The sequence below is a fragment of the Lutra lutra genome, chromosome 2, assembly GCF_902655055.1.
Source record: "Lutra lutra chromosome 2, mLutLut1.2, whole genome shotgun sequence".
Classification (NCBI taxonomy): Eukaryota; Metazoa; Chordata; class Mammalia; order Carnivora; family Mustelidae; genus Lutra; species Lutra lutra.
Genome location: NC_062279.1, coordinates 197,626,469 through 197,914,770, shown reverse-complemented (window position 1 = coordinate 197,914,770; position 288,302 = coordinate 197,626,469). Strand labels below are relative to the sequence as shown.

Below are 288,302 nucleotides of genomic sequence, written 5' to 3'. Positions count from 1 at the left end.
CAGAAACTATGTGAGGCCAATCATATATTCTGATGAAGTTCTAGAACATAGGTGAGGTTCAGTGGGGTGAGGTCCGGAGCCGATGACCAAGAAAGAATTCTTGAGACATCTTTGGTGCAAAATGGTGGCTTATTAAAGCACGGGGACAGGACCCATGGTCAGGAAGTGAGGAGTGGTCTATTATATACTTGTAAATTGGGGAGGGGGATTAGGGATAGTGTAAGTCTCTAAGGAATTTTGGAAGCAAGGTTTCTAGGACCTTGAGGGGCTAGCTATTGTCTGGGGAAAAGGTTATTCATTACCAGTAATAAAAACTTCCAGTGAGACCCTTTAGATGTATATCAGTGGGCCATATGCTTGGGAATGATTGTGGACACTATCTTGGAGGTTTAGAGATAAAGTTTCCTAAAGGAATTATTAAAGTAGACTTACAGGATCCTGGTTGGGGGTAGGGGTTGGTCAGGCTAGGATTGTCCTTTGCCCTTAGCAAAGCCTTAATGTGGAGGTCACTCTGCCTGTTTTAAGGGTTTGTCAGTAGGTAAGGAAATTTAATAATTATTCTTCTGTCTCTGTGTCCCACATCAATTCTACTACAATAAGGCACTATATTAATAATAGGGCTATTATCTTAACATCCTTTTATATAAACATATAGAATTTAGTAATTTAATTTTATGACATTCAAGAAATTCGCAAAACATTTTCAAAGAAACAACTTGTATCAGACACACAGCACAGCAATGATGCGTTTATCAGCACTAGAATATTTCTCTTATTAATTCTAGCACTTCTGGTGGTGTAAATGAATAGATACTCTTAATTTTCAGGTTTCTTCCTGCAAAAGGAAGCAGACTGAGGAGAAACACAGAAGTTGTTTTATAGTAGATACTAAAAGAATACATAACACCCATAAATGCAGATCCTTCTCTTAATATTTTAGGTAGTTAATTATTTTTCTAGTTCAATTTCTATTTCTGAGATTTCTAAACCATGCCAAGCATGAGAATAATGAAATAAAAGTTTTCAGGATTTAAATAGGAAATACATTATTTGTTGAAATCTCACGCTTCCAGCAGCATCTGTATATAGTGAAACTAATGTCTGAAGAGAATATGGAGGAGGGTAAAACTGCTGGCTGTAAAGTGGGAAGAGAAGACAGTATTGGCAGAATTGGAAAGTTCTATTTGTCAGACATGGTTCATCCTAACTTCACCTGGTAATTGAGGTGACTATCTGTGGTAGCTAATTGGTTTCATCCAGACAAAAATGAAATTCTTCATATCTTTGTGACAGGATGTTGTTTTACAAATAGGAGTAAGGTGCTGCTGAAGTTGGGCTTCTACCCTCCCATGGAAAATGGGAGATGGGAGTATCACCCCTTACGATATTTGCATTTCAAGGATAAGGCTCTCAGATCTTCGAGAAAGGCATTCCTGGGTCATAAACCTGACAAAAAAGGACTATGTGGTTTTCTTATGTAAATTACATGTAGAAATGACCTAACTACTGCTTTAATTTTAAAAATCAAACAATTGGCACAGTATCTTTAAGCCTTTTTTGTTATTATTTCTTGAAGAAAGGTATGTGTTTTTTTTTTTTCAGCATAACAGTATTCATTATTTTTGCACCACACCCAGTGCTCCACGCAATCCGTGCCCTCCACAATACCCACAACCTGGTGCCCCCAACCTCCCACCCCCCACCCCTTCAAAATTCTCAGATCGTTTTTCAGAGTCCACAGTCTCTCATGGTTCACCTCCCCTTCCAATTTCCCTCAACTCCCTTCTCCTCTCCATCTCCCCTTGTCCTCCATGCTATTTGTTATGCTCCACAAATAAGTGAAACCTTAAGATAATTGACTCTCTCTGCTTGACTTATTTCACTCAGCATAATCTCTTTCAGTCCCGTCCATGTTGCTACAAAACTTGGGTATTCATCCTTTCTTTTTTCTTTTTTTTTTTTTTACAGCTTTATAAACATATATTTTTATCCCCAGGGGTAAAGGTCTGCGATTCGCCAGGTTTACACACTTCACAGCACTCACCATAGCACATACCCTCCCCAATATCCATAACCCCACCCCCCTCTCCCAACCCCCTCCCCCCATCAACCCTCAGTTTGTTTTGTGAGATTGTCACTTATGGTTTGTCTCCCTCCCAATCCCATCTTGTTTCATTTACTCTTCTCCTACCCCCTCAACCCCCCATGTTGCATCTCCTCTCCCTCATATCAGGGAGATCATATGATAGTTGTCTTTCTCCGATTGACTTATTTCGCTAAGCATGATACCCTCTAGTTCCATCCACGTCGTCGCAAATGGCAAGATTTCATTTCTTTTTTTTTTTTTTTTTTTTATTTTTTTTCAGCATAACAGTATTCATTATTTTTGCACCACACCCAGTGCTCCATGCAATCCGTGCCCTCTACAATACCCACCACCTGGTGCCCCCAACCTCCCACCCCCCACCCCTTCAAAACTCTCAGATCGTTTTTCAGAGTCCACAGTCTCTCATGGTTCACCTCCCCTTCCAATTTCCCTCAACTCCCTTCTCCTCTCCATCTCCCCTTGTCCTCCATGCTATTTGTTATGCTCCACAAATAAGTGAAACCATATGATAATTGACTCTTTCTGCTTGACTTATTTCACTCAGCATAATCTCTTCCAGTCCCGTCCATGTTGCTACAAAACTTGGGTATTCATCCTTTCTTTTTTTTTTTTTTTTTTTACAGCTTTATAAACATATATTTTTATCCCCAGGGGTACAGGTCTGCGAATCGCCAGGTTTACACACTTCACAACACTCACCATAGCACATACCCTCCCTGATATCCATAACCCCACCCCTTCTCCCAACCCCCTCCCCCCATCAACCCAAGATTTCATTTCTTTTGATGGCTGCATAGTATTCCATTGTGTATATATACCACATCTTCTTTATCCATTCGTCTGTAGATGGACATCTAGGTTCTTTCCATAGTTTGGCTATTGTAGACATTGCTGCTATAAACATTCGGGTGCACGTGCCCCTTAGGATCACTACGTTTGTATCTTTAGGGTAAATACCCAGCAGTGCAATTGCTGGGTCATAGGGTAGTTCTATTTTCAACATTTTGAGGAACCTCCATGCTGTTTTCCAGAGTGGTTGCACCAGCTTGCATTCCCACCAACAGTGTAGGAGGGTTCCCCTTTCTCCGCATCCTCGCCAGCATCTGTCATTTCCTAACTTGTTAATTTTAGCCATTCTGACTGGTGTGAGGTGATATCTCATGGTGGTTTTGATTTGTATTTCCCTGATGCCGAGTGATATGGAGCACTTTTTCATGTGTCTGTTGGCCATCTGGATGTCTTCTTTGCAGAAATGTCTGTTCATGTCCTCTGCCCATTTCTTGATTGGATTATTTGTTCTTTGGGTGTTGAGTTTGCTAAGTTCTTTATAGATTTTGGACACTAGCCCTTTATCTGATATGTCATTTGCAAATATCTTCTCCCATTCTGTCAGTTGTCTTTTGGTTTTGTTAACTGTCTCCTTTGCTGTGCAAAAGCTTTTGATCTTGATAAAATCCCAAAAGTTCATTTTTGCCCTTGCTTCCCTTTCCTTTGGTGATGTTCCTAGGAAGATGTTGCTGCGGCTGAGGTCGAAGAGGTTGCTGCCTGTGTTCTCCTCAAGGATTTTGATGGATTCCTTTCTCACATTGAGATCCTTCATCCATTTTGAGTCTATTTTCGTGTGTGGTGTAAGGAAATGATCCAGTTTCATTTTTCTGCATGTGGCTGTCCAATTTTACCAACACCATTTATTGAAGAGGCTGTCTTTTTTCCATTGGACATTCTTTCCTGCTTTGTCGAAGATGAGTTGACCATAGAGTTGAGGGTCCATTTCTGGGCTCTCTATTCTGTTCCATTGATCTATGTGTCTGTTTTTGTGCCAGTACCATGCTGTCTTGATGATGACAGCTTTGAAATAGAGCTTGAAGTCCGGAATTGTGATGCCACCAACTTTGGCTTTCTTTTTCAATATTCCTTTGGCTATTCGAGGTCTTTTCTGGTTCCATATAAATTTTAGGATTATTTGTTCCATTTCTTTGAAAAAAATGGATGGTATTTTGATAGGAATTGCATTAAATGTGTAGATTGCTTTAGGTAGCATAGACATTTTCACAATATTTATTCTTCCTATCCAGGAGCATGGAACATTTTTCCATTTCTTTGTGTCTTCCTCAATTTCTTTCATGAGTACTTTATAGTTTTCTGAGTATAGATTCTTAGTCTCTTTGGTTAGGTTTATTCCTAGGTATCTTATAGTTTTGGGTGCAATTGTAAATGGGATGGACTCCTTAATTTCTCTTTCTTCTGTCTTGTTGTTGGTGTAGAGAAATGCAACTGATTTCTGTGCATTGATTTTATATCCTGACACTTTACTGAATTCCTGTACAAGTTCTAACAGTTTTGGAGTGGAGTCTTTTGGGTTTTCCACATATAGTATCATATCATCTGCAAAGAGTGATAGTTTGACTTCTTCTTTGCCGATTTGGATGCCTTTAATTTCCTTTTGTTGTCTGATTGCTGAGGCTAGGACTTCTAGTACTATGTTGAATAGCAGTGGTGATAACGGACATCCCTGTCGTGTTCCTGACCTTAGCGGAAAAGCTTTCAGTTTTTCTCCATTGAGAATGATATTTGCAGTGGGTTTTTCATAGATGGCTTTGATAATATTGAGGTATGTGCCGTCTATCCCTACACTTTGAAGAGTTTTGATCAGGAAGGGATGCTGTACTTTGTCAAATGCTTTTTCAGCATCTATGGAGAGTATCATATGGTTCTTGTTCTTTCTTTTATTAATGTGTTGTATCACATTGATTGATTTACGGATGTTGAACCAACCTTGCAGCCCTGGAATAAATCCCACTTGGTCGTGGTGAATAATCCTTTTAATGTGCTGTTGAATCCTATTGGCTAGTATTTTGGCGAGAATTTTTGCATCTGTGTTCATCAAGGATATTGGTTTGTAGTTCTCTTTTTTGTTGGGATCCTTGTCTGGTTTTGGGATCAAGGTGATGCTGGCCTCATAAAATGAGTTTGGAAGTTTTCCTTCTATTTCTATTTTTTGGAACAGTTTCAGGAGAATAGGAATTAGTTCTTCTTTAAATGTTTGGTAGAATTCCCCCGGGAAGCCGTCTGGCCCTGGGCTTTTGTTTGTTTGGAGATTTTTGATGACTGTTTCAATCTCCTTACTGGTTATGGGTCTGTTCAGGCTTTCCATTTCTTCCTGGTTCAGTTGTGGTAGTTTATATGTCTCTAGGAATGCATCCATTTCTTCCAGATTGTCAAATTTGTTGGCGTAGAGTTGCTCATAGTACGTTCTTATAATTGTCTGTATTTCTTTGGTGTTCGTTGTGATCTCTCCTCTTTCATTCATGAATTTATTTATTTGGGTCCTTTCTCTTTTCTTTTGGATAAGTCTGGCCAGGGGTTTATCAATCTTATTAATTCTTTCAAAGAACCAGCTCCTAGTTTCGTTGATTTGTTCTATTGTTTTTTTGGTTTCTATTTCATTGATTTCTGCTCTGATCTTTATGATTTCTCTTCTCCTGCTGGGTTTAGGGTTTCTTTCTTGTTCTTTCTCCAGCTCCTTTAGGTGTAGGGTTAGGTTGTGTACCTGAGACCTTTCTTGTTTCTTGAGAAAGGCTTGTACCGCTATATATTTCCTCTCAGGACTGCCTTTGTTGTGTCCCACAGATTCTGAACCATTGTGTTTTCATTATCATTTGTTTCCATAAATTTTTTCAATTCTTCTTTAATTTCCTGGTTGACCCATTCATTCTTTAGAAGGATGCTGTTTAGTCTCCATGTATTTGGGTTCTTTCCCAATTTCCTCTTGTGATTGAGTTCTAGCTTTAGAGCATTGTGGTCTGAAAAAATGCAGGGAATGATCCCAATCTTTTGATACCGGTTGAGACTTGATTTAGGACCAAGATTGTGATCTATTCTGGAGAATGTTCCATGTGCACTAGAGAAGAATGTGTATTCTGTTGCTTTGGGATGAAATGTTCTGAATATATATGTGATGTCCATCTGGTCCAGTGTGTCATTTAAGGCCTTGATTTCCTTGTTGATCTTTTGCTTGGATGATCTGTCCCTTTCAGTGAGGGGAGTGTTAAAATCCCCTACTATTATTGTATTCTTGTCGATGTGTTTCTTTGATTTTGTTATTAATTGGTTTATATAGTTGGCTGCTTCCATGTTAGGGGCATAGATATTTAAAATTGTTAGATCTTCTTGTTGGACAGACCCTTTGAGTATGATATAGTGTCCTTCCTCATCTCTTATTATAGTCTTTGGCTTAAAATCTAATTGATCTGATATAAGGATTGCCACCCCAGCCTTCTTCTGATGTCCATTAGCGTGGTAAATTGTTTTCCACCCCCTCACTTTAAATCTGGAGGTGTCTTTGGGTCTAAAATGAGTTTCTTGTAGGCAGCATATTGATGGGTTTTGTTTTTTTATCCATTCTGATACCCTGTGTCTTTTGATTGGGGCATTTAGCCCATTAACATTCAGGGTAACTATTGAGAGATATGAATTTAGTGCCATTGTATTGCCTGTAATGTGACTGTTATTGTATATTGTCTCTGTTCTTTTCTGATCTACTACTTTTAGGGTCTCTCTTTGCTTAGAGGACCTCTTTCAATATTTCCTGTAGAGCTCGTTTGGTGTTTGCAAATTCTTTCAGTTTTTGTTTGTCCTGGAAGCTTTTAATCTCTCCTTCTATTTTCAATGATAGCCTAGCTGGATATAGTATTCTTGGCTGCATGTTTTTCTCATTTAGTGCTCTGAATATATCATGCCAGCTCTTTCTGGCCTGCCAGGTCTCTGTGGATAAGTCTGCTGCCAATCTAATATTTTTACCATTGTACATTACAGACTTCTTTTTCTGGGCTGCTTTCAGGATCTTTTCTTTGTCACTAAGACTTGTAAATTTTACTATTAGGTGACGGGGTGTGGACCTATTCTTATTGATTTTGAGGGGGGTTCTCTGCACCTCCTGGATTTTGATGCTTGTTCCCTTTGCCATATTGGGGAAATTCTCTCCAATAATTCTCTCCAATATACCTTCTGCTCCCCTCTCTGTTTCCTCTTCTTCTGGAATCCCAATTATTCTAATGTTGTTTCATCTTATGGTGTCACTTATCTCTCGAATTCTCCCCTCGTGGTCCAGTAGCTGTTTGTCCCTCTTCTGCTCAGCTTCTTTATTCTCTGTCATTTGGTCTTCTATATCGCTAATTCTTTCTTCTGCCTCATTTATCCTAGCAGTGAGAGCCTCCATTTTTGATTGCACCTCATTAATAGCTTTTTTAATTTCAACTTGGTTAGATTTTAGTTCTTTTATTTCTCCAGAAAGGGCTTTTATATCTCCCGAGAGGGTTGCTTTAATATCTTCCATGCCTTTTCAAGCCCGGCTAGAACCTTGAGAATCATCATTCTGAACTCTATATCTGACATATTACCAATATCTGTATTGATTAGGTCCCTAGCCTTTGGTACTGCCTCTTGTTCTTTTTTTTTGTTGTGAATTTTTACGCCTTGTCATTTTGTCCAGGTAAGAGTTTATGAAGGAGCAAGTAAAATACTAAAAGGGTGGCAACAACCCCAGGAAAATAGGCTTTAGCCAAATCAGAAGAGATCCCAAATTGTGAGGGGGGAGAAAGGGGATAAAAAGGGGTTCAAAAAGAAAAAAAAAAAAACTATTTAAAAAAAGAAAGCCGATAAAGAAAAAATATAAAAAGAGGAAAAATATATATATATATTAGATAAACTATTTAAAAAACGTTAAAAAATAAAACGGTAAAAGTTAAAAAAATTTAGCAGAAGAAGAGAAAAAGAAAAAGAAAAAAAAATTGAAAAAAAAAATCAAGTTAACTGCAAGGCTAAAAAATCATGGGGAGAAAGCCATGAGTTCCGTGCTTTGCTTTCTTCTCCTCTGGAATTCCGCCGCTCTCCTTGGTATTGAAAGTGCAGTCCTCGGTAGGTGAACTTGGTCCTGGCTGGGTTTCCCGTTGCTCTTCTGGGGGAGGGGCCTGTTGTAGTGATTCTCAAGCATCTTTGCCCCAGGCAGAGTTGCACCGCCCTTACCCGGGGCCGCGCTGAGTAATCCGCTCGGGTTTGCTTTCAGGAGCTTTTGTTCCCTGAGCGCTTTCTGTAGATTCCGGAGGATGGGAGTGAAGATGGCGGCCTCCCGGTGTCCAGCCCGGAGGAGCCGAGAGCCCGGGCCCCCACTCCTCAGTGCGCCCTCAGAGAACAGCGCCCAATGACTCCCGTCACCCTGGCCTCCGGCCGCGCTCCGAGCTGACCGAGCCTGCGACCGGTTCAAGGCAACCCCGAGCTGAGAGTCACTCCTCGGCTCTGTCTCTGTAGCCGGCTTCCCCGTTCTAACACCGGTAAGCTCTGCGACACTCAGACACCCCCGATCCTTCTGCAACCCTGTGGGACCTGAGGCCGCGCTGACCCCGCCTGGGCTTCACCCCAGTTAAGCCTCTGGAGCGATGTCCCTCAGCGGAACAGACTTTTAAAAGTCCTGATTTTGCTCCGTTGCTCCGCCGCTCGTCGGGAGCCGGCCCCTCCCCCCATGGTCTATCTTCCCGTCGCTTTGGATTCACTTCTCCGCCAGTCCTACCTCTCAGATAGTGGTTGATTTTCTGTTTCTGGAATTGCTGTTCTTCTTCTCTTCAATCTCCCGTTGGATTTGTAGGTGTTTGCAATCTTTAGATAAGCTATTTAGCTGATCTCCCGCTACCCGAAGTCGGTAGCAGATGAAGTTTTAAGCAGAAGTTTTAAGCAGATGAAGTTCCTGTGGCTATTTTTTAGTCTGCAATTGATTTTCAATGAGGATCAATGGGGAGTGTCTGTGATGTTTGCTTTTTTTTTTTTAAGTTTTTTCTTTTATTTTTTTTTAAAGATTTTTATTTATTCATTTGACAGAGAGAGATCACAAGCAGGCAGAGAGGCAGACAGAGAGAGAGGAGGAAGCAGGCTCCCTGCTGAGCAGAGAGCCCGATTCGGGGCTCCATCCCAGGACCCTGAGATCATGACCTGAGCTGAAGGCAGTGGCTTAACCCACTGAGCCACCCAGGCGCCCCTGTGATGTTTGCTTTTTAAGTGCCAAAAAGGTGGTAAGCAAGAATTAAATAACTCTTAAAAATAATGCATCATTGTGTGGGGTTGGTTTTTTTTTGAGAATTGCTTCATCTGTTTTTTAATTCTTATTAAAAATGACACTTTAAAAATAATTTGTTAATGACTTATAAGGAAATTGTTAGATATCCAACATAAAAATTTCAACTTTGAATAATTTCATTCTATGTGCTGAAAACATTACTTAGATTTCCTATAATTTATATAACAACTCCTATATTGATGGATAGCTTTAGCTCTTCCTGGTTTCCTCTAATTAACAGAATGCTGCAGGGAACATATTGCATTTTCTAGATAACACAAAACTGTTATAACATTCAAAGTAAAAACATAATGTCTCAAGCATAATAGAATTTTATGTCTTGCTCACATGATTGTCCAACACAGGTGCTTCACATCACCAAGTGATTTTCTTCAAAAAGTGTTTCATGGACCCAGGATGCTTCCATCATGGAGCTCTACCATCCATGAGGAACACTTATCATTTTGTATTCAGCCTACAGAAGAAGAAAGTGATCATGGAGGAGGTACACTTACTTTTCTTAAAAGCCCTGCACCAGAAGTACAGTACACATGAGTTCTGCTCACATGCCACTGCAGAGTAAATCAGTCACACATTCACATTTAAGTAAACAGTGGCTGGAAAGTACACAGCTAGAAAGAGAAAAGGATTTTTTTTTTTTTTAAGAGAAAAGGATTTTACTGGTAGTTATTAGTCTCTGCCATAATACTTATAATACGTTTTTATGCATATTTGAAAATATATGAATAGGGTTGTTATCTAGAATCTAGATATCTAGAATGTTACTGCTGAATTTTGACATATATTATAAAATAATCCCATATAGATTGTAACAACCTACTACTTTCCTTGCATTCTTCAACTTATCATTTTTAATCCCCCATCTGATGAATAAAAATAATGTCCTAATTGTTCTAATTTGCATTTCATTAACTATTAAGCTTTTTCAACTCAATTAAGGCAAAATAATTTCCCAAAGTTTTACTGTTCAATGTACTTCCGTGAGTTGTCTGTTTATAGTGCTTACTGTTTTGTTTTTTGTTTTTGTTTTTTTTTCTACTGGATTATTTGCCTTTTTCATAGAGCTGTGTTGAATCCCTTTATATATTATGGAAGTAATATATTTCCTCCTTTCTTTCCTCCTTTCTTCCTTTCCTTCTTTCCTTCCTTCCTCTTCCTTTCTTTCTTTCTTTGTTTCTTTCTTTCCTTTCTCCCTCCCTCCTTCCCTTCCTTCCTTCCTCTTCCCAGAGAGACAGCAAGAGAGCACAGGTGGGAGGGGCCAAGGAAACTGAGAGAGAGAATCTCAAATTGACACTGTGCTGAACATAGAGCCTGATGCAGGGCTTGATGTCATGACCCTAAGCCCCACACTTAACCATTTATACCACCAATTATACCACCCAGGCACCCAAATAATCCTTTTTCTTTTACATATGCAGTAAGATTTTCCCCCCCTCAGTCTGTCATTTTTCTTTTAACTTTATAAATGATACTTACCATATTTAAGCTTTACTTTCTTAGGTTGTCAAACTCAGTTATTTTCCTTTATTACTTTTAGGCTTTGTGTCTTGCTTAGCAAGTTTTTTACATTTAAAAAAGTACAACGTTTTCTACATTCTTTTCTATTATTTTTATCATTTTACTTCTTATTTACATTTAGCTTCTAAAATTTACTTGTGGTATGAGTAGAGCTCCAAAGTTGGCATTCAAGTGGTAAGAAAAATATATAGGCTTTTTTGTTGTTGTTGTTGTTAATGAACACTACAAAAACTAACTAAGATCAAAGAGAGATTATTAAAAGGTATTAGAGAAACCTGGTTAACTTCCAATATTATTCTTGTATAACATGCAAACAAAAAAGAATTCCAAAATTAAAATCTCAGATTATTTTAGTTCAAAGGGATGCTAAAATCTTCTATAGATACTCTTCAGTCTAGGGAATGGCAGAGATATACATTTAAGTTTTTACTAGAAACTTTTAGGTAATCATTACATAAATTGAAATAAGATGTAATTTCTAAGCCACCTAAGAAATTATAAAATAAAGAAAAATAAAGAAATATGCTCAATCCATTATAAAGCAGAAATAATAAAAGCAAATTAAGCATAACAAAACCATAAAAAGGCAGAAACAAGCTTAGATATATGAGTAATCATAATAAGTATAAATGAATTAATTTCTTTTAAAAGCTAGAAATTCTCTCTCATAAGTTCCCAGAAAATGGACTCTATGACAGAGACTTATGTATATGTGTTTATTGGATAGAGCTCACTGAAATAACACCTCTAAGACAGTGAAGTAAGAGGTACTGGGAAGAGGAGAAGTTGAAACAAGGCTTTCAATCAATGCCATATAGACCTCTGAAGCTGACATAATCTCCTTAGACATACACTGGCCTCTCTGACATGTCCTAAATGGAAGCAAAGACTCTAGGGCTTTGAAACCAACACCTTCCTTGCTCATTGGTTAATTGTTGTAGTCTCTTTGGGCTGCTACATTAGAATACCATACACTATGTAGCCTGCAAACAACAGATATTTATTTTTGACAGCTCTGGATGCCAGGAAGCCCAAGATCAAGGTGCCAGCAAGTTTGGTACCTTATGGGAACTTGATTCCTGGTTCATAACCTTCCATCTTCCCATTATGGCACTACCTGATAGAAGAGACAAGGGAGGTCTTCAGGGTCTCTTTTATAAAAAGGTATTAATCTCATTCATAAGGGCTCTGCCCTCATGACCAAGGAACCTACCTGGATTTCTATAAGTACTTTGTAACTGAGCGCTCTACATCCTCTCTTGCTGCCCTCCACACAACAGCCCTTCTCTAGGCAGGATGATATCCCTAAAATACAAAGTTGATTAGATCATTCCCTTGCTTAAAATATACAATAACTGTACCTTTGTTTTAGGATGAAGAAACCCTAACATGGTCCACCAGGCCTAACAGGATCTAGTCCCTCACTATCTCTCAGCTTTATCTCAGGTCATCGTCCACTACTCTTCATGCTAAAAGCCATATTAACCTTTCTTCAGAGGCTCTAGGGCAGTATCCACTCCCTTCATTTTCCAGTTTCTTGTGGCTGCCACATACCTTTGCTTGTGGTCAAATTACTCCAGTTTCTGTCTCCATCTTCACGTGCCTTTCTCCTCTTCTGTGTGTCCAATTTCCCTTTGCCTCTCTCTTATAAGGGACCCTTGTAGCTCAATTTACAGCCCACTTCAATCATCAAGGATAATCTCTTCATATCAAGATCCTTAACTTACAACTGCAATGACTCTTTTTCCTTATAAGGTAACATTTCCAGGTTCTAGGGATTAGGACCTGATATCTATTGGTGTACATTATTCAGCCTACTACACCTTCCATATGAATTCTCAATACATCCCACATGGAGTTACAGTAGCATATAATTGATTTCAAGGAGCAAAGAGGGATAATGATTTGGAATTGGCAATGAATGAGCAAGGAAATATCCTCTTCACCCATATGGACAGTGGTGAAAGGGGTTGAGGAGGAAGAATAGCCACCACTTTAAATGGAGGTGAAGAAATCTTTATGCTGGAGGAAAGTCAGGTTCCAGTTAGAGCAAGAAGATAATATTTGGAGAAGAGATTCAGGACGTGAAGATTTTGCAGAAATCATTCTGTGACTTCTAAAGAACACCCCAGAAGGCTTTTTAGTGAGTTGGGGAAAGGAATGAGAAGGACTCATATTAGACAATGGGACAAGCCTGAGCTGGGAATTTAGAGGTTCCTGAGATGAGTGATGTGAACAGGGATAAAAGGCAAGAGAAGAAACAAATGAAGAAAATATCCAGAAAAACTGAGTTGAATCCTTATCAGAATAATGGGAAATAATAATTTCTTTTGTAACTGTTATTAGTTACATATACCATATGAATTTATTAATTTTGTCTTATTTTATTATTTAAATTAGCCACAGTGCCTACAAAAAGTAATCCTATATTTAAAAATAAATATGAGGACAGTAGTAAATAAATTGCACTCAGTGTGCCATTTAAAAATGGACTTTTGGGGCACCTGGGTGGTTCAGAGGGTTAAGCCTCTGCCTTCAGCTCATGTCATGGTCTCAGGGTCCTGAGATTGAACCCCACCTGGGACTCTTTGCTCAACAGGGAACCTGCTTCCTCCTCTCTCTCTGCCTGATTCTCTGCCTACTCGTGAGCTCTCTCTCTGTGTGTGTCAAATAAATAAGTAAAATCTTTAAAAAATAAAAATAAAAATGGACTTTTTTTCCAAAGAGAAATATGTAGGTAGGACTCCAGATGGAAATCAGAGTTCACACCAGGAATGAAAATCTGCCCCTTCAAGTGAATTAATTCTGGGAGCACAATTAAGATATCTATATATTTTTTTTTAATTGTAAAAGAAGAGAACTCAATTGCCATTTGTGAATGCACTCTTCAAAAAAAACAAAACAAAACAAAACAAAACTTGTGAAGTTGCATAAAATACTGGCATTTTCAGAAAGCTGAAAATATATTGCAAACCATAATAAAATGTATAGTATCTATAATTTGAGTAGTTCTTTCTATAATACTTGGGAAGTACTTACTACTGAGGAGAAATTTAAAATGTTTAGTTGTATGAACAAAACCAAATTTATCACATAAATATATTTACAACTATAAAAATTGAGACTAGAGGTTTGAGCATCAACAGTGTGTTTTAAATTTTATGTTTTGTTAGTAAGAAAATAATGAATACTCATTTCTTTTTATGAAAACTTCATTTGAAAAATGCATTGGAATATATTATCCCTTAGACATGTCAGTTTTCTTGGAAAAAGTCATTTGGTTATTATAATAACAATGTCTACATGTGTTAAAAACATATTTGGTTTCTTTTATCCTATGTAATCTCTTTAGGTGGCAGGTGAATTCTTTTCTCTATCGTTTATATCTCTCTCCATCGTACCTTATAAGGTACCTTATAAGGTATACCTTATTTGACAGGCTTATTATTTTGCTTTCTTTTTAATAATGTATATTGTACTTTTTCCAGAAATTTGCTGTGGAGAATAACACACATAGAAAAGAATACTGAAGACAAATATACAGATCAATGAATCATCACAAAGCCAACACTCATGTAATTACCACCTAATCAAAAAATAGTGCACTGCCAGCATCTAGAAGCTACATGCCACCTACCCCATCCAAAAAAATTTCCCCCAAGCAATGTGCCTTTTCCTCCAAAATCAAACACTACCCTGGACTTCTAACTTTATAACTTAGATCTAAGTGTTTGAATATTACAGAATTGGATAATACATATTATTTTGTTTCTGATTCTTTCACTTGTGAGAGTCATCTATGTTTCTACATGTATCCAAACTTCTTTTACTTGAAGTGCTGTAGAATATTTTATTGTATAAAAATACCACAAGTATGTAGCCATTCTTTTGTTCATGGACACTTGGGTTGTTTACACGTTGGAGCTATGGTGAACGGTGTTGCTGGGAATGTTCTTGTAAAGGGTTTTAGCGCAGGCGCAAATGCCATTTGTGGTGGGTTTAGAATAGGAGTGAAATTGCAGAATTAAAAGGCATGCACAAATTCTGCTCTAGTAGAAACTGCCAAGTCATTTCCCAAAGGGGTTACTCCAGTTTACTCTTCCACCAGCAGTGATTTAGCTCCTCTTCCCAACAACCCTTGGTATTACTACATTTTTTTAACTTAAGCCAAAATGATCAATATACAGTGGTTTTATTTCCATTTCCCTGATGACTAATGAAGTTGAACATCTTTTCATATGATTATGGACATTTACATATCTTATTTTTTTCTGAAGTGGGTCTATCTTTTTTTTCTATTGGGATGTCTGCCTTCTTAAAAATTTGACTTATAATAGTGCTTTATCTATTCTACATATAAGTTTCTTGTCAGAAAAATGCATTACAAAGGTATTTTCCGTTCTGTGATTTGCCTTTCACATTCTTAATGGGTCTTTTGAGAAATAGGATCTAAATACGCTCTAATTTACCATATTTTTTCTCTTATGGGTTTTACTTTTTGTGTACTCCTTGTATAAAGACTTTGCTTTCTTCAAGGTCATAAAGATCATTTCCTAAATCACCTTCTGGACAGTTATTATTTTACCCTTTACATTAAGATTTATGATCTCACTAAAGCAGGAATATCTTCTTTTCCCATAAAGATATCCAGATTTAGGATATATTTATACTTAGGATGTTGCCTTTCAAAAGTCCAACTCCAATCACAGTGAAGGTTACCAATCACTCTACCCATAACAGATCCTGGATTACATATTTGACCATGTCTCCTTGATACTGCCAAATGTCCTCTTCATCTTTTAAGACACCCAGCATCCTTTTTCAAAAATAGGAGCTCCAAATAAGAGGCTAACTTCTTTGGGTTTATCTTCAAACTAGATCTTTGTCCTGGAATTCTTCATTTTATTATTAGCTCTCTGATCTCTTCCAAAGAATTTTAACTATATATTTTTTCATCTTTCTTACTATAATTATCAGAAGTGTTGGTCTAAATTCTTAGTCTATCATTACTAGAAATTCCAGTCCCATTTATTTAAGAAAAATTTGTCTTGATTTTATTCTCACTATCTATGTAAACTTTGACAAGTTATTTAAACTCTGTGCAGTTCAAAAATATTTTTTAAAGATTTTATTTATTTATTTGAGATAGAGAGAGCACATGATGGGGGGAGGGGCAGAGAGAGAGGGAGAAGCAGACTCCTCATTGAGTGCCCAGCCTGACGTGGGGTGTAATTTCCAGGACACTAAAATCATGATCTGAGCCAAAGGCAGATGCTTAACTGACTGAGCCACTCAGGCAACCCTAAACTGTGAAATTCAATTTCTTCACTTGTAAAATGAGAATGTCAGTACTTATAGAACTGTTGAAAATTTTAATATGAAATTGTGTATATAAAAACACTGGAAGTGATACAAGGCTGCTGATGTACCTTCAATAAGTTACAGCTATTATTTTTATATGAATGATGATAATAATTATTAAGATGATGATGATAAGAGTAGTACTTCTGTATAACTCTATCACATTGACTTAATTTTCTAATCTAAAGGAGATATAAACAATGGAGTATTATGTCTCCATCAGAAAGGATGAATACCCAACTTTTGTATCAATATGGTTGGGACTGGAAGAGATTATGCTGAGTGAAATAAGTCAAGCAGAGAGAGTCAAGTATCATATGGTTTCACTTATTTGTGGTGCATAGGGAATAACACGGAGGACACTGGGAGATAGAGAGGAGAAGTGAGATGGCGGAAATCCAAACCATGAGAGACTGTGGACTCTGTGAAATAAACTGAGGGTTATGGAAGGGAGAGGGGCATGGAGGGTTGGGTGAGCCTGGTGGTGTGTATTTTGGAGGGCACGTATTGCATGGATCATTGGGTGTGGTGCATAAACAATGAATCTTGGAACACTGAATAGAAATAAAATTAAACTAAATTTAAAAATAAAAATAAAGTGGATATAAGGTTAATCTGACAACACATAGGCTTCTAGTAATGACTGTTTTCAATTTTTAGATTTGCCCAAGCCATGCTTCAGTAATATATTCTGGATTTTTTTGAACCTAAAATTGATGTCAAACTCAGGGACAAGTGATTTTAAATATCAGCTTTTCTCAGGTAAAAAAAAATAAACTGTATAATCTCTGTTCTTATACTTCTCTCATTTTATGACATATCAAAATTCCATGGACACTAGTTATTACACTGCCACTGTTTCACTTGTAAGTATGTTTAGTAATTCATCTTATAAGACTGAAACTCATTGAACAGCAGTTTGGTCTCTTACCTTTTCAGGAATGTTGGACTTCAGTTCACTATATTACAGGGGCTGGCAAGGCATGTCAATTTCCTCTCAATTTTTCTCCATAGGAACAGATTATATAATCAAATTGTATTTTTCAACAACAAAAATTTGAATTGTTCAATTACAAATGAACAAGATATGTTTTTCTCTAGCGGACATACAGGAGGTAGGCAGTCAAGTATTGGAATGTTTGGTTTTGATACATATATATTGCTTATTGAGTAACAGGCCTATTGACTAGGTTACACAGTTCCCTTGATAATATGTAGCTAGTTTCCTAGTTATGGAGTTGATACATAAAGAACTGGGTAGCTCCCATTCTAAGTTAACTAAATGACATCTTGGACAGAAAAGTATGTCTCTTGAGTTTCATAAATATGAAACAATTCCCTACAGCTTGATCATATGGGCTTTAGTGGTAAAACAGAGCTTCTAATTTTGCTATAATTAAAAAGGTCTCTGCTAGTTCACCAGCTAAGCTAACCCAAAATATTACTGCAAATGCAAAAGAAAATTGTATTAAGAAGAACCAAATACTATGTAGGAATAAACAAGCAATAGAAAGAAAGAAAGAGGAGGTGCTTGCTTTCTGTTTCATGTTGTAAGAATTATACAACCTGTAAGTGTTTATTGAGAATCTGGAATTGGGATACTCAGATGTCTCAGTCAGTTCAGTGTTGGACCCTTGATTTCAGCTCAGGTCATAATCTCAGAATTATAAGATCAAGCCATCCATCAGGCTCCATGCTCAGTATGGAGCCTGCTTAAGATTCTCTCCCTCTCCATCTGCCCCTCTACCCATGCTCTCTCTCACTCTTTTTCTCAAAAAACAAAAACAAAACAAAACTAGAATGTATGAAAAACTAATATAAGACATAAACCCTACAATTCAGGACTTTATAATATACTTGGGGAAATAGATATAGCACAAATAGAATAGTAAATAATAATTAGTTGCTATAAGGTATGTGAAATTTCATCACAAAAAATAATAGAATTACTGTGGGCCAGAGTTTTTGTAGAAGATTTAGTAGAAAGCCTTAAGACAGTTTTGAAGGATTTTGAAAATAAATGAATATAGATGCAAATAACAAGATAAAGCTTCTGGGGAAAATATATACCCAGGAAGAGGAAGTACCATCATGAAGTGGATAATTCCAGTTTCTGCAAAGCATTTGAATAATTCTTATCCGAGCTGACATTGAGACTTCATGGTTGACTTGAAGTTAGGACATGATGTCTGTGGGAGTGTCCTTAGAACAAACGTACATTCTATAACTTAGTCATTTAAAGAATGATGATTCAACAAGACCATAACTATAACATGACATCTGTGCTTTTCCTTAAAGAACTGACAGCTCTTTTGTGATTATGGGGCTGAGAAGAGAAAAATGGCATGAGTACTAAAATTTTACGCTTTGTTCAAAATAGGGAGAAAAGTTTATCGTCTTTCAGCAGCAATGTTCTCCATCCATGGAAAGTTGGAGAACCATACCAGTTCACAGTTTCTATTTCTGATACTAGAAGCAAATCAAAAGGAAGAAGAGATGCATATGAGATAATTGATATCTAATAAAAATATTTTCATATCTTTAAATTTTGTTTAAAAATATAAGTTGACAGTAAATATTAGGTAATATTTGTATTTGTTACAGATGATATTTCTGTTATTAGCTATTTCAAGAGATAAACTCCTGAATCTTAGTGAGTTGGTAAAATGGAAAGTTTATTTCAAGTCTATGCAAAGTCCAAAATGTAGTATTCTTGAAAAGGCAGGTAGTAATTCTTATAGTATAGTGGTGATTATGTCAGTTTTGGCAAATTAAGGGTCTTTTTTTCTAGAAATTTTTTACTTTATATAAATTTTAAAATTTATTTGCAACAAGATAGTTATTTCCCACCTTGTTTAATAAGGCCAACAAACTTTGATTACGAAGCTTAACAATGATATTAAAAGACAGGAAAACTGTGCCATCCTCTCTCAGAAGCATGGATGCGAAAATCTTAAACAAACTAGCATATGAAACCCAGTGATACATAAAATGTGTGTAAGTTACAATCAAGTTGGTATTGTTCCAGAAATAGAGTTGGTTTAATATTTAAATATCAATCAATGTGACTTACAACATTGATCAAATAAAGGTAGAAAAGAACTATGATTATCTCAATTATGCAAAAAACAGCATTTGATGAAATTCAAAGTTCATTTATTATGAAATACATCTAACTAAAAACAGAAGATAACTTCCTTAACCTGGTAAAGTGACAGCAAACATCCTATTGAATAGTGAAACACTGAAAACCTCTCCTTGAAATTGAGAAAAGGAAGGATGCTTGCTACTGTCATTTTTTTCAGCAATATACTAGAGTTCTAGGACACAAGGTTAAAACAGTGAATTGGTCAACCAATCAACCAAAACAAAAAAAATATATAAGCAATGAGAAAGAGGTAGTAATTCTATTCTTATCTGCGGATGACTTGATGATGTAGGTATATGACAAATATTCAAAAGAATGTTCAAGTAAAAAAAAATAAGTTTTCTGGAAAGGTCAATGTATGAAAACCTATTTTATTTCTATATGCCAGCAACATGTATAACATGTATAACATTTATAAAGTTTAAAGAATAATAGCATCTATAATAGGATAGAATTAATAAAATACAGTTGAGCCTTGAACAGCCACAGGTTTGAATTGCACAGGTCTACCAATAGATTTTTTATAGTAGTGTAAATGTATTTTCTCTTCCTTAAAATTTTCTTAATAATATTTTCTTTTCCCTAGCTTACTCTATTGTAAGGACATTGTATATAATACATATAACATACAAAATATGTATTAACTATCTATGTATTTGGTAAAGCTTCCAGGGAACAGTAGGCTATTAGTAGTTAACTTTGGGGGGGAGTCAAGTTATAGGCATATTTTCAATTCAACAGGGGGGTCAACACCCCTAAGCCTCTTTTTGTTCAAGGTTGACTGTATATGCATTCAATGCTATAAATTTCCTTCTATTCACTGCATCCCACAAATTTTGATAAGTTGTGTTTTTGCTTTCATTTAGTTCAAAATATTTTAAAATTTCTTTTGAGAGTTCTCTCAAATGACTGGTGTAATTTAGGAGCAAGTTATTTAACCTGCACAGAAGTTGAGATTTCCAGTTATTTTTCTGTTATTGCTTTTTCGAATTTAATTTCATTGTGAGGTGAGAGCCGACAATATATGATTTCTATTCTTTTAAATTTATCAGTGTATTTTGCAGTCCAGAATGTGATATTTCTTGATGAATATTCCATGTGATCTTGAGAAGAATTTGTATTCTATTGTTGTTGGATGAAGTAGTCTATAGATATCAATTATTCAGTTGATTGGTGGTCTTTAGTTCAACTATGTTCTTACTGATTTTTCACTTGCTGGATCTGTCCATTTCTGATATAGACATGTCTCTGTGTATGTCTCCAACTATGGTGACAGATTCATCTATTGCTCCTTGCAGTTCTATCACTTTTTGTCTCATGTAGTTTGACACTGTGGTTAGATACATACACATTTAGGGCTGTTATGTCCCTTCAAAGGCATTCTTCATTTCTGTTACAGTGTTGCTATTGTTGTTGTTGTTTAATCTATAGCATTTCAGTTCTTTTGTAGGATTTCTATCTCTCTGCTTACATTTCCCATCTGTTCTTGCATGCTGTCTACTTTGCCCATTAAAGCTGTCAACATATCAATCATAGTTGTTTTAAATTCCTGGTATAGTAGGGGCGCCTGGGTGGCTCAGTGGGTTAAGCTGCTGCCTTCGGCTCAGGTCATGATCTCAGAGTCCTGGGATCGAGCCCCTCATCGGGCTCTCTGCTCAGCAGGGAGCCTGCTTCCTCCTCTCTCTCTGTCTGCCTCTCTGCCTGCTTGTGATCTCTCTGTCAAATAAATAAATAAAATCTTAAAAAAAAAAAAAATTCCTGGTATAGTAATTCCAACATTCCTGCCATGTCTGGTTCTGAGACTTGCTCTATCTCTGTCTCTTCAAACTGAGGGTTTTCTTTTTTCTTTTTCTTTTTCTTTCTTTCTTTTTTTCCCCTTTGGTGTGTCTTGTAAATTTTCCCTGATATTTGGGCATGACAGATCAGATAAAAGGAACAACTAGAAACAGGACTTTAGTAATGTGGTGGTAAGAAGTGTGTGGTGGAGAAGGAGTGTTCTACAGTCTGATGATTAAGTCTACTCTTTTAGTGAGTCTATGCCTCTAGACTATGAACTTCACACGTATTTGTCAATTTTTTACCCCCTGTTCTCAGGATGAAAAAATAATCTGAGGTTGGGTATTTCCCTTTCCCAGGTTAGTTAGGTTCTGTTAATACCCAGTATGATAGGCTTTGATTAACTAGTTGTCTCCCAAGGCAGGCCTTGTTAAGAAGAATAGAATGCTCTGGAATATTTCAAAATGTTCTCTTTTCTGTATCCCCACCAGAAGCCCAGATGGATTTTTCTTCAATATTATTGTGGAGTCTGGCTGAATCTCACAATGCTATGGGCTTCCCCCTATGACTGGATCCCTCTGGAGTTTTTAAAACTCTCAGAGTTATTCATACCAAATCTCCAGCAGTTTGTCAATTACACTTTAGGTTTTTCTTTCCTGACACTGGTTCTGCTCTGATGGTTTCTGCCCTTGACTCTTGGCTCAGTCAAGACTTAAGAATACTTAGAGTCTTGACTCACTTATTAACTGTATTCTCTTGTCTATCTTTCCAGTATTGGGGGCAGTTGTTTGCTCTATGTCCTCTCCTCAGTTATGGACCCAAAAAAAGAGTTGCCGATTTCACAGTCTGTTAAGCTTTATACTTCTTCTTAAGATGGAATGGCAACTTCCAAGCTCCTTACATACAGAATTGCAATATCCAGTATAAATAGATAACTCACATATATCCATAAGAAAGACGATAAATAACCCAATAGCTAGATACATGAACAAAATTCTCAGAAGGAGAAACCCAGAATGAAAATGGTAATTATCCTCACTGGTAATTAGGGAAATTTAAATGTAAATCACAATGAAATACAATTTCATTTACATCAGAATGGTGATATTAGTTATATTAAACTTGGTACCTTGTGAAAATTCATTTGTCAGAAACTTCTGCCTAGTTATAGCTGATGTCAGCTGGGGAAGAAGCCAGTATAAATGGAACTGGTCAAGCACAGAGTTAGGATTATCCCAATTTACCACAAAACTATTTTTTAGGTCTACCTTCTAGAAGACCAATCTAGGAGTAGGCTTTTTTTTTTTTTTTTTTTTCTAAATAGCCGAGTCAAGGAAGTTTCTGATTCCCTGGATGACTCCTGTCTTGAAACCATAGAAATATGAAAGTCATTAATACTGGTCAGACAAGTGTCATCATATTTGTTCTCTAGATTTCACCCAGCCCATGAAAACAAACTAATCAACACTGGACGTCACACATAAACCTAGGAAACACTGATCTCCTTAAAAGCTACACCAGAAAGCCCTTATTTTAATTATCACTATCATCATTGTCACCCTCATCATCATCACCATCATTGTTCCTGACAACACCACAACAATCAGAATACTATGTACAGGTAAATGGGATTTTATTTGGGAGATTAAGTCTACAAAACCTAGCAAGTTCTTAGATTATCTTTTAGCTTTTTGTTAACTGCTTGCTTTCCATAATTTAGATTTTTATTTCTGTACACTGTTAAAAAAATGCTATTATTTCTGAGGTCCAAAATTTTGGCAAAAATCTTTGGGAAAGTTTCTGGAAGTTAAAAAAAAAAAGAATCCAATCTCAGCAAAATTTTGCTTACTTTTTTTTTTTATAAGAACACTACCACTTTTGTTCTCTAGTAATGTAATTAAAGTAATATTTTCTAATATGAAAATGTTGTCTTGGAAATAATTTAAAAATGTAAATTTCACTATAGATTTTTGTAATAATGTACTTATAATCCAGGTCCTGAATTGGCAGATGACAGACTCCAGAGTGTCCTCAAAACTTCATAGATTTTCAAATAAATTCCCTCTGTAGACTCTCTGTTTTTCCGCAATTCCAGGGGAAAGTTATTGGTGGAAGCCATTCAACTCATTTGATCATTAATTTCTCTGTTCCTTATTCACAACTCTTTCCCTAATGACTAAGTCCTCTATGAAAAAAAAAAAGTTGCTCGCTATAAAATTTGGAGAATTTTGCACTGGAATTCTAACAGTCTTCCCTGTATAACAAAATTCAGGTAAATCTAATTCAAATCGTCTATAAATTAAATTCTAATTAATGAAAATTACAGTTATTGTAATGCTTTGTAGTTTAACTGCTAATGCAATATCAGAAGGTAGTTGTAAGAAAATCTAATCTAGGAAATAATACCCGGTATAGACTATAGGGATAAATTAGTAAAATTGATGCTTTAAAATTGTGAATCATGAAGTTACCATTATTTTTATTGACATTATTATTGTGATTTGATTAAGGGAAATGTTTGATTATGCCAGAAGAGTGACAAGCCCTTACTTGAATTAGATTCAATACAAAAATGAGGCAGTTATAGTTTAATTAAGTGTATGGAGCTGGTTAAATTCATTGAAGATTAATTTTTAACCTGTTTTGTTTGTTAAATGAGTTCATTCTGGAAAGCAGATTTCTGTTTAAAAAAAAAAAAGGCCAAAATTAATCTGCTAAGTGAGAAAGTAAATTGTTTCATGAATGGAAACTTTTAAAAATATTTAAAACATCATTTCAATAATTTCAGCTATTATTCAAAAATAATAATCAATTCCTAGAGTCCATGCATCACAGTTACTAGAGGAAGGGTTGAATAAAACATAAACAACTATGATGTTTTAGATATAAAAGTATATCCTTATTTATAATAGGAAGAAATTCATAATGAAAGGGAAAAAAGCATCAGTGCTATTGTTAACAAACTGTATTCTCTAGCACTTCCCAGAGCTTCTAAAAGAAGCTTCCAAAGAAATATAAACTGTAATCTGGTGATTACTTATATAGAAACCATTTCAGCAACTTTAGAGTCATTATTCGGGGTACATAATGTTAAAAGTCCTTCAAATTAATTTGCACATTTCAGAAAGACTAAGCTACCAGACTACGTTACGACTGGCTAATCCAAAACAAACTTGAGACCTCAGTATCACAGTAAACATTTCTACTTATTTGAAAAGATTTATTATCAGATAGTCATTGGGTTCTAAATAGCTATTAATTACCTTAATTGCATACTCCTTTTGAAGTGTGATTCATCTAGTGTAAAAAACACAATACCTGAATGGCTCTGCTCTGAGGATGAGATTAAGCAGCAGGATTCCGGTATGAAAGCATACATGGAATGCATCTGAAATAGGGAGTTTCTTTGAGGAGCTTTGACAAATAATTCTGGTTCTGGAAAACACTAATTAACAAGTCATCAAAGGGGTATGAAGAAGAGGTAGGATTAAGAATAGAGAACAGAGCAGAGAGGGAATAAAACTGGGTGGAGTTGTACAGTTGTGTCATAAGGTAATATTTGTTTTTTTAAAGGAACTTCTCTATCTAAAAATAAACTGGTTCTCGAGGGATCAAAACAAAAAGATTCTCATATTCATAGGGAATATCTAATGTGCCAAATATATCCCCTGATTATAAACTCCTCTGTTTTACAAGTTTTGTTTTAGGTGATACAGAATATGAAAGATTGAGGAAGCTGCTTAAGCTACTTTGAAATTTGCAATCAGATTTTTTTTTAAAGATTTTATTTATTTAACTGAGAGAGAGAGAGAGAGAATGAGCATGAGCAGGTGAGGAAGGGCAGAAGGAGATGGAATAGCAGGCTCCCCGCTGAGCAGGGATCCCAGTACAGGGCTCCATCCCGGGACCCAAGGATCATGGCCTGAGCTGAAGGCAGACTTTTAACTGACTGAGCCACCCAAATGCCCCTGAAATCAGAATTTTATGAGTGCTTGTTAAAGCTCTTTCTCCAAATCAGCAATTTCATGACATCATGTCTTTTAAAATATGAATGATAAATAACTAGTGTCCAAACTTTATATAGATTAGACTGAGGGTAACCATTAGATCTAATTATAACTCTAGACCACTCCATTTGGGTGATGCCAAGTCACCATATTTTCTGATTATTTTTCATCTAATTAATTAGCTTTAATGATTATGAAACTTACCTCTTAATTTATGTGACTCAAATAATCCATGTTTATTATAGAAACATTAGAAAATAGAGTTAGGAAAAAAAGTAAACAAAAAAGAAAACTCTACCTATAATCTTATAACATAACAGCAGTTACGGGATAACTGAGGTTGGCATCATGGTATTTCTTCTCACATTTAATTAAAACTGACAAATGGTTATATTATATATTTGTTTATAAATCTATATATGTCTGTATACATGGTATGATTATAGGCAAAAATACAATCAGACCACACCTAGTATTTTATAACCTGCTTTAGATAAATAAAAAGAGCAAATCAATTTCTCTTCAGAGAAACCATGCATCTCTGAAGTGAATCTTGCTCACTACAATATCCCCAGAAGCCAACACAGTACTCAAATAGGATCTGTTTAATGAATGAGCATTAGGGTGTACCCTCTTTGAGATGTTTAAGGCTTCTATGCTTCATGCTGAAATGAGTACCTATTCATAAATTATATATTATGTTATATGAGTTGAAGGAGAGCCAGGTAAATTTAGAATGTCTATCATCTGATTTGAACCATTTTTTTTTCCTTTTATAGGTATGGCATATCCTCCCAGAGAAGATCTTGGTCAGCATGGATGGTGATCTTTATTTTCCTTGGAGTGACAGCAATCTTGGGAATAACTATTGGTCTTCTTGTTCATTTTCTGGCAGTTGGTCAGTATTGCCTATTTTTCATTTTCACCTTGCTACTAAATCTCCTTTTATTTTTAGATGTTGGTAAGAAACATGAATAATTAAATTTTTTCATGGAAAATTTCTCATCTATTTACTGTTATTTCAATGTAATAATTCTCTATTATTTAATACCAAGGTTTATAAATTTTTTTGAATCAAATGCCTCCTTGAGCCACTCTGTAACATATTACCAACTATGAGAGTATGGACAAAACTGAAAATTTCAATATTTTTGAGGCCAAAATGCATTGTCAATAAAGGAGCTTATGCAATAGGTTAGTAGTTGAATTGTTATATCTTTTAGTAAATATATCTAAAAATTTGGAAATCCCTACTCTTCTTGGCTCAATTCTGGTTATTAAGATATAATTGCTAAATAGCAATGGATAAACCACTAATGTATCATCTTTTTAAAAAATTTAGTTCAGGGGCACCTGGGTGGCTCAGTGGGTTAAAGCCTCTGCCTTCGGCTCAGGTCATGATCCCAGGGTCCTGGGATCGAGCCCCACATTGGGCTCTCTGCCCCGCAGGGAGCCTGCTTCCTCCTCTCTCTCTCTGCCTGCCTCTCTGCTTACTTGTGATCTCTGTCTGTCAAATAAATAAATAAAATCTTTAAAAATAAATAAATTAATTAATTAATTAAATAAAACTTTAGTTCAATTTAATTAGCATACAGTGTATTATTAGTTTCAGAGATAGTTTATTGATTCATCAGTTGCGTATAACACCCAGTACTCATTACATCAAGGGCCTTTCTTAATGTGCATCATCCAGTTACCCCACCCCCCCCACCCACTTCCCCTCCAGCAACCCACAGTTTGTTTCCTATAGTTAAGAGACTGTTATGGCTTTTCTCTCTCTGTTTTTGTCTTATTTTCTCTTCCCTTCTCCTATGTTCATCTGTTTTATTTCTTAAATTATACATATGAATGAAATCATATCATATTTATCTTTTTCTGACTTACTTATTTTGCTGAGCATAATACTGTCTAGTTCCATCCATGTCATTGCAAATGGCAAGATTTCATTCTTTTTTTTTTTTTTGACAGATAGAGATCACAGGTAGGCAGAGAGGCAGGCAGAGAGAAAGAGGAGGAAGCAGGCTCCCCACCGAGCAACCGAGCAAAGAGCCCAATGCGGGGCTCGATCCCAGGACCCCGAGATCATGACCCGAGCTGAAGGCAGAGGCTTTAACCCACTGAGCCACCCAGGCGCCCCTCATTCTTTTTTTGATGGCTGAAATATCGATATCGATATCTATATCTATATCTATATCTATCTATATCTATCTATATATCTCACCTCTTATTTATGCATTCATTTGTCGATGGACATCTGAGTGCTTGCCATATTTTGGCTATCATGGACATTGCCGCTATAAATTTTGGGGTGCATGTGCCCCTATGAACCACTGTGTTTGTATCCTTTGGATGAATACCTAAAAGTGCAATTGCTGGGTCATAGGGTAGCTTTATTTTCAACACTTTGAGAAATCTCCATACTGTCTGCCAGAGTGGCTGCACCAGTTTGCATTCCCACCAACAGTGAAAGAGGGTTCCCCTTTCTCTGCATCCTCACCAACATCTGTTGTTTCCTGAGTTGTTAATTATAGCTGATCTGACCAGTATGAGGCAGTATCTCATTGTAATTTTATTTGTATTTCTCTGATGCCAAGTGATGCTGAGCCTTTGTTCATGTGTCTTCTTTGGAGAAATGCCTGTTCATGTCTTCTGCCCATTTCTTGACTGGATTTTTTGTTTTTGGGGTATTGAGTTTGATAAATTCTTTAAAGATTTTGGATACTAGCCCTTTATCTGATAAGACACTTGCAAACATCTCCCATTCTATAGGTTGGCTTTTAGTTTTGGTGACTATTTCCTTTGCTGTGCAAAAGCTTTTTATCTCGATGAGGTCCCAATAGGTCATTTTTGTTTTCATTTCCATTGCCTTTGAAGACATCTCTAACAAGAAGTTGCTGCAGCTGGGGTAAAAGAGGCTGCTCTCCTATAGGATTTTGTTGGATTCCTGTCTCACATTTAGGTCTTTCATCCACAAAGATTCTCATCTAACGGTAGATAGTAGAAGTGACTGTATGTTTTTATAAATTTAATCTTATCTTAAAAATCTTTGTTAACACCACAATCAGAAATCTTGGTATTCCAAATTATTTTTACCTTTTAAAAAAATAAAACCTTAAATTTGTGAAGCTATTTAATATTTTCAAAGAAATTTGACACCCATTATTCCACTTGATCCTCATGATAATTCTTTGAGCTAGGGAGGGTAAGTTTTACTACTATCACTGTTTTCACATGCAAAAAATCAAGATTGAGAAATGAAAAGTGCTTATTATTATAGGCTTTTAAGTGTCATAGATGAACATAAACCCAGACCTTAGCATTCAAGTGTATTATTCTACTTTATCATAAGTTTTTCTGTTTTATTTCTCTGAAATATATTACCCTATACAATAATGAAGCATAGGATGCATTTTCCTAATACAAATTCCAGCTTTTTCTTCAACCTGGCCTCTCCTTTGTTTTCCCTAACCATCTTTTTTTTTCTTTTAAAGATGTATTTATTTGAGAGAGAGAGAGAGCGAGAGAGTACATTGGGGGAAGGACAGAGGAAGAGAGTCTTCAGGAAGACTCTCCACTGAGCACAGAGCCCTAGGTAGGGCTTGATCTCACCACCCATTAGATCATGATCTGAGCCAAAACCAAGAGTTGGGTGCTTAACAAACTGAGCCACCCAAGTGCCTTATGTTTTTTTCTACCCATCTTGGTTTCAAACTTCAGAACTTGTCCTTCAAATGGGTAAGGTATGCATACCATCTCTTGCCTGCTGTCTCGACCCCTGAACTCTGTAGTCTGGATCCTTCTGTCCTCTGTTTGATTCTGCTCATTAAAAAATAATGTTCATTATATAATTTCCCCTTAAGGAAATTTGCTCCAAGTTTACCAAATCAAGCCCTGTGAAGAAGCCCAGTAGCTTAATTAGTTATCCTTCCAAAATATAATTTGTATTTTAATAAGTCTTTTCTTCTGGAGAAACCATGCATTCATGGACTGGAGTGGTGCAAAAGGGAGAACTGCAGACATCCTGGCTCAAGCAGGACATGTGTGGGATGAAAATTTTCCCTTGACTTTTTCTACATGGTTAACCACCTATAATTTCAAATACAAGGCTAGATGGACTTCTATTACCTGTAATTAAGTTAATTGAACTAGGTTCCTTGTGCAATAAAAATACACTTTCAAAACTCGTGTAAAGGTTGTCTGGAGTCAGTCTGAAAGATGGATTTGCTCTGGAATTCAGAATTAGGAATGAATACAATCTTTGTTAATACTAAGAGCAACTTAAGTTGGATGACACCTAGAATAATCTCTCATTCAAGTGGTATGAAATTAGTTTCTCTCTCTCTGAATATGTCTATTGTTTTCAAGACATTATTTTTCACTTTCTACTTCTTGGATTAACTCAGATTAATATTCCACAAGGATCATTATTCTAGAAAGGACTGATTCAGCTCTTCCTTAACAATTTTATTTAACAAAACTATTTCGAAAAGCTTACACAGACATTTATAAACAATTGATAAATCCTTCAGATAGTTTATTTAGTAGTTCTAAACCCTGGCTTCCTCTCAGAATCACCTATGGAGCTCTTCCAAAGAAGTGACCATTCCCTTAGGTTTTCTGATTCAGTGAAACTGGGGCAGGGCCTGCCCATGTATGCTTTTTAGAAGCTCTGTAGATATTCTAATAAATAGATAGTGTTGCAACCCATAGGTCTAAAGCAATGTTTTATAAAGGTGGTAAAATATATTTCTATCTTAAAATATAGATTTTATTATAAACCTCGGGATATGGACAGATTACTATCTAAATACTGATCATTGCTATGTCTGTACAATTATGATTTTAATTATGATATGATTTTATATTATTATTTTGATTTAATTATGATTATGATTTTATAGACCACAGTGTAGGATACAGATAGATTCCCATTCAATTTATCTAAGTAATTGTATTATTCAGCTCAAGCTGCCATAACAGAATACCATAGACTAGGTGTCTTAAAACAACAAATATTTATTTTCTTACAGTTTTGAGGGCTGGAAGTCCAAGATCAGCATGCCAGCAGGGTTACTATAGCTTCACATGCCCTTTTTTTCTGTGGTATATGGGGCTGGGGGGTAATTTTCAGGAGAGAGAAAGAAGGATCATTCTCTTATATCTCCTCTTATAAGGCTATCAGTTCTATTGGTTTCTGATTTAACCTAATGACCTGATTTATGATCTGATTTAACCTTAATTACCTTGCTAAAGGCCATATCTCTAAATATAGCCACATAGGGGGTTAGGGCTTCAACATATGAATTCTAGGGGGACAATTCAGTTTATAAAAATAAGCAAGGGAAAATAAACTAAAAAATTGCACCTCAAATCAATCTGATTTTCCAGTAATATAACTACACATATCTAAACATCATGGTTTCTTTAAATATGGGCATGATATGTATGACTTTTGACAAATTAATCTGCCTACCTGGGACATCTGGGTGGTTCACTTGGTTAAGGGTCTGCCTTCAGCTCAGGTCATGATCTCAGGGTCCTGAGATAGAGTCCTACATCAGGGTCCTTGGAGCCTGCTTCTCCCTCTCCTTCTGCCCCTCCCCCGACTTGTGCAAGAGTTCTCTCTCTCTCTCTCTCTCTCATACACACACACACACACACACACATTCTCTCTCCCTCAAATAATAAATAATATCTATATGATAAAATAAAATAGTTTCCTAAAAAAAAAAAAAAGAGAGAGAAATCTGCCTCTCTGTAAATACCCAAGTCCAGCATACTGGATGTAACACAAAATTAGCAGATTCTAGTTGTTTGCTCTTCTATTTGATGATAGACTTCATAGATCAAAAGCATGACATGCTAAGAAAGAGAATCTTGGAGTTTATTTTTGCAATTTAGTCTTTGTGATTAATGAAAAAAATGTCCAGAAAGCTAAAGTGATATACCAACATGCATACCCAATTTGTGGGAGGATTTAAACTAGCTCCTCTAACTTCATATGCATTATTCTTTCAGAAAGACCTTAGGTAACTTCTTAGAACCTAGTATTTGATTTTCATATATACCACTTGCCATGAGGAAAAATATAGGAGACCACTGAAAGATAAGAAACTAGTTTTTATTTTATTTTATCTTATTTTTTTATTTTTTATTTTATTATGTTATGTTAGTCAGCATACAGTACATCATTAGTTTTTGACGCAGTGTTCCAAGAGTCATTGTTTACATATAACACCCAGTGCTCCATGCAATATGTGCCCTCCTTAATACCCATCACTGGGCCAACACATTCCCCACCCCCTTCCCTTCTAAAACCCTTCATTTGTTTCTCAGAGTCCACAGTCTCTCATATCTTAGATTGAAATGATATTCCTGACTTCCAGGATAATGAATTATTTCAGCTCAGAGATCATATTTTTTAAACCCTATTATTAGCATTCCTTAGAGATTATGTGGTACTTTTTTTTTTAAAGATTTTATTTTACAGAGAGAGAGAGAGTGTGAGAGAGCACAAGCAGGGGGAACAGCAAACAGAAGGAGAAGAAAAAAGCAGACTCCCCACTGAGCAGAGAGCAGGGCTCCATCTCAGAACCCTGGGATCAGGACCCAAGCCAAAGGCAGCCACTTAACTGACTGAGCCATCCAGGTCCCCTGGTACTTTTTTAAATGGATCAAAATTACTATTGTTCTCAAAATATATGAATGGCTAATTGCTTAACCAAAACAGGATACTATTTTATATTAGTTCCAATTTTTATTTATCTTATTTTTTAAATATTTTTATTTTAATTCAGTTCAGTTAATCAGAGGTACAAATCTGTGATTCATCAGTCATACCTAGTGCTCATTATATCACCTGCCCTCCTTAATGTCCATCATGCAGTTGCCCCATCCTCCCACCTCCCTCCCATCCAGCAACTCTCAGTTTGTTTCCTATGATTAAGAGTCTCTTATGCTTTGTCTCCCTCTCTGGTTTCATTTTGTTTTATTTTTTCCTCTCTTCCCCTAAGATCCTTTGTTATGTTCCTTAAATTCCACATATCAGTGAGATCACATGATAATTGTGTTTCTCTGATTGACTTATTTTGCTTAGGATAATACCCTCTAGTTCCATCCACATCTTTGCAAATGGCTTTTTCCTATTTTTAGAAGTACATGCATGATGTGGAAGAACTACCTCTAGGCCTGTCCTGTTTTAAAGATTTTATTTATTTATTTGACAGAGAGATCACAAGCAGGCAGAGAGGCAGGCAGAGAGAGAGGAGGAAGCAGGCTCCCTGCTGAGCAGAGAGCCCGACGTGGGGCTCGATCCCAGGACTCCGAGATCATGACCTGAGCCGAAGGTAGCGGCTTAACCCACTGAGCCACCCAGGCGCCCCCTGTCCTGTTTTAAATTGCAGTAGCCTAATATATTAGGTAAAGCCATTTATATTCAGGGACCAGACAGAATGGAGAATGTGAGACCTTGTGATGCTCACCAAACGCCAGCCACCATATACTGGAGGGAAGTAGAAGGGCAGTGCGAATTCCTCAAGGAATGACTACAAGGAATAGAAAGCAGGCTGATAGACAATGAGGCAGAAGAAATATTATAAGAGGGTGTAGATCATCCACAGAGTGAAGGGGAATGTTTGTAATATTTCCTTATCAGAATATTTCCATATCAGAAGTGCTTAGAAAGAGTAATTGGGTAATCACTATTATGAGAATTTAGATTGCATATGAAAAATGGGTTTCATCTCTAGTGCACACTCAGGTGGATTGTTATTGACTGCCTGGATTGCTGTATTGAGGTGGATCCTAAGGATATTCCTGGCTTTAATAGGGCAGTAACATCTATTATCATATGAAGAAAGGAGGAGTATCACTTCATGAAAGCTGGGGGTTGCCATTTCTAGAATGAGTGGATATTCACTCCCTTTCATTGCTTTCCACTGTCTTTCTCCCTCCCTCTGATTATTTAAAAATCTGGGTCAAATGTTAATTTCGAGACAAAGATATGGAGGGATTTGAGGGTATTTGTTATTTTAAAATTCTTTGAGTATTATTTTGTTTCACAGGAAAGATTTTCTATTACCAAGGTGATTTTCATATTTCTGGAGTTACATACAATGATAGTTGTGAAAACGGAGCTTCACAATCCAGCACAGATCTGAGCAAAAATATAGAGACTAAAGTAAGTCAGAGATTTCTTTTAATAATTTTATAATAAATTTGATTGAAACCGATATGGTGGCCACTTTGTTTCTTTCTCTTGACAGATGTTGGAGGCTTTTCAAAATTCGAGTATATATAAAGAATATATCAACTCTCAGGTCATCAAAATTCTGTAAGTGCAAATTCCATCAGGATCTTATGGAAGGGAAGGTAGATGATATGTCACATCAGCCATGGTTTTAAATAAGAACAATAGAAAAAATAGAAAGAGAGAGAGATGGAAAGAAAAGAAAGAAAAAAAGAAGGAAAGAAAGAAATGAAGAAAAGAAAGAAAGACCCATAAATTAAAATGTCATTGCAATTAACAAATTTCTGTTCAGAATAAGAACTGTTCTGTACAAATATGTAATCCCTACACTTGAAGGGTAATTGTAAGGCTATTGGTAGCAGCCAGTCCTAACTGACTGCTATGATGAAAGATAATTTTAACTCTGTGAAAAAAAGAGTCCCATCTGGTTGTTTTGCTACTAACCTACTAGCTTCCTCTTCTCCCATTCACATCCATCTGGCCATACCTTTCCTAAAATAACCTTCTTTTGGTCTCTTTAGTAATCACTATCATTATAATGACTGTGAAGCAAAGTGAATTTTAGTGTCATTTAAGATAAAATTTGTCTAAATAGGACTTTGAAGTATGCTTGAGTATGCTGATGGTCAAGAGGGATTCAGGGAGGAGGGTATCATAGAGCACAGGGGATAAGTGATAAAGCAAGAGGATACTTATAATTTGGTAATTGCCAATATCCATTCTGGGGAAATTCTGAACTTCCAAAACAAAACAAAAAATTCCAGCTGGCCAGAAAACCAATCAACTAACCTACTTACAAGCAAAAACTTTCTATTGAAAATAGAAGTTGTGGGTATTTTAAAAAATTGTGACTTGTTTTGAAACTCTTCCCAAATGAATTAATCTCTTTTCTAATTAATAAAAAGAATGTAATTAATATACAGATAGTGGATATTCTCTTTATGCTTTAGAGTTATCTTTCTGAGATTTCTCATTGTACAGCTATATTGGCATAGAGATGTATAAGAAATTATAGGGAGAAGCTTAGTACCGGCTCCTGAATATATGTTAGGAGTTATCTTTCAAATGGTTCCTGGTCCTGCATTTATCTCTTTTTCTAAAGTTATTAGAAAATATCTGCACAAGATATGGTTTTTACTGTTTTAATAAAATCTTAAATCAATCATTTGTTGACCAATACTCTGTTTCTCACATGTGTTCGAAATACTCTGATTTCTAGTTTGTAATTCACATATTCCATGACCAATACCTGTGAACCAGTCAGAAGATTTTTACAGACCCTTACCCTTTATACATACTGAGACAATATCTGTGTATTGTTCTTTAGCACATGTAAAGGAAATATGACAAAATATAGGAAATTCAATGTGTTCACAAAATGTTTACAAAAATCAAGAAACAGCAAACTAGAACATTTCTGTTTTTTCTAGTCCTGATTCCAATGGCTCAAGTGTACAGTTCCAGCTGACATTCAAATTTCCTCCAGCAAAGAGGGATAGCATGAAGACTGAAGTTGAAGCTATCTTTCATCAGATATTGAAAGACAACATGGCATTATGGAATGCAGTCCCTACTTCCATGAGACTCATAGGTATTTCACTTATTTCCATTATTTTCTGTACTTGGGTTTTTCGGCTCTTTGAAAAAAAAGTGCTAGGAAAAAATGAACCAGAAGTTTCAGGAATTTGCTTTGGGAAGAAAAATATACTTCTTAAATTCTGGTACTCTTACCAATGAGTTGGCATGAAAGGGGCAATGCTATAAAAATATTTGAAGAGTGATAAGAAGGAAGGCTAAAGTGTGGGCATATACTTGAGCTTGGAAGGTTTCACGTTTTTGTATGAAAAAGGAAGTGAAGGACTCTAATTGAAGCATTATTCCTCCCCTCTACTCTTGTCAGGATCTCATTATAGGAAACAGATTTAGGACTTACTTGATCATTTAGTGTGGAGACTGCTGCGTAAGAGGGAAGTTGGAGATAGGGAATTCTCACTGCTACTTGTGAAAGAATGGGAATGATACTAACAGAAAAAAATTGTCTGGAATAATTTCCTAGAAAACAAGGGAACAAAATTATTTCGCCCCAGTACATGTAGAAGTGAAGTCTGTAAAGATCTTGAAGATCCTGCAAAGGTCTTGAATCTCTCATCTGGATTGTTAAAGGCCTGTTAGGTAATAAGCATGTATTTCAGAGCTCAGTTTTGTGGTTTTCCGGACTGAGAGTTGGTCCTAGTGTACTTGAAGTCTATCAAGGCTGACAATTTCCAGTTATAGCTCCTTTGCCTCACAATCCTTGTCACCAGTGGACCAAGTGAATTTAAACTAGAGTTTCTCAAAAGAACAACACAATTGCTCTGTGGGTAGCTGTTGGGAAGGAAGGCTGCCCCTCTATGCCCTAGGGGTTTAGTCATCACTTGTTGATGGGTCTTCCTGTAGTTCCCTGTTCTTTCTTTTTGTCTCTAAAGTCTTTTCCTAGGGGCACCTGGGTGGTTCAGTCAGTTAAGAATCTGATCTTGGTTTTGGCTTGGGTCATGGTCTCAGGGTTGTGAGATCAAGCCCTTCATGAGGCTCCATGTTCAGCAGGGAGTTAGCTTGAGATCCTCCCCCTCTCCCTCTGCCCCTCTCCCTGCTTACACTGTTTCTCTCCCTCTCTAATAAATGGGTGAATCTTTTAAAAAATATAATAATAAAAATAAAGAATTAAGTCTCTTACTAACAGAAAAGAGACTTGAATTTAAGTTAAATTCACAAAATTTCATAATTCAGTCACAGAAATGAGATGACTCTAAAGATGAGAGGCCCAATGAAATAAAATTTTAATTAGAATTTTTCTGTTTGTAGATAACTTTGAGCATTTTCAGAGAGATGAGAATTATCATAAGGAAAAAAATCCAAAGGTAATTAATTCCCAGTCCCTCTTTAAGTGAGAATGTCAGCTTCTCACCTCAGTAAATATTTTGCTACAACTATAACAAAATTGAGAGCTCTGTTTTATATTTCCTTTCCCCTGTCCTATACTACTTGGTAGATATGTGTAGAGATGGTCAAAATATAGAAAGTAGGAGGGAAAAGGGTTGTTAACTGATATGTGAACTAGTCTGAATAGTTAATTGGGCTAGGAAGGTAGCATGTATGTTCCTAGATTAAAAATAATTGCTTGACTATATTTTACTAATTTTATTTTTTTTAATTTCAGAAATCAGCAAGGCTAATGTTGAAATACTTACCAACAACTGTAAGTTTAGAAACTATAATATATTTAACATTCACAAATATTTCCCTATCATTATTCTAAAAAGTGTCTTGAAATATATCATTAACTAGTCCATTAAGTAATCTTTCTAAATTATTGGATATACTAGATATATATCTGGAATTTCTTTGGAAAAACACTGGCCTTTGAATTTTAACATTTGTAAGGAGTTGTCCAAAGGATGAGAACTGATTTCAAAGAATGTAATCATGAGTGAAAAATATAATATCTGAGTAAGTTAAAAAAGACTGAAGGGAAAAAAGACAACTTAGGATAGTAAGAAAATATAAAAGTAGGCTATATCAAATACATTTATTATAAGATAAAAAATAGTTCTGAAATCTTTTAAATGAATTCTTTTTAGAGTATCATGTTGCACACAAGATATACCCATGCATTCATTCACTCAATGGTGTATTTATTATCTACATGGGACTTTATGGATAGCGCTTCATATGCTGTACGAGTTACAGACATAATGAAATAAAGTCTCCACCTTCAAGAAATTTGCAGTCTAGTGGGAGAGATGAGAATTATAACAAATAGATAAAATAAAAGTCATCAAAAGATGCTCAAGAGTGAAAAAAGTATAAGTAAAAGTCATCCAAGCCAAGATGGAGTCAGGTACCATGATCCCAGTACATTCTAGGAAAGACACAGCATTGCTTAGTAGCTGCTGGACAATAACTGAAGGGCTTCAAGTTATGCTTTAAGATGTATTTCTTGTCAAGAATAATCAAAGAGGGGCACCTGAGTGGCTCAGTGGGGCACCTGGGTGGCTCAGTGGATTAAGCCTCTGCCTTCAGCTCAGATCATGATCTCAGGGTCCTGGGATCTAGTCCCACATCTGGCTCTCTGCTCAGTGGGAAGCCTGCTTCTCCCTCTCTCTGCCTGCCTCTCTGTCTACTTGTGATCTCTCTCTCTGTCAAATAAACAAATAAAATTTAAAAGAAAAAAGACTCTCAAAAAAAAAGGAATAATCAAAGATAGCTCCTCCTATGTAAATAAATCCTTTCTTTAGGTTGTGGAATATCATCCAACAGTATCATACCAGGCAACCGAATTGTGAATGGGAAAAACACCCTGGTGGGGGCATGGCCATGGCAAGCCAGCATGCAATGGAAAGGTCAACATTATTGTGGGGCATCTCTGATCAGCAGCCGGTGGCTATTATCTGCAGCTCACTGCTTTGCTAAGTAAGTGCAAAATTCTGACTAACTGTAGGATTCTGGGTGCGGGCCTATTTGGGTCATCTGTGGGGACTGATCTAAATGTGTGAACATTCACCAAAGCCAAATGAAATGTATAATTACCTGTATACCTGAAAGGCAGCCGAAGCATTTAAATTTGTCAAAGAGGAGGGGCGCATGGGTGGCACAGTTGGTTGAGCAGCCAACTCTTGATTTTGCTCAGGTTGTGATCCCAGGGTGGGGTGGGAGCTTGTATCAAGCTCCAGGCCCAGCACAGAGTCTACTTAAATTTCTCTCTCCCTCTCCTTCTACCCACCCCCACGCTTGTGCACATTCACTCTCTCTCTCTAAAATAAATAAATAAAGCTTTAAAAAATTAATTTGTCAAAGAGGAAAAGGTGAATAGAAGTAATTCACATTTTGAGAATAGCTACTTGGGCCTGACATTCAGTGCTTTATTTACATTTACATTTTATTTAATCATAACAATAATTCTGTACAGAAGGTATAATTTAATCTATTTAAAGGTGAAGAAACTAGGTCTGAATGAAATGGTGACGTAACTTGGCAAAGTTCATACAGTTATTAAATTAACAGAAATTGAATGTGATGCCAGGTATGTCTGATTCCAGTTACTACATGCTTATTTGCCTTGTCCTCCAGGTGTTTACTATCTAACTGAAAATATTTAAATGTGATATATTAAAGGTATTAATCAGTATAGTGTAGAAGATCCACACTTACAACAAGACAATTAGTTCTGTGAAAATTTGATGAAGAAGGTGAGCATATTCAGCTGAGAGATGAAGATGTAAGATTAACCTGGACCCTATAGATAAAAGATTTGATTGATGGGGTAGGTAGATGGGAAAGAGCAATACGCCTTTTGGATTTGGAAAAGCACCTTCTTCAGATGCATTGAGGTGGAACAACACAGGTTGTATTCCATAGACAGCAAACAAAAAAGAACAATTTGAAGTAGAGAAGGTTTGTTAAAATAAACATTAGAAAATTCACTCTGGGAAATTTCTTGTATTGATTGGGCACATTTCTAGTTGACCAGTTGCTAACTTCCTGAAAAAGTCTCCTTTATAAAGGATGGTTGCAGGATCTGTCTCTGAAGCAATTTTCAAAAGGTAGTCGATACACAGGAGACCACCCAGGGGACTTGTTAAAAGTATGGGTCCTGGGGTGCCTGGGTGGCACAGTGGGTTAAGCCACTGCCTTCAGCTCAGGTCATGATCCCAGGGTCCTGGAATCAAGCCCCGCATCGGGCTCTTTGCTCAGCAGGGAGCCTGCTTCCCTCTCTCTCTCTGCCAGCCTCTCTGCCTACTTGTGATCTTTGTCTGTCAAATAAATAAATAAAATCTTTAAAAAAAAAAAAAGTATGGGTCCTTCAGTATCACACCAGATCTCTTAAATATAAGTCTCAGGAGGTGGAGACTGAATTGATTCTAAGGGAGCAGAGTTTAAGAATCATATTGAGTGTGGGCAGTCACCGAAAGTTTCAGAACGGGAGAAGGATTGAAGAGTGTTGCCACTACATCAAGTTTTTGAAAATTAAAAACAAAACAAAACAAAAACAAAAACAGCAACTGACATTTTGAGGGAAGATGAGAAAAATTAAACAGGAAGTTAGGTCTTAAATTGAGAAAGAGTTTCAGTGAAGAACTGTAGAAATAGTCAGAAAATTTAAATTAGAAGCCAAAATGCACTTAATAATAGGGTGATTGGGTAAGAACAAATGACAATTTTCTTATGTACAAAGATGTCCAGAGCCTGCCACGGGCTCTTGGAACCCAGAGTGTTTGGCAGTAAGAGTGATTCTGGGCCCCATCCACTGAGGCTACTCATATGACTCCTACCTACGTCAAATGCTCAGAAACTGGGTGGGGTTTTAGTAGCAGAAAACATCCGTGGCTCTAGCTAGGAGGATTTGCAGAAATCTGACAGATCTAATAGTCTTTAGCACTGTTTTATTTGCCATATCTCTGTGTCAAAGACATCCTTAAAGGGGCACCTGGGTGGCTCAGTGGGTTAAAGCCTCTGCCTTCGGCTCAGGTCATGATCCCAGGGTCCTGGGATGGAGCCCCGCATCGGGCTCTCTGCTCAGCAGGGAGCCTGCTTCCTCCTCTCTCTCTCTGCCTGCCTCTCTGCCTACTTGTGATCTCTGTCAAATAAATAAATAAATCTTTAAAAAAAAAAAAAAAGACATCCTTAAAAATAAAAATATGGTACTTTCTTGTGTAGGCTGGGAGCCTTGTGCTTTACAGTTATGAGGTAATAACCACTATAGACACCATTATTGCTCAAAAACTGCATGTATTTTAATTAAATTATGTCTTTCAGGAAAAATAATTCAGATGATTGGACCGTCAACTTTGGAACAGTAGTAAATAAACCATATATGACACAGAAAGTCCAAAACATTATTCTTCATGAAAATTATAGCAGCCCTGGGGTTTATAATGATATTGCCCTTGTGCAGCTTGCTGAAGAAGTCTCTTTTACAAAGTATGTTCATAGGATTTGTCTTCCTGAAGCCAAAATGAAGCTCTCAGAAAATGCCACTGTTGTAGTTACAGGATGGGGAACACTTTATATGAATGGTAAGTTTTTCTGTAAAAAAGTAATAGCTTCATGGGAATAATCATTTAAACAATCAATCAATCACTCTCTCATGCAATTAATCAGTCAGTAAATATATCAAAAAGAAAATCAAGGGGTGGGGCCAAATTGTCTTCAATTTCTAAAATACCTCTGGGAGTTAAGAATTGGAAAAGTTGGAATTATGTGTGAAGCAGCAAAAAACACCAGAAAGGGACCAGTCTATGCTGCGACTGGCCTGGTGCTTGCTGACCAAAAGAATCTGCTTTATTCTATGTATGTTTATTGTCTCCACAAAGTTAAGATCTTCATAATACACAGAATTTATTGCCTTTAGGTCCCCTTCCAGTAATACTTCAGCAAGCCTCTGTGAAGATTATTGACAATGAAGTCTGTAACGCTCCGCATGCATTATCGGGCACAGTGACTGATAAAATGCTATGTGCTGGATTTATGTCAGGAAAAGCTGACGCTTGTCAGGTATGTGTAGACACATCAATTCATTTTCTCCCAAAGTACTAATTAAATGGAAGCTTTTGTCAACACAAAATTTTTGTGTGTGTAAATGATTTCCATAGAGTAGCTTATATTGATCCACATAATGGATATTTATTGATCCCAGTTATGTATCCGACACCAGGCTAGATGCTGGGGATGCACTGGTGAACAAAATCCCTGCTCTCATTGAGTTTTTAGTCTAGGAGTCCATACCAAGGACAATACTTACCTGGTAATACAATAAATTTGGCCCTATTTTCTGGGAAATCTGCACAATAGAATGCTACCTCTTCCTTATCCAAAGATGCAGCAGGAGGTCTCGCATGTGCACACTTCCCCCATTCTTCACGCTTTATTATGCATCATTTTCTCCATAGTCAAGGCTGAACTCATATAAAGTCTGCTCTGTCCAATCTGACGTATGGCAGCTATAGGCAATATATTTTGGTTTGTAGTTGCCCAGGGTTTTGAATAAACCCAAGTTCTACAGTTCTGAGCCCAAAAGAGGGTAAACTATTTTCAGTGCCCAGGGGCTTTTGATAAATCCAGAGAAACAGTAAAAGGAAATTCTTTAATGGGGCAAGAAACATGTCTTCCTATCTTCTTCTAGAATGATTCTGGTGGACCACTAGCTTACCCGGACTCTAGAAATACCTGGCACCTTGTTGGAATAGTAAGCTGGGGTGATGGATGCGCTAAAAAGAATAAGCCAGGTGTTTACACACGAGTGACTGCTTATCGTGATTGGATTACTTCCAAGACTGGACTCTGAAAGAAAAGTAACTTTGGAATGGAATATAAAAACAACTGCAGGGTATTCTTATCTGTTGCTTCAAGTCTTTTTCTTTGATTGTTGATATAAATCCTTTTCTTACATTCAAATACATAAAGGTCTTTGTAAATATTTTATTTTATCTAAAACACTATCCATTCATTTAATTATCTATTCAGATAATATAGGAAACAGCGAGGGAAAAAAAAGATGGCCAAAATATTTTTATTAATAGCGTTGTTCTTTTTTTTGGAATTTTTAAATTTAAATTCAATTAGCCAAATCATAGTCTAGTTCTGATTTATCTTACCATTATATTCAGAATTTACCTTAATTTATTTTTCAAAATTTAAAGAAATACACATTTTGTTAGTTTGAGAACATATATACTGGGTCTACCAAATAAATTATTTTTCATTCTGTAAATTATTATTTTGTCAGATAAATTAATAGACATTCATTTTTATTTATACGTGAGATAGTTTGTGTACCTTGTATAATCATACGATCTTGGAGTGGAGAAGGAATATGAGCTAGAAAGTTTCTCAATTTATAGTAAAGGAAAGTAAAGACTAGAGAGGAAAAATTATTTGCTTAAAGTCACTATTCAGTTGTGACCCTCACGTGAACTTCCCCTGGTAGACTTTAGATCCCAAATCAGTCGGGAGTACAAAAATAATTTTTAGGTTGCAATTATTTATATGACATTTTATTTGTGTCATCTTTTTGATATTTGTCTTCACTTATAGCAAAAATAATGTGAGGTCTTCGAGGGCAGGGAACTGTGTGACAGCTATTGTAATAAGTCTCTTAACAGTGCATGTACAAATAAATGTATGGAGGGCTGACCTGTAGCCTCTGCAAATTATTTACCTTTTGTAATTTCCTAAAATTAAAAAAAAAAGTAGCTGATATTTTCAAAAGCAGCTAAAATAAACTAGAAAAAAATACTCCTTCCTTCAATTGTTTGTGATGTTACTCTTTCATTCTTTCTTCATTATAAAATATGATTCAAGTGATATGCATGATGTCAAGCCAATCCATAGCCAGGTGGGACACGATGGTGTTTTCTCTCCCCACTCCTTTCTCAGGAAGGTCACACGTATTTATTGAGCACCTAGAGTGTTCCAGGAATATCAGGTATAGTCACAGTATCTTCTTTCAAAGATGCTGCATTTAGTGGACAAAGATGGGCAATAAACATATAAATTAGAGGTTTCTGGGTTGTGATAAATGTAATGAAGAAAACAAAGAGTAATAGGATAGGAAATAGTGGGGAAGATGAGGGGTACTTGAGACTGGACAGTCTGAATAACTTTTCCAAGACAGTAACATTTGAACTGTACCTGAAGAGGCAAAACATACAAAACACCTGGGAGAAAGAGAAATCCTAAAGGAGCAAGCATAAGTAAATGAGGTGGTCCTGTGGGCAGAAGCAAGGCAAACATGGCTGAAGCCTGGCAGGTAAGTAGGATGGTGGAATATATGAAGACGTGGCTGGGGATCAAGTCAAATAAGACTTTGTAAAGACCTTGGATTTTATTTTAACTGCAGTGGGGGCCCCTTGAGTTTTCTAAGCAGAGGTGTGAGTGAGATGACCTAATACCACACTTTGAGAAGATCGCTTTAACTTTGATGAAGAGAATGGACTGGAGTTGGAGTGAAGGTTCATAATGAAAAGCACAAAGAAAGATTAGAAATCTATTGCACTTGTCCTGGCAAGAAACGAATGCATATTCACCCTTTTTCTCGGGTCAGGAGCTTAACTAGGATAACAGAAGGAATCCCTTTATAAGCCAATTGGATTTATCAAAGTAGAGGAAAAAAGAAAGGCATGAGCTTTTTTAGTTTAATTCCATTGCTAAGAGATGTAAGAGGTATTACTGGCTACCTCTTCGTCTTATAGATACTTAATTCAGAAGCCAGATATCTGTGAACTTATTTCTTTCCTCCCCAGCATTATGAGCATGGTGTCTTAGCTTAGGATGCTAAAAAATTACCATAGCCTTATGCCTTAAACAACATATATTTATTTCTTACAGTTCTGGGGTTAGGAAGTCCAAGATTAAGGTGCCAACAGATCTGGTGTCTGGTGTAAGGGCTGCATCTCCAAAAACCATAACCATATCAGGGATTAGAGTTTCAACATATGAATTTTGAGGAGGCACAAACAGTCCATAGACCATAGATCTCAGTCTGTATGGGGGAAAATCAGTTGGAACTAAGTGAACCCTAGCACTGATTGGATAGGGTTAGAGTTCTCATCTTTTTTTTTTTTAATTTTCTTTAAAGATTTTATTTGTTTATTTGACAGAGAGAGATCACAAGTAGGCAGAGAAGCAGGCAGAGAGAGACGGGGAAACAGGCTCCCTGCTGAGCAGAGAGCCCGATGCGGGACTCAGTCCCAGGACCCTGAGATCACAACCTGAGCCGAAAGCAGAGGCTTAACCCACTGAGCCACCCAGGTGCCCAGGGTATTCATCTTTTATCTAGCCTCAAATTAACCAGCTAGCTTTGGCCTTAATAAAGAGCTATTAAGGGGCGCCTGGGTGGCTCAGTGGGTTAAGCCGCTGCCTTTGGCTCAGGTCATGATCTCAGGATCCTGGGATCGAGCCCTGCATCGGGCTCTCTGCTCAGCAGGGAGCCAGCTTCCTCCTCTCTCTCTCTGCCTGCCTCTCTGCCTGCTTGTGATCTCTCTGTCAGATAAATAAATAAAATCTTTTAAAAAATAAATAAATAAAATAAAGAGCTATTAATAATGACTTCCTTTTTCAAGGATTGTATTTATTTATTTGCTATTTATTTATTTTAAAGTTTATTTATTTGAGAGAAAGAAAGAGTGTGTGAGTGCTTGTGAATGGGGGGAGGGGCAGAGAGAGAGAGAGATTGAATCTCAAGCAGACTCCACATTGAGCATGGATCCCAGACTTGGGGCTCCATCTCACAACCCATGAGATCATGAACTGAGTTGAAACCAAGAGTTGGACACTTAACTGACTGACCCACCCAGGCGTTCCAGGGATTGTGTATATAGTAGAAATATCTCCAAACTATCAGCAGATGAAAATTAGAAAACTTTCATATTGATGCATTTAGGAAACACTTTCACAAAAGAGAAAAAAAAGTGATGCAAAGTATTGGGGTTCCTGGGTGACTCAGGTTAAGCCTCTGCCTTCAGCTTAGGTCATGATCTCAGGGTCCTGGTCGAGCCCCGCTCTCTGTTCAGCGGGGAGCCTGCTTCTCCCTCTTTCTGCCTGCCTCTCTGCCTACTTGTGATCTCTCTCTCTGTCAAAAAAATAAATAAAATCTTGGGGCGCCTGGGTGGCTCAGTGGATTAAGCCTTTGCCTTCAGCTCAGGTCATGATCTCAGGGTTCTGGGATCGAGCCCCGCATCAGGCTCTCTGCTCCCAGGGAGCCTGCTTCCCCCTCTCTCTCTGCCTGCCTCTCTGCCTACTTGTGATCTCTGTCAAATAAATAAATAAAATCTTTAAAAATAAATAAATAAATAAATAAATAAAATCTTTAAAATATATATATTATATGTATAATTTATATATATATATACATATATATGTGATGCAAAATATTGAGAATTATTTTAAATTTATATTTTCTATATCTTAGATATAGACCTAACTGTCCAAAGCCTACTGGAAATTCTATTCCCTTGACTGGAATTTTTCTTGCAAACTCACAAATATCTTTATGTTTTCCTTACTGAGTTTAAATACTATAGTCAACCCTGACATATGTCTCTATTGCCCTTGCTTCCTTCTCTATTCACCAGCCAGCCTGCCCAAACCACAACTTGGTTATACTCCATTCTCTAACTTTTTGGTATATAATCCTGTTTGGTGACAGCAGCTGGAGAAAAAGGCACACCATGCGCACTAGTCTCACTTTAAAATCATGATCCCAAATCTCAAATAGGTCCTTAAAACTCCCTGAAAACCCTTTTGTACTCTAGTGAAAACCCTCTCAACATTCTCCTAAATAACTCCTTCACCCTTTCTCTCCTGTCGTTAATTTAACAGTTTCTTCTCCTTACACTCACCTGATAATTTTGCTCATTATTTCACCAAGAAAGAAGAAGGAATCAGATGAGAGTTCCTACTAGCACTTACCATAAAAATCCATCAATCTACTTGTTTCTTGAAGGGCAATATAGGCAAGTGAACTCTGGAGCTAAACTGCCTGTCTTCAAACCATAGCTTTGCCTTACTCTACTTTGCCTTACTCTACACTTACTAGATGTGTGACCTCAGACAAATGGTTAAACATCACCATATCATGTTTTCCTTGATATGACAGGGATAAGAATGTATCTACTTCACCATGTTATTGTGGAGTTTTGAAGAAGTTAACAAATGTAATGCACTTAAAACACATAGCAAATGCAAGAGCTGTTAGCTATTACTGTCATCTGTCTGTCCTTTCATTACAGTGGATCAACTGTTGGATTAACACCAATCAAAGGCCAAACTCTACACCTGTGATAGCCTCTCTGCATTCATCTTCTCAAGGACTTTGTTTCTCTCACTGTCACCTACCCCTCTTACATCATCAATTTTACCCTCTGTACTGGATCATTTCCATAGACACAGCAATTCTGTATTTCCCAGACAAAAACGAAGGTTTTTTTTTTTTTAAACCCTACATTTCCTTCCTGCCATATTTCTCTGCAAATATGGTTGAAAGTGTTGTTTCATCTCTTTTCCTTCTATTTTCTCAAACTCATTCCAGTCAAGATATTGACTCAGACACTGCTTTAAAACCATATCTCTCAAGGTTATCAGTATATTACATGTTGCCAGCTCCAAGGCTCAATTATCAATCCTCTTCTTATTTAACCTATCAATAGCATTTAGTACTATGGATCATGCCCTATTAAAATACTTTCTTTTTGCTTTATTTTTTCATTGAAGTATAGTTGACATACAATTTTATATTAGTTTAGGTATATAATGTATTGATTTGACAGTTATATATGAGATGTATTATATATGAGATATATGGATAAATATGAAATATATGAAATATATATATGAAATATGAAATATATATGAGATATATATGGATATATATGAAATATATATGAGATATTATATAAGTGCTATGGCACTTATATAATAAATATATTATAAATATATATTATGTATAAATATATATATTATGTATAAATGTATTATGTATTAATGTATATAATGTATAATTGTAAATATATTATAAAATGCTTACCACAATGTTATCACCTATGACCATATAAAAAGTTATGACAAAAAAAAAGTTATGACAATATTATTGACTATATTCCCTATCCTGTATCTTTTATCTCTGTGACATTTATACTATAAATGGAAGTTTGTACCTCTTAATCCTTTTCTACTATTTTGCTTGTCCCCATACTCTTCTCCTCTCCAGCAACCACCAGTTTGTTTTCTGTATTTATGAGTCTGTTTCTGGTTTTTTTGTTTGCTTATTTGTTTTGTTTCTTAGATTTCATATAAGTAAAACCATATGGCATTTATTCTTTTCTGTCTGATTTTTAAAACATTTTCTTTTTTTTTAAGATTTTATTTATTTAGGGGCGCCTGGGTGGCTCAGTGGGTTAAGCCTCTGCCTTCAGCTCGGGTCATGATCTCAGGGTCCTGGGATCAAGCCCCACATCAGGCTCTCTGCTCAGCAGGGAGCCTGCTTCCTCCTCTCTCTCTGCCTGCCTCTCCGCCTACTTGTGATATCTCTCTCTGTCCAATAAATAAATAAATAAAATTTAAAAAAAAGATTTTATTTATTTAGTTGACAGACAGAGATCACAAGTAGGCAGAGAGGCAGGCAGAGAGAGAGAGAAAAGGAAGCAGGCTTGCCGCTGAGCAGAGAGCCCGATGCGGGGCTCGATCCCAGGACCCTGAGATCATGACCTGAGCTGAAGGCAGAGGCTTTACCCCCACGAGCCACACAGGGGCCCCTTGAAAACATTTTCTTTGCTTGGATTCCAGAAAAAAAAAATAAGAATACTCTTTTGTAATCTTTCTATGTCATCAGCTATTCCTTCTCAGTCTCTGCTGCTAGATCTTCTACCTCTTCCTCAACTCTGAATGTTGGTGTGCCCCCGGGCTCAGTCCACAGCTCTCTCCTCTTCTTTGCTTACACTCATACTCAAGATTATCCTATCCAGGCCCATCCTTTTAATACTAACTACTGGCTGAGAACTCCTTAATGTATTAACTTTTGCTTTGACTTCTTGGACCTCCAATTTCATGTCTCTGAAATTTCTACTTGATGATCTAATAGGCAACTTACATTAGCATTTCAAAACAGAATTCTTCATATTTCCTCAGTCTTCTACATCTATCCCCCCCCCAAAAAAATAAATTAATTAATTAATTAAAAAGTCCTTGGGTCATCCAGATTAAGATATATTTGAAATACTATCCTTTGTAATTTCAATTACTGGATTTTGTGTAGAATTTGCAACTGGACTGGGAAAAGTCTATCTTTATCTTTGGAAATGCCTGGATATGTGGTTTGACTCTTGGCTAACATAAGGCCAAAGGATTATGTGAGGTTTATATGAGGTTTAAAATCAGAAACCCTCCTTGCAAACTCTGGGCCAGTTTGTTTCCTGATCCAAGATCCTACTGGATCTTGAAATTATCGGATTTTGGTGGTTCAATATGAAGACAAAATATCTATATATGTGAACAAGGACAGTGGAGCTTGCACCTGAGTATTTCTTGGTCTCCCCTGCTAGCCTGAGCTATTTCTATACAGTATCCTTTGCTTATGTTATGTAAGTATTCCCTATGGAGTACATTATGCAAACTTTATGTGGGTATTTTCCCCATGGAATCTTATGAGTCCTTTTAAATATCCAAACTTGTGAAATCTTTGCAAATTTCAATTTTTAGAAGTGCAGCAGTAGTGAGCTGAAACTAGCTTGCACCGATGTACAAGTTTAATGTTAAATTTTCAGGAACTATGTTAGTCATTTGTGAAACACACCACAGTTGAAAACTAAGAGTACTAAATACCCAAAACTCATCATGTCCTAGTTACTTTACATTTTACTAGTACTTTGGGTCCTGAAGTTATTAACTCTATTGTATCTGTGTGGTAAAAATAAATATATTAGAGTACTACTTCTCACTCCTTCCCAAATTAATGTTTGGTGATGTAATGTGGGTAGTTCTGAATTGGCCATGGTGTTGTTATTTACACCATAGAAACTGGCCAATACTACATGTGAGCTCCAAACCCCTGGCCCTGAGACTTGATTGTTAAATACTTACTAGCACACCACTGAATGTAACTATTCTTCATTTATGCTTTTAAAAGAAATTGTCATCAGATAGTGCAACTGAAGTACAATTTCTCTTCCTTGACATTACAACTTAGTTTTTTGGTCATTGTGTCAGATGTTTTGTTGAGTGTCTTAAGTAATGCCTGCTCATGACTGAGGTTTGATATTGGTTTGATAATAATAATAAGGTTTGATACTGGTTTTCATTTTTTTATAATTTTAATGAAAGAGAAAGCTTCAAAAGAAGCTATTTTTGAAACATTTCATAGTGATATTTAAAGGACATTTCAGATTTGCCATTTATAGTAAATAATTAAAGGATTCCAGAAAAGACAATTATATATTATTATAATATGTTGTGTTCTCTACAGTTATTATACTTAATTATGAAAAGAAAATAATCCTGTCATGTTTTCATATGTTGTTTCTTCAAAAAATTTAACTGTCTTCATTTAAAATTTGTCATAGTTGACACTCATGGTGTATAAAAAAACTTTATTTTCACTAAACATGGGAGTACATATTATGTAAGAATTCAATTAAATAGCCGTCTCTGGTTTTATAAGCCTATGTTATTGCTTTTTAAGTCACATGTATCTCCAAAAAAGTGATTCAGCAAGGCAGGAATTACTAGCCAGGGTAATGAGAGATTGTGCCCACATTTTCCTCCCATGTCATTTGTTGAAAGAGAATCAGGAGGAATCAAACCAAGCCACCATCAGAGCAGGGACAAAGTTTTAGTAATCAGGGAGAATTAGTCTAGGAGCTCCTCTCTCTCCTGCTTAACATCTTACTCCATCCTGGTCTCAACACCCTCAGAGAATAAAACCTAACTCTTTATTATAACTTGCAAAACCCTAAAAAGCTTGATTCGCTCTTCCTATTCCTTAGTCAAGACAGAGCTCAGGTGTTACCTCCCACGAGAAGGTATTCCTGACATCCCCACACTGGTGCTCCAGATTGACCCAGGCATACACCTGGTCATAACACATTCCACAAGTTGTAAAACTTCTGTATGTGCATCTGAATATCCTACTAGACCATGAACTTCTCAAAGGCCTTTTTTTCCATCTCTATGTTCCTAGACCTATGGTTGGTTCAATGGAGGTAATCATTATGTCAAAAGGAATGATGCTGAAATGCACTATTGGGATCTGGCTGTTAGAGACATCTTTTTTATTTCCCATTGTGCCCTTAAATTTCATTTGTTCTCCAATCACACCATTACCTGATATTTCTGAAACATGCTATCCTGGACCTTTCCAAATGATGTACTCTTTGCCTGGAATGTCTTTCTCTGACCCCCTACCCCCACCCCCGGTAAACTCCTTCCATTCTTTAAAAAATAGCTCACAGGGGCTCCTGGGTGGCTCAGTGGGTTAAGTCTCTGCCTTCGGCTCAGGTCATGATCCCAGGGTCCTGGGATCGAGCCCCGCACCGGGCTCTCTGCTCAGCAGGGAGTCTGCTTCCTCCTCTCTCTCTGCCTACCTCTCTGTCTACTTGTGACCTCTCTCTCTCTCTGTGTCAAATAAATAAAAAGTATCTTTAAAAAAATGAAAATAAAAAATAAATTAAAAAAAGCTCACACCTTCGTGAGATTTTTTATCTCCTGTGTTCTCGTGGATTTGGAGCTTATTATCATCAAGCTATCATCTTATCCTGGAAAGTCCTATAAAGCCAAAAAATATAATTTATTTTTAGCCAATATTTACTTGGCCCTGACTACCTGAGAAGTTGTATTTTATTGCTAATTCTACCTTTTCCTCTCTCAGATCATATTGAGGACAAACTGATTTCACTTCAACAAGTACATTTTTTAAAAATTAATTACATAACCAATGTATTAACACATTATCTTTGTGAAAAAAATAAACCCATTATTGATCAAGCTAAAATTGCTTTAATCGCTATTTTAAATTCTGGTCTGTATCCTTCTCCTCAGGAGTAGTCACTGAATTGTGAATTCTTCCAGATCTTTTCATATATTTATTTAACATTTCATAAATAAACACATGGATTTAAGGACATCTATTAAAATCCAGTTAAAATGTGAAGTATTAGTTACTATTTCTTTTAAGTACTAATGAATTATCATATCATAATTGAATTATCCTTCTGAATTTCATATTTTCACTCAATATATTTTTTTAAGATTTTATTTATTCATTTGAGATAGAAAGATACACAGAGAAAGCATGAGCAGGGGGAGAGGCAGAGGGAGAAGCCAACTCCCCACTGAGCTGGGAGCCTGATGTGGAGCTCCATCCCAGGACCTGGAGATCATGACTTGAGCCAAAGGCAGATGCTTTACCATCTGAGCCACCCAGACACCCCTTCACTCAATATTTCTTGAAGTCTTTCTATATTGATCTACAATTATATCAGAGCTCAGATTAGGAAAGGCTTGTTAAACAGAAGTTTGAAGCAGAAAACTGCAAACTTCAAAAATTGTCAGAACAACTGAGGATCCAGACTCTAGGCTAAGCCTCAAGGATAATTCACAGAATACTAAAGAACTGATGCCAGAGGAAGGGACTGTAACAGGCATTTCTGAATTTAATAGATAAGATCCAGAGATCAGAAAGCACCAGCAACTTTCTGTTTTGTTGATGGTATCCTTCACAGCAAAAGCTTTTTATTTTGTTGTGGTCTCAGTTTAATTTTGATTTTTTGTTCCTTGCCTGAAGGGACATATCTAGAAAAGTATTTCTATAGCTCATGTCAAAAAAAATTACTGCCTGTTTCTTCTAGGAGTTTTAGGTTTCTGGTCTCACATTTAAGTTAATATCCATTTTGAGTTAATTTTGTTTATGGTGTAAGAAAGTGGTCCAGTTTCATTCTTTCTTTTGCATTGTAGCCATTCAAATTTCCCAGCACCATTTGTTGACGGGACTGTCATTTTCCCATTGTATATTTTTGCCTCCTTTGTTGTAGATTAATTGACCATATAATCATGGCTTTATTTCTGGGCTCTCTATTCTGTTCCATTGAACTATGTGTCTACTTTTGTGCCAGTACCATAATGTCTTGGTTGCCACAGATTTGTAGTTTATCTTGAAATCTGGAATTGTGATAACTTCCGTCCCATTCTTTTTTCTCAAGATTGATTTGGCTTTTTAGGGTCTTCTGCATAACAAAGGAAACCATCAACAAAACCAAAAGGCAACCTACTGAATGGGAGAAGATATTTGCAAATAATACAGTTGGTAAGGGATTAATATCCAAAATACACAAATAACTTATATAAACTAACACCAAAAAAACAAAGATCCAATTTAAAAATGGGCAAGGAATCTGAATAGACATTTTTCCGAGGAGGACAGACAGATGGCCAACAGACACATGAAAAGATGTTCAACTTACTAATCGCTAGGGAAATGTAAATAAAAACCACAATGAAATATTACCTTACACCTGTCAGAATGGCTAGAATCAAAAACATAAGAAATAAGAAAGAAAGTGTTGGTGAGGATGTGGAGAAAAAGGAGCTTTCATGCATTGCTGGTGGGAATGCAAATTGGTGCACCTATTGTGGAAAACAGTATGGAAGTTTCTAAAAAACTTAAAAATAGAACTATCATATGATCCAATAATACCACTACTGGATATTTCCCCAAAGAATACAAAAACACTAATTCAAAAAGATGTATGAAACCCTGTGTTTATTGCAGCATTATTTATGATAACCAAGATATGGAAGAAACCCAAGTTTCCTTCCTTAGATGAATGGAAAAGGAAGAAGATACAATTTTAAAAAATGGAAAATTACTCAGCCCCCCAAAAGAATGATATCTTGCCATTTGCAACAACATTGACAGAGCTAGAGGGTATTACACTAAGTGAGATAAGTTAGTCAGAGAAAGAGAAATACCACACAATTCCACTCATATGCGGAATTTAAGAAACAAAATAAACAAAAAAGGACTCAAATTCAGAGAACAACCTAGTGATTGCAAGAGGGGAGATAGGTGGGAAAAAGGTGAAATAGGTAAAGGGGATCAAGAGTACACTTATCATGATGAGTACTGAGTAATGTGTAGAATTGTTTAATCACTATATTGTACACCTGAAATTAATATAACACTGTATTTTAATTATATTTCAACTAAAAAAAAAAGAAAGAAAAAATTCAGAGCAGAGGTTACTTTTCGAGGAAGGTGGGAGATTAAGGCTGTGATAGGGTATTGGGGGAGCTTTTAGCGTGACAGACAAATTTCCATTTCTTAACAGAGATAGCAGATACATGTGTGTTTTCTTATACCAACTAATTAAACTCATTAATATAGAAAAAAAGGCAGGCAGGCAGTAGGAAAGGAGGAAAGAAAGAAGGAAAGAAGGAAGGAAAGAAGGAGCGAAGGAAGGAAGGAAAAGAAAAGAGCACAAGCATTGATAACATCACTGTAGCCTCCTGACACCCACAGCTGGTCGGGTCTCTGTCTACTCTAAAATTGTTTCTTAGCTCCCCAAAATCTGAAGAATGGACAGTGAAATTCTGCTAGAGGAAATATCATATATCCATGAACTTTAACCAGCATAAATCCACAAGTGGCCTCATTTCTGCCTTAGAAGGCATCTGACATGCTTCTCTCTTCTGTTTCTTTTTTTTTTTTTCTTTTACATCATTAGTTTTTGGTATAATGTTCAATGATTCACTAGTTGTGTATAACACCCAGTGCTCATCACATCATGTGCCCTCCTTAATGCCCATCACCCAGTTATCCCATCTGCCCCGCCCACCTCCCTTCCAGCAACCATCTGTTTCCCAGAGTCAAGAGTCTCATACAGTTTGTCTCCCTCTCTGATTTCTTCCCCTACCATTTTCCCCTCCTTCCCCTGTTGTCTGAACTATTCCTTATGTTCCATATATGACTGAAACCATATAATTGTCTTTCTCTGATTACCTTATTTCACCTAGCACAGTACCTTCCAGTTCCTTCCATGTTAATGTAAAATGGTAGATATTCATCTTTTTCGATGGCTGAGTAATATTCCACTGTATATATAAACCACATTTTCTTCATCCATTCATCTGCTGAAGGCTCTTTACATTGCTGCTATGAAATCAGGGTGCAGGTGTCCCTTCTTATCACTAAATCAGTATCTTTGGGGTAAATATCCAGTAGTGCAATTGCTGGGTCATAGGGTGGCTCTGTTTTTAACGTCTTAAGGAACCTAAATACTATTTCCCAGAGTGCATCTAGCTGACAGAACTTAAACTGCAGCCAGAATTATAACTGCAAAGGAGCCTGGAAGATGTCATTTTTAGTTTTCCAATCTCTGCAGCAGAAAAAGGGACCTAGAATGAAGCATGATTAAGTCAATCCACCATATTTACTATATATTTACTATAACCTCATTTAACAACTGAATAACATTTCAGAATATTAATATGCCATAGTTTATTTAACCATTCCTCTACCAATTAATAATTTGTTTCCTTTTTTTTTTTGCTATTGCAAATTTTGTAATAAACATCTTCATATATTCCTGTTTAGTTACCTATGCCAGGATAGAAATCTAGATGGCTACCTAGAAATGAAGCTGTTAATTACAGGGGATATAGCTGTAAAATTAAACAGATGCTCCCTCTAAAGTTTCTGCCTTGATTCTAACTCCTACCATGAACATATGGGAGCCCATATGTTACCAAATCTTACCATCCGCAGGATATATTTAAATAGAAATCAATACAACATAGCAGATAATTAAATCTAAAATTACTAATTTTATAATTTATAAAAATACTAATGACAGTAAATATTAGAAACCAGAAAAAAGAGACCAAAGAGAATGCTTTACAGGGAAAGCTTCATAAAGAAAGTGGCAATTAATTTGGACCATGAAGCATGAATAAACATTGAATGGGTAGAAATGACAAATTCTGAGAGTATTTTTTTTTTAAAGTGAATGTTACTCCACTTTGCTTTTTTTTTTTTTTTAAAGATTTTATTTATTTATTTGACAGAGAGATCACAAGTAGGCAGAGAGGCAGGCAGTGGAGGCAGGCTCCCTGCCGAGCAGAGAGCCCGATGTGGGGCTCCATCCCAGGACCCTGGGATCATGACCTGAGCTGAAGGCAGAGGATTAACCCACTGAGCCACCCAGGCGCCCCAAATTCTGAGAGTATTAAATAGCATGAATAAAAGCATGAATGTAGGAAAGCTTTTGCCATTTAAGGAATGGAACCGTGAGAAATGGCTCAACTAAAATCATACTTTAGACAAAGTCATCGTTAAGATAATACAATGTCCTGGATATTGTGCTGAGCACTTGTTATACGTGGCCTCAGATGATATAGCACCTAACAAGTAGGACATCTTTAGCTTGCATTTTTACCTGTAAGAAAGCTGAAGTTCAGATTATTTTATGCCCTTTGTTTCACCAAACTACCATGGAACAACATAAATAAAAAGAGATGACATCCTGAAGAGCCTTGAATATCAACCAGAGAACTTTATATTTTATTCTGAAAGCAGTTGAAAGTTTTGAAGATTTTAAATAGAGAAATGTCATGAATATCTATTTTAGAAAGATGAGTCATGCTAATTAATATTATAATCCATTTCTCTGTTCAACAGCCTCCTCCTCTGAGAGGCCTTTCATGACCACCCTGAAGAAAGCCACTCTCTACCCTCTCACACACTCGCCAATCTCTACCCGATTACTCTGCTTCATTTTCTTTACGACATGTCTCATATATTAAATTATGCATTTACTATTTTCTTGAGTGTTTGCCTGTTTTTCTCTTTAAAGTATAAACACCGTGAAGGCAGGGACTTTATTATGTTCCTTGTTGTATTTCCACTACTAGGAACAATAATGTAAATCTCAGGAAGTTTACCACAAATATTTATTAAATGAATGAATGGAATGAATAGATAGTTAAAAATAAGAAAGATGGTGCTAAAGATCCAGATATTTGTATCCAAAATATCTTAGCGACCTCCTGATTTTTTGTTTTTATAAGAATTTGATGTCACCTAAAAACTTAATTCATATTCATTTCGTAAAACAACTCCTTTTTTTAAAAGACTTTTTTTTTTTAAAGATTGTGTTTATTTATTTGTCAGAGAGAGAGAGAGCAAGCAAGCACAAGCAGGTAGAGAGGCAGGCAGAGGCAGAGAGAGAAGCAGGCTCCCTGCTGAGCAAGGACCCCCCCCCCCCCCCGCCCCCACCCGCCACACCCATGTGGGACTCAATCCCAGGACCCTGGGATCATGACCTGAGCCAAAGGCAGCGGCTTAACTGACTGAGCCACACAGGTGTCCAAGTAAAACAACTCTTGACTAGATTAATTAGTACCATTTCCCATGAACAATTAGCAAAAGAGAACTGGTATTTCTTACACTAAAACCTATCTCCACCTATAAATCCATTTCTTTTTTTTTTTTTTTTTGATCATGATGACATATCTATTTTTTTAAAAAATGCAAATGTATTTTTAAGTAGGTAATATATTAACATAGTTTAACACTTCATTTTTTTTCATTTAAAATCAGTTAATTACATATAGTGTAAATCCATCTTTTTACAATACTATGTATATAGTCCCAGTGAGAATTTTTAGACTAAGCACATTTCAAATGAGTAATGCTTAGCAGAATTTTCATACTAAAAAAATAATGTATATTTAAGTCATTTGTCAGAGACTGCTCTGGTGGATTCAGCTGGTTTCATTGAGGAGGAGTTCTTCTCCATGAAAGGGCTGGATGGGATCTGAGTCAGAGCACTGATTCACCAATCTGCGGTGGTATTTCCTGGGTGGACCTCTCAGGCAACCAATCCAAGTTGTGTCTATTCTTTTTCTAAATATTCAACTCAAAGGGAATTTTCATTTCTTCCTTTAAACCACAGTTCCATAGATGTCATCAACACTTGTTAAACGAGTTTCCTTTTAATTGCTTGATGCTATTGCACCCAACCCTTAAAATCCCAAGTATCATTGTGGTTAGCACATTTACCTGAGAGCCACTGACCAGGACAAAAGAAGTGCAGAAGTTTCCTTTATCTTACTAACACCAACAGCCTAAATTATATCAGCACCTTATGTATAGGTAAGTGGACATTACCTTGCCCAAAATTCTAATTAGACATAATTAGAATTAACTGTTTCCCCAGTATGACTCCCACCCAAGGGCTGCAGTAAAGTAACTGAGTTCAGAGGGGGATTTGTAATTTTTTCTACAGCATTTTGGATTTTCTGCATGGAGACGCCCCTGTAACACATATGCTTTTGAGTCTGGTTCTGTAGTTTTATGTCATGCTTTGGAGAATGCTTCAGAAGGGTGACAAGCAGCTTAACATCCTGTGAATGAGAAATGACTGTGTGATTGGTGTAAAATACAAAGGAGGAAGCAGAGGGAAAAATTCTCTCATAAATCAAATGTTAAATTGTTAAATGTTAAATTGTTATTGGTGGTGATAATGATGAAGACTCCTTTGTATTTGTTTAATATCTTGTACTTTCTAAACTGCTTTCATAAATACTGTCTTGAATCTCACAGTACCATTGCTTCATAGGCGTTCCTTATAGAATAATTTATAAACCATGCATTTTTATCTGTAAATTGTTCATGAACTAGAAGAAAATCATGTATGGACATGTGCTATTTATTTTTAAAGTATCTAACTAGATAATTATTACGTTAAGTGATCAGTGATTATTAATGCCATTTTATTTACTTATATTTTTAAAGGTTTTATTTATTTATTTGAGACAGAGAGAGAGAAGCACGAGGAGGGGTTGGAGCAGCGAGCGAGGGAGAAGCAGACTCCTCACTGAGCAGGGAGCCTGGTGCGGGGCCCCATCCCAGGACCTTGGGATCATGATCTGAGCCAAAGGCTTAACTCACTGAGCCACCCAGGCACCTCTAATGCCATTTAAAAAAAACAGTTTCAACCTACAAGCATTTTCATCAAAATATACAAAATAAAGTGAACCTAGTTATGAAATATTTAATGTTCAGATAACTGTAAAATATAAATGCAGGCTTCATACAAATATTTCTCTAAAAATTTGCTTCTTTAGTCAATTTATTAGCCCTTTACGACATACACACACACATATAATTTACAATATCACTATTCATGTAAAAATGTGATTAGAAAGAGCATACTCTCTGTGATGGAATATACTAAGGACATTTTTTTTTTTTAGATTTTATTTATTTATTTGACAGAGAGAGATCACAAGTAGACGGAGAGGCAGGCAGAGAGAGAGAGAGAGGGAAGCAGGCTCCCTGCTGAGCAGAGAGCCCGATGCGGGACTCGATCCCAGGACCCTGAGATCATGACCTGAGCCGAAGGCAGCGGCTTAACCCACTGAGCCACCCAGGTGCCCCTACTAAGGACATTTTTTAAACTAAAGTAAATAATTTACTGTTGTGCAAATTCTTTATTAGATATGTTATATTATTTTTAATTCCGATGTTTTCTTATTAGCTGCATTTCTGATCTATCAGTAAAGGAAAGGGTGATCATACACATTCAATAAGTGGAAAGTAAACAGATGATTATTTTGTTGTTTTGCTTATAAGATAGACATCATTTTTATGTTGGATGGATGTGCTTTTTTGTTGTTGTTTTTAAATAGGGCATCTTCTTCTCCTTCGACATTTTAACACTTGGGTAAAGTCTTCACCTGAAAGATTTCAAAGGATTAATCCATTGTTTCCAAGTACTCTAGTTACCTAGGAAAGGTTCAACCATAATTTAGTGGTTAACTTCCCACAGTCTGAGGCATTATTTTGCCTGGAAGAGCTTGGGGGTATTTGGAAACATAGTTGTTTCTGCAGGTGCTTTTGAGGAGACCTTGGGCAATCTTGTGGTTGCATATGAGTGGCTAAATAATGAATGGACAAGAGAAGAAAAGGTACACTAGAAGTAGAAGTAAAGACTTCAATGCCATATTTTATCAATTTCAATTGTTTTCTTAGAGTAGTTCTCTAAGGCAAAATGGAAAAATTCTCAGGAGAAAGTGGTGTTTTAGATCCTTGCCAAGGTGACATTAAGATTTCATGGACAGGAGTTTGTTGTTGTTTTTTGTTATTATTTTCTATATCCTCTTCTAGTAATCTCCCTTGTGTGGTTTCTCAAAAGAATTTATAGTATGGAGTACCAGAAATATTGGTAAATAGTTGAGTGATTTTTCTCTGTGGGAAGTCTGTCATTTTTAAGCAGATATTTAATCTGCGTAATGGTGTGTAAGATCTTTAGGTTATCAGTTAATGGTAGCTGCATCTGAGAGAAACATCTGAGCTGCTGACAAGCAATAATCAAAATGGAAAAAGAGGATAGGGAATGTAACTATAAAATTCTACAGCATTTTTGATGAAAGACAATGAAAATTAGGAAGCTATTTCAGTCTTCTTTCAAGCCATAGTGTCTGGATGAATTCTATCTTATCTTACTTGATCACATGTTAATAGATTTAGATTTATTTCTGTTCTTCTAAGAATACCAGCCCTAAAACAAATTGTAAAGATAAAAGAAAAAACTTTGCCCAAATCTATATGAAGTCCTGTCCTGATCTAAAAATTTAAAAACAAAACTAGACAAAACAAGAAATATATCAGTATGTCCCCAGGTAAGAGACTTTTAAGAAAAGAAATTAATCAATGCCAATTTATGGGAGCAGAAAAGTAAGGAAAGGGTGTGGAGCAAAGATTAGAGAACCAAGTGGACAGCAAAGTCGTCTTGGTGGAGCTGAATGCCTAGAAGATGAAGTAAGTGCTTACCCATCCCTGAAAGGTGGACGTCTTAAATTTTTATACTTAAGAAACATATGTTGAAAATTTAAAGTCTTTTGAGTGATGTCAAACAATGAGACTGTGAAAATCAGGTAAGGCATGAAAAAATGGAGATAAATTAGTTGTAGTTAGAATGGAAACAAACGTTTGCCTCAGGAAGAGAAATGTCAATTTTGTACTCTATTTTATATAACAAGCACTGAATTTACTAATCCAGTTTCACAGCTTTGTTCCCTATTTTGGGGTGACTCTTAAGTTAACCCCAACTATGGTGCCTCGCTCAGTTAACTACCAGTCTGACCTCTCCATTTGTGTAATGGAAATTTAAAGGTCTCTTAAATTTCAGATATAAAATATTTAACATTTTTTCCCCGAGTTACCTCTCCTACACTTCATTTGACTTTTTTGTACTTCTCAAGATGAAATCTTATGTCATCTTTGACATATCCCTATCCTTTACCATGACAGCTAATTAATTACCACATTCTGACAAATATTCTACTGTAAATGTTCTCAAATTCATCACTTAGTTTCTTTCCTTACTACCACAATCCAGGATGCCATCACTCCATTCCCATTGATTATATTTGCCTCTGTGCTCATTGGTCCTCCTCTTTTATTTTTCTCCCTTCTTTAAACCATCACTATGCAGACTGCAGATTCATCTCCCTAAGCACTGCATATACTCATGTCAATCATTTCCACCAGATAAAGTCAAAAACTCTTTTGATTAGCACTGAAGGCTTTCCATAATTTGTATCCCTCTGATCTATACATCCTTCATAACCTAGTTGTCCTCAATAGCCCTTGGCTTCATTTATTCTCTGCTTCAACAAACACTATCTATGATGTATTAGACCCCACAATATGGCCTAGGTATAAAACAGTTACAACATCAACAATAATTAATGACTTGGGCCAGACATAGCATGACCTCCATTAGAGGTGAAAAGATTGCCACGTAAAAATACAAAATACTCTCAGTGTAGATCGTATTAGGGTGAGCCATGGGAGACCTCAATAAGGAGAAGATGACAGAGTTTAGCGATAAAGTCTGAGTGGGAGCTCACTGGGTAGACTTGAGGTGGACACTTTAGGCAGAAGAATCAGAGTATGTGTAAGGACATGGAGGTATGAAGGAGTTTGGTTGTCCATGGAAGTCTGAGTAGTATGAAATGGCTGGAATATAGATTAGAAGCAGGTTGGAGAATGAGATGAGATGACGGAGAGGTTGCCTTAAGACGGGGGTACAGTTTACCTACAGAAATGTGAGGAAAAAGCAGAGTGTGGGGTACAGATGAGAAGTTTACAAACGTGATGATGGAGTTGTAAATATTCTCCTCTGACACCTTTAATTTTCTCAGTGGACCAGGTCAGCTCAGATTGAGGATGGGATAAAAGGTACTGGAGGTTTGAGGAAAAAAGAAGTATGAAATAGTTTTCAAAGAGAGAGGAAAAAAAATCAACAGGGGATGTATTTTTTAAAAAAAAATCAGATACAAAACTTGTTCTCCTGAATGCATCAATCCAATTTATTTTTATCTGAGATCCAATACATCAAATAGATTCCTCTCCAATGCCCGTTCTTTCTTTTTTCTAAGATTTCATTTTTTTAAGATTTTATTTACTGATTTGACAGAGAGAGATCACAAGTAGGCAGAGAGGCAGGCAGAGAGAGAGAGGAAACAGGCTCCCTGCTAAGCAGAGAGCCCAATGCGGAGCTTGACCCCAGGACCCTGGGATCATGATCTGAGCCGAAGGCAGAGACTTTAACCCACTGAGCCACCCAGGTGCCCCAGATTTCATTTTTTTTATTTGAGAGCGAACACACTAGAGAGACAGAGGGAGAGCATGCAAGCATGAGCAGTGGGGAGGGACAGAGGAAGAGGGAGAAGCAGAAGCAGACTCCCACTGCAGAGCAGGGAGCCCAAAGCAGGGCTCCATCCCAGGACCCTGGGATCATGACCTGAAGGCAGATGGTTCACTGACTGAGCCACCCAGGCACCCCTTCAATGCCACTTCTAATCTGAATGCTCTGGTGATAGGCCTGGCTGGATTAAAGTTTTCCAATTTTGTTGTGAAGATAGCCTATAGTTTAGCAAAAATCTTCATCACTAAGTGTTAAGCTGCAAATTCACAGACCCTTTCAGGAGTTTGAATTAACTGGATCTGAGGTAGGATACAATTTTCTGCATATTTAGTAAGCACTTCCAGGTGATTTTGATAAAGGCTGTCCTCCAGTCACACTTGGAGGAGCCTCAATATTTAAGACAAAATATAAACACCTTTGTGTCACAACAGAGGAAGAGGATTTTCCAGGGAAACAGAAACAATAGGATACCTCTTTCTCTCTCTATTTCCTCTTAATCCTCCCCTCTCTATTTCTCTCCTTTTCTCTCTCAATGGATAGCTAGCTAGCTAGGCATATAAATATATATATAGATATAAAACCATGGGATCTATGTATCTAAGATAGATTTTATTTAACAGAATTGCTTCACACAATTTCATGGTTGATAAAGCTGGAAACTCAGGCAGGATTTCTACTTCCAAGGCAGAATTTTTTTTCTTCTCATGAAAAGCTGAGTTTTAGCTCTTAAGTCCTTCAAATGATTGGTTGAAGCCCACCCACTTATATCTTAAAGTCAACTGATTATAAATGTTGATTATAGCTACAGAATACTTCACAGCAATATGTAGACTTGTGTTTGACTAAACAACTTGGCAATATAGCCTAGCCAAAGTTGACACTTAAAATTAGCCATTATACTGTCCAGTTTCATCTTTGGCCAATCCATGACACATAGGTTGCTGCAATAAAACTGAATTGCTGGTCACTCTTTAGGCACTGCTTGTTGTTTCCTCTTCCTAGACTATCTTCTCATGCCTCTTCATCTGGAAATTTACCCCAAATCCCTACTTCAATTTAAGCAATACTTTTTATTTGTTGTCTAAATGAAACATGGTAAGAATACTTACTATAGGTTGAACACAGCATGCTTTTCTACAAAATATCTCTTTGAACTACAGCCATAAATAAGCTAGTAAAAAAAAAATGGACACTGCTCTCACCCAATATAGTAATTCATATTTGTGTGTGTTCTGTGTACATAAGGGCATAGCAAATAAAATAGAATCATGATCATACTTCAAAAATTATGATAGGCTTTGGCATAAAGAACTTCTAAGACATTTCTGTTTTCCTCCCTCCTTCCTCCCTAACTTGGCAAGTTCTTCATTTATTGATACTAACCCTGTCTCTGGTGGGAGGGAACTAGACACATCATACTCCTGAAAAATAATTTCATAGCATAAATCCAGAGAGGTTTGATTTTAAACTTCTTTCCTTCTTTCTCTTCCTCCTCCTCCTTCCTTCCTTTCTTTCCTTTGTTTTCTTCCTTTCTTCATTTTCTTTATTTTCTTCATATACCTTTTGCTACTATGATGTCTAAACTGAGCTTCTGGGAGTGAGCAAGAGGAAAGAAATAAAGATTTGGAATGATTGTGCTTTATTTCCGAATCTCTGATATACCTTTTATATTTTTATCCTTTACTTGCAGACCAGTCACAGCTTCCCGTCCATCTTTGCCAGTATGGATGATTGCCCTCATTGTGTTTGGAGTGTTGGCAATCCTGGGAATAACTATTGGTCTCCTGGTTCATTTTCTGGCAGTAGGTTGGTAAAGAATACATTTTTATTTATTTCAGTTTGTTGTAAACTTTATTTCCATTTCTACCAAACACAAGATAATTGCAAACAGTAAATTATCTATCTTCCTTTAAAATGGCCATCAATGACCCAAGATCCCAGAAACATGCATTTACCAAGCACTGTATTGCAGACATCTTTTGAATATACACAAGTAAAAGAATGTATACAATATACAGACATGAATGTACAGATAGATAATTGATAGTTAGGAAAATTAATCTACCAAGATGGTATTATATGACTTTATAATTAAAATATTAAGATAAAGGAATCTAAATAAAGAACTAAAGGGTGCACTGTGAACTCTGAATTAAAAAGAAAGCTGAATAGTTTCAAGATGTATTTTTTTTTTTTAACTACTTATGGTAAAGTCAAATAACCTACCATTGCAAAGTTTGGTCTCTATAGTAAAAGATCCATGACCCCCAGACAGACTAACTACAATTAACAATGTTGGTTCACAAATTATTGTTCATAAACAAAACATTTCCAGCATTTTCTTTAGAACTTTCTGACTTCCTTTTCTATTACCTTTCTCAATATGAAATATTTTCACCACATTTATAATAGTAAGTCATATTTTATTTTAATTAAGGTGCTTTAATTCTCTGCATTCAGATAGAAACTGTAGAGAAACAATTAACATTCTCATTTAAAATTATATCCTTATTATTGCCTCATGTAATGATTGTATCCATATTGAGCCTGTCTCTTTCATCACAGTCTTCAGAAGCAACGATCATATTGCAAAATAGTATTAATATTGATTTAGTGCTTACTATATGCTAGGTGCTATCTAACAGCTTAATATCTATCACATATTAGGGGCAAGACGTATCATATACCAAATGGCTTAGTGTCTATGAAAATTTGGGAAGGAAATATAATTGGTTAGGTGTGGACTCTGTAGTCAAATCAAATTTGATCCTTGTCTCTTAGTAGCTATATACTAGATAAGTTACTGGATATCTCTGAGACCACATTTCTCCTGAAAAAAAAAAATGTATACCTCATATATGTTTTATAAAGTATCTTCCCATGGTACATAATAAATGATAACTATTTTTATTCATAGTCTGATGGTTATGGGACATAAATCTCACTTTTTTATATAGTCCTATCTGTCTCAATTAAGATACTACTCTTTTTTCTTACCTTTGTCTATATCTATATCTGCTGCATTACGGGTCCAATAAACACTTTTCACAATGCTCAGGATATCTAATCGACTGTGACAGAAGGATTCATGGGCTATATCAATGTCAAATATAAGCACAATATTTACTAGTTGGTATTACTAGGTAATCTATATTTGCATTCAAAATCCATTTCACTTAAATAATTCTTGGATCACTTTAACTTACAGAAAATACAACCTACTACTACCAAGGTAGATTTACAGTTTTGGATATTCCATATAACAGAAATTATCAAAGAGAAACTTCACTGGAAAATAACTATCTTAGCAAAATTCTTGAGACTAAGGTAAATTAGTTTTTTCCTATATTTATTTCATTGTTAGTTCTCTAAAATATAAATATATTATTGGAATTTGATGTTTGGCTCTATGTTCTCTTTAACAGATGGTTGATGCATTTCAAAGTTCTAGTATTTACAGACAATATATCAATTCTCAAGTCATCACACTGGTGTAAGTAACTAATAATAGCAGTTAGAAAAGAGATCAACCCATTTGTAGACATGTATTTCAAGTACCTCTGTAAGAAGAATTTTGAAATATAATAGTCATTAGTCAATAAATTACTAATAAACACTATCACCCTAAGCTAAATGTCAGAATAATTGTTCAATATAAAACCAAAGCAAAGGGGGGCCCCTGGGTGCCTCAGTTGGTTAAGCGGCTGCCTTCAGCTCAGGTCATGATCCCAGACTCCTGGGATTGAGCCCCACATTAGGCTCCCTGCTTGATGGGAAGCCTGCTTCTCCTTCTCCTTCTGCCTGCTCCTCTGCCTGCTGCTCTGCTTACTTGTGTTCTCTCTCCAACTCTCAAATAAATAAATAAAATCTTAATTAAAAAAAAAAAACAAAGATTGGGCTCTCTATTCATTAGATCTATTGAGAACTTATTATTTATTAAACCCCTCATAACTCAAGTTTCTTCAGTTTTTATGTCCAGCAAATAGCAGATGATCCCTTTGACCAATGTTTGATAGTCTAACATTTTAGCAGTAGTGTAAATACAGACCCTGTTTTCTCATGTCTTTTCACTTGCAAGTCAGCTAAATACCTTGTGGAACTACCCTAGAATTCTTACAGGGTAGAAAAGAGCATATCTACACCAAGATTTGATGACAAGGAGGTCCTTCTAATCTATACATAAAACCCCCTTTATGGGGGTTTAGAGTACATGAGATAGCAGAGGAGCCCAAAAACAGGAATTAGTCAACCTGAGCCCCGCCTTTGTAACATAGCAGCCCCAGAGCCTTGGGTGAGTTACTATATCACTTTGATTCTCCTCATCGATCCATGGAATAGCACAGTCACTGCCTCTCATAAAACTAGACTCGGGATCAAAGAAGAAATGTATGGGAATATTTGCAAATAAACATATTTCCAATGAAGGCAATTTTTGCTTTTACCTTCATCAGTGGCACCAGACTATATGCCTGCCTTCTTCCTCTGCTCCTGGAACTCATGGGACTTCTGGACTTGCAGAACACATCAAGATCTCAGTTAGAGTTAACCTGGAGGGTTGATTTTAGTATTGGAAAGAGATGGAAGGCTAAAGTGGAAGGGCCCAGGTATCTTTCAGAGATCATTGCGACCACTGGAGAGCTTCTGCTTTTCTTCCCATGCATGTAACTTTAGGTATCTATGGGAAGGACAGCCCAAAGGAAGTGATGGAGAGGCTGTAGGACAGAGGTTTTCACTTTGGTACACCCTCCTATGATAATCAAACCTGTACTGAGTGCTTCTTAGCACAAGTTACTGATTTATATGCCAAAACATTAGTCATCCGTCAGAGTCAAAGCATAATAGTGCCACTTCAGACACTCAAAGCTAATTACAGGGGTGCTTGGGTGGCTCAGTGGGTTAAAGCCTCTGCCTTCGGCTCAGGTCATGATCTGAGAGTCCTGGGATCAAGCCCCACGTCGGGCTCTCTGCTCGGCAGGGAGCCTGCTTCCTCCTCTCTCTCTCTCTCTCTCTGCCTGCCTCTCTGCCTACTTGTGATCTTTGTCTGTAAAATAAATAAATAAAATCCTTAAAAAGAAAAATCTGCTTACAATTCCTACATGTCTGCTGGCCAACCTCTGAAGTTGCTCACCCCTTTCTGAATTCCAAACCAATCTTGCTTGAACACCAGAGTCAGGTTCATCTTCCTCAAGCATGGTTTTATTCAACAACTTCTCTTTACTGCTACCACTTGACTAGCCTTAAATGTCCTCTTCCATCTGAGCCCAATCTCCTAGACATTGTTGTCTCTGTGACTGGGCATAAAGAGACAGTACAGTTTAAAAATCCTGGGTTACAGAGTCAATTGTACTGAATCTGGTTTGATTCAGTAGCTGCATAATCTTAAGCATATTAGGTAGCCGCTCAGAGCTTCCATTTTTCCCTATCTATAAAATGAAGATAATGACACCTATGTTGCAAGGTTGTTATGAAGTTTAAGTGTGATAATAAATGTGAAAATATAGCAGATGCCCAGTAGATGCTAATTAATTACTGCTCTCCAGTTAGTCGGGAGTAGTACTCTTCCTCTTCTCTGCCTGATGAAATTTTCTGTTTGATAACAAAATAGTGAAACAATAATTTAAGGTCCAGTGTAAATGTCACCTCTTCCATGAAAATTTCTCTGATTCTTTAAGCAAAAAATGAGTTACCCTTCTATTGCAGATAAGATAAAATAAATATCATTGCTTCTGCCTAATTTATTGTAGTAATTTGTATACATGTCTTATCTCCTACAAATCTGGAAATTCCTGGAGGATAGGAACCATGTGTTAATCACCCTTGCAAGATCTACTAGTACCTATTCCAGTCACTTGGCTATAGCAAGTTGCTCAGTAAATGTTTGGTGAATACATGAATAAGTGAGCCCAGTTCTTATGTGGTACTTCTTTAAAAAAAAAAAAAAAAAAAAAAAAGATTTATTTATTTATTTTAGAGAAAGGGAGTGAGAGTGAGAGAGAGAGAGAGAGAGAGCGATCATGAGTGGAAGGTGCAGACGAGAGGGAGGGAGAGTCTCAAGCAGACTCTGCACTAAGCACAAAGCCTGATTCAGGGCTCAATCCCTCTTCTGTGGTACTTCTACCCTATGCTCAAGCCTTTCCTATTTTTCAGATTTATAGAACTACTTGTCCTCTAAGATGAATACTAGAGCTGCATGCTTACTGTCACCAAATAAGTGTAGGCAGATGGATGATCCTGTGTTTAACCAAAAGTGAAGTTACTACACAAACCCATAAAAAAGCAGAAGAAATAAAAATATAAACAACAGGGAATGAGGAAGGAAATGCTATTTTTAAACAATATATGAGATATGTTTATCTTGTTGAAACATATTTATCTTGTTTCTAGTCCTCATAACAACAGTGTCACTGCACATATATGGCTAGTATTCAAGGCTTCCAGATCAATGAAGGAAAACACAAGAAGAAGAATTGAAAGCATCTTACATCAGATGCTGAGGAACCATTCAGGCTCTCTGACTACAGATCCTAATTCTCTTAGGCTCATGGGTAAGCTTATGAATTAAATAGGAGCAGTGTTACTCTCATCTTTTTATTTCTAACATACATCACAAGTACCATGCACAAAGCTGTTACTCAATTTTTTCAATAACTATGTCATTATTTTATATCAGAGCAATAATTTGTGTTCTTTATTATTGAGAACATAATATTCAAATCATAATAATAGCATAACTTAAAGCAGTTCTGGGAGGAAAACTGCTTCTCATTATAAAGCAGATAGTAAAGCTCTGAACAGTCCTTAAAAGTAATGGTGTGTCTTGTGTATTTTTTCATGATCTCCTATAACATTCAAAAATAGCATACAATCTGCCATTATAAGACAGGTCACTTTTAAAAATTATTTTTGTGCACTGACAGGAATCAGATTCACTTGCCGGTCTTCCTGTTCCACCGAGAAAAGTTACCAGAAATTTTCCACCTTACTTGATAAAGAATACAGTTCCAATTAAATAAAAGAGAAGTCTCTCATGTGGAACTATGAAGGTGGTATTTCCATATCATACATTCACATAAAGTAGAAGAACAATTCAAATAAACCCATACTCTCTCTTTTCTACTGACATTTTATCCTGAGATTCAAAATTATTTTCTGGACCCCTCCTGCTCTGCTGAACTAAGCATCTTCATTGGCCCTAGGGTCAATGGATTGATGTTGGGTATTATATTTACCATGAGCTTTTGTTTTATTTCAGAAATCAGTAAGGTTGATGCGGAAAAGATTATCAACAACCGTAAGTTCAGATACTTTTCTTAATTAAATGTGTGAGATGATCTAAGACATAATAGTCAAGACTTGTTACTGTTAACTAGGCACAATTCTAATCAGGTGCTTTACATACAAATCATTTAATCCTCACATCGATCCCAAAGGTAGATATTATTATTATCATCCCATTTGAGGATGGGGAAACTGAAGCACAAAGAAGTGAAACAATCTGACCAAGGTCATCCAGCTTGTGAATGATATGGTCAGAATTCAGATCAGGGTGGCAGAGCCCATGGACTTAACTGTGACTTTATCTGCCTTCCACAGCTTTCATATTCTCCAAGTGCTGAAGAATCTTGGAGATCCTATGCTGGGTATAGAGGTGATCCAAGGGCTGCTAGTGATTCTTGTGCAAATTATAACCTATCCTCTTCAGTGCAAGATATTGTCAGATAGAACCATACAAGAATAATTCAGTTTACTCTCTGCTTTATAATCAAATAAACATTATCTTCCTACTCTCAATGGAACAAAACTGACTCTGACAGGCTGTGGGACACGAGCAAGGATGTCAGCTACGTATGACAGAATCAGGGGAGGTTCCAATGCTGAGAGAGGAGAATGGCCATGGCAAGCAACTCTCAAAAAAAATGGCCAACACCACTGTGGGGCATCTTTGATCAGTGAAAGATACTTGGTGACTGCAGCTCACTGCTTTCAAAAGTAAGTTCTTCATGTTGCCCGAGGATAGGGAGACCAAAGACCCTGGAACAGTTGAGGTTCTTACCTGTTTTCCCAGCTTCATTATGAGTAGCACTCTCATTTCAAGTGTCCTGGCTTGGAAGACAGTTTATATAGGAAGCCAATCTAAGATTTTTCTGCATTGCCTATAAAAATGCAAAGAGTCATTCATTTTTTTTTTTAAGATTTTATTTATTTATTTGACAGAGAGAGAGATCACAAGTAGACAGAGAGGCAGGCAGAGAGAGAGAGAGAGAGGGATGCAGGTTCCCTGCTGAGCAGAGAGCCCAATGCGGGACTCGATCCCAGGATCCTGAGATCACGACCTGAGCCGAAGGCAGCAGCTTAACCCACTGAGCCACCCAGGCGCCCGAATCATTCATTCTTGATACTACATTTTTTTTCTCATATGATTCTTATCTCTCATCACTTTATACTCTAGACATCCCTAACGACTCATCGTTACTAAAACACATCATCTTATGTCATACCTTCCTCCCCTTCTGCACATGCCTATCCCCTTCTCCTGATCTTTTAGGCAACTGTGACTCAGCTCTATAGTCTTACCCAAAATGCTACTTTTCCCTAAGAGCATGCAGATTTAAGTCCACCTGTTTTGTTGTCCCGCTAATTAGATACAAAGTACTAAGCAATTATAAATGTCTGTGTTTATGCCCATCTTTCATTTTATGCCCATTTCTTGAAGGTATGACTATTAATTTTTATTTCTATAGTCCCATTACTTTACATAGCATATGGTATAGGGACTCAAACAAGATTTTTAAATGAATTTTTAAAATTAGACTATCACTGTTAACGAGCTATACAGCAAAGAAATATTAACGTAATGAAAAGAATACAGTTGATGCAGGCTTTATTTCTATCTTTTTTAAATTAAATTTAATTTTTTTTAGTGTTCTAAAATTCATTGTTTATGTTATTATTTTGAGATAAATACAAAATACACAATTTTTCTTTCTTTAGGACAAACAATCCAAAAAACTATACTGTCAGCTTTGGCACCAGAGTAAATCCCCCCTATATGCAACGTTATGTTCAACAAATTATTGTTCATGAAGACTACATCCAAGGTGAACATCATGATGATATTGCAGTTATACAGCTCACTACAAAAGTCTTGTTTCAGAACGATGTACATCGAGTTTGCCTTCCTGAAGCCACACAGGTTTTTCCACCAGGTGAAGGAGTTGTTGTTACAGGATGGGGAGCACTTTCATATAATGGTAAGTTCAGTGAAGGCTTACCATAGTGTTTGAATACAAAAGCATCAAGAAAAAGGGTGACCAAGGTACAGAGTGAAAGGCATCAATTACTTCAGGATTCCAAGTTCTCCCAGGCCATGTCTCAGGAAATAATGCTTATGAGTTATGGCTTCTCAAATTGCCTTGGTTTGGAAAAATCTGTGGAGACCAATTGGTTGTAGAAACTCCCCAACCTGGAGTAACTAACTGAGAAAGTTCTGGTTTAGACATACAAGACGAGAGAAAAGGACATGGAAAGACAGCATTTAAAAGACTTCAAACTATTCTTTGAAAGTTTCTATTTCATTGATTTGGATGAGGGAACTGAGTGGGCTTTTTAAACTTAAGAATAGGCAAGAGTCAAATGTAGGTTTTATGCACAGAGGACGTAACAAGCTTTCCACTCTGCTCTGTTTCAGAGCAGCTCTTTTACTGGTGATGTTTACTCCCTTTAGGTAAATACCCAGAGGTACTTCAGAAGGCACCTGTGAAGATCATTGACACAAACACTTGTAATTCTAGGGAAGGATATGATGGTTTGGTATCTGACACAATGCTATGTGCTGGGTACTTGGAAGGAAATATAGATGCCTGCCAGGTAAGTCTGGACACTAGTCATACTGACCATAGAGTGTATAAATAATTGCTGTTATTTTATGAAAATTATCAACATGGAGACAATTGTATGCTTCCGTTAATTTGTCCTTTGACAATTCTATTAAACCCCCTCTAGTTTTGGTGCTAAAGTAATTTTCCACTACATGCAATGTATGTTTGTTAGTGTTTAACAAATACTTAAGTTGGAATTACTCTGACCAAGCATGGACTGAGTCTTCTACAAACACTTCATTTAATCCTCATCACAACCTTGTGATGTAGATACTACCATTACCATTTTACAAATGAGAAAGCTGAGTCACAAGAAGGTAAACAGATCTGCACAAGAGCACATAGCAAGTGAGTGGAAAAGCTGGCACACAAGGTCTTCTAACATCACAGTCCATAATCTTAACCATATTTCAGCAAAGGATTAGTCTCCGAGAATTTTCAACTACTTCCAGCCCATATCTCTTACCTTCTTGGCCTCTCCATGGCCAGGGTTTTGGCTACTTTTCTCAGATAAAAAGCCCCGTTCTCCAAGTACATCTATAATATTTGTCTCCCAAAGGCTTTCTTATAGAATTAGACCTTATAACTTATCAGTTCATGCCTTCAAGATTCAAGTTAACACCAAAGAGCCCCAGAGAATATACTCCAGCCACAGATGGGGTAAAGGGTGATGCAGGGATTTACACCATACATTTTCCTACGGTCTGTATGAAACATGAATCACAAATTTCATCTGGGTTTATAACTTAGTAAAGTATCTGGAAGTTAATTCTCATAATGATCACTGTTCTTTGTTTTATTTAGGGTGACTCTGGAGGACCACTAGTTCATCCCAATTCTCGAAATATTTGGTACCTTGTTGGAATCGTGAGCTGGGGAGAAGAATGTGGTGAAGTCAATAAGCCAGGTGTCTATATGCGAGTGACTGCCTACCGCAACTGGATTGCCTCCAAGACTGGTATCTAAGAGAAAAGCATCTTGTAGCAACTCTCTGAAGTCACTCTTGCCTAAGGTTACTCCCAACCTTACTTAGCATGCAATTTAAATTAGTGTGTACAATGGCTGTTTTGAAAGAATTGTGGTCCTGAGGGAATATTTATGAACTTGAATTTTAAGCAGACTTACAAAGTAAATCTCATGTTTAGTCAAGAAGACCTGAGCAAAGAAAGTGCTCCTATCAAAAAAGGACAATTACTATTTCTCTCTTGCATGAACCCACGTCATGACTTGACGTGGCATAAAGCTATTGGTTTGAGTAACTCAGACTTTCTGGAATTATGAAAATATGTCCCTTTCATTGCAAGTTATCTGGCTGTAGGACTGGAACCAACACTTTCTGAGGGGTGGGTTGAAACATGCTCTATCTGCCTTCATGTCATAGCATTTGAGGAAGGAGGCTGGTTGTAAACTAACGCTGACCAGAATCAGGCATTGAATTCAAGTCTCTTATTTGTATGGGGAGCTTGATTGACTCTTGAAATCACTGTGAAACAATCTCACCATCAGCAAAACTCTGCAAAACACATTTTAGACCTCCAGAGACCAGGTACAGTAGTTCTTCAGTGTTGATACAGCTTTTTGTGGAAATTCTTCTTTTGTAACACATATAAAAAGAAGTAGCTATGAACCATGAAAATGTATAATGTATTTTAATTAAAACAAACTTGAAAGCAGACTGTCTTTGTACAATGACAAGTTTCTTTTTGTGCGTGTGTGGTTTTCTTGTTTTATTTTTTGCTCTTCCCCCCCCCCCCTTTTTCGGTTATTGTTTCCACTTGGTCTATGGGTTGAGAGAAGGCTGGAAGGTAGTTGGAAATTTACCTTCAGGCTGGAGGGAGAGGCTCAGGCAGGCCAGTGGGGATGCAGCATGTGGGTCCCTTATAAATATAGATGCAGACGGCTCCCAGTCATGCCTGAGGATGAGGCCAGTCCAGCCAGGGTTGAGGCCTGCCAGGCTGTGATGTTTGGTCAGGTGGTTGCTGGTCTTTTGGATGAGGAGTAGCAATGCAAAGGCAGCCGTTTTCTATAAAATTTTATTGACCATTTTTAGAAAATCAAGTACTGCCAATTAGCATCACATCCACTCATACACTATTTAAAAATGGATAAATTTGTGGATTTTTTTAAAATAATAGAGTCATATAGCTAAATCTGCTATGCTAGCTTTACCAAGTCCATATCCTAGATCTTAGATTATATTGGTGGTTCTCAAACTCTGAGCTCTTGGGGTCCCTTTACGTTCTTCAAATTACTGAGACACTCAAAGAATCTTTGTTTCTATACAGCCTATATCTACTGATATTTATCACACTAAGAATTAAACTGAAAACCATTCAAAATATTTAATCCACTAAAAATAGCAGTATTAAACTCATTACATGTTAACATAAATCACAGAAGTTTTATTTAAAAATAGTTATATTCTCCAATAGAAAAAAAAATGAGAAATATGGCATTATCTTTAATATCTGGCTTAATAGAAGGTGGCTGGTTTTTCATCTCTGCTTCTTCATTCAATCTGTTTTGTTGTTGTTGTTGAAGTATATGAAAAAAATCTAGCATTACACAGGTATGTAGTTGAAAACGGGAAGAGAATGTTAATAGTGTTTTCAAGTATTTGCAGATATTCTTGTATGAAAATGATGAGGGAACAGAAGGCAAACTGAGGACAAACAGGAGCTCCACTCCCGGCTGCCCTAAAGGAAAAACAAATAGTTAACTTATGGAGATCACAATCCTGCAAGACACGATTCTCCCTCAGTTTTACAAATGTCTTAGCAATTTACAAGAACAAAGCATTTCTATCAATGGCCAAGCTTCCAGATGGGAATGTAGATTCAATTAAAGGTCCTTATAATCTACAGCCCCATTGACAGATACTTGAAATGGGGGGTGGGGGGGATGTAATGTTCCTCCAGGAACTTCCCAACTATCTTCATGTTTAATGCCTTGTTAGAGGGAAAAACAACCTTAACTTGACAGTGGCAAGGCTTATGCATACTTCTCTTTTGGTCATTCAGAATACTACAAAGACACACTCAGCCTCAAGATTTCATAATTTTTAATGTTTCTTCCAGGCAATTCTTAATGTAATTCTAATATAATTCTTAATGTTTCATCCAGGGAATGCTTAAATAAGTTAGATTTTTTTCCCCTCTGTGACTGTGTGGCAGTGAAGAATGCGGGGATAGGATGACTCCTGGTAGAGTCCGATGCCAACACCTTGATTTACTAAGGTGTCAGCAGTTTTAACCACTATTGCTTTGAACCACTGGTTTGGTTTCACAGACCTCTTGAACTGGTCTCAGACACCAGCTGGGGTATGCAGACCAAACTTTTGAAACCACTGAGCCATGCTAATTTTTCTAAAGAGAAGTATCTATAACAACCACAAAATAACTTTGTCCATCCATAAATAACCAGGAATCACTCATCCATACATAGGCACAAAAGAAGCATGTTGAAGAGGCAGCTAAGTAGGAAGCGGGATGGGGGCAATCGAGCTGAGATAAGCCATGTAAAGATGAACAGGAAGAAATCAAAAAAGACTTCTCACTGAAGGGGTGGAGATACTTGGGTAGGGCACCAAAAGCAGAGGAAACACACTCTCAAATCCCGTGACTAAATACAGCATCATTTATTAGGATAGTCCAGATCATATTGTTGTAACACACACCTAAATCCCCATAGCTTAATGTGTCACAATTTATTTTTCGGTCTTAGACTATTGTCAGTAGGATGACTCATCAAGGCAGCTGGATCAGCAGTTCAGGCTGCTTTTATCTGGGCTGTGCCATGTGAACACGTAGCCTCCACAATCTCCATGGCAGAGAAAGAGAAAGCTGTTAACAGATCTACTAACAGAACTGAAAATATATTCACTAAGGGTCTTAGATGATTAGACGGAACTCAAATGGCCCCTTAAACTTGAAGGGGTCTGAGAAATGGGAGAGAGCACTTGGATATTTGGAGAGGCATAAATTAAATTGGCCTAACCTAGTTCTGTAAAGCAGACCCCTGGCACTAATTTCTGCTACTACAAAGAATGGAAAGTTTCTATAAGCAGTAAAGTGCTCTGTTAATCAGCCCGAATTATTAATAGCCGAATGAATGACTGCCGAATGATGACTAGTAGACAGGTTCATACTGAAGTTTCAGGTCAAAAAGAAGTAGAAATAGAGCTGGAGGGCTTAGATAGTCAGCAAGAGATTCTTTACAGTATAATGATCAAAAGTTCAGTCTCCTATTGGAAAGCTAAATTTTTTCCTTAAGTGGGTAGAAGAAGGAAAAGAAAACAGGTATATGAATTTGCTTTCCACAGATGTGTTATTAAAATTTGTGTTAATCCAATTTTATAAGCTGAATTATATTTTAAATTCTGTAAAATAGCCTGGTATTTAAATACGTATATTATTTTGAATTATTTTTTTATATAGTATCCCAAATATATTTGCTTAAGGAATGAATAAGCTTTCAAAATTTTACCTCTGAAACCTGGGCTTATTAGAAAAGAACACCTATGCTCTATCACTTCTCCCAACAGAGGGCACTACAACCCAAGTAGCCCGCTTCACATCGTTTCGATATATGTCAAACTTTCATACTTACTTGACCCCATTCATAAATGGACAAAGTATAGTCCCATGAGGAGGCGGGAGAAGACAAAGTAAAAACTTCCCTTCCAGTCCTTTTTTCTGGTAATCAAAAAATACAAATAGAGATGATTTGTGCATGTTCTTATCAATTTGTAACACATATCAAAAAATAAAGACAGCTAACAGTCCAGAGGGCACAATTTTTACGCATCTAGAAGAGGTTAAATGTGATTTGGGGAAGAGCACAGATTAAGTTCCATTTTAAAGGAAGGTGTCAAGAACATACTTGCAAATGACAATATCAAGTTTCATGATAAATAAAGATATACATATCTACAAATGGATTCTGCTCTAAAAACCACATGATCTAGTGGAGGGAAAGTGTCAATACATGACAGCAGTTATAACTTCCAGGTTTAGACCTAGAGACTGTTTCAAATCTCCAGTTGCCTCTTTGACCACTCCAAACAGTTTAAGGCCCCATAAACTTAACATCAGCACACTTCACCATCTGACTCATATATGTGTTCCCCTTTCTTTCCCCATTCATTATTTAATGGCATTGCCGTTCCTGTATATTATGTCATATTCACCAAGTTTAAAGTGGAACAGCACACTGAACGCAGTACAGGCACACTGGAGAAATGGTTTAAAGCGTGGACACCACAATCATTAGACCTGCATTGGATTTCTGTCCCTGCCACTGCCCAGCCATATGAACTTTGCCAGTTTTCTTAAATTTCCCAGGCCCTCATGTCTTTGTCTACAAAGTGGAAATGATAATAGTACCAAGTCTTGTACATAGCATAACAAATATAAGACATTTAACGTAGCACCTAGCATATAGTAAGCCACCTTCCCCCAACAAAGAGAGGTGATCTATTGTTATAGAAGCTAGGCCTTGGTGGGCCTCTGTCTCCTTTTTTTGACTAAAAGTTCCCATAGAGACAAGAACTCTGTTGTATTCACTACTATCACTCCAGCATCTAGAATAGTATCTCTCTATGGTGGGCTTTAGGTAAATATTTGCTGAATAAATAAACACATCTACAAAATACTGGTTTCAAGCACATACCACAAGGCAAATTAATTGATTATGTTATAAGCATTCATTTTTATAAATAACCCAAATTAAAATACCACCAGAAGACCTTTCACTTCCTCTTTATAGTTAGCATTAGCTCTTTGCCTGAAATGAGAATTTCTTATTAATATAAGAGTTGCCACAGAAGAATTGTCCCAAATTATGAAACACATAAGAGGGAAATAAGTCTCTGTTCTGGAAGCATGCAGCTTAAACATGTGAAAGAACCCTGCTTTTGAGAAATAAGTACACAACATAGCTATTTGTTTCAGTGCTCAAATGATATAGACATTAATCAGAGCCTCCTCTAACCCAAGACAGGTTAAACCTCTAACACGTTATCTAAAATTAGGTAATATGTATTGTCACTTGGAAGCTGAGTCACCCAAGTGACAATACATTTTGAACTCCTGCAACCTCAGTCATCATAAGACAATGAATACATGTCGTAAGATTGCTTAAATGCTCAGTACAGCAAGAAACAAGATCTGTGTTTATGTATAAAGCAAGCAGGTTACCAAAAGATATACTATTTGATGAGAAATTTAGTATGACCCAAAGTATTCAATATATAGTATTATGTCAGGAGATATCGGAGTTTTTAATATGTGTTACATTACTTGATGCCCTGTCATTATTTTTTTGGGTTCCCTGACCTTTATTCTGACATTTGCACACACACATCAGTTAGATTATCACAAATTATAGAGGAAAAGTTGACAGCTCCCCTAAAGTATTTTGTGTGTCTGAACTTCCTTCTTCCAAGAGTTTGATAGGGTCCACTTCATTTTCTTCCTATAACAGGAATGGAAATAGGGGTCAACTGTTCTCCTTTCCTCTCTCATGACTGGCTGTTATTCCTTACACGTATTAGCAGATTTTCTCTGGATATTGACCGTGAATGAATAGCATGATTAATATAAATTATAATAGTAAGCAAACAAACAATTACATATGGGACAACCTATTTATCCATATACTGACCTATTGCTACATCAGAACTATTTCTGATTTGTCTGTCTCTAAAAAATCTTAAACTCTACCTCTTGCAAATCAAGTAAGATATTTTCAGTGCTAATGACCTCAGTAGGTACATATATAACTCCCTTCTACCCACCATGCCTATGAAATGCAGAAGTCAGAATCATGAAATTTGTCACAATTCCATTACTACCTGGAGCCCAGTAAATATGATTTTCTTTTTTTTTTTTAAGATTTTAAAAGATTTAAAAGATTTTATTTATTTATTTGATGGACAGAGATCACAAGTAGGCAGAGAGGCAGGCAGAGAGAGAGGAAGGGAAGCAGGCTCCCCACTGAGCAGAGAGCACTATGCAGGCTCAATCCCAGGACCCTGGGATCATGATGAGCCAAAGGCAGAGGCTTTAACCCACTGCACCACCCAGGTGCCCCAGTAAATATGATTTTTCTTTTCTGTTCCTCTTTGGCCTCTCAATCAAATAACTATAACCAAGTCCACAAAGATTCTGTTTTTACAGTTTAAAGCCTTTGACGATCTTTTTTAATATGGTGATGAGGATTTGACTTCAGGAAGAAAGTCTAATGGTAGAGGATCTTAGGATCACCAACTATCCAATGAGAAAAATTGTATTCCAATTCCAATTCTGTTAGTTATATTGTGGCTTGAGAAATTTACTCAATCTCCCTGATCTTAGTTTTCTTTCCAGATTAATGGGAATAATAGTGTATACTTCACAGCATTGTTAGGATTAAGGAAAAAAAGTACTGAAAATGCTCAGGACAGCAACAGAAAATCAGCAAATCTTGGTTAAATTAGGAATTGCTCTGGAAATATATTTTGTCACATCATTATTTCCTCAAATATTTACTCACATGCAAATATGTATGCCAGTGTTTTCTACCAGTTACATGACATGGTTGTTTGGATTCTTTTTTTAAGTTTTTATTTTACTTTCAGTTAGTTAACTGATAGTGTCGTTATTAGTTTCCGATGTATGATATTGTAATTCAACAATTCCATACATCACCTGGTGCTCATCACAACACGTGCCTTCCTTAATCCCAACATCTAATTAACCCATCCCATTCCCCTCCTCGTGTCTGGTAATCACCAATTTGTTCTCTATAATTAAGAGTCTGTTTCTTGGGGCGCCTGGGTGGCTCAGTGGGTTGGGCCGCTGCCTTCAGGTCAGGTCATGATCCCAGGTCCTGGGTTCGAGCCCCGCATTGGGCTTTCTGCTCAGCAGGGAGCCTGCTTCCTCCTCTCTCTCTGCCTGCTTCTCTGCCTACTTGTGATTTCTCTCTGTCAAATAAATAAATAAAATCTTTAAAAAAAAAAAGAGTCTGTTTCTTGATTTGTCTCTCTCTGGTCCCCCTTTCTCATTTGTTTAGTCTCTTACATTCCATACATGAGTGAAATCATGGTATTTTTCTTTCTCTGACTGACTTATTTCACTTAGCATTATACGGTCTGGCTCCATCCATGTCATTGCAAATGGCAAGATTTCATTCTTTTCTATGGCTGAATAATATTCCATTGTATATATCTCACATCTTTATCTATTCATCAATCGATAGACACATGTCCTGCTTCCATGTTTTGGATATTGTAAAAAAGCTGCTATAAACGTAGGGGTGTATGTATCCCTTTGAACTAGTGTTTTTTTTATTCTTTGGATAATACCCAGTAGTGTGATTACTGGATCCTAGGGTAATTCTATTTTTTATTCTTTTTTAATTCTTATTTTTATTTTTAATTTGTATTTAAATTCCCATTAGTTAATATATAGTGTAGTATTTGTTTCAGGTGTACCATATAGTGATTCAACAATTCCATACATCACCTGGCGCTCATTATGGCAGGTACGCTCCTTCATCCCCATCACGCATTTCACCCATTCCCCTACTCACCTCCCCTCTGGTGACCATCAGTTTGTCTCCACAGTTAAGAGTCTGTTTCCTGGTTTGCCTGACTCTCTTTTTCTCTTTGCTCCTCTGTTTTGTTTCTTAAATTCTACCTCCAAGTGTAATCATATGGTATTTGTCTTTCTCTGACTGACATTTCACTTAGCATAATACTCTCTGGCTCTATCCATATTGTTGCAAATGGCAAGATTTCATCCCTTTTATAGCTGAGTAGTATTCCATTGAGTACATAAACTACCTCTCCATCATCCATTCGTCAGTCAATAGACATTTGGGCTCTTTCCATAATTTAGCTATTGTAGATAATGCTGCCATAAATATGGGGTGCATTTATCCCTTTGAATCTGTATTTTGTGTTCTTTGAGTAAATACTGAGTAATGTAATTGCTGAGTGTTACAGTAGTACTATTTTTAACTTTTTGAGGAAACTCCATACTGTTTTTCAGCCTGGCTGTACTGCTTTGCATTCCCACCAACAGTTTAAGAGCCTTCCCTTGAATTAGGAGAATAAAAAAAATGAGGATGTTTCTCCACATCCTTGCCAACACCTGTTATTTCTTATGCTGTGAGTTTTAGCCATTCTGACAGGTGTGAGGGAATATCGCATTGCAATTTTGATTTGTAGTTCCTGATGACCAGTGATGTTGAGCATCTTTTCATGTGTCTATTAGCCACCTGTATGTCTTCTTTCAGAAAATGTCTATTCACATCTTCTGCCCATTTTTTAACTTAGATTATTCATTTTGGGGGTGTTGAGTTTTATAAATTCTTTAATATTTTGACATCCTTAAGTTTTACTGAAATATTCTATAGATGAGAACTTATAAAAGCACTTTATCTTGCTTTCAATTTTTTAGGTTCTCCAAATGAAGATTTATGCCCTCAGTTCTTAGAAATTCTTGACTATTATTTCTTCTAATCTTGTCTCACTCTATTATATCTTTAGAAGCTCCTATAGAATATGTTTTTCATCTTATTTTTGTTGTTATAGATATTTTAGGTAATACTCTTTGCCATTTTTAAATAAGAAATTCTTGAACACAGAATTTTAACTACCATTGCTAAATGAGTCTGTTCTAGATGTTTATTGCTAGCAGCAATACCTAGAGATGTTCTTTAACTATAGACACTTAAAAGATAACAAAAATATTAAAGGAGATTAAAAATATAATTATACAAATATTTTTTCAAATATATAATGTATTATATGTATCTTATTGAAAGTTACCTGCTTATAGGCTGAATATACAAGTAAGCAATGGGCAGATTTTTTATTTATTTATTTATTTATTTGACAGAGATCACAAGTAGGCAGAGAGGCAGGCAGAGAGAGAGAGAGGAAGGGAAGCAGGCTCCCTGCTGAGAAGAGAGCCCGACGCGGGGCTCGATCCCAGGACCCTGGGATCATGACCTGAGCCAAAGGCAGCGGCTTAACCCACTGAGCCACCCAGGCGCCCCCAATGGGCAGATTATATACAACTCTGACCCATTACCTTCAGCAACCAGCCCAGAAAGCTAACTCACTATCTTCAATGACCAGTCCAAGAGGCCAAATAAGCAATTAGCCCCAGATGACCAGGACTTGATTAATAATATGATTAATAGCTGAGAACTTCTTTAATATTTTCCTCTACTTTCAACATAGGACCAATCACAGAAAACTAAATATGCACCCTTATCCAATCAAATATGCTGCCTTACTTTTAATTTAACCTTTCTACAGTTTCTCCCTGCTCTGCCTGTCCTTGAGCCAACCAAACACAAATAAATGTTAATTTCTGACTCCCTTCTTATAGAAACTCTGAATTAATAGCCTTTACTTGTTCTCACTTGGCTTGTCTGTGTGTGTGTGTGTGTGTGTATTTCTAGAAATAGTGAGTGTGTGTGTGTGTGTGTGTGTGTGTATTTTATTGGTGTTATGTATGTGGTTCCAGCATTAATTTCTAGCACTTTATTATCAAAGAACTGGCCATTAGGTACAGCTAGTGAAGATATCTCAGAAATTAGATATTATGTATACTGTTTATGTACAAAGTCCTTATGAAGGAGTACTTGATTCATTTGTTACTTCAACAATATTTACAACTATGTGCCAAGCACTGTTGTAAGCATTAAAGGGGCAATGATCTGTGTTTTCACTCTACTAAATAATAAATGGATATATGCATACATATATGTATGTGATATATATGTATACAGAGACAGAGATAACAAGGTATAAATGCTAAGAAAAACAAGTAATGAGAGGTTGAGGATAGAGAGTGATGGAGCCACTATTTTAGAGAACATGGTCAGAGAAGCGCCTTTGATGAGGTGACATTTGAGTGGAGATGTGAAAGAAATGAAGGAGTGAGACTTGTAAGTATCTCCAGGAAAAGTTTCAAAGGGGAGAGTATAGAAACTGCAAAGGCTGCAGACAGCATGGCTGGAACTGAGTGAAAATTAGGTTGGAAAGAACAGAGTAGTAGGGCACTATCAAATACGGTTTTGTATGCCAAGATAAAACAATGTTATTCTAACTGTGCTAAAAAGGCATTTGAGGGGTTAATGCAAGGCAGCAGCATAATCTGACTAGTACTTCAATGAGATCACTCTAACTGTTGTATACAGGATAGACGGCTGAACGGGGCTAATCACGGAAGCAGTGATGCTTAGGAGGAAATGCAGTATTTTGGATGACTGATGATCAGGTTATTGATCAGTGTGGTATAGGTTGAGATGGTGACAAGGGGTCAGATCTGAGTTTTGAAGATAGAGACAAGAATATTCTAATGGATTGGATGCGGAAAATAGTCTAGCATGGCTTCAAGATTTTTGTCGTGACCAACTGGATGAGGAGTGGTGCAGTTTACTGCAATTGAGACTAAGTGGGAAGAAGCTGTCCAGAAGGTTAGGGAGAACTAATTGGTAAGGTTAGGACACGTTAAATATAAGATGTCTGGTGAAACATTAGTATGTCGAGCAGAGATTTGGATATGCCAGTCTGGAGTTCAGAGAAGGGGTCCGGACTGGAAATGTGAGTCTGGGAATCATGGATATGTCGAGAGTGTATTTGACACAAAGGAAGTCCATGCAAGTCAGGAGTAAATGTGGTAGAGAAATATCTGAAGGCTGAGCCCTGAGAACTTGCAATATTGACTGGTTGGAAAGAGTAGAGGATTCAGCAAGTAGTTTCTCAGTCATTGCCCTGTAATTAGCAGCTGTTGAGGAGTCATGTAACTCCTAGTTGATTCACGTTTCAAGTATTAGATACAATCTTCTACTGCCACAGATACACTAAGAGCATAGTGTATAGTAGCTGGAACACATTTCCTTTGTTAATTAGGAATAATTTAAAGCCAAAAGGTAGCTACAGATTTCTTTTCCCTTGGGTATTTTTACACCAACCTTTTTAACCAAACGCTAAAAGCACTGTAATTTAATTTATGTAATAATAATGTCTACCTTCAAAGCTTTTGTGCCTAAAAGCATGTCTTACAGAAGCAAGAACTGAATAAATACTAGTTCCATACTGTAATGTTTCACTGGCAGATAGTTAATAACACAAAGCCATTTTATGTACTGGCGAAAAACACTCTAAAAATGATAATTGTAGAGGTTATTTCCTATTCATTTCCTTCAGCCATATAAAAGAATATGAATAAGAAAAAAAAAGGTATTTCTTGAAATAAAGATCCCATATCCAAATTCTTTCATCAGTATTTTAACTTTTGACTCACTGTGAGGCTTGGATCAAACTGGGTAATCCTTGTGTAGAGTGAACATAATTTTTTCTTTCTACATGTTGGGTGCTGTAAGATTTGATGGGATTATGTGCCGTCCTCAGAACTTTCTGGTAGAGAGTCAGCGAAAATGATAGTGGTGATTACAGGTGTGTTGGAATGATGTCTCAGAGGACCAGCTGTTGTTTTTAGCATGGCCCTGTGATTGGCTAAAAAAGATGGCATGTGACTAGTTTCAAATTGGCAAGAACCTTTTTGAAACCAGGGCCTTGTCTGACTCAGATTTAAAGGTTAAGTTCTGGGAGAAGGAGGTTAACTCTACATTATCTTTCATGTATTTTGGATGCCAGAGACAAGATTCCAGAGTTACATTTTGGACCATTTCCAACCGCTGCCAGCCAAAGAAGTAGAAACTGTCTAATGATGGCACCATTTCAAGACTATAAACTACAAGGTATGCAAGCAATGGTTAAAAGGAATAAACACATATTTCTAAAGTCCATTTGCAGTCCTCCTTATGCCCTATTATAATTTACTATGGCATGACTTTTAAAAATTTACTTCTTATGCTGACATTCTAAATCTGTCTTGTTCAAATTTTATTCTCTCTCCTTGAACCTTGAATTATGAGTCATTTCAATTTATTGCATAAAAATGTACTTTTTTTAAAAGTCAACTTTAAAAATATCTTGGGAGGTTTATAATGGCATTTATTTGTTGGAAGACTTTAGATCAGTGTGTACTAAGGACTCCTGGGATATCCCTGAGACTCTCATGGGCTATTGACATCAAAACTGAAGTATCATTGGTGGTTTTGCCATGTTGATATTTGTACTGATTGAAGCAAAAGCAATGATGATTAAAACTTCTGCACCTTAGTGTGAATCAAGGCAGTGGAACCAAACTGTACCCCATTGCCTTTACATTTTTTGTTTTCAAGCATTCCAGAAAAAAAAAAGAATTCCAGTCTCACTTAAGAATGTTATTGATGAAGAAGTTATCATCAAGTTACTGATGTATTAACTTTATTAAAGCTTGACCATTGTGTAATGGTCAAGCTTTTTTATTAATACTCCTGGTGACAAAATGAAAGCCGTACATCAACATTTCTGCTGCAAACTGAAGTGCAATGATTTTGAGGAAAGTTCTTAGATATTTGAAAAAAGCTGAAAAAGCTACTATTTAACATACAGCATCATTTACTTAGATTTAGTTTTTTTGACAGGTAGCTTATAAAAAATTAATAAAGTCAGTTTGTGACTTCAAAGAAAACAACTAATCATTTGTTGTTTGTGATAAAATTCAAACTCACAAGTGAAAATTAGAATTTTTAAAAACTTGCATAACCCCTGTAAATTTTACAGCTTTCCAACATACTTACTTTTTATAATGAAGTTGGTGTGATATTAAGAAACATGGGTTTCTTGATATTATATAATGAAATGTGTTAACAATTGGGAATATGGGGGATTTTGTGGATTAAGTGAAGCAGTACTTTATAAAGACCCAATGCATGATGTTACAAAATCATATACATTTAAAGATCCCATCAAGTGTGACAAAGACTGATGGATTTTAACATAACAAAGTACAAAAATTTAATTGATATGGTCTCAGATTCTACATGGCAACAACTCACCTCTTTCATGTTTAGTGTAAAATCAAAGAATATCCATAATTATTTGAAAGCCTATCAAAATACTTTCTTTCTAATTACATCTCTGTGTGAGACAGAATTTTCCTAAAATACTTCAGTCAAAACAACACATGGCAATACAGTGAGTTCAAGAGCAAGTAGACCTAAAATAAGATTCATGTTTTTTTAGAGCTAAACTTTTTAAAAATAAAAATATTTTTAAATGGCTTATTTTTATTTTAAATAAATATTTTAAATTTCTTAGTTTTAATTTCTAATATACTAATGATTGATAGATAGTCCACATAAACTATATTTAAGGTCTTCAGTAATTTTTAAGGTTTGTGTCTTGAGACCAAAACATTTGAGGACCACTGATTTAATTCTTTGCAAGGGAGAAGTCAAGCATAACAGACCTATGTAATGATAGAATGCTAATTCATTAGCTTTAAAGCTAGAGTTTAAAAATATATAAGCCCACAAAAAAATACTATCTGCTCTTTTTTCATTCAGTGACTCAGTCCATGACATATTTAACATAGTGATTATGCATCTGATGACTGTGCAGATCAGACACTTTGAAATATATAATGCTAGTGCTCTGGGTGATACATTTTGTTTGTTTAATTAATGCTTATCTCCCAGCCCCCAGCACCTAACATAATCAATTCCACAATCACATTGAGGATTTGAACAAGATACATTTTTGATGATCAGAACTTTGACCCTACTACAAATGGTCTTGGGTTTGTCATAGGTTATGGGATTAAAATCATGGAAGTGTAATTATTTTAGAATAGAAAAAGACAGGGGATGAGGTAGTCCAAAATTTCTTTTGGCAGAAACAAAAACAGAAGCCCAGAGAGAAGTAGATAACATACAAGGTCAGTATGTGACTAATTGTGGAACTGGAACCTGTTTTCCTAGTCAAATATTCTTTTCAGTATACTGCTATTTATTCTCTGCTTTCTGATATGTGAAATCTTTAATCTTAAATGCAAAATATTGACTTACTATGTTACTGATTTTTTTGAGCTGGTGATCTTTGAAACTTTCACCCATTCCTTCAGTCCACTAAGAGTGCTCTATTTTATTAAGTTAGTGTTTTGAGGTATTAATCTAGACATGGAAAGAGTCAATGCTGAAAATCAAATTTGGAACATAAGCCTAATTTTCCAGGTTGTACTGTCCTAGCTGCTGCCATATCTGCTTTGTAAAACCATACATTTTTTACTGTGATTATCTGGGTAAAATTGCTAAATGGAAGCCTCTGAGAGATGTAGATAAAAAGCATGAGAAGAGCCACAATCTGAGAACATCTTGCGGTTTATACCTAAAGGAACATTAAAATCTTCAGAATTTTGTTTCTTCTCTCATTTTTTTTAATTGTTTCCTGCCCATTTTCTTCTCTCTCTTCTCCACTTCTCCTCTTCCCCATCTCCAAATCTAATATGAATTTTCACATTTTAAAAAATACTCCATTTAATCAATAGGAGGTGTGTTAACAGTTTTCACATATAAAAATCATCCATTTAGCTTTTTGGAATTTTTTTTTCGGCACATCTTTGCTGTTTTTTTCTTCTCTTTAAAATGTGTATAGCTTTTTGTATGTGGTTATTGCACATTTCTTAAGGCTATTACTAGTTACATTGTATCACTTTTGCTTTTGTGAAAAGAATTTATTATTTTTATTATTTTATTATTATTTTTATATTATGTTGTTGTTGTTGTTGACAGAGAGATAGCATAAGTAGGCTGAGTTGCAGGCAGAGGGAGAGGGAGAAGGAGGCTCTCCACTGAGCAGGGAGACCTATGCGGGGCTTAATCCCAGGATCCTGGGATCATGACCCGAGCTGAAGGCCACTGCTTAACCGACTGAGCCACCCAGCTGCCTCAGATTTTATTATTCACAATTGGTTAATACTGACAGTTATTCCTTGCTATATTCACTTTTTGAATCAAGTCACTTTGAATTATTTGTTAGTTTAGCTGATTAATCCTTAACTAACTTGGATTTTCTTTTTGTTTAATTTAAATTCAATTAGATTTTCTATTTAGAAAATCATGTTATCTGCAAAGAATAATTTACCTACTAGCCTTTCAATGGTTAAATGTCCTTTTACAATTCCTGACGTATCACGTTATTATGAACATATATAATCATATATCTGAGCATATAATGTTGAAATCCCTCATTTTAACAATGGAAAAAACCATGACTCAGGAGAAATGATAACCTATATTAAAATTAGCTAGAAAAAGTATGCATATTAATCTGTAATCATTTCCTACAATCCTTACTGAAACAGATTTAAGGTCACTTTCTCACTTGGTATAAAATAACTGAATGGTTATTTATGTAGAACTCAGAATAAAACACCCCCTTTAAAATTTTTACTTAAATATATTTCATAAAATTTTAGCTGTGTATAATACATTTTTGTAAATTATATAACAATGATTAAGTCCCTGCTTACAACTGGTCTCTATCATAAACTAAAGAGTATATAAGAGAGAATAATTCATAATATTTGAGATGTATCCTTAAGTATAAACTTCTCATCTTGCTGTTGATTAGGGATCTAACTACAGCTTCATGAGGAAATCCTGGCCAGCCGGCATTGCATCATGACTGGTTTCATTAATGAATTATGGGCATAAAATAATACCCCCGGTGAGAAGTATTTGAATTATGCATAGATGGTGATAGAAATACCTAAGGAATTAGTACACTCAGTGGATATGAATGAAACAAGGCACACGGTGTAAAAAGGGATGGAGATTAATGAACTTCAGTGTTATGTGAATTGGGGATGAAACCAGAAATTGGCCAGAATTCAATGAGAATAATAGTATGTTTTCAGACAGGAAGTACATTTGGAGGAAAAGTTGAAAGATGGTACTCAGGTCAGGTACAGACTTGAAAATGGAAATTCCAAAGAGCAAAGTTGGGAGGTCTTTGGGTGATACCCACCTCTCAGCCTGGGTATTGACCTTGATGTACAATTTTCTCTGTTGTCTGTGCCTTCTAGTAAAGAGGCCAAAGAAAGTAAATCAGCTCTTTCATTTCTATTTTCACCTCTCAATATCAGAAAACTAATTTTCAATAGTTCATGGGACCCAAGGGGAGCTACTTTATTCATTCCGGAACAGTCTTTGTAGTTTTGGTTTGAATGGTTAAGGATCAAATTAGAGTGATATTTTTCAAAATCAGTGCTATTGTCTGCTAGTACAAAAGACTGTTTTGTGAAACATATATATGTATCGATATGTGTATGATGCTGTGATATAGAATGCATTTTTACTGTAGAACATAATAAAAATTTTTGAGGAAAAAAAGCTGCACCAAGATGTGTCAGAACTCTCAATACTGACCAGGAAAAATCCAATGCCCACAAGGATAACTTTAGAGCATGATATAGGAGGTAGGGTGGGGGCAGAGAATAAGTGGGACTAGTCCACCCCCAGCAGGGAGGAATACTTTATCATTTACTGTTGTTTAGAATTGCTGGTGCATGGTGACAATAATGACCACACCAACTTTTTTTTTTTTTTCAAATGAAGACCGTTCTTTATTGCATTTCTTTTCAGGACACTGACTTACACAAAATTGAAATTCATGCCCTAAACCACATAAATAATTTTAAAGATCTACTTCATCAAAATATAATTTACATAAAAATTCATTGAGTGTTCACAAAGTTATATATCGTGTCACACTACCACGATCAATTATAGATGATCTCCATCGCCCTTCCCACTTAATCCTTACATGTTCAGCTCTGTGCCACATACGCCCACTGATGTGCTTTTTCTATCACTTTCAATTAGACTTGCCTTTCCTATGGTTTCATATAAATGTACTCATTCAATAAGTACTTTTTATGTCTGACTTTTTTCACTCACTATAGTGTTTCTGAGATTATTTCCATGATGTTGAGGGTATCAGTAGTTCCCTTCTTGTTGCTAAATAGCAGTCTGTTACCTGGTATGCAACAATTATTCGTTCATCGGTTGGTGGACATTTGGGAACAATGGAATGCCCATAAATTCCTGGTGGGAATGTAAAATTGTAAAACCAATTTGAGAAGTGATTTGGCAGTTTCTGACAAAGTTACATATACACTTACAATACAAATCAACCATTATTAGCTTAGCTATTTACCAGAGAAATGAAAACATATATCCACCCTCAAACTTGTACACAAATGTATATATCAGCTTAATTCACAATAGACCACACCAACTTCAGTAACTTTCCTTTTGTTTTTAAATTCTTTACAGACACAGTACCCTCCTATTTTCCTGCATGCAGAATAGACTGCTTCTATAACCCCTGACTTCAGACATGGGGTGACACTGCTTCAGAGTGGCAATGGAAATTCCAAGTTATCACATACCAGAGTCAATCTCTATTATCAAGTTATCAATGAAGACTATAAGCCATTTATAAATAAGATATAAGCCACTGCAATACCTAAAATCAGCCACCAAGAAAGGAAAGAAAATGTTTAGAGGAAATAGCTATCTTATTTTTCTCTTAAGTGTAATTTATTAGAAGATTCCTTTTACTTAGCATCCAAGAAAGATGGAGTTCATAAAGAGTTCTGAAAAGCTAACAGTGCAATTTTTATGAAGTTTTTTTTTACTTTCAAAATTAAAAAGAGAGAAAAAGATCATATGTCCAATTTTCAGAAGTTATGTAAAGAATAAATACTAATTGTAGTTTGAAATGGAATAAGATAAATTAGCCAGTGAGTGTTAATTGTCCATCTACTATGGGTCTATATCAGATACCAGAAGATACTTCAGAAGGAAAAGATCCACATTCTGGTCTTTTGGATTTCAAATAAAGTTGAAGAGACAAAACTAGAATACATAATAGCAAAAACACAAAACTGTATCATACATTATAAATGTTTTAGGAGTCTACCAGTGAAGAAGCTAAGAGTTCTAGAACAATATACCACTATTAACTAAATTATTGATTATGAGAATGATGTAATGTTTATTGAGTAACTACTCTTGTTAGATTCTCTTCCAGGTCATCTACATTCATAATTTCATTTGCTATGCACAACTATTCTAAAGGATAGATGCAATTTTCATCTTTCTCTTACAAGTGAAGAAATTGAGGCACAGAGAGATTAAATGACTTAACCAAGATCACAGAATCAGTGGCAGGACAAGAATTTGAATGAAAGCAGTCAGTACCCAAGAACTGCACTTTATTTTATTTTTATTTTTTTAAAGATTTTATTTAATTTATTTGAGAGAAAGAACACACACAGAGAGAGGGTGGGAGGGACAGAGGGTAAAGCAGAATCCCTGCTGAGCAGGGAGCCAGATGTCAGGCTCCATCCCAGGACCCCGAGATCATGACCTGAGCCAAAAGCAGACACTTAACTGACTGAGCTATGCAGGCTCAACCTGCACCCAGGAACTGCACTTTGTGTTACCCTAAACTATCAAAGATTTCATTAAGGAGGTGGTAATTGGGTTGAGCTTTTACGAAGTGTCATATTTAAGTGAGAGAAAATAATAGAACACTCCAATGAGAAGGAGGCTATAATAACAGAAATTACAAAGTCAGAATGAATATTACATGTTTTAAGAATAACAATGCTTAATTAGGCTTGAAGTTCATGATGCAATGTATCATGGGAGATAGAGTTGGGATGAATTTGATTCTCAGAGGATTTTAGAATTTCACTGAGCACATTCTTGATGAGGTAGAAAATATGGGCGCCATTATAAGCTTTCTAAAATAGTCACATGATGAAAGTCATGTTTATGGACAATTAGTCTTTAATAAGCATGAAGGTGACATGGAAGGAAAAAAGAGCAAGAGTCATAGAATTCAGCTGGCAAGCTGTTAAAATAGTGTAAGCTAGATTAAGATGAGAAAGGAATATATGGACCAAAAAAATAATTTGAGGGAATAATTACCAAAATCATTGGCTAGACACAGATAATTAAAGTGAGTACTGAGTCAAATATACCTTTCAAATTTTGAGTGCAGGTGATTAAGACATTGGGTGGCATCACTGACAATGACATATAAACTTGAAGGCACAAAAATTTGTTAACTTTGAGATGGTGTCACATTTACCAGTTTAGCCTTAGCCATATGAGAGGCACAATGCCTGGCACATAGTATATGGCCAAGAAAATGTTTCTGAAGATGCCTGGCACATAGTAAGTGGTAAAGAAAATATTTTTTAAATATATGATTGAATATAGTTACGGTAAGACAGTGAAACAAGGACTCAACAGGCATCTATCAGACTACAACTTTAATGAGGGAGTAAAGAGGGTATACAGATTGAGGAATTGTCTGAATAGAGGAGAGTCTTACAGAGCCATGAGGATTAATTAATTCATGAAAGAGAAATTTGTTTTGAAAAAAAAAATCTGGAGGAGCTGTTATAAAAACCTGCTACTTGAGGTCTTAAAGGATTTCTTTCAATTCAAAAATTATGAAGAAAAATAAATGCTTATTTAGTACTTGTGTCACAAAACAGTCTCTGCATTTAACCCTGCTGGGGGAACTTATGGGGTGCTGATCAGCTTGACACAGTTTTCCTTGCAAAGTCACTGACATATATAGCTAATATGTAAGAATGTAGAATACATTCATTCGTCTTACTCAGATCCAGTATCATTTGATGAAGATGAGACTATCTCAGTCTGCTTAATTCCAAGTGAGAAATACCTAATTATTTTTTTGAAAGTGCATACCAGAAAATATTAGATCATATTCATAGCTCATGTTTTAACATGTAGGAATGCTGTACACCAAAACAATGGCAGTGGTATGGGGAGACAAAAGAGACTAGAAGAGTAGATATTAATCCAAAGAGACTTCAGTGATACTTTAATAAAGAATTACATTTTAGAAAGAGGCTGGATGTATTTTATTAATTAAAGGTATTAGAAACAAGAGCATGCACTTTCTTCCATGCTTCTCTGAAAGAGCTAACACTTCTCAATAGGTCAAACTTCTGTTTGTTTCTTTATTACCTATGCTCAACCTTTTCCATTCTATGAAGAGTTTATCTAAAACTAGATAATTTTATTCATAAGCAATTCACCTAATCAAATATGTGAAATTGCAGTATATCAAAATATGGAAGCCAAAACAATAAATGTCAGTGTAACTGTCAACTGAACCCCTAGCCTGATCACGTTTTTATTCTACTCCTCATCTTGAAAAGATTATATTATATTATATTATATATAATACATTATATTATATTGTCTTTTTTTTGAGGGGGCATATCTCTGGCATTCTCATAGTTGTTTTAAAAAAGGTTACTTCCCTCTATTCTATTTTTTCCCTTTACTCTAAAAATGAGTCTAGATATGTGTCTATGAAAGATTGCTTCATTCACACATCTGGTAAAGAAATCTTAAGATGTATTGAATCACTGCTATAGAATTCCTGTGGTTATTTCTTATTGTTCTTTCCATACCTTTGCTACTCTCCTAGAGGAAAAAGTATCAGCTTCTCTACTTCCAACTATTAACCTCATCATGTTTCTAAGTAAGAAAATACTCTAGTCAACCAAACAGCATTGTGCTGCTAGCAAAGGTTAAGAGTATCGTATTCTGGGAAGGAAACAGGTTAAATTGGGCAGCAGCCTTTTGGCAATGCTCAGAATGAAACTGCCACTTGTGGCCAGCAAGCTGCCAGCTGTCCTCTAGACAATTAATTGTGCACGAACACACATATCATGAAAACATATCATGGCCCTGAGACAGAATGAATTCCAGTAAAGAGGATGAAAGGCAATTCTGTCTCTTTGAGACCAGGAAGTGCATCAGTTTGGGGGGAAGAGTTTCCTGGACAACTGGATCCATCCACTTAAGAGATGAAGCAAAAACCTAGATGTGGAGTTCCTAGTTCAGCAGCTTGATGTTGGGAAATCGGTACGGAAGAAACGGAATCTTACTCATAGTCACGAGCTACGCTCTTCATAGTATTGCATGATGATGTCCAACATATCTTCTAGAAAGCTTTTCAACATGGGTTTTTTTCTGTTGCTGTTCATGAATTTAGCCAACCTTGCTCATTGGCCATTTCACTGACCCAGGGCATTAATTATCTGATCTTCCTGATGACAGAGAAGCATGCACATTCTCTGTGAAGACCCAGGGAAACCCTTCCTTGTATCACTTTGGCATTGTATTTATGGCCATTTTGAAATTTGCCATTTGATTCTGATGCTATACCTATGCTCAAAGAATTTTTTTTAAAGATTTTATATATATTTTTTGACAGAGAAAGACAGAGCAAGAGAGGAAACACAGACAGGGGAAATAGGAGAGGGAGAAGCAGGCTTGTTGCAGAGCAGGGAGCCCGATGTCGGGCTCCGTCCCAGGACCCTGGGATCATGACCTGAGCCGAAGGCAGATGCTTAACCACTGAGCCACCCAGACAGCCACACAGAATTTTTAAAGAAAGACTCTTTTGGTGGAAGGATCCTCGGCATTAAGAAGTTTGTGGTTTTTCAATTTTTCCCTAATTGACTACCCTACCATCTAGCACTCAAGTTGGAGATCAGTCTCAAGTTTTTTTCTTTCTAAAGCTGACAGGTTTTAGTTAATCAGTAGTTAGGGACTACTACTCTACAACCTCAGGAACACATATTGTTAGACTTCCTCAACCATGTAAAAATGCTCTTACAGATGTTATAAAGCCATTTTTATACATAGAAGTCCTATTCTTTTTAGAAGGCCAGAATTAAAAGTATCATGAAAGAGGATATCTGTAAACTATAGATATACTGAAAGTGTAACATAAACATTTCCAAAATTTGAGTTGAAGTTGATGTGGTGTTTTATCACAACAGAACCTACCAATTTTTTCCCAAAAGTTAAACGGTTGTCACGTAAAATATTTTTCAATTTCCAAAATTTGAGTTGAAGTTCATATAATGTTCTAGAACAACAGAACCTACAAATTTTTTTCAGAAGAGTTAAACAGTTTGTACATAAAATATTTTCCAAGAATGTCACCCAAAGAATGAAAATAAATGACTGATTATCAGAAACAGAATCTCAGTGCTACTGCTATTAGTCAATTCACTTCGGTATAACCATGTGCATATCTTCTGTTTCCCAACATTTAGTTCGATGATAGATGGATCACAAAGCATAAAAAAGTGAACTCTACATATAAGGATGCAGAAATATATTTTATAATTACTTGTAAAATAATTTGAGCAGGAGTATTTTTAAATGTAGAGACTGATAAATTATCTTAGATTTATAGATTTAGATAATACAGATATTTATCAGCAAGGACATCACTTAATATGTCATATTTAAATGATAATAGAATATGTCTACGTCATTGAAGGTGGTTATAATGAAGTAATTGAGCTATTTATATTGAAAAAAAATAATTTTCCTTACATGTAAAATATATATTTTGCTTACAAATAAAACTTTTCTAAAGGGAACAATTAGGATCTGAGGGGAAAAAAACCTATTGGCTTGCACACTGGCTGAAAACCTCCAAAATCTACTTCTTGAGATGGAAAAAAAAAAAAAGGCACATTTACCATCTTTTGATCTTCTCGGTTCCATAATTTAATAAGCACAAGGAAATGATACATGTAAATGAGTTGATATTAGAGTAAGTGTCTCCAATTTTTGTTACCTCAGTTTTCTGGGCAAATAATATCTGTTTGTTCTTAAAATCTATTAAAGGGAGGCCTTCAATTTGGTTTCCTTTTCCATAAGTCAATGATACATTCATTCTAGTCCGTAGAATTCATTGGCACCCTTGAGGTTTTTATCTTCCTTCCGTGTAATCACCCTTTGGCAGTCCTCATACTTGGGAAGGTATAAAACTCCACTAAATCCCCTTATGTTCTCTCTTCAATGGCAAAATAATATGCTGATTGCCTTAATAAATGCAAGATAAAATTTAAGGCCACTTCTCAAACCTTGGGCTATTACTAAGTATGAGGTGAAGTTATTTCTTTGTTATAACTCTATTAAGTTCATAAACTTAACTAATTTATTATAAAATCTGAAATTACAGGGAAATGTATACAAACCATTTAGATTCTATTCTAAAAGTTATCTTTTTTCTATTCCTTTCTTTTATTTTGGAAACTGAAGAAATGTGATCAGTTTGGGAGTATCTTAACTTTCCACTTGATGTCATAATGTAATGTCATCTTATTAGTGACTTTCCCTATTGACATTTTGCAACATACACTTATTGTCTTTTGACTGATAATAAATCAATCAACAAGGCAGTAATAGAAACCAGTATTGTTCCTGTACACATGGAGCAAGGTGTGCTGAAGGTACTAAGAACCAATGAAATAAAATTCACATGTAGTAATTTCACTTCTATAGTATAAATAACTAGTGCCTGCCAACCTTCAAAATTAGCTGATAGTTACTCAGGCTTATAAGGAATATTCTTTTAAAAAATCAAAAAATGCTACATTAATTGGACCTTAATCCATCAATATCCTTAATTATGAATTACAATTAAAATTAATTTAATTAAAATTTAAAAATTGTGGGGCACCTGGGTGGCTCAGTGGGTTAAAGCCTCTGCCTTCGGCTCAGGTCATGATCCCAGGGTCCTGGGATGGAGCCCAGCATCTGGCTCTCTGCTCAGCAGGGCGCCTGCTTCCCTTCCTCTCTCTCTGCCTGCCTGTCTGCCTGCTTGTGATCTCTGTCTGTCAAATAAATAAATAAAATCTTTAAAAAAAAATTTAAAAGTTGTGCAGACATAATATATTGCTGAAAAGAGAAACCATATAAATGGGGATTTGGAAATTCCCCTTTTGAAGCTCATTGAAAGTAATTAGCAACGTAACACTACTCTTAGAAAAAAATGAGAGTTGGAGAGAATAAAAGACCTAATATTTTTGTGGGCTTTATTATGAACCAGACACTATTTTAACTTCTTTACATTTTTCTCTCATTTAAACTATGCCCAAGTAGTATCCTCATTTTACAGAGAAAGAAACTGAGAAGTAGAAAGGTTAAGAATTTCCTAAACGTTACATAGTCAGTAGATGATAGCACCAGTGAGTGAACCCAGTCATCTTACTCAGGGCCCTAGGGTGCTGCCACCCCACCATGGTGAAGATATTACCTCAGAGAATAAAGATGAGTTATTTTATGTATTTGCTGAAAGCAGAAGAGGAAAAAAACAAAAATAATGAAAGAAATAGAAAATTTGAAATCAGATAGAGGATGACTTGAGAGAAGGGCATAAGAAGAAAGATTCCTGAGGGAAACAGTTGAGCTGCTTTTTTTGAATATTTATGAATATAAGAAATATATGCAAACCACATCTCATTCCAGACCTCAAAGCTGCTTCTTGTACTCACGTGATTCTTGTATAGCATAATTTTCTCCACTTGAGCCAAGAGTTTATTTTCTCTGTATTATTATTTACTAACATAAAGAGCTGAGGATATTTTTATAAACTTTAACAAATTCAATTACAATATTAATGTGTACAAATGTAATATCAATTTATTAATGAATATTTTAATGTAAACATTAAAAACATTTTAAAAGCGTATGTATATGATGCTAATTTCAAGTTAGCACAGTATTATAATATAGAAATAATAGTGTATTATAGTCATATATTAAAATTAATGTAATTTTTTAGCACTTTTTTATTAGATTTTTTTTAATGATTTTTTACTTTTGGAAAAAAATATCCAAAGAATAAAATTACTTTTTGCTAAATTAAGTTATAATTTTTAACATAGGTAAAGTGTTTCAGTAAGTTTTGTGAACTATTTACTCAGAAATTTTTATTCCTTTTCAAAATTATATTGTTATATGTTTTTCTTTGTCATATTATCAATGATTACACTAACTGAAAATCTGGCTCAGTTTTTCCATTTGTAAAGTGTCTTGGGAAATATATTTCATATTAATGACTTTGTTGAATATTATAATTAAAATGTTAATATTACATTCATATAGCTTATAGTATTTTAAATAAAGGTTTTCTGTAGGAACAATGAAGACTCATATTTAAAGCTTTCTTTTCTTTAATATCTCCTGACTCTAAGCCTTTAAAAGCAGCTCTTAAAATTGCAATATTCATGCTGAAACTTTACTATCTTCACTAGAAGTTCATATATTCAGGCCAAGATCTCTGAAAAAATTCAATTATCTTAAATGACTATTTATAAATACTGAGGTATTCACACACCATTAAGATGAAATAAGCTATTTTTTTATATTTTTATTTTTTATAAACATATAGTATATTTTTATCCCCAGGGGTACAGGTCTGTGAATCGCCAGGTTTACACACTTCACAGCACTCACCTTAGCACATACCCTCCCCAAAGTCCATAACCCCACCCCCCTCTCCCAAGCCCCTCCCCCCATCAACCCTCAGTTTGTTTTGTGAGATTAAGAGTCACTTACGGTTTGTCTCCCTCCCGATCCCATCTGGTTTCATTTACTCTTCTCCTACCCCCTTAACCCCCCATGTTGCATATCCTCTCCCTCATATCAGGGAGATCATATGATAGTTGTCTTTCTCCGATTGACTTATTTCGCTAAGCATGATGCCCTCTAGTTCCATCCACGTTGTCGCAAATGGCAAGATTTCATTTCTTTTGATGGCTGCTTAGATGAAATAAGCTATTTTTTAAAAAATGGTCTTATTTATTTTAGAGAGAGGGGAGACAGAGAGGGTGCATGAGTGGGTGGAGGGGCAGAAGATGAGGGAAAGGGAGAGAATCCCAAGCAGACTCCTTGGTGTGGAACCTAACGCAAGGGCTCAATATCAGGACCCTGAGCTCATGACCTGAGCCAAAATCAAGAGTCGGACACTTACCTGACTGAGCCAGGCACCCCTAAGCTATTCTTTAAAAAAAAAATAAAACAATCACATTCTTCTTTTGCGTTTTGGGGGTAAATAAATTCTTTCAATAAAATCTGTAATCTTTAGAACTAAAATGGACAGCAGTAGAAAAAGCTGATACAGTCCTGCCATTTTACTTTTGAGCAAAATAAGTCCCGATGAGCTAAGCAGCTTGCCCAGGGTTGCACCAACAAGGTGGCAGGGTGCTTGCTTCAGGCCCATCGCTCAGGTTCTTACCACAGCACCATACTGCATGGGAAGAGACATAACAATTCTCATGAAGAAGGAAGTACCATTGATGTACTCTAATGTTTTGTTGGTTTTGTTTTTTTTTAAACAAATTGGAGCCACACCTCAATGCCGATCATACCTCCCCAACTGGAAAAGTGTGGTCTTCTGAATCATCAGCAGTTGCACTCTGTGTGCCGTCCACTGCTTGGAGCTTCTCTGTGCTATGAAATATTAATAATTACTTCACGGTGTTGAACTAGCTGGCACAAAATTGATCATGTTCTTATCGGGCTATATCAGGATTAGAGATCTCAGTCACTAAACACGTTGGACTTGTTTCCTTTCTTGTTGCCAGTGAATCTCGTTATTTTCCAGCCTCCCAGCCCTGACCGGACTGATAGAGATCAGATGGTGACTGGATAGAAGCTGCCCCAGTCCTGGGTCCATGATGTATGCGTAAGTACTCAGCTTTTCTCAGTCAGAGTTACCAACAGGGACAGAGTTACCAACAGACGCGACTCCTGAGAAAGGCAGGACAAATGCTGGCTGGTCAAGAGTGCTTTAAAAATAAGGTGGTTTTTTTTGGTTTGTTTTTGTTTTTTTTTTAATGTGCGTTACTGTATTTTGGGTTAAAGTTTTATTTTGTTGCTATTTCTACACACAAGAATTTTTTAAACAGAAGGAGCCAACATGTTCCTTTCTAAATAACAGAAATAGAAATGATGTGCAGTAATATATCTAACTATATTATATTTAAACATTTAGAAAAACCTATGCTTCAAAAGAATGATTTATAATAGTTTAATTTCTTTGGTATGATCAGTAGCTTGGTATAAATTTTTGTCTGTAATGCTTTGTGAAGTATAACTGGAAAACCTGAAATATAAAAAGAGAGTTTATTGGAATTTCAATTTTTAATTTTAAATAATAAAAAGTGTGGTAGCATTAAGATTATATGTATCGTGAATGAAGGATGAAAATTAAAATATTTATATCTAAATATCTAAATAATTATTGAGTTAAAAAAATCTACAGTGTATGTGACATTTTTCACAATTGGACTCTGAAATAATTGATCAAGTAATGAATTTATGGTAAATAAATTTGTATATGTATATACATTTAGGTAATTTCAGGCTATCATTTTATAGACTCAGAAATGAATAACTAATATTTGATATGAGTGATTTCATTCAAATGCCTGCTTAGTCTAACCTTGTTTCTTCTCAGAGAGGTCCTTGACTTTTCTATAGACACCAATTTCCCATGTGGTCTGCTGACTGAGGTTTCAAACTTAGTCATGTTTCTGTGATCATTATAATTGTACAGTCATTTGATTTTTGTCTTCAATGAAAAATAATACTTTAACCTGTAGGCTCCAGCACTCTTAGATAATGAGTGTTCTTGCCCTTCCTAAATCACTCTGAAATAATAGTGTGAGTCTGAGGAAGACGATCTATTTCACATATAGAGAGAGCTTCTCTCCAAAGGCCATTTCAGGACAGCTTGATATAGCATATTATAGGTACCTCTTATTAAATACAAAAGGTGTACTTCTTTTTTTATGATTTATTTATTTATTTCAGAGAGGGAGGAGAACAAGTGGGAGGGGCAGGGTGGGAGGGAGAGAGAGAATCTCAAGATGAGTCCACACTGAGTAGAGAACCTAACATGCAGCTCGATCTCATGATCCTGAGATCATGAACTGAGCTGAAATCAAGAGTCAGACACTTAGGGGCACCTGGGTGGCTCAGTGGGTTAAGCCTCTGCCTTTGGCTCAGGTCATGATCTCAGGGTCCCCTGAGATCCACATCGGGCTCTCTGCTCAGCAGGGAGCCTGCTTCCCCCCCTCTCTCTGCCTGCCTCTCTGCCTCCTTGTGATCTCTCTCTCTGTGTAGAATAAATAAATAAAATCTTAAAAAAAAAAAAAAAGAGTCAGACACTTAACCAATTGTGCCACCCAGGTGCCCCACAAGAGGTATACTTCTTATTAAATATGAGAAAGTGTTATTTCTTCTTTTTAAAGATTTATTTATTTATTAGAGAGAGAGAACATGAGTGAAGAGGGAGGGTCAGTGGGAAAGAATCTCAAGCAGATTCCCTGCTCAGTGCAGAGCCTGATGTGGGGCTTGATCTCAAGACCCTGAGATCATGACCTGAGCCAAAATCAAGAACATTTTAACAGACTGATCCATCCCGAACCCCCTGAAAGTGTTATTTCTAATTCACAAAGATAAGGACAGAGTAAGACAATATGTACAGATAGAATAATTACTTTTATATATAACAAACATTCATATAACTATAGTATTCTAACAATTTCAGTTTTAAAGAATTAGCAAAGAGCTTGAAGTTCTCTCATTCTCATTTTGCTCGGAATTCTGTGGTATGCTTTTTCTATCAGTGGAATTCTTCTCTTCCCAACTTCTGGTATCATCTCCATTCACTCACTTTCCCACCCTAAAAGTATTATTACCGACACATGAAATTTCTATATTGAAGCCTCACCAGGTTGGATCTAGAGTTTATAATTCTGTATCTCTTATAATTAAGTATCTCTTCTAACTGGATTCTAGAACAGTATTATTTTAACACAGATCCTCTGTCAAAAAAGTGGATTGTGGTATAGAGATTAAAAGGTTAGGCAGTGGGTTCACTGACTTCCTTAGTAAAGGTATTTTGCTCAAGGGGCAAAGAGTCTCAGTTTCAAAGAATGAATGAATTAGATGCTATAGCTTCGCAGAAGTTCTGTTCTTTTCACTCTCAAGAGTACTAGCATGAGATTTAGATGTGTTCTGGATCCAGCTTTGTGCTCATTTGTCTTGACAAGTCACTTATCTCCAAGACTTCACTTCTTCTACATGTAAAGTGTGGGGAGTTTACATTAACGTAAATGGAGGAGGAGTTGTCACCATTAATGGGACTTGAAGTCGTTTTTGTGAGTAAATACAAAGCTATTTTATTGACTTGTTACTTGGTTTTTCTGGGTATTACTCATTTTGTTTTTGTTTTTTTTTCTTTGTTAAATTAAATAACTGTGAAGTAAGATCTGTTATTAACTCTGTTATATTTTTACAGTATCATAACTAGTAAGTCTAAGCAATGTGTATGTTCCATGCTGTGATATAGAACACTCTTACTGTGGGTCATGGTCAAAAATATTTTAAAAACACTGCATTAGCCTTAAAGTCCTTTTAAATTCCATGATTTCAAAGAACTTAAAAGCTAGTTAATATGGAGGACATTAACTTTCTTGAGACTCTAAAAACCATTTAAATTATCCCAAAGTATAGATTTTTTTTTCCACTAGTCCTTAAATTTGGTGCCTCCCCCAGGTGAGGCAGAAATAAGAGATATGGTTACCAGCAATATAGATACTTTAGTGGCAGGAGGCTACATCCTGATGGCACAGTCTGACAAATATGAAAAAATAAGTATAAAGAATGTTACAGGAATAACCCCCTCAACCTCATAAAGGCTTCTCTGAACACATAATGATTGAGTTTTGTCTAAAAAAAAAAAAGCTTTTTGGAATTATTGGAAGAGAAGGAAGTAGAGATCCTGGACTAGGAGAACGCAGCCCTTGCAAAGGTCATGACACTTAACATATACCGGCAAACAGATGTTGGATATTATGAGAAGAAATGAGTGATCAGTCAGACTATGAAGGGCCTTTTATATCAGATTAAAATCTCTGAACTTTATTAAGAGAGTTGAGTAAAAATTTAAGCACGAGGAAGAAATGATATAATTTGTGATTGAGAACAATTAGGGTAGACCAGAGTAGTCTGGTGGTTCTACTGTTTCCTGGTACAGTTGCAGAACTAAATGAAGGGAATGGCAAGGAGACTGCCTATGTACAAGTTGTTTCTTCTGCCTAAAATGAGTGTTCCTTCTCATGGTTAATGAGACCCCATATCTTCCTTGAAGATTCTAATAAAAATAACTGTGAAATTTTTCTCTTACATCACATATTATGTCTTCATTATTCTTAAAAAACAGCCATCCTGTTTAAAAAAAAAAAAAAACATAAACAGGGGTGCCAGGGGCTTAGTTGGTTAAGCCTCCAACTCTTGATTTCAGATCAGGTCATGATCTCAGGGTTGTTAGATCAAGCCACACATTGGGCACTGGTGTGGAGGCTGCTTAAGATTTTCTTTCTCTCCCTCTACTCTTCCCCCACACTCTCTCTCTGAAAAAGAAAAATCAAATAAACATTAATACTTCTGTTGGCACTTCTCTGTATGGTTAACTATTTGTTTACAATTATGGCCCCAGTTTAACAGATGGCTCTCTGTATTCCCAGGCCAAACACATTTCCTGGCCCAATGTAGACCCTCAACATTTGTCTCTTGACTTATGGAAACATATGCCAAACATAAACATAAAGCCAAAAAACAGAGACTAAGAAAAGAGGAAAAGTTGGAGTAAATGAAAATTTCAAGTTTACTTTTTTTTTAAGGATTTGTTTATTTATTTGAGAGAGAGAGTACATGTAGCAGAAGGAGCAGGACTCTCAAGCAGACTCCATGCTGAACGTGGAGCCCAACAAAGGCCTCTATGTCATGAACCTGAGATCACAATCTGAGCCAAAACCAAGAGTCCAATGTCCAACAGACTATGCCACCCAAAACCCCAGAGTTTACTTTTCATTACAAATCTATTTGAGAAGGTCTATGAAATAATTTGAGATAGTAATCAGAAGGTAAATAAAAAGTTAAATAGTGGAGAGAATTCATTTGAAGTAAACTTATATTATGGTGCTGATGGGAATTTATTGTAGAAGAGATGAAAGCATCTTATAAATACCTCTAGACTAGAATTTATAGTTTTATTTATTCCTTAATTCAACTAATGCTTATTATTCTAACTTATGGCATACCAGTAGCCCATTACATACACACATAATATATATACATATATACATGTATACACATACTGTATATACACATATCTATAGTGAGTTTATATTATGTGAGCATATTTACACATATCACATGCACATAAATATACACATAGATATGTATATGAGTGTAATAACCATTCTCTACTTTTATGGTGTTTACAATTTAGAGGAGACATGGTAAACAACTAAAACAAATGGATATGAATTTAAAATGTGATCAGTATGAGGTAAAGGTTTTGTACTTTTTTCCAAAAATCTTTTCTACTTAGCTTTATTTCTTTTGATAATTTCTGAAATCAGTGATAATCCTGGTAGTGATAAGTGCTGGCATTTTTAAAAAAATAGACTTTCAGTTTATATGATAACACTCTACAGCCTACTTTTGTCCACAGATAAATGAAAGCTAAATTTGTGAAATGCATTTGAAAATGTTAAATATTGAAAAAGTTTCCCACTAAAGTCTTCTGAAGATCTAAATAGGATCTAACCCTCTTAACACTATTTAACAATTGTAGGAAGACATGAAAACCAGTACCCTGACCAATAAAATACTTCTGTGTTGCTATGTCCAGTTATTTGTGGTAGTCTTTAAAAAGGATGTTGTGTCTTTGGAGTACTATGGGGTTCGATGTGTTAGCGTAATGGATGGATATTTGGGGAAAAATAGCAAGAAATTTTTCATGCTCTTGAATCATATATTCATTATATGGTTTAATTATTTATGAAACGTTTGAATCCTTAACTTTTCAGGAACATTCACATTCAAAATTCAGGTTGAGAAGCTAATTCAAAGACATATGAGGGGTACCTGGGTGGCTCAGTGGGTTAAAGCCTCTGCCTTCGGCTCAGGTCATGATCTCAGGGTGCTGGGATCGAGCCCCGCATTGGGCTCTCTGCTCAGCAGGGAGCCTGTTTGCCCCTCTCTCTCTGCCTGACTCTCTGCCTGCTTGTGATCTCTGTCTTTCAAATAAATAAATAAAATCTTTTTTAAAAAAAGACATATGAGAGATATTTGCTGTTTTGGATTCTGTACATTTTATTTTCTTCCAATAGTGTATATGATTAAACTTTGACTTTTAACTGATTCCCTTTAGTTGCCAGTAGTAAAATGTAGTTAAATGTCTCTGATTATTTTGCAAAGTTTTTAAGATTTTATAGTTAATTATTTATTACTGCTCAATATTTGAAAACAGGCTACTTTGAAGCATTCAGTAATTTATATAACACTCTTATGGGGTAAATATAGCAGCCCACAACTTAGGTATTTCATATATAATAAAATTAAATTATTTTAAAATATAACTATAGTTATATCACACAGTAGTGTGATCCACTAGTGGGAACCATATGAAATTGCTCCTTTTATGGTTAAAAATGACTGAGTATCAAAAATTTCATATGGTTCAAACTAATCAAATCTCTTCTAGGTCTTATTTTATGTGTATATATATATATATATATATATATATATATATACACACACACATACACACACACATATACATATATATATATGGAATGACTGATGCAACTTAAAAATTACACGATTCAAGGAAACTATCAGGACATTTGAAAAATCCTTCATACTATCTAAAAAACACTAGATGGCTTAGATACAAGAATGTCAAACAACCTTGGACACACATCTCAAAAGATGAGATAAGGTAGAGCAAGTTGGCAAAAATTAACTCCTGAAAATAGAAAAAAAAAAATCTAGTGCCAAACAGATTGTAGAGTGTGTCTATAAACTATTATAAGCAGAAAAGGGGAAAAAACTCCAGTTAATCATTTGATCTATAAGGTATCCAACAATTGCCTTAACTCTTGCATCTCCCCCTTTTACACCCGTTGACAGATTCTCTGCACCACTTCTCTTCATAATCCATCAAATAAACCTGAATAAATAAAAAGGACTTAGAATGAATGATACCTTTAGTACAATGTGGCAGTGTCTTCTCTTATATCATAAGAGAAGATATACAAAGTAAGACTCTATGGCTTCATCTTGATTAAAATTTTAAAAAGTAATTTAAAAATAGGTCCGCTAGGGGTCCCTGGTTGGCTCAGTCAGTTGGGCATCCACCCTTCTGCTCAGGTCATGATCCTGGGATCCTAGGTTCAGGCCACACGTTGGGCTCCCCGCTTACTTGGGAGTCTGCTTCTCCCTCTGCCTCTCCCCCTGCTCATGCTCTCTCTTTCACTCTCTTAATTAATAAATTAATTAATTAATCAATTAAATAAATGTAAAAATCAGGTCAGTTATGTTACTCCCATCTTTCACACTGAACTCATGATTTTGGTCATATGTGTAGACATGAAGGAATTGTGGAGACCCATTACAGACAGGGTTGAACATAATAGCATAGACACCACCTCAAAACTACATCAGTGTTGTCATTTTAGCTTTCCTCTCTACTAAGTCAGTGAGGCATTTCCTGTCCCATTATGGCCCTACTACCTATCTTCTCCTCCCTGTTATCATTCATCCTTCCATAATCATCTTCTCCTTGATGATTACTATCCTCTGATTATACCTTCACTTCCAAACTCAGACTTCAGTTGTTTTAGTGTTACTGGCCACCATTTCTGCTACTGGCACAATAGAGGAAGGGTTAATTTATTTCTCTATTGCTTCTACCTCGTGTCACTTTTAAGAACATATTAACTCATGGGATATTGTGATTGGATACTTGGGATATTATCAGATAAAATGGCTGAGACAAATATCTTCACTTTTTTGCATTATCAGTAGTCAACCTAAGAAATTTACCCTCTTTCAAGGAAAAGATAAACTTAGAATCCTTGCCTTTCATGATTCATCTTCTTTGGGGCAACTATTTCTTATTTAGGACTGCTCCTGTGTTCCTTACCCATTGGCCCAACAAGAGCAGCAAGAATTTAGTCAGTATTTACTACTTCTTTAAAATTGGCAAAACCATTCATTTCTCTTTATTGTTATTTATTTAACTGATTAGCTGTCATTGTTCTCTTGCTGACAACAGCTTTTAAAAATGTTAAGCATTACTTAAATGAAACTGGCAACATGGAAGGATACAGCTTATTAACTGAGAATGGCTTTGTTCATTAACTTCTGGCTTTTGAATCAAATTTTTAGTAGTGTTGTGTAGATCTATTTGTATTGTATGATTTGTCCTGACTCTCTCAGGGCTCTCCATTAATTTGAAATTTGCATGACTGAGATAGAGTTGCATAGAGTTCCATTTATTATCAAGGAACATAGTAAAGCCAACTGAGTATATTCTTAGTACCCAATGAGAATAAACTAATCTACATACCTCCTATGTGTGATATTTTTAAACTGGAATTCAGGTTCAAAGATCAAGCTACATTCCCTCAAAAAAAATTTTTTTTAAAGTGTATCAGGAACTCAGGAAGAACGTGCATATCTCTAAACTAATGAGGATAAAGGATACTATATTCGTGACTGTCTTTCTGGAAATGATTAAATAAATTTTAAGTAAAATGTACTTTGATGCAAGACTAAAGTGTAAGGAGTTGTTCTAGGTGTCTAGAACTGGATTATCTGCTTTAATTATGTGTTACCTATTCATTAACATAAATGAAATAAACATTTAGAATGGAATCTACCTATTAGAATTGCATTTTCTTTGATTCCTATACTAATGTTGCATTTATGGTACTTAACTGTTTAATTGTATAGGAGAAAATATATGGGAATTGCATTCTAAATCCTGCAGTATACTTAATGAAATATGGCTATTACTATTCATATGGCTATGAAATGAGTTTTTTTCTGGTTGTACTTCTGTTTTTTTTTTAAGATTTTATTTATTTATTTGTCAGAGAGAGAGAGAGAGACAGTGAGCACAAGCGGTGGGGAGAAGAAGGCAGAGGGAGAAGCAGGCTTCCCACTGAGCAAGGATCCAGATACAGGACTCGATCATAGGATCCTGGGATCATGACCTGAGCCAAAGGCAGACGGTTAACCAACTGAGCTACCCAAGTTCCCCTCTGGAACTGTAATTCCTTTTTAGAGTTTTATCTGCAGGCAGATGTAATACTATAAGTTGGTTAATGGATGTTCATGCAAATATAGTAGTAAATTTCTATTTCTCCATTCATAAAAATAGAAGTAGAATCTATCAGATTATGAAATTCAATAATGGAATCCGAAGTATTCTTACACAGACAAAATTTAATATTTACACTGTTTAAACTATATATACAGTTTGTAAGATTTCTTCAAAAATTCAGAAGTTAGGGGCACCTGGGTGGCTCAGTTGTTAAACATCTGCCTTCGGCTCCAGTCCTGATTCCCGAGTCCTGGGATCAGGCCCTTTGATGGGCTCCCTGCTCCCATCTCTCACTCCCCCTGCTTGTGTTTCCTCTCTCTCTCTCTCTATCAAATAAATAAATAAAATCTTTAAAAAAATAAATAAATAAAAGTTCAGAAGTTAAAATCCAATGATTTTATGTGATTCCATAGCTACATAGGTTTTCTTTAAACTACTGGGAATTAGATAATTTTATTATAGCAATTAATTAATTACCAGTGGACCACTTAATATATCCTCAGACCTTCAAAAAATAAAAAATGACTATCTGAAAGAAGTGTAAATCTAATGAAATAGCATTTGGGTTGCATGATATTTTAGTTAATTCATCAATGATAAGACAATTGAGCATTTGAGGGGAAAATGAGAATGAGAAACTCTTAAACTTCTCTGTATACAATCTAGCACTCCAACCTACTCATTACCTCTTTCACACATGGCCCTTCAGAAATGTGACAGAAAGATTCTGGGACATGTTAATTTTGTTTATTTAACATGCAGATTATATTAATTGCAAATGAGAACATTGTTGATCTCCTATATCTAGGACATTTATATCTTAATCATACCTCCTCCCACTGAACTGGATTGCAAAACACCACTGAAATACAAACCTTTATACCAGTCGGTCATACAGGAATCTAAGTAAAGAACACTGGCTGCTTATTGAAAGTAACTGCATTTTAAAAAACAATTTTATGTATTTAATTATTTATTTTGCTAGAAACTACATAGCAATTTATTTGCTATATAGTTCTGTATTGTATTGTATAGTATGTATTGCTACATAGCAATTCTATTTGCTAGAAACTACATAGCAATACAATAGGAAAATACAATAGGACACTGTGATATATATATCACAGATATATATATATATCACAGATACCAAACAGAATGTGTGGTGTGTGTATGTATATATATGTGTGTGTATATATATATATATATATATATATATATATATATATCACAGATACCAAACAGTATATACAGATAAACACACATACAGATATATGTATATAGCAAAGTATATTTATATAGTAGCTATAAATATATATATTTATATAGCATATATGTAAAATAAATTTATATACACTATATAAATATATATAATAAAGTATATAGCAGTTCAAATTTATTGTAACTAATAGCACTCTGTATAACTATTTTTTTGTTTGTCTTTGTTTTGTTTGTCTTTTTTATTTGTCTTTGAATAATAGACAAACTATTGAAGATTTTTTAAGATTGGCATACCAAAAATGTTTTACATAAACAAATATTCAAAATATTTGTCAGGAGAGTATATGCTTAGCTTTTCAGTCACTAATAGCACTTTAATTCTGTCCCTTAAGATGTTCTCTCAGGGGTGCCTGGGTGGCTCAATCAGTTGAGCATCTGACTCTTGTTTTAGGCTCAGGTCACCATCTCGGGGTTGTAAGATTGAGTCCAACATGGGGCTCTGCGCAGGAAATGGAGCCTGCTTAAGAGTCTCTCTCTCCCTCTCCCTCTGCTTCTCTCTCCTTCCCTCTTTCTTTAAAAAAAAAAAGTTTTCTCCCAAACTTGGTCACAAGTGGCAGAATGTGATATCTCAAGAAGCATATTATGCTGTGTTGGATGAGGCTGAGTAAAATTATTTTGGTTGAAAGAAATGGAATTAAGTTAAAAAGAAAAGTTATTGAGAGACCATTAGGCTATTTCATGAAACAAAGAGAAGAGACTGGACATGGAAGGTATAGATCCAGTATAGATCCAATCAGCTGGACATGCTATATAGAAGGGGAGGCGATATGCATTTCTTAGTAATTTAGCATTTTCATTTCAATTTCTCTTATGTCAATATTTTAAAAGAGGATTCCTAGATCATACTTGAGGAAAAAAGTAAATGCTTGCCTATTACCTGATCTGAAGTTCAAAACCTTAATGGGACAGTCTTGTTGTTCTCCTTATGATTAGATGACATGTGTCATTATTTTTCTGCAGCCTCAGGGAACAGAATAAAACGTCAGACCAGGAATTCTTGATTTGATTCTGGGAAGTTATTATGGTTGTTCGTAATTGTTGTGTGTCAAATGTTGATTTATGTCCTCTTTATCTCCATGAAATACTGGCAAGTTGTGTATCTGGAGTTCATTGTGACTAAGTCATAGTTGAAATCTTCTAAGTCAACCAGAGTTTATAAATAACTGCCATGCAAGGGCCTTTTGGAAATAGAAGAGAAACCTCTACTCTTTAGGTGTTTACAATTTTGGAGAAAAATTTTACACACACAAGCAAAAATAAATTAGCATGTAATCAATGGCTGAAGAGAGTAATAGAATAATATAAAGTAATAGTATGAAATATAGGTAGAAAGAACAGAAGAATGTTAATAATATGCTAGGATGTTTCTATGTATAATGGTCACAGGTAATATTTCTATAATTTGCACACCTTTTGTCTATGGTATCCATGTTAATGCTGTTTTTCTCATATTTTTACAAAGACTAAATTTTAAAAATATTCAGAGTAACGTGATGAACTTTGTATATTTTTCTTATTATTCATTAATAAACTTTATATAATAGTGCCCAGATTTATAGAGCTAATTTTGTATACTCATACACAAAAAATGTTTGTGGAATTATTTTGTTTATCTTTTTGCAGTGACTTGAGGCTGTTCTCCTTCACACTCACAGTGTTTAATTCACCCTGATCTTATTTCAGTATTTGAATTTGCCAAACTTCAACTCACCCAACATGTGCTGCTTCCTCTGCATCATGATTAGCACATCTAACTACCTAATTAGATAATCCTTCAGGTTTTAGTTTAAATGTCCTCCGGGAATCTTCTCTAATCCCCTACACTAGATAAAATTTTCATGTTATATGCATAGAAGAACACCTTGCATTTCCCTTAGCAGTTTTCATTATGATAGTAATATAGATATTCCTATAATATTTTTTAATGTTTGCATTTCCCCCTGGGCTATAAACTCTATGAATATGTCTGGTTAACCATTCTACCCCCAACCAGTAAAAAATTTCAATAACTATTTTTTGAATGAATATATAAATATTAAAATTCTTTACCAAGGAAAATCCTGGAGACCTGATTTCAAAGAATTGCTAAAAATATTTGTAATTAACATATCAAGCATTTGTAATAGATGCATCCAAACTGCATAAAATATAGACAACGTTTGGGTTATACAGTTTTCTTTTTCAATATTTTATATGCATGTAATACAAAAGCCTGTGTCTGAACTACCAAAACTATATCAAAGTTATAATAGGGCTTGAACTGAATCTTTAATTCTGGGGAGGAAAAAAAAAACCCTTTGCATATTCTTGGAAGGTAATTAAGGCTGTGGAATTAACATTTAAAAATGTGTATTAGTTTAGGTGCTTTCAATACAATTAATTAAAAACCCAGCCTCAAACTGGCTTACACAAGAAGAAAAATTATTTAATATAACAGTATTTCTAAAAACAGGACTGGTCTTAGTCCTAATTGATATAGCAGCTCTACTGCATTACATGAGAGCCAGGTTCTTTCTCTCTCTCCCCTATGCTGTTCTTAGTGAATCAGCTTTGTCCCCAGGCTGGCTTTTCTCAAGACTTGCAAGGTAGCTGTAGCAGTCCCATGAGTCACACTGACACATAGTGACCAGAGGAAAAGAAAAGGAGCCGTTTTTAATTATTTTATTTATTTATTTATTTATTTGAGAGATAGAGAGAGCATGAACAAGAGGAGGGCAGAGTGGGGAGGGAGAAGGATTCTGATCAGAGAGCCTGACATGAGGCTTGATCTCAGGACCCTGGTATCATGACCTGAGGTGAAGGCAGATGCTTAATGGACTGAGCCACCCAGGTGCCCCTGAGTTTAGCTCATTTTAAAGGAAAGGAAATCTTTCCTAGCAACTCCCCCCACCCATATCATTGGCCAAAAAGTCAATTGGCCTGTCTACTCTTGAACAGCCATTGGCCAGGGGTATGGAATGACCAAGATTAAGCTAACACTAATTATGTGGGGGTGAAATAAATGTAGGGATGTGTTTTAAGAAAATTTTGCCCACAGATAAGTGATAATTAGTAGCTCTTTTTATAGTCCAGTGAGTTGAAGATTGAGAACTCTAAGAAGCAAACATGAGGGTTGCTGGCGGGAGGGGGATAGGGAGAGGGAGGTGGGATTATCAACATTGGGGAAGGTATGTGCTATGGTGAGTGCTGTGAAGTGTGTAAATCTGGTGATTCACAGACCTGTACCCTGGGATAATAATACATTATATGTTAATAAAAAAAGAAAAAATTATATTAAAAAAAAAAAGCAAACATGAACCAGAAAGGCTTTTCAGTAAAGACACCCAACTTTCTATTCAGGATAACATTAAATAATCATTGAATATTACCTATATTAGGTACTCAGATTTCTTTTTTGGTGAGAAATTTCTCTTTTCATTACGACAAATATTTGTTTAAAATTTCGAGAAGCCACCTTTACCTACTGCGATGTTAACTGAAGAATACGAAAAGAGATTGGACTATTCAGTCTGTGAACATGATGTGAATATTTTTCCCTTGAGAGTAACTGCAGGGGATCTTTAAGGGATACCTTCTGAAACTCCAGATAATTAACAAATGAAGTTCCCTAATTACATACTTCCATTCTCCATTTGGGAAAGTGATAGGTTTCCTCTACTCTCTAGAACAGACATTTCAAAGTAATGAACACTAAAAAGTTCTTATGCCATAGAGTAAGGGTTAAATGAAGTGTATTTTTTATGATTTTTCTCCCCCCACCTTGTTATAATTTAACATGTGGAGATGGAATGGCCTAAACCTTGCTGAAACTTTCACCTAGAAATAATCTTACTATGAAGGAGGGTAATCTTCCTAAGTAAGGACTAAGACTTACTAAAAGAGTCTTAACATGAAAAAATAGCAAGCAAAATATACACAGGATTTTCCAAGAATACTTGCCACAAATGCATGGACCCCACCAAGATATTTGTTACAGAAGAAAAGGAGTTCTTTCCTTAATCTAAATAAATCATTTTTGTTGAATGTCCTTAAGGTCATGAACTTCACTTATAAGGGCCCATCCAGCTTAATAATGTGTTGCCAGTGACAACCTCAGGACATGGCGTATCATGTAATAATCTGTATTGCTTTCCTGTTATTGACGCTAGAAATTAAATACCCTACAATATTTTCTAGTTGCCATATATAGTTTCAATATATATTCTTTAAATATTTATTTATTCATTTTAGAGAGAGAGAGAGAGCTCAAGTAGGAGGGGCAGAGGGAGAGAGAGAGAATCTGAAGGAGACTCCATGCTGAACGTGGAGCCTGAAGCAGGGCTTGATCTCAGAAACCTGAGATCACAACTGAGTCAAAACTAATAGCCATTTAACTGACTGCACCACTCAAGCACCCCTGTGGTTTCAATACTTATAAGCATGCACAAGTTCTCTTTTTCTCCACCATGTTTCCCATCAGCACAACCTCTTAGAAGGAGTTTCATAAATGTGTTATTTTCAGAAGTCCTAATTTCTATTTCACATGATTTTATTTTTAAAGGTTGATCTTCTTTTTAACACTTTCTTTTTTGGGATTCGTTAAACAAGTTTTTGATAATGACACTACTCAGCATTATACTCTTTTCAGATTTGAGTCTAGTATTTCTACTCTAAGCTCATATGGCAATTCTAGGGGCCCCTTGATCATTTTAGTTTCCTTTCTTTGGACCTACTCTGTGTCCATTAGCACTTTCCTTGAGTGCAGTCACTATAATTATGCATGACGTTCCAGAGGATTGATTTGCCTTTTATATTCATGAGAATTTTCTTCCTAATTTTCCTTTATAGTAAATTTATTCTTCTAGTGGTACAGTTCTGTGAGTTTTGACAAATGTATACAATCAAGATACAGACTTTATCCATTACCTTAAAAAGTTACCTGTGCCCATTGATAGTGAATCTTCTATTCCTGCTCCAGTTTCTAGGGATCACTGGTCTGATTTTTGTTCCTAAAATGTTACCTTTTTCAGAGGTCATATAGATGGAGTCAAACAGTATATAGTCTTTTGTGTCTAATTTCTTTCTTAGTGTTTTGTATGTATCATAAAACCATTAAGAGATTTATCCTTCTTGTTGCATGTATAACATGTTGGCTTTTATGGCTGAGGAGGAGTACATTACATGGTTATACTACAATTTATCCATTTAGTAGTTGATGGATGTTTGGGTCATTTTAAGTTTTTGGTGATTATTGATTCTCTGTATTTCTATTTTCAGTTTCATTAGCTTTTGCTCTTATCTTTATTATTCCTTTCTTCTACTTTGTCTTGGTTTACTTTACGCTACTTTTTTTCTAGTGTCTTAAGGTAGAGGTAAGATTCTGCCTGCCACTCCCCTTGCTTGTGTGCGCTCTCTCTCTCTGACAAACAAATAAATACAATCTTTAAAAAAATGAATAAATAAAAAAGCTATAAAATTTTCTCTTAAACATTGTCTTAGGTGCGTCCCACACATTTTTATACAGTAGATAATTTTTCCTTCAAAATATTTCTTTTTAACCCATAAGTCAGTCACTTAGAAAGTTGTTATTTAATTTTCCAATACTTGGGGGATTTTCCAAATATCTTTCTGTTATCAATTTGTAGGTTGATTCTCCTGTTAAGATTTAATTTATTTTTAATTTGTTGGGGTATGAACCAGATTGTGTTTTTTCTTGGTAAATATTCCATAGGCAGTGGAAAACAATATATATTATGCTGTTGTTAGGTGGAGCGTTCTAAAAATGTCAACTGGGCATGATGGTTGATAATGTTCCTAAGATATTTTGTTTCCTTTCTTCAGTCTATCAATTCTATCAGTTACTAAAGAGTGTTGATATTTCAAACTATCAATGTGGATTTGTTGATTTCTGCTCTGACTTATAATGGTATCTGCTTCAGGTACTTTGAAGCTCCGTTATTCGTTACACACACATTTAGGATTGTTCTATCATCCTATGTTGGTAAAATGACCTCCTTTATTATTATGCATCATCTTTAGTTCTCCATAATTCCCTTTTTTTGTGGTCCAATTTTGTCAAATATTAATAGAGTCACTCTAGCTTTCTTTTGATTGGTTTTGTAGAATATATAACTTTTCTATCCTTTTACTTTTAACTTATACCTTTATAAGTATAATAGGTTTTTTTGTAAACAGAATTTAGTTGGGTCTTACTTCTATAACCAATCTAGTAATTTTTGCCTTTTAATTGGAGTTTTAAAAATAATTTACGTTTAGTATCATTACTGATATGGTTGTATGTATGTATCTAGGTATTTTAAGTTTTTATTTAAATTCAAGTTAATTAACATATGGTGTAATACTAGCTTCAGGAGTAGACTTTAGTGATTCATCATTTATATACAACCTCCAGTGCTCATCACAATGTATTTAAATCTAACCATTTTGCTAATTGCTTTGTATTTGTTTCATCTGTTCTTTTTCACCTCTTACTCTTTTCTGCCTTCTTTTGGATTAGTCAATTATATATTTTTTCCACTTTATCTCTATTATATATTTTATCTCTACTATTAGTTATAACTCTTTCTTAAAAGTTTTAAGTATCTCTTTATGATTTACAATATATATCTTTATATTATTACAATTTATTTTCAAATAATATTATACCACTTCACCTGATATAAGAAGTTTATGCTGTATTGTTCCAGTTTTTTCTCCCATCCCTTGGGCTATTTCTGGAAAACATTTTATTTTTTCTCATATTCTAAATCCCACAGTGTATAAAGCTCATAATATGTTGTTACTAATTTTGCTTAATACAATCAATTAGCTTTTGAAGCAATTAAAAATAATAAAGTTTTTTTATGTCTACCACTTGCTACTTCTTAAGCTCACCAGGCACATTCCTGATATAGAGTCATTGCACAAGATGTTGCCTCTGCCTAAGAGAACCTTTCCCTACCATATGCATGTCTTATTTCTTCACTTTAATATGGTCTTGCTCAAAGGCCAGCTTCACAGTGAGAGTTTCCTTAACCACTCTATTAAATGTTTTACTCCTGCAACCTAATTCACTATTACACAAAAGTTGCTATATTTTTCTCCCATAGGAATTATTACCATCTGATATGCTATATAGTTTGTACTCATTTATTTTTCTGACTGTGTTAGAACATTCATTGTAAGCTTCATGAGGGTGACACTATCTCACTTACTGACATATCCTTAGGCTTATACCACATAGTAGGTTTCTATTTGTTCAGTAAGAAAGAGTGGTGAATGAATACTAATGGAACATTGTTAGCATTAAAAAACTTGTTTACTAGATTATTGGTCAATATGCAAATGTGTGTGCTTGTTAAATATTTAATTTTCATGGAAATAAATTTCTTTCAAATATCAGAGGCTACCAGAACATTTGGTCATTACACTGCTATGACTCTGTTTTTAAAAATGAAATGGAGGTGTATCTAAAAGAGACTGAAATGATATCACTTTGTTATTACAAACCTACTGAACAGGTTTTGATAGGATGAGTTTTCAATATTAATATTACTGTGACTAACCTATTTCCACCTGTGGTTCTATCAAGTAAAACGAAAACTATTAATTTATAACAAAAATTTTACTAAAATGCTTCTTGATGGAAGAGTTTTATTACTAATCTTTTCTAACCTTTACACTAGATTTTTAAATATTTAAATACAAATTAATGGTGACAAAGCTCTGATGGGAAATTTCTCTGTGAAGCAAAGTGTTCCATGTGTCGTGACCCTCTCTCCTTGGGATCATTCTAATACCAACTAAAGGTTGTGATGCAGGTACTCCACCAACTGCTTCCAGTTAAATTTTTAAAGGAGCTCCTGGGTGGCTCAGTTGGGTAAGCAACTGACTTGATTTCACCTCAGGTCATGAGACTGGGTCCTGCATCGGGCTCTGCACTGGGTATGGAGCCTGCTTAAGATTCTCTCTTTCCCTCTTCCCGTTTCTCCCCCCACCACTCTCTTTTTCTCTTAAAAAAAATTTAAAATTTAAATAATAATAATAATAATAATAAATATTTAAAAATAAAGAAATTTTTGAGTCAGAGTCTCTCTGTCTGGGTGAATTTAGAAGAGCATTTATTTCCCTTAGATGCTGATTCACTGCAGTGAACAAGAAAAAAATTAAATGTTACATTAAATCAATATGAGACACGACTTGTTCCCTTGAGATATTTACATTATATTTATACTACACAGCTGTATCTCTTGTTTAGCTGTATGTATATCTGAAAAATAATGAAAACAACTGAATACACCTTTGATATAAACTTGTAACTCAACTTGATAGAGGTTTGATTAATAAAATACTGAAACAGCAGCAATTGTTTTTAGGAAAGCAAATGTTAAGTTAAATGTTAAGTTCATTTATTCATCAGATGGTTACTTGATAGCTACCATCTATCTGAATTAAGTTAATATATTTTAATGGAAGAGACAAAAATAAGTAAATATACATCATAATTTGAATAATGATAAGTACAACAAAAACAACAAAGAAGCACAAAGGGAGAGAAACTGAAATGGGCTATTTTAAATTAATCAGAAATCCTCTCTGCAATGGTTTTCAAATGGTCACCCGAATGAAATCATGTCATGAGACAAATAGATGTCTGGGGAAGGGATATTTCAAGCAAAAGAGCTTTTCTTTTTTAATTTGTTTCAATTTTTTTTATAGTTATTTAACATATACTGTATTATCAGTTTTAGGAGTAGAATTCAGTGATTCATCACCCACATAAAACACCCAGTGCTCATCCTACCAAGTGGCCTCCTTAATATCCATCACCCATTAACCCATCCCCCATCCACCTCCCCTCCAGCAACTCTCAATTGTTCTCTACTGTTAATAGTCCCTTATGGTTTGCCTTCCTTTTTTTTCTTCCTTTCACTATATTCATCTGTTCTGTTTCTTAAATTCCACATATGAGTGAAATCATAATAGTTATTTGTTTCTCTGACTTAGTTATTTCACCTAGCAAGCATGACACTCTAGCTCCATCCACATCACTGCAAATGGCAAGGTATCATTCTTTTTTGTGGCTGAGTAATATTGCATTGTATATATATACCATTTCTTCTTTATCCATCCATCAGTCAATGGATATTTGGGCTCTTTCTATAATTTAGCTACTGTTGATAATGTTGCTGTAAACATCCGGGTGAATATGCCCCTTCAAATCAGTGTTTTCCATCCTTTGGGTAAGTAGTGCAATTGCTAGATTGTAGGGTAATTGTATTTTTAAATTTTTGAGGCACCTCCATACTGTTTTCCAGGGTGGCTGCACTACTTTGCATTCCCACCAACAGTGTAAGAGGGTTTCCCTTTCCAAATTCTCACCAACATCTGTTGTTTGCTAAGTTGTTAATTTTAGCCATTCTGACAGGTGTGAGGTGGTTTTGATTTGCACTTTTCCTGATGATAAATGATTTTGAGCGTATTTTAATGTGTCTGTCTCTTACCATTTGTATACCTTCTTTGGAAAAATCTCTATTCATATCTTCTGCCTATTTCATGATTGGATGATTTGTTTTTCTGGTGTTGTGTTTAGTAAGTTCTTTATAGACTTTGGATACTAACCCTTTATCAGATATGTTGTTTGCAAATATCCTCTCCCATTCCATAGGTTGCCTTTTAGTTTTGTTGATTGTTTCCTTCATTTTCAGAAGCTTTTTATCTTGATGAAGTCCCAATAGTTCATGTTTGCTTTTTTTTTAATCTTTCTACATGCATTTATTTTATTTATTTTTAGTATATTTCTAATTTAAATTTAATAATTAACATATAATCTATTATTAGTTTCAGAGGTAGAGTTCAGTGATTCACCAATCTTATATAATACCCAGTGCTCATTACATCTTGTGCCCTCCTTAATGTTCCTCACATAGTTATCACTTCTCCCCACATGCCATGTCCCCTCCCCTCCCCTCTGAAAATCCTCAGTTTTTTCCCTATGATAAGAGTCTCCCTCTCTGGTTTTGTCTTGTTTTATTTTTCCCTTCTTTCCCCTCTGATCTTCTGTTTTGTTTCTTAAATTCCACATATGAGTGAGAACATATGATAATTGTCTTTCTCTGACTGACTTATTTTGCTTAGCATAATATCCTCTAGTTCCATCATGTCATTGCAAATTACAAGATTTGTTTTTTTGATGGCTGAGTAATATTCCATTGTATATATACAACATCTTCTTTATCTGTTCATCTGTCAATGGACATCTGACATCTTTTCATAGTCTGGCCATTGTGGACATTGCTACTATAAACATTAGGGTGAGGTGCCTGTTTGGATCACTACATTTGTATCTTTGAAGTAGATACCCAGTAGTGCAATTGCTGGGTTGTAGTGTAGCTCTATTTTCAAAGTTTTTTTTTATTTTTTATTTTTTTATTATTTTTATTTAAATTCATTAAGCCAACACATAGTACATCACTAGTTTCAGATGTAGAGTTCAATAATTCATCGGTTGCATGTAACGCTGAGTGCTCATCACATCACTTATCCTCTTTAACGCATATCATCCAATTGCCCAATCCTGCCACCACCTCCCCTCAGTTTGTTTCCAATAGTTAAGATTCTCTCATAGTTTGTCTCCCTCTCCAATTTCCATTCCATTTCCCTCCCCTTTCCCTATGATCCTCTGCACTGTTTCTAATATTCCACATAGGATGAAACCATATGATAGTTGTCTTTCTCAGATTGACTTATTTTACTCGACATAATACCCTCCAGTTTAATCCACACATTTGATAAGGATTGCATTGAATGTGTAGATTGCTCTAGGTAGTATAGACACTTTAACAATATTTGTTCTTCCAGTCCATGAGCATGGAACATATTCAATTTCTTTCATGAGTGTGTTACAGTTTTCTGAGTACAGATTCTTTGCCTATTTGGTTAGCTTTATTCCTAGGTATCTTATGGATTTTAGTGCAATTGTAAATGGGATTGACTCCTTAATTTCTCTTTCTTCTGTCTCATTTTTAGTGTATAGAAATACAACTGCTTTCTGTATATTGATTGTATATCCTGCCACATTGCTGAATTCTTCTATGTGTTCTAGCAATTTGGGGGAGGAGCTTTTTGGGTTTTTCACATAGAGAATCACGTCATCTGCAAAGAGTGAGAGTTTGACTTCTTCTTTGCAAATTTGAATGACTTTTGTTTCTTTTTGTTGGCTGATTGCTGAGGCTAGGACTTCTAGTTCTATGTTGAACAACAGTGGGAAGAGTTGTCATCCCTGCCATGTTCCTGACCTTAGGGGAAAAGCTCAAAGTTTTTCCTCATTGAGAATGATATTTGCTTTGAGCTTTTCATGATATGCTTTTATATATGGCTTTTACGATATTGAGGTGTATTCCCTCTATCCCTACACAGTGAGGGGTTTTAATCAAAAAATGATATTTGTCAAATGTTTTTTCAGCATCTGTTGAGAGGATAATATTGTCCTTTCTTTTGTTAATGTACTATATCACATTGTTTGATTTGAGGATGTTGAACCATCTTTGCAGCCCAAGAATAAATCCCATTCAGTCGTGGTGAGTAATTCTTTTAATGTACTGTAGGATCCTATTGGTTAGTGTCTTGATGAGAATTTTTGCATCCAAGTTCATCAGGGACATTTGTCTGTAATTCTCCTTTTGGTGGGGTATTGTCTGGTTTGGGGATCAAGGTAAAACTGGCCTCATAAAAAGATTTGGAAAGTTTTCCTTCCATTTCTATTTTTTGACACAGCTTCAGAAGAATAGGTATAAAGAGGAAAGTTCTTCTTTAAATGGTAGAATTCCCCTGGGAAGCCATCCATCCCTGGACTCCTTGTTTCTTTGGAGATTTTGATTACTGCTTCAATTTCCTCGCTGCTTATGGGTCTGTTCAGGTTTTCTATTTCTTCCTGTTTCAGTTTTGGTAGTTTAATATATCCATTTCTTCCTTATCACCCTATTTGTTGGCATATAATTGCTCATAATTTGTTCTTATAATTAGTTGTATTTCCTTGATATTGGTTGCAATCTCTCCTCTTTCATTCATGATTTTATTTATTTGGGTCCTTTCTCTTTTCTTTATGATAAATCTGTCCAGGGGGTTATTGATCTTATTAATTCTTTCAAAGAACCAGTTCTTAGTTTCAGTGATCTGTTTTGTTCTTTGGTTTCTATTTCATGGATGTCTGCTCTGATCTTTATTACTGCTCTTCTCCTGCTGGGTTAAGACTTTATTTTCTGTCCTTTATCCAGCTCCTTTAGGTGTAAGGTTAGCTTGTGTATTTGAGATCTTTCTTGTTTCTTAAGAAAGGCTTGTATTGCTATATACTTCTTTTTTAGGACTGCCTTTGCTGTATCTCACAGGTTTTGAACAGTTTGTTTTCATTTTCATTTGTTTCCATGAATTTTTAAATTATTCTTTAATTTCCGGGTTGACCGCTTCATTCTTTAGTAGGATGCTCTTTAGCCTTCATGTATTTGAGTTCTTTCCAACATTCCTCTTGTGACTGAGTTCCAGTTTCAAAGCATTGTGGTCTGAAAATATGCAGGGAATGATCCCAGTCTTTTGGTACCAGTTGAGACCTGATTTGTAACCCAGTATGTGATCTATTCTGGAGAATGTTCAGTGTGCACTTGGGAATAATGTGTATTCTGTTCCAGTCCAATTTAGTCCAGTGAATCATTCAAAGTCCTCATTTCCTTGTTGATCTTCTGCTTAGATGATCTGCCCATTGCAGTGAGTGTCTCCTACTATTATTGTATTATTACCAATGTGTTCCTTTAATTTTGTTATTAATGGGTTTATAGAATTGGCTACTCCCATGTTAGGGGCACAGTCATTTATAATTGTTAGATCTTCTTATTGGATAGACACTTTAATTATGATATAGGTTCTCCCTCATCTCTTATTATAGTCTTTGGTTTAAAATCTAATTTGTCTGATACAAGGATTGTCACCCCAGCTTTCTTTTAATGTCATTAACATAATAAATTATTTTCCACCCCCTCATTGTAAATCTGGAGGTGTCTTTGGGTCTAAAATGTGTCTTTTGCAGACATCATATTAATGGGTCCTGCTTTTTTATCCAATCTGATACCCTGTGTCTTTTGATCGGGGCAGTAAGCACATTTACATTCATAGGAACTATTGAAGGATATGAAGTTAGTGCTATTGTATTACCAATAATGTCACTATTTCTGCATATTGTCTTTGTTCCTTTCAGGTCTATGTTACTTTTGGACTCTCTCTTCATTTAAGGGATACCCATTATTATTATTTGCAGGTCTGATTTAGGGATCACAAATTCTTTTAGTTTCTGTTTGTTCTGGAAGCTTTTTATCTCTCCTTCTATTTTGAATGAAACCTTTGCTGGATAAATATTCTTGGCTCCATATTTTTGACATTTAGCATGCTGAATGTATCATGCTGGTCGTTTTTGGCTTGCCAGGACTCTGGATAGGTCTGATGCGAGCCTAATATTTCTAACCTCATTATGGACCTCTTGTTCTGAGTTGCTTTCAGGATTTTCTCTTTGTCTCTGAGATTTATAAGTTTCATTTTTATATGTTGAGGTGTTGATCTATTTACATTGATTTTTTTTGAAGATTTTATTTATTTATTTATTTGACACAGAGAGAGAGAGATCACAAGTAGTCAGAGAGGCAGGCAGAGAAAGGGGGGGAAGCAGGCTCCCTGCTGAGCAGAGAGCATGATGGGGGGCTTGATCCCAGGACCCTGAGATCATGACCTGGGCTGGAGGCAGGGGCCTAACCCACTGAGCCACCCAGATGCCTCTATTTACATGATTTTGAGGGAAGTCTCTGTGCCTGTTTCCTTCCTCAGATTAGAGAAGGACTTGAATGCCTGTTTTCTTCCCCAGATTAGGGAAGTTCTTGCTATAATTTGCACCAGTATACCATCTGTTCCCGTCCTCTCTCTTTCCTCTTCTTCTGGGATCCCAATTATTCTAACATTGTTTCACTTTATGGTATCCCTTAGCCCTCAAATTCTCCCCTCATGATCCTGTAGTTATTTATCTCTCTTTTTTCTCAGCCTTATTCTCCATCATTTTGTCTTCTATATCTCTAATCTTCTCTTCTGCTTCATTTATCCCAAAAGTTAGTTTCCATTTTTTGGTATCCTATTAATTGCTTTTTTCATTCTGATTTGATTAGATTTTCATTCTTTTATTTCTCCAGAAATAAAGCAAGCCCAGCTAGTATGTTTATAATCATTATTCTGTATTCTAGTTCTGACATCTTACTATATCCATATTGATTAATTCCCTGGCAGTCAGTATTGCCTCTTGTTCACTTTTTTGAGGTGAGTTTTTCAGCCCTGTCATCCTGTCCAGAAAAGAATAGATGAATGAGGTTGACCCCAGAGAAATATACACTAAACAAATCAGAAGAGACCCAAACCTGAAAAAAAAGAAAAGAAAAAAAGAGAACATAATCAAACAGGTGAAAAGAACAGAGCAGTAAACCGGATCCTGTATGTATTTTGGTCTGTTTGTTAGAAAACTAGATCCCAAAATTGAAAGAAAGAAAAACACATATAAACAAAAATAAAGTTAAATATAATGAAACAATAGAATGTGACTGTAAAAATGAAAATTAAAAGACAAAAAAAAAAAAAGAATGACAAAAGAAAGAAAAAGACAGGTGAACAGAACAGAGCAATATACTATATCCCGGTTATATTTTGGTCTGTTAGAAGAAACTACATCCCAAAACTATAAAGAAAAACATTGTTTGACAAAAGAAAGAAAAAATTAAAATTGAAAGAGTAAAACAATCATGGGGGAAAAAACATAAATTCTGTGTACTGTATTCCCCTAGCACTGAAGTTTTGCAGTTCTCATTGATCAGTAAACTTGGTCTTGGTTGGATGTTCTTGCTGATCTTCTGGGGAAGGGGCCTGTTGTGCTGATTCTCAAGTGTCTTTGCCCAGGTGGAATTGCATCTCCTTTGCCAGGGGACCAGGCTAAGTAATCTACTCTGGATTGTTCTATGTAGCTTTTGTTCCCTGCAGGCTTTCCATGATGCTTTAGAGAATGAGAATGAAAATGACAGCCTCCCAATCTCCAGTGCTAGAGCCAAAACCTCAAGGTCCCACTCCTTAGTGCACCCTCTGGGAAAAGCAGTCAGTCACTCCTGTCTCCCTGGTCTCCATCCTCATTCCATGCTCACCCAGTCTGTGACCAAGTGTTTCTATCACAGCCATATTACCTTGTTTTGACTCTCTAAACCCTACAAAGCCCTGCAGCATGCACTCACACCACTCCTCCTAGGGTAGGAAGGGTAGTCCCACTGTGGTTCTGCTGTTTGCTGGGCCCCTGGTCAGAGAGTAGTTGCCTGACCATATTGTTGTTCATGGTTTATGGCAACCCTGAGCTGAGAATCCACTCACTCCTGGGCTTGCTGATTCCAGCTGGCTTTCATGCTTCAATGCCTGGGAACTCTGCCTCACTCAGCCACCACCCCACTTCTCTCTGTGAGCCTGGGGATCCTGAGACCACACTGTCCCACCTAGGGATCTGCCCTGCTTTGCCAGTTGAGTACCTTTCAGGTAGGGACATCGCTCACCAGGGCAGACTTCTAAAAGTTCTGATTTTGCACTCTGCTCTTAATCACTTTCCAACAGCTGGCTTATGGAAACTCTCTTCCCCTGCAGTTTAACTTCCCATATATTACCTAAGATTCACTTCTCCACACCTCCTACCTTGCAAAAAGTGGCTGATTTTCTATTTGTAGTGTTGCAGCTGTTCTTAGATCTCTGGTTGAGTTCACAGGTCTTCAGAATGATTTGAGAGCTATCTAGCTGAGTTCACCCAGAAGAAACCAAAGTCTCATACTCCTCTGCCATCTTAGACTCCTCTATCTCATGTTTGCTTTTGTTTCCCTCACCTCCAGATACACGTCCAGTAAGAAGTCGCTATTGCCGATATCAAAGAGGTTGCTGCCTGTGTTCTCCTCCATGATTTTGAGGTGTCCTGTCTCACATTTAGGTCTTTCATCCATTTTAAATTTATTCTTGTGTATGATGTAAGAAAGTGGTCCACTTTCATTCTTCTGCATGTTGCTGTCCAGTTTTCCCAATACCATTTTTTGAAGAGATGATCTTCAGTCTGTCAGTCTTCACTCTTCAGACTGCCCATTAGATATTCTTTCCTGCTTTGTTGAAGATTAGTAGAGCATAACAGTTGTGGGTCCATTCCTGGGTTCCTATTCTGGTCCGTTGATCTATGTGTCTATTTTTCTGCCAGCAAAAAACAAACAAACAAACAAAAAAACCCACTTTCAATGCAAAGATGCAGACTTAAAACTTTTTAGTGATTCAGTGTGAACTATTACAAAGCCAGCATAATGAGGACATATGACAGCTTGAATTATGAAATATTTGAAAATGTAACTATACACATAATCATTTTCTATCCCTTTATTCTCAATTCAGTAGAGAGTATGCAGCTGGAGAAGACATATAAGCAGAAGAAACACCATCAGAAAAGCACTTTTCAAATATTTCTCTTCAAGCGTGTTGGATAAATTGCCAGAGTGCAAAAGTGAAATCAAAGAGGATAGCTTAAACTCCATTCTGATTGTTCAGTAAGAACATAGTGAGGCAGACTTAAACCAAATCTCTGAGCTTAATTATTTATGGGTTTAATTAACAAAGGTAGATGTGTAGATTACAGAAACAATTGGAGAGTTGGAATCATAGTCCTGAATTCGAAATCTTTTCCCCATTTTTGCCAAAATTATCTTGTCCAAATTAATCTAAGTATTAGTTAATTCATCATTAAGGAAACTATTAATAGCTACATGGTAAATTATTGGACAAATTTTAGATAAAATGTGTCAACTGCCCAACACCATGATTGACAGAGGGGAGATGTTGCAAAGTAAGAAACACACAAATCTGCTTCCCTAAATGTGAGACAGGAGACCTCAAGAATCCTAGAGGAGAACCCAGGCAGCAACCTCTTTGACAAAAGATTATTAAAAAGTTATCTGCTGGGCGCCTGGGTGGCTCAGGTGGTTAAGTGTCTGCCTTCGGCTCAGGTCACAATTCCAGGGTCCTGGGATCGAGCCCCACATCGGGCTGCCTGCTTAATGGGGAGCCTGCTTCTCCCTCTCCCACTCCCCCTGCTTGTGTTCCCTCTCTCACTGTCTCTCTCTGTCAAATAAATAAATAAAATCTTTAAAAAAAAAAAAGTTATCTGCTATCCGCAAGTATTAAGCAATATGTTTCATTGTCTCTCAGTACAGCAGGCAAGAATGTCAGAATTGTCCTAAGAGTATTCCTAAAATTTTTGGAAAGAAAATGTGTTTATTAGAGATTCAATGTGATAGAAGGAATGATCTCAGAAACACTTAACTGAGATGAGAGAAATTGTGATAGTAGATGTGTAAGTTTCAACTGTAAAATGTAGACTAGGCAAGCAAGGTAAAGAAAGGGAAAATAACTGTGTTCTAGAAATACAGTGCTGAAGTTTAATTATATTACAGTAAAACATCTAGTATAGTACAGGATTTATATAGAAACCACCACTACTTGTTGAGCTTCAACCTAAATAAGGCATGAAAGAAAAAAATGGTATCAAAATGCATGATGACCATGGCTCTTTTGAGAGGACTTAATACTGTCTTTGAAAAATAATTGAATTGTTATTACTCTCCATTCCCATCCTTAGAATTTACTAAAATCATTTTATTTTTCAAAGCAAAAAAGTCAAGTAAGATTGCAGAAGAACATTCTACTGAAGTGAGAATCAAAATTGACCATATGAAAATGACCATATTGAAAGGCAGGGAAGACACTTGGATTGAATTATACCTGGAAAAGCTGTCCTTTTTAAAAATGAAAATCAGCAAGTTAATGGCATTTTAATAATTGCAAAAACATTTATAGTACTCATGGCACTTTGCATATATAGTCTCATTTTATTTTCACAAGAAACTTATGATGTAGTATTTTTTAAGGAAGTAGATACTATAATACCCATTTTGCTGATTTCAAAAAAAAACTGAAGTACAGATACAGTTAAGTATCTTGCTAAAGTCACACAGCTAGTAAGCATTAAAATGGGAATTTAGAGGTAGCAAGCTCCAGAGGGTGCTTCTAAGAACTATATTTTATCTCAACTCAAATCACTCAAAGCAAACTTTATGTTTTTTAACTGACCATAGTGTGGACCACAGTGAAAGACAGGCCATTGTTGGTGATTTAATCCTACTGTGCCCTATATCCATGGCCAAACACTAGAGAGAGGCGGTCTAAGTCTATGGATATTGCTGAGTTTCACAAGTTCCTTTATGCATTCAAAATTGCATTTAAAATGAATATTATATTGTTTTCTGTTGCTGTTTCTCTCCAATAACATGTGTTCCTCACTATGTGTGTGTTTTAAGGAAAGTTATTAACCTCAGTTAACCCATGTCATTAAAGAGTTATTATTAATCATGGGCATTACCAGAAATGAAGGCTTTTTGGCAAGAAGTAGAGAGAACTGTTCCCAAACAAAATATCTAATGTGTATCTGTGCTTCAGGTTGAATACAAATGCGTTAAGACATGTGTAAGACACAAAAAGAATTTCCCCTCAGGGTTGCTGCTGTGAGAACACCCGATTAGCACATAAATATGTATGCTGCACATGGAGGAGTATACATCATTTACCTTAAACTTGCTTATTTACATTTCTTTAGTACCAAGGATAATCAGAGATTTAAATTCTCATTCTGATGGCATCAACTATCTGATAGAGTCACTTCATCCACTTCAAATTAATTTTAGAGGGTTTCTTTGTAACATTTAATGACATTAAGAACAGAGATAATGCCCAATGAGGAAGTTATGTGAAAGTGATAAAAAAGATTGAATAATATTGGTCATACTCTGTTAAAGGATGTTTACATAATCCCCACAAAATAACTTCTCTTTTGTTACTTAAACCCTTAGCCAACTCTTCCCCTTTCCTTCATGTTACTGAGTCAAACTAACCGTATTCAACATAAAATCTTGGCTCTGTTTCTAATTTTGAGAGGCATCACTTACTTGGTTGATTTTAATCAAAGCCAAAGCCTTAAATTCAGAATGAAAAAATCATATTTATAAAGTTATAAAGTTCTCAGGGATCTGTGCTTTCATCATTTATATTCACCTCTTATATAGTTCCTATTAATTTTTTTTTTTTAATTCTTAAAAGATATTTGGGAAATGCTTTCTCAGCCCATCCCTAACTGTCTTCCCTAGGCAGTAAGGACATTTAATCTTTTGGTTTGGCCAGCTGGTGGAAGAAACTGGAAGTCTTCACCCAATTTTAATTTATGTGATAACAGGGAATTAGGTTTGTTAATCAGACCTAGAATGGTGCTTGGCATACAGTAGGTGCTGGGCATACAGTATGTGCTCAGTAAGAACCTGTTGAATGAATTACATGTGACAGAAGGATTAAATCCATTTTATATAATCCTCAGGAAATATAACTAGTGTGATAGATGTAATATTTAGGAATGCATTCTTAAAAACCATCATCAGGTTACTTAAAGGTGAGAGGAGCTTCCTCAAAGAAGTTAAGAAGGAAGAGTTTTGGTTTTGGTTTTTTAAGATTTTATTTATTCATTTGACAGAGAGAGACACAGTGAGAGAGGGAACACAAACAGGGAGAGTGGGAAAGGGAGAAGCAGGCTTCCCCCTGAGCAGAGAGCCTGATGTGGGGCTGGATCCCAAGATCCTGGGGTCATGACCTGAGCTGAAGGCAGACACTTAATGTCTGAGCCACCCAGGTACCCCAAGAAGGAAGGGTTTTAAGAACAGGTTGGTCTAGAGTAGTGATACGATAAAGGGGACTTTAGCATTAGTAAGTGAAATGGATTAATAATAAGTTATATTTAACTATGAATTCTGAGAATCTACATATTCCTGGGTAAAGTCAAAAAAGGAGTCTTCATGTGCCTACCCCCATACTCTCAAATACATTTGTATCTGCAACCAGTTCCAATGGAAGCAGGTCTCTTTTTTTTTTTTTTTAAGATTTTATTTATTTGACAGAGAGAGAGAGAGAGAGAGAGATCACAAGTAGGTGGAGAGGCAGGCAGAGAGAGAGAGAGAGGAGGAAGCAGGCTCCCCACTGAGCAGAGAGCCTGATACGGGGCTCGATCCCAGGACCCTGGGATCACGACCTGAGCTGAAGGCAGAGGCTTTAACCCACTGAGCCACCCAGGTGCCCCGGAAGCAGGTCTCTTTATCAAGACTTTATTCTCTAGAATCCCAGCTTTGCTTTATCTCTTCTGAGGCCCTCTGACAGAAAGGGAATAAATGCCTCAGGTCAATGTCTACCACCTGATTCCTTACAGGTCAAAGCCTGCTCAGGAGTTTCCTATGTTGAAAAGACTTTATAGAGGTGCCACTTGAAAAAGTGCTCCTTGGGTGCATGACAGGTAAAGGCTGGAGAATTCGAACTGAGAGAGATGATTAGGGGCTGTGTGACAGTTGTTGAGGGCTCCATCATGGGGAATCTTCAGGCTTATGTTAAAGAGTTCATAGGTCAGTGTGACATTTAGCAGTTGATTCTTGTGAATGTGTCTCAGTGAGGAAATTACATACTGGTAGAGTTCCGTATATCCTCTCTGTTACAGAACAGCTCTGTTTTAAATCAGTGTTATACAGTAGAGTTCCATGAAACATTAATTTGAGAAAGGGTTTTCAGCCTCTTCAAAATGTTTCTTTCCCCTGCTCAGGCTAAACATGGTGGAATCCGCCTTAACACTTCCTTTCACATTCTGCACCAATTCATCAGCAACGTCTGTCAGCAAGGCCTTCAAAATATATTCTGAGTCCAATTATATATTTTGATCTCCCAACTGCTAGCATCCGAGTCCAAGCCACCATCATCTCCCACCTGAACTTCTGCAGTGGTCCCCTAACAAGCTTCCCTACTTTTACTCTTCATGCTACCTTCTCCTTCTACCACTGTCTATTCTCTACAGAGTGATGCTTTTAAAGATTTTTTATTTTTATTTATTTGACAGAGAGATCACAAGCAGGCAGAGAGGCAGGCAGAGAGAGAGGAGGAAGCAGGCTCCCCGCTGAGCAGAGAGCCCGATGCAGGGCTCGATCCCAGGACTCTGAGACCATGACCTGAGCCGAAGGCAGCGGCTTAACCCACTGAGCCACCCAGGCGCCCCCAGAGTGATGCTTTTAAAAAGATCTTTCCAGGGACGCCTGGGTGGCTCAGTGGGTTAAGCAGCTACCTTCTTCGGCTCAGGTCATGATCCCAGAGTCCTGGGATCGAGTCCTGCATCGGGCTCCTTGCTCGGCAGGGAGCCTGCTTCTCCCTCTGCCTCTGCCTGCCACTCTGTATGCCTGTGCTCGCTCTCTCTTCCTCTCTCTCTCTCTGATAAATAAATAAAATCTTTAAAAAAAAAAAAAAAGATCTTTCCATCCCACTGATCAAAACTCTATAATGGTTTCCCTTATCACTCAGGATGACATAAAAGGGTCTTTATAGTGGCTGGTTAGGTTATGAACTGTTATGTGACTCTATCTGACCTCGGCTTCTCTCCTCTGCTTGCTCACTGCATCCTGGTCACATTGACCTTTTCACGCTTCTGTCAACATACCAAATCTGCTCCTGCTTCAGGATACCTATACTTACGGTTCCCTTTGTTTATGGTACTTTTCCCTCAAACATTTGCATGACTCCATCTTCACTTTGTTGTGTCTGCTTGGATGTCATCTTTGCAGAGACATCTCCTCTGATCACCTTAATCACACCCCAACCCCATATTTATATATAGATTTTGTGTTGTTCACTGTCTGTCTTCCAAACCAAGAGACATGAGGGTAGAGATATATCTTTAGTCCTGCTCTATCCCTGCTACCTAAAATAGTGCCTGAAACAAGTAGATGCTGAATGAATATATGTTGACTGAATGAATTAAATCAAAGGTGTCTTATTAACAGTGTGTTTGGCAATCATAATAACCATAAAACCTTTTTCAGGCAGAAGATGTGATCATTCTAATGCAATTTTTTTAGTCATCCAGAAAATAAAAGATTTTGAAGAGCCTGGTGTGTTTTTGAAGAACACACAAAAACTATGGAAATGTTTCCCATATTTGTAAGAATTAAATTACCAAATATTATTGTTCATGTAGCTGCTTTCACAGAGGTGGAGCTGACCTTGCCAATATTATAGCATGGGAAGAGGTTGCTTTTGGGTGCTTAGAAGATGGCAACCATGATTTTGAAGATAAGCTATAAAGGGGAATAGATCTTATGCTGGATCTAGAAATCATAGGTCTAAAAAAAATTTTTAAAGGGAGTTTTGGAAAGCCCATGAAATTATCACAAATATCCTAGAATGTCCTATATGCTTTTGTATTCTATTACATTATGTAAAGAGGATTTAATGCAATTAACATACCCACCCCTCTGCAATGTACAGACTTATTACACATTACAATAAAGGAGCAGGGTGCTATCTGATTTCTGCCCACACTCTGAAACTTTGCCCTTCTCCATGACCTGCCAAACCAGTAATCTCTAGCTGATAGAGAACCCAATTTTGATGACTAACTCATCCTTGAAATTCCCCCAGTTTCCCACCACTTTGCTAGTTCTTTATGCTGCCGTAGTCATTTACTATCACAGTTTTAGGATATGCTCTCATGGGCCTTTGAACAAAAGGGCATTTCTTGTCAGAGTCCTTTCATTTGTGTTCCTAGTCTTTAAAATTCTTAACAAGTCTAAAGCATCATGAAAGTATGTGTCATCACTATTTAAATGACTGTATTACTGATTGACTGATTGTAATATTTTTTTACTTAAATATAGCTGACATACAATGTTACAGTAATTTCAGATATACAGTATAGTGAGTCAGCTTCTTTATATGTCTTGCTGTGCTCACCACAAGTGTAGCTACCATCTGTCACCATGAAACACTGTTACAACGGTGTCATTGACTATATTCCCAATGCAGTGTTTTTTAAAATGCAGTGTTTATATTCCCAATTTCAGTGTATTCCCATGACTTACTCATTCCGTAACTGGAAACCTATATCTCCCACTCCCCTTAACCCATTTTGCCCCACCCTTCTCCCCTCTGGCAAACTTCAGTTGGTTCTCTATATTTATAGGTATGATTCTGATTATTATTTCTCTGTTTACCCACTTGTTTTGTTTTTCACATTCCACATATGAGTGAAATCATATGGTATTTGTCTTTCCCAGTCTGACTGCTTTTATTTAGCATAATATTTTTTAGGTTCATCCATGTTGTCCCAAGTGTCATGACCTCATTCTTTTTTATGACTGCAAAATATTCCATTATACATACACACACACATAAACACACACCATATCTCCCTTGTCCACTAAAGAAATATCTGATAAGAGTTTAAAAATAAAATAGATAAAAAATTTGTACAACTCAACACCAAAAACAAAACAAAACAAAAAAACAATACCCACCATTTGATTTAAAAATGGGCAGAGGATCTGAATAGACATTCTTCCAAAGACGTATGAATAGACACATGAAAGATGCTCAGCATCATCCCTAATCATCATACAGGTGCAAATCAAAACGATAATGAGATATCACCTTATACCTGTCAGAGTGGCTAAAATCAAAAAGACAAGAAATAACACGTGTTGCTAAGGATGTGTCAAAATGGAACCCACGTGCACTACTGGAAGAAATGTAAATTGGTGCAGACACTGGAAAAGAGTACGGATATTCCTCAAATTAAAAATAGAAATACAATATGATCCAGTAATTCCACTACTGAATATTCATTCACCAAAAAAAAAAAAAAAAAACAAAAACAAAAACTCTAATTCAAAAAGATATATGCACCCCTATGCTTATTTTAGCTTTGCTTACAATAGCCAAATTATGGAAGCAACCCATGTGTCCATCATAGATGTCTGTATTATTTTAAATGCTGCAACAACCACAATGAAGACAAAGGAGAGTTCCTCTCCTTTACTACCCACAATCTGACAAGGTTTTGATTCACATTTTCTAGCATTGGCAAGTCTTCCCATAAAAAGAGATTTCTCAAAAAGAACCACACTACCATCAGCTGAACTAAATTAGACTGTTTAAGTCATTAACATGGTTTTCCAAAATCTCTTAAACTCTTCTTACTTCTCATCTTCTATCCAAAATGCATGAATTGTTTTCTTTTGTTGATTTTATCAATTTTTTATTTGCATGGTGGTGAAAAATACTATTCATTGTTTTGTTTTTGACTTCCCAATAAATTCTGTGGTCATATTCCTATTTAAAAAGGTGCTTTTATGATAATGATAAGTTGTTCTACTTGCAAGCAAGGAGTAAACAGGAGTAGGATGTATTTAACCACTATCACATGCTGGAAAACGCCCTTGACCTTCAAGGGCCCTGATCAGTCATCACATCTTCTAAGAAGTCTTTCCTGTAGGCCTTCTTGTCCCTTTCCTAAACAACCTATATTATTCAATCCTCCATGTTTACTTATCACTGTACTTGGTAAATCTGTAATTTTTCCTATGACACTGTATTGATTTTATTATTTTATACCTTTCTACTCTACCATAATCTCCCTGAATACAAAGTGTATTTGTTTTTAAATTCTTATATCCCCACTGCTAGGAATATATTAGGTACATAATAAAAGTTTCTTAAGTAGAATTGAATTAAGTATAGCAAAAGGACATATAACAATCCTACTGACCAGATCATGCATCATGTGGGTCTGGGTATGTTCCAAACTCAGTATTAACAGAGCTTTGTCTAAAAATACTTGACATATTTTACATCAATAAACTAATTGTAATTATTATGGTAGTGTGACAATATAACTTTGGGACCTTTAACCATGAACTCAATAGTCACATAGTAAGACTACGGGAGATAAAAAGTACTGGAAAAGCTTCTAGTCTATGTGGAGTTCAGAGAACATAGATAATAACGGAGGTTACAAGGAATAGATCAAGCTTTGCTTCTGCATCAACCAATAAAATACTATAATATAAATAATAGAGATATTTCATTTATTTAATATTTCTATTAGTTATTGTTAAATACCTATTACATATATATGTATGTGACCTGAAAAGCAGATTACAATTAGTAATTAGAGAAGCTGAGAATTAGTCTATCAATGTTAACACCAAGGGTAACACTAATGGTAAACCAACAAATAATTATTCAATAATAGCACAAATGCTTTCCAGTGATATAACCTTAGAGAATCAAGCACATACACACACACACACACACACACACACACACACACACACACACACACACACATCCACTGTAATATGAAGCCTAGAAATGGGAAAAATAATGTCAATGTATTTCAGTAATGAACTGTTTTAAATCCCAATTTCATAACTGAATTAACTAAAACAGATTAAAGTTTAAAAAGACAGGGTAGGGCGCCTAGGTGGCTCAGTTGGTTAAGCGACTGCCTTCGGCTCAGGTCATGATCCTGGAGTCCCGGGATCGAGTCCTGCATTGGACTCCCTGCTCAGCAAGGAGTCTGCTTCTCCCTCTGACCTTCTCCCCTCTCATGCTCTTTCTCTGTCTCTCTGTCCAATAAATAAATAAAATCTTTAAAAAGAGACAGCGTACTGTGCCAAAACACATGCTGCAAAGTGTCTCAAATTAATGGCTTAAGTTATATCAAGCAAAATGACAGGCAGAATATAAATCCCAATTATGAACTTAAAAATTAATTCTTTTGCCATCTCTTTTAATTATTCCATCTCAATAATGTCCAGTAGCTGTATTTGGTGATTAAGGAAGTTTCGCTCTAGCTTGGGGGTATCTCTTACCAGGTGAGTGCCCTCTTGTGACTGGTACAGTCCACCTGAACCATATATGCTTACATATGTTTCTTTTTTTTTCAAATATTTTATTTATTTATTTTGATAGAGAAGGAGAGAGAGAGCACAAGCAGGGGGAGCTTCAGGCAAAGGGAGAGGAAGAAGCAGGCTCCCCCTGAGTGGGGAGCCTAACATGGAACTCATCCTAGGACCCTGAGATCATGACCTGAGCCAAAGGCAGATGCTTAACCAACTGAGCTACCCAGGTGTCCCCGCTTACATATATTTCAATTTAACTCTTTAAAAGGATACAAATGGATTAACTTTGAGAATTCTGGAATAAGAATAATGGAGGCACTGGGGCACCTGGGTAGCTCAGTGGGTTAAGCCTCTGCCTTCGGCTCAGGTCATGATCTCAGGGTCCTGGGATGGAGCCCCGCATCAGGCTCTCTGCTCAGCAGGGAGCCTGCTTTCCCTCTCTCCCTGCCTGCCTCTCTGCCTACTTGTGATCTCTGTCTGCCAAATAAATAAATAAAATCTTTTTTTAAAAAAAGAATAATTTAGGCACAAATAGACTATCTTCATTTTTTACAATTTAACATAAAAAACACACATGCCATTTAATGTGTGAATATATAATAAAGGGGAACTACTTCCTTCTGCATACTTCTGCTTAAATTATGCTAGTTAGAACCACAATTTATCTGCTATAAAAGTCTCTATTTTAAGAAAAGTTCTGTAAAAGAAACTGGGGGAAAGCAACTCAATTCCAGTTGCTTAAATAAACTTCCTTAAAGTTTAAGACTGAACTCTCTAAGAAGTGTCATATGTCCAAAAGTCAGCCATCTTCTATACAATAATCTTAGAGCTAAGTACAACTAGTTATTGGGAGGAGGCAAGCTTTCTCACCTATTTATTTAGGTATGACTACAGTGCTTATCATCAAAGAAACTGCCTTTAAAAGAAGATGTAGCTCTGAGACTTAATTGTTAATTCTACACAAGTGGCATGTTGTAGGGGGGCTGTATTAGAGGTTATGTTTGTTCTCTTCATCAGACCATTTGTGAGACTGTCTGCAGAGAAAGGTATAAGATTGAACTTTTTTACGTACATCGTTTCTGTCTGGGATAATGTACTTAGTCTGCTGTATATACTGGAGTTAAATCATGAGAATGAAATAGCTGGTCTCTGGAGCGGAGAAGTCCCCAGGGAGCTCTTTTGGAGCCATTATCTGTTTGCTACAAACTCATGAGTTTTGTCAAGGTGAGCCTGGCTGGTTTTCAAAGCTAGATGTTTTGGGAACTCCTCTCTCAGGTTTTAAAAGTTGGGATGCTCAGTGTGGGATTCAAACCATTTGCTCCTCAAGAAAAAGCTCCACATTTTGCATTCCCTCCCAGTGGTGGGTCGCCATGCCAGGGTTGTGGTTTATGGTGAGATTATATCTCAGTTTCTCCTACCCACTTCCATGAGGTTTCCTTCTCACTTTCTGAGAAGTAGTTTTCAGGTTTTTTCAGAGTCCATATGTAGCTATAAGTTCTGTGTGTCAGTGAGAGGAGATGAGTTCAGGATCCTCCTGGGTCGCCATCTTGAACTGGAACCAACAGTTGCATCTCAGAATTATTTAGCTTTTGTATGCAAATGACTATTCGGATCTAGGATCTGGACTGTGTTCCTCTCATTCATCTTTCATGTATTCAAAGAACAGCAACATTTATGTCAGGAATAAAAAATCTTCTTTACCATGATGCAATGTTATCATGACTTACTGTGTGTCTATAACCCCCCAAATTTGACAGAATTTGATTCCTGTCATTTTTTGCATCTTGAAGGGCTCAGATAAAAACAACCAAATCGCCAAAACTTAGGAAAAAAAGGAAGTGAGAAAAAAAAGTGACAACCAAAATATTCACAAACTAAATAATCAAGAATACTTAATAACACAGATTTTGTAGATGGAGACTTCAATTAGGGTGAGGAAGGAGGTATTGTATATGGGGATACTAATAAATTTTTGTTTGTTCTGGGCTGTGTGGTGTCAACTTTAACAGTTGCTTTTATTAGAGTCATGCAAACAGGTGTCAATGACACAACTGAAATAAAATAAGTCAAAGCGAAAAAGGCATTAAAAGGGTACTTTCCATTTGGCTCAGACCCAAGTGTAAGGATAGCACATTGGTCATTATTAACAACATTGATATCTGAATTGAAATCACTGTCTTTTCCTTTAATCCTTCTCATCTTGCCAGGAGGCACAATCACTTATCTAGACATCAAAACAAGGGAGCCATTAATCCTTTCCTTGTCCCACAACTAAGTAAACAGCCAACAAAAGTCAAGAATTGGAGCTAAATCAATCTCTTCTCCACCCCACTGCTTCGGCCTTGGCTCAGGTCCTCATCGTCCTCACCATCTTTCTCCTGCACTTTCAAAATAACCTTTAAACTGGACTTCCTGTCTGCACTCCTGCTCTAATCCCCATCCTGTGATTATCCTAAATTCTCAGTCTGATTACAGCTTTTATTGGCTCCCCGTCTTCTACAGAGTCAATTTCAAACTTTTATGGGACTCCTCATGACCCAATCAGTCCACCAGCCTTAGCATATCCTCCTTCTAGTACAGTAGTGCTGAGAAAGAGTGCAATCATGCACATACTTTGGAGACCACAAATTCCTCAAGGGCAAAAGCAGTATTTTATATTTTCACTCCCAGTGCTAATTACAGCAGCACCCCCCCACCCCCTGTTTATCAGAGACTTTACTTTCTGTGGTTTCAGTTACCTATGGTCTACCTGAAGCAGATGATCCTCCTTCTGACTTGTCAGAAGGTAGTAGTAGCTTGATGCTAGTCACAGTGCTTGTATCATTCATCTCACTTCATTTCATCACAGAGGCATTTTTTTCATCTCGCATCATCACAAGAAGAAGAATGAGCATGATGCAGTAAGATGTTTTGGAGAAATCATATATACATAACTTTTATTACAGTATATTGTTATAATTGCTCTATTTTATTATTATTGTCAATCTCTTACTATGCCTTATTTATAAATTAAACTTTATCATACATATGTATGTATAGGAAAAAACAGGGTTTCACACTATTCACAATGCCAGGCATCCACTGGGGATTTCAGGACATATTCCAAGGGAATAAAAGGGGACTACTATATTAGTAATGAATACCATTTCACATCCTTAGCACCCCCCCTTTTTTTGCACATGTAATTTTTTCTGTTCTTTTCTCCTTCTTTATGCCTGGAGAACTTTTAACATTCAAAGTTTAATCATGTCACCTGATAAAACATCCTGACACAGACCTCCAAAAAGTAAATTGCTTTCTATTCCTGCATCAAGTTTTATTTTGGCACATTTCCACCTATATATTAACTACTTGATTCTACATCTGTATCCTCTTATAAAAGAGTGAGTTTCCAATAAGCAAAAAGTATATCTTAAAATCTTTGTATCTATAGGCATCTAGAACTGCTCCTGAAACATTGTTGTAGTGTGGTAGGTACCATCCTAAGAATGCTATTATCTCATTTAATGAATAAGTTTACAATAAATATTGTTAAATAAGATTAAAAATATAAAAACATAAAATATCTTACTTGAATGATATTAAACACTGAATGTTATTCTGTTTTTTGGAAAATAAAGTTAATAAATTTTGATTAATAAATAATTAAAAGATTGATAATCTTAATAACAAGATATTTTGAGTGGGGAGGTAGTACGTGAGGAGGGATAGGTAATAGTCAAATGGAAATAGTCTTCTTAGGGACTGGAGTCTTATCAAGTACAATTCACAATTTCTGATTTCATTGCGAGTGCTAATAAAATACGAAGAACCATAATCAGGTCTTCAAAAGTAATGTTGCTACTTTTAAAAGAAATCATTAAGAAAATTCTTAAGGTCATTAAAAAGTATTCATATCAAGTTTTTTTTTAATTTTTAATCAAGTAGAATTGATGAGATTATTGTATAATTCTTTTGCTAGAAACTCCCTTATTAAAATATGAAAATGTTATTTATAAATTACCTTTTTAATAACTTAATCTTTGTGTTTCACCATTCAAATATCAAATTGCTAATATGTCAGACAAAATGCCATAGGAAGATATTCTCACTTGAATGTCAGTATCAGTAAAACTTTAACCAAAATTTGTACTGTGATTGGGGTATTGGGAAAGTGTATACAAATTAATTCCTTGTGTTCTTTTCAAGATCTAAGTATCCTATTATTAGTTAGCAGTATAAACTATTTTTTTAGAGGAATGTAACAAGTGGACATAAAGTGGAATCATAATGACTTTCTTATTGTTTTCTTATTGTTTCTATTATCACAGACCACTTGAATTTTCAGAAGCTGATTACCCACGAGTTGAATATCAAAGAAGACAGCAGTTTTGGGATCCTATACGTCTAGCTCTTTTCACTTTGGCAATTGTAGCAATCATAGGAATTGCAATTGGTATTGTTACGCATTTTGTTGTTCAGGGTAAGTATCCAGGTCACATTTCTATTGCCTAATGCTAAGTGCTCTATGACTTAATATCTTGAAATTCTCTCGTATAAAAAATACTATTTGCATGATATTAAAATTTTAATTACTAATCTCTTGTTGATGTTAAATTATTGTTTGCTCCAGTATTGAGTGTTACATAGTTCCAGCCAGTGAGACTTGCAACAAACATTATTACATGGATAGACACATTGAAAAGTGATATAGTTTTGGGACACCTGGGTGGCTCTGTCAGTTAAGCATCTGCCTTCAGTTTAGGTCATGACTCTAGGATCAAGATCACTGTTCAGCTGGGATTTTGCTTCTCCCTCTCCTTCTGCCCTCACCCCTACTAGTGCTCTCTCTCTCTCTCTCTCTCTCTCTCTCCTCTCTTGCCCTCTCTCTCAAATAAATAAAAATTTTTAAAACTGATAAAGCTTTAAAATGAGAAAGAAGAGTGAAAATCTTAATCTTTAAAGACAAATCACACCATGTACCAAGTTTCATATTTTTTTTCCAAAACCAATATAAGGCAGCTGCTTAAGCTATAGCCAATCAAATAATTTCTTTGATTTGCTTCTGCATCTTCTCTTTACCGATCTCCCCTCACTCCTGTTGGTGGAGGGGTCCTTTTGGTTTGGTGTTGCCCAACTGGAATTACTATTTGTTCACATTAACTTCTGAAAATATGAATGTGCCCCAGTTGATTTTTTTTTTGAAGATTTTATTTATTTGAGAGAGAGACAGAGAGGGTGAGCAGAGGGAGAAGGACAAGTGAACTCCCCACTGAGCAGGGAGCCTGAACCCAGGACCCCGGGATCATGACCTGAGCTGAAGGCAGGTGCTTAACCAACTGAGCCACCCAGTTACACCAACCTAGTTGATCTTTTAACATCAACAAATAATTGATGGTTGAGGACATCCCTCGTAGGCTCACCCAAAAGGGGTTATTTACATGACCTGAGCAAGGATTGAACAGTGGGTGGCTAAGGATAGCAGTAGAAATAAAGAGTTCTCCAAGGTCACTGAAAAAGTTTGGCCAGGGAGGAAGAAAGTTAGAATCTGGGTCCACAAAGCCTAAAATGGGGTTTCAGGGAATATGATTAAGGCTGAAAAACAATTAAGATTTTAAAAAAAGAAAAGTAAAAAGACCCTAAAAAAGGTAGCTATTCCATATTACAACTGTTGTCCTTGACAACGGAAGTTTCAGTGGTATGTCAAGAGTAGACTGCTGAGAATTAAGAAGTGAATAGGCAAAAAGTGAAAACAATGAATACTAATATTTATTAGCAGCATAGAGAAAACTGATAGCCTGTTCAATGTATCTTCATAACACAGCTTACCTAAGATAAATCTATGTAACAGTTCTTTGAGGAAATTGATCATTTTTACATGACTTTCAGCAATTGCTTTCAATATTTATTTTTCATTTTGCATGTCCAATTGTATGAAAATTTTGATATGCATAAACACTGTAAAAAAATATTCTAAAGTGTACTTGGAGGCCTGAATTTTCTATTTTAGCTGGATACAATGATACAATTACAAAATGTTTAAAAAATGTCCACAATAACTTTTGTACCAAGAAGAAATAAACTGCACTATAGTTAACCTATTTCCTGGGGTTGGGAAACTAGAAACTGATTATATTTAAGCATGGATCTTTTATTTATATTTGCCTTTCAGATGATAAGTCATTCTATTACCTTGCCTCTTTTAAAATCACAAATATAAAATACAAAGAAAATTATGGAATGAAAAGCTCAAAAGAGTTTATAGAAAGGAGTCATCAGATTGAGAGAATGGTAAGCCTAATAGAAATTTTAAAAGTTCACGTGTTTTTCTGTTTCATTTTCACTGTGGTTGCTATAAGAACTTAGTTTCTCCATGCCTCAAACTCTTCTTGTGCAAAATGTGGATAATATCTAAGCCATATGGTTGTAAGGATTAAATAACTTAATATATGTAAAATATTTAGAATAAAGTAATATGCCATTAAACATATGTAGATTAGAGTAGGCTACTAATTAGCAACCAAGAAAAGTGTTGGTTGAAACAGATGTGCTTCCTATTTTTAATTCTTGATTTTCTGTCCTGGTTCATTTTCCTTCAACTTTTTAAACATAAGAATATATGATTTCCATGTTTGCCTTATCATTTTCTTACTTATGTTTTAAAAAGCATGTAAAGCATCACATACAAGATATGCACCTGTAATTTTTTTTTTTTTTAAGAGAAAGAGAGATTGGGGCAGGGAGGGGCAGAGGGAGAGAGAGATTCATAAGCAGGCTCCAGGCCCAGTATGGAGTCCAGTGCAGACTGGATCTCATGACCCTGAAATCATGACCTGAGTCAAAATCAAGATAAAGACAATTAGCTGAATGAGCCACCCAGGTGCCCGCATCTAAAATTTTTAATGTCAATCTCAAATCTACTTATGCCTCTCATGGTTTCCCTTGAAAACTGTGCATTTATCAAGGCATTTCTAATTTTCAAAGTATATTAGCAAACTAAATCTTTACCTATCATAGCAGAAAGTCAAATAGAATAATCTTCCATTTTTGTCCCATGAAAACCATGTCTGTGGAGACCATAGATTTGTCTAGCAAAACCCAGTATATTAGCCTAGAGTGTACTCCTTGAAGCTTCGGAGAGTTATTCTGGAACAATGAAGGAAAAGCTCTATAGAAAAAAGACTGAATTAGTATAATTATTTATTAGCTCAATTAAAAGATGACGTTAGCACTTCAACCCTCCACTTACTGTACTTTCCTTTCTTTGACTTATTAACAATGTAGGAAAGTACTTCATTTTATTCATTTAATCTTCATATGGGTTGATTCTAAATATTGAAAAGCAATGAATAGCATTTTCATTTCCATAGCTATTTAAATAGTGCTTGTCCTTTAACAAAACAGTGTTTTTTACAATAATGTTGCTGCACAAGAGTGTTCCCAAAAGCAATTTTAAATAGAACTCGTTCATTTATTTTAAGTCCTCTGTTATTTTACTATATCCTCAGATATGTCCAAAGTCTTACTGTTTCTTTAATTCTGCTTTCTCAAAACTTTATGCTTTCAGCTTCAATTTGAACTGGTTGCTTTCTAGGTCCCCTTCAGAGAGGTAACCTGGGTCCAAACAGGATTGCTGTAGTGTGTGAGAGCCATTGCTTCCTGCATCTCATATTTTCCTTGATAATGGTGGGTTATGTCCTCGAGCACCTTCCTAAAGAAAAAGTGCATGGGAGAGTACATTTCTTAATTAATGTTGAATAAATCTTTTATTCTACAGTCCACTCAAGTGACAGTTTGAATGTAAACCTTTAAATTGAAAATCATTTCCCCTCAGACCACCTGAAGCTTTGGTTCACTTTTATTACTCATATTTATTACTTATTATAAGAGAAGTTGCGTTTCTTTTTAAGTAATCTCTTCTTTCTCTAGAAACTTTTGTACTCTCCTTTCTGTTTTCTGAAATTTTGTAATGATGTGTCTTGGTATTTGGTATTTTTTCTTTCATTCATTTTTGTTGGCATATCACTATACTTTAGAAAGAGTGTAAAACATTTTAAGGTGAATATCCAAGAACCTACCACCAAATTTCAGAAATAGAACCTTACCAGTACCTAGGAAACTGTTATATGTTCTTTTTCTTCTCTTCTTCATAGTTAAAAACTGTTTTGAATTTGGATTTAATCATTCTGTGGTTTTATCACCAAAGTATGCATACTCAAATAGCATATTATATAATTTTACCTCATTTGAAATTTATGTAAATATAATCCTATTATTTCTTTCTGTGACTTCATTATTTCACTCAACATTATTTCTTTGAGGTTTTCCCATTCGGATGCATGCTACATCATTTATTTTCACTTCTGTATAGAATGTCCTAGAAAGAATATACTACTATTTATTAATTCATTCGAAGGTGGACAAATATTTCAGCTATTTTCACTTTTATAATTATGATAATGCAGCTAATTAACATCCTTGCAGATTAGTGCATGCACTCCTATCCACGTGCAAGAGCCTTCCCAGGTCATAAGCCAAGCGGATGATTTGCTGGGTCATAGGTTTTGCTCAGACTCAATTTTAGCATATTCTGATTAATGGTTTTCCAGGGGGTTTGTAGACATTTGCACCAACACCAGCAGGAAATGAATTCATGTTGCCCTACCTCCTCATCAAAATTTTCTACAAAATTGACTTTTGCCAAACTGGTTGGTATGTATTTATGTATGTACGTATATATGTACAGTAGTAACTCATTGTGAATTTAATTTATATTTTCCCTATTATTAATAATGTTCATCAGTGATTATCAACCATTTGTCCTTTATAGATAGGTACTCTTTATTTTTTGCCTATTTCTTTTTTTTCTTTATCTTTTTACTGAACATACACTGTAATATGTCCATTTCCTTTTAAAATTTTGTCTTTTAATTTATTCTCAGAAACATTTTTTGGGAAAAAGAGAAACAGTTTTTGGGAAATGAATGCTTCCTTTTGAGAAATGAATCTTTTTCCATTTTGTGGCTTGGCTTTTCATTTTCTTTGTAATATTTTAATGAACGGTGTTCTGAATTTTGGTATAGTTATATACATCATTCTTTTCTTTTATTATTAGTGTTCTTTGTGTTTGTGTGAGAAATCCTTTCTGACCCTGATATCACTGTCTTAAAAAAATCATTTTTCCTTTTTGCATTTAAGTCTTCTTTATTCTACATAGAATTGATATTTGCATATGTGTTTGACTTAAGGATTTAATTTCATTTTTTCCCCTTATATGAATAAACATTTCTCTTAGTACCACTGGTTGAACAGTCAGTCTTTTCTTGCCTGATCTGCCATGCCATTTCTGCCACAAGTCAAGTTTCCGTGTGTGAGTCAGGATGTTGCCCTGCTCTCTAATCTGTTCTCTTGATCAGCTTTTTTTCCACTGTGTCGATGCTACAATGTTTTATCCTCTATAGTTTCACAGTAAGTGTTGATACCTGTTGTATTAGTTTCCTAGTGTTGTTGTACCAAATTACCATAAACTAGTGGCTGAAAACAATAGAAATTTATTCTCTAACAGTTATGGAAACCAGAAATATGAAAGCAAAATATCAACAGTGCTGGCTCCCTTGGAAGGCACTAGGGAAGACTCTTCCATTGCCTCTTTCAGCTTCTGGTAACTTTAGGCATTCCCTGGCACATAGCTACATAGCTGCAATCTCTGTCTCCATCCTGAGATGGAGTTTCTCCATCTCAGGATGTTTGTGTTTCTCCAGTCCAATAAGGACATTGGATTATGAGATTAGTATCATTAGATTCAGGATGTTCCTGGATAGCCCACATTGTTGTTATCTTGAGATCCTTAACATAGAATCTGCAAAGACTCTGTCAGATAAGGTCACATTCACATGTTCCCAGATAGATGTATCTCTTTAGGGGGCCACCCTTCAACCTAGTTGACCTGAATTTATCACCATCTTCTCCAGGTATGTCTTCGTTATTCTTGACCCTTTTCTCTTCCGTATCAAGGAATACACATACACACGCATACATATATGCATGCCTTCATATTGGGATTTTTATTTAGCATGCTTTAAATCTGGAGGTCTAGAGAAATAATTGACACCTTCGTTTATTTATACATATTTACTGTATTTCACTAAAACTTTAAAATATTTTCCTTAAAGGCCTTGTTCATCTTTGGTTAAATGTAATATTAGAGGCTCTTTTTTATCATTGTTAATCAGTATCTTTTTAAAGAACATTTTCTAACTGGTTTTTATTGGTGTATAGAAATATTACTGGCTTTTGTAATCTCTTTTCATGCCCCTTCTCTTTTGTATTTGGTATTTTTAAGTGTTGAGTCTCTCCTAAAGTTTTTAGGGCAGATAGACTTTCTTCTTGGCTGTGTTTCTGTGACTCATTGTCTGGTCCAGGGTTTCACAGTTTTTTCTCCCAAAAGATATTTGGCAATTCCTGGAAACATTTTTTGGTTGTCACACTGGAAGGAGTGGTCCTGGCCTCTAGTGTCTAGAGTCCAGGAATGCTGCAAAAACACCCTACAAGTCACAGGACAGCTCCCTACAACAAAGAGTTATCTGGCCCAAAACGTCAATATTGCTGAGGGTGAAAAATCCTCTTCCAGCCTGTGACCTCCTCCATCGTATTTTATCAGTTATTTTACTTCACTTGTTGAGTTCAGGAAAAGAATTAAATCTGTCATCTACTAAAGAAATCTTATTGGTTTTTGTCAGTGTTACAGATTTACCTCCATTTTCATACCTTTAATATAATTGTAATGGGTTTTCACAAAAAGAGAGCATATATAGTCAATTGGCCATCTTGAACAAAAATCTTTTTGCATATAATCAAAGTTTACCATTTCAAAATTAACTACTAGTTTTTAGAATCAAAACTAAATGTCCTTCCATAAGAGTACCTCCAAATACTTGAATATTTTATTTTCCTTTTTCTTTACTATATCTCATTCCACTTCAAATTTCTCAAAGGGCAATGAATACAATTAAAATTTTATGCAATGTGGATTTGTACATAATAAGCAAGTAGGGGTTTTCTGGTTAGTTCCAATATCTTTTATGATGACAATTTATTGACCTTTTACTTTTTTATCATCAGAGACTGTTAAGGTAATACATTCTCAAAAATGTGAAAGATTCTCTTATGTTATTTAACTGTAAATTTTTTCTTTCTCTTTCACTTCCTTTTATGAAGCCAATTTCCTTACTTCCCTGTCCCCACCCACCCTCAGGGCCACCTTTACTGTTCCACAGGTAGCTCCAAAAGGAAGTTAACACTGTGGGGGCAAGGAATAGAAAGCAGGGTAAAGAAGGGGGATAGGAGTTAGGGCAGGTCCTGTGTGGGGTTATAGGGCTTCTATATTCCTCTAGGATCTGACCCTAGGAGACTTTGATAGATTCTGGTGAATGCCTCCAGTGGAAATGGTACTTCCTGGCTAGTTTGAGGTTGATGTATGTGACCTTCATCTCCTTGGCCTCAGGGTTCTGCACATCTTTAAACCACTTTGGTGCTCATTACCTGGTTGTTGATGTATTGGATCAGCTTCTTGAGGACCTCCGTGGGAGCCACGGGCTGGTAAATCTTCTGATCTTCTGTCCTATCCACCATCGTGTACTTCTGCAGGATGAAGGACTTTAGTTCATCTTTTCAAGGGCCTCTGAAGCATCTGGGCAGGTCCTGGTTGGGGCCATTCCAAGCTGGAGGCCCCTCCTCCTTCCCCTTTACCAGCATTTGCACAACTTCTTCCAAGTCTCCCTGAACTTTGGCCAGCACCCACTGGGTCTTCTCCACTGAATAAGGAGGGAACACCTCCAAGAGTACATGCACCCTGACAGTAGCTCCTCATCAGCTCTGGCTGCCTCATCCTGGGTGTCCATGTAGGAGAAGCCCTAGCCTCTTCTTTGCGCTTTTCAGGCCACTGCAGGGGCTATGTGGAAAAAGGCACCAGACCGTGGACTTCAGAGCTCTGAGTTGGGTTCTCTTTTTTCCTGGCACCACTGAACTGCCATGAGAGTTTCTGCATCATGTGCCCTATTGTACCCCTTGGAATGTAGGCAATGCCAAGCACATAGGCCATCATAATCACAGTGAAGTCCTCCATCTCAAAGGAAGATGAATTTTATTTCTTCCCTTATGATTTGGATGGCTTTTATTTGTTTTTCTTCTCTGATTGCTCTGGCTGAGATTTTTAACACTGGGTTAAATAGAAGTGGTGAGAATGCACATCCTTGTCTTGTTTCTGATTAAAGGAAAACTTTTCATTCAGCTTTTTCCCATTGAGTGTGTTAGCTAGCTGTGGACTTGTCGTATATGGCCTTTACTATGTTAAGGCACATGCCTAATTTATTAAGAGTTTTTAATCAGCAAAGGATGTTGAATGCTTCTGTCCCCATTAAGATGATAATATGATTTTTATTCTTCATTCTGTTAATGTAGTGTATTACATTTATTAATGTACTTATGTTGAACCATCCCTGCATTCCAGGGATAAATCTCACTTGATTATGTTGTGTGATCCTTTTATGTGCTATTAAATTTGGTTTGCTAGTATTTTTTAGGACTTTTGCATCAATATTCTATCAGGAATATTGGCCTGTACTTTTCTTGTAGTCTCCTTATCTGGCTCTGGTAGCAGGGTAATGCTGGCCTCATAAATGAGTTTAGAAGTATTTCTTCCCTCTTCAATTTTTTGGAAGAGTTTGAAAGAAATGTTTCGTAGAGTTCACCAGTAAAGCCATCTGATTTTGGACTTCCCTTTGTTGCAAGATTATTGATTCTTGATTCAAATTTCCTTTCTGTTATTAGTCTCTTCAGTTTTCCTCTATCTTCATAACTTAGTTTTGATAAAATGCATGTTTCTATGAATGTACCCATTTTTTCTATTTTATCTGATTTATTGACTTACAATTGTTCATAGCAGTCTCCTAACATCCTTTTTGATCTCTGTGGTATCAGTTGTAATGTTTCCTCTTTCATTCTTGATTTTATTTGCATCTTCTCTTTTTTTTCCTTAGTCTAACTAAAGATTTGTCAATTTTGTTTACCTTCTCCAAAAGCCAACTCCTAGTTTCATTGATCTTTTCTATTATTTTTCTAGTCCCTATTTCATTTATTTCTGCTCTGCTCTATTATTTCCTTCCTACTGGTAGCTTTGGGCTTAGTTTTTCGGGGGTTTTTTTTTCTAGTTTCCTGAAGTATAAAGTTAGGTTGTTTATTTGAGATTTTCTTTTTTATTAAAAGATTATTTATTTGAGAGCTAAAGGCAGAGATAGCTAGTAAGAGAGAGCATGAGCCAGGAGACGGGGGCAGGGAGAGGGACAAGCAAGTTTACTACTCACTGAGCAGGAAACCTGATGTGGGGCTGGGATCATGACCTGAGCCAAAGGCAGACGCCTAACCAACTGAGACCCCCAGGTGCCTGATCTTTCTTTTTTCTTAATATAGGTGTTTATCACTATAAACTTCCCTGCTGGAACTGTTTTTTCTGCATTGCTCAAGTTTTTGGTATGTTGTGTACCCACATTCACTTGTCTCAAGATTTTTTGCCCTTTTTTTTTTAAAGAATTTTTTGCTTTTGATTCCTTCTTTGACTTATTTGTTATTCAGGAATGTGCTCTTTTACTTCCACATTTGTGTATTTTCTTACTTTTCTGTTGTTTTTGATTTCCAGTTTTATACCATTGTGGTCAGAAAAGATAACTGATATAACGTCAATCTTCTTAAGTTTATTGAGACTTACTTTGTGGCCTAACATATGATCTATCTTAGAGAATGTTCCATGCACACTTGAAAGAAAAATGTGTATTCTGCTGCTCTTGGGTAGAATGTTCTATTCATGTCCGCTAGGGCCATTTGGTTTATAGCATTTTTCAAATTTACTGTTTCTGCATTAATTTTCTGACTAGATGATCTGTTCATTATTTCAAGTGGAGTATTGAAATTCTCTACTATTATCTTATTGCTGTCTATTTCTCCCTACATTTCTGTTAATATTAGTTTTATATATTTTGGTGCTCCAATGTTAGGTTCAGCAACAGTTTTTTACAGATAGTTATTTTTTCTAGTGTCATTCCCTTCCTCAAGGCCCATCTGAAGTCTCAGAGCCAGGTGTGTGGTACAGTTTGCCACAGAATGGTTTTGTTTGAATAATGGATTTATTTTTTAATATGCGCTCCATTGTTTCCAGCAGAGTTAAAAAATGCCTAATATAGTAATTAAAACAAGATAACAATTTTTTTAAACTAGGAGTTATTACTTTCATTATGTTAAAATCAATGAGTGAAGTATGACTATTTAGTTCAAAGCAATACAGCAAGGAATTACTGAGAACTTATTCTAAAACTGTCACTGAGCTAGATATCATTCTAACAGACTGATCCTTACTTTCCCCTTGGAGACATTAGGTAATTAGTGAACTCTTGGTAGGATTCCCCACCTGGGGAACAGTGCTCTGAAAACTTTTTTTTTTAATTTAAAAATAAATATAAATAGAAGTTCTAATATTTTTTACATCCTCAATGAATCATTAGCATCACTTTGAAAATCAATGCTCAGAATAATCCAGAAGGTTAATACTAAATTATGTCATAGAGGTAATTGCACCCAGAGGTGAGAGGGCTGGGCTGTTTCTGTTATACCAAGAAGGGCTGTCCAGGGAAAGTGAAGCACAAGCTCCCAGACATCAATAAGTAAGGTGCTCGAGTCAGACAAGGGCAGGCCTCTGGAGAAGAGTTGGTGTGAGCTGTTACCAATCAACACTTGTAGAAGCTGGAGTATTTGTGCGCTTGCCCGGTAAATGCAGATTTACCAAACAAATATTTGCTATAATTCCTCTTTCACCACAATTCATCATCTGTATGTGAATTCAGCTTCTTAATAAATTTCTTAAGAGGAAAAAAAAATTATTTGCTTGTAAGTGATTAGAGACAATATAATTCCTATTGGTCTAGGCCTCCAGATCATCCGAGACATGATCCTGATTTTGCTTCTTTTTCTTCTATTGCTCTGTAAATTCCCATAATAAATGAGACAGTTTGGGTAGAAAGTAACAGAAACCCAATGAACAAGTCAAAGAGGAAGGAAGGAAGGAAGGGAGGAAGGGAAGGAGGAGAGATGATGGGAAAATCTAGAGACTCATTTGACTTCGGGTATGGTGGGATTCAGAGGCTCAAAGTATGTCTTCAGGCTTTCTCCATGCGGCAGATGATATAGCTTACATCTACTCTATATTCACATGTTTCCAGGTATTAACTGAAAAAGATAAAGACAATTTTCCATAATAGTCCTTGGAGGAAAATTTGAAGAACCAATCTAGTTGGCCAAAGTTGGAATTTCTCCTCAATCCTACATTAATCAGTGTGACCAAGAGAATAAATCTGTGTCACCTTTGTGGTAGATGGGAAAAGGGGAAAATTTAGCTCCATCTAGACCATATGGAATGAGTTCCCTGTAGGAAAGAATGGTTCTTTTAGCAGGGGAAAAAAAAAAAAAAAAAGAGGGAGAGGAGTACTGATAAATATACAATAACTCTAATTCTAAAATTTTAATCTCTAACCCAGATACCGCTAAACCCTAGACTTGTGCATTCAGTGGTCTACTTGACATTTCCCACTTGGATCTCTCATAGGCATCTTGATGTTTTATCTAAATCCAATTCTTAAGTTGTTCTCTTTCTCACTCTCTGATTCCTATTTTTTCCACTCAGCCAATGACATCACAGTCCATCTAGTTGCTACAATAGTATTTTCCCTTATCCTCATGTTTAATCCATTCACAAAAGATGTTTCTACTTCTAATTCACTGTCTCCATCCTGGACCTAGCTAATGTGTTGCCTCATAGAGGCAGCTTACCACAATCTTTGCCTCCATTCAGGCTCTCTCTATTATCCTGTCTACATAGCAACCAGAAGATCTTTTAAAAACATATTATATATTATTTTGCATAAAATTTCATAAGTGGCTTCCAAATGTACTTAGCACAAAATCCAAACTTTTTATGAAGTCCTCCAAGGAATTTAATGTTCTGGTTCTGACTATTCCTCCAATTTCTGCACTCTCCTCCTTGATCACTGTTCTCTAACCATATTGGCCTTCTTTTTAGATGCTCTGCACATTCTGTTCCTTCCCCCTGGAAGATCGTCCCATGATCTTGTTCTTTTGCTTATTCATTCTGATATTTCAGATATCACTTAAATGTCCCTCCTTGGAGAACACTTAGTCATTATATACCCCCAGCCATTATCCTATATTACTTTACTATATTAGTAGTTACATCTTATAATTAATGTATTTTTGTTGACTACTGTCTATCCTTCTATTCTATGAGTCCAGAGACCACAACTTTTTGCTTAATAATTTTTATCCAGTGTTGTCACAGTGCCTTAAACATAGAATATTCTTTGTCAATTGCACTGAGTGAATAAATAAATGAGAAAAGAAAGGAAGGAGACAGAATATAATGAAAGAGTTATGAAGAGATGCATAAGTGGGCATATTTTTCTTCACAATGTTGTTTATGATTAACCACAACTGGAGAATCAATTAGTTAATCAAAATGTTATTGTACACCTATTTTGTGCAAGACTGTGAAGGATGCCAAGGTCTAAATAGTACAGTTTCTTCCTTATTGGAGTTTTTTTTTTTTTAAAGATTTTATTTACTTATTGGACAGACAGAGATCACAAGTAGTCAGAGAGGCAGGCGAGAGAGAAGAGGAAACAGGCTCGCCGCTGAGCAGAGAGCCTGACATGGGGCTCAATCCTAGGACCCCGGGATCAAGACCCGAGCTGAAGGCAGAGGCTTTAACCCACTGAGCCACCCAGGCACCCCTGAAGTTTATTTTTTTAATTTAAATTCAGTTGGTCAACATATAGAACATCATTAGTTTCAGATGTAGAGTTCAGTAATTCATCGGTTGCATATAACACCCAGTGCTCATCACATCATGTGCCCTCCTTAATGCCCGACCCAGCTACCCCATACCCCCACCTACCTCCTTTCCAGAAACCCTCAGTTTCTTTCCTATAGTTAAGTATCTCTTATGGCTTGTCTCCCTCTCTGGTGTCTTCCTATTCCATTTCTCCCTCCCTTTCCCTATGATCCTCTGTGCTTCTCTGGTATTCCTCATATGAGTGAAACCATATGGTAATTGTCTTTCTCTTATTGACTTATTGGAGTTATAATATAGTTTGTGTATAAAAGTTGGTGCATGGCCCGAATGTTTACAGCAGCAATGTCCACAATAGCCAAACTATGGAAAGAACCTAGATGTCCATCAACAGATAAATGAATAAAGAAGATGTGGTATATATATACAATGGAATACTATGTAGCCATCAAAAGAAATGAAATCTTGCCATCTGCGATGACGTGGATGGAACTAGAGGGTATCATGCTTAGTGAAATAAGTCAATCGGAGAAAGACAACTATCATATGATCTCCCTGATATGAGGAAGTGGAGATGCAACGTGGGGCGTTAGGGGAATAGGAGAAGAATAAATGAAACAAGATGGGATCGGGAGGGAGACAAACCATAAGTGACTCTTAATCTCACAAAACAAACTGAGGGTTGCTGGAGGGAGGGGGGGTTGGGAGAGGGGGGTGGGGTTTGGACATTGGGGAGGGTATGTGCTATGGTGAGTGCTGTGAAGTGTGTAAACCTGGCGATTCACAGACCTGTACCCCTGGGGATAAAAATACATTATATGTTTATAAAAAAAATAAAAATAAATTTAAAAGTTGGTGCATGGAAAAGAGTATAAAGTAGATAGATTAGATAACAAGACAATATGGCAATATGAGAGCTGTCACAGTACAGAATATAATTGTCAGATGTATATGACATGAACTAAAGGTATTTTAGGAGTTCAGAGGAAGGGAAAATCCCTTTGAACTAGCAGGAAGTTTTCTTGGAGAGAAAGGGACAGGGATTTGTTTTATTGGTGTATTTACCCTCTGTTGTTACATATTCCCCTGAGAGTAGCAGAAAATCTGCAGAACTTGCCTGACTTATTTTCATGGGTGGACCTGGAAAGGGATTCCCTAGCTGGCATCCAGTAACTACTGATCTTTCATGAGTACTTAATTTGCATGTAGTTCCCAGCCAGAGGGAAGGTACAAGCCCAAGCTTGTGGAGGATAGTAACTGGATGTACTATTAGAGTCACACGTATTTTCAAATATGTCATGTTGTTTTTTGATGTTGGAGTTCAAACCAAGGACTCCACATAGGATCTGATTTTATGGTGAACTTTTTCCCCATCTTAGCTTAGACTCTCTTATTTTAAACAGAATAATCTCTAAAAAAAAAAAAAATCTATTCTTAGGTTTGGACTGTGAAAAGGGAAGGATTCAATTAGTTTTTGTACTTTGGACTAAATGTAATGTTACTGAGTTCTCAGTAGAAAAGTATAAACAGTACATTAATTTTCTCCAGAAATTGCTGACAGTGATGATTAGGTGTCCAAAAAAGGAACAGTCTTTCAGAAGCTGGGAAAAAAGTATCTCTCAAGAGATGATATTTTATGAGGTTTTGATTCTGGGAATAAAAGATGTATCTGATGTCTTCTTTCGGGGTTTCCTTCCCCAGGACTCTCTACCCATCACCAACCTGAACATCTGTCATCTAAGTATAAGGGTTTTCAGTGTCACTTACTATACTTAAGAACGAGCACAAGATCTAGTGCCAGATTCCCCAAGTTCATATGCTAGAACCAGCACTTATAATGCCACCTTAGACAAGTTTACTTAAGTGTCCTGACACAGTTTCTTTATCTTAAAATGAGGCTGATGAGAATTTTAGAAATATTTCATTCCTACGGTGGTATGGGGTTTGAACAAAGGAACTGGCTCAATGCATACCCTGTACTATGGACTTAGTACATGTAAGCTATTCTTAGTGGTCACACCAATACTGTACTCTACCAGAATCTACCCATTTTTAAAACAGAGGTCAACTCCTCAGGGAACGATCATCTTGCTAATAATCACATTTTAGTTTGAATAGATTCTTAGCATTTCCTTATAGTCTGATAATCTTGATCTTTTCCCCAAACGCCATTATGTGCACAGTTCAGAATTTCCGAGGACAGTTATATGAAGTGCTGATGACCTTAACATCAGGTTTTCTCCCTGTTCCCTGAAATATGGAAATAAAATGAGCTCAGAGAAGCTTAGTGAAATCATAAGTGACAGAACTCAAAAGTGATCAAAACCCCTGGAACGACCATACAAAAGAGGGTCACCACTGGAGTCTCCTGGCTCCTTCCCTGCTTTCGATTCCCATGGATTTCTGTTTATACTTGTCAACATGGTTTGCAGATAAAACAAAACAATGTGTTATTATCTCCTTCCCTTTACCATATTCTTGATTCTTAATTCATTTATTCATTCATGGATTTATTCAAACATGCATCAAGTATTTACTGTGGGTCAGGCAGTGTTCAAAACTCTGAAGGTAAAAAGATGGGTCAGACACATTCCCTACCATCATACAGCTCACAGTCTAGAGTGGGAAAGGCACAACTGTGAACCAGTATGACAATCGCTGTAACAGCCTCACATGCAAGACGCTAGGGTGGCCCAAATAAAGGAGTGCTGAACTTCGAGGAGGGCAAGTCACAGATAACTTATTTGCCCAGAGTGTCTGGGTGCTAACAGAATTGTCATTTAAGGACTTGCCAGAGGAAAGAAGTTCATTGTAGGGAGAGGAAATGAATGTGCAAAGCCATAAAGGTGTGAACCAGTCCAGTGGGATTGGGAAAGAGCTAGTCATTCAGTAGATAAGAAAATAGGCTTTGAAGGTAGAGGTGGGGCAAGGGTTAATGAAGGCATGACTGTGGAGCTGACACCGAGGGAGATACTGGGCTTGAAGCAGGAGTATAACATACTCAGATTTGCATTTTAGTAATATCACCCTGGTTGGTAGCATTGTGGCGGAACAACTGAGAGGAGAGAAGAGAGCAGAATCACAGAAACGTGCCAGTGAGGGGATACTGCAGAGGCCCAGGCATGACTTTCAAAAGAGCTCAATTCAAACCACAGCAGTAGAATTGGAGGAAGGGAGGGAGATTCAATATTTAGTTGATAAAACCTACTGAGCATTATTACTAGTTTAAAGGGGTCAGAGAGAGGGAGAAATCTTGTGGGGAGGGAGGCAATATTCTATCCCTTTCCCAAGAATGTCATATGGGGAGGGGGGCTAGATTTACTGGGAGGTGGGCCTTATGTAAACTTATGTGGACCTGTACTTTCTGATTTCTGACTCAGTCCAGTGCTTTTTACTGTGAGGCACAACCTCAACAGGTTTTGGGAGTTAGGTTCCGGGAAATCGGCTCACTGAGCCTCCAAACCTTCAACAGCTCTGGCTGGAAAAGCTGAGTAATAAAATGCTAATGGTATGGAGTGTGATGAAACTTTTTCCCAAAGTTGGTCCCAGTTGTGAAAGTCTGCCTGCGACACAAAGGTGACTAACCAGTGCAGGGTATCAGAGTCAAAGGATACCCATTGTTACTCATTGTGTCAAATGCTTTAGTAATGGGGTAATCATTTAAGAAAACAATGAGTCGATACAAATAGTGGGCTAGTTTCCATATTTGGGAATAAGACAAATTTAGGATGAGCTTTCTTAAACGTGAGGATGCTGGGGCGCCTGCGTGGCTCAGTTGGTGGAGTGTCCGATTCTTGATTTCAGCTCAGGTTGTGATCTCAGAGTGGTGAGATCCGTCTCCGCATCAGGCTCCTCACTGCATGTGGAGACTGCTTGGGATTATATCTCTCTCCCTCTTCCTCTGCCCCTCCCTTCCCCGCAAGTGCTCACTCTCTCTCTTCCTCTCAAAAAATTAAATTAAATTAAATTATTAATTAAAAGTGAGGATGCTGCCTTTAAAAGTAGCATAGATACTTAAATTAATTTGACACTAATCAAAATGAACATTATCAATAGTTTACTATACACCAGGCAAGGTGTGAAATGCGTGATAAACATTATTTCATTTAATCTTCAAAACGACTCTATGAGGTAGATACTATTTTTATCCTGTTTTACAGAGGCTTAACAAAATTACACAATTTTGTTAAAGTTATTTGTTTATGCAAGGATTAGAACCTCTTTTAGTCTTATCACTATGATAAACCAGTTCCAATCTGGGAATAAACTGAAACGGTCTTTGCCTCAACTCTAGAAAAGACAAGGAGTAGCTTTTTTTTTTTTTTTTTTTTTTTGACGAATACTTCTCTTGTTTGATTTGTCTAACCAGATGTCTAGGATATTTCGACGTTCTGGAGGGAGTCGGTTTATCAAATCTCATGTCATCAAACTGAGGTATGTAAATTTAGTTTGCAACTTCAAACCTGTACCCGTAAGAAGTACTCCATCAGCAGGACTACCAGCTCCTCCAAGCAAATCTCTGCAGGAAGACAGAGATTTCATAAACCCTGAGCAGTGCAGCTTCTACTGCATAGACATTTCCCAGTTACAATAGGAAGATGTAAAGTGCTCTATGTGAAGAGGCAGTGTCAGTTATCAGGCAGTGGAAGGGGACGAATGGCACTGGTAACTTACCTAGTCTTCACCTCAGGGCTAAGAGGAATTTAGAACAGCTCTTTTCAATTATCCTCATTCTAAGCCTAGCCAACAACAACAGATGATGACTTTCTCTGCAATAAGGTTTTTCTTTAATGCCACTGGATTTTTATTATTATTTCTAATACCTTTTCATTTTTAGGTTCTGATAAAAGCCAATATGCATAAATTGAACATATATTTGTTGTAAGAGACTCAAATGAATTATTAGAATCCATCTCAAATATACTTTTTATATGATGTCCAAAATGCTTGGCATTTGCTGGCATAATATATCTTATTTTCTACCTATTTTGATAAAAAATTTTAAACTTTTTCTGTGGCTATCAATCAATATACGAATATAAGTATTTTTAATACTTATTTGTCTGCTTCACTTCTGGATGGTAGAGTAAATACATGTGGTTAGGGAGCCCCTGTCTTTTCTTCTCTCTCCCTCTCTACGTTTGTTCCTTCCTTACTTTGCTTTCTCCCTCCCTCCCTCCTTCCTTCCTTCTTTGATTCTTTATCTGTTTTAAGATTAAAATCATCCTCAAAGGGCAACTGGAGGCTTTCTAGACCTATACATTATAGTATAGAATGTGTTCCCTTTATCAAAAGATTTCCTTTAATAAGTGCTTTCTCTAATTATCCACTTACCAAACACTTATTAACTGATCATCAAATCCCCCCCCAAATAAATGGCTTAACACAATAAAAGTTTACTTCATTTCCAAGGCAAAATCCAAAGAGTCAAAAGTGGCACTAGGGACATGGGTGCTGGGAGAGATGTGGAATGGAAATTGCCTACTGGAACTTAAGCATCTGGTAGGCAAATACAGGAAGAGTCAAAGCATGGAGGGTGGCATGAGAGGTGTCAGGGGCCAGACCAGAGGTGGGGTACATCTTTTCTGCCCACATTCCATTGCCCAGAATTCACTAGAGTTTTGATAAACTGCAAAGGAGGCCAGCAAATGAAATCTACTTCCGTGTTGAGGAGGCAAAGGTAACTGGGTTTCATGAACACAGAGCATTGTCTCTCCCATATCACTGCTGAAAAATGATGTTGGTTATGATGGCTCAGAATGTCTTGAAAAGCAAATTGTTTAAGTATATATAAAGCATGATTTCATGAACATCTTCTCTCCCACTCCCCTGCAGACGATGAGCTAAGTAAAGAGCAAGAACAATTTTTTCAGCTACAAAACTGAGCCAGTATTTCTAGAGATAATTTAGAAATCTGAGATACACATATTTCATCCATTGTTTTTTAAAATTCAGTATGAATCTTAATAGGTAAAATTATTAATGACTAGAGAGGTGGCTTTATCTCCTTTTTTGCTCTTCAGTCCAGATGAACACGGCGTGAAAATTCTTATGGTGCTCATGTTTCGATACCCATCTACTGATAGTGCTGAGCAAATCAAGAAAAAAATTGAAAGGATTTTATATCAAAGTCTGAAGACAAAACAATTGCCTTTGACTATAAACAAACCATCCTTTACACTCACATGTAAGTCCTTTTACTATCTTTGTGGTTCCCTTGTAATCCTGTCTATTTTTCATAAGAATTTAGGTCAGTATCTTACATTTTAAGACTTCACCACTGATATAAACATATCAGTGTAGAATAAAACTAAAATAAAAAATCACTATAAGGCAAACTTTAATTTTAGAAATTTATTTTCATATTTGATTAGGGCTTTTGCTAAGATTTCTAAGTTTTATCCAATATACCGTGTTGAATCTTTTCAAAAGCATGAGTAGATAAGTATTATTTTCTGCCTTTTTTAAAATATTTTATTTATTTATTTGACAAAGATCACAAATAGGCAGAGAGGCAGGCAGAGAGAGAGAGGAGGAAGCAAGCTCCCCGCCAAGCAGAGAGCCCGATGTGGGGCTCGATCCCAGGACTCTGAGATCATGACCTGAGCCGAAGGCAGAGGCTTTAACCCACTGAGCCACCCGGGTGCCCCTATTCTCTGCCATTTTAAGGAAGCTGAGACTCAAGGATTAGCAAGCCTTAGGGTCAAAACTAAAGCATAGGTGTTCTGACTCCCCGAGGTCTTTACAGGTCACTTCCAAGGGTTATCTTCTACAGTATCAGGGAAACAAACATCTTTATGAAGGTTTACTCCTGGGGGACAAACCATTGACATGATCTATGAAGAGGTTCTCTAGATTATTTCCAATTTAAAATAATGTTTCATTCATTTCCTCATTTATTCCTTACAAAAAAAAAATCAGGAAAGTTTTGGTTTTCCCCAAAAGTAGAAGAAAATGAGGTCAAAATGTTAAGAAATTGAAACTACCTCACAGGTAGTTGGAATCCAAGCAGAAAGGCATAATAATGTGTTTCAAATGATAAGTCTCAAGGTCAGTACACAGTACTTAGTGTGCCTTTTTGGTTCCTTACCCCTCCCCCCAAACACTAGCATAAGTCTCGCACACAGGTATTCCAGTTGTGTTCACTGTTCTGATTAAGTACTTCAAGGGCAGCTGTTTCTGATCTAGTACCAAGAAATAAGGCTTGCTCTTTGGACTGGAAAGTCTTTTCCCCTTAAGCATCCATGAGTTTAAGAAAAAGGTTATCTAAAGGTAATTTCTCTGTTGGAAATCAGGAAAATCCTTAAAATCCATTTTGAGATAGAAACTTCACACATATTAATGACAACTTTCATGAAGTAAATTAGAAATAATGAAGAGTATGGTACCTACCTTAACTGTTAATTATATTCCAAAGTAAAACAAAACACCAAACCAAAACAAATAAACAAACAATGAAACTAAAATGAAAAAGAGGAGAACTTTGAAGGGAAAAAAGATGTCAGAGAAGGGAGGCATAAAGTGGTATGGGTGGGTTTCTGGTGCCTGAGCTTCAACCTTCTACAACATCCATCTTGAGGAAGAATCTAACTTGCACTGAGTGAATTCCTATCCTTTGTAGACCAGGGCTGGAAATTGGGCTGTAAGGGACCTATGATGCCCTTATTTCTCTGGAGCTGCCCTTTCAACACTGGCCATCAGGCGTATGCCTGACACACATTGGCTGGTACATCTAATATACTGAGCATAAGCAGTGATGGGAATTGGAGGTTGCATCCTTGAGTTACACTGGAGCTCCCAAAGAAGGCAATCAGGGACATTTATCTTTAGCATTCTTTCCTAATTTCCTAATTTCTTTCTCAGATCTCATAGCAAAAATCAGAAAACAAAAATGCTCTCTTTACATTTTACAATAAAATTATACGTTTTGGACCAAATCAAATCAGAATTATGTATATATTAGTTGGCTATGAAAAATATCATACTCTTGAAATACAGATGCTTTGGATAATAAACGTTTCTTACAGTGACCATTTGAACAAAATCACATAAAAACAGGAACATATTCTTCTACCAACTAATTTAATGTTTTCTTTATTCCAGCTATTGACAGTAAAAAGATGAGGAATCTTCTCAACAGCCGTAAGTTCCAAAACCCATAATTAACTATCCATTTCATAACAAAGATAGTGAATAAAAGCCACAGAAAAGTTAGAAGTAGAATTTATAAAGCCTTTTTTTTGCTCACCTAATGTTTTTGTAAACCAAACACTTGGTGTTTTTATTACTGCTTATTTTTAATATTTAAAACATTTAAATTTTAAAATTTATACCAAATACAACATCAAGGTTTTTTAAAGTTTTTTTACATTTATTTTAGAGAGACAGAGAGACAGAGACAGAGAGCACAGTAGGGAGAGGCAGAGCGAGAGGGTGAGAGAGAGAATCTCCAGCAGACTCCCCACTGAGCATGGATCCCGATGCAGGGCTTGATCCTAGAACACTGAGATCATGACCTGAGCCAAAATCAAGAGTCAGTAGCTCAGCCAACTGAGCCGCCCAGATGCCCTTACAATTTCAAGTTTTATGACTTGCAGGAGGTAGTAAAAAAAAATACATATTATTATTGATACTATAAGTTTTATAACTATCTTTCTAATGTTGTATTTTAATAGTGGTAACTAGTTAGGTTTTCTTCTGTTATGATTTCTCAGTTTTTTTGTATTCTTGCTGAAATATCGGGCATGTACATTTTCTGCCTTCCTGCTTCCATTTCCTTTAACTCAACTTCTTATAAGATTATTGGGTCATAAACTTTAACTATAAATTCACACATTATTCCATTTTCTACTAGTGTTTTTTGTAGAGAAGAAATATAAAACTGTTGCATTTTTTATTCTTACATAGGTTACCTTTTTTGTTCTGGGGTGAATGTAGGAAATCTTTGTCCCTTTAACTTTTTGCCAAGAGAGTGAGATGTAATCATATTTTGCACTGAATTTTGACTAGATATTATGAATGTTTTCAATCTGTATATATATATTTTTCTTGTTCTGGAAAAATGTTCTTCCATTATAAATTTGATAAATGATTTCCATTCCAATTGTTCTATTTTTGTTGCTGTTCCTCAGGAACACAGGTTATTTATTTGAATTCCATTTTCTGCCCTCCATGTCAATCATTATTTCTAGTTCCAGTTCAGGTGACTTTCCTCTGCATTCAGAAAGATCTTACCCATTATGTACTCCCCAAAACCACTTATCTCAGTTGTCTAGTGTCATTTTTTGTCTTCTTCCATGTGAATTTTATATCTCCTATGATTTGTCTATGATTTCTTGAATTTTATTTAATTACAGACAGCTCTTATGTTATATGTACTCTCATCACTGTATATTTTTTCCCTTATGTTTGGCTGCTTTTGTTACATTAAGATCATGTTTTCTTGCACAACTTGCCTGATACCAAACACATGCCCTAAAATTTTTTGTAGAAAATAACTTTCAGAGATGTGTCTGTCTTCTGATTTTATATATCATCTGATTTGGGGGGCCCTAACCATGTTACACAGTTGGATGCAGGCTTAAGTTTTGATCTTAGATGCAGAGTTTATGAAAACTACATCAACCTCCCAGTTTGTACCACCAAATATAGCACTGATGCCAGTGCTCTTCCATTCACTGTTTAAATTGCTTTCATGGGGCATCTCATTCCATTCTTGGTGCCATAACCAAATATCATGGGCTGGGTGGTTTATAAATAGCAGAAATTTATTGCTAACAGTTCTGGAGGCTGGAAGTGTCAGATCAGGATGCCAGCACGGCTAGGTGAGGCACCTCTTCCAGCTCACAGATTTCAAGTATCATCATGCCATGAGCAGAAGGGGCTAGGGATCTCTATGGAAACTCTTTTTTTTTTTTAAGATTTTATTTATTTATTTGACACAGAGAGATTGAGATCACAAGTAGGCAGAGAGGCAGAGAGAAAGTGGGAAGCAGGCTCCCTGCTGAGCAGAGAGCCCGATTTGGGCTTGATCCCAGGACCCTGAGACCATGACCTGAGCCGAAGGCAGAGGCTTAGCCCACAGAGCCACCCAGGCGCCCCTCTATCTGGAAATTCTTTAATAAGGCAGTTGGACTCTTTAATAAGGCATAATCCCATTCGAGGGATTCAGGGCTCCACCCTGGTGAGTTAAGCATTTCCCAAAGTCCTCACCTGCTAATACAATGACCTCGAAGAGCCAGGATTTTAACATAAATGTGAAGGGTTCACGTTCAGACCACTTCATGGGGTAACTGCATTTTCATAGAACTTCTCATCTTTTCTGTATGTCCTGATAGGATGGTGTGCCAGGAAATGTGATTTCTGCATACATAGAGAGGAAGAAAAGAGTTTATGAGTCACAGTGGGATGGTTTAAACTATAGTTTCTGCTTGGCTAGGAACAAGTGCAGTGTAGCTTAATTTCCTGGGCCAAGGAATCACAACAGCAGGGAGCCAAAGGCTTTGTCAAGCTTACCAGGATTCCCCACACAATTCTGGTTCACAGGTTAGAGTTTGCGTAGTCCAAGAAATTGCTTTCAAACCCCTTTGGATATTGCAGTTTTTACCAGAATCTGTAAAATTTTTTTTCTTATCTTTCCATAAGTTTTCATGAATTTTCTCCTTTTGCCTTTGAAAAATAGCATAGACTCAGATTTTTCATCTACAATATGAGGATGACACCTAACATAGACAGTTGTTATGAAAAGTGGAGAAAATATATGTAACACGACATATAGGGCCTGGCTCAAAACTAGTAGATATTATTTATATTAGTGTTACTTCTATGCTTATTTTAAGAGGAAGTTGGGCACTACCAATATGGCATTATATTAACCCAGATATCCTATTTGTTCAATTCTATGGTCACTTTAAACTGGAGCTATTTAATTCTGAGAAAATTATGATGAATCTATAAATATGATTTCAGGCATATATTTTAACCTGTTTCTGAAAAAATTCCTTTTTGAAAAAACTAGTATTTTTGATAAAAATATAAATAATTAAAAGTTCCATTAATAGGGGCTCCTAGCTGGCTAGTCGGTAGAACATGCCACTCTTGAATGTGGGGTCATGAGTTTGAGCCCCACATTAGGTATAGAGCTTATTTTAAAAAGATAAAAATAAGGGTGCATGTGTGGCTCAATCAGTTAAGTATCTGACTTGATTTTGGCTTAGGTCGTGATCTCTGTCAGGGTCCTAAGATAGAGCCCCATATTAAGCTCTGGGCTCAGCACAGAGTCTGCTTGTCCCTCTTCCTCCCCCTCTGCTCTTCCCCTCACTAACCCCCTCACTCCTTTCTCTCTCTCTCATAGATAACCAAATATATAAATACATAAATAAATAAAATCTTTAAACAAATAAATAAAAAAATAAAAGTCACATTAATAAAATATATCAATATGTTTTCAGGTTTTATTGAGGTTGATTGAACTCTAACAAATTCAGAGTTTGTTGCCAGGGAGTCAGATTTTTTTTAGAAACTAGACTTTAAAGTTTTAGAAAACCAAAAATATCATTATTAAGACTATTTAAATTCCGGGCTTGCAAAAGCAATGTATAATGTATAAATTCAATGTATAATTTCATGTCAAGGGAGAATGACCTGCATTCAGTAGTGGGCTCTCTCTCAGGGGCAAGAACACACAAATTTGATGTAGATCCTCTGAATCTTACGTCACTTACCAGCTGGGTGACCTCTATTAATTTAAGTTCTCTTTCCAAGGCTCCGTTTGTGTTGTTATAAATAAACCTAAAACATTTAGTAGAGGATCTATCTATTTTTAATGCTCAATAAATGTTTTATCTATTTATCCATCTATATATGCTTAATAGAGAATCTAAATTCCCGGGCTGGAGGCCTTGGCCTGTTAGTATTTCTTTTGAACCTCAGCAGGATCAGGTTGACCCCTATAGACTAACCTCAGATGCTGAGTCCTAGGAAGGGGTTAAAAACAGCAAGTACAATGGACTGCCAAAGCATCTGTACCCAGTGCAAATCAGCATATGTTCTTTTCCTCCTCTTTTTCATGAAAACGAGCTAACATATATTTCTATGACAGGCTGTGGAATAAGGATGACATCTTCAAATATGCCTTTACCAGCATCCTCCTCTACTGAAAGGATTGTCCAAGGGAGGGAAACAGCTCTGGAAGGGGAGTGGCCATGGCAGGTCAGCCTCCAGCTCAAAGGGGCAGGCCATCAGTGCGGAGCCAGCCTCATCAGTAACACCTGGCTGGTCACAGCAGCTCACTGCTTCCGCAAGTAAGTTCGCAGGGCTGTTGTGAGTCTTCCTTGCCCCGTCATCGCCTGTCACCAATTCAGCACTTGGGAAGAGTCCAGCTCAGCAGTTTCCCCTCTTCTCCATTCCAAATGGGTCCTACTCTGTCCTCTGAATGCATGACGCTTGCTCTACACTTCCTTCACGTGCTCCCCTCTCTCTTTTCTCAATATTTATGAAGTTTGGTTTGTATCATTCTCATGGTTCCTAGCACATATTTTCCTATATTGTCATGACACTAGTTTTATCTTTCCTACTATATCATAAATTATTTTAGTGTAAGGACTGACTGTTATACACATAACAAGTATAAACTCTTCCACATGCTCAAGGAGAAAATTCAGCTGCTTCTGTTATCATTCTTTTCTCCTGAGTAACATATACAGTTGGATGCAGGCTTAAGTTTTGATCTTAGGTGTAGAGCGCCTCTAACAGAGGGCTATCCTCCCTCTGTCAACATCCACCATCACTTTAAAAATAAGAAAAAAATAAAGGGTAATCACTCTTGGAGCTCTTCCTTCAAGAACCCATGTGGGCTCTGTGGTCCAGAAAGGTGTATAGATGACTGGAGGGACCTATCACCTGTCCCATTGTCCCCACCATATTGAAGACTGGTCCTATACGACCTGATAAGAGTGCGATGCTTAGGCTTTCACAGCTATAGTTTTTAAGACTCAACTGTATTAATTTACATGCACGCACCTGGGGCACCATGTTGCCCCAGGAGGTCAAGCACACATCATCTTTCCTCCCTGAGATTTCTTTTAAACTCTCAAAAGACAAAAGCTCTGAGTAAAGCCCTGGCCAGTGGCACTGTTCACATTCCCTTTCAGAGAAAATGATGCTTGGTAATATGAGGAGAGTCTTGACCATTCTTCCAAGGGTAACACCCAAATTGTTCCAAGGTGGCTACACCTTTCTTTATGTGTAGAGGTATAATGTGAATGACCTCAGGAATTTAAGGTGATTGTCACTCTCTCACTAGAGAAGAAAAAAGAGATTCACTTATATACATTTACAGTCCTCAGAATAACTAGCATTATGCCTTGGGGGAACTTGAGTTCCACTAATTAAAGGCTTTCTGATTTGGGGGGTTAACATAGTCCTCCAAGCTTTGTACTTGTTTTGGAGAGTGACTTCCATTTTAGTTTATGGCAGACCTTTATTTAGATAAATTTAACATAAATAAACCCAGAATGTCAATTTATTAATATATAGTAAGGAATATAAGATACAGTGATTGAAGTACACATCTCAGCAGGTCCAGGGTGGCCTCTGTGTGACAACAGACCTAACAGGAACCAGCCACTGAGTGTGATAAAGTAGAGATAACTGGTGACCTTTATAAAAGAAATCAGTATTGTAGTATAATGGGGATGGGAATAAATTTAAGACAGAATGGAAGAAAGACTGGGATACTGTGAGTTTAGAGATTTTTCAGGAGCATAATCCCAATAGTTGGGAGAAATACAATCTCGGACTCTTTTAAAGGGTGCCCTTAAACATCACAAGCCTGACCCTTTCATTTTTTGCAGAAATAAAGACCCAAGTCAATGGATTGCTACTTTTGGTACAACGATAACACCACCTGCAGTGCAACGAAGCCTGGGGAAAATTATCATTCATGAAAACTACCACAGAGAAACAAATGAAAATGACATTGCTTTGGCTCAGCTTACTACTCGAGTTGAGTTTTCAAATATAGTCCAGAGAGTTTGCCTTCCAGATTCATCTATAAAGTTGCCACCTGAAACAAGTGTTTTTGTCACAGGTTTCGGATCCATTGTAGATGATGGTGAGTAGTTCAACCTAATATACTTAGTGCAAACTTGTCTTGAGCTCTAATGAGCTGTCCTAGGGAATCCATTTTCAAACTTTTCATAAAAATAATGTTGATGTCTCCAGTGTATATGACCCAGAGTAGAATTGGAAGCTGCAGGTTAAAAAAGGAAAAGGAATCAGGTCTCTTTCGTTGAGTTCACAATTAATTATAGCAGTGGAGAGAAAGGGGAGAAGCTAATATAGAAGAAAATAAGAGACTGTTTTAGGTGCTACAAGAAGGGACAAAATGCTATGCGCTACAGGGGAGTAAATGATTCTAAATTGTACATTTCCCAGATGTAGAAACTCCTAGTTAGCATATAGTTCAGATCACGATCTTAATGATAGCTTTTTTAAAAAAGATTGATTGATTTATTTATTTATTTATTTATTTATTTATTTTAGGGAAAGAGAGTGTATGCATGCAAGTGAGAGGAGGGACAGAAGCATAGGGAGAGAAGGAAAAAGAGAGAGAGAATCTCAAGGAGATTCCACACTCAGCACAGAGGGCAACACAGGGTTCGATCTAACAACCCTGAGACCATGACTTGAGCTGAAACCTGAGTCAGAAGCTTAACAAGCTGAGCCACCTAGGCACCCAGTGATAGCTTTTTTCTTTTTGCTTTTCTTTTTTTTCCCCTTTCTTTTCTTTCCTTTTTTCTCCTTCTCTCTCTCTCTCTCTCTTGCTCGCTCTTTTGTCTAAATGTTTCCTCATTTTAATGAGGATTTCTGACGATTATAAATGTAAAGGTGTTTTGTGAATGTTCTGAGAATTTTCATTTGGGTTAGTTAATTTAACACATACTTATTTTCATCTGTCCCAGCTCCTGGGTGGGTGAAAGAAACAAGTTCTATAAATGAAAGACCAGAACTGAAAATTTTTCGTTATTAGCTCATTCCACTCTAAAGAGAGAGATTAGCTGAATGTTTTAAAGTGGGAAATAAGAAATGTTTAGGGTTCTATCAAAGATCATCCTGAAGAAAGTTAAGAGACAAATGCTAATATATCTTAATCTGGCTTTTTTTTTCTTTGTTTTTCTCTATTTTTAAAGATTTTATTTATTTATTTGAGAGAGAGAGAGAGACCACAAGCAGGGGGTTGGTGAAGAGGGAGAAGGAGAAACCGACTCCCTGCTGAGCAGGGACCCAGATGCAGGGCTGGATCCCAGGACCCTGAGATCATGACCTAAGCTGAAGACAGACACTTAACCAACAAAGCCACCCAGGTGCCTCTGGCTTTTCTTTACTTGACAAAACTCTATTATACATAAAATTTCCCAAAATGCCCCATGCATGTCCAACTGGACTTTGTGAGATGTTGCTAAAAGTCTCCTTTCATGTTCTCTGCCCTTATCACTAGTTTAGGACTACTCACCAACAGTTTTGTTCTGGAGTCCTAAGCTACTTCCTTCCTTCCCATAACCACCAGCCTTGCTCTGTACTGGCATCAGATTGCTGGCATATCTTGCGCAGTGGTTGTTTCCCAAGCTTCAGGGCACCCCTAAATAATGCACATAGCACGGAATAGGGCAAGTAGCTCTATGCAGCTCATGCACTGGTTTCTTTTTGACTATCTCAGAAAACAAATGTACTTCCCTTAGCCTTGATTTCCGTATATAGAAAAGGGTACCAGTTGGTCAAGATGAGTGGAATGAACCCTCTCTTCATGGAAAAAATGTGTATACACACACTATTCCATATAATTGTAGGGGTTCTAATAACTTGAAGATTCACAAATATGATATAGTATTGGGGTATGTAGGTTTATAGTTCCTTGCATTTAGGCATTTATCATACAGAACATAAATTGGGCAATAAGTAATTATAATTAATGTTTATATTCTTTTGTTTTTGTGTTTTTGTTCCTAGGAATATACAACATATGTGTTTTCCATGTTTTAGATACAGTTATATTCAAAGAATACATGTTTTGTTTGTATGTGTATGTTTGCTTGTGTAATAGGACCCACACAAAATAAACTTCGGCAAGCCAGGGTGGAAACCATAAGCACTGATGTGTGTAATAGGAAGGATGTATATGATGGCTTGATCACTTCAGGAATGCTGTGTGCTGGATTCATGGAAGGAAAAGTAGATGCATGTAAAGTAAGTCCAAAGTCAAGGGCAAAACTTGGAAAAGAAAATTTCCATTAGCTATTTCTAAATTTGGCATATATTTCCCCTAGGTGAGGAAAAAAAGTCACTTATTTCACTAAGAATTCAGTTTATTTAATAATCATAATATTAAAAATTCTTGTATTGAGTGCTTATGTAGGCCAAGCCAAGTGCTAAGCCCATTATATATATTATTTCATTTACTATAGTGAAATTGAAGAGGTACTGTTATGCCTATTTTATAAATTAGGAGATTGAAGTCTATTGCTCCCTATTTCTGATTCAAACAATTACTCTTCTGTTGTTTTTGTTTTTTTTTTAAACAAGATTGGAAACAGAAGACAGAGAAACCTGTCCTCTGAAGACCACTTTATTCAGCTTTGGCATCATCTCTCTTGCATCTTGTTTTCATCCCCTGGTCTCCAAGTCTCCCTCTTTGTCCCTACCACTTTTCAATGACCTTGACACCTGAAACACGCTTCCTCTCCATCCCAAGACTGCAGTAGTAACACAGACCCGTTGAAATGCTGGACTCTCAGATACTAGACCTCCTAACCCCCATTGATCTTCACTTCTTCTCAGTCACTATTTCTAGGATCACATCTTGAGCCTTGTCACCAAAAATTGTTGCATCTCCAAAAATACGAATTCCCCAAATCTTCCTATTTAACAATTATCTTCAATCCTTCCTGCTTGCATTTCAAACTATTCCTGCTCCCTAGGCCACACTCTCTATTACACCCCAACCTACCAGTCTTCACCCCCAAACATACATGCCACATATATGTAGACTGAATCCTTTCATTGTTTTATTTTGCCCTTTAGCTTTTATCACCAACCAGTATACAAGATATTTTATTATTTCTCCCACTAAACTAGAATATAAACTCCATGAAGGCACAGATTTTGAGAAGGTGTCTGTTTGATTTACTACTGTATTACCAAGAGCTAACACAGTGCCTGGCACCAGAATTTGTTGGCTGAATAAAGTATCACTTATCTTCAACTTCATAAGGACCTACAGACCATTGCTTCTCTGCCTTATCACATTCCATTAATCCTTCCTTCCACTGTCAATTTGTCCAACTTAGATTTCAGTATTAATCATTTTCTGAACACTTCTGCTAATATTTCAAGTTCTCTTGTTGATCTCTCTTTTCAGTGTTTCTGTCTGACAAAGTCCCAAAGCTGGAAGAACTTATCTAATCTCTCTTTCTCTCTGCCTACACCTATGAAGTCAAATGCTCCTGGAAAAAATACAACAGAACACATTGGTTCTAGATAATAAAAGTGACAATCCTACTATTTTTGTTTGTTTTTTTCAAATCCACCTTTCTCTGAATGTTCCCAGCATTTTCCACTTTCCCTAATTTTTGTGGGGTTTTTTTTACCTTTTTGTTCTCAACTGATGATTTTGTTTTCCAGTTTTCAAAGAAAAATGTAAGTCATAAGCAGAGAATTTCCTCATCTTCCTAACACCAAGCAGGCAGACCTACCTTCATTTGAACCCATTTTATCCACCTTCAGCTTAGGTCACAACAGAAAAGTAACCTATTTTCTAACGCTGATCCCTTCTCTGCTCAGGTTCTTCTTGGCCTTTTGGGGAAGTTTACATTAACATTATTTTCTCTGTTTTCATAGTCAACATTTCTCTTGTAGCTAGATCCTTTTCTATTTATCTCTCTTAAGTTAGGTGGAAAAACAACAACTTTTTCTTGACCCATAATGCCTCCAACCAGCACCACACCTTATCTCTTTACTATGAAATATTGGGGGAAATGTCCATACCCATTATCTCAATTTTCTCACCTCCCTTTAAACCATCCCAATATGGTTTCTGCCCTATCACTTTATCAAAATAGCTCTTCCTGAGGTTTCCACTGACCGCCCCATGACCTCCAATAAATGTATTTTTTCCATTTCATTTTATTTCTTTTCAGTATTCCAAAATTCATTGTTTATGCACTACATTCAGTGCTCCATGCAATACGTGCCCTCCATAATACCCACCACCAGGCTCACCCATCCCCCACCCCCCTCCCCTTCAAAAGCCTCAGTTTGTTTCTCAAGTCCACAGTCTCTCATGCTTTGTCTCCCCCTCCTATTTCCCCCAACTCACTTTTCCTCTCCATCTCCCCATGTTCTCCATGTTATTCCTTATGCTCCACAAGTAAGTAAAACCATATGATACTTGATTCTTTCTGCTTGACTTATTTCACTCAGCCTAATCTCTTCCAGTCCCATCCATGTTGATATAAAAGTTGGGTATTCATCCTTTTTGATGGAGGCATAATACTCCATTGTATATATGGACCATATCTTCTTTATCCATCGTCCGTTGAAGGTCATCTTGGTTCTTTCCACAGTTTGGCAACTGTGGCCATTGCTGCTATGAACATTGGGGTACAGGGGGTCCTTCTTTTCATTACATCTGTATCTTTGGGGTAAATACCCAATAGTGCAATTGCAGGGTCATAGGATAGCTCTATTTTTAATTTCTTAAGGAATCTCCACACTATTTTCCAAAGTGGCTGTACCAACTTGCATTCCCACCAACAGTGTAAGAGGGTTCCCCTTTCTCCACACCCTCTCCAGTACTTGTTGTTTACTATCTTGTTAATTTTGTCCTATTCTTACCACCCCCCCACCTCTTAGCACCATTTAATAATGATTACCTCTCCCTCTTTCTTGTCTTCCTTGGCTTGTAATGATTTTCATCTTAAATCTCTGCTTTTTCTCTTTCCTTTCCTTTTAAGTTCATTCTCTTAATCCTAGCCATTAAATTTTGATCTATTCTGTCCCTGCTCCTCTTTTTATGCTATACTTTCTCTCTAAAAGATCTAACTTTCTTCCTTAGCTTCAAATGCCATCCTTTGACAGATGATTCACAAATTTATACTTCTAGTCCCAACCTCCCCTTTGATCTCCAGACTTACATATTCAACTCCTACTTGGCAACTTCTCTTGGATATTTCAAAGGTATCTCAAATTCAGAATGGTACACCTGATTTTGCTTTTCTGCCTCTCCACCTGATTTTCTTTCTTTGTCTCTAGGAACAACATCTCCTTTAATTCTGTTCAGCCCCAGATAGAAGGCACTCTAGCTTTCTTTCCCTACCCCTTACCCAATTGATTACCTAATCCCAAGGATTTTACCTCCTTAAATATCTCTGTCATCTCTTGCTTCCCTTTCCCTACTTTTTCCTTACCGCTCCCTCAAAGGAATTAGACATCTAGTTAATTTCCTTGTATTCACGCTTATGCTCCTTTACTGCATTAGTCAAATGAAAGCCAGGATGATTTCTAATAAGGTGCTAATCTGATCATGTCAAAATCCTTAAAACACTTCAGTGGCTTACCTTCTTTCTTAAGATAGAAAATATAACTTCTAAGAAAGATCCACAGGGTTCCTCAAGAGCTAGTCTCCTGACTTCTCCGGCTTCATCACATACCACTTGCCCCCTTGCTGTCTTCTCTTCAGTCCCCCTTTTTTATTCCCCAGACTTTTGCATATACCAGGCTCCTCCATACTACAGAGCATTTGTAGTGTTGTTTGCTCTGCCTAGAACATGTTATATCACCACCTTCCTTTTCATGGTTAAATCATTTAGATATCAACTCAATTACATCTCATCAAGAAAAACTCTCTTGACCTCCCTGACCAGTCACATTTCCCTATGTATGTTTCCTTAGCATTTATCATAGCTGTCACTTTGCATTTATTTATGGGCTTGTTTAATGTTTTTATAACCTAAACTTCAAGTTTATGAGTATGGGGACCATTCACTTTCAGTCATCATTGAATCCTGAATGCCCTTCAAAATGCCTGGGACATATAATTGGAACTCAATAGATAGTTGATAAAAGAACAAATGAATGAGATAGAAGGGGCACAGAGAAGTTAAGTATCTTATCCTAAGTCATACAGTCCGTAATTAATAGAGCTAGTCCTGAAACCTGACAGTTCAACTACTAAGACCACTCTTTCAATCTCTACATGTGTATCTGTTTATTTACATAATTGTCCTTGTTCCATACAGATTTAAAGGGGCTTATATAAAATTAAGCAAGCAAGCATAAATTAGAATTAAGGGCATGAAAGACAAGGAGACCAAGAATCAATCTATAATATAGAGTCTACCTAACAATATTCAGAGAGCATCAAAACTTTCCACCTATTCTTGCAAATGTTAACTTCATATTTAATATTTTATATACATACTTACTAAACCATGCATGAAGTGTCTAATCAAACTAACAAAAAAAAAATCTAAGAATGTTGAACCAGAAATAATGTAAAAATTCCATGTGAGTGAGGTTTAGTTTTTCTGGGAAACAATTGCACTTTAATGTTTAGGACAAAATTGCATCTCAATTCAGAGAAACATTATATAACCTATATCTAATCTGGATGCCTATACCATGCACTAATTTCCTTTTTTTTTTCCCTGTGGAAGAGAGAGGATTGTAATGACCTTCCTCCTAAATTAAATTAAAGTTAATAATTTTAAATATATTTTTTTTTCAAGGGTGATTCTGGTGGACCGCTGGTTTATGATAATCATGACATCTGGTACTTAGTTGGTATAGTAAGTTGGGGACAATCATGTGCTCTTCCCAAAAAACCTGGGGTTTATACCAGAGTGACTCAGTATCGAGAATGGATTGCCTCCAAGACTGGTATCTAGTGTGAACTGCCCATGAACTCTATCCATGGCACATGAAGCTGAAATGCCTGCATATTGTATATTATTTATAATCATGTGGTTTGGATCAGTGGTTTTTCTGGATGTCAAGAAATCCTCTGACTCAGACCAATCTAGTATCACAAGGTGGTCTTTGCATACAAGTGACTGAACTCTTTCTCTGCCCTGAGGGAGGAAGACACAGCAAACAGCAATAACACCAACTCCTCACTCACAAGAGAAACTGTGATACTTATTAATAAGATCAGTATTTATAAGTGGTTTCCCCCAATGGAAGACAAAGAACATCATTTTTCACAAGATATGAGGAGCTGCTGGGGCTGCCAAAAACCTACTGTACCTGGAGCACCTGTAACTCTTGTTGCAAAATATCATTCCCTGAGAATTCAGAGTTTCAACATTCTGGGACTGATAGCTGGACATTCAATGGCTAGAATGGAAAAACACGGATTTACAATATAACTTGAACTCCAACCTGGGTTTGTGAATAATAATACAAAGGATTATCATTAACAAGAAGAGTTGCCACTTAAAAATATTTGAGTATATCTGAACTTACTGTTAATATTGTTATATATGCAAAAACTAGCTTCAGGAAGCATGTTGTATTGTTAAGAAACATTTCTGATTTATTCTTTAATAGCATCTTGCCATTCATATATCAATTGAAGTTAGACCAGAAAGAAGGAAAAAGAAGAAACTTGGGAGCATTCTTCCATGTGTATGAGAAAGATAAAAAGATGAGACATAGGTTAGCATAGATAAAAAGACAGGACATAGGCTAGCAGAGTTGCTTTCAAAAGATTAACAGCAGGAAAAACACTCCTCAGATTTTTGGTGGAATGAGCTATCCAATTATTTATTTAGAAATATCTACATTAGCAGATGGTAACTGGTACCTCTGTAAGTCTTTAGCTCTCTGACAGGTCAGATATTTATCATGTCAGGAGAATTGATTTGTCTAAGCACTTAGGACAGTACCTCATATATATTAAAGACAGCATGGATGTTTCCTGTATATGGAGGAAAAGAAAGCCTCTGTGAGCTTTAAGATAAATTAATTTAATTTGTCAAATGAGTGAATGACGTTGGGGCTTAAATATAGCCCAGAGTCTAGTGGTAAAGAGCACAGGCTTTGGAACCAGACTGCCCAAGCTTAAATATTGGCTCTGCCCCATATGAACTGTGTGTCCTTGCACAGGTTTCTTTCTTTCTTTTTTTTTTTTTTTTTAGATTTTATTTATTTATTTGACACAGAGAGAGAGATCACAAGTAGGCAGAGAGGTAGGCAGAAAGAAAGGGGGAAGTATGCTCCCTGCTGAGCAGAGAGCCCGGATGTGGGGCTCAATCCCAGAACCCTGAGACCATGACCTGAGCCGAAGGCAGAGGCTTAACCCACTGAGCCACCCAGGTGCCCCCTTGCACAGGTTTCTTAACAACTCTGTGCATTAGCACTCTCATCTCTAAAATAGGAATAAAAATAGTACCTACCTCATATGGTTGTTATGAGGATTGAATGCATTCATGAAAGTAAAGCACGTGGAACAGTGTCTGCACACAGTATCTCAATATGGACTAGCTATTATGAATTATTATTAATGTACCTTAGACTCCATAAAACAATATACTTTTTAAAAACTGTCTCTTCCTTAGAATCATGTAGTTTCAGAGTGCTTAAATTACACTGTAAAAACAAAACAAAACAAAACAAAAAAAACACCTTAAATGATCTACTAGATTTTCAGAATCATTTTTGATATCTCAGTATATTTGGGACTGTGTCTGCTCATAAGCACAGCTGCAGCTGCGTGGTCATCTGTCACCAGGGTTGTGACTAGAGACATGTAGCAGTATTCATCTTCAGGGTGCAGATGTAAGATCTCAAGTGCTAGATTTGTTCCAATTTACCAGAGAAAAATCTAACCTTTCTGTTTTTTTAATGACAAAGTTTTGTTAATTTCTATGTATGTGAATTTAGTGGCAATATATGCAAACAAGATAAATACAACCTTAAAAATTTCCTAGTTGTTATTTATGTCTTAATATTAAGATATAATAAAAAATGTCATCCATGTACACTTTCTTTTTAAAAAGAAAATGTCACCAAATTTCTGAGTTGATGACTACTAATAACTAAATATCAATAGAAAAATCAGAAAAAAAAACCACAAATGTTTACACTTCCTTTTATATGCAGAAAAATATCCAAAGCTTTCTGGACAATATTTAGCAAATTTAAGATGTGTCTGATTGAAGACAGATCTTTTTATATAAAAGGTAAGTAAATACAGTCTTTGGTAGAAACAGGAAAAAAAATCTGTCTACAAAATATATAAATTTCTGCCATGTAAGTTCTATAACAATGAATATGTGCTTTTGTGTAACTATATTTACATTTCATAAGGCTGATAGCTTTTTTGCTAAGTACCTGTGAAACTGTACACTGATTTAAATAATTCAATGCTCAATTCAATTCAATAACATTTTAACACAAATAAAAACAGAAGGCCATAAGTAATCTGAAAAATGAAAAAGTAGATTTATTTTTGGAAAAGTACATTTTTAAAACGTGATTTATATGTCCTATTTTTCGTTTGATATCTGACATGTTGCGTGATGTTATCTCATGTTTTGGCTCTGCCCCATATGAACTGCATGTCCTTGCACAAGTTTCTTTTACCTCATGTTTTCCACCTATCAAATGGGACATTAAATGATCTACCTCATGGCATTGTTGTGAGGCTTTCCAGTTGAATAATAAATTGAAAAGTCAAAGAATGTTTAAAGCCTGCTAAAAAATACTAAGTGTATCATTGTAAACTGTTACCAGTACATATGATGGTGCAAATATATTTAGACGGTAAAAAGGGGCTTTTTTTTTTACAGTGTTGCTTTTATTTATCAATAGCATTGCCTTGTGAATTTTGCAAAAATATTGTGCATAAAAAAAAAGCAAACTTGGTTTTGCTTCCTGTGTTGTAAATGTTACAGTAATACTCACATATTTAAAACAAACAAACACAAAAACTACAATTTGTTTGATACATTGCTTTAAAAGACAGGTCAAATTCATTAAGCGGACAGTAAACATAATACAGCACATAATCCCTGTAGAATCCTGATGGAATTGGGGTGCCATGAGAACTAAAGCATTAGTTTTTAATGATAGAGCAAGATTTGGTCCAAGATTGGACCAAATTTCTTGCAGTGTTTAACCAACTCTCAGTGAAATTCATAATTCAACAACAAGAACAAAAATACCTTAATGGGAATCTACCCTTTCAACTGAATATATATGTCACTTTGTTAATATGTTTGTTTGAGAGAAAGGGGGCATGTCTAAGGCATCCCCTCATGAAGTCATGAAAATGAAATAAGCCTTGGCTAGTCTCATCTTCTCCCCACTACTCTCATCTGAGTTATGGAGATGTCACTAGCCAGGAATACTGCAGTTCTAGAAGTCAGTGGAATTAGATTGTTGCCAATCCATTGTTTCTCCTTCCAAAAAAAAAGAAAGAAAAAGAAAAGAAAGAAAGAAAGAAAGAAAGAAAGAAAGAAAGAAAGAAAGAAAGAAAGAAAGAAAGAAAGAGAAAAGAAGAGAAAAGAAAAGGTGAGATAAATCAAATTCACATGGTTTTCAACAAAGTATCACTGGACCAAAACAGTTTTATAATTACAACAAACACCACCACTTAAAAATATATACAACTACACTCGGGGATAATTTTAATGAGGCAAAGCTGTAGAACTAGTTAAATTGGCAGTAATTTAAAACCTAAATATGGCATAAACTAAAAATCTGTACTATTTTTAAATGAGGACCAACAAAAGATTTTGAATTCTACTAATATAGCAAATGTCTGTTTTTCTCTTTGGTCTTTTTACTGCCACACTAGAAAATTTATTTTATAAGCAGATAAAACTACATAAAGCCCATTAAAATGCAGCAAATTAAAATTTTTGATTAAGCTGTTTTTGTAAATACAATAAACAACCTTTTACAGGTTTCAATATTTTCCTTGCCTTAAAGTTTTAACTATAGTAAATAAGAGATGAGAGCAATGCAATCACATCATACAATTAAAAAAATAAAATTTTGCTTCCTACTGCTTTCAACCTGTGAAATAGAACATTCATTTATCTACCTCATGATGTTTATAAAACTTTCCTGTGAATAATAACAGCCAAAAGTCAGAGAATGTTTAAAACCTGTTTGAAAAGTGCAAAGCATATTAATGGATACTGATATCAGCACAGTTGATGTCAAACTTCCCCTAAGATAGTCATTAAGTTTTTATATAATGTTACCATTTTCATTTATCAATACTATTACTTTGTATATTTTGCTAATACTATTGTTTTGTTGAAATTATGTATACCACTTGCATGAAAAGAAATAATATATAATACAACTCCTATGTGTGATTATTAATGTTAATTCACTGCAAAAAGAAAAATAGGCAAATGAAATTGTTTTTTATTTGATGGCTTTAAAAATTATTATAATCCAGGGGCACCTGCATGCCTCATGATTTCAGTTCAGGTCATGATCTCAGGGTCATGAGATCAAGTCCCCCACTGCATGAGATCAAGTCCCCCCTCAGTGTAGTCTGCTTGTCCCTCTCCCTCCCCCGACCTGCGTACCCTCTCTCTCTTTCTCTTTCTCAAAATAAATAAATAAATAAATAAAATCTAAAAAAATAAGAATGACTATAATCCAAAGCATATTTTACTATAATATATTTGACAACTCTATAATCAATCTATTGGGAACCTTTTTTTCCTACTGGAAACATTTTAAAAGTTATTATGTAGTTGATTACGGAAAATATCAAAATTAGTCCAAAGTGAGCATTTAACAAAGTATATTTTAAGTACTCTACTTTGTAATATTTTAGTCTATACTCTGGATTATTAAAAAAAATTTTAAGTAACAAAGCTATGCAATAAAGAGACTCCTAATCAGTTGTCATAGATTTCCTGTGAAGTTCTATTTTTATGCATTTCGTTCCATTGACAGAATCGATCTCCCACATTTTATTTAAAAGTATAGTTTCACAGATAAGGAGATCATTCTGTCAGATTTTCTTCTCTTTCCACCCCCAAAACCTAGGTATTCTCTGTAAATGATGTTCAGTTGCCCCCTTTTCAAATATTTTCAGAAAGAGAAATTTCATAAATGTATGGGACTTCCTTCTTAATAGTTTTAATCACCACCTTTCATCATCTGTATTGTTGACCAAAAAAAAGAGGTTGTAAAGCAACCACAAGTGTTTCTTTGGGGTCTTAGGGAATGCAATCCAGGAGACACAGTGGACAGAAATGAAGTGTGCTCCAGATTACAATCAGGGGAGTGCAGTTAAAACAAAAACCACAGGTTACATAAATTGTTTTGAAGGAATTATGTTGACAGAGTTAAACAATCTAACACATTTATTTACTATTTAGCTAACAGATGTTAGATTATCTCTGTTTTAGTCCAAAATGAAAGAATGTGTTCCAGAAGGTGGGCCACGTGCAACTGACAAGTTGCAGCTGACAAGTAAAAAATCCGTGGTGTTCCAAAAATGGAAAGGGGAAGCATGCCTAGGCCTACTTTCTCAGTGTCTTCCAGACCCTATTTTGAATGACTCTATTAGCAATGCTTACTTCACCTTTGAAATTTCTCACAGTATTCAAAACAACCACTTTTTGCTAAACCTCAAACATGTATTTTCCTGCTTAGATCTACATGGAGATTACTGAATTCTTGGGATAAGTGTTCAGTCCACTAGTGTTTTCCCTACAAGTGATAATCCTTAGGGAAAGAGAATTGGGAAGCCAAATGAACAGGCTGAGATGCCATGAAGGAAAGGAGAATTTAAACATGGAGAAGAGAGATAAATAGAACCTTAAAGTAAAAAACAAACCTTTGGAAAGACAAATATTAAGCACCAGCAACTTGATAGAAATTTTAGAGAAAAGGAAATACTTGGTCTACTGAACAGAAGTAGTTTTTAAAGCAAAGAAATGGATGATTTACATATCCCCTTAAAAAAATACTACAGGAACATTACAACATACTTTTTGAGAGATAGAAGGCACACGATGGTATCAGCTTAACTATTTCTACTTTTTTTATATTCCAATATTTGTGTATATTCTTACGTATATCTTAAAAAGTTGACATACAGTATATATAAAATTATGTGTTTTTTCATCTGAGATTACGTATTTTTCAGTGACTATGTGGTTTGGTATAATCGTTTTTTTAATGGCTACCTTTGAGTTGCTACATCAAATAGCTACACTCCAAAGACCTTGACCAGAAGGACAGGTTATTGTGCTGCCAACTAACTTTTACACCAGGGCCATAAACTATAAACCAAGGCATCCTCCATGAACCCTCTAACACTGCACTAAATGAAGGGCACTGTCGTCACCAGTACTTTCCACATTTGCTTCTCTCCCATCATGCCTGGGGTTTCTTTTCCTTTTTGTCATATTGCTCTTTGTCTTCCCTCCTGGTTTAACATCTCTCTACTACTGACTACATGTAACTAAAAGCTTCCAAATAATTGTGTAGTCTTCCAAAAATTACTGCTACACATTAATATAAAAACATATAGTATTTTTAGTATATAAGCTCATGCCTCTAGCTATACCACAGATTGCCCCTCCTAATTACGCCAACCTCTTGATCATTCCCCACATTTATTGAGGTAGTAGGTATCTGTTCAAAATAGACTCCTCTCTCAAACTCCTGTCTTCATTGTGGTCAATATCGACATTCAAGTGGACAATCCACACCTAGCCTCAATCTTTGAAATCATAAATCCAAATGACTCTAACTTCTATTCCACTTCCATCATCTCCTCCTTGGATTTTTGGAAGAACTTCAAAATGATCTTCCTTCTTCAATTTTGATGTCCTATAGTCCATTCTCCTGCACTTCTATTTCAAATACCTCTAATTTCTCCATCTACAACAGCAGAGATACTTAATATAGAGCCAAAAACCTGGACAGATGAGATCTGGCGTGTTCAGGGTTATATGGCCGCAGACCCGAAACTTGGATAGAAACAACTGTCTTAACTTTATTTTCACTTACTTTTAACAGAAATTTACTGTTCCTTTCTTTTATAAAATAGGCAAAGAAAAAAAAACCCAAGATAAAATTAAAAATAGTAACGTAAATTACAGTGACTTTGTCACCAAGAGATTGTAGATATCTTTATTTCATTTAACAGTTATTACATATATATCAAAAAATGTTTATGCTCATCACAACTTTGAATTTATGTTATTCAACATTGCTATATCTTGTGATTTAATATGTTAATAGAAAAACATATTTATTACTCTATCATAAATTTTAAAATTTTTCAATAGCAATATTGCTATATATTGGTTTCTCTATAATTCTGTGTATTCTATTTTATGTATCTAAAAAATATTATTATGAGAAGGGAACCACAGTCTTAACCAGCCAGTCAAAAAAAGAAATAGCATAAAAAGAAATTAAGAGCCTTCCTCCTATGGTGTAAAAACAAAATCCATTTTTTTTGGTTTTCAAAAATGTCATGATTATCTTTTCCTGTTTTCCATTTAATCCCTCATCTTGATTTCTTCACTTTAGTTTTCAAAAGGTACTTCTAGGGCTTTAAATGCACTGTGATGTTATACATAACAAATATACAAATACAAATAAATCGTTTTGCATAGAAGCTTTTCCCTCCTTATCATTTTAGCAAGTTTTCTTTATGAAACTGTTGTAACCACTAACCATATCCCCAGAGTATATGATGTTAGATTTTCACTAAAATCTACTAAGACTGAGATACCATATCCATAATAATGTTATTAATAATGTTATTATTATTCCTTTTGCCAGGTAATTTTTTTTTACCTGGCAAAAGGAATTTTGTAGATATGATTAAGGTTACTAATCAGTTGACTTTGAATTAATAAAAAAGGAGATTTTCCAGATACATCTAATCTAATCCTTTCAAAGTAGAGAATTTTCTCTTCCTTATAGCTGAAAAGTCATAGATTCTAAGTATGAGAAGATGCGCTATTGCTGGCTTGAAGATGGAAAGAACCATGTGTCGAGGATTGCAGGTAGCCTCTAGGAGCAGGACAGCCCTGGCTGACAGGCAGCAAAGAAACAAGGAACTTAATCTTTCTACAAGGAACTTAATTCTGCCAATAGCCTGAATGAGCTGGGACAGGATTTCTTACCATAGCCTCCACAAAGGAACCCAGCTAAATTCACACCTTGCTTTCAGCCTTTGACATAGCAAGCAGAGAACAAAGTTGAGCTTGCCTGGGCTTCTGATGTCCGGAATAAAAATAGATAATAAGTGGCTATTGTTTTAAGTGCTTGAGTTTATGGTAATTTGTTACACATTAATAGAAAAATTGACAAAATTATAAAACTTTTATTTATTACTTAATTTGAACATTCCATCCATGTGCTCATTTATTGATTGTAATTATCATATGTTTTTGTTTTGCCAAAAACTTTTTTTCAAAACAAAAGAGGGATGGAAATATGAGTGACTATGCATTGTTAAACTGACCAAAAGACAGACTTAGTAAGCACTGAATGTCAAAGAGTTTGCACAGGTTCTGGTAAGTGCATTCATTCAAAGACATCAAAGTTCCTAGCCTCAAATCTTTCTCTCTCCAACAGGAGAAATGGATCTATAGACCTGAAAATAAGCAAAATGAAAACTAGATGCCTGCCTAAGGGAAAGCATGGGTCAGGGGCTATTCAGATAGTGTGAGAGCCAGGGAAATTAGAAGATATCATCCTGGAGGAGTCATCTTAGAATGTAGGCTTTCAAAGTCTACAGTCTCTGTATCGACAGATCTAGTTAAATTATTTGAATCTTACAGCCAGGTGAAGTTTGAATTGAGCACTGTGCTAGAAAGAAGGGAAAGGAAATTTTAGGTGTGTGGGTAAGACATGATGGGGAAAAAAAGGACTGGATGGACAGAAAGGAAAACTAAAAGTCCAAGAAGGTAAATGCCTCTGTAGCTACGAGGGAGAGTATATGGAGAGAAGATAATCAGTTGGCGAAACCCTTCAACATGGCAGTTGGCACAAATACATTTTCATTTTCTTATCTTAGAGCTGGATTCCCCTTTAGAGCATCCAAAATGAACTACTAGGCCAGATATAGTGGTACATGTACTATTGCACTAAGAAAAAGAAGTCAAGGGCTATCAAATGCTTTACGGAAACTTCTGATCCTGTTTCACACTTGCCCTTCAAGATGAACAGCGGGGCCTGAAGACGAGACTTGTAGTGACTCAACAAAAAGTGACACCCCTTGAAAGACAAATCCAAGTTTTCAAGGATGTTGCTTAGGTTTTGAATGCAATATTGTTTCTCATTTATTTTCATTAGCCAGAACCAGGAAATTCTTACTTCCTGCAACAAAGACTTATCAAATGATTCTTCACTTCAAACCCTACTATTGGTTAAAATTTACCCATCCCAACTTGTTAAACTAGTTTACTCTAAATCCTTAAGCATTCTTTCTTTAGTCAGCTTACAAATCTGAAGGAATGCCCAGGATGCTACTCATTTGACAAGAAAGCACAAGCAACACGGAGTTGAAGGAGTGTGGATTCCCAGCAGTGTACGATGGATCAGTAAGTTTAACTTGATTTCATGTTTGAAAGAGTTGTTTCAGGTTGTGGTTTCTTGTTCTGAACATTATCATTACTGGGAATTTAATAGACCTTTTCTTCCTTTAGTGTTAAAGAAAATAATAACGTGTAGTAGTAATGTTAATGCTTTTTATTTCAGGAAACCATGCTAACAATTTCATATTTAGGATTTGAAAAGTTTAACAAGTTGGATTTTCATTGGAAATTTTAACATGAAAATGGGATAATCACAGAGAGAGGAAGGGAAAACAGAGAGCCTGAGGTAACATTGTGTAAATTTGTAGGAGTGGAAGGATGTGGCAAGACAGAAAGTGTTTTCTCACTCTTATCAAGACTCTACAATATATAATATTGTTTGTGATATTTCTAAAGTATGCATTTAATTGACACATTGGAGAGGAAATACACAAGTTATATAGGAAGTATTGTATTTTACCGATTCTGAAATTGATAAACATCATTAAAGTTTCAAAAAATGAATAAGAATCTTAATGTCCTTTGAGAAATCCTTTGCTTTTTAAAATAAAAATTTAAAGAGCAATATAAGAACAATTATACATAAGAATGTAAAAAGCAGGTAAGAGCAAATAATCTTAAAATTTCTGTATTTTAATAGATTTGGAACAAGTCTATAGAGAATAAATCTTAGACATTTTTTTAGTTTGCACTCCACATCTGATCCATTCTGCATTTTTCTCAAGTTTGAACATTCTTTATGTACAAATATGAATCAATTAGTACAAATTACTCAGATAATGAGGGAATTACAAATGACTTTTCTCAAGATGTTTAACGAGAGATTTACTATATCCTTTGTTAATTGGATATTGTGTATAAAACTCAATTCTTTTTTTTAAGATTTTTTTTAATTTATTTGACAGAGAGAGAGAAATCACAAGTAGGCAGAGAGGCAGGCAGAGAGAGAGGGGGAGGAAGCAGGCTCCCTATGGGGCAGAGAGCCCGACTCGGGGCTCTTTCCCAGGACCCTGGGATCACAACCTGAGCCGAAGGCAAAGGCTTTAACCCACTGAGCCACCCAGGCACCCCTAAAACTCAATTCTTGATCACAATCCCCCAACAGATTTTATTCTCTACAGTCATTCAAAATGTTCCCCTTTCTGCCTGCTCACTGTAGAGCCACACATTAATATATTTAGACTGTTAAAAGATAACACAAAACAAAGGAACAAAAACAACTTTTCACACTTAATTGATTTTACTTCTAATACTGGCATACATTAGGATTTACTTTTTTTTTTTAAGATTTTATTTATTTGACAGAGAGAGAGAGATCACAAGTAGGCAGAGAGGCAGGCAGAGAGAGAGAGAGGGAAGCAGGCTTCCCGCCGAGCAGAGAGCCCGATGCGGGGCTCAATCCCAGGACCCTGAGATCATGACCTGAGCCGAAGTCAGAGGCTTTAACCCACTGAGCCACCCAGGTGCCCCAGGATTTACTTTTTAAATAGAATGTAATAGAAGATAGAAGTAGGATGATGATCATTATTAATATTATTTTTATTTTTCTGAAAAGTATCTCCATTCTGTAGGGGAAAAATGTGGTGATTCCATATAATAAAGATAACTGAATTAAGCCTATCTTTTTCCTCTTTTTTGCTCTTCAATTTCTTTAGTAATCCAATATTTACTCAAGAACTACTGTATACTGGGGTGCCTGGGTAGCTCAGTCAGTTAAGTGTCCAACTCTTGATTTTGGCTCAGGCCATGATCTCAGAGTCTTGAGATGGAGCCCTGTGAGAGTGTCCATGCTGGTCATGAAGCCTACTTAATGTTCTCTCTCTCCTTCTCCCTTTCCTCCTCCACCCCCCTCACTCTCTCTCCCTCTGGAAAAAAAAAAAAAAAAAAAAGAATTACTATGTACCAGTCACCATTTTGGGCACCAGAGGCATAGGGATAGGGATGAATAAACAATTCAGTTTCTTTTAAGGCTCATGCAAATGTCAATTGTGTATTACAGCTGGTTAAAGGCAAAAAAAATCTATCAGAAAGGTAAAGAGAGAAATGAGAGTGACACAAAAGGACACAGATGGGGAAGACAGGCTGAAGTAAAAATCTGGGAAAAGCAAAAGACCCACCTCTGATCAATAGACTAAGAAACCATTTAGACCTCTCCATTCCTATTTCTTGATAGTGTCAAGATTGTCAAAATTTTCTGATCCAGGTCCAAAATTCGTACAAATTCTACTGTCCGTATCCCTATGCAGATAAATCACTATGTCTGCTTTATGGAGTTTTGCCATATTGGTTTTGGTTTTTCTTAGTTTTGAGGCTCCCAGGGATGGTAAGTGGTAAGGGTACTTGGATCGGAGGGGGCAGTGTTGAAAAACTGTCCTTACTCTCTTCCCATTGATAATCCATGTCTCAGTGTAGTTGAATCTCAGAGTTTTCTCCATTTGAAATATACAATAAATCTTCATTAGTTTTTGTCTCCTGTGAGTAATGTGAAGAAAATATACCTATTCCTTGTTGCACATGTTAGTCCCTAGTAGAATCTTTGGCGCATAATATGTTAATTGAACGGTTTAATTGTTCTTCAAATTTATGTGAGACTAATATCCAACTAACTCATCAGGTACTGGTTATTTGGAATTTCTCCATTTGACTTAACTGGATTTCATATCTCTTTCAAGACTTTTTTCCATAGAAATATTTTCCACAGAAATATAAACAAATATTTTATTTACTCTTCTAGTAAGTCACTCTGTATTAGTATTACTCTTCTAGTAAGTCACTCTGTATTACTCTTCTAGTAAGTCACTCTGTATTAGTAATAAAAATTAGATATAGTGATATAAATAGGTATAAATACATTTATCATTTTAGTCATTGTTTTCTTTCCTAAAACTGAGTAACTATGAGATAGACTCCTTGGATTATCTTATTCCTACAATGAGGTTTTGAATAATTTTACATTTCTCTCTGTCTCACACAGAAATATTAGTCTCTTTTTTTTTAAAGATTTTATTTATTTATTTGACAGAGATCACAAGGAGGTAGAGGCAGAGAGAGAGAGGAGGAAGCAGGCTCCCCGCCGAACAGAGAGCCCAATGTGGGGCTCGATCCCAGGACCCTGGGATCACGACCCGAGCCGAAGGCAGAGGCCTTAACCCACTGAGCCACCCAGGCGCCCCTAGTCTCTTTTTTTAATTGAGCTATAATTGACATGTAGTATTGTCTTAGTTTCAGATATACAACATAATGATTTAATATTTGTCTACATTATGAAATGATTACCACAATAAATCTAGTTAACATCCACCACCATACAGTTACAATTTTTTTCTTGTGATGAGCACTTTTAAGATCTACTCTCTTAGTCCCATCCAAATATACAATATAGTTGCTTTGCTGTACATTTCCATTACTTTATTTTATAAGTGGAAGTTTGTACCTTTTGGCCACTTTCACTCATTTCTCCCTGTCTCCCTTACTGCCTCTGGCAAACACTTAGAGTCTCTTTTCATGTAGTAACACCCATTGATGGATTTTAAGTTCTTCCCCACATTGATTATTAAATCAAGTTTGGGTCTTATAACAATAGGCATAAAAAGACTGTTAGGTGATTTTTCATTTGGAAACCAAATTTGTCACTTAAATAACAGATTTCCCTCATCTTCTGTAATAGTGCCTAGGGCTCCAGGAATTCACTGTCAAGGTAGGACTAGGACAAAATTTAAAAAATGAGACAACAGATGGCCCCTAACCTAAGTAGGAGTGATTTGTATCTCTCAAGTCACATAATTCCAAGTTTAAAAATCCAATTAAAGTTTTATCAGAACACACACACATTATACATGGATATACATTTGTATTTTCCTTTTTATATATTTTTTAAAAATAAGACTTAACAAGATATAAACATCTGTTTTTCTGTGGTTAAATATTTTTATAGGAAAATGTCATTCTAGATATCTTTAATTTAAATCTCTTCTATCTTTTTATTTTTCAATCTCGGTAAAATGGACACATATATTGTAAACAACACTGTAATAATGAACATACTTCTGGCTAATTTTGCACACATTCAAAATTGTTTCTTTAGGATAAGTAATCTGCACTTTCACAATTTCTGGAATGTCATTCCTTAACAAACTTCTCTACATCGTAAACTTTTCTTTTTGCATATCTTTAGGACACACTATTTTTTACAACCATCTCAAGTAAGGGTTTACTATTGAAGATTTAGTCTTTGTCCTCCTGACTCTCCGATGCCACCTGGGACCATTGCTCTCCACACCCATGTAAATGCTCTTGCAAACTGGCTTGTTTCTCTGAGCTTCACATAGTTTACTTTCTGTTCTCTTTCCTTTCTGTATGGTGGTCCCTATGGATCCATGATTATGACCCCCCCGCCCCGTTAATGAAGACTGGCACTTGCTTCCCCATCTCTTTCTCTACTTCAAGTCCTACATCTACCCTAGGAAACATCAGGGCCTGTGTTTGATTTACAACATCTTAGTCATTTATTTCCTTGATATCCTCATCTCTATAATATTTTCTTCAAATACTACTCTTGTGTCTACACCTAGACTTTGTCATGACTTGGAATTACACTTCGTGAATCATAACTTTGGACAACTATCCCTATCCTAACCTTCCTTCTTGAAGTCTTAGTTACTGTTAATGCATAAGGGTATTTTTTTTTTTATTCATTGGCTTTTCTAATCTGTAAATTCTTTTTTTTTAAGATTTTATTTTTTTTAAAGATTTTATTTATTTATTTGACAGACAAAGGTCACAGGTAGGCAGAGAGGCAGGCAGAGAGAGAGGAGGAAGCAGGCTCCCTGCTGAGCAGAGTGCCCAATGTGGGGCTCGACCAGGACCCTGAGATCATGACCTGAGCCAAGGGCAGAAGCTTAACCCACTGAGCCACCCAGGTGCCCCAGATTTTATTTTTTAAATAATCTCTACAACCAACATGGGGCTCGAATTTACAATCCTAAAATCAAAAATCGCATGCTCTACGACTGAGCCAGGCAGGTGTCCCCAAAATTTGTAAATTCTCCATACCCATCAGTTGCCACCCCCATCACACACATACATGTTCTTTTTTGTTTTTCTTATGATCCTTATGTTCATCATTTCAACAAATTTTTGTGAAGATTTTGTTTATTTGAGAAAGAGAAAGAGAGAGCACCCAAAAGAGCACAAGTGGAGGAAGGAGGAAAAGGAGAGGGATAAGCAGATTCCCCACTAAGCAGGGGGCCTGATGCAATGGGGGCTCAACTCCAGGACTCTGGGATCATGACTTGAGCCCCAGGCAGACACTTAACCAACTGAGACACCCACGTGTCTCTCAACAAATTTTTTAATGATGCCAAACCCCATTAAATTCTATTGTCCTGTGTTTTTCATCACTCATACCTAGATAAATTCTAGAGAGGCTATGACTGTCTGAACAATGACTCACCCTTGCCCAGACCACTGAGAAATGCACAGAAAATTCACAAGTTTCCAAGAGGTGCGAGTTCATCTGAGGACTGAGCACTAACCAACATTCCTATTATATCCCCCTCGACTGTACTTCCATTTTCCACAATGACTATCTCCACCTCCTCCAGCACCTTCAAATTTCCAATTCTTACCACCCGGCCTCTCACATTTCTACTAATGTGACTGATCAATTAGATGAAAATTCCTTCAACTTCCTGACATCAAACCAACAAACCTATCTATATCCATTCAACTCTAAGAGGATGCCTACAGTGCATCCAAGTTCTCTAATCTACTAGGTTTAACCATATGAAATATCAATTCATGACCACTTTTGACCCCTACAAATGGCAATTTGATATGCAGGAACCCAAGTTTAGAATCCAGGATCCTTCAAATATCCTCCCAAACTCAGGATCTCTATTAGCTAGTTAACAGCATTGTAAGCATCTGCAAAACTGTTCCAATCATAAGGCAAAAAAATTCCTCCATCCACCCCAAACGCCTTGCTGACTTATCTCTCTCTTCCCATCCGTAGTCAAATTCATGGAAAAAAAAAAATTTTATATCTGCTGTCCTGTCTTTTCACTCCCAATTTTTCCTCAGATCCACTAACATTTGCTTTATAATGTCACTACTCTGTTCCTTCTCCTGTCGCAGACACCAGTGATTCACTACTGCTTAAATCTATGGGTTTCTTAAATTTTCATCATATTTGATTTCTCAATAGCACATGACACTATGGATCAGTCCTTCCTAGAATATCCTCTATCTTTCATTATCATATCACATTTTACTTTCCTCCTCATTTCCCTCTGTGGTTTTCAGACTTTTTATTCCTTGCCCATATCTTAAATGTTACTTAATCTTCTTTAAAATTCTTCTCAGAGTCTTCCTTTTTTCCTATTATTTCAACAGAGAAAAGTCTTGAGCACTGCCATATGCTAGGTGCTAAAAATACAAAAATTAATTTGATACAGTATCTGGCTTATTCACTGCTATAATCTCGGTTACTGGAAGTATCTGACATTAATATAAACTCAGTAATCATTTTTAAATGCTAAAGTAAAACTGCTAGATTAAAGAGTGCATATTGAATAGTTTTATTCATGTTTATAAGTTAACCTACCTACTCCTTTTCATATTTGTAACATAAACTTTCCAATTTGCCACTCAACTTTCATTTTAGTTATGAAAAATGGGTAAACAGAAGACTTGATCCAACATTAGCTTTTCCCCTCATTTTTTTAAAGTTGTCAGATTACTGTTTCTTTTGATGATGTCTAGTTCTGCATGTCATTTTGTGAATATCTCGTTCAAAAATATGGAAGCAAAAAGTAAAAATCAGCCAAGATCATGTGGAATGACTTATCTTTCTTAGCTCCATGAAGTTTATAAGCAAAATTATCAATTTTTTATCAATGGTTATTATCAAACAACTTAAAACAGTGAAAAAGACAAAATGTATTCAAACAGGGAAGTTTCTAAAAGGAGAGGTCTTCTCTTGGTGTGGCATTTAAGTAAAACACAATGTTTTTTTGTTTTGTTTTGTTTTTAGTACTTTTGAATAGTGTTGGCATAGTACAATATTTCAAATGTCCCTGTAGGAATAAGTTGTGTGCAATAATTATTTATAGACTTGTGAAAGAACAGTTTGTAACCTGGATGTACTATTGCCTAATCCATCCACAATTAATCTTATTTCATGAATTCACAGCACAGTCTGTATGCTATTTCCCAGTTTATTAGCCATCTAAGTAAAAATACCTTCCAAATTTCCTAGATATTGACATATTACTGAGTTAAAATGAAGTCTTGATCTCCAGTTTTAGTAAATGAACCAGACATCAAATTTCAAACTCATACACAGGGGTTGTAGTGAATGGATACAGAATATTTCTTATGCAAACCAAGAATATAAATACTAATAAGATGAACTTAAAATTATTTTATTTCAACAATAAGAACAATAAATGTACTCAACTCCTACCAAGGACAAGACTATTAACTGGGTTCCTGATAGGGGGTTAAGGAAAAACTGATTTCTGGTAAAGAAAAGATTGAGAGAATAAATAGTAATAAATACAATACAATTTTAAAATGAATAAATGTTAAGTACAGGTATAATCAATGTAATTTCAGCAGCATTACCTAAAAGACCAATACTTGTGCTGGTGATAATATGAAATGACTTTAGGTAGGATTTATTTTAATGTATGATTGAGAAAATAAAACTACTCTATCAAACTCAGTATTGGTGGGTATTATTGCTTAGGGATTGGCTATATTAAAAATAAGTTCATTTTAAAATTTTAAGAAAATTGATAGAGATATTAGTGCTTATAGCAAAAGATTGTGATATTGCAACTGAAATCTGGAAAACAACTCAAATAAAACAACTAATTTTAAGCAGGACAGAATTTGAACACTTCAAATAGAGCACTTGAATAAGGTCTTAAAGATGAGTAGATATTATATAAATAGGGAAGTGGGAGAGGGCAATTTTAGACTAGGGTCATTAGACTAACAATGCAGAATGCCTCCTTGGTTAATGTAATAGTTGTTTTGTTTTGTTTTGTTTTGTTTTGTTTTGTTTTGTTTTTGACCAGGTTGACATCTTCAAGAAAATGCAGATTAGAAGCCCTACTTTTTAAAACAAATCCTCATTTTGTGCGTTTATTATGGAGGCTACTTATATACTTCAGCACTCATAAAAATATATCACAAACAAGGAACACAATTTTTTTTATTTTTAGGTTTCATTGTTGCTTTTTATAATGACTACAATTAAATATGCTTTGATAGTAACAACCTGAATTTGCCAATCCTTTCAAGTTTATCAAATGGAATCCTCTGTAATTCTTGCAATTCCAAGCTCAAATGCCAACTCTCTGGGAAAATAATCTTGCCCTCTCTAAATATTCTCTATTTTATAAAGAACTGATAAATTAAAATGCAGATTACTGAAATACTCCCATTCCAAAATAAATAGCAGTTTGGAGCAAATAGCATGGAAGAAACACTGGGTTGAGGGTCAGAACACCTGAATTAAAATTCTTCTAGTTAATACCTGTGTGCCATTAGAGCATACGTAAGACCTGCTTTTACCATTGTACTGATATTTGAGATAAACACCATGAAAACTATAAAAGATTACAAAGGTAAAAGGTTATCATTATTAATGGGCTCAATGAAGGTGCCATTGAGAATGTATCAGTAGGATTTTATAATAACCCTAGTGTCAGATGCATCATATAACAAATGATCAAAATGATTTTCTAGACATTTATAATACTTTTTTATAAGTTTATAATACTTCTTTGACTTGAACTCCTACTCAGATTTCAGAGAACAGACCCAATAGAATGGTTCATTGCGTCCCACTTATAAGTGAATTGTCTCTTCCCCAAAGGATTTTATGTCTCTCCAACCAGGAATAATCATTTTCTGTCCTCTCCCTCTTTTTGGGGTGCTCTGAAGGTCACAGCCCAGACAGCTAGTGTTCTCACTATCTTGAGACATGTGACTCAAGCATGCTTCTCCTACATGGTCTGCTGATCAGCTCAACTGTAAGGCCATGGTTGCTATGGTTACTCCACAAAGTACTAGAAGCTCTTAATTGTTGTCATGTACTACTTTTCTGATTCTTGGGGTTCTTCCAGATCTTTGTACTGAGGCTGAAATTGTTTTTTAGTATAAAATTGTTTTTTAGTATAATTCTGCTCAGCAAAATTTACTTCCCCAAACTTCTATTTTTGTAACACACCCCATTGGTCATTGCTGTAGTAATTTTGGATTAGGACCTGTGTTCCACGGAGGAAAATGCTCATAAGTAGAAGACAAGGAACTTGAGTGGGCTCAAATAATTAGTACTTTTATGTTCTTGGGTAAATTCTTATAGCCTCAAGTGAAAAATGAGTAAATCATATTTACTATGTGAACCTTACTAGATGTGGGATGGATCAAGGGTTACAGGGTAAAGCTAAAGCTCTTTAAAAACTCTAAAGTGCTATATAAAAGAAAGCTATCATCATCATTATTATTATTGTTAGGGTGACCTCTGCCTCACCCTTCTACTCTTCCACTTCACCCTTTGTTCTCCCAAACCTGTTTGAAATAAGGTGGGGCATCTTTGAGTAAAGGACCACTCCCTATCTTCTCAGGGGCCCTAAGAGTCTCTAGAACCACCCTCAGGAGGCTCTGATTACACTGTGTAAATTTTATCAAACACAGACAGAAAGAACTCCCAACAATTAAAGATAGCTTATCAGATATATAGAAATGCCATTTATATTTAACTGAAGGAATATAGTCATCCTTGGGCAGGAATTTTGCCACTGAAGTGTGAAGATGAGTAATAGGAAATGAGATGAGAGAACTATCTGTACGCTTGGTTACCACATCGACAGGACTCTCCCAAATGAGTGTGATTTCTGTGTGGTGACTGGACTGCCTTGGTCAGAGCAGAATGTTTACACTTTTTTTTTCCTTTTTCTTTTTTTCTTTCTTTCTTTTTTTTTTACACTTTTCAAACCATCCCATTTTGTTCAGTAGGATCAGCAAGTCTTCATTCAAACCTGATAGCAATAGCTAACCTCAAGCAAGCACTTGCTCTTTATTCATTCTCATATCTCTGTAGGAGTCATCTGCATTTTCCAGATTAATAAACTCGGGCTCTAATAAATGAGGTGAGGTTACGTGACTAGTGAGTGCAAAGGCATTTTGTCTAAAAACATACAGGGCTATTTCCCAACCCACACATGCGACCAACCTCTCTTCAGAGAGCTGGTGAGGCTACTGTGATTAAAGCAACCTCTTAAAAAAAAAGTAATGTGAGAAAAACATTGCCTATTTTCTGTTGAAGACTATAAGATACATGCAGGATTGGCTAGAAGAGGTTAAATATCATGTAAAACTGCAGAAAATATTGTAACACTGTGCTGTCCTCAAACATATTCTTAAGAGCCTGACCCATAACAGTGCATGATGCATGCATTAAGGTGAACCCAATAAATCAGCTACTATCAGCTTCTTCTTCCTCATGAGACATCAACCCAGAGACCCTCTTAATATGTGACATATACAGGACAGATTAAACAGATGTGTGGGATGTTGAGAAAACCATCTGGGCAATCAGAGAAAGTAGGAGATTTTCCTCTTAATTATCTAGATAATGTCTTAATTCTTGACATCTTTTCAAAGTGATTCTGACAAATTGTAGGAAGACAAGACTAGAACCAATCTTTTCACTCCTTATTCCATATACCCTTCACTTAAATTTCATTGTCTCTGAAGAAAGCAGAGCAATGTCACTTCAAAGAATAAACCAGAATTTATTGCCCACATTGGGCCAAACACTGTGTTAAACATTAATGTTGTAAGTAGAAGAAAGACAGAGAACATGGGCACAGAAATAAGAGATTTAAAAAAAAAAAGGCACAATGGTGATAGCTGATGGGTTAATGGATGCTATCTTCTAATTATTTCTATTTTCTCAGTGAAATGGTTTTAAGGCCATCAGCTGCGGGTGAAGATGAAAGAGGAGGTATTAAAGATTTGAGAAGATAAGGTATGAAATAATCCTCTATTTCTCACAGTAGTAGAAAGAGAGAATAACTAAGGAAGTATGATGCCTAGGAAGCACTGAGGCCAACTTGAAGTTAATGCTCCTGCAATTTAAAAAGAGACTCATCAGCAAAATTGAGTATTTTTTCTCCAGCCATATTTGTATAAACACAAAGTAGGTGAAATTTGTTTTTAACCATGGTTGGAGTTTTGCTATATGATTATGATATAGAGAGAGAAGACTACAAGACTGAGGGTGTATGCCAGGAATGAGTATAATTAGGGACCATGGGCTTTTTGCCAAGTAAGAGAGCAATGCCAACATGAGGGTGATGGGAGACAGTGAAAACATTGTAGGATGTGTTGTTTATAAGTTCCAGTGGGGTACTAAGGCAGTTGTGGTAGTTGCAGAGTTGGGTGATTAAAATTTAGATTATGGAGGAATTGACACTATTGGCAATGACAAGACATAGAGCATAGTGTGAGACTGGGCAGCTGAGGTGGGGAGAAGGACAAAGTGGTACAGATAGCCAGAATATGAAATAGAACATGACCAATTTTGTTGTATAGCAAAATATGTAAAGGAAGCTTCAAGGTTGCTTCTAACTGGAATGGGATTGCAGTGAAAGGAACTGGACCTTAAAAGAGGGAGAAGGCATTCAAGTAGCACATTGAAAGGTTTCCAGAAATGGTAATGCCAGCAGCTGCAAAAAGAGGAGGTTAGAAACACAGAGGAAGAAAGAATATTTGAGGTAGAAGGGGTGAATGTAAGGAACAGACTAGCACATGTGCAGGGAAGTAAGAACCCAAAAGTAAGTTAGACACAATAAATGAAAGACACTACCTATACTTAAAGTTGTCCAGTGGGTTCCTATAACTCTTAGAATTATCAGTACTTTGTCATCACCTTCAGGGTCCATGATCTGATCCTTGCTTGTCTCTCTGGCTGAACTTTTTCTCCTCTTTCTTGGATCTACCATGATCCAGCACTCTGGCCTGATTTCTTTCAGGAACTCAGGAAGATCACTTTTGTTCCATCTCTAGAATCTTGCTGCCACCTTGTTGCTCTTTACCTAGTTCTTCTAGAAGCTTCCCAATTCACTTCTCAATTCATCTTCGCAATTCATCTCTCAGCTGAAATGGCATCTCTCCAGGGATAACTCCCCACTACTCAGTTAAGCACCCTCTCCCCCCAGCTTCCACTCGCTCTCTATTCATTAATATACTTTGTTTTCAAGAGTTGAGACTTATTCTTTGGCTTGTTTTATTTTTGGCCTCCTTCCACTAGCTTGTGAGCTTCACAAAAGGAGGAAACTTGCCAGTCTTGTTTGCCACAGTTTTTCCGGGAGCAGAATCAGCTCTTAGCACATAATGAGATCTCTCTAAATATTTCCTCAATGAACGATTGGATGAATGAATGAATACTAATCCAGAGAATTTATGGTCTGCATAATGAGAAATAGTTGAGAGATTTTGAATGAGAGAGTCACACTATTAGAACTGTATAATTGGAAAATAATTCTGGCAGCAACATTGTAGAATGTATTTAAGGGGAAATTATCTAGATAATTAATTAATAGATAAAGAGATCTATTAATGGCTACTGTGATTGTCCAAATGAAATACATCTAATGCCTGAAGTAGGATGGTGTAAAGGACATGAAAAGAAGGGGCCAAATGGGAAAGACAATTCAGAAGTAGATTGGCTTTGTGAAGCAGTTGTGCAGAGGGAGATGTTCTATGATTCTGAGTTTCAGAGAGTGGGTAATCTAGAAAATTGTAGATAATTTTATTAACATATATACTTGCTTTTTAAAAATGTGATTTAAAAAAGTAAAGGAAGAGTTTAATAAGAAATGAACAGATTATGGTAGAAAGAAGGTGATACAATAAGAACAAAGCAGAAGAAATGAGTAGAATGAAGAAAAGAGAAACAAAAGCTACCATGGAAAGGGAAAGAGAAAAACAGAAAAGATTAATGAAGATGTGGAGAAATTATAACATTTTTACATTGTTGATAGGAATGTAAAATTGTGTAGACACTTTGGAAAAGTTTAGCAGTTCCTCTTAATGTTAAGCATAGCGTTATCATATGACCCAGAAGTTTCACTCTTATCTCTATATGAAAAAGAAATGAAAACACATGTCCACACAAAAATTTGAACATGAATGTTTACAGCAGCATTATTCATAACAGCCAAAAAGTAGGAACAATTCAAGTGTCCATTAGCTGATCAATGTACAAATAAAATATAACATATCATAAAATGGATTATTATTTGGCAATAAACACAAATGAAGTCCTACCTTCCACTATGGAAAATGGTATGGGGTAATACATGCTATCATACTGATAAATTTTGAAAATATTATGCTAAGTGATGGAGGACAAATACAAAAGACCATATATTATATAATTCTGTTTATGTGAAATGTCAAGAATAAACAAATCTATAGAGACAGAGAATAGATTTATGGCTGTCTAGAGTCAGGGAGTTAGGAAAAAATAGAGAGGGACTCTTAATGGGTACAGAGTTTCTGTTTAGGGTGATAAAAGTTTTGAAAATTGATTGTTGTGATGTTACACAACTTTGAGAATATACTAAAAACTAAAAACCGTCAAGTTGTACACTTTAAATGAGTGAACTGTAGAGTATAAGAATTATATCTCAATAAAGCTGCTAAAGTAACAAAGAAAGGAAGGAAGGCAGGAAGGAAGACACTAAAAAGCTCTGGCAGCTCAAAATATGTTTTGACTAGATGTAAAAACTCCTGACAGTTATTGTTCACTGAACCTGTCAAAATTTCCTACCTATCATTACCCTTCCTTTTTGACACTCATGTGACTTCTCCAGCAGTATCACACCCTTCTTTCAATAGTTTCTTCTGACTCAAGAAAGGCTTTCCTTCATTTTCTTTTCACATTTTAAATTTTACATTATTTTATTTATTTTTATTTAAATTCAAGTAAGTTAATATATAGTATAGTATTGGATTCAAGAGTAGAATTAGTGATTCATCACTTACATATAACAGCCAGTGTCATCCCAACAAGTGCCCTCCATAACACCCATCATCCAGTTAGCCCATCCTCCCACCTAACTCTCTTCCAGCAACCCTCAGTTTATTCTCTACATTTAAGAGTCTTTTATGTTTTGCCTCCCTCTCTATTTGCCTCTTATTTCATTTTTCCTTTCCTTCCCCTATGTTGATCTCTTTTGTTTCTCAAATTTTACATATGAGTATAATCATGTATTTCCCACTGGTCATTATAGTGACAGTAGAACTTGTTCATTAAAAAGTATTTGTAGCTAATACATCAGTGCATGCTTCAATGTTCGAAACAAGACCTGCTTTTTTGTGGAGGTCAAAATTTGTTGTTAAACCACAGTAGGAAAAGAATGATTAAGGATAAATGAAGCTTAACTAAAAATCTTAGTAAGGAAGACACACAAATGGCTAAAAGACACGTGAAAAAATGTTCATCATCATTAGCCATCAGGGAGATTCAAATCAAAACCACATTGAGATACCACCTTATCCCAGTTAAAATGGCCAAAATCAACAAGACAGTAAACAACAAGTGTTGGAGAGGACGTGGAGAAAGGGGAGTCCTCTTACACTATTGGTGGGAAAGCAAGTTGGTGCAGCCACTTTGGAAAATAGTGTGGAGATTCCTTAAGAAATTAAAAATAGAGCTATCCTATGACCCCACAATTGCACTACTGGGTATTTACCCCCAAAAAACTGATGTAGTGAAAAGAAGGGCCATCTGTACCCCAATGTCCATAGCAGCAATGGCCACAGTCGCCAAACTGTGGAAAGAACCAAGATGCCCTTCAACGGATGAATGGATAAAGAAGATGTGGTCCGTATATACAATGGAGTATTATGCCTCCATCAGAAAGGATGAATATCCAGTTTTTGTATCAGCATGGATTGGACTGGAAGAGATTATGCTGAGTGAAATAAGTCAAGCAGCGAGAGTCAATTATCATATGGTTTCACTTACTTGTGGAGCATAAGGAATAACACAGAGGACATTGGGAGATGGGGAGGAGAAGTGAGTTGGGAGAAATCTGAAGGGTTGGATGAGCCTGGTGGTGGGTATTAAGGAGGGCATGTATTGCAAGGAGTGCTGGGTCTGGTGCATAAATGATGAATTTTGGAACACACACACAAAAAAATTAATTCAATTTAATTTAAAAATATACATATTAGTAAGAGAGGGAAAATGTACCGATAAAATAAGCTGTGTTGGCCAAAGTGGGTGCAGTATCATTCTGGCCACTTTATCTTCAGTAGCCCAGGTCAATGGCTTGTACATCCTTTTTGGTCCTCATCAGGTTTTAATTACCTCAGTACTCTAAAATTTCCTTCAAGGAAAAGCTTCTCATGGAACTTCACTATGTAAATTTGCATTAATGAGCAGAATTTGGAGAGTAGCTCTCTCTGCCCTTGATTATCCCCTTTTGAACTCTTATCAACTAAAACACCAGTTATTTTAATTATGACATCAGTCAACTTTTCATTTATGAAACATTATGTCTTTCTCATTTGCATAATGTGGAGTTACAGAAACAAGACAAACAGCTTGTCAGAACATGAAACATAGAAGGAAGCACAAATCTTCATTTAATCTTTCGCACAACTTTTAGTTAGTATTTCTACTCACATCACAGATTTTAAGCAAGTCTCATCACATCTGGTGCTACAATTAAAATCATCATCATCATCACTGCTAAGCCACTGTTATTATGAATAATAATACCATCACCTCCTGATATTTGCATAACAACAGCTTTCTTCCAGAGTTATTCTGCCTTCCCTGGCCAATGGATTAAAACCCCATCCAGATGATTCACCCATCTTGTCTTGTCTTAAGCTTTCTCATACCCATTATTGTAATTTTTTCCCTATGGATGCTCCGAATGTGAAAGTCTGATTATGTCTACCTCTGAAACCTGGGATTTCTCTTGAAGGCTCTGGTAGTCCCCCTTCTCTCAAGCTTAGATCCTGTTATCTGCCAGAATTCTGCATGGAAATCATCAGGGCTTTGATAGTCTCCCTAGGGGCTTCCCAGTCTGTGCATAGTTTCTTTCCTGTGTTGTCACTTATGTATCAAGGTCCTGGGCAACAGTTCTTATCTCTTTCCTTCATAAACAGCACATCTACTATCCAGCACGCGCTTTTCACCACCTCACTCCATTTCATCAAGTACAAACCCCTTGGTATCTTTTTCTGCTGCTTTTGATAATTTAAATAAATAAATAAATAAATAACCAAAACTCCTAAGTCTTCACCATGTTTTAGTAACTATTCTAAGTGCTCTTATGTAAATTAACTCATTTAGTCTTTGCAATAATCCCACAAAATGGGTATTATTACCCCCATTTGTAAAAGGATCTGAGACACAATGAGATTGAATGCCCAAGGTCCCATAGTAGTGGAGCTGGGATAAAAAATTGGGTAGGCTGGCTGCAGAACCCACACTCCTAACTACTATGAACCTCTTTCAGAGACCATGGACCCTTCAAATTATGTGGCCATGGCTGTGGCAGAAAGAAATCCTTTTATCTCTCATCTTTGAATCACTGAGGGACAATATTTTGGTTATATAAAGCATTTTAAAAGCTCCCGGAAGGGACGCCTGGGTGGCTCAGTTGGTTAAGCGGCTGCCTTCCGCTCAGGTCATGATCCCAGCGTCCTGGGATCGAGTCCCACATCGGGCTCCTTGCTCGGCAGGGAACCTGCTTCTCCCTCTGTCTCTGCCTGCCACTCTGCCTACTTGTGATTTCTCTCTCTCTCTCTCTCTCTCTCTCTCTGACAAATAAATAAATAAAATCTTTAAAAAAATAAATAAATAAAAGCTCCAGGAAAAATAATAGATGCTAGGAGAGCTATCTAAAGGGAAGAACCTGAATATATACCTTGGTAAAAAAAAAAAATTGTGACATTGACTGACTGACACTGATAAGAGCAAGAAGAGTCCATTCCATTCTGCTGAGCTTTGATTCAGGAAATACCTCCCATGAGAGTCTGGATAATGAACCACTCAGAATGTTACCAAAGGCAGGGGAGAGATCACTGCTTTGACTCTTTGTGAAAGGTTTTCTAGATTGACCTACTTGAATGAATAGCTTTTGTCACTGCTCCTCTTTGCTTTGGCATAAATACCTCAAAGGTGAGGTCACTTATATTGTTTTGTTTGTTTGTTTGAATGTCAAAGGCTTCTCTAAGGCTGGTTTTTCCTACACTGTAGTGAATCTGTTTAGTCATCTGTCTGGGATAAGTCTGACCAAATTAATTCTTTGAATTGGAAGGATTAGGGGGAGCGAGAAACAAGAAAGGAAAGAGGAGGAGAGAATTGTCCTTTCGAGATTTTTAAGCGCAAAATTTGTAATTGTATCTTGATTTCAGGTAAATGCTTAAGCTTGTTTTTTGTCCTAATTCATCTCTAACAAAACTCTCTGCTAAAAATAGTTTTTGTGTTACAAATAGTTTAGGGTCAACTCCTCTTTTATGACACATTATTTTATTTAGTAGACAAATATTTACCAAGTACCTATGAGGTTCAGGCTCCACCAATCTGGAATAATCACTGATATCAGCCATTGAAATTCATTAATTTGCAAGTTAAAATTAGATCAGTACTGAAAAAAATCAGTGAGAAAAAAACATTTTATTTTTTAAAAAAATATCTAGGAATAAATATTTTGTGCATGTCTACATAATTAAGAAAATGTACTCAAACAATTTTTCAATTGTGACCCATACATAAGTCACAATGACGTTTCTGGTGTTAGAAGTTCAACAGGAAACCCCACCCTTTTGATAATGAGCGTTCTGTTGTGAAATAAACTTCCTCTCTATCAACGGTTTTCTGTATTGGACTCAGAAGAGAAGACAGTGAGAAAATGGGCCCAGCATTTTTATTTATTTTTTTTTTTTAAGATTTTATTTATTTGACAGAGAGAGATCACAAGTGGGCAGAGAGGCGGGCAGAGAGAGAGAGAAGAGGAAGCAGGCTCCCTGCAGAGCAGAGGGCCCGATGCGGGACTCAATCCCAGGACCCTGAGATCATGACCCAAGCCGAAGGCAGAGGCTTAACCCACTGAGCCACCCAGGTGCCCCGGGCCCAGCATTTTTAAACTTGAAAAAATTATCATTTTCAACCATTATTTCCTCCAAAGAGAAATCATTAGTCCTCTGAAATTCTCTTAGAAATACTCTATAACTCTAGTAGCAATTTGTGTACACTGTGTTCCTTCCCTATAGACTCTAAGTTCCTTGAGAGGAAGATCTATTGAAGATTCTTCATTATATTCCTGTTTTGTGCATAGCAATGTTCAATAAATGTTTACTCAGTTAGCTAATTAACACGTGCATTATTTAGGTTTACCTCTATTCTCATTCATAAATTCTACTTTCTCATGTATGTCCTTGAGAAATCCTTGTCCTTGTCTTCTGTCTCCTTGTCTTTGTTTGTGCTTTCCCTCTTCTTGTCGTACCCATCATTCTTGCTGATTCCTCCTCCTCAGCTTCCAAAACACAGTTCAAAGGATAAAATCTCTAAGCAAAACCATTTGTACCAACTCATGTCTCATAACTTATTGGGCATAATTCCACCACGATATTTATCACTTGTATTTTACTGGTTACTTAGTGTGTCACTAGATCACATGCTCTTAAAGATAGGACAGTATGTCTTATTCATTTTTCAATCCCAAACAGAAAGTATTTGGCAAACAGAAGAAACTTGGTAAATGTTAACTGAATGAGTTCATAATTGCCTATGATCTTCCATTAGTAAAAATGGTAAATATTTTCATCAGCACTTTCCTTGCCCCAGCAGGACCCCAGCTCTTCTAAAGATACTTCAGATGTCTGTAGATTTTAATAATCTTGTCTTGATACCAACCAAAGAGTAGCAAGCCAGAGTAACTCTAGATCCTTCCAGAAACACAGCAGAATTCAGAATTAGTTCTACCTGACTGAGATACTTAACAGAGATCAGGTTGATGGTTCTGGGGTGAGGAAATTGCCTGTAGCTTCTTTGCCCAGATACCAGAATACAGAAGTATCCCCACTTTTTTCAGATTGTTGATGCCAAAATGCCCCTCTCAGTTGATATCTTTGATTAGTAAGTGAGGATCTATTTTCTACTTTACCACAGCCATCTACCAACCCAGAGAAGGTAATTCTTTTTTCTGCTTTTTCATGTATAATTTTATCAGAATGGTATATTTAACTTTCAGAACCATATTCTTGCCCAGTGCTCCTGTGAATTAGATCTTCCTGGACAACCCATGCCAGTCTCATTCTAGCCTGCCTCAACTCTGTAATTGTGCAGATTTAGTCTTTAGGCTGTGGGCTCTGACTCTGGGATAGGACAGAACTTTGTCACATTTCTCTGCCTCCACATAGGTTTCCCAAATGACAGTCATTTACATACAACTTTCATGCTTTTTGCCATATTTACATACTACTAGTATCATTATTGCCTTAATATTTTTCTTTAAATTGATTCATTATTTATTGAAGTAAATACAGCCTTATCTTACTTAATACCATCGGTTGAAAATCATAGGTCTGAAATCTTATAACACTATGAAATAGATATTCATCAAATATACCAGTGGTTCTCACACCATGATGTTCCTGGGTCCAAAGATCTGAGCTATCACTGTTTATTTGTTTGTTCATTATATTGGTGATCTCTTTTTGGTTTACCTATTATTTCTTCTTTAGAGTTCTATTTTCTTTTCTCCAACCCGTCCTATTTTAGATGCTTTTCATATGTATTACAGATTACTCATTTTATAAATGGAGATTATAGGATTAAGTATAGAGTTTTGAAAAAAGTTCCAAAAGCCCAAAACCCAGTTCCAACTCCCTCAACATCCAATTTTGAGGTTTTATCTTTATTATTATTTTTTATTTAAGTATAGTTACATACAATGTTATATTATTTCACATGTACAACTAGTAATTTGGTAAGTTTATGCATTCTGCTATGTTTACCACAAGTATAGCTACCATCTGTCCCATTACATTACTAATACCATATCATTGACTGTGTCCAACTCCAAGTTTTTAGTAATCACTCTGAGCCCCTGTTCGTTCATGCCAGAATGAGAGGAGTGACCCAGAAGCCCTCATTCTTTGAGGCTTTTTGGACTTGAAGCCCATGAGCCAAATATATGTTATTTGACCATTTACAAAGAAAAAAATATTTCAGAACACTAGCATGATGAACCAGGAAGTATATGAAACAGTAGTTAACTGCTATATAATTCTGACTTTTTAAAATCGAAATATAAAGTCAAATGTCAATCAGTGATATTTTTCATTGTCAGTATTTTTCTAACTTTATAGAACAATATATTCAGATGTTACCAAATGCAATATGGGCTAAACACAAATTCTAGGAAAAAAAATTCTATATCAAAACTAGGCAAAACTAAGGTTTTAGTATTTAAGTTCTGTTTGACTTTAATACACAACTCTCTCTCAAAAGGCCAGCAATATTGGGTCGAAGGACAAGTTCACTGAGACCATGGATGACAGCCCTTATTGTCACAGCTGTTGTGTTGGTTCTAGCGATAATCATCGGTCTCCTTGTTTATTTTTTGGCATTTGGTAAGTCTATCTCATTGTATTCTTTTAAAAATTTGAAGATCTACTCAATTTATTTCAAACCCTAGTATTTTCTAATATTTTGAAGTGTAATTTTCATTGCAACAATAATTTTCTTAAATGTATGTAAGCTTTGCAGAATGCAGTATTAATTGGTTTAAACATATCTACATTTGGGAAATGATCATCCTTTACAAAAATTAATTCTAGCATTTAAAATTTTAACTGGCTCACATAATATTATCTTGTGAACAATGCAACACATCTTATGCTATTATATAGTTTAATAATATTTAATGCACTGAAAGTAAAAACATTATTTTAGTAGCAATTCTGACTTCAAGGTTAACTTATGAGAATATATTACATTCTATCATAATCTAATTAATAGTTTAAATTTATGAATTATCACTAACAGGTAATAATTTTGTCAGAAAACAACTGACAACCACATGACTATGAAAACATGTGATATTAAAAATGAGTTAGAAATGCTTGCAAATCATATATATGATAAAGGATTAATATCCAAAATATATAAAGAACTCAAATAACTCAATAGCAAAAAGCCAGACAATCCAATTTAGGAATGGGCAGAAAACCTGAATAGACATTTTTCCAAAGAAGACATACAAATGGCCAATAGGCACATGAAAAGATACTCAACATCACTCATCATCAGGGAAGTACAAATCAGAACCACAATGAGATATCACCTCATACCTGTTAGCATGGCTAGCATCAAAAAGAAAAGAAAAGTTACAAGTATTGACAAGGATGTGGGAAAAAAGGGAAACCTTGTACACTGTTAGAGTATAAATTGGTACAGCCACTGTGGAAAACAGTATGGGAATTTCTCAAAAAATTAAGGATAGACCTACCAGATGAGTTAGCTAATCTACTTCTGGGCATTTCTCTGAAGAAAATAAAAACTAATTTGAAAAGACATATACACCCCCAAGTTCTCTGCAACATTATTTACAATAGCCAAAATACAAAAACAACTTAAGTGTCCAACTATGAAAAATAAAGAAGATATGATATACATGTATATATATCACATATATATATGCATATATGGAGTATATACAAATATCAAATTATTATGTTATACACCTGAAATTAATATAATATTATATATCAATTTTAGTTAAAAAAAAAAAAAAAGGGAGGTATTGGCCATAGCTATCACATGTTTAATTCCCAAGAGTTCATCATTATAGGACTTTTTGCATGTTATTCCTTCTACTTTGATATGTATGCAGTTCAAATGAACTAAAGAGAAACCCATTACATTGCTAATACCATACCATTTTTGTTCTCCCTTCCAGATCAGAAATTTTACTATTACCAGACCTCATTCCAGATCCCCAGTATTGAATATAATCCTGACTTTTCAGCTGAACACTCAAAAATGAGAAGAGACTTGCAACAAAAAGTCAATAATGAAGTAAGTCTGTCATCATTCCTACTCTGACAATACTATGGTGAAGTAGAAGGTTAAAATAAAGTAAGAGATAAGTTGATAAAATATCAAATTATACCTATGTTGGGGATGCCAGATAAAATATAAAATTCTCAGTGAACTTTTATTTTTTTTAAAGATTTTTATTTATTTATTTATTTGACATACAGAGATCACAAGTAGGCAGAGAGGCAGGCAGAGAGAGAGGAAGGGAAGCAGGCTCCCCAATGAGCAATGAGCCCGATGCGGGGCTCGATCCCAGGACCCTGGGATCATGACCTGAGCCGAAGGCAGAGGTTTTAACCCACTGAGCCACCCAGATGCCCCTCTCAGTGAACTTTTAATTTTAGATCCTACTGAAAATGTATTTCATTCAACATTTTAAACATGCCTATACTGAAAATGATCCATTGTTTATCTGAAATTAAAACTTAACCATATTTTTGTTTGCTAATCCTGGCAACTTTAATCAACAGTATCTCAGGAAAATTGGAAAAATACACTGGGCAAAGAATAATTGCACCAAAGACCGAATAATAGGATCGCAACAGAAAGATTAAATAGCTCAAATAAAAAAAAAATTATTAGACTAATCTGGAAACACAGTTCAATCATTTGGGCACAATGATACAGTGATACACTACTACGTATCACTGTATTATTAAGCACCTAATGTGTGTATGACCCTGATACCTTTCTCACAAGGCACCTTACACAAAACCTTTATTCCTGAAAATATATCACATAAACATACAGACAAGCTCTTCTACTGAAGACTTCAGTTGTGTACACAGCTTCTACTGAGCCTAGCACTGACCGAAGATGACAGATTATTCTTGCCAGGTTCTTTATCCATTTCCTAACCAAAATGAGCTGATGAAATGAATTAAAGGATGGAACTGAGTGGGGTTGGCATGTCTGTTCAAAAATACATCTGAAGGAAATTTTGATTAAAGAAAATTGATTAAGGTGGGTATAGTTTTTGTAGGAAGCAATATACTGAGTTTCGTACGTCTAAGCTTTGAAGTCAGAACATCTAGATTCATATCCAAATTTTACTTCTTGACAGTTTTTGAGCTTTGGAAAAGCTACTTTAGCCCTCAAAGTTTCAATTACAAAACAGGGATAATTTCTCCTCTCTCTCTGAGTTATCCTGAAGACTAGTTTATATTGCAAATAAAAAGTATGACAAATTATGTCTGAATAAACGTTAGCATCTGTTTCCTGTGCTCTCACATAACTTTCATACACCTCTGTTAAAGTGCTTACCACCTTGTTACATCATTATGATTTTGTATGTCTATGCCCCTCTGAATTTGTGAGGGGCCAAGTCTACTTACTCATATTTTCTGTTGCCTGTAACTATGTCTGCCACATGGGAAGACCATAAAAATATACTTCAGTGAGATGACTAGTAAATAAATGGCCTACTCAGAACTGGCTCTCTCCTCTAGAGTATAAATGGAGCCAACGTAAAGAAGGAAAGTATAGTAATTTAGACCAGAAGTTGGAAATTTTTTTTCTCTAAGATGCCAGATAGTAAAGTATTTTCAGCTTCGCAGGCTATGTGGTCTCTGAAACTATTCAAATCGGTCATTGTAATGCAAAAGCAGCCATGGGCAATACATCAACAAATGAGTATGGCTATGGTCCAATAAAACTATTTATGGACACTGAAAGTAGAATTTTGTCAAATGTTTAGATGTCACAGAATATTATTCGTCTTCTGATTTTTTTGACTGTTAAAAAAATGTGAAGATCATTCCTAGATGATGGGCCAAACAAAAACAGTGGCTGTCTGGATTTGTCCTACAGGCTATAATTTGCTGACCACTAATTTAGATTATAAATTACAGTCCTAGGAAATACTGTCCTAGGAGAAATGATTAAAACTAGTGCCTAAAATGAATTTTAGAAAGTTCTTGTAGCGCTCAGTAATCTAAACTCTTTATATGTTCAGTTATAACGTATGGTTCACAAAGCTGTGATTTCAAAAGAAACAACAAAAAATGATGAATTGGAAAGAAAAGGGAAGGAGGCAGGCAGAAATTTTTCAATTATATTTAAGATATATAAATGTCATATATAAAAATATATAAATGAATATAGAACATCTGGAAGTACATAACAAAAATGTAAATAGCAGGTTCTCTATACCGTGATTTGGAAATGATTTTGATGCTTTTCACTTTACTTTGCTGTATTGCTTGCTTTGTATAACTTTTTACAATGAACATGTATTTGTTTTGCCAAATAATGTATGTGTGTACATAAAACTATTTCCTTAAAAAACAAATTTCCCTTCATAATTAGAAGGAAAACATGTGGTTATTCAATTTTTTTTAAAGATTTTATTTATTCATTTGACAGACAGAGATCACAAGTAGGCAGAGAGGCAGGCAGAGAGAGAGAGGGAAGCAGGCTCCCCACGGAGCAGAGAGCAGAGATGCTGGGCTTGATCCCAGGACCCTGGGATTATGACCTGAGCCAAAGGCAGAGACTTAACCCACTGAGCCACCCAGGTGCCCTGGTCATTCATTTTTAAATAACTATTTATTTTTCAATAAATATGTTCACCAAACTATGTAGTATGACATGTCATGGCACTTTACCAGAAAAAAAATTGTTAAATTAGTTGAATGAAAAGTATTTATTCAACTAAAATGACATACAAGTGGCATGTACAGTTTTGTCTTATTCTAAGTAATCATTTCATGTATTTTTCTTGATAAGTATATTCTTTTTAAGGAAGTACCTGATAAATATACATTCTCATCCTCTCCTCCTTTTACCTACCACAGGATCAAAATATGGTCCAAAAACTTCACTAAAGCCTACAAAACTGATCCTTCAATCACAGCCATGATGATGATAACCGAGCTTGACTGATAATGGCTGTTAATTCCATACACATCAAAATTTTCAAAGAAATTCAGTCTCAGCACTTCCATCCGAATGTATATTTTATACCGGCTACTGAAATATCTAGCTTAATTCAACTCTTGATATATATCAGACATCTTTGATCATGTGACAAGTTGTTCAAGTATCAACATCCAATTTTAGAGGTGACCTTATGACAAGAGGATTATGCCCAGATGAGCTTTCTAAGGATAGTTGCAAACAATCTTAGAAGTAAATGCTATTACTGCGAATTTTATACAGGCATTTTTGTGATATGTTGAAATGTGTGAAATGATGTTTTAAAAAGTTCTACGCTGTTGTTTTCTTTTCTCAGATAGAGAATATATTTCGAAGATCCAGTTTAAATCATCATTACATCAAGTCTCATGTTGTTGACTTTAGGTAATCACAACTAATGAATTTTTATGATAAAAGGAAACTTTGTATCACTTAATTATTTTTCATTGTTTGATTTGTGGACAGGATCTAAAAATTTTAAATTTATCAAGAGCAAAAATATTTTAATATTATTACATTTAATTGTCATTTCTTCTTTACAGAGTACTTGTAAGGAAATAATTTCTTAGCTTGGATAGTGATACAACATATTCTACTGGTTGTCCTCTTAAAGACTATTGCATTCAGCAAAAGAATCTTGTAATCCTTGAAAATACTCTTCTCTGTTTTACTAACTTTATGCACATACACACAAAGTTGATGGATTTTTTATGTATTTTAAGCATTTTTTATGTATTTTTCCAGAAAAAAATATAGATCGCTAAGATACTCTGCTTTCTCTGAATACGATCAAATTATACAAGCAGGGGATAATTTCAGTATTAACAACTATATGATACAGGAAGGAAGGAAATCCAAAACAGTAAAATATATAAAGTATTCATGTTGTATTTTCTAGAAGATATAACTAATGCTTAAATACTAGAGTATAAAATAATTATAAATATGGCTATTACTCATTCATTGATTCTGGTGTTTTTCTTTTTCAGTTCAAGTAATGATGGTTTGAAAACAGATGTCTTGCTTAAGTTTCAGTTTGCTTCTAGCCATGCAGACACAGTAAAAAGGCAAGCTGACAACATTTTGCATCAGAAGTTGAAATCAAATGAAAGCTTCTTGAAGATAGATACTTCATTACCTTATCTGAAAGGCAAGAAATCCCATTTTCCTTCCCTTGTTAGAGTTTATCATTTTCCCATTCTTCTCATCTACAGAGAAAGCTTTATTTCACCATAAAATGAAACCACTTTTCATTTTTAAATTTCTCATTTACTTGATAATAAACAAATCTCCACACAATCAACACAAAAGATTTTCTTCCTTTGATTAGTATGGAGATACGTATGAGACAAAAATTATACGGTAACCCAAATACAATATTTCTTTTTTTTTTTAAGAGTTTGGTGCAGTTCTTTGAATTAATTGAGCATGTATGAGATAAAAGCCTAAACTCTGCTACTGATATAGGAATCTGTGGTGTCTGGTTCTTTCGGCTCTATCACTCTCTCCAGTCAGGATCCAGAATGAAAGAGTGGCATGAACACAGAAATCACATGAGGGATACAAACATGATTTGGCTCCTGTGAAAGGAGACTTGTCATTTTTTTCCTGACACTACCATGAGCCTTCCTACAGTATGGAGGATAGGACTGGCCCAGGGCATGGAGGAGACAGAAGAAGAAAAATGCCAGACCCTGATGATAGCTGTGTCTGGCATAAAGGCACCATGTCATTTGCCTCACAGGCATAAGGAACTGCGTAATAGATATTTGGGGTATAAGATTAAACAAAGCTCTTTATAATTCCAAGGCTATTGTTAACCTAACATATACTAACCTTGAAGTTGCCATATTTTACAAGAATTTGTATAAGCTATGAAATGAGACACTAAGGCTGACTTGTAATTACAGTTACTAATAAGTTTTCCCTTGGTACTTTTTCCCCCAAAACAGTTCCAGAGGGCTAGAGCAGATATATCATAATATGCTGACAAAAGAGTAGATTGCGGGGCGCCCGGGTGGCTCAGTGGGTTAAGCCGCTGCCTTCGGCTCAGGTCATGATCCCAGGTCCTGGGTTCGAGCCCCACATCGGGCTCTCTGCTCAGCAGGGAGCCTGCTTCCTCCTCTCTCTCTGCCTGCCTCTCTGCTTACTTGTGATTTCTTTCTGTCAAGTAAATAAATAAAATCTTAAAAAAAAAAAAAAAGAGTAGATTGCATTATAGGTTTGGTGAAAGTCAAAAAGGAAAAAAAAATGGCTTGAAGATAAGAACTTGAAGTTTCTTGAGTAATGCCCAACATTGAATTCTGTTAACCATGCAGATAGAACAGAGTAAGACTCTGAATCCAGTGCTCTGTGCTTTAGATAGCAAAGACAAGACTTTCTGAAGGATGTAGTAGGTATGTGTGAAGTTTTGATTTTAAAAATAATTTAATTTAATCTTGAGCTCCCATTAAGCCAAACGTTACAAACCTAAACTCTGTCATTTCTGGATCTGTCCACCCTGACTTTGTGGTATTAGGGCACTTAGGTCCTTCATAGTGTTGCTGGATCTAGATGAGGGATTGGTCTATTCAGGTATCTGTGGCAAACTATCCATTACCAGATCTCTTGCCAATCAGAGCAAGTTACAGTTAAGACATTCCTCATTCCCATGGAATGGTCTCCTTGGATTTAGCATTCATCCTTTCTGTGCTTACCAAGGGTATTCTGAAATTAACTTGTTTATTTTTTATTTCATCTTTTTCTGCAAAAGACTGACAAGTCCTTGAACACAGGGAATATGTTTTCTGTAGTTACAATCACATCTTGAAGATTAGCACAGAACTCAGCAGAGAGCCGGAACATAAAATGATCTATCTTTAACTCTATAAACTAGCTCATTCTCTTGAAAGTGGGCAGGAAACAAAAGCAATCTTTAATTAAACAAGCACCACAGAACACAGAGGAAACTAGACCATTCTTCCTTCCATATAGAGCTTTAAACTACACAAAAATACATAAAAATTTTAAAAACAAAACTCATAGAAATAATTTCCGTATATAGGGTAGAAAGAAAATGCCTGGAATGCATTCTAGAAGAAAGTCTGAAGGTAGTGGTAGGAAGAACTCTAGACTAGAGCTCAGGAGACCCATGTCAACAATAACCACAGTAGGGCAGCCTAGGGTAAGTTGCTGAAACTCTTAGTTCCTGTTTTGCAAAATGAAATTAGTAGCAACTATGAAACTTATCCTTTGGAAAAACTTAAAAATGCTTTGAAAAGGACAAGTATAAACATTTTAATGTAATGTATTATTTTATGGACTTTCACAGATATCTTTAGCACCCCTGATCCTAGGAAGTTGGAGAATTGATAACATGTCTTGAAAAAGGTAACTGAAAAACCAAAACACACACATAGCCCCAAAACACAAATACTGGAAGAGTTAGTTGGCAAATAATCTTAAGTCTAACACAGAAGAAACAATGCAGAAAATGTTAGATATAATCCTTCAAAAGTAACTTATACAGGATCATACTAAAGCTCAAGGGGAAGCTTTGAGTTTGGCTTTCAGAGTTAATAAGTGCAAGTTTGCTAAATAGTTGTCCATGTAGATATTTTAAAAAACTGTAGAATTAAAAAAATTGTAGAATTGTAGAATTTAAAAAATTGTAGAAATGCTCATGGATAATTAGGTGAATTTTTTCCTAAACTTTATAGCCTTGTGATTTATAATATAAAATATGACATATTTTATATTACATAATATAAAATATAAAATATTTATGGCCTTTCTTCTCATTATATAGAAGTCAGAATTCTCTCCAGTGATTCTGAGTGACAAGGAAATGTAAGGGAAAAGAAAAGAAAGGAAGGGAAGGGATGGGAAAGGAAGGGAAAGAAAAGGAAAGGAAGGAAATACCTTGGTATACCAAGGTATATATTGTTTTCCCCTTACATTTTTGGACTGCACACTATCTGATTAGTTTTTCAAATGACAATGTTTAAAATAGTACATAAAAAGAAAAGAAAGATAATTCAGACTTTCTTCCAGGATGCTTGATTTATTTTTTTAATTTAAATTCAATTAATTAATTGAATTCATTGAATTAATTAACGTATAGTGTATTATTAGTTTCAGAGGTAGAGTTCAGTGATTTATCAGTCTTTATAATACCCAGTGCTCATTACATCACATGCCCTCCTTAATGTCCATCACCCAGTTATCCCTTGCCCCCACCCACCAACCCTCCAGCAGCCTTCAGTTTGTTTCCTTTGATTGAGTCTCTTAAGATTTGTCTTCTTCGCTGATTTCATCCTGTTTTACTTTTTCCTTCCTTTCCCTATGATCTTCAGTTTTGTTTCTTAAATTCCACATATGAGTGAGATCATATAATTGTCTTTCTCTGATTGACTTGTTTCGCTTAGCATAATACCCTCTAGTTCCATCCGCATCAATGCAAATGTCAAAACTTCATTTTTGATGGCTGCGTAGTATTCCTGTGTGTGTGTGTGTGTGTGTGTGTGTGTGTGTGTGTGTGTGTGATCTTCCTTATCCATTCATCAGTCAGTGGACATTTGGGCTCTTTCCTTAGTTTGGCTATTGTGGATATTGCTGTTATAAACATTGGAGAACAGATACCCCTTTGGGTCACTGCATTTGTATCTTTGGAGTAAATACCCAGTAGTGCAATTCCTGGGTCATAGAGTAGCTCTATTTTCAACTTTTTCAGGAACCTCCATACTGTTTTTCAGAGTGGTTGGGCCAGCCTGTATTCCCACCAACAGTGTAGGAGATCTCCCCTCTCCGTATCCTCGCCAACACCTGTCATTTCCTGACTTACTAGTTTTAGCCATTCCAACTGGTGTGAGGTGATATCTCATTGTGGTTTTGATTTGTATTTTCCCGATGATGAGTGATGTGGAGCACTTTTTCATGTGTCTGTTGGACATTTACATGTCTCCTTTGGAGAAATATCTATTCATGTTTTCTATCCATTTCTTAACTGAATTATTTGGTTTTTTGGGGTGTTAAGTTTGATAAACTTTTTATAAATTTTGGATACTACTCCTTTATCTGATAAGACATTTGCAAATATCTCCTCCCATTTTGTCAGTTGTCTTTTGTTCTTGTCAACTGTTTCCTTTGCTGTGCAAAAATTTTTTATCTTTATGAAGTACCAATAATCATTTTTGCCATTGTTTCCCTTGCCTTTGGGGATGTGTCTAGCAAGAAGTTTCTGCAGCTGAGGTCACAGATGTCGCTGCCTGTGTTTTCCTCTAGGATTTTGATGGATTCCTATCTCACATTTAGGTCTTTCATCCATTTTGAGTTTATCTTTATGTACGGTGTAAGAAAATGGTCCAGTTTCATTCTTCTGCATGTGGCTGTCCAGTTTTCCCAACAACATTTGTTGAAGAGATTGTCTCTTTTCCATTAGATATTCTTTCCTGCTTTGTCAAAGATCAGTTAACCATAGAGTTAAGGATCCATCACTGTTCCAGTGATCTATGTATCTGTTTTTGTGCCAGTACCATACTGCTTTTATGATTACAGCTTTTGAAATATAGCTTGAAGTCCAGGATCGTGATGCCACCAGCTTTGGTTTTCTTTTTCAACATTTCTTTGGCTATTCAGGGTCTTTTCTGGTTTCATACAAATTTTAGGATTATTTGTTCCAGGTCTGTGAAAAAAGTTGATAGTATTTTCATAGGGATTGCACTGAATGTATAGGTTGCTCTAAGTAGCATAGATATTTTAACAATATTTGTTCTTCCAGGCCATGAGCATGGAAACTTTTTTCCATTTCTTTGTGTCATTTTAATTTATTTTATGAGTGTTCTATAGTTTTCCAGGTACAGATCCTTTGCCTCTTTGGTTTGGTTTATTCCTAGGTCTCTTATGGGTTTTGGAGCAATTGTAAATGGGATCAACTCCCTAATTTCTCTTTCTTCTCTCTCATTGCTACTGTATAGAAATACAGTTAATTTTAGTGCACTGATTTTATATAGGGTGCTTGATTTTTAAAAATATTTTGAAATAATTATAGATTCACAAGAAGTTGCAAAGAAATTTACAGGGATATCTTATGCGCTTGCATGCTCCCCCCGGCCTTTGGTAATGTTAACATCTTATACAACTATAGCACAACATCAAAATGAAGAAATTGGCATAAATACAATCCATTGAGCTTATTCAGATTTCACAGTTATATGATCTCATTTGTGTAGGTATAGCTCTATGCCATTTTATCACGTATGTAGCCTTACATAACTACTACCACACTCAATATATTCTACTGTACCATATCAAGATTCCCCTGTGTTACCTCTTTATAACTACACCCATCCTAGCCTCTGGCAACCACTAATCCTTTCTCCATCTCTATAATTATATTATTTCATGAATGTCATGTAAATCATACACTTTGTATCTTTGAAATTGACCTTTTCCACTCAGCATAATTTCCTTGAGGTTCATCCATGTTGATGTGTGTATCAATAGTTTGTTCTTCACTATTTCCTTCCTCTTCCTTACTTTAGGCTTACTTTGCTCTTCTTTTTCTGTTTGTCTGTTTGTTTTTTGTTAGGAACTCAAGAATACTGATTTGAGATCATTTCTCTTTTCTAAATAAGCATTTAGTGCTATAATTTTCCTCTCTGTAATGCTTTATCTGCATCCCACAATACTTGCTATGTCGTACTTTCATATTCACTCAATTCTATGTAATTTTTAATTTTCTTTGGGACTTCTTCCTGAATACATGTATTGTTTAGTAGTCTGTTGCTTAATTCCCAAGTATTTGGAGATTTTTCTCCTTCCCTTTCTGTTATTGATTTCTAATTGACCCCACTCTGAATAGAGAACGTATTCTGATTTCAATTCTTTTAAATATGACACAGGATATGGTCTATTTTAATGAATGCTCCATGCATGTTTATAATGTGCTTTCTGTTATTGTTGCATGGAGTTTTATAAATGTCAGTTAGACATTGTTGTTGATAGTGTTGTTTAATGCTATATCCTTGCTGACTTTCTGTCTGGTAATTACATCTGTTGATATTGGAGACTGCTGAAGTTCCCAGCTACAACTGTGAATTTTTCTATTCCTTTCTTTAGCTATTTTAGTTATTGCTTGATGTATTTTGAAGCTCTGCTATTTGTAAACATGCATTTAAAATTGTTACTTCGTCTTAGTAGATTGATCCTTCTATCATTATGTAATGTCCCTCTAGGTACCCAGTAATTTTCTTTTCTCTGAAGTCCACTTTATCTGATAGTAATAGAGCCACTCTTGCTTTTTTTTAGATTCCTATTTGTAAGATCTTTTTCCATCCTTTTACTTTCAATTTAGAAATTTCAGTGTAAAAAGATAATAGTTGAGTCATGTTTTCCTAATCACACTCTGTCTTTTAATTGATGTATTTAAACCATCCACATATTAAGTATTGTTATGTTAGAGCTTAAATCTTTCATTTAATTATTTGCTTTCTTTTGTCCTGTGTCTTGTTCCTCTGTCCCTTTTTCCCTCCATCCCTGTGAGTAACATGAACATTTATTTTAGATTTCCATTTTCATTTATTTGTAATGTTTTTGAGTTTATCCCTATGTATAACTGTTCTAGTGGCTACACTAGGTATTAACATACACACACATAACGTCATAGCCTACTGGTGGCAACATTATACCATTTCAGATGAAGTGTAGAAACTTTGCTTCCATTTTGGTTTCTTTGTCCTCCCCATTTTTAGATACATTTTTCTCTATATATATTTTGCACATCAGATCAGTATTTCCTCTCTATATATTCTGCACATCAGATGGTGTTGCATCTCTGGTTTCACCATAAAATAAGTTTAAAGAAACCTAGGAGGTGAAAAATAGTCTATTATGTATATTTATGTTTTTACATATTCTGTCTCTTTCCTTTCTGAAGGTACTAGCCTTCTTCCATTATCATTTGTATTTTGTTTGGAGAGCGTCCTCTAGCCATTAGCCAAGAGTAGGTCTTTTAGAAACTGAAATTCTTTTCATGTACCTTCATCCTAGAATACCTTTATTTCTAAATATAGTTTCAATGGATATAGGATTCATGGTTGATAGTTTTTTCTTTCAGAACTTGAAAAATGCTATGCCACTTCCTTTTGTCCTCCATGGTTTCAGATGAGAAAACTGCTGTTATTTGAATTGGTGTTACTTTATAGGTAATGTATCATTTTTCTGTTTTTAAGAATTTTTTTCATTGTCTTTAGCTTTTAGTAACTTAATTATAATGGGTTTGGAGGGGATTTGAGTTTTTCCTATTTGAGAATTTCCCAGCTTCTTGAATCTATACATCTTTGTCTTTAGCTAAATCTAGGGAGTTTCCAACCATTATTTCCTAGAATACTTTTTCAGTCTCATACTCTTTTTCTCTCCTTCTAGAACTCTGATATGAATGTTAAATCTTTTGTTATTATCCCACAAATCTCACAGGCTTTGTTAATTTTTTTTCAGTCTCTTTTCTCTCTTTTCTTCTGAGTAAATATTATTTAATTTCATTGGAATTTACTGTGATTCTATCCCCCATCTCCACTCTATTATTAAGACCATCTAACAGGGTTTTTTTTTTATTATTATTACTGTTATTATTATTATTATTGTTGTTATTATCAGTCCTATAATTTTCCTTTTTTTTTTTTTTTAAATAGGCTCCATGCCCAGTGTGGAGCCCAACATGGGGCTTGAACTCTGAGATCAAGACCTGAGCTGAGATCAAGAGTTGGACGCTTAACCAACTGAGCCACCCAGACACCCCTCCATTTATTTGATTTTTATAACTTCTGTTTCTTAGCTTAGATTTTTATTTTTTACATGTTTTGGGAGAATTTGTAATTGACTACTAAGTTCTTTTTCTGGCACCTGCTTTAAAATCCACATCCGAGACTTCCAACATCTTATTCACCTCAGTATTGGCATCAGTTGATTGTCTTTTCTCGTGCACATTGTAGTTCTCCTGGGTTTTGGTATGGCAAGTAACTTTGTTTGTATTCAAACCTTTTGATTATTATGTTAGGAGACTCTGGATCCTATTTAATTCTTTTATTTTAGCAGGTAGTCCACTTATTTATGTTTAGAGTGTAGTCTCACCTACTTCCATTGTTTCAATAACAATTTGGTTTTCAGAGCCCTTGCAGTACTATTCTAGTCTTCTGGAGCTTCCTCTCAACCCCTACTGCCAGCAACATATGGGGGAGTAGAACAGGCTTCTCTAGGCTGCTTTCCATCCCTAGGTTATCATTTGTGGAGGGGTGCAGTGGGCCTGAACCTATTTATATCACTGGGTGTATAAAGGTTGATGTTGTTCCTGTGGGTATCTGTCTGCAAGCTGATCCCCTGGTTAGAAAGTAGGGTTTAGGATGGTCAAAGTCTTCTTGCTGTCACAACTTCTGACAAAATGGATAGTCAGCCCTGTATTGTGAAGCAGGAGGTTTGGGCTCCTCACTAGGTCTTGTTGTGCTTCTTCTTTCCCTGTATTTGGATGGAGAGAACAGATTATTCTTGAGATTTTTTTGTCTATACCCATTGATGGTTCCAGATTGCAGGCCTTTCTTGGTCTCCAGTCCAGAGTATATGTGAGATGAACACAACACTAGGAAACTCACCACATTGTCCTTAAAACACTGTAGTCTCTAGTCATTTTGCCTACCTCTTTCCAGCTTTCAGAGTTCTTTTATTATCTGCTAGATAATTTTCAGGGTATTTAGTTGTATTTATAGAAGAAGAGCAGAAAAAAGTGAGTCTACACAATCTTGTTCTAGAACTGGAGATATTTAACTTCTTTTATCCTGCATGTGGAACACATCTACTAGATAATGTGTGCATATGAGATACAGCATCACCATGGAAGTTCATCAGTAGTTTCTGCTGATAGAAATGAGCCAAGGCTAAAGTTATCTGTGAAGTAACCATAATTCCACCCCCTCACTGATCCATAACCTACAGCAGGTAACACTAGATTATAATCGACCTTACAGTGAAATGGTTGTAGGACAAGTTTCTTACCTTGAGAAGTATTTAAGCCATGTCCTTAATAGTTTTGTCTCATAATACTATTGTGTGGATATAGCAGTGTTTGGTACAGTCGCTAGTACGTAGGACACAGTAAACTATTAGTTATTACTGCTCATTATTATCTCAGCAGAATCTATTTGTGCCAGGAACTAAATTACCTGTCCTCATAGAACATTTTAATTGAAATAAAAAAGATAATGGTCCATTAAACAAGTATATAAACAAAGTAATATCAAATAATATGAATTTCCATACAGAGAATAGGGAGTGGGAGGCTACTTTGATGTGACACGGAAAGTCTCTCTGAGGAGAGGATTTTTAAGCTAAGATTTGAATGACAACAAGGAATCAACCATGAAAATGGTCAAGGGAAGAGTATTTCTGCAAGGAGGGACAACTAGAACAAAGACTGTAGAAATACCTTGGCACAGTCAAGAAACAGAAAGGCTAGGGTAGCCACTGAGTAGTGGCTTAAAGCAAGAACAGTTCAACATGACAACAAAGACATAAATAGGGACCATGTCATACAGCTCCAGGTAGGAATTTTGGGGTTATTTTAAAGATCAGGGAAGCCACTAGAGAATTGCTATTATTGGCAAAACCTAATTCTAAGGGATTTATTCTAATAAACATAGACATAAACATAAGCAGAGTTCCTAGCAGTTGAACACAATGTTCCTCTTTAGAGTCTGACTGAAAGATTGATTAATTTGCAAGCTTACCAAAACTCTACACTGGTTTTCATCTTAACAAAAACATGGATTTGGATTGCTTATTATACTGTCTGGTATAAGGAATAATTCATATAATTTTAGGGAATATTCACTGATCATGCTTCCTTTTGTTTCAGTTTATGATAAAATGACTAATATGTATTGAGGATTTGTTATTACACTAGTAGATCTTTATTCCAGTTGGAGCCTCTGTGGAGATGTCAGCATCTAAGATGCTTTGAGTGCCTTTACCCTATCACTAACATATGAACGAGGACAAAAGGAAATGGTATCCACCATATAATAGTACATATATGAAAGTAGTCCTAGATCCTCTTCAGCATAACCTGCATTTTAATAAATTGGTATGGCTAAATTAATTAGATGTAGTCCTCTTTCCAGACAAACAATATCCTTCTCAATGCCAATGATTTTAAAATTATAAACCAGGATTTTCTTAGAGTCCACAAATAGAAGAAAGAATTTATATCCAGGCCTCTCCTTTTTGTAGGAATTTATTTTATTGTCTTTAAGAAATTCCTGAATAATTCTGTTCATGCTAACCAGAAACATTCATGACATGTAAGCATAGTATTTTCAAATTATAATTGTTCCATTACTGAGCAATCATCTTGGTTTTTTTTTCCAGATATGAATGAAGCACAAGCAGAACACATTCTGAACAGCTGTAAGTTTGAGAATATCACTGCAATATTTGCAAATCAAATTCTAAAACTCAAAATACTGCTAGAGTTTCTCTATCCCCACGTTTACTATTTCCCCAAAGTATATAATATCTCTGAATGGATGCATGACTTAACTCTCCATGATGGGAAAAATTACTACTAATAATTGGGAATGTTTATGTGAGAATAACTTGTTATTCCTCACAGAAAATTTCATTGACAACTTCTTTGAACAATTCCCTATCATTTTATCATATTTCTTTTTTTTTGGCTCACTTTGTTAAAGTAGAAAATCTTGCTTAGAATTAGATGACACTCATTAATGTTAATATGTGAACTTTGAGACGTAAGTTATAGTAGGGTAATTGTTATAATATTAGACAAGCATTTTAAGTGTACAAATGGTATTTTTCTGCAATAAATAGTGTACTTTTGACACACAAAATTTGTCAAATATCACTGGAATACATCGTCATACATAAGAAAATGACCTAGAAAGATATGAAAAAAAAAAAAAAACCTTGAGCTGAAGTTGCTTTAAATGTACCAGGGAGGACATTAAATAGTTTACTTTTTTAAGTCAATACTTTTTCAATGTGAATAATCGCTATTTTATTATATAATTTCAATGAACTTTCTAAAGGCAAGGCAAACCTATTAATGTTTCCATCTTTAACTATGTGCCAAACACACCCACACATGTTTATAACTGTGGTTATAAATAACCATCTTAGAGCTATACTTGTGAGCATAGCATAATGCTTAGAAAAGTTGAATCTCTGTGTAATGTATCTAAAACTAATGTAACGTTGTGTGTCAGCTAAAACAGACAAGTAAAATAAAATAAGATATTAATAAATAACTATCTTATTTCCTTCTGACAGGCTGTGGAAGAGGGAGGGAATTTCCATCTATGGAAAGAATAGCTGATGGGTTTCCAGCAAAAAAAGCTGATTGGCCATGGCAAGCCAGCCTGCACGTGGACGGCATCCATTTCTGTGGAGCTTCTTTGATCAGTGAGGAGTGGCTCCTGACTGCTGCTCACTGCTTTGACATGTAAGTCCTCAGTCTGTACCAACAGGATCACCAATTTCACTTTCTTTCCTCACCTTCATTTCCTATAATTCTCGTCCCTTTTTCCATTCTTTTTTTTTAAAAAGATTATTTATTTACTTATTTGACAGAGAGAGCATGAGCAGGGGGAGGGGTGACTCTCCACTAAGCAGGAACCTGATATGGGCTCCATCCCAGACCCCGAAACCCCCATAACCTCGAGATCATGACCAGAGCCAAAGGCACGTGCTTTCATTCTTTTATGAGCGTCTTAGTCTCCCACAGGATCTCATGATTGTGAAGCAGGCTTAGGAACAGATGATAGTTACTAAAGAAGAGTAGAAAAGTTGGAGAAATCTTCATTTCCAACTGAAAATATATTCCCCAGAATATATTTTCCTAACTTTAAGAACAAGCCGATGCTGTCAAAAGTTAAACACACTCAGCAGTTTTCCTAGGATATATTGAGATTTTTTTTAAAAACTCTGCTAATACAGTATCTGAACCCACAAATTTACAGCAGATTATCCCACAAGACTATCTTTAGGATTGCAATTTTTAATCTTTTTTGAAGATTTAACATATGGGATATATGGAGATAATAAAAAGATAGTAATAACTAGGGAAATTCATATAATATGGGAAAATATCCTGGGTAAAATGTTAACTAAAAAGAAAAGATAAGAAAACAATATACAAGGTGTGGCTCCAGTATGACACCTTTCACTCTCCTCTTCCCTTTTCTCCCTCTCTTTTTCTCCCCTCATAGCTATACGGACATTTATATAACTAAATGCATATGAAGGTATACATGTGTGTGGATATGTACATATGTCTAATTTTTATTTATTTATAGCCTCTTCAACAAATCTGTATTACTTTTATATCAAAAATAGCAATAATATTTTGTTCCCTTTAGAAAATACAAACTTCCTCTCAAAGGAAGTAATTTAAGCTACCTTAGAATGGGGGCATTTGGATCAGCTAAATGAAAGAAAGCAGTCCTGGGGGGTGAAGCCTCAAATAAGGTGGGAAGACCCACCAATTATCACCTTAAACAATTTGCCCTTCTACCACCCCTATGTCTCATGCTGATTCAGAGTCCTGGGCAACTTTAGATCAGAAATGAATCAACCATAATCCTTTTCATCTGTGATCAGTTACAAAAACCCCAAACTCTGGATGGCTAGTTTTGGAACAACTCTCAGCCCTCCACTGATGAGAAGAAAGATACAATCAATTATCATTCATGAAAACTACGCTGCCCATAAGCATGACGATGACATCGCTGTGGTGAAGCTCTCCACCCCTGTCCTATTTTCCAATGATGTGGGCAGAGTCTGTCTCCCAAATGCTACTTTTGAAGTCTTGCCTCAGAGTTCAGTGTTTGTCACTGGATGGGGAGCATTAAAAGCTAATGGTGAGTATCTCAGTTAAAAAAAAAAAAAAGCTAAGCAAAAAATGCAAACCTATCTTCCATTTGAATGGAGATGTAAAATAAAATTGAAAATCACAATATTGAAAATAAGAGATGAAATCAAGATGTCCCTTGGAAAATATCATGAAACAGCACATAGAAAAATCTAGATATGGTGACTTTTGGAAACTTTGGCTAGAACTATTACATAGCATCTATGTCTAATGCCTTCTTTATGGGTTACTTTGGAAGTTAGTTATAACTTTCTTTTCAAAAATTATTCAAGTATATTTTTTCACATTCCTTCTTTCTGTGACTGTCTTCATATGCAGAGATTCTGCTATGGCTGCATGAATCTTAAAGTATGTGATTTGTGAGCAGTAATGATGATAAACTTCTGTAATGTGTCATGCAGCTAAACAAAAACAGCCTTGCACCATTATCTTAAATGGCGTGAATGATGCTAGATATTAAATGTGGCCCCTCCAATCCACGTAACTTTGGAGGAGTTTTGGGCCTCAGGATTTATAAAGTTCACAAGTACGACATTTTACTACATTTACTAACACACAATAAAGTGCAAAGATAGACCTTTAGATCCTGCTGTGAGTCTCCAGTTTCTACCTCTCTTAGGTGATCAACCTGCACATAGTCTAATCTGCATCTGAATTTCTGACTCTTGTTCCAGACTCTTGCTAAAAAGTTGTAGTCTTATTTATGTACTTCCTCCAAGTATAGCTTTTATCTACTGAGTCTTTGTCACTTCATTTTTACAGAAATCTGCTTGCCTTCCATATGTACTTCAAAATTCTGAGACTGAGTCCAGCTTTTTGTACTATCATTATAATCTGAAAATTCTTTTCCTCATCTCTGGGGGGTCTGCCTTGTTTTGTAAGGAATGGTAATGAGTACGGAGGGGAATCAAATCCTTTGGGATTAAACAGGCCACTTAATGATTGGAGAAGAATTGGATAGCATCTACCACTAGGGCAATACCAGTTACACTTTCTGTCGACCCTAATTAAACTTAACACCACCCACTCCCAGAGTAGTTGTTTGTGAGTGCTTTGGGACTTCATCATGGATGAATGCCCTACAATGCCCTGTAGTGTGCAGATTACCAAGCACTGATCTGTTTACTCTAACAAGATGCATACTTTTCAGGAATAACATTATGAATTTATAAGACATTAGTCAAAACTTAAGTATTCAATATTGGATTATGGTTTTCTCTGCATTTTGAAACTGAGATAAGGACTAAGATTTTCTTCTCCTACCTCCCAAAATTTATCCAATTGTATCTAATTAGAAATCTTGGAACAGATTTGTAAAATGGAAATTTGTAAAATGGAAATTTTCTATTCTGGATAATTTCTTCCTTGAATGTTTGATAATGTAAAATAGCTTATTATATTGTTATGCACCTGAATTGACTTTTTAAAAGTTGAATTTAAAGAACAATAAGAATTTAAAATTTAAAACCTAGCATCTTAGACTAATTACCATAACATAAAACATAAAAGTAAGCACACAAATTATAAGTACTTGAGATTCAGTTGATTAAAAGCCTAGGAATATCTATACATTTTAAATGTCAATCAGAACAAAAGAGATAGTATTGAATACTCCTGAAGCGTCTACACAAATGATTTAGAGTGTTCTAAAAATCTGTATAAAGAACAGATGGTGACCAGACTCTTCCCTGGGAACATTTCAAGGAGAATCAGAAATGAAGAGGAAATGGTCACATAATGACCCTCTCATCCTTAAAAATGGTGAAGAAATTCACTAGAACTTATATAACTTTAATGACTGTAGAGGATTTAGGCTTAGTTTTTCAGCAAGATGGTCAGTCCCAGGTAAGTGAATTTACTAGTGTTAATATAGAGGATTGGATTTATTTACAGTTAGTGACAAAATCCCTAGAAACCTAGATCTTCTCATAAAAGCTCTAGCACTCAGCAGTCATCGAAGTGTAGCTTTGTACCAGGAGGGTTTTAAATATATAATCCTGAACTCTACAGTTCACTCCAATAGCTTCCATTGACTAAAATTTGAATATGGGACAAAGCACTATCATAACTGATTACATCAATTACTTTGTAGCTCACAATAAACATGTGAGATAGGTACCATTTTCTCATTTTACATGTGAGTAAAATGAAGCTTACTACGATTAAGTAAAGCGCATAGGGCTAAATAGCACATAAATTATGCAGTGTTCAAACTCCTATGTACTGCCTCCAAGACCAGAGTCTTTAGCACAGAATTACCCTGACTAGTTGATCAAACTGACAGCCTTGCTCTCCTTCCTCTTCTCAATTGTCTTTAAAACTGTTATAAACAGAGTACCCATCTTTACATGAAGGACTAACAGTGTTTAAAAGTTGCTACACTTGTTATATGCATGAATCATTGAACACTACACTAAAAACTAATGATGTACTATATACTGGCTAATTGAATTTAAATTTTTTAAAAAGATTAATTAATTAATTAATTAGTTTTATAAAGCTGTTAAGGGGTAATGAGAACACAATGACTAAAACCATACAATACACAATGAAATGGTACTTTTCATACAACAAATCAATAAATGCATGGGTCATTAATAAAACACAATCTGTTTCTTCTCCTGGTATTTGTTACTTACCCTGGAATTAGTCTGGATAGCCATTTAAGATTGAAGTAGACATGGTCTTTCTCATGAAACAATAGCATTCCATCTACTCAGTATTAAAATTTCTTTTTGATTTTCTGAGTACAGAGTACAGAGTACAACATTGCTCTGTACTCCTCTTCCTAAAGGATTCTCAATTCCCAGTATTGCTGTGTCCTTTTTAGAGTGAAGTGGCAGATTTCCAAGTAAGGTAAGGTAAGGTGAACTACCACAGATCATCTCAGGTGGTGAGAAGTGCTCTCATTTAAATTTAATTTAAATCTAATGTTTAAATCTAATATTATTACACATTTAACTATGTGATCATAGCAAGACTCATAACTGGGTAAGCTTTGGCTTTCTCATCTAAAGACGAAAATATCCTTTTTTTTTTAAAGATTTTTATATATTTGACAGAGAGAGATCACAAGTAGGCAGAGGGGCAAGCAGAAAGAGAGGAGGAAGCAGGCTCCCCACTGAGCAGAGAGCCCTATGTGGGGCTCTATCCCAGGACCCTGAGATCATGACCTGAGCCGAAGGCAGAGGCTTAACCCACTGAGCCACCCAGGCACCCCTAAAAAGAAAATATTCTTATCTATCTTTGTTGGTTATTGCAAGGATTAAGTAAGACAGTGGAAGTAAATGTGCCAAGAATGGTACCTAGCACATAGAAGACACATAAGAAATAGAATTTGAACCTGAGCACTGTCACTGAGCACAGTCAACTTCAAGACATATTTTATGGGGCGCCTGGGTGGCACAGTGGGTTAAGCCGCTGCCTTCGGCTCAGGTCATGATCTCAGGGTCCTGGGATCAAGTCCCGCATCGGCTCTCTGCTCAGCAGGGAGCCTGCTTCCCTCTCTCTCTCTCTCTCTCTGCCTGCCTCTCTGTCTACTTGTGATCTCTCTCTGTCAAATAAATAAATAAAATCTTTAAAAAAAAAAGATATTTTATCACTGATTCATCCTTTTTAAGATACAACAATTAACTATCATAAGCAACAATGTGAAAATTCTTCATCTATTACTTTTTTTTCTTCTCTAGGTCCCTTTCCCAATACTCTGAGACAAGTTGAAGTAGAGATCATAAGTAATGATATATGTAATCAAGTTCATGTATATGGTGGTGCCGTATCATCAGGAATGATATGTGCTGGATTCTTAACAGGAAAACTAGATGCCTGTGAGGTAAGAATCAACTCAAATCCACAGAAATGAATTTGTTGACTAGAGGTGGCTATACTGACCATAGACCAATGTCACTTCATATGACCCCCAAAAATTAGGTTGTGGAGGAGAGAGGAGAGTGTAAAAAGAGGGACTAGGAGAACTATAAGAAATACTCCTCTTTTATCACCCTCTTATTTTCCAAAACCATTTGTAAAAAATGACCATCAGTTGCAAATTAGAACTTTAATTAGAGAAAAAAAAACTGGAAGCAGATAATGGAAACCAAGCCAGAAAGCCACACAATCATTGCTTCAAGTCACAGTGGTAACCACTTAGGTATATAATCCCTACTACTTGTAAGGCACTGTGGAATGAGGTCTGCAGATAACTCCATGGCCAACAGAGAAGCATTTTACCAGTACTTAACCCTTTGACCTTTAGCAGTGTACATTCAGCTAGAATCTCACTATTAGGAAAAAAATATATTTATCCACATTAATTCATATTAAAGTGGTACCTCACCAATTATATCTAAAAACTAATCAAATAAATAGCTTTTCGCCAAACCATACAAAACTTTAATTATTAAGCATTTAAGGAGAATATCAGTTTTAAATTCAGGCTACTTAAAAGACTAAAAATAAGTAACTAAAATAATAAAGATTTTGACGTGGGTCCAACAGTTTAACAATTCTTGAAAGATTAGGTAATGTTTGAGAATTTGACACATACACCAGCTTTTTCCTAAATGTGAAGGTGGCACCATTGATCTGCCATTGGCTGTCTGTAATGTGATATAATGAACATTCATTTACTTATTGATTCAGGGGTGGGGTTTTTTTGTAATTTGCAAGATAATGTGGCAATTACTGAAGGAAACATAAATATTAAAAAAACCTACACTGAATCCATATGAATTTACAATCTAATAATACAGCACACAAGTAACAAAAAGAATAAAATCCTAGGATTTGGTTACATGTTCTAGAATACAAGATCTCCTTCCACTCACTTTACTTCCTGAGGAGAAGCAGAAACAATAGGTGGCCCACAATACAACTGGATCACATGACTCTTCAGCAGGAACATAAATCTGTATAAGAGCAGATGTTCTCTGCTGTTGGCCCATGCTCCCTTGCTTCCTTCACCAATAGCAGAGTAAAATACTGAGGACCTAAATTAGGATGTGGTCCTACAGTAAAGGAGATGAGGAGCATGACTTTTAGTAGACCAGAGTTTTCATACTCTGTCCATTGATCCCTAAACGGTACTAAGAAGCATGGAAAGAAAAGGGAAGGGAGCTAAAAGCACAAGACCCCTGGACTGCTTCATACAGGATCATTGTTCTTATAAAATAAATCTGTAAGGGACTTCCATATAATGTTTCATTTGAATGAAAAGTTCATTGCTAAAAGATTTTAAAAATCATTTATCTACACCTCAGGCTAAAGATATTAGGTAAGTCTTCAAGATTCACACACTTCAAACCAGTTCATGAGGGCTAGGGATTAAATCTTGATTTAGAAACAAAACCCTGTCTATAATAAATAATGCACATTTGCCTGGAGTGTCCTTTGCATTATATTTCTCCTCTTAAACCTATTACTACACAACAATATAACATCCAGGACAGTTTCCTATCAAGCGGTGTGAGTGGTACGAGGTGCAATTCAAATTTATAGCAAGTGATTTTATCTAGTTAACAGGACAGGCTTCATGGAGGTGACATATAGTTGAGCCTTAAGGTCGTCATTCATGTAAGAATTGTATACCTGGACTTAGGTTCAATTTGTGCTTCCTTTTAGATAGAACAAAACTAAAAACTACACAAGATAAAACTGAAAGCTTAGCTTTATTCACAATGCCCCCCAAATGAAGACATTTACACAGATAAGCAGAAGTTGTAAGATAAAAACAGAGATAATAAGTAATAAACTTACTGTTACATTAATACTAACAGTAAGTAAAAATAGAATTCATTTTACATATCTTGATTTAAAAAAATTAATTTAGTAGGTATTCACGTGCTCATTAACTTGCACTTTTTACTCCCTTTCATTTGTTTTATTGACAATGTACATTTCTTCTTCAGGGTGATTCTGGAGGACCTCTGGTTATAGCACGTGATAGAAACATCTGGTATCTTATTGGAATAGTAAGCTGGGGAATAGACTGTGGAAAAAAAAATAAGCCTGGAATTTACACCAAAGTGACTCGTTATCGGGACTGGATTAAATCTAAAACCAACATCTAATGCAACAATCACTTCTGCAAGCAAAATGCAAATGTGGTCTCTAGCAAATTGTGTTGAGTATGTGTTGCAATGTATATTGTCATTGAGTTCAAGGTGCAGATAAGCATGATCTGACAACATTCCTCTTAAACATGAGGAAAGCATCTTGTTTTACATCATCTGAAGTGTTTTGCTAACCATGAGCGTACAAAATACTGTCAGCTCCACAAAGAGCTGCCATTGCTGCCAAATGTCTCTCATTATCTCCCTGTCCTCCTTTCTGTTCCTACTATGTACTACTCATTTTAGAATAATCCCGTTTAATCAGACAAGTGCCAACGGCTAAGCGTTCTCTATTTTTTTCCCTGACAAGGCAGGCTGCCCTTCCCTGACTCCACAGTTTGTATCTTCTTCACTAAATAATCCTTATTAAGAATCTATAGGCTCACAGTACCAAATAAATCAAGGTAATTCGTTTGGACCAAAGCTAACCCAAACGGTGAAGAGGCACTAGAGGTGAAACAGGGACTTACAAGATGGCATTACTATGAGTCCTTTCCCCTTTGCCCTCAGATGCACAGGTACCTGTTTCTGAAACTTGAAAAAAATTGACATTTACATTTACACCCAGTTGTACAGATTTTATCTTTTTTTATTATGCTCAGTTAGCCACCGTATAGTACATCATCAGTTTTCGATGTAGTGTTCAATGATTCATTAGTTACGTATAACACCCAGTGCATATCACAATACGTGCCCTCCTTAGCACCATCACCCTGTTATCTCCTCCCCTCACCCGCCCCCAAAACCCTCTGTGTTCCCCAGAGTCCATAATCTCTCATGGTTCATCTCCCTCTCTGATTTCTTCCCATTCAGTTTTCCCTCCCTTCCCCTGTGGTCCTCCATGCTATTCCTTATGTTCCACATATGAGTGAAACCATTTGATAATTGTCTTTCTCTGCTTGACTTATTTCACTTAGCATAATCCACCCCCCCCAGTTCCATCCATGTCAATGCAAATTATGGGTATTCATCCTTTCTCATGGCTGAATAATATTTCATTGTAAATATGAACCATATCTTCTTTATCCATTCATCTGTTGAAGGACATCTCAGCTCCTTCCACACATTAGCTATTGTGGTGTGGACATTGCTGCTATGAACATTGAGATGCATGTGCCCCTTCTTTTCACTACATTTGTATCTTTGGGGTAAATACCCAGTAGTGCAATTGCTGGGTCATAGATTAGCTCTTTTTTTGACACCTCAAGGAAACTCCATACTGTTTTCCAGAGTGGCTGTACCAGCTTACATTTTCACCAATCGTGTGAGAGGGTTCCCCTTTCTCCACATCCTTGCCAACATTTGTTGTTTCCTGTTTTGTTAATGTTCGCCATTCTAAATGGTGTAAGGTGGTAAACAACTACCTAATATTTACTTTGGGACAATCAATAAATCTTGAGACCAAACAGAAAAACTGGAGACATTACCTAACCCAGTATCCTGTTCTACACTACCTAAAAATGCTTTTTTGATATTTAGGAGAAAAAAAGACAAAATTTCTGGGCCTTTTTGTTAGGTGGAAATGAGAAAGGGACTCCATGATAAGGAACTATTTTCCATCTCTAAAAATGGGAGAAGTTCCAAACTTGATGGAAATTTACTTTCCACTTCTGCTTTATTACATCTTAATGCATTTTGTTTTCTAAATGGTTTTACCTTCAATCAAATCCAGAATAAGTAAGGTACCCACAGAATAAGAAATCAATATGTTAGATATTCATAAATAACTTAAGTGAAAGGTCAATGTAAAATTAGACATTCATTAACAATTTGATACAAGATTTTGGGGGACTCTGGGTGACTCAGTAGGTTAAGACTCTGTCTTCTGCTAAGGTCATGATCCCAGGATCCTGGGATTAAGCCCTGCATCAGGCTCTCTGCTCAGCAGGGATCCCGCTTTCCCCTCTCTCTCTCTGCCTGCCTCTCTGCCTACTTGTGATCTCTGTCTGTCAAATAAATAAATAAGATATTTTTAAAAACCAAAAAATAAAAAAGATTTTGAAAAAGTCTTTATTGTCTAATATTAAAATTTCCTGTTTAAAAAAAGTCTGGCATTCTTTGAAATATGGTATTTTTAGAGAATATTCAAATAATTTAGAAAGCATCTTTGGAGAGATTTACCTTTTATGATAAAATAGTTATTTCCATATGTATTTAAATGTATATTTTGTGACACCACATATGATTGGACTAGTTTTGAACAAAACTCAATCCTTTTCTGTGCTTCTAAACCTTTGCTCCCCCCATTATGATTAATTTGCCTAATGAAATAACTGTTGTGCAAGATTTTCTTCTGAGTTCTATATCAGCTGAGAGTCTCTCTTGTCCCACATACATAATATTATATTGTATGCATTAAAATATATTTATAAAATAAACTTAAACTCATTTTTTTGAATCATCACTATACTGCATTATACTTTCTCAGTTTTTGCCTACTGACATTAGTCAAAGATAATTCTTTGTTGTGGGGGAAGGTGGCAGTTATCCTGTGACTTGTAGAATGTTCAACTGTATTCCTTACCTCTACACACTATATGCCAGTAGTAATCTCCACCTGTTGTAATAACCCCAAATGTATCCAGATATTGCCAAATGTCCCCTGAGGAGCAAAATCACCCAGCTGAGAACCACTGCCGTGGGATCAACAATCAGAGGGGAAAAAAATCACTGTAAAAAATCTTACATCCACAATTTCCTTACATGGGTCTGAGAATCTCTTTCTTCTCCTTTTTGTTATAATGCTGAAAGAACACTAAAAGACTCATCTATGATGGTCACACATATCTAAACAATCTTAGCCAAATTAATATCATTTGGAATCTGAATCTGTTTGGGCGAAGGAGGCTGTTTATATAGATATATTGAGATAGATATCTATCTGTAGATAGATCTCAACTGATCTATATAAATACAGAGAAATCTATATAAATCTCTCTCTAGAAAGAGATTTGTCACATATCTAAATCCTGCATAATCATACCATGTATATTCTACTTAATATTCCCAGAATGTATAAATAGGTACTGATGGAAAAGAGATTTACATATTCATCTGAGGCAGAATGGCTCAGTCCATCATCCACTAACACTGCAGAGTGGAAAATAGGAAGTCACGTAACATCACCATCTACTAAAAGCCACACCATCTGATATGGTAGCCACTAGCCGATGGGACTATTTTTATTTTAATTAATTAAAATTAAATACAATTAAAATTTATTTCCTCAGCAATGCTAATATCATTTCTAATAAAAAAATAGCCACATGAACCTAATGGCTACCGTACTAAGTAGCACTGATATACATCATTTCTATCATCATCAAAGTTCTATGGATATCACTGGCCTAGAGCGTTGTATGCAACTACTTATATAAATCACTTACTCATACATCTAACAAACATTTCTGGAACCTCTATGTGCCAGACATCGGGTGTTCTAGACATTGGATATGCAACTATACATAAAACCAAGTCCTGGTTGCCTGGGTGGCTCAGTGGGTTAAGCTTCTGCCTTGAGCTCAGGTCATGGTCTCAGGGTCCTGGGATCAAGCCCCACAATGGGTTCTCTGCTCTGCGGAGAGCCTGCTTCTCCCTCTCTCTCTGCCTGTCTCTCTATCTACTTGTGATCTCTCTCTCTCTGTCAAATAAATAAATAAAATCTTTAAAAAAATAAAAAGTCCTGTTCTCAAGACCACATACAGAGGGAGAAGTAATTTGATAATAGATGTTGAAAATAGCAAAGCCTTTGGGGAGTATGGTTGGCCATGCATAGAGTGATGACTTCTGGACTCTTCTTCCTCCAGTGTAATTGGCCCTTAGTAGAGAGGGTTCTTTCTATAAGCTATATCAGGGCCACCAGAGACCCACAGGTAGATTGAAATGGTCACAAATTGGTTTTTCAACCTTCCTTAGACAAAGATCCCAGAACTTCCTCAAATAATGGTATATTAAAGAATCAAAAAAAAAAGTATTCTGTTGTTTTTTTTAATCAACAGGGAATTTTCCACCCAGAAAGATATATTAATGACAACCAAACAAAAAAGTAGCAAACAATAGAGGAGCATTGGAGTGACTTAGTCACAAAGATTAAAAGTTATGCATCAGACATTTACTGGAGTCCCATCCTACTTTTTTCAAATCTTAAACCAAGATCATAAGGATATTCAATAGCGCATCTTGAAATTAATATCAACTATATATTCATAGAGCTTCTAAAAAGAAATTTTAATTCTACAAAATAATAATTCACTTTCCAGGTTCAGCAAACTTATTCTGTGAAAGGTCAGATACTAAATATTTTTGACTCTGTGAGACATACAGTCTCTGTCACAACTACTCAGCTCTGCCATTATAGTGCAAAAACAGAAACAGACAATTCATAAGTGAATACGCATAGCTGTGTTCCAATAAAATTTTATTTATGGACCCTGAAAAAAAATCAAATAATATTTTAAGCAATAAGTCAACCCAAGTAAAACAGGAACTGGATTCCACAATCTGTTAATATTGTTTCATTGTAGAAGAAATGTAGAAACAACAGATCACTGTGATCCAAATTGATATTCATTAAAAACACTGTTAAGAGAGGCACTAAGAAACATAGACCAAATGTGTTACTATGCTGCCATCTCCTGGTCTACATAATTTTTAAAATATACCTTATTGTAATTGCATTTCCATCTCTAAAGTTGGAAAGCTATTTTCCAAAATTGAGTAGTACATAGAAAAATCTGGCAATCTCCCCCCAGTTTTCTCCTGAGGTATTAAAAGTTTAAAATTTGCTATATCCTATCATATTGTTCTGTTTATACAAATATAAAGAAATATACTTTATGTATTTTATATATTTCATATACTTTATATAATATAAATATATAAGTTAAATATATAATTTATATTTATAATTTATATAATATATAAATATAAAATATAAATACACCTTATATAACTTATAAAGGATTTTCCCCCTTTTTTCAAAAATGACATCATCTTATATGCACACATAGATATATACATACATGTATATGCACTACATGTATATATACATATATTCATTTCCTTTATATATATATATATATATATATATATATATATATATATATAGAGAGAGAGAGAGAGAGAGAGAGAGAGAGAGAGAGAGACAGGTGCCTGGATGGTTCAGTGGGTTAAAGCCTCTGCCTTCGGTTCAGGTCATGATCCCAGGGCTCTCTGCTCAGCAGAGAGCCTGCTTCTTCCTCTCTCTCTCTGCCTGCCTCTCTGCCTACTTGTGATCTCTGTCTGTCAAATAAATAAACAAAATCTTAAAATATATGTATATATATATATATATATAAAATACACACACACATACACACACATACACAACTGTATACCATTTTTTGATATAGCGAATTACTGAGATCTATTTTTAAGGGCAAGCTTTGTGTCAAGAGCCATTCATATAGTAGATCTAGTTGATAGAGATCAGAGCCTTTTAGAATCAGAGGTACCTGAGGGGGGAAATGCCCTCTTCACCACCACATTCAGATGTGTGATAAGGCAAATTAATTTAACATCTGTGAGCTTCAGTTTCTATTTCTGTAAAATGGATTAAATTTGTACCCCCAAAGGGTTGTTGTGAAGTATTAAGCATTGATGATAATGTCTGGTCCTTGACAAGTACTGTTTATTTGCACTTATTACAGTCTCACTAAATGGTTTTTCTCTTTTGATTATATATGAACTAAGGTCCTAATATTAAAAGTTAATATTTCAGGGGGTGCCTGGGTGGTTCAGTCAGTTGAGTGTCTGATTCTTCATCTCAGCTCAGGTCTTGATCCCAGGGTTATGAGTTCAAGCACTGCATTAGTATTTCTGTAGTGCTTCCTCTTCACAAGGCCCTACTCTAAGCATTTTACATATATTGACACATTTTCATTTTAAAAACCCTTACAAGGTAGTCACTGGTATTTTTTCTATTTTGCAGACATGAAAACTGCTAAGATTTGAACCCCACCTCTGATTGTAGAGTCTGTACACTTAAAGCATTCTACAGTACTAAGATTATTTTTTTAAAGATTTTATTTATGTATTTGACAGAGACCTACACAGCAAGAGAGAGGGAACACAAGCAGGGGGAGTCGGAGGGGGAGAAGCGGGTTTCCGGCCAAGCAGGGAGCCCAATACAGAGCTTGATCCCAGGAGCCTGGGATCATGACCCAAGCCGGAGGCAGCTGTTTAACGACTGAGCCACCCAGGCGCCCCATTGAGTGCACTTTCCCTAAGCGTTAGAAGCAATGACCACTGAAAATCTTCACTTAAAGTAGTGTTTCCCTGGGGTGCCTGGGTGGCTCAGTCAGTTAAACCTCTCACTCGATCTCAGCTCAGGTGCTGATGTCAGGGTCGTGAGTTCAAGCCTCTTAAATAAATAAATAAATAGAAATAAACTAGTGTTTTGCTTTAAATGGGTATCATTTGGTTGTAAGATTATAATCAAGGCTCAACACGAAATATGTTCATACTGCATGTAACTTTTTTAAAAATAAGGTAAATCTATATCTCTCAACATAGAAAGATCTTCAAAATATTAAGAGACAATAAACCACATTTCCCAAGGCTGTATATAATATGATACTGTTTCATCAATAATCATAAGTTTTCTATGGGTATACGTGTCTGTGTGTCTGTGTGTATGGAAATGTTTAGTATGTTTTATAAAAGATTTTATAAAAAGATGGGCCTTTGGGATGCCTGGGTGGCTTAGCTAGTTAAGTGTCTGCCTTCAGCTCAGGTCATGATCCCAGGATCCTGGGATGGAGTCCCATATCAGGCTCCTTGCTCGGCAGGGAGCCTGCTTCTCCTTCTACCTGTGGCTCCCCCAGCTTCTGCCCCCACCAACCCTGACAAATAAATAAAATCTTAAAAAAAAAAAAAAAAAAAAAAGATGGACCTTAATAACATTATTTGCTTCTGAGGAGAAGGAAAGGAGCCATGATCAGGAAGAGGTCAGAGTTTTAGCCTCATCTTTAATGTTTCGGTGTTCACAATGAGCAGGTATTCATGTCTGATTGAAAACTTTTTAACGAATTATTTGTTTCCCAATCTTCTTTTTATTTTCTTCATTCTGATAAATGTCTCTCTCTTGCTTTCTCTCTCCCTCTCTCTCTCTCTCTATATATATATATATACACATACACATATTGAAAGAAAATGTACTTGTAATTTATATTACCTAAATATAAACTATAGCATGGGATTTTATTACATTAAATGATTTTGGGAAAAAATCTAGTTTGATAAGATTTATTTGTGTGTACTCTCAGAAGCAGATATTTTTTAAAGGAAAAATGATTACATATATTAATAAGTCCACTATAACCCTTTGATACATGGAGATAACTGTTGTTCAACAAAAAATTAAAACTATTTCTTGAAGTATATTATGACTCTAGGTTTCAAGGCTACCTGGTTGTTCTTATTAAGAGCTTTTACATGAAGGTTTCTTTAAGGTATTTGTATATTTACCAATAATCTTCTTTAAACTCTTAATCCTAGTACATTCCTAAGGTATTTCTCACTCAAATCCTTGCAACCAGTTTCTTTTCCTGTAACAAAATTAGTTAATACCAAAAAATATGTTGCTTTCTTGTTGGGACTATGCTATCTCTGGGCTGTTTTCTTCAAGCCATTCTATGGGTTGAGGTTTCTCTGTTCAGACTTGTCTAACTAGTTTCATTTCAACTATTTGTAATTTGTTTTAATATCTTTCAGCCATAGGCCTCCAATGCCATCTAGGATGGCATGCAGTTGATTAGAAAGTCAAGCCCAGGGGCTTCAGACCTTCACGATCGTGTTCTTCCTCCTGCAGATGATGTATCGGTAAGTTCAGTTTTGTTTAGCAAATGGCTGTTTGCTCTACTGTCTGTCAGTGGCTGGATTCTCAGTAGGTCAGAGCATTGCCTGTGAAGTGTCCTGAACATATTCAATCTGATGGATCTTGTGAGATTTCTGGAATTATGATAGCAGCTGCATTAATTAAACTCTGTCGTTGAAATCATTATTTTTGTTTTAAAAATCCTTCCTACCATTATTTCATGTTGCCAAGTTCAACAGCTGGGATTTTAGAAGTTATTGAAAGACTGTATTACCTTATGCTCTGATTAATTCTGGTTTTGGGATGTTGGGGAAGGTGTTCATTTGTTTTAAGGAAAGTCTCCTTTAAAGAATCTGACTGAACTTAGCTTCTATAGAGTTTCTTTTTTACTACTTTTCTTCATGCCTTATAGTCAGTCTTGAGAACTAATGTGGATTGGAAGGTCCATAATTGTAGAGACACCTGCCTTCCTCATAGAAATCCCAGGACTCAATACATTTTGTTAAACAAATGAATGAGTACAAAAATGTAAATGTAGAGCATAATATTTTGCTAGAAAAAATGACTATTAAAAATGAATATTGAAAGTCATTGAATTAAAAATGCATATTTCATGTTTATGGAAGTCATGATATTGTAAAGCTGTAGTTCCCCAAATTATTCTTTTAAAAATATCAAGGTCTCATGATTATAGATACAGAAAGTCCTCTTTTCTAATGAATATTTGTGTGTTTATAGAAATGTTTTCAGTTTGGGATCTGTGGGCGGCTCAGTAAGTTAAGCATCTGCCTTCTGCTCGGGTAATGACCCCACGTGCTGGGATCGAGTCTTGTATTGGGTTCCTTGCTCGTCGGGGAGCCCGCTTGCTCCCCCTGCTTGTTCTCTCTCTCTCTTTCTCTGATAAATAAATGTTTTTATCTTATCTGAAAAAAAGAAATGTTTTCAGTTTAAGGGAAACAATTTGAGAAGTAATATTGGGGCTCAGTGCTATTGTTCAGGGTATCCATGACACTTGGTAAAGAAACACTGAAGTGGGAAACACTGAAGGTGTATGGTTTCTTTAGGGTAACTTCAGAGAAAACTCATCCAGGATTTGTAGGAGATAGCAGGTCACACTAATAGGAAGGCTTAAGGATTGGAAAACAGCAAATGTTTAATAATTACTATGACACCTTCTGTTTCACCTACAGTATTTCTACAACATATTTTACCGCCATGCTCACCATTTTTCTCTACTAAAAAGAAATACAGTGTGTAAGCCTTCTCCAAATGTATTTGATTCATGTCTTCACTGTTTCTGCTACATTGAACCTTGGATCTCTTCTCTGTGAGTTTCAGGACCATCTCTACATTTAAGAGATAGTCCTTAGTGTTCAGACTTTGCTGTCAATAGCCATTTACATTTGCTTTTAGCAGTATACATACCACTACCCTTTCCTATAAGTTAATTAATTGGGTGATTTATTCTCTTAAAATCTCAATTATTTCCCATATAAGAGATAAAATACCAAAGGACTTCATCTGAGATTACTATCCTATTCCCAGAGGTCTGGCATCATTCTCTTCCTACGGCTCATTTTTTTCAGCATTGTTTATCAATAAATGCAAAAATTAGGTTCCTCTTCTTTATTATCATCCTCTAGAGAAGAAGATAGTCCTAGGAAAACCTTTACAAATATTGATAATTTAAATTTTAATTTCATTTTGAAAACTCATTTCAATCAACTTGTTAATTTGCCAAGTTTATTCTCTAATATATTCAAAAAACTCTATCTTCAGGGTTAAAACCAAATTAACAAAATAATACCTCCATGTTACTTTCTGATCATTCAATTTTATATAAATTATCAACTAAACTTTATTATTTGGCTCATTTTCAACAAACTCATAGTGCCATATACATGCTACATATTAGCTTATTTAATTCTTACAACAATCCTATGATTAGGTGCCATTATTATCTCCACTGTATAGATAAAAATGTAACTGGCCCTACATCACAGCTGAGGAGTGAAAGAGTAAGGATTTGTGGCAGTCCAGATCCAGAATCTAAGCTTAACTATTAGGATATCCTGCTTTTCCTTCTTTTTAATAATTCTCAAGAGAAATAACTTTTTGTTCTTAATGTAAAAACTGAGTAAAAGATTCATAGTACTAAGAAAGATTCACTCCATAAGGCTTTGTACATAATCAATAAATTGAAATATATATTCATATCATTGAGAGTTAAAGGCTACTTATAGCATCTTCTTTGTTCTGCTTTCCCTCCTTTCCAATTGTGTGGCATACCAGGAATAATATATTTGTAGCTAAAGTAGGCAGGCTGGCAGATATGTCTATAGAGTACTTGGAAACCCAGATGTTAGGAGATTATGATCAGATAAGCATAGGAATCCTTACTGGGTGGCAACTAATTTTTAATTATTATAATAACATCTGTCATTCATTATCTATTTACAAAATGCAAATCGTTTTCCATATATTATCTCATCTATTATTTACAATCCTCATATGAGGATTATATATATATTATACATCACATGTATTTATGTATATATAATATGTAATATATGATTTTTAACATATATTAATATATTGTATATTTAATATATATCATATATTAAAATAGGGTAATAGCTATTTTCCTATTTTAAAGAAAAAGAAAGTTGCCCCATATCATGGTTACTGACTTTAAACTGAAGCTATCCACCCCATCCTATCCCCAATACATTCACAGTTGGGCCTGTGAAACATCTTGGGCACTGACAACAGACTGATCCGCTGGGGATATAAAAGTAAGCAACGTTTGAATGGTATACTACTAAAGGCTTTCACGTTCATTATCATCGCGGTCTGGTTACAAATGGGACAGAGGGCCTTGATGTCAAAGTCGTCAGGTCTTCCCTTCCCTTAGCTCTGCTACCTGTGTTGCTTTGCCTCTCTAATTTCCTCATGACTGAGCTGGTGAAAAGGTGTTAAGGCCCACTCCAAAAAGCTGCGACAACTATCAAAGCAGATAACTACCATGAGCCTTCCTGACCGGAGTAGGAATTTGATGTGTGCTAGAGTACTTCATATACTCACTTTATTTCCTCATATCTCTGGGTAGTATTTACTATCACCACTTTGCAAGCAAAAAACCTGAAATTCAGAGAGGTTTCATAAACTTCTCAAGATACATGTCAAAGAATTATAAGCAGGGACTAAACCCAAAATCTTCTAACCCTAAAGGGTAAAGCATATCCATAATACCAGGATGCTTAGAGAGGATTTGTCCAAGCAGGTGAAGACTTAAAGCAATTTTTTTTTTTAAATTTTTGTCGAAGGAAAATTCCCTGTGTTTTCCTTTACTGAACTACTAAACTCCTTTCCTATGCCACTGCCACACTCACAACACTTCTGACACCAGCGAGGTGGGGTTTTTCTCCAAGAAATTCTCCAATTCAATTCTGGCATTAACTGGAGTTAGCACAGACCCCACAGGTTAAGGGCTCAGTCCCATAAGACTGCCCCTGGCCCCACTGCAGACAGAAATCACAAGCCCAGGTTGTTTTAACCTGAGTTCCTGACAACTGGCTATAAATTGGAGCTTTCCAAAATCCCCTCCTCTGGTTTGATTAATATGCCAGGATATCTCACAGAACTCAAGAAAATAGTTTACCTACTAGATTACCAGTTTATTCTAAAGGATATTAAAGGATATGTATAAGCAGCCAAATAATGAGGTCCAGAAGGTTCCCCAGCGCAGGAGATTTTGTCTGTGTAGAACTGGGTTTCACCACCCTCCCAGCACATATTAACTCAGAAGCTCTCCAAACCCCGTACTATTGGACTTTTTATAGAGGCTTCATCACATAAGCAGGATCAATTATTAACTCAATCTTCAGACCCTCTCTCCTTCCCAGAGAGGATTATAGCAGGTGGAAGGCTTTTTTTTTTTAAGTTATTTAAATTCTTGTTAGTTAACATATGCTGTAATACTAATTTTAGGAGTGGAATTTAGTGATTCATCAGTTATATATAACACCCAGCACTCAACACATGTTCCCTCCTTAATACCCAATCACCCACTTAACCCATCCCCCATCCACTTCTCTCCATCAGCCCTCAATTTGTTCTCTGTAGTTAAGAGTTGCTTATGGTTTACCTTCTTCTTTTTTTTTTTAACCCTCCTTCCACTATGTTCACCCGTTTTGTTTCTTAAATTCCACATGAGTGAAATCATAACGGTATTCGTCTTTCTCTGACTTATTTCACTTAGCATAATACACTCTAGCTCCATCCACCTTGTTATAAATGACAAGACGTCATTCCTTTTGATGGCTGACTAATATTCCTTTGTGTATATATACCACATTGTCTTTATCGATTCATCAGTCAATGTACATTTGGGCTCTTTCCATAGTTTGGCTATTGTTGATAATGCTGCTATAAACATCAGGGTGCATGTGCCCCTTTGAATCAGTATTTTTGTATCTTTTGGATAAATACCCAGTAGTGCAATTGCTAGGTGGTAAAGTAGCTCTGTTTTTAACTTTCTGAGGAAACCCCATACTGTTTTCCAGAGTGGCTGCACCAGTTGTCATTTCCATCAACAGTATAATTCAGTTCCTCTTTCTCCACATCGTCACCAACACCTGTTATTTCCTGTGTTGGTCATTTTAGCCATTCTGACTGGTGTGAGGTGATATCTCACGTAGTTTTGATTTCTATTTCCCTGATGATGAGCAATGTTGAGCATCTTTTCATGTCTCTGTTAGCCATCTGTATGTCTGCTTCAGAAAAAATGTCTATTCATGTCTTCTGCCCATTTCTTAACTGGATATTTTGGTTTGGGGGCATTTAGTTTGATAAGTTCTTTACAGATTTTGGATACTAGCCCTTTACCTAATAAGACATTTGCAGGTATCTTTTCCCATTCTGTAGGTTGCCTTTTAGTCTTGTTGACTATTTCCTTCACTGTGCAAAAGCTTTTTGTCTAGGTGAAGTCCCAATAGTTGATATTTGCTTTTGTCTCCCTTGCCTCTGGAGATGTGTCTAGTAGGAAAGTAGTATGGCTAAGGTCAAAGAAGTTCCTGCCTCTGTTCTCCTCTAGGATTTTGTTAGATTCCTATCTTACATTTAGGTCTTCAATACATTTTGAATTTATTTTTGTGTATGGTGTAAGAAAGTGGCCCAGTTTTATTCTTCTGCATGTGACTGTCCAATTTTCCCAACACTGTTTGTTGAAGAGACTCTATTTTTTCCACTGGATAGTCTTTCTTGCTTTGACAAAGATAAGTTACCATACTGTTGTGGGTCCATTTATGACTTCTCTATTCTGTGTCTGTGTCTAGGTTCTCTATTGATCTCTGTGTCTGTTTTTGTGCCAGTACCATACTGTCTTGATAACTGCAGCTTTGTAATACAGCTTGAAGTCCAGAATTGTGATACTTCTAACTTTGGTTTTCCTTATCAACATTACTTTGGCTATTGTGGTTCCATATAAATTTTAAAGTTGTTTGTTCCAACTCTGTGAAAAATGCTGGTGTTATTTTGATAGGGATTGCATTCAATGTGTAAATTGCTTCGGCTAATCCCTATTTGATAGGGATTGCACTGAATGTGTAATTGCTTAGACATTTTAACAATATTTTTCTTCCAATCCATGAGCATGGAATGTTTTTCCATTTTTTTGTGTGTCATTTCTAATTTCTTTCGTAAGTGTTCCATAGTTTTCAAAGTCCAGATCTTTTACCTCTTTGGTTAGGTTTATTCCCAGGTCTCTTATGAGTTTTGTTGCAATTGTAAATGTGATCGAGTCCTTGATTTCTCATCTGCTGATTCATTACTGGTGTATAGAAATGCAATAGATTTATCTACATTGATTTTGTATCCTGCAACTTTGCTGAATTTGGTGGAGTCTTTGGGTTTTCTACATAGAATATCATGTCATCTGCAAATAGTGAAAGTTTGACTTTTTCCTTGCCAATTTGGATGCCTTTTATTTTTTTTGTTGTCTGATTGCTGTGGTTAGGACTTCCATTACTATGTTAAATAATAATGGTGAGAGAGGACATCCCTGCCTTATTCCTGACTACAGAAGCAAAGCTCTAAGTTTTCCCCATTGAGAATGATATCAGCTGGGGGTCTTTCATGTCTGGCCTTTCTCATGTTGAAGTATATTCCATCTACCCCTACTTTGTTGAGGGTTTTTATCAAGAATGGATGCTGTATTTTGTCAAATGATTTTTCTGCATCTATTGAGAGGATCATGTGATTCTTATTCTTTCTTTTATTAATGTCATGTTTCACATTGATTGATTTGCAAAGATTGAACCACACTTGCAGCCCAGAAATAACTTCTACTTGATCACGGTGAATAATTCTTTTAATGTACTGTTGGATTAGATTTGCTAGTATCTTGTTAAGAATGCTTGCATCCATGTTCATCAGGGATGTTGGTCTGTAATTCTCCTTTTTAATGGAGTCTTTGTCTGGCTTTGGAATCAAGATAATGCTGGCCTCATAAAATGACTTTTCCTTCCATTTATGTTTTTTGGAACAACTTGAAAAGAATAGGTATTAATTCTTCTTTAAGTGTCTGTAGAATTCCCCTGGGAAGCCATTTGTCCCTGACTTTTGTTTGTTGGGAGATTGATTACTGATCCAATTTCTTTGCTGGTTAGGGGTCTATTCAAATTTTCTATTTCTTCCTGTTTCAGGTTTGGGGGTTTGTATGTTTATATGAACTTACCCATTTCTTCCAGATTGCCCAATTAGTTGGCATATAATTTTTCATAATATCTTCTTACAGATTTTTTGTATTTCTGTGGTGTTTGTTGTGTTCTCTCTTCTTTCATTCATGATTTTATTTATTTGGGTCCTTCCTCTTTTTGATAAGTCTGGCTAGGGTTTGTCAATTTTATTAATTCTTTCAAAGAACCAACTTTAATTGATCTGTTCTGGTTTTTTTTCTTTCTATATCATTTATTTCTGCTCTAATCTTTATTATTTCCCTTCTGTTAGCTTTAGGCTTTATTTGCTGTTTCTTTTCTAGCTCCTTTAGGTGAAGGTTAGGTTGTGTATTTGAGACTCTTCTTGCTTCTTGAGGTAGGTCTATATTGTTAGATACTTCCCTCTTGTGACTGCTTTTGCTGCATCCAAAAGGGTTTGAACTTTGTGATTTCATTTTCATTTGCTTCCATGTATTTTTTTTTAAAGATTTTATTTATTTATTTGACAGAGAGAGATCACAAGTAGACGGAGAGGCAGGCAGAGAGAGAGAGAGGGAAGCAGGCTTCTCGCTGAGCAGAGAGCCCGATGCGGGACTCGATCCCAGGACCCTGAGATCATGACCTGAGCCGAAGGCAGCGGCTTAACCCACTGAGCCACCCAGGCGCCCCAGCTTCCATGTATTTTTTTAATAACTTCTTTAATTTCCTAGGGAACCCCATTCATTCTTCAGTAGGATGTTCTTTAACCTCCATGTATTTGTGACCTTTCCAAATTTTCTCTTGTGGTGACTTTAAGTTTCAAAGCATTGTAGTCTGAAAATATATTCGGTATGATCTCAATTTTTTTTCTACCTTTGAAGCCTGATTTGTGACCCAGTATGTGATCTATTCTGGAGAATAGTCCATGTGCACTCAAAAAGAATGTTTATTCTGCTGTGTTAGGATGAAATGTTCTTAATATACCAGTTAAGCCCATTTGGTCCAGTGTGTCATTCAAAGCCATTGGTTTTCTGTTGATTTTCTTCTTACGTGATTTGTCCATTGGTTTAAGTGGGGTACTAAAGTCCCCTACAAAGAATTTCTTTATGTTTATTATTAATTGATTTATAAATTTGGGTGCTCCCAAATGGGGGCATAAATATTGAACAATTGTTAGATCTTTGTTCATGTTACATAGACCCTTTTATTATGATACAATGCTCTTCATCTCTTCTTATAGTCTTCAGTTTAAAAATCTAGTTTGTCTGATATAAGTGTGGCTACTTTATTTTCTTTTGACATCCATTAGCATGATAAATCATTCTCCATCCCCTTACTTTCAAAGTCTTTAGGTCTAAAATGAGTCTCTAGTAGGAAGCATATTGGTGGGTCTTGTTTTTTTGTGTTTTTTTTTTTTAATTCATTCTGATACACTATGTCTTGATTGGAGCATTTAGTCCATTTACATTCAGAGTGATTATTGATAGATATTAATTTAGTGCCATTATATTACCTGTAAAGTTAGTGTTTCTGGAGATTTTCTCTGTTCCTTTCTAGTCTTTGTTGCTTTCAGTCTTTCTTTCCACTCAGAGTCCCCTTTAATATTTCTTGCAGGGCTAGTTTAGTAGTCACAAATTCCTTTGGTTTCTGTTTGTCTGGGAAACTCTTTCTCTCTCCTATTCTGAATGACAGCCTTACTGGGTAAAGTATTCTGGCTGCATATTTTTCCTATTCATCACATTGAATAGATCAAGACATTCTTCTCCCTGCTAAGTTTCTGTGGATAGATCTGCTGCTAACCTTATTTGTCTTCCCTTTTAGGTTAGGAATTTCTTTTCCCTTTCTGCTTTCAGGATTCTTCCTTTATCTCTGTATTTTGCAAATTGTACTATGATGTGTCTTGGTGTCGGCCTGCTTTTATTGATTTTAATAGGAGTTCTCTGTATCTTCTGGATTTGGTTTTCTCTTTCCTTCCCCCGATTAGGGAAGTTTTTTCAAGTAAACCTTCAGTCCCTTTTTCCCTCTCTTCTTCTGGGATCCTATGATACACATGTTATTACATTTATGGAGTCCCTGGGTTCCCTAAATCTATCTTCATGATCCAGTATTTTTCTTTCCCTCTTCTTTTCAGCTTCATTGTTTTCCATAATTTTATTTTCTATATCAGTTATTTGTCCCCCTGTTTCTTTCATCATTGTGGTCATTACATCCAGTTGGCTTTGCATCTCAGTTAAACCACTTTTTATTTCAGCCTGACTAATTTTTAGGTCTTTTATCTCTGTGGTAAGGGACTCCTGGTGTCTTCTGTGCTTTTCTCTTATGTTGTTTTAGATCCTGGTTCAGGCATATTACTTTTACCTGCGTTGATTAGCACACTGGCTGTGAACTCTTCTTGTTCTTTCTTTTGGGATGAATTCCTCTACCGTGGCATTTTGTCTAGGTCTGTGTCTTCTGTATGTCAGGAAACCTTATGTTTCCTGCTCCTGAGAGTAATGACTATATTAAGAAGAGGTCATATACTGTCCAGGGCCTGGAGTGTCAGGAGGTGTTTCTGGTATATGCTAGGTGCACTCTGCCCTTGTGTTTTGGCTGCTCTTTCCCTCAGGTAAGGCCTCTGCAGAAGAATGAACAATATCCCCTTTGGTGTCCCCGGAAACCCTCAGATCCTTACTTTCACCCTGTTTGTGTCTGAGTTCTCTGCCCAGCTGGCAGCCCAATGCTCCTGCGTTGTCTCTCAGGCACACCAGCTGGGTTTCAAAACTCCAAATTTAATGGACCCAATGTGGCAGGGACCTGAACTGATCCTCTGGGGAAGGGTGTTGCTTTACTGTGGCTGGTGTTGGTTTGTCCCAGAAGGGCAATCACAAGAACGTGCAGGGGTTTAGAATTTATGGTGAAGTGCAGCAAAAAGCCAGTGTCCAGATTAGCTGCCCTCAGCAGGCATCTCTGCTCATATGCTAATGATCAGGGCAGCTCAATGGTGACTGTCAGCTCTTTTGTCCCTTGAAAGGCAGGGCCACCTCTCCCAAATGCTCTCTAAGAAGGGTGACTATCTTTCCCACTACCACCCAGGGGATCCTCAGAGCATGCTGTCTGCTCCCAGGCCTCTCCTCTCCTTCTCCACAGAAGCAGATGCCCACCCAACTCCACTCAGTGATGGCCTGGACTTCTAACACTTCAGTTTCAGCTCCACTGCTTGTAAAAACTTGCAATAATTAACCCTTCTTGTTTTCCCAATCAGTGGTTTTGGGGAATTGTTTTATGCAATGCCCTGTGCTCTGTTCTCCCCACGCTTTTCTCTCTCTCATCTCTCCCTGATCAGGATTCCCTCCTTTCCACAAGACCAGTGATTCTTTTCTCCCCCAAATCACATCTCTGCATCTTCTACCTTCCATGATGTGGCCTCTGTTCTCCCTCCAGCTACAGTTTGTTCTCTCAGTCCTCAGATTGATTTCCTGGGTGTTCAAAATGATTTGATATTTATCTAGTTGTGTTTGAGGGACAATGCAACTATAAAGTTTTCCTACTACTCCACATCTTAACTCCTCTCCCTTGTTTCTTTTTTTTATTTTCCCAATAAGCATTCCATGAACATCACAGTGGTATAAATACATCTAGAGTATGTTTTCTAAACAGCTCTGTGGTACATCAGAATCACACAAGATATCAGTAGATATGATTTTTTAAGTACATTTGAAAATCTTTTATTTCTGTCCAATTTGATAAATAGCATTCAAGTATTTACTAAGATTCAGCTGATGTATGAGGCACTGGAGTTGTATCAGTGAACAGAATAGAATATATACAAATCCAAGATAGAAATTCTTCTCACCTTTACCTCCATTTAAAACCAGATTCTGAGATATCTAGAAGTGAGGATCCTATCTTATTTAGCCCATTTTTTTCAAACCTACTTGACTATGGGAGATCCCCTTTCTCCCACTCCCTGGGAACATTTCTGAAGAAATGTCCAATGCTATAGAAGACTTTTCACTATCTTCAAGATCTTACACAGTTTAGAGCAAGAGGATATTTGTACACATAATATCTCAATCAATAAAACATACAGAGAATTTGTGGTAGCATAAAAAAAAGTGTCAAATTAAATTAAACCTTCAGAGTTTATAGGTAACCCCAAATATGGTCAACATTCCATCAATCCCTTCCCTCTTTTCTCCCCACCTCCAAATAACCTCTGCTTGCTGTTAGGGGAGGCTTTTGCGGGAGGGAAACAAGGGAATCCTAACTTTTTTAAAGTTATCAGAATCTAAAGCCAGTAGAAAGGAAAAGGATGTGAAAGCAAAAATAAATTTAAGCCTTAACCTCAATGAAGATGGGTGACCGGTGGATCAAATAAACTCTACTTTCACTTCATAAGACTCTTCATTTGCCTTTTATGCTACTTGAAATACCACACATTATTCATTTGAATTTATAGGAAGCCTATCCTGAAAAATATAAAAATCAATCTCAAAAAGAAATTTTATAATGCAGAGAAAAATGGGCCTTTGAATCACAGAGGCCAATTAGGTTTTAGTTCTGCATACTAGCTATGGGAATTGAGCAAGTTATTTACTGGAAAAATGAAGATAAATAATTCTACTGACAAGAGTGTGTGGAAGATGAAGTGTGACAATATGCCAGTATCTCCCACAAAGTCAGCACTTTCTACATAGCAGCTCTTGTTACCACTTTAGTATTAAATGGTCATTCCAAAATAGCCACTGCAGAAGACAGTTTGGAGGTTCCTCAAAAAGTTAAAAACGGAAGCATCCTATGAACCAAAAAGTTAAAATAGAGGCATCCATAATTACACTATGGGTTATTTACCCAGAAAATACAAAAACACTAAATTCAAAGGGATACATGCACCTCATGTTTTATTTCAACATAATTTATAATAGACAAATTATGGAAGCAAGCCAAGTGTCCATCAACAGATGAATGGATTAAAGAGGTGGTGTGTGTGTGCATGTGTATAATGGTTTATTATGTTGGAATATATATATGTAAAGTATGTATAAACATATATATGTATTATTATATATGTGCCATATATAACATATATATGATGGGATATTACTCAGCCATAAAAAATAAAGAAATCTTGCCATTAGCAACGACATGGATGGAGCAACAGAGTATAATGCTAAGCAAAATAAGTCAGAGAAAGACAAATACCATATGATTTCACTCATATGTGGAATTTAAGAAACAAAACAAAAAAGGGGAAGAAAGAGAGAAAGAGAGAGAGAAACCAAGAAACAAACTATTAACTATAGAGAACAAAGGTGCTCACCAGATGGGAGGTGGGTGAGGGGATGAGTGAAATAGGTGAAGGGGTTTAAGAAGAGTACACTTATCATGGTGAGCACGGAGTAATGTACAGAAGTGCTGAATCACTATATTGTACACTTGAAACTAATACACCATTGTATGCTAACTATACTGGAATTAAAATAAAACACAATAAAAAAATAAAATAAGATAGAATAAAACAGTACCAGAGGAACCAGATATTCCCATATCAATGTATATTAGGTCACCACGAAAGGTTGCTCTTCTATAGCAAATGTCTGACTTCAGTGGCTCAAAGGGAATGACAATTTTCACTGGTAGGAAAATTTGGCCTTTTGTTTCTAGAAGAACTTTCCTCCAGGGATGGGCCCTATGCTAGGAAAAGGCGAGCAAAGTATTCTGCAGCAAAGGGCTTCTAGGAATTTAGTGCACTTAGCACCTTTGTTCTGTTGTATTAGGAGTTAAAGTAGTCTTGTAAGTGGCCTGGGAAACTAACCAATGGATGTAAACCATGAGAGACTCTGGATCCGGGGAAATAAATGACGGTTACAGAAAGGAGGGGGATGGGGGGATGGGGTAACCAGGTGATGGGTATTAAGGACGGCATGTGTGATAATGAGCACTAGGTGTTATACGCAACTAATGAATCATTGAACAGTACATCAAAAACTAATAATGTACTATATGTTGGCTAATTGAACACAATAAATACAAAAACAAAAAATAAAATTAAAAGTGAAAAAATAAATTAGATCGTATATTCAAACTTCAAGAAACTGTCTTTATGAAGATTTGTAGGAGCATAACCTGTCCATAAATTGGCATTTGCATAATAATCACATGAATTTTCCTTTGTACAATGATAACATTTATCTACGAGAAAGCAGAAGACTAATCTTGAAAATGGAAATATTTAGAGCTTACAGATAAAATGATAAAGGGCAGGGCGCCTGGGTGGCTCAGTGGGTTAAAGCCTCTGCCTTCAGCTCGGGTCATGATCCCAGGGTCCTGGGATCAAGCCCCGCATCGGACTCTCTGCTCAGCAGGGAATCTGCTTCCCTTCCTCTCTCTCTCTGCCTGCCTCTCTGCCTACTTGTGATCTCTGTCTCTGTTGAATCAATCAATAAATAAAATCTTTAAAAAAAAGATAAAAGGCATGTGGTTGACTGAGGAGTGAGCGTAAGGTGCTGCCTTCAGTGAAATCTTTCTAGAAAGAAGAAAAACCATGTAGAGAAAGAGGTCTATATCTTTTGCTGACCCAAGCCATCTTTGAATTCACATATATAAAAGTCATCGGCTTAGAGACTGGTTACTGAAAAAAAAAGAATATCCTATCTGAGATCATGAATAATTAATACTCTCTATATATTCCTCAAGGTGTGTATTTTTTAGTCTGCAAGACTGCAGAAAGCATAGTCACAAAATTATTCAAATTACCACCATGTTTTCATTAACAACATCTTTGGAAATACCATGCTATGAATATGCCCTTTTAAAGACTGAATAACCAAACTTAATGAAGGTGAAATGAATATGATAAATTGGATTTCACAGATTATAGGTTGTGTTATGCTGAATAAGTATCATCTATACTTGCCCTTTCCTTAAAGGGATGCAGAATGCTAATTAGGCCACAATTAGGGATTACTTTTAGTGTTCTTCCCATTTCAAGTTCTAAGAGTTCACTTTGTATTGCTCCCAGTTCTTAGTTGAGTAAAATATCCCTTAGTCTTCTAATTGTAAGTTCAACATAAAATTCCATTTTAATGAAAAGTTCTCTACCACCTCCCATAAAAATTAGAAATTTTAAATCTTACATGCTTTCTCTGAAGGCTATAGAGATTTCTGTACATCTTCATGAAAGTCATAATATTTCTAGCTGTGAAAAACTTTTCAAAAGGCCTCTAAGATGTCCATCCATCGATGTACACCTTTCTTCTTCCAGTTATTCAAACTATAATCTATGTGCTGCTATGAGGGAATTTCGCAGATATAATTGAGGCCTCAAATCAGTGGACTTTAAAATGGGGAGATTATCCTTGGTGGGCTGGTTTGATTTCTTCAACAAGTCAACATCATTAAAATTTTCAAAGGAAAAAGGACTCTTCTTTAAAAGACTTAAAAGAGATAATAACCAAATATACTACATGATTCTTGATTATGTACTGATTTGTACAAACCATCAGGAAACATGGTGCAGATAAAAGAGGGAATTTGAAGATGGGCTGGATAGTCAGATGTACTGGAGAAATATTGCCAATTTTTAGGAGTGTTATGGTATTATGGTTATGTTGGAAATACTCTGTTTATAAAGGTGATATAATGAAAAGTCATAATGTCTTATTTCATATTAAAATATGGCAACAAGATGAATGAAGCAAAATGGCAAAAATATTAACTGATAAAATGATGTGATAAATATAGGGGTATTCCACTATACTATTCCTTCTAAATTTCTATGTACCTGAAATACTTCATAATCAAGACTTAAAAGATAAAAAAATAAATAAATAAGATAATAGATTGAAATTACTCTGTAAACTCTAAAAGGATACACAGAGAAAAGAGAAAAAAAAAATTGTTGGAGGAAGAAGGAAAAACATCATTTTTCAAGCTTTGGACAACATTGCTAAGTCAGGACCAGCCACCACAGAGAGCCAGTGCCTCCAGAAGTAGAAACCAGGAGCAATATCATGGATTCTCAGATCCTGATCTTTTTAACACCTCCCTTCACACCAAGATGACCTTGATGAAAACTGAAGACAAATGTCTTCTTGCTGAGAAAGGCAGACCAAAGCAACTTGATCTTATCCAAATGAAAACCGGAAAGCCTGTAACCATTATCATGTAAGAGTAACTGGTGAGTTTTCTTTTTCACAGAACAGCAGGATTTGGCACCCGAAGCAGAGGTTTGAAACCATGGATGACTGCCCTTCTCATTTTGTTATTACTGACAGTGGTGGCAGTGACCATTGGTGTTCTGGCTCACGTGTTAGTCTCTGGTAGGTAAAAATTATGGATTTCATCCAGTTTGATTTCATTTTTCTCATTCATATATATGTATATGTGATTTCATCCAAAAACAGTTTTGTACTTTTACCAGCAAATGCCCACATTTAGAATTGTTTAAATTTATTTAATAATTCTATTAAGAAACAATTACTGACTGCCTAATTATATATGAGTACTTTTCTGGAAGACTCAAGATATAGCATTAAGTAAACAAGTTTCCTATCTACTTAGAGCTCACAATCTAGTATTCTTTTGAGATTCTCCACAAAAGATCAAAAATAATAACTAAAATTTACTAGCAATCATAATAACTCTAATCATCAAGTGAAAAACTGTGATAGTTATTAAATTCATTATTAAAATTGGCTCATTTACTCATCATCCTATCCACCAACATTTAAAGGCAAAAGAAAAACACATGTCCAAAGTAATAATGAATTTTAAAATATTGGTAAACTCTAGATATGACAGAATGTTGTTACTTATTTTTAGAGAGAATTTTTTTCTTTCTAAAATGATATTCAGGTATTTTTTAATTGACTAATAAATAAATAAAATTGTTATATTTATAATCACATAAATACTGCATTTCAGAGTTCTTTTTAAATTGTATGTTTCTCTTCACAGACTGCAAACCATTAACATTTTTTTACAAATCTCACAGTGTCACTCACACAGATGTGTATGTTACAACAAGTAGCTCAGGTTGCTTTCTTGAATGGTCTCATCTATTGTCATCTTCCTCAGATTTGATGGGAAATGATGAGTCTATCAGGAGCTTTAAAGGACACAGTTCTGGCCTACTATGACAACCCCACCTGTAGTTTATGCCACTGGCCAAAGATTCTTAGGTCAGTTCATGTGACTGCACAAAAGCCCCTTTATTATGACTATAAGGTTTGATAACAATATGGATTGTAGAGATAAATATCAGGGGGACCAGAAAAGGCACTACAGAGTCCACGTGGAAGACGCACTATCCTGAGATCCCTCTTCCTTTCCAGCTCCACAACTGGGAAACCCATTTTATCTCCCTGGCTCCCCAGGGAGAGAGAATCATTCTGTGATGGCTCCATTCTCTATTTTTAACTCTTTGTAGCTTTCTTGTCTGCTCCCGTCCCGCCACACACACACAAGGACATACTCCTAAGGTTACCAGATTTCCCAGAAGTCTCCCCTGCTCTCTGTTTTCTTACCTTTCCCAGTAGCCAAGCAGAGATCTGACTGATTCACCCCAGTTCACAGTGTTCTTAACTCCCACCTCTGACAGTTTTCCTCCTTTCTTTTCCTGTCTTTCTTACTGTATCTGACTCTCCCATTACAAATCAAAATTCACAAGGACGTTCATTTACATCTACTTCTTGTAGAGTATAAGGTGGTACATGTTTCATTGTCCCTCAGCAAGGAACAGAATAGGAATTAATGGTTCCAGCTCTAAAGTCACACTGTCTAGGTTTAAACTTGGGCTAGTTACTAGTTATAGACCCTGGAGCAAGTTACTTAACACCTCTGTGCCTCACTTACTTCACCTGTGAAATGGAGACCCCAATCTTGGAGATCTAGAATGAGGACCAAATGAATTAATACATGTAATGTACCCAGAACAAAGTTTCACAAGATAATACACTCTCAGTAAATATCAGCTATTATTAACATAATACATTAATCATCATTTTCATTAATATTATTATGAAACTACATTTCTAAGAATCTCAGCAGTAATTTAAGACTTTATATTAGCCCCATTGTATCTGTACTTTAGATCCTGAAAGCTATGCCCATATCACGTAATTTCCTACTTTTCTTTTATATCACAGGACAGAAAATGGAGTATTATCATGCCACCTTTAAAATTTCAGATCCACAAGTCAATAGTAATTCTGGACAAAACAACACATACCAACTTAAGGACTTAAGGGAGATGAGTGAGAACTTGGTAAGTCAGATGATATCCTTTCTGTTGTAAAATAACGTAGATGGAAGGGATTTGTGAAACATTTCCTTCAATGTTTCTCAAAAGATGATTTTCAGACCACTTGCATCAAAATCATCTTGAAGAGTCCTAAGCCCCACCCCAGACTCACTGGCTCAGTGTCTGATGAGATAGGTAGTCATGGATGAGGGAGTAAAGGAATCTGCATTCTAACAGTGAGCCTGATACACCACTTTAATTCAATCTTCTCATCTAAAGGTGAGAGAAATGAGGCTAACTCTATCCCAGCCTATGACTTCCCCCACTGCCCCATAAAATCACCCAAATTATAAGTTTAGCCATATCAGAAATGGTTACTTGTGAAACCACATGCTTTTTTGTAGGACCACATTATAAGATTTAAAATATTCTTAAAATATATGAGAGAAGGAAAGACAATCACAAATACTAATTTTATCTCAAAGCATGCTAATAAAGATAAAATAGCCAGACCTATTATGTAATATTCAAATGCAATACTAATAATTTTGTTAAAACTAAAATATAGGACTGCCCCCAAAAAGGAAAAAGTAAACTCAGTTATAATATAATTCTCCGCATGATGTGTGATAAGGTGATGGTGTGTGTGAACCATCACTTAAAAATGAAGCTTAATTTGGGGCGCCTGGGTGGCTCAGTGGGTTAAGCCTCTGTATGATCTCAGGGTCCTGAGACTGAGCCCCTCATCAGGCTCTCTGCTCAGCAGGGAGCCTACTTCCCCCTCTCTCTCTCTGCCTGCCACTCTGCCTACTCATGATCTCTGTCTGTCAAATAAATAAATAAAATATTTTTTAAAATTAAGCTTAATTTAACTTCTTTGACAAGGAAGCATGGCAGTACAGTTATTTCCAAACAGTGGGAATGGCAGGTGTATTGGTTTGTTTTAGTAGTCACAGAACCTTTTTAGTTCTAAATATTTCCTTTCTTTCTCAAATCAATTTTCATTTTCCTATCACCACCTGATCTTTATCCCTATGCATACTCAGTTGCAACATATTTGCAATAATATCATGGAGTTTATAACCTATATTTTCAAGCCTCACTAAATCATGCACTTTGGTTCCATCTTACAGTCTTGTCCCTCCAAATTATTAATTTACATTTGTAGGCTGAAATATATTCTTCCATTCCGCTATATCTATAGTACCTTAGAAAACAGCATTTGCAATCATTTCTTGGGGAATGCCAAAGAAACCTGGGCACGTGCCCTGGTACTTCCTTTAGCCCTCTAACCCTGAGTGACTCCACATAACTTCTTCAATGTAAAAACAATAATAAAAAATAACCTGTCTTCGATATACAAATTCTTTGAACTTGGAAACTGTTTACAATAAATCAAGAAAGTTTAAAATGTTTTCTTTATGTTTTGCAACCAACATTGTTGTTGTTTTAGGCTAACCAAGACACTATCTTTACTGAAGTAAATGGAAAGGAATGCAATAGATCTTTTAAAAGGAAATAAAGCCAAAGTGCATTTATAATAGCAAAATTGTGTTTGAAAATGCACTTTAAGGTTTCAGTAAAGCACGAATTTCTAGGAATGAAGGAACCTCAGGTGCAAAGGTAATAACACATCACGAGCGCAGGCAAGGCACTTCTGGGGTCGTCATTATTTTTCTCATAACACATTTTCATTCACCTCTCCCTGCAAGCTACCATTCTTTATTTCATTCTTTATTTCATGTGTATTCTTTTGTTTGCAGTCATTCTTGTAAAAATGTGTTTTGTTGTTTTGTATGCACGTGTCTTTAATTTATTCTTTGTGTTATAACTCAGTTGTCTTAGTCAGTTTGGACAACTATACCAAAGTACCAGATACTGGATGGCTAATAAATACCAGAAATTTGTTTCTCAAAGTTTTGGAGGCTGGAAGTCTGAGATCAGGGACCAGTGTGGTCAGGTTCTGGAGATGAACCTCTTTCAGGTTGCAGACTGCAGATTTCTAGACAGATCCTCACATAGATGAGAGCAGACATAAAGGGCTCTCTGGGTCTCTTGTTATAAGAGCACCAACCCCATTCATGACCTAATCACCTCTCAAAGGCCCCACCTCCTAATACCATTACATTGAGGGTTAGCATTTCAACATATGAATCCGGGCGGGGTTGGTGGGGGGGTAGGGAGTGGGGGCCAGAGGGAGGGGCAACAAATATTCAGTCCCTGGCATCACCTTTTGTTTCAGACCTTTTTACTCAGATCTGTTTTTTAAGCTCTATCCATGTTGCTCAATGTACATCTAATCCATTGCTATTGGCAGCCACACAATGATTCACAGTCTGTATCTGCCATATTTTACCTCCTGCCCATTATCCCAAGAGATGCTGCACTAAACTACCTCCTGCTTGTCCCCTATGGACCTCTGCAAGTTCTGAAGGCAGAGTCACTGGGTCATTGGGCGTGCATCCACTTAACTTGACTAACTAGCTGGATTGCTCTTCAGAATGTCTGAACCAGTGTACATTCTGTCAGCAGGGCAGGTCCCCACATCTTTGCCCACACTTGGTATTACTTGGCTTGCTGATTTCTGCCAGCCTAATAAGCAATAAGTTATCTCTTATTTGGATTTAATTTAATTTTTCTAATTACTAATTTTCTAATTACTAATGAGTTTGTGCACTATCAAACATGCTTATTAGCAAACTTTTCATTTTTATAAACTGTTGGTACCTATCCTTTACCTGTTTCACTATTAGAGTTATTTTGTTTTATTAGTGTTATTTTCCAGAAGTTCCTATATTTTCCAAATACAAACAGTTTGTTGGTTGTAGAAATTACAGTTATCCATTCTGTTTTCTATTAATTTGGACTATGCTCTTCTTCATGAAAAAGAAATCCATAATTTTGAAGTAATCATCTTCATCAATTTTCTTTGTCTTATGTTCATGTTTTTTATAAATTTTTTATAGAAGACATTCCCTCTAAGTCATAAAAATATTTTACTATATTTTCTTCTATTAAGTTTATAGTTTTACTTTTTATATTAGGTCTTCAATGTATCTCAAGTCCACCATGTACGTAATGTTAGGTAGGGTCCCAAGTTTTATTCTGCATATAAGTGAGCCAGTTTTCCCAATTTAACTAAACAATCTTTCTTCCCAATATGTGGTATGATTGTTCAGCTCATTACATTTCTTTGCACTTGAGCCTGGCAGAAAAGGAAACATGATCTATCTCATCAAATTTCTTCCAATCTCTTTGGAGAAATGAGAATCACACACGTGAAACTGAACAGCCTGACATAATTAAGAACCAAATTGTATGTTGAGGACTTTAAGGTCAGAATAGCTTCAAAGAAAAGGAATTCAGCTAGGTTTCTGTGGTCAAGAAAAACATGGTATTATTTAGCTCTGTTTAAATGAGACAATTTAAAATTGTTAAATGAGACCATTTTTCCTTCACTCACCACCGAGTTACCTTTAGAAGAATTACACAAAGGATTCATGCGTTATCCTGAGCCACTCCTGTTTATTGTTGTTAAATCCCAATGAATAAAGCCAGAGTTTTCTCCTGTCCTATATGGGTGCTAACTAGACAGCCAAGAAAGACAGGTTGCAGGTCCTGTTCTTCCTCATATTTGGGGATTTACTGATCTGAATGTAAATGGACGTACAAAAGTAAAATGAGTTCATGCTCAGATACTGCTAAAAGAACTCCAGTAACCAGACACCAATAATTCATGACACTCCCAAATGGGTAGGTCACTTTCTTTAATTAGAAGTTCGGGTAGAGTCACTGGCTGAGGCAGTACTTTATTTGAAGAAATATATTTTAGCAATATGAGGAAATATTTTTAAACTATAGGGTCATTACAAATGTGAAAGCTATAAGCTTGTAACACCATAAAAATCACTAACATGTACTGAGTGCCAAGCACTACATTAAGCACCCGATTTGTATTATTTTAGTTAATTCTCAAAAACAGCTTCATGAGGTAAGTACAATTATTATCACAATTTTATAGATGAGAAAAATCAAGGTATAGAAAAGTTAAATTATTCAAGATCATACAGCTAGTAAATGATAATAGTTAAAATTTGAGATTACATGTTCTTAATAAACTTACATCATCCCTAAGAATCACCTGTGTGATTTTACTTCCCATCTACAGTCCTACAAAATTCCAGAGATCAAGTAATTATCCGTGGTACATTAGTCTCTTTCAATTACACTATCTACATGGGCCAGTGACCATCATCTGCATTAACAATGGCAACAGTTGGGAATTTTCTTAAGGTTGTCTCCCCCTAAAAAACACTGCTCCTATGTCCAAGGAGCACCCAGGGACACCCAAAAAGGGCCTAAAATGATTCTCAAAATATACTTGATACTATGTGTCTATACAGTCTGTAACTATAGAAACAAGGAACTTTGAAACAGAGTTGCAAGGAGATAAACTAATTAGAAATTTACTGTCTAAAATAATTAGATGAGGGGTGCCTGGGTGGCTCAGTGGGTTAAAGCCTCTGCCTTCGGCTCGGGTCATGATCCCAGGGTTCTGGGATCGAGCCCCACATTGGGCTCTCTGCTCAGCAGGGAGCCTGCTGCCTCCTCTCTCTCTGCCTCCTTCTCTGCCTACTTGTGATCTCTCTCTCTCTGTCAAATAAATAAAATCTTAAAAACAAAACAAAAAAAATTTAAAAAAAATTTAAGAATTAGATGAAAAAAATGAGAAATTTGGCTCTGATCAACATTGAGGCAGGAAATGTTCCTAAGAAAAGGGAACTGAGTCAAGGTAAACTTAAACTTAACAAAGGTATTAGTCTTTAAGTCTGGATGCATAAGGCAAGAGAAACAAAAAATGCTCCATGCTTGGTGTGGGACTATGGCCCTATGCCTAGAAAGAAGAAACTGGATTTGGAAGATTTGAGAAAATTCTAAGCAGACATCATCAAGAAACTTCATGTTCAGAGGTTAGAAAGATTGAATGTAGAGTATGGCTGAGACCTTACATGAGAACACAGACTTACATTTATTTTGTAATTAAAGATTAGGCATATCAAAAGGAAGATGTGTATCACTGCACCTCCAACTTCAACGTGTTTAATTTGAATCCTGGAAGAAAAAGATAATTGTTGTCTATTTCATGTCTAATCTGCAATGTAACACTGCAAAGGAGACATTATTATCACACTTGACAGATAAGAGAACTAAGCCTCTGAAGTTGAGGTCCACAGCCAGTAAATACCACAGGGGAGATGCAAAGCCATGGAAGAAATCGGAACATGTGCTCTTTCCATTACATTGTTCTACTTGTTAGGAAGGTACTAAGCTAAGATAGGAAGCTCAGTTCTAGATCAATTTTTCTCCCATTGAATATTTAAATTTATTATTTTCCTATTCTTAATTTAAGTTTTGTTAGTTATAAGTTACATATGTTGTGATAGGTAACTCTTAGCTAAACAACACAACCGGGTTTATTTGTTATATATGCCCTCCTCCATAGTTTCCTCACTTCCTGGTATCAGCTTTGAGTTCAGCTTTACTGAGATACAATTTACATGTAACATTGTGTCAGTTTACAACACAAAACATGTTGATTTGATATACTGCAAAATAATTATCACTGTAACACCTCCATCATATCACATAATTACCCTTTCTTTTTTGGGATGACAACATTTCATATCTTATTTCCTTAGCAACATTCAAGTATAGAACAATATTATTAGCTTTAATCCCCATGTTGTACATTAGATCCCTAAAACTTGTTCATCTTATAATTGGAAGGTTGTACCCTTCCATCAACATCACCCTGCTTCTCCCATGACCCCACCCCCACTCCAAGCCATGGTAACCACCAGTCTACTCTGCTTCTGTGAATTCAGCATTTTAGATTTCACATCTAAGTGGTATTATACAGTATTTGTCTTTGTCTGATTTATTTCACTTAGCATAATGCCCTCAAGTTCTATCCGTATTTTCCCAAATAACAGGATTTCCTTCTTTCTTGTGCCTGAATCATATTCCTGTGTACACACACATGCACACACAACACACACATGTTTGTATACATACCCAGAAGCAGAATTGCTATATCATAAAGTAGTAGAAACTTCCATACTATTTTCCATAGTGGCTGCACCAGTTTATATTCTTCAAGAGTGCACAAGGGATTGCATCCTCTCCAACACTTGTCATCTCTTGTCTTTTTGATGATAGCCATTCTAAAAGGTGTGAGATGATATCTCATTGAGTTTTGATTTTCACTTCCCTGATGATTAGTGTGATACTGAACCCCTATTCATGTACCTGTTGACCATTTGGTATGTCTTCTGTGAAGAAATATCTATTAAGCTCTTCTACCCATTTTTTTTTAAGATTTTATTTATTTTTATTTATTTGACACAGAGAGAGAGAGATCACAAGTAGGCAGAGAGGCAGGCAGAGAGGCAGGCAGAGAGAGAGGAGGAAGCAGGCTCCCTGCTGAGCAGAGAGCCCGATGCGGGCCTCGATCCCAGGACCCTGAGATCATGACCTGAGCTGAAGGCAGAGGCTTAACCCACTGAGCCACCCAGGTGCCCTCTTCTACCCATTTTTTAATCAGACTTTTTTTTTCTATTGAGTTGTATAGGTTCTTTATATATTTTGGATATTTACCAAATTTGCAAATATTTTCTCCCATTCCATAGGTTTCCTTTTCATTTTGTTGGTGACTTTCTTTGGTGTGTAGGAGCTTTTCAGCTTGATAAAGACCCACGTACTAATTTTTGCTTTTGTTGCTTGTGCTTTTGATATCATATTCAAATAATTGTTGCCACAACCAATGTCAAGAAGCTTTTTCCTTATGTTTTCTTCTAGAAGTTTTATGGTTTCAGGTCTTTATGCTTAAGTCTTTAATCCATTTCAAATTATTTTTGAGATGGTGCATAAGGGCCCTATTTCATTCTTCTGCATGTGGTTATCCAGGCTTCCAACACTGTATATTGAACAGATTATCCTTTCCCCAGTGAGTACTCTTGGGTGCCTTGTTAAATATTAGCTGATCGTAAATAATCGTAAATTATTTCTGGGCTCTTGATTCTTTTCCATTGGTCTATGTGTCTGTTTTTATGTCAGTACCCTGCTGTTTTGATTACTATAGCTTTGTATTAGAGTTTGAAATCTTGAAGTGTGATGTTTCTGGCTTCGTTCTTCTTTCTCACGGTTGTTTAGCTATGCATGATCTTCTGTCATTCCATATAACTTTTAGGACTTTTTTCTATTTCTGTGAAAAATGCCACTAGAATTTTGATAGAGATTGCATTTATCTATAGATGCTTTGGACAGTATTTACATTTTAACAATATTAATTCTTCAAATCCTGAACACAGGATATCTTTCATTTATTTTTGTCTTCTTTGATTTCCTTCATCAAAATGTCATAGTTTTCAGGGCAGAGATCTTTCACTTCCTTGATTAAACTTATCTTAAGTATTTTATTATTTTTGATATGATTGTGTTTTATTTCTTTTTCAGCTATTTCATTGCTAATGTATACAAAGGTAGCCATTTTCTGTATACTGATTTTGTATCTTGCACCTTTCCTGAATTTATGGATTAGTCAACAGTTTTTTGGTGGAATCTTTAGGATTTTCTCTATATAAAATAATATATCTGCAAAAAAGACAATTTATCCCCTTCTGATTTGGGTGGCTTTTATTTCTTTTTCTTGCTTGATTGCTCTGGCTAGAACTCCAGTGCCATGTTGAATAGGTGGTGAAAGTGGGCACCTTAGGTGTCTTGTTCCTGATCTTAGAGAGGAAGATTTCAGCCTTTCCCTGTGAAATATTATATAAGCTGCGGGCTTGCCATAGATGGCCTTTACTATGTTGAAGTATATTCTTTCTATATACAATTTGTTGAGAATTTTTATCATGAAAGGATGCTGTATTTGTTAAGTGATCTTTCTGCATCTATTGAGATAATTATATGATTTTTATCTTTCATTCTATTAATCTGTGTATCACATTTTATTGATTTGTGTATGTTGAAGCATCCTTGTACCTCAGGAATTAATATTTCTTGATCATAATGTATGATCCTTTCAATATATTGTTGAATTTGATTTGTTAATTTTGTTGAGAATTTTTGTATCTTTGTTCGTCAGGAATTTTAGCCTGTAGTGTCTTTATCTGGCTTTGGTATTAGGTTAATGCTTGCCTTGTAAGATGAATTTGGGAGTGTTCCTTCCTCTTCATTTTTTTTGGAAAAGTTTGAGAAGAATCAGTGTTAATTTTTCTTTAAATGTTTGGTAGAATTCACTAGTGAAACCATCAGTTTTTCTGTACTGGGAGATTTTGATTACAGATTCAACCTCTTTACTCCTTATTGATCTGTTCAGATTTTCTATTTCTTCATGATTTAATCTTGGTAGGTTGTATGTTTCCGGAAGTTTATCCATTTATTCTAGGTTATCCAATTTGTTAGTATATAATTGTTCACAGTAGTCTCTTATGATCTTTTGTATTTCTGTAGTATCAGTTGTAATATTTCTTCTTTCATTTTCTGATTTTGAGTCTTCTTTTTTTCTTAGTTTAGCCAAAGATTTGTCAATAAAACCAACTCTTCATTTTGTTGATCCTTTCTGTTGTCTTTTAGTCTCTATTTCGTTTATTTTTGCTCTGATCTTTGTTATTCCTTCCTTCTGCTAACTCTGGGCTTTGTTTTTTTCTTCTACTTCTTTTTTAAAATTTTAATTTCAGTATAGTTAACATAGTGTTATATTGGTTTCAGGTGCACAATAGTTTTTCTTCTTTTCTAATTCCTTGAGGTGTGAATTAAGTTGTTTATTTAAGATCTTTCTTTTTTCTTAATGTAGACATTTATCACTGTGAAATTCCACTTTAGAACTGCTTTTGCAGCATCCCATAGTTTTGATATGTGTTCCATTTTCATTTGTTTCAAGATTTTTTTTTTCCTTTTGGTTTCTCCTCTGATCCATTGGTTTGTTCAGAAGTGTGTTGCTTAATTTCCACATATTTGTGAATTTTCTAGCTTTCCTCCAGTTATTACCTTCTCGTTTCATGCTAGTCAAAACACAGTAGCCAAAACATAGTCAAAAACATAGTATGATTTCAGTCTTAAGTATTTGCTAAGACTTGTTTTGTGACTTATAATGATCTATCATTATAGATCATATAAATCCTAAAGAATTTTCTGTGTGTGCTTGAGAAGAATGTGTATTCTCTTGCTGTTAGGTGGGATATCCTATATATGTCTGGTTAGTCCACTTGGTATAAAGTATGGTCAAGCCCAATGTTTCCTTATTGATTTTCTGTCTGGATGATGGATCCATGATAAAAATGGGATGCTGAAGTCCTCTACTATTATTGTATAGTTTATTTCTCTCTTCAGATCTGTTTGTATTTGCTTGATTTATTTGGGTACTCTAATGTTAGGTAAAATATTTATGATGGTTATGTCTTCCTGATGAATTGACTCCTTTTTCATTATATAATGACTTTCTTTGTCCTTTGATACCAGTTTTGGCTTATGGTCTCTTGTCTATATCAGTTTTTGAGGAGGAAGACAACAGAAACAAACAACTATAATAGAGGAAGGAGGTTGATGAAAATATCTGCCTGTATATGTTTAGCATAAACAAATAATGATTAGGAGAAAAATGTGGATGGGTGTGTTCTGAGAGAAGTTTTTTTTTTGAGAAAGGAAGCAATATGAACCATCTCTAAACTTCCTGATGAAGTTATGACTATAGCACAATCTTTACTGGGTAATCTATTTAGATTATTGTTCATCATTCAGGAAATATAAAAGATTCTAAGAGTAATGATTCATATTCTCTCCCTTTCTCCTTTTCACCGAATAATTTGGAGATTTCAAAGACAACACACCTGGAAAACACAGGAACCTTCTAAAAAAATGATTTTCCTTTGTCTCAGGTATTCTGGTTTAAATATCTTTAGCACAACTTTGAAAAGACACAAATTATATATTTTCCTCTTCTAAAATGGTAATTCAGAGATCTAAGCCTTTGTGTTATGCTGAAAGTTATTAATTTATCCTTTATCACCCTTAATTGCAAACACTTCAATTTATTGAATTTACTTTGCCTCTCAGTCTCAGGAATATAAGCCAATTTGGGATAAGCTTATCCAATATATTGCTACTTGCTATGTGTGATTAAACCGTTACAGATGTCCATCTGTTTCTTTCTAACATCCTGTAAGGAAACACTGAGGAGGACTAGGGCGACCAAAGAAATATCTTCAATAATATCACATAATAGGGGCGCCTGGGTGGCTCAGTGGGTTAAGCCGCTGCCTTCGGCTCAGGTCATGATCCCAGGTCCTGGGTTCGAGCCCCACATCGGGCTTTCTGCTCAGCAGGGAGCCTGCTTCCTCCTCTCTCTCTGCCTGCCTCTCTGCTTACTTGTGATTTCTCTCTGTCAAATAAATAAATAAAATCTTAAAAAATAATAATAATAATAATATCACATAATATCACAAGCCATTTGTTGATATCATTACTCCTGGTTTTGGGTTATCAGAATGTCACACTTCCATGGCATTCCATCCACATACCCACAGCCCCCACATGACACTGGATCCAATTGCCATCTCTACTAGACACAGCTTTTTTTTTTTTTTTTTTTGAAAGGACTTTTGTGGACACAAATTGACTCAATACCCAGAAGGCCACCAAACTTCAGAATTCCATAAATACTACCACCGTGAAGGGTGTCCACGCTCTACATAGGTTTAGAAAAATTATTCATAGCTGACTTTTTGATTCTTGGGTTTTGCCAAATATCTGGAGTTTTAAATAGACACAACTTTAAAAATTACAATAAGAACTATCAAGATTATAGTTCTCATTTTTAGAGGGCAAAGAAAACAGACTGCCTTGCAAGAGGGCTAAAACAGTTTCTTGACCCCTTAGGTGCTGCCTACTGCACATTGTGGGTAGGAGCTTTTAGTAAAAACCCACCTGTGTGCTCATCCCACGGTCAGCTGTTCAACTGGGCAAGTCACTTCCTCATCTATATAATGCAGACGATAATAGTATTCACCTCAGAGGGTTGATGAGAAAAGCAAATGAGCTCACAAATACAATGGAGTTGGTGCTTGGTGCACTGGTGATACACAACTATGAAGACTATTCCCACCATTATGACTACTGTAGTCTTACCATGGAGGAGCTTTCCATAAACAATCACATTACCTGGTCCAAAAGGAGAAAGGATTCCCATCAGTAATTCATAGTCAATTTGCTTTTTTCTTCAGAAGCATTGGTCTAAATCTGATGAAAAGCTCATTAAAAACTCTTGCAACTTTCCTGGCAAATGCAGGGCTTTCTGATAAATTCTCACTTTCTTTCATTCATTCATCCAAAAAAAACATGCTTTATTCCTACATACTGTAAAGCATGAAAAAAATCAATATATATCCTTAAAGGGTGTGTAGTATAGTAAAGGAGATTTTAAAAATTACATAAATAACTATATTAAGGAGGGAGTAGAAGGTATAAGAGTGATAAGAAAGATTAAGGCAGAAAGAGGAAAGATTATTCTGAGGTTCAAGGAATAACCACAAAGAAGGTATTACCTGAAATAGACCTTGAAGAAGAGCTCTGATTCAGAAAAGGAGAGCCAGCAGAATGGGGGAGGGTACTACAGATTCAAGGAATAGTCTAAAAAGGACAAGTAAACAGGAAATAAGGGTCAAGCCTGACAGGTACAGGTCTGTTGAAGATGGGATAGACGATGGGCAACAGAAGGTGACGACCTTCAATATCTGAATCTGTGACCTGAGGCAAAAATGACTTGTGCTTTATTTCCTATTTTTTACCTGAGTTCAGCCTTGTAGCAAGGCAATTTCAATTAAGTCTTATTTAAAACTAAACGTGTCTTTTTTTTTTTTAAGTATCTCTTACACTGTTCTTTATGTGCTACTCTTATTATAATTGGGAGAACGCAACAGGATCTGAAGTTTCCTCATGGCATGTTTGTGGGTCCTTTGATTCTCAGGGCTCATCTGGTGTGACGTTGGAAGAAACTGTTTTTATGTCATTAGCTGATCTCTTGGTGGCATATCTACCTGAAGGTCGCAATCTCAGCCCTGAGACACCTCCTATGTAAATACTGAGATTGCTGAGAGAAAAGCCAAGTTGGGAAGCTTCTGACAGTGAAAGGCGTGGGCCATGTGTAAACAAACTTGTTCAGGAATGAGAGCTGATTGCATGGGCGCGTCTCCCTAACTCTTTTATTAAACACTCAACTAACCTTCAGTTGCCCTTTTAGAACTTAATCTCAGCGCAACTTCCAGCATTTCAAAATCATCAGACCTAAAGAGGTACTACCCTGAAAGGGGTGGGGTCTGTGTTTAATGTTAAGTGACTAATTACAACAAGCAAACTCTGAGAATGTCCCAGAATGGGAGGTGGGCTAGATTTATAAATCAGTATCTCTATTAGCTTGTGTAAATAATACACTTAAAACAAACTGGCACACAGTTTTGTTTTCTTTTTTTTAAAATGTTCTTAACTCTTACAGATTTAGAATGCCAAAGTATCAGCAGAGTATTTCTTATGAGCTAACCCTTCATCTTCTAGGAAAGATTAATCATGATTAATGATTCATCATTATCTTAGGGTCTCTAGAAAGCTAGTTCACACACAAAATCCATTCAGCAATAGAGTTTAGGTTCCTGTTTCTCTGATTCACCCCTGTTGGAAATTCCTTGATTGCAGAAACCCTTTAAGCCAGTCCCTGTACGCAGCATTTCTCCACGTTTTCCTCAGGCCACCCAAATCACCTGAAGATCTTGGGCCTCACCCCAGGCTAATAAAAGAGACTTTATAGGGAGGGGCAGGGTCCTGGAATTTGTATTAGAAGGAAGAAAACTTTATTTCTATGATTAGTGAAGTCACTTATGCCTAGATTCCCCTTACGATGTTCTTCGGCTTCTCTCTTCCCAAACAACTGAACCAACGACAGGACTGATGCTGGGTGTAGGTAGTCTCAGCAGCCACGTGACTTTAGAATGATGTCATCTAAAGTCAAAAACTTAATCTAATACCTTCACCAACAAGTTATAAACAGCCAAGGGAACATCTGTGGGTGGAATTTCAGAGGATAATTACAAACGTCTATAAATACTCAGCTGCTAATTTTACTTTTCTTCCATTTAATATTTGGCACTATTTTCCTGTAGAGTTGGCATGGGTTTGGTTTTTTTTTTTTTCTTTTTTTTTTCCTTTTCTTTCCTTTTGGACTTTCCCCAGATACTGAGTAATAAGAATAGCTGTATGCAACGAAAAGAGAAATCGTTACCTCAATGTCACTCCTCCAAAAACATACCTCCCAAAACAATTTCATTCCTAGCTTATAAACCCCACACCTTCTCAGTCCATTTAAACTCTTCTTACATAAATACAAATAAGTGTATATTTTGGATACTAGCAGTTTTTCAATTTTCTAAATACTGCCTTTGATCTTCAGGTTTACAAATATACAACCAATTATATCTTGACAAGTTCTACAGTTTAAGTCAACCTGATGTTTATTTTATAATGTATCGTTTTGGTTCTGTGAAAGAACTTGAAGTAAAATGTACATCACATTGATCAAGGAGGCTGGCATTTAATGAGAAGAGATGGCCCCGCAAACAGAAAATCTAAATATAAGTCCCAGTGTATGATCCCCACGATGCCAGGGAATTTTTATATAATGTCTCCAAGTGTCAAATAAAATACAAATCGAGATCATTTTTTTAACTTTATTTTTTCACTGTTCCAAGATTCACTGTTTATGCATCACACCCAGTGCTCCATGCTATACGTGCCCTCCTTAATACCCACCTCCAGGCTCACCCACCCCTCCCTTCCAAAACCCTCAGTTTGTTTCTCAGATTCTACAGTCTCTCACAGTTCATCTCCCAAGATCATTTTTATTCCATACCAGTTATCGTAAGGGTTAAAGGAGACCAGGAGTATTTTGTGTCCCAATTACGTACTTGTGAATGCCTGGTAGTGCTAAGGAAGCCATGACTTGTTCCTTGATCTCTGACATAGCCTTCCATTTATTTTTATGTTTTTGCATTTTCCAAAATGAGTTGGTTTTCTTGCCCCTTCCTTAAAGACTTAGGACGTGGGTTTTGCACATTTGGTTCATCAAATGTGAAATGCAACGCTCGTTTAATTTAGATGACACTGTTGCCACCAAGTGGTCACTAAGAGTTACTGCAAGTCAAACCCCAGGCGTGATAAGCCACAGCCACATGATGCTGGATCAGGCAATTAAAATTCTGTGCAAATGAACCAAAAGTAGTAGCTTATTTTCTCCTTCCATGGTTATATAAACTGAGTAATACAACTTTCATCTAAATCTACAACGCTGTCTTACTCCTTCTTCCTCCCTGATTTACACTAGGGCCCACAACCAACAACAATTTAAAAATCGTTGGCTCTCTCCCAAATGCCTAACGCCTGTTCTCTGTACTTAGAGCCAAAGACCTGCAGAGAAATCTGAGACCTGCGATGCCAGGATTGGGGGGTCGGGAACCACCTGCAGATCACTACCAAAATATACCCAACATCTTTTTTTTTTTTTTAAGATTTAATTTATTTATTTGACTGACAGAGATCACAAGTAGGCAGAGAGGCAGGCAGAGAGAGAGAGAGAGAGAGAGAGAGAGAGAGGAGGAAGCAGGCTCCCTGTGGAGCAGAGAGCCCGACGCAGGGCTTGATCCCAGGACCCTGGGATCATGACCTGAGCTGAAGGCAGAGGCTTTAACCCACTGAGCCACCCAGGTGCCCCAATATACCCAACATCTTATGTCTGTTTAATCGTTATACCCTATGAGCAGCATATCAGTATCTTTTTTTACAGGTTGGAAAACTGAGGCTCAGATTGGTTCAGTAACTTCCAATGTTGCCCGGTTCGTGAGCAGCAGGATAGTCTTCAAACCCAGTACTCAACCAAGGTTCTCTCAAAGCCTCCCTCCATGCCACATTTTGGCTCTGGGTCTTTTGGCTTCACCTTCTATAGAATTTTAGGAAGATTCTTAAAGTACCTATGTCAGCCCATTAGAATCACCAGGGGAGGTTTTTAAAAATATGAATGCCTAGGTTCCTTCCTAATCAATTATAACCAAAACTCTGAGGGGCTCCAGTGTCTATAATTAAAAAAAAAAAAAAAACCTGCCAATGATTGTTTCACTATGAGAGTTGAGAACCACTGGTGTAAAAGAATATTACTCATGTTAAAATTCTTTTTTATTTTTTTAGCCTTTAATCAGAAGGATATTTTTACTATAAAATATCTTATTAACACGGAGTTTTTCTCTTGTAATAACAGGTGGATGAGATATTTATAGATTCAGCCTTGAACAAGCATTATATCAAGAACCAAGTAGTCAGACTGACGTATGTATGTTTGGGCAAAGGTGGACTCCCAACCTGGAGGGACATAGGGCAAAGGAGATGGGAACACTCATATGTTGTTGTCTCTGTGAGGTTGGCTTTTGCCTAAGATTTCTCATGAATGGTATCTCTATATGGTCTGGAGATACAGGGCTGACCACCATTTTCTAAATGCAAAAACTAAGATGCAGGGAAGTTAAGTGATACGTTCAAAGTTCCCCAAGTGACAGAAAAAGGATTCAAACCCCATCAACTGATTGTAAGGCCCAGGACTACCAGAACCTGTGTCCTTGGGAAAACCCATCAAGTTGTCTTGACAGATGTATCAGTTCAAAAATAAGAAGGCAAAGTTTGACTGCAGAATGGGATCATAAGTTTTACCTGTAATAAAGTCCCAGGAGGCATTCTCAAACAAAAAATGTTCCTGTTTTAACAGATTTTCTGTTTGTTATGGTAAAGGGAGAAGGCTCATATCAATTGCAGAAATTACTCAGAGGTTTCAACTGTGTTATTTGGAAAGCATGTAGCAGAACATAGGTACATAATAGGTGCAAACCTATTAGCCTTTAAGACTCATCCTCCTAAAAAATGAATATATTCAGACTGATTTATATAAAGGAAATAATTTTTTTTACAATACACTAATGTCTTATTAGAAGACTTATTCCAAGTTCCTTACACCTTTACTAAATAACTAGTAACCTCCAGAAGGATTTTATAATATAAATTAGATAAATTCTACAATGTTTAGGAGATAAAAGCACATATTTGCTGAAATTCTCTGGATTTCGTATCATTTCTTTTCAAATTCTGATTTGCCATAACATTCTAGAAACATTATTATAGTCTTGTGAACTCCATGAAATTTATAGTCATTATAACTTGTAAGTTTCTCTGTGGACCCAGAGAAATTCTACCTCATAAACAATGTTTTCCTTCTGTCTAAAGAGGGAAAATTAACTTGGTCTTACATTTGCCCATATGTCATAAAATTCTGATTATTTGTATCTTCACATTCTGGAGCCTAAATGGACAACAATATGTAAAAGTGCCTCAGAATCAATATGATTTCCTGTTTTTTAGTCAAAGGATTCAGAAGAATTAGGCCTGTAGTGCTTTTCAGAGCTTGGGTCTTTTGAAGTGTAAAAATAAGAGAAAAAGTAGATCAGTACATCAGTACACAGATTTAATTTTTCAAGGCCTTTAATTGTTTGGCTTTCCTAATTTAAAAGGAAAAACTGAATACTACAGAGAGAGAGACTTGAACTTGTTTATATGAAAAAAAGTTCAAGGAACTGGACATGTTTAATCTGGAGAAGACTCAGGAACCAGGAATGTCAGTGTCTTCAAATATTTTTTGTGGGAGAGGAACTTGATGTTTTATATATGTCCCAACTGGTAGACCTAATCCTAAGGTAGTGGAAGATATAAAGAGACACATTTCAACTCAAAATGAAGAATTCTCTTAAAATCAGAGCTGACCAAAGGGAAACAGCCTCTGGAGGGAAGTAAATTTCCCATCATTTTAATTACTGCCCTGGGGTTAGAGGGCCATGGGTGCCTAGAGGTGATGTAGGTATCAGCTGGCCAAAGAGACCACTAAAGTTTCTTCTGATCCTCAGACTTTACAATTTGGATGAAATTTTTTTGAGATCTGAATCTTACCCAACTGCTATAACAAGCCTTCAAATTAATGGGGAAAATTTGCTCAAAATATGATGGAAACTTGAAGAGGGAACATATAAAATGATCTTGGGTCAGAGAGTGACAGAGAGATGAATGTCGACGTAAAAAGATTAGTTCTCAACACTTTTAGCAATTAAGGCATAATTCAGGGGTGTTAAATCCAGGAAAGAGTGTAAGACCCAATGTATTCCTTGAATAAACATCTTTCTCTTGTACGTTGCAGTCCAGAGGAAGATGGTGTGAAAGCAGACATCGTTATGGTGTTTCAGTTCCCCTCTACTGAGCAAAGGGCCTTAATAAAGGAGAAAATCCTTAGCATCTTAAATCAGAAGATAAGGAACACAAGAGCCTTACCCATAAATGCGTCTTCAGTTCAAGTTAATGGTAAGTAGGTACACCCTTTTTTCGGGTGTGAAGTTTTCTACTAGTTCTACTTTATGTCTTATCTTAAACTTACTTACCATTAACTTCCATTCCAAATAACAGCTAGAATTTAGATGGGAAAATTTTTTTCAAGTTAAAAAAATGGCATTTCAAGGTTTTATGTTTCTCTGATAAAAGCAAGTCTGAAGTTAGTTGTCAAGTGGTTTTTCCTGTAGGTATTGACCAGCAGTCATCCTTAAAGGCAAACCTTATCACTAATTGAGAATTAATCTGATCCAGCCACTGCCTCCATGACTAAGCTAGTGAAAACACCAAGCATTTAGCAACAACTATTTTTCAGGGCATGACCTTCCTAAAACATAAACTCATGTGTTGTCTTTTAAAAATATGGATGATTTCTGTATATAGTGAAATTATGACATTTCTCTTAACTTTTTCTCCTGTGGGCATTTGGGAAAATGATAAACCAGCTTTGGAGCCACTAAAGCCACCTTAAAAGTGATGTTTTAAAAATCTCTGAGCTACAGGAAACAAACTGAGGGTTACTGGAGGGGAGCGGGTGGGAGGGATGGGGTGGCAGGGTGATGGACACTGGGGAGGGTGTATCCTCTGGTGAGAAAAAAAATAAAATAAAATTTTTTTAAAATCACTGAGCTAGGAAAAAAATCACTGGAACCATTATGCCATTATCATTACTCTAAAAAGTCAAACCAATCTTTATCAAGTCCCTTTTCTACACTCTTCACATGCAGCATCTAATTTCTATATTCTTAGGAAGTAGGCAAATTCACCTTTATAAATATGAAAGAGAAACAAAAAATTAAGGACACTAATAAATAAAAGGATGTAAGTTTCAAATCTAGATCTCTAATTTCTTGAGAGGCTTTATATTAAAAAAGTGCTCTGGGTCAAACACGTCTTAGAAATTCTGTCTATGATATTCATCTCTTATATTAGCATATTAAAGGCTCTGCGGAGTCCAGCTAGACACAAACCTGTTTACCCTTGTGCATTAAGCTACTTCTGCAATACTTACTTCTGGCACACAAGTGCAGATTTCTCCTACAAATTCCAATGGATACCAGACTTAAGAGAGTTTCAGGGTAAGTAATTAATATCAGAGGTGAAACAGGATGCCCTACCCTTGTAAGGGTCTGGCTGACTCCTCAAGAGGAAACCTGACCAGGAAGTGAAAATCTGAGGGAATGGGATGGGCGCGAGTTTGCTGGTGAAGAGTCAGCTACTCCAGGAATAAAGCTGGGGACCTCTCCCAACCCAGGAGGGAAGAACCTGTCAAGGGCTTAATCCACCTTATTAAGTGGGGAAACAAATGAGTCAAGGTTGTGAAATAGTGGCAATTCTGATAAATTATATGACGTGTTGTGTGTGACTTCCAATAACCAGTTAATTTGCCAGAAATTTAAAAGCCTAAGCTATCTGAAACCAGCAATGAAACACAAAATGGCTATCAGTTGCCTGGCCTTTTTGTTTTCTACAGGCTCAGTTTATGTGCTACACTTTAATCTTAATGACTAGTAGCTTAAAAGGCAGGATGTTGTTGGAGAACCTGATTTGAAAGTTAACCCCACCAAGTCACTTTAAGACCACCCAAGTAATTGGCCCATGACTTTACCTCTGTTCTCTCATCCATAAAAATTGCAATTATTCTTCCTGTAATCATGTATATGAGGATGTATAAGAAAATAGAAAATGTGAAACATATAGGCCATTACTACTTAGAAAGCTAGTAAATTCTACACGTGCTTTGGAAACCTGAAAGCATAATGCGAGTTACTGGTAGTAGAAAAAGCTGGAACCTTGAAAGTTTCCAAATTTCCAAATGTAAAAAGAGGAGTGTTTACTAACATTTAGGAAAACCCACTTAGTGAAAACCTCAGCAGAATCCTCAAGGCAAAATCACAGCTCTCCATGAACACTCAATCTGGGCGGTTCCCAATGAGTGGAAAACTGTTGAAATTCTAGACCAAGTCTAGAAATAACCCTGCAGCCCAAGATTATCTGTTATTTGTCAAGAATCTGTGGGTTGGTTTGGTTTGGTTTGGTTTGGTTGTTTTCTGGGGTTGCTTTTGAAAAACAAACACTGCGTGGTATGGATCCTTTGTGGGATGCAGTGTGTCAAAGGGAAGCTAAAATCGGCTCCTTTGCATTACAAACACTGATGGGGTCTGTGATCAAAGGATCTAGACTGATACAAAGCAAAGGTCAAGCAAAGCTTGATTTCACGCCAGCACGGAGAATCAAACCGACTGCCAGGGCGTCTCCTACGGAGAGAGTGACCCCTCCAACCCCAGCCTCACAGACCAGTTTTTAGAGAGCAAAGGCCATGTGGTTGAGCCTGGCCAATGAGATTGTAACACACAGAGAAAATTGCATAGTCATGCTAGGTCACACACGGGTGGCCAATTGAATTACAATTTACCCTATAGTAGCTGTTTGAAGAAGCCTATCATTTTGGTGAGAATTGGCGCCCAAAAGGCAGGGTTTATATTCTTTGGTGGTTAGGGAGATAGTATGTGCGCTTTACTGATTGGACACCTCCACCCACCTGGGCTGACTTGTCCTTGCATCTGGGCTCTGTTATCTCAGCCTGACCTGACCTGTCCTTATATCTGGGCTCTTTTATCAGGGACTGGTCAGCCATATTTTACTGGTTTCCCAGACTTGTTTCTAAGTAAGTTCCTCTGGGGGGGGGGGGGGCAGGGTCAATTTAAGTTCACTGCATGAACAACAAAATGGCTGTTCTACCGAGATGGGGTCGCTCTGGCTAAGTAGGCCCTTACAACACCATGGCTGTGAAAGAGCAGGTCACTGCCTACATTTGGTTCATGTGTGCTCCAGGTCCCCTCATGGTCTTTGTAGCATGCAGACCCCTGAATACTAACTCAATTACTCTCAACTCAGAAGTATGTTAGAGGCTCATTTTCATGACTTAGGTGTTAATGTTCATTTCACTCCTTCACATGAAAAGTAAAATTATTTCATAAAAATTAGATATCAACAGCTAGTTACTTGCATGGGGATATTTTAACTCTAAGTGTAATCATTCTCCCTAAAAATTCACTCCTCAAAAATCCAATTACACTCACAACCATTTCAAACAACCTGGTATCCTTCCTGGAAAGGGGAAATTTGCATCTTGCTCAAACTAAGATGAAGTTTTGAGGAAGAATTCTAATATCATACTACTTTCCATTTTAATCAATTACTAACTAATGTAGGAAATAATAAATTATGTTTTAAAAATTGAAACAAGAAATTTGTTTCTTGTTTCTTGTCGAACTACATTTGACAGAAAATTGAGTTCTTCTACAGAGTAAATACTGAGAATCTGTCCTGAGCAATTGATTCTTCATCATATAATGACTTGGGCGTGAATGTAAGGGTATTATTTTTTTAAAGATTTTATTTATTTATTTATTTATTTGGGAGAGAGAGCACAAGTAAGCAGAGCGGCAGGCAGAGAGAGAGGGAGAAGCAGGCTCTTCACTGAGCAGGGAGCCCAATGTGGGGCTTGATCCCAGGACCTTGGAATCATGACCTGAGCAGAAGGCAGCTGCTTAACCAACTGAGCCACCCAGGTGCCCCTGTAAGGGTATTCTTGAATTGGATACTTTCAAAATTCCTGCTTCACAGAATTCATCCTTACCAGTTTGCCAAGTTGGATTTATAGAAGGTGAGTAGAAAGAAACATTCTTATTTTGCACAATGTAAAGTTAGAGACAGAGAGTATGAGTCTGAGAAACATGGCACTGGTCGAAATAAGAAAAACAGTTTATCCTCATTCTGCTCAGTAAGGTTTTTTATCTTGAAAATCAACACGATTTTCAAATAACCTTCCATCAATTTAAGTTGAAATGTTCATGTGTCCTTTGTCAGATTTTTTTTTAATTTTATTTATTTATTTGACACACAAAGAGAGAAAGAGAGCACAACAGGGGAAGCAGCAGGCAGAGGGAGAGGGAGAAGTAGGCTCACAGACCAGGGAGCCTGATGCGGGGCTCAATTCCAGGACCCTGGGATCATGACCTGAGCCAAAGGCAGACAGACAATGACTGAGCCACCCAGGCATCCCAATCCTTTGTCAGATTCTTAACTTTGTTGGAAATTGAGAAAATTTGATTTTAGATTCTGTCCAATAATTGGTCTTTACCAATATTCAGTAGATGTTGGATAAGACTACATAGTCGTTTATTCTTCAGAAAAAATCATTTTGACAATTTAGTAATTGTTTTAGAAGTATTTTAAATATAGTTTATATGGGTGGTTTCAAAGATTTTTTTTCATTCCTAAACCCTTTGACTAAAGAAAGGCTTACATGAATTCTTCAACAGAAGAGATAAAAGCAGAGCTGCTCTGACTAAGGCTGGGTTTGAGCCTGGAGACCCCGTCTACTTGCTCCCTCTTTCCCCATTTTCTCTATCTCCTGAAGTGAAATCCAAAGAGGCTATATCCTGCCCATTAGGAAATCCCTGTTCTGAATTAATACAAACTACTTGTGGGTTCAATCATCCACTATTTGTGTCTTAATCACCTACAGCTTAAGGATTTTTCCACCTACCCAGAGGTTGCCTATGAATCTCTATAAAAATTGTATACATATCTAGTTTATTGGGTTGCCATTCTCCTGATTACATGCTCGATTGTCCAGAGTTCATATAGTCAATATCCTCTGAAAGACCAACTAAGACCATATCACATTATCAATCTATATTCCATTTTGTTTTTCAGCAATGAGCTCATCAACAGGGAAGCTAACTGTCCAAGCATGTAAGTCTAGTTAGCTTCTAAAAACAAATTCAATTTCCACATCAAAAAGGACAATGTCTTCAAGTATTACCTCATAATTTCCCATCCATGTCACACATTCTCTTTGGAAGAGACCAACAACTGGACAACAGATGGAAATACATTTTTCTAACTCTGAAACTGATCTTTTTCGTCATGTTCAAGAAAAACATTTCACATGGTGGGAATTTGGGGGTAATTTAAATAAATTATGCATTTCTGCCTTGGAATAAATGGGCTTGTTTTTCTAATTTTAGAAATGCTATGAAATGTTCTTTCTGCTGAGAAATAAAATCAAAGAAAGCAATAAATGGGGAGGAAACAGACCGTATTGTCTATGACTGAGCTATAAAATTTGCTTAATACATTCATTTTCATGGTTGACAACAGCTCCATCCACTCACTCCATATCACTGTGGCCTAAATTTTGAAAGATTTTATCAAAGTGGTGATGAATTTGAACAAAGGTATTCATGCATTTGCCTCTGTATCTTGCAAACACACTATATATTTCTATTCATTCAACAAGTATCTTTTTCACATCTACCAAGTGCCAGAAAGCGAATCCCACTATGAATAAGACACGATCCCTCCTCTAAAATGAAGAGTTCGAAGATAGGGGAAGACATAAATAAATCAGGAAATGTTAAAATAGTGTAATAAATGCTACAATAGAGAAAGTGCACAATGTGATTGACAGTCAATCACAGAGTCAGCTTAACCCGGTCTTATAGGGTCAGAAAATGATCCCTGAGACAGGAGCGAGAAGGAGATGGCATGAATCGAGTGGCAAGTAAAATAAGTGTCCTGGACAGGGGCAGTTGTATGTAAAAATATCTTCAGAAAAGCAAGAACATGGTCATTTCTTATAACTGAAAAATGTCAGTGTAACTGGAACATAGAATGGGAAATGGGTATGATTAATAGTGATCAAGGACCAGAACCATACTGAAACATTTTGACTTTATTTGAAAGGCAATGAGAAGTCACTAAAGGGTTTACACATATAAGAAAGATCACTCAGTTTTCAGTATGGAGAATAGATCAAAAGAGCTGGACAGAAGCAGGGTGACAAACTAAAGCTATCCTAGTCCTCCAGATGAGAAAAAAGGTATTCTACACTAGAGTGATGGCAGAGTGGTGGAGATCTCTGAAATGACAGGCCACGGGGTGCCTGGGTGGCTCAGTGGGTTAAAGCCTTCGGCTCAGGTCATGATCCCAGGGCCCTGGGATCGAGCCCCACATCGGGCTCTCTGCTCCATGGAAAGCCTGCTTCCTCCTCTCTCTCTCTCTGCCTGCCTCTCTGCCTACTTGTGATCTCTGTCTGTCAAATAAATAAATAAAATCTTAAAAATAAATAAATAAATAAATAAAATGACAGACCACAGTGCTGTGTAGTCAATATCAATAAAATGAGTTTTCTTTTTTGATACTCAATTAGTTGGAAGAAGAATTGAACTACAATACTTTCTTTATTAGCACCATGTTCATAACAAGCTTAATTCTGAGAAACCCTAAGTAGCAAAATAATCTCTGATCTGATACACATAATACAGTACGTATTTATTCCCACAATAGTGAATGGGATATTTATGTGGAAACAAGGAACTCTCTATCCTGAAGAGTGAGAAACTGGTCATCATACATTAACCCATGCACACCTTAGGAACTAGTCATACAGAAAAATATATGGGAGAAGGAGTACCAACAAATGGGCAATTACTTGTCTGGGGAGCTCTTCTGGTGAAAATTTCAGGTCAAAGTAACACACTGGGTCTTCTGAAACTGGGAAACAATAGTCTTAGTAGGAGTTCCCAGGACATCTAAAGTCCTCAGGACACCTACTTTGTGATATATCAACCCTTTGTAGTTTAACCTAGCTTTAGTAAGCAATATATATCCACAAGTAAATAAAGGGATAAGCAAAACATCAACATATCAGGAAACAAAGAGGATAGATATTAATATTGTATAGGTTTATATAATGATAAATGTCAATACTAGATTAGAGCTCTCTCTTAGGTACTCTGAACCAAAGACTATAGAGACATTTCTTATGACTTAATGATCTTATCTCTTACAGGTTGTGGTAAACGAGTTGTTCCATTAATAGTCAACAGAATAATGTCTGGAGACATCGCAGCCAAGGCTGCCTGGCCCTGGCAAGCTTCCCTTCAACATAATAACATACATCAGTGTGGGGCCACCCTGGTCAGTAATACATGGCTCATTACAGCAGCGCACTGCTTTACGAAGTAAGTTATTGACTCTAAGTTGGCCTCCACTACTGTTAAAAACTGAGTTTTATTATGTTCTGAGTAATAACCAATACCCCCAAATATTACTGAGGTAAATGAGAAAGTTTTCTTTCTGGTTCTTTTCTAATATAATGTTACAGTTGTATACTTCTTTGCAAAATTAGTGGGGGTAGTAGTAATTATCTTAGCACTCATAGGTCACGGCCTCACGGGTTTTGGGAAGGGGTGTTGGAGTATAGTTTACACAGATGTTACATTAGTTTCTGGTGTATAACATGGTGATTCAGCTTCTCTATGTGTTATGCTGTGCTCACCAAAAGTGTAACTGCCATCCATCACCATACAACACTATTACAGCATCACTGACTATATTTCCCATGCTGTACCTTTTATTCCTGGAAGTTATTCATTTTACATTTTTCTCACCCCTCAATCTTCCTCTCCTCCAGCAACCATCAGTTTGTTCTCCGTATTTATAAGTCTGATTCTACCTGTTTATTCCTTTTTTTTTTTCAGGTTCCACACATGAGTGAAATAATATGGCATTTGTCTTTCTCAGTCTGAATTATTTATTACTAGCATAATACTTTCTAGATTCATCCATGCTATTGCAAATAGCATAATCTCCTCCTTTCTTATGGCTGTGTATTATTCCTCTGTGTGTGTGTGTGTGTGTGTGTGTGTGTGTGTGTACACCTCACATCTTCCTCATCTATTTATCAGTGGATACTTAAGTAACTTCCATATTTGGGCTATTGTAAATAATGCTGCATTAAAACATAGGGGTGCATATAAAATTTTTTGCTTCTTTTTTTTAAGTTTTTATCTAAATTCCAGTTAACATACAGTGTAATATTAGTTTCAGCTATACAATTTAGTGCTTCAACACTTACATACAACACCCAGGGCTCATCATAACAACTGTACTCCTTAATCCCCACCACCTACTTAACCCATCCTTCCACTCACCACCCCTCTGGTAACCATCAGTTTATCCTCTATAGTTAAGAGTCTGTTTCTTTGTTTGCCTCTCCTTTGTTCCCCTATGCTCTTTGGTTTGTTTCCTAAATTTGACATACGAGTGAAACCATATACTATTTGTCCTTCTCTGACTTACTTCACTTAGCATAATACTCTAGCTCTATCCATGTCATTGCAAATGGTTAAGATTTCATTCTTTTTTATGGCTAAGTAATGTATATATACCATATCTTATTTATCCATTCATAATGGACATTTGGTCTGTTTCCATAATTTGACTATTGTAAATAATGCTGCTATAAACATGCATCCCTTCGAATTAGTATTTTTTTATTCCTTGGGTAAATACCTAGTAGTGTGGTTGTTAGATAATAGGGTAGTTCTACTTTCAACTTTTTGAGGAGTCTTCATACCGTTTTCCAGACGGGCTGCACCAGTTTGCATTCCCACCAACAGTGTAAGGGGGTTTCCCTTTTCTCCATATCCTCGCCAAAACTTGTTTCTTACATTATTGACTTTAGGTATTCTGACAAGTGTGCTGTGATGTCTCATTATAGCTTTGACTTAGAGTGCATGTATCTTTTTGAATTAGTGTTTTTTAGTATTTTTTGTTTTCTTTGAATAAATACCCAGTAATGGTATTACTGTGTCATATGGTAATTCTATTTTTAATTTGTGAGAAACCTCTATATGGTTTTTCACAATAGCTATACCAATTTACATTCTCACCAACAGTGCTCAAGAGTTCCTTTTTCTCCACATCCTGGCCAACGCATTTTTCTTATCTTTTTAATTTTAGTCATTCTGATAGGTTTAAGGTGATGTCTCATTTGGGGTTTTTTATTCTTTTTTTTAAATTTCATTTTATTTTATTTCTTTTCAGTGTTCCAGAATTCATTGTTTATTAACCACACCCAGTGCTCCATGCAATACGTGCCCTCCATAATACCCACCACCAGCCTCACCCCACCCCCACCCCCTCCCCTCCAAAACCCTCAGTTTGTTTCTGAGTCCACAGTCTCTCATTCTTTGTCTCCCTCTCAAGTTTCCTCCAACTCACTTCTCCTCTCCATCTCCCAATGTCCTCCATGTTATTCCTTATGCTCCACAAGTAAGTGAAACCATATGATAACTGATTCTCTCTGCTTGACTTATTTCACTCAGCATAATCTCTTCCAGTCCCATCCATGTTGATACAAAAGTTGGGTATTTATCCTTTCCGATGGAGGCATAATACTGCATTGTATATATGGACCATATACACAAAGATAAACTCATTTGGTCTTGATTTGCATTTCTCTGATGACCAGTGATGTTGAGCATCTTTTCATGTGTCTGTTGGCCATCTGTAGGTTTTCTTTGGGAAAATGTCTATTTGGGCCCTCTACCCATTTTTCAGTTAGAGCATTTGTTTTTTGGGGGTTGTTTGATGTTGTTGTTGTTGTTGTTGTTGTTGTTGTTGTTGTTGTTTTGGTGTTGAGTTGTATAAATTCTTTTTATATTTTGAATATAAACCCATTATCAGATATATCATTTGCAAATATATTCTTTCACTCAGTAGGTTTCCTTCCTTTTTGTTTCGTTGATGATTTCATTCACTGTGCAAAAGATCCCACATAGCCAAAGCAATCTTAGGAAAAAATAGGGCTATAGGAATCACAATCCCAGATTTCAAGGTAGACTACAAAGTTGTACTCAAGACAATATGATATTGGCACAAAAATAGACACGCAAGTCAATAGAGCAGAATAAAGTTCCCAGAAATAAACCCACCATTATATGGTCAATTAATCTGTGACAAAGGAGACAAGAATATACAAGGGGAAAACACAGTCTTTTCAACAAATGGTGTTGGGAAAACTGGACAGCTACATGCAAAAGAATGAAGCTGTACCACCATCTTCTAACATACACAAAAGTAAACTCAAAGTGGATTAAAGACCTACATGTGAGACCTGTAACTATAAAATTCCTAGAAGAAAACAGGCAACAATCACTTTGACATAAGCTGTGGAAACATTTTTCTAGACATGTTTCCTTGGATAAGGGAAACAAAGGCAAAATTAAACTATACCAAAACTACACTACCATTTTGGGACTACACCAAAATAAAAAGCTTTTGTGTGGTGAAGGAAGACATTAACAAAATAAAACAAAAGACAGCTTACCAAATGGGAAAAGATATTTGCAAATAAAATGCTGACTTTTGATACCATAGTAAATTCTGCCTGCCTGAGTCCAAATCTGTATAGAGACTTAGATTCTTAAAGTTTGAAAGACATCAGAGCTCAATAGGGCAATATGTTAGAATGCACAGAAACCCCTTATGCAGGTACCTAGTTTGTCCTTGAATATCCCAAAGGAATGGAGGGCTTACTCTCTCCAAAGTTTGCCAGTTTTGTGGTAGATGGTTCTACTTGTGCAAATATCTTTATAACACTGAACGCCAAATCTGCAACCTAATAACTTCCACCGTTGATATTTGTTCTTTGATCTGGAGCAGCAAGGATCAAATTTCTTTCTTTTCCCCATAGAAAAGAAAAATTTCCTTATTTTCTCTCTTTCAATCCAAACAATATAAAATGAGTGAAAATCTCCAAACCATATGTGAAAATAAATATCACTACTTTATTTCACAGCATCAGCTTCAGATGCCCTACAATCTTGGTTCTCCTCCTATAAACGTTCTTATTTTTGTCAGTGTCTCCCTTAAAATACACGTCTCAAAATCGATAATATGATCAATGTCATACTGACAAAGTAAAATGGGAAGGCTTCTGAAAACATAAACAATTAAATTGAATGTGATCGTAATAGGTAGTGCGATAACTGAACAATTCTCACTAAAGGATCATGATTAACAATTGTTATTAAAATGATGAGGATGTTTTTTATGGCCCACCAAAGACCTTAATCCTGCACCCTGTCCTAGACAGTGTATTTTCTAGGCTTGGCAGATGATGTGGAAGTTATAATCAACAAAGTAGCTGATGACAGATGCTGGAAAGGATGGCAAATGTTTGGGTAAGAAAAACAGAAATTTCAAAAAGACATTAATTATGTTAGAGTAATAAACAAGAACTAAATGATTAATTTTAGTTGGTATAAATGTAAGGCTCTAAATAAGTCCAAAAAAATCCAAGTGTATCAGTACCAAAATCATATTTGTGTTTTAACATGTGAAAATTGTTTAGAAATTTGAGTCAGAAAAAAAAAAAAAACTGCTGTGAGTCAATTGTTCACAAAACTACATGGTGATTTAAATTGAATTAAGAAAACTACAGATTCCAAAATAAAGGAGACTCTTCGTTGGTCAAATCCTGACTAGGATAGCAGACTTAAAGGACAGCAGACTTAAAAGAAAACATAGTGAAATGAAATACTCTTAGAGTATAGAGTGTTGGATGATAAAGAAAGGTGATAGGATAACTATATAGCCTTGCCATGCAAACCCTATGTCTGAGATGCTTTCCTGTGGAAGAGAATTAAGGTATCAAGGAAGAACTTGTCCACAGTTAGAGCTGCTCAAACATGCGAGGTATCCCAAGGTGAAGAAAGAGGTGGGAAAGGAGAGGTCCCCACCTGCAGGATTCAAGCAAAAAGAATTGCTACTGGAGAGTGTGTGCTTACAACAGCAACTATTAACCATTTATTAAGTTCCCATGTGCCACAAATTTTCAGTTCGATGCTTAAGATTTGTTTATATAATTCTTACACTTGCCTCATTAAGTAAACCCTGCTTGATAAGCCCTTTTACACTGAGGGAAATAAGGAAAGTTGAGGTGCCTGGGTGGCTCAGTCAGTTAAGCATCCAACTCTTGATTTGGGCTCAGGTCACGATCTCCGGATTATGAGATCAAGCCCCAGCATTGAGCTCCATGCCCAGCACTTAAGGTTCTCTCTCTCCTTCTCTCCCTGTGCCCCTCTCCCTGCTCACACACATTTTCTCTCTCTCATTAAAATGAATAAATTTAAAAAAAGAGAGAAAGAAAAGTTAAGTAACTTGCCCAAAGTCATAATTGTTAGGGGATGGTGGAACCGAACATAGGCATATATGTCTGCCTCATGCAAAGTCCCATCTTTCAACCACTGGATCAGTGAGAAGACCAAATGACTTTTTATGGCCTTCGCTACTCTGAGATTATTTGATATCATTGCAGTCCTATATGAAATTAACACTTTAAGAACTCTTATCACATGATTGATTTTCAAGCTAATAATCAACAAAATTCCCAGATCCTTTTTACAGGGATGGTTTCCAGATAGGAGTCCCACTTTGATTTCTTACATTTTAGATGGGGATCCAAATTACTGGTTTATACTTATCACCATTAAATTGTATCTTTTTTTATTTGCGCCTGGATTAAGAATTTAGAAAGTTTATCTTTAATCTTCACTTAGTATCTCTCATGTCAGAGATTTATTTCGGGCTCATTATCTACAAATATAACAAATACAAGCTATATTAAATGGTATCAGGGCATTGTCCGAAAGTTCTAGAATGATCGTTTCCATATGAGTAAATAGTATTCAAGGTCTGTCCTTTGCATTCCCAAGTTCAAAATACTTGATTTATGTTAAGTTTATCTAGGCATAATTAAGTTGAGAGAGCAAATTTACATCCATAAAACTCACAAAAGACTCAATTATAAACAAAAATGTCATATTTATACAATATGAATAATTGTGTTCACAAACATTTTTTTTTTTTTTTTAAGAGAGAAAGAGAGTATGAGCAGAAAGGGGCAGAGAGAGAATCTTAAGCAGTCTCCATGCTTAGGGCAGAGCTGAACATGGGGCTTGATCTCAAAACCCCAAGATTATGACCTGAGCCCAAATCAAGAGTTCCACACTTAACTGACTGAGCCACCCAGGTGCTCCCCACAATCCAATTTTTATTTAGTTTTTCTCATTTAAGTATTTTTGCACATAAAAATTGCATATAAAAACACATCTTAAATTTTAAGTTGCCTCAGAGAAAAAAATAATAATCCCAACACAATTACAGCTTTCAAATTGGACTTAAACCCCATGATATATGTTTATATGCTTCTTTCTATGACTAAAACTACCTATTAAGAAATAATTAGGTCAAGAAACAAGTATCTGTATGGGCAATATCTGTCTCTGCTTATCCCTCATGGGTGATGTTAGTTCAATTACTTAGTTAAGAACACTCATCTTGCTACTAATAAGTAAACTGTGGTGAGAGACCATGTCTAATAAAGAGAAGAGCCAGAGAAGCAAGAAGACATGATAGTAGGCAAATAGTTTAGCCCATCTAGAATTTATTTTCCTTAAGTATAAAACAAAGACTCCTGGAGGATCTTTTGTTACTAGACGACCTTTCCAGTCTCCATCCATACCAGATCCACCAGTTGCTCAAGCCCCCAAGTTAGAAGTCACCCACATTTGGTCATTTTTCACAAGACTTCTGACAACTTTTTCCTTGTTAATTCTTGCCCTCCAACAATATATTCTCCAGAAAGAACCTAGGTAATTTTTTTTTTAATGTACAAGAGACTACATTACTCATGGCTTAAAATCATCCAAGGAATTCCCATATCGCTTGAATGAAATCTAAACTCTTTATTCATGACATGTAAGAAACACGAAAATCTAGTTCCTGCTACCTCGCCAGCTTCATTTCCCACCATTCTTCCCATGTGTCTTGAACTATAGCCCAGCAGGCTGGTCTGGAAACTTGTCTCCCTGTCTTCTCACAGCTGGCTCCTCATCAACCATGTCTCAATCTCAACATCATATTCTCAGGTTGCCTGGGGGGCTCAGTGGGTTAAACCTCTGCCTTCAGCTCAGGTCATGGTCTCAGGTTCTCTGCTCAGCAGAGAGCCTGCTTCCCCGCCACACCGCCTGCCTCCTCGCCTACTTGTGATCTCTCTGTCAAATAAATAAATAAAATCTAAAAAATAAATAAATAAACATCATATTCTCAAAAGAGAATTATCTACCTACACACACTCCCATATTCTATTCAATTGCTCTATTTTATTTTATTCATAACTGTGATTACTGCTTGGATTTATTTATCTGTTAATTTGTTTTGCTTTTTTCCTTCACTGGAATTGAATACAGCCACCAGCAGGCACTTTTTCTATCTGGTTCACCACTTTAACCATATAAGGCTCATAACATAGAATTTCAACAAATATTTGTTGAAGAGATAAATGAATGGTAGTTTATATGCTTTACAGTTCTGAAATTCATAGTTCTTTTTTGGATCCCGGCTCTAAGATACTGTTTGTACACAGTTTATTTTTTCAAAATAGCAATAGACTAGATTTAAAGGTCAAAGGAAACTATCATTACAACATATATTTTTAAGAGGGAGTTTTTTATTAACCTTTATGTAATTATTACAGTGCAGCTTATATATTCTGCTCATTTCTAACAATTTCCAGTGATGCAAATCCACATCAATGGACTGTTAGTTTTGGAATGACAATCAACCCTCCATTAATGAAAAGAAATGTCAGAAGAATTATTGTCCACGAAAGATACCACTTCCCAGCAAGAGAGCACGATATTGCTGCTGTTCAGTTCTCTCCCAGGGTCACCTTTACCGATGACATCCGCCGGGTTTGTCTGCCGGAAGCCTCCGCATCCTTCCAGCCAAATTCCACGGTCTATATCACAGGATTTGGAGCACTCTTCTATGGTGGCAAGTATCTCAGAAAGGACCACAAGCACTATGTCCGATTTAGGACAGTGTGATTTAACCTCCGTCAATATTATCCTGCCACCCATTTCCACACAGCTTGGTTGGATTTGTTGAGTGCCCTTATTTTGTAAGTGACAGAAACTCAACTCTTACTAAAGCAAAGATAATAATAAAATGGCAAATTTAGCCCTTGTAATTTAGAAGTCAAGAGAGATGACAGGAGTGTGGTTTCAGACATAGCTGGATTCAGGAGTATGATGTATGATGTCACTTGGTTCTGAATGTCTGAATCTTCCTATTTCTGGCTCTGTTCTCGCCAAGGTTGCCTTCACATGGAGAGATTCTAGCTCCACATAGTATCAAAGGTGGCCAGCAACACCAGCGTCTACATCATCTTCCCCTAGTAGCTGCAGAGGGAAGAACATATCCTCTTGGCCAGAATCGACATTAAGTCCTGAAAAGGTCTCTTTTGGCCCCGCTTGTGTCCAGGGGTACTTGGACTGACTGGCGAACTTAAACCCTCACTCCTGTGCCTATACCGAGAAAGGCAGGTGTGTGATAAGCAGTCTGTGAGAAACACATGGCATAAAGGAGAGGCAGTTTGGAAAGGATGGGCTTCAAGGAAGACATAAATGAAGCAAATACTCCCTCATCAAAACTAGTCTATTTCTACACACTGTTTTCGATTCAATGTCAAGTACTTATCAGGCGTGTTGTCATCCTCATGCCCACCCTCACTCCAAGACCCCCTCCCTCCATGGTCCATTTTTGTGAGCCTCCCTCAACCCTTTTCATCTCCTTCTCCTCTAGTTTGCTCCACTACTCATTTTACCTTCCTCGGTCACCTTACAGGTTTTCCCGTTGCTCAGCTGCAATGTCTAGTTGCAGCAAAATCTGCTTCAGAACTACAGATGTTAATTTAAAAGGGATCAGGGATAAGAATACTGTGTAGGGGAAGGGAGGGAAAAATGAAACAAGATGAAACCAGAGAGGGACACAAACCATAAGACACTCTTAATCTTACAAAACAAACTGAGGATTGCTGGGGTCGCGGGGGAGGGATGGGGTGGCTGGGTGATGGACACTGGGGAGGGCATGTGCTATGAGGAGTGCTGTGAGTTGTGTAAGACTGATGATTCACAGACCTGTACCCCTGAAACAAATACTTTATATGTTAATTCAAAAAAAGAATACTGTGTAGAGATAGTCTCTGGTAACAAAGATTCCATGATCCTCTCCAAAACGATTTAATTCTATATACTAACTTAAACTTCCAATAAATAAAAATGATTTTGTTTTTGAATGTTTTGGGGGCATACTTAGATACACTCTGGATCATAAAATCCAGTCTAGGTACATACATATAACAATAGCAAGAGAGTTTGCTCTTTGGGAAATGTTTTTATTCCTAGTATAGGTTTTTATAAAATGTGATAAGGACAATAATTATCATTTAAATGTGCCAGAATTTAAAAGGAAATCTATTCTCTAGAAACTGTTTACATAAACCTCATTCTGTATTGACAATTTTAAGTATGAAATATATTAGATTAGAAAAAAGTTCACTTGCTTCATTCTAGCTAAGGGTGTTGATTGTAAACACTAAAATGACTTTGTTTTTCCTGAAGGGAAATCCCAAAATAAACTTCGAGAAGCCAAACTGAAAATCATAAGTGATGATGTGTGCAAGCAACCGCATGTATATGGCCGTGATATAAAATTTGGAATGTTTTGTGCTGGATATCTAGAAGGAATGTATGATGCTTGCAGGGTAGGTAGAGAGAGATTATTTTAATATCATTAATTCAAAAACACTTTTATCTCTTTCAAGAAATATTCTGTGTTATTCATGTTAGTATCAACATGGACATCTTATCAGTTCGATAACTGCTAAATGCAGATTTCACAACACAAATATTTTCAGGTGTTTTATTAAGCAAAATGTTATAAACAGAGTTTCTTTGATGCTATCCAACAAACCAACAAAATTATATTTTCTTAATACTAGAAGTCCAAAGGTTCATAAAGAAGAGTCCCTTTTCTTAAAGGGCTCATCTAGAAAGGAAATAATCATGAGCGACAAACTATGATGAGATGTTTTAAATGGTATAAGGATAACAAATACTTTTAGCATGAAGGGAACATTTTTGCAGCAAGTAACAGAGAGATCATAACGAAGGATATAGACCTGAAGGATAAAGGGCCCTTATCCAGTTATAGAATAAGAGAAGAGTATTATCTTTCTATATATAGAAAGAGCACAGCAAAAATTATGAGGGTGTGAAATTATAATTCGTATTTGAGGGGACCCCAAGTAATCAGCATAAGGAGGCTGACAGGCCATACTGCTGAGGAAGAAGGCAGATTGGGTCATGTTGGGATTGCCTGGTGCCCTTCCCAGTGCCTTCCTCTGCTGTCCAATAGCTATCCAGCCTGTATGCTTTCTGACAAAGGTAGAAAGCGTATTTCTTCCTGAAAGCACTTGCTTTATAACAAGAAATTCTTGAAAATTCCAAGGAGGTGACTCTACATGGTGAAATACCAAAATTGCTTTGATATTAGTGGCAGAAAACTCTGCCCAGAGTCCCACAAATTACACACGTAAACCTCTATCAGAAAAGGAGCAGGGAGTTTTATAGCACATGGGCTGAGCTAGAGCAGAAGCTGGTACATATCCAGCCTTGGTTGCTGAGAATGTGGAGGGAGGCAGCTAGAATTCAGAGAATGCACAGAGAGTTCCAAACCATGATGCACAAGGAGAAGGTGGTGACAGGAGCCCATTTGTAGACAGCACATGGGAATCTAGGCAAATGGTGAGATCAGTGATATACCTCAGAAAAGAGATGGTCATAAGAGATTTCACTGAAACGGGAAACAGAGGTAAGATGCCTGCTCCATGACTGTGCAAGTCAGTGGTAAGACAAAGCTTTAGCCATAGAAAACTTGGGGAAAATATTGAGAAGGTGACCCAGGGACAGGGTCCAAGACAGGAATACAGTGATTATAACTGTGGTTCATGGTGAGGGGTTTAGTCTGTCCAATAAAACTGAGGTCCAAGCACCCTGCTTGGAGTCAGAAAAACCAACACCAGCTAGATAGCCTTTCTGTGTTGTGTACTTGAAATTTGCCAGTAGACCTTAGTCATTCTTAAAACACACACATACACACACACACACACAGTAACTACGTGAAGTGATAAATGTGTTAATTAACTGATTGTGATAATCATTTCACAAAGTGTATGTCTATTAAATATCATGTTGTACACTTTAAATATACACAATTTTATTAGTCAATTATATGTCTATAAAGCTGAAAAAATTAAAATGTGGGAAATTGAAATTTAAGGCTTTTAAAACTTTTGAAATCCATGTTTCAATTAACTAGTCTATAATTGGTAATCAATACCTATGCTATCGAACAATAAAATATGTGGTTCATAAGAATATTTTAAGTAACAAGCTTTATATTTAGCTAATATTCTTTCTTTTATTTTCAGGGTGATTCTGGGGGACCTTTAGTCATAAAGGATCTTAAAGATACCTGGTATCTCATTGGAATTGTGAGCTGGGGAGACAACTGTGGTCAAAAGAACAAACCTGGAGTCTACACAAAAGTGGTTTATTACCGAAACTGGATCACTTCGAAAACGGGCCTCTAATTCACTATAAAAGTTAGATATTGAGTGCTGTGAGCAGGCTATATATGTATGAGAATTTACATATTCAGTGAATGTAGTACAATGAAGTGAGATTAAATGACATTATTTATTATAGAATCACTTCAATTAAGCAATGACTCATAGCCAATTTATAAGGAATTTAAATCTTTATAAATTTGCAAAGTAGTGGATCAGTTTAGCCTGGAAGGGAGAATATAGCAGAAACTCTCAGTTCTTTACATCATGCAAGCCGAAGTATAAAAGAGGTGTAATGCAAATTTTAAAAAATAATCCATGATTTTTAGAATGTCTTTGTCAAAAAGGTCCCTGTAAGTGAGAAAGTTTTTAATCTCTTAAAGAGTTCAGGAAAACCTTATATAATTTCTTATCATTTCTCCTGAGCTCACAAATACATTTTTAAATTTTTCCTTGTTATTCCAAGTTTTCCAAAGAGATTTTTCACCATTCACCATAATATATTTTCTACTTATAAACTCTATAGAAGGGT

The 288,302-nt window shown here is 36.1% G+C and overlaps 5 protein-coding genes and 1 pseudogene across 6 annotated transcripts; 5 read left to right on the top strand and 1 right to left on the bottom strand.

The window, feature by feature from the left end:
- The first annotated feature begins 24,506 nt into the window (after positions 1 to 24,506).
- Positions 24,507 to 41,611, top strand: LOC125094190 (transmembrane protease serine 11B-like). The gene is made up of 10 exons (XM_047719863.1): positions 24,507 to 24,517; positions 25,823 to 25,941; positions 33,107 to 33,222; positions 33,308 to 33,375; positions 34,722 to 34,882; positions 36,488 to 36,526; positions 37,566 to 37,740; positions 40,084 to 40,343; positions 40,679 to 40,821; positions 41,450 to 41,611. The coding sequence occupies exons 1-10, from the start codon at positions 24,507 to 24,509 to the stop codon at positions 41,609 to 41,611; spliced, it is 1,254 nt and encodes a 417-aa protein (XP_047575819.1).
- A 15,167-nt stretch (positions 41,612 to 56,778) lies between these two features.
- LOC125094385 (transmembrane protease serine 11B-like protein) lies at positions 56,779 to 73,001 on the top strand. Its single transcript, XM_047719971.1, has 10 exons — positions 56,779 to 56,965; positions 63,220 to 63,335; positions 64,738 to 64,856; positions 64,955 to 65,022; positions 67,914 to 68,074; positions 68,782 to 68,820; positions 69,344 to 69,518; positions 70,521 to 70,780; positions 71,254 to 71,396; positions 72,212 to 73,001. The coding sequence occupies exons 1-10, from the start codon at positions 56,958 to 56,960 to the stop codon at positions 72,371 to 72,373; spliced, it is 1,251 nt and encodes a 416-aa protein (XP_047575927.1). The 5' UTR covers positions 56,779 to 56,957; the 3' UTR covers positions 72,374 to 73,001.
- A 25,657-nt stretch (positions 73,002 to 98,658) lies between these two features.
- On the top strand, positions 98,659 to 173,151 carry LOC125093777 (transmembrane protease serine 11F). Of its 2 annotated transcripts, none has more exons than XM_047719435.1 (10): positions 98,659 to 98,915; positions 138,883 to 139,034; positions 140,724 to 140,842; positions 155,830 to 155,894; positions 157,484 to 157,647; positions 159,564 to 159,602; positions 163,561 to 163,762; positions 165,314 to 165,573; positions 167,563 to 167,705; positions 172,244 to 173,151. In XM_047719435.1, the coding sequence occupies exons 1-10, from the start codon at positions 98,905 to 98,907 to the stop codon at positions 172,400 to 172,402; spliced, it is 1,314 nt and encodes a 437-aa protein (XP_047575391.1). In that variant the 5' UTR covers positions 98,659 to 98,904; the 3' UTR covers positions 172,403 to 173,151. The 2 variants fall into 2 exon arrangements, with proteins under 2 accessions (XP_047575391.1, XP_047575392.1); XM_047719436.1 differs by having other exon boundaries at positions 98,915 to 99,031.
- On the bottom strand, positions 145,954 to 146,681 carry LOC125093883 (CUE domain-containing protein 2-like; annotated as a pseudogene).
- Positions 173,152 to 193,419: 20,268 nt separating the features above from the next.
- LOC125094189 (transmembrane protease serine 11G-like) lies at positions 193,420 to 227,315 on the top strand. The gene is made up of 10 exons (XM_047719862.1): positions 193,420 to 193,480; positions 202,580 to 202,738; positions 204,067 to 204,185; positions 207,439 to 207,506; positions 208,112 to 208,272; positions 218,517 to 218,555; positions 219,438 to 219,609; positions 220,767 to 221,026; positions 224,727 to 224,869; positions 226,944 to 227,315. The coding sequence occupies exons 1-10, from the start codon at positions 193,420 to 193,422 to the stop codon at positions 227,103 to 227,105; spliced, it is 1,344 nt and encodes a 447-aa protein (XP_047575818.1). The 3' UTR covers positions 227,106 to 227,315.
- Positions 227,316 to 249,918: 22,603 nt separating this feature from the next.
- Positions 249,919 to 287,637, top strand: TMPRSS11A (transmembrane serine protease 11A). The gene is made up of 9 exons (XM_047719969.1): positions 249,919 to 249,997; positions 251,825 to 251,943; positions 267,275 to 267,342; positions 269,249 to 269,409; positions 274,159 to 274,197; positions 276,299 to 276,470; positions 283,874 to 284,133; positions 285,762 to 285,908; positions 287,633 to 287,637. Exons 1-9 carry the CDS (start codon positions 249,919 to 249,921, stop codon positions 287,635 to 287,637), a joined length of 1,050 nt encoding a protein of 349 aa, XP_047575925.1.
- Positions 287,638 to 288,302: the final 665 nt, after the last annotated feature.

Excerpts from the sequence above, each read along its gene's own strand:
- LOC125094190 (XM_047719863.1), top strand. Across the intron at positions 33,376-34,721 it reads TCTCAGGTCATCAAAATTCT|TCCTGATTCCAATGGCTCAA; the intron begins GTAAGTGCAAAT and ends TGTTTTTTCTAG. Across the intron at positions 40,822-41,449 it reads GAAAAGCTGACGCTTGTCAG|AATGATTCTGGTGGACCACT; the intron begins GTATGTGTAGAC and ends ATCTTCTTCTAG.
- LOC125094385 (XM_047719971.1), top strand. Across the intron at positions 65,023-67,913 it reads TCTCAAGTCATCACACTGGT|TCCTCATAACAACAGTGTCA; the intron begins GTAAGTAACTAA and ends TCTTGTTTCTAG. Across the intron at positions 68,821-69,343 it reads GGAAAAGATTATCAACAACC|GCTGTGGGACACGAGCAAGG; the intron begins GTAAGTTCAGAT and ends TGACTCTGACAG.
- LOC125093777 (XM_047719435.1), top strand. Across the intron at positions 139,035-140,723 it reads TACGCATTTTGTTGTTCAGG|ATGATAAGTCATTCTATTAC; the intron begins GTAAGTATCCAG and ends TTTGCCTTTCAG. Across the intron at positions 165,574-167,562 it reads CGGATCCATTGTAGATGATG|GACCCACACAAAATAAACTT; the intron begins GTGAGTAGTTCA and ends CTTGTGTAATAG.
- LOC125094189 (XM_047719862.1), top strand. The coding sequence starts at position 193,420 with ATGAGGGTGATGGGAGACAGTGAAAACATTGTAGGATGTGTTGTTTAT. Across the intron at positions 202,739-204,066 it reads TGTTTATTTTTTGGCATTTG|ATCAGAAATTTTACTATTAC; the intron begins GTAAGTCTATCT and ends TCTCCCTTCCAG. Across the intron at positions 221,027-224,726 it reads GGGAGCATTAAAAGCTAATG|GTCCCTTTCCCAATACTCTG; the intron begins GTGAGTATCTCA and ends TTTCTTCTCTAG.
- TMPRSS11A (XM_047719969.1), top strand. The coding sequence starts at position 249,919 with ATGACTGCCCTTCTCATTTTGTTATTACTGACAGTGGTGGCAGTGACC. Across the intron at positions 267,343-269,248 it reads AACCAAGTAGTCAGACTGAC|TCCAGAGGAAGATGGTGTGA; the intron begins GTATGTATGTTT and ends TGTACGTTGCAG. Across the intron at positions 284,134-285,761 it reads TGGAGCACTCTTCTATGGTG|GGAAATCCCAAAATAAACTT; the intron begins GCAAGTATCTCA and ends TTTTTCCTGAAG.